We start from the raw sequence: 223,486 nt of genomic DNA on the forward strand, positions 1-223,486 counted from the left end.
CAATTTGTAGATGAAATGTTGGTGAATATTTAATTGTCTGGGAGTGGGGAAAGCCTTATCAAGGATGGTACCAATAGCAATATCTATTAAGCAAAAGATTAATAGTTTTGACTGCATAATTTGAAGCTCCCTTTTGTAAAAACAACATTATAAATAAAAGACAGACAAACTGGGAAAATATTTGCAACATATGTAACAAAGGGTTATTTATCTTTAATGTATAAAAATCTCATATGAATTAGAAACATACATATGTACATGTATTAATATATTTGGGGATAGACAGAGACATAAACTGAAATACAAATGACCCAAAAGGTCAACTTTATTAGTAATTGAAATGGAAATTAATACGATTCCATTTTCACCTATCAAAATGGTAGGGATTTTATAAAATGCTAATACTAATGGGAAAGGAACAGGAACAGAATGACAACTTCTACGAGTACAATTTGGTACAGCTTTTCTAGAGGACGATTTGTAAGCAAGAAAAATCTTTTGTTTTTTTTTAGTAAGAAAAATCTTAAAATAAGTATACCCTTCAATCCAGAATTAATTCTTCTAGTAACTTAACCTAAGGAAATTTGTACCAAACTCTGCAAAATGTACAAGGAAGGAAATGATTAAACAAATTATAATATAAAAATTAAAAAATTATGCTACCTTTTAAAATGATATTGCAGAAAAATACGAATTGGTCTGGAAAGATGGTCATGGTATGTGGTTAAATGGGGTGGGGGAAGCAGTTATGAAGCAGTGGTAGAGGTTGGTCCTATGGTGTATTGTGTGCACTCGTATGAGCGAGTTAAGGGGCTTTTTAAAACTTTATTATGTTTTCATTTACATATCATAAGGTTCACATTCATTTTAAGTGTACAAGTCAATGGTCGTAAATAAGCTTACAGAGCTATACAACTATCATATTTCAGTTAAAGGGATTTTTTTCTTATTTACCTATATTTTCTTATATTTCTACAATAAGTGTGTATAACTGGTAATTTTTAAAGTTAAATTCTTCCTTTACTACTGACTTCTCCAAAAAAAAGAGGCAAAATATAAAATGCCAAAATAATTATAATGGCAGTTAAAAGGTTTTCCAAAGAACAAAAAAGGTAACAAGCTAATACCCGTTAATTCTTAGAGGGATTGAAGACTCACAGAGATTGAACAACCTGCTTTCAGTTTGTATGTGTGCCTATTTGCAAAAGGGCTTTACTCTTTTATCCCTACCTGCCCTCTTTCTCTCTGAACTTGCTGATCCTCTCAACATATTTCAGCTTAAAGGAATAAGGAGTTTTAGTTCTGGAGCCCTTAAAATTTCTAACTCAACCTTAATTCTTAAAAGTAAATGGAATTAGACTTGATAAACTTAAGGAAAAATGAATTCAAGAAATAAATGGAAACATGGAATTAAAAAAAAAAAGTAATGGAATAGATTTGCTTTTTGAAAGATCAATATGTAATAACCAGTTGTTACAGCTTTGGAAACTATAGGATATGTACCAAGTAAACACTGATTTCTTGGGAAAAACTACAATGATCTTTCACCCTTAAATATCTTATGCCATCATTGAGATATCAGATCTAAAATGCCCTAAAAACAGGGATGAGATTTGAAATTTTCTGAAGTTTTATCCCACTCAAACACATTTTGCTTTACAAAAATAGAAATAGAACATATACCTATGTTTAACTGTTAGTATGTAAGCCAGTACTGGAATAAATATGAAAATATGGGAAAGAGGAGGGTAAATGCCAAAGCCCTTCCATGTCAGGAAAAAATAAAATCCAAAGATACGTTTTTCACACGAGGATCACAGAATATTGTGAAATGAAATTCTAGTTATCTCTACTTCAAGCTCTTTATTTTCTGAATGAGAACATTAGAAGGGTTATGGTTTGCCCATAGTGGCATTATTAGCTAGTTAGTGTCAAAAAGCTTAAATCAAAACCCTCATTCTTTTTTCTTAATCTACTGTTTTTTTCTTTTAATTCTTGCTCATATAGGAGGCAGTATAATAGAGGCTCTGGAATCAAAGTGGCTTCAAATCCTGGGTCACCACATAACTAGCTATGTAATATTGGGTAAGTCAATTATTAATCTTTCTGGGTCTCATCTATTAAGTGGAAGAACTAACAGAATTTACTTCTTAGGAGTTAGTAAAGATTGACATATTAATATACAAACTGTTAATACAGTGCCCGGCACATAGTAAGAATTAAATAAACATTAGCTAGTTATTATTCAGCATAAATAAAGTATTTAAATAATAACATGATAGGCAGGAGTGCAACTAAAAAATTGTAGAAAAAAGGGTCAAAGAAGTTGAATTTGTGTGTGGAGGTGGGAAAAATAGAAAAAGGGCATGGGGTGGAGAGGAAAAGTATAAATCAGGAACTAGGATTGAGTTAGAGCAAGATAACTAGATGGAAACTGGACCATAGGAGAATTTTAAATAAACAATGGATTGAAATTTCTGTAGAAGTTTGGGCTGTGATGGAATTGGTAGCCTTAGGGTCTTAGTAGGAATAGGCTTCAAAAACCATGTTTTCTGAGCCAAGGTGTATGTGTATATGAGAGAGAGAGAGAGACACGTGGGGAGTGAGGAGGGGGGCGGGGGAGAGAGACAGAGGGAAAGAGAGAGAGGGCCGGAGAGAGAGACGGGGAGAAAGAGAGACAGACCTTCCTATAAGCATTCATTATATAAGAAAACTAATTCTTTATACTCTTAAAAAGCTAGCCTAAGTATGATGTGGTTTGTAACACCCAAAACAGCAGAAAGTTTGGTTCTGGAGTCAGAGCCAAAATAGTTTCAGGTGGTAGCTGCAGGCATACCTGTTTACCATTGGCAAACAAAGAAACTTTTTGTCAAAGTGTTTGTGGTATGGCCTTTTGTCACTGCTTTTTTCAGAGAAACTTGTTCAAAGTTAACAGAACAGTAATAGCACTCCCGAGAGTTCTATGGACCCCATCTAGAACCTTTCTCCTGAGATAACAATATGCATAATCTCTCTTAAACAGCAGCGTATTGGAAATTAGAATTTTTATAATATGCGCTTGATTCCCCAGAATGTCCAGACAAATAAAATTGACTGGCTTTAGAGCTGGAAAGGACTTTAGAAGTCCCTCATTTACAGAAGAAGAAACTGAGCCTCAACAGAGTAAACTGATTTGCATGTCACCTAAGTGACCAGTAATAGAGCTGGCACTAGAATTGTAATTGCCTAACTTCTAGTGCAATGTTCTTTCTACTCTGATGGATTATTAACTTTATGTATATTTAAACTGGTTTTTAAAAAACTGATCTAGGGGTTCCTAAATACTTCCCCAGGAATTGGTGCTAAATTGGCTGTAAAATATTATTAGTAGTGCTTCTTAGAGATACATATCTTGGACTCCATTCCCAGGATTCTGATTCAGTATGGTCAGGATATGGAATCTGTATTGTTAGAAGCTACCCAGTTAATTCTCTTGCTCATCCATGCCTAGGAAGTATTCTCTGGTCCAGCCTTTGATCAGATACAGCAATCTCATCAGTACTTTCAAATAGCTTCTGCTTGAATACCTCCAATATAAAGTCTATTATATAAACAAGTCTTTTACGGCATGATACTGAAATGGAGGAGGATGAGGATGGGGTTTAGGTTCTGTTTTAAACTTTAGAAAACTCTCCTCAGGCTTAGGCAGAGAAACAGGAATTCTCCACATATGAACAATCAATTGGGCACAGATGTCAGTTCACATAATTTGGGGCTAATTAACAGAAACATGAAAAAAGGCAGAAGATCTGTTGAGTTCAATAGTGGAACCCAGATGGACTTAATGATTCTTTTCCATAAATTAATTCTGTGTCCAAAATCAGTTGAACTCATAGTTTTGGGCACTTAAGAATTCTCTACATACGATTCTTTGAAGCTAACCTAATCCTTAGTTATTGCTCCAGCACCAGGCTTAAGGCAGTCAGCACATAGCATTCTCATGGTGACTCTTATTGGTCTGATCTAATCAAACTGAAGGGAAAGACTTACATTCCATAGTAGGTAAGAGGTTTCCTTTCGACCTGTAAGTGAACAAGGATACATATTACCACTATTGCAGCTGGATATTATCATGTGACCAAGAGGGAATCCACTTGAGGGTGAACCCAACAGATAGAAGGACAGAGCTGTGAGAATTGCATGGAAATGGGGCCAGAACATGGTTGCACTTTACCCAAAGAGACCCTAACCACTAGACTTTCTGTTTTGTGAGATAATAAAATTTCATATTATCTGAGCCTGAGTCAGGCATCATTATGCAGCTGAAAATATTTTAAGTATACGTACATAAAAAATAGCAGGAGATTCAGCCTAACACTTTGTTTCAAAATAAGTATAATGTGACCAGCTCTAAACCCTCAAACCAATAGCAGAATTATATTTAATAATTTAATCAATGAGTATGTGACCTGGAGTCATTGGATCCCTAGCTTTATCACCAACTTTTTGTTTACATGGCAATTGTCCACCCACACAACTATAAACTTTTATTGGGAGGCACAGTCTAAGAAAGGCTTTCTAACCCCATTCAGTAGCTTTGTGTAGTATTTATATTAGTATCTACTTAACAATAGGTAATGGATTTGTATAGGAGATTTATGTATTTATTTAGCACTCACTATGCAAGGACTAAAAGAAAGGTGGGGCCATTGAGGTACAAGTGAAACTTGGGGGCTAATGTCAAGGAAGCAGTAGAAAAAATTGTTTTGAGGAAGAAAAAATAATCAGCCATTCAAGTGCTGCTAAGAGCTCTTTTAGAATGTAAAATGCAGGTGAGTAGGCAAGACATTCACACTGTAAAACAAAGGCACACTATAACACTAAGTTGCATATAGTAAATGTCATGTGAATTTAGTCTGTACGTTATAGCTCTGTGCTACACAAACTGTGGTCCATGGAACAGCAAAAAAAGCATCCCCCAGGAACTGTTAAAATTGCAGAACTTCATAACTCTAGAATCTACTGAATCCGAATTTTTTGTTTTAATAAACTGATGAAGGCTGGCATTTTATAAATTTGACCTGTTGGTATGCAATATGAATTGGAAAGAACAGAGGCTGAAGTAAAGGGACAGGCTTGATATTTTACCACTTCTCTCTTCCTTTTAATTGAAAATTTTTATGTATATATAACTTGTTTTATATACACAATTTATTTTTCATATTCAAAAACATGTGTATATATAGAAGTTATATATATATAATTCCTTTTTTACCTTTAAAACTTTGTATATATTTATATATAATTTGCATAACATGTATGAGTGCTTTATATTATATAATTCTATAGGTATAATAATACATATAATTCTTTTTTCACCTTTAAAAATTGTGTATTTTTAACACTATTCCCTACTGATTTATGAAGAGATTCCTTATTTTTTTAAACAACTTAATGGTATTTCATTGACTGAATAAATGATTATTTATTTTCAGTATCTATGATAGACATTTAAGTTGTTACAGATTTACTTTTACCAGTGAATGACTACATGTGTAAATCATTTCCCTTATGTATCAATATATCTGTGGAATTAAATTCCAGAAATTGAATTGTTAGGTCGAAAAGAATAAGTACGTTTTAAACATTTCGACTGTTACTGACCAATTGCCCTCAAAAGAGGTAGTACCAATTTACATTTTCCACTCTAAGTGTGTGATATCCAAATTTTTAACATTTACCTATCTGATAGATGAAAAACAGTAGTACCTTGTTGTTGAGGTTGAGCATCTTTTAATGTATCAGGAACCATTTGGATTTCATTTTCTGTGAGCCATCTGTAATTATATGAATTGTCTTTTCACTTTTTTGATGGTACTGTTCGTAGCACAAAAATTGTTAATTTTGACGGTCTAATTTATTTATTTTTTCTTACATCATTTGTGCTTTTGGTGTCATATCTAAGAAGCCATTGTCTAACTCAAGATCACAAAGATATACTCTTAACATTTTCTTCTAAGAGTTTTATAGTTTTACCTCTTATATTAGGTCTATAATTCATTTTGAGTTAATTTTTTTGTATGGTATAAATGTATGGGTTCATTTCCAGACTCTCAGTTCTATTCCATTGATCTATATGTCTATCCTTCTGCCAGTGCCAGACTATCTTGATTACTGTAGATTTGAAGGAAGATTAGAAATTATGAACTGTGAGCCTTCCAATTTTGTTCTTTTTTTCAAGTTGTTTTTGGCTGTTCTAGGTAACTTGTGTTCCATATGAATTTTATAATCAGCTTGTAAATTTCTGAGGAAGAAAAGCAAGCTGGATTTTTAACAGGAATTATGTTGAAACTATAGATCAATTTGGCAAAAATTGCCTTCTAAACAATATTTTCTTTCAATACATGAACATAGACTGTCATTCCATTTATTTACATATTTAATTTCTTTCAACAATGTTTTGTAGTTTACAGCACTTCTTTTGTTAAATTCATCCCTATTTTATTCTTTTTGATGCTGTTGTAAATGAAATTGTTTTCTTAATTTTATTTTCGTAATGTTCATTGCCAGTATACAAAGATACAATTGATTTTTTTGTATTGATCTTTTATCCTGTAACCTTGCAGAACTCATTTATTAGTTTGATGAATTTTACATATGAATACATCCATGTAATCACCAGCAAGATAACAATATAGTACATTTCCAAGACCCCCATCATTACTGTACTTCCCCAAAGATAACCACTGTTTTCACTTTCATCACTGTTAGTGCCTTTTGCTTGTTCTTTAACTTCGTATAATGCAATCATACCTAGGCAATTTTTCATGTCTGTCTTCTTAACATAATGTTTGTGAGATTCAGCCACGTTTTTGCATGTATCAGTGGTTCTTATTCTTTTATTGCTTTGTAGTGTTCCATCTGTATGAATATACCACAAAATATTGATGTATTTTTCTTTTGGTGGACATTTGAGTTGGTTCTGGTTTGCGGCTATTATGAATAAAACTGCTGCAAACAATCTTGTATGTGAATTTTGGTGAACACATGCATGTATTTCTGTGGAAATCTAGAAATAGGATTGTTCAGTCAGAGAACAACACATACAGAAAAAACCACAAACCAATCTCCTTCTTGATAGTTCAGGTCCTTTGTCAGATATTTTCTCCTAGTTGTGCCTTGCCTTTTTGCCTTCTTAATGGTATCTTTTGATGAACAGAAAAATGGAAGTTATTAATTTTAATGAAATCTAATGTATCCATTTTTCTTTTATTGTTAGCGTTATTTTTGTGTGTGTCCTGTTCACGAAATCTTTGCACACCTTGATATCATGAAGATATTCGCTTATGTTTTCTTCTAGAAGCTTTATTGTATTTAGTTCTATTCAGTTTTATCACACATTTAGCTTCATGCATCCACTAAAACAGTCAAGATGCAGAACAGTTCCGTCACCACAAAGATTCCTTCTGTTGTCCTTTAATCACCACAGCCCTTTCATCCTTCTCCCTCCTCCATCCCTAACCCTTGATAATGACTAATTTTTCTATTTCTAAAATTTTATCCTTTCAAAAATGTTATACAAATAGACTCATTCAGCTTATTAATTTTGAGGTTGTTTTTTACCACTTTAATTCCCTTGAGAGCCATCCAAATTGTTTTATTAATAATTTGTTCCTTTTTATTGCCGAGTAATATTCCATGGTATTCATATGCCACAGTATAATCATTCACTTATTGAAGGACGTTGGATTGTTTTTAGTTTGGGGCTGTTATGAATAAAACTGCTACAATCTTTCATGTACATGTTTTTGTGTGAATATAAGTTTCCATTTCTCTAGGATAAATGCCCTAGAGTGCAATTGCTGTGTCATATGGTAATTACATATTTAAGTTTATAAAAAACCTCCAAGCTATTTTCCAGGGTGGTTGTTTCATTTCACCTTTTCATTCGCAATATATATATGATGTGGTTTCTCTGCCTCTTCAACATCATTTGGGAGTATCCTATATTTTATTTCAGCCATTCTAATGGGTGCATAGTGATATCTGTGTTTTTTAACTTGCATCTTCCTAATGTCTAATGATGTTGAATATCTTTCTGTGTGCTTGTCACCTATATATCCTCTTTGATAAAAAAAACTGTTCATGTGTTTTGTATATTTTCTAATTGGGTCGTTCCATTTGTGTTTTTTTAATTGTTGAATTTTGAGAGTTCTATATTATAGATACTAGTCTTTTGTCATATATGTGGTTTGTAAATATTTTCTCCAAGTCATCTGTGGCTTTTGTTTTTCCTCTTCTTAATGAGGTCTTTCACAGAGCAAAGTTTTTAATTTTTCATGAGATAAAATTTATCAATTTTTTTTTTATTGATGCTTTTGGTGTCAGATCTTAAGAACTCTTTACCTAGCCCTAGGTCCTGAAGAGTTTCTCCTAGTTTCTATCCCAAAAGCTTTATAGTTTTACAGTTTATATTTAAATCTGGGATCCATTTTGAGATAATTTTTGTATAAGGTGTATAATTTAGGTTGAGGTTCAGTTCTTCAGCTACGAGATATCTAATTACTTCAGAACCATTTGTTGAAACGCTATCCTTCTTCACTTAAATTATCTTTGCACTTCAATCCAGTATAGTTGTGTTCATCTATTTCCGTGTCCTATATTTCGATCTATGTATCTATCCCTCCAACGACCCCATACTGCCTTTATTATATAGCTCGGTAGCAAGCCTTAACAGTAGGTAGAGTGATTCCTCCCACATTTTCTTTTTCAGGTTTTATTTTTGTTTATTCTTCAGTATTTTATTATTCTTTACTATTATGAATGTATTTTGTTATACTTTCTAGTTGGTTATATTACTAATTTTAAAATTAGCTGTTGCTTTTTGAATGTCACTCTTTCATCTATATAACTAATGTTTTTTTAAATTGGTTCTGATGGTAAGTTGGGACAGTGAGATGAAGAGGAGGATGGAACAACTGACACTCTTGAATGAGGCATCAGAATGGCTTCTTCCTTAGACCTTATCCAAATGTAGGCCATTTGAACTAGCTTAGCCATTCAGGAAGGCCTAGGGAGAATCCAAAGGCACACCTTGAAGAGGAAAGCAGTGAAACAAATACCCACTCTAAAGACAGAAAAGCTTTAGTAATTTCCCAGAAGAATGAGAAAGAAAATCATCACAGTTCAATTGTGTTTTGTCTTGTCTTCACCTACTGTTGGAAGGGGAAGTTGTGGAACGGTTATGCAAAATACTGCAAAGAGAAAGTGTAACTGAGGAAATTAAATAAACCTCTTTTCTAATACTAGGGGATGGACCATTCCTAAAAACTATAGTTTTAAAAACAATGTTTTTAAATAACTAGTTGAGCCCTTGGATCTCCATAGGGAGACCCAGAGATTATATTGGGAGTAAGGACTGGAGAAAGGTGAAATTTCTGTGTGAAAGAAAATGTGAGAAAAATCGATATTGCTTCAAAATTGAATAGGGCAGAAAAAATTTAAGAAGGACAAAGGAAAGAAGAGAAAAAAGAAATCCAAGAGTTTATGACATAAGGCAGAATCTAAGGAGGAAAATGCCTGAGGAAGTTTTGTTTTTATTGTGCTTTATACTTTTTAAGAACAAGTTTATTTGTTTGTTTGTTTTAACATCAGTTTATTTTATTTTTTAAATATTTTTTTTATTTTTTCAATTGCAATTGGCATACAATATTATATTAGTTTCAGGTATACAACATAGTGATTAGACATTTATATAATTTATGAAGCGATCACTCCAATAAATCTATCATTCCATTGGGCATCATACATAGTTATTACAATATTATTGACTATATTTCCTATTTTGTAACTATTTTGTAACTACCAACTTGTACTTCTTAATCCTTTCCCCTTTTTCACCTGTTCTCCCAACCTTGCTCCCATCTGGCAACCATCAAAATATAAGAACAAGTTTATTTAAATACAACTTGTAGTATTATTCTGTTTCCAAAAAAACCTTTAGGAAAGTCAGCTTCACAGAACTTCACAGACTTCAACAAAGACTTGAGTGATTTTTTTTCTCCTAGTTGAAGTCTATGTCATTTCTTCTTTTGCAAGAATGAGCTCATTCTTATTTTACCACCTCTGAGCACTTTTCTCTTAAGCCCCTAGACTGAATTGGGTGTGCTGTGCCTTTTGTGTGCTATTAAAACTCCTATTAAATGCTATTAAAAAACAGCCAAACATCTGATGCCTCCATGGTTTTTGGCAAAATTATGGGGGAGTTGAAGTTTGTCTTTATCAATCTCCCACATTTCTTTCTACTCTCTCAGTATCCCTGCCCTCTAGGTAACCAGCCCCTGCATCCTGACTGAAAGCTCTCAAAATTCTCCTGCCTTCTAGACTTTCTATTTACAAAGTTTCTTCTTTCTCCTCTCTCTATTATCAGAGAATCTGCTTAGTAGTTTGGTTATGTAATTATCTGATCAATTTAAGTAATCCTTGAATTAAGATATGACTAAAATTTTAACTATTCTCTTAGAAAATTTGTACTTTAAAACATCTGTCAATTCATATTTACCAGGAGGAATATCTTTTAATGCTTTCTGCCCTGTGCATCCTCCACTGTCTCTTGGTTCCTTATCTAATGTTCAAGAAAGTAAAATATGTAGAATGGAGATGGCATCATTTGTTGAAGCCACTTTTAAAGATGATAAAATTAATGGCCAGAGAATTTGACTAACTTGTAAGAGGTACAGGCAGACAGCAATAGTAAAATAGTGACTGTTGAAAATAGGTTTTCATGGTTAAGTACTCATATTGCCAAACAAAAAACTAACTTCTGTTTTCAAAGGCCAAGTGGATTTTGTGAAACCATTTAAGGCCTCACCGAATTTCCCTGAGTCTAGATGGTACAGTCTCTCTCAGAGAGTCTGGGTTGTTTTGCCACCTTTTTTCTTCCTTTACTGTTCCTGAAAATAGTTCAAAACAGTGGGAATAACCTACATATTTTTCAATGAAATGTCTAAACAAAAAACAAGAAGTGACTTGCCAAAAGTAGCCTTCAAAGTAGAAAAATGAATTTAATTACTCTGACTAGATTAAGTTGCCTACTAAAATAACCTGGGGTTATATAGATCAACAGGGAAAACTTCTCTATTGTTTATCACTGTGGCTGTAAACACCACTAGAGGAAATCTCAGAGTCTAGCTCGTCAATGAAGGATCTTAGACCAAAAAATATTTGTCAAAGGTCAGTCTAACTAATTAGAAGAGTGAGGACCAAAAGTAAGAGTTTGAATTTCCAAACTCAATGCTCTTTCCATTCTACCAAGATGTTTCATTGTGTGGTCATGGAAAACTGGAAAGGCTTGGTGGCCTGGACACCCCATCTATTGCCAGCCTTTCTAGTCACAGCACACAAAACTAATGTGGAAACTTCCTTTAATAAGCTTTCATCAGTATCATGTTATTCTAAAGTTGTTGGTGCCTTTGACCCCTAAGGTGACTTTCTTTCATCCATAATATTGACTGGTTTAATGAACAAGACATAATTTAGGGAAGGTTCAACAGAGTCATTATACTGTCATCTTCAGGTTACCTCTGATGCTCCTACTATTCTTCATACAGAACCACAAACCATCTTCAACACTGAAGGGAAACCTCTCTGCTAGGCCTTTGTTGTTTTTTTTTAAACATATATATATATATATATATATATATATATATATATATATATATATATATATATATATATATATATCTGCCCTCTGCTACCATTTTAAAGCTAAGATTAATTTTTTCTCTTATCATTATTAGTTGAATCTCTGTCCCCATTATCCCTGTCTTCAGTCATTTTCTTTTCATTACCTTCAAGTCTATCGCTCTGCATATCACTAGTCATATTGCCTATTATCTCTGCCTCAGGTCTTGGCTCAGCTGTGTCCACTGGTTTTATCTCAGCAGCTAAACTTGCCTGAGTTATTAACCCATCCCTTACTACTGATTCATTTCCTATCTCTGGCTCTGTCTGAGTCCATAGGCCTCTGATTCAGCCTGAGTTTCTAGCATTTTGGGGGTCTGTCATACAAATGACTTTCTTTTGGGGTCTTTGGCCCTGTCTACATCTCTGACTGTGTCTGCACCCCTGCCTCTGTTTCAGTTCTTGATTGTCTTTCTGAACTTGACTGCCTTTCTGATGCCTGACTCATCCATGGAGAAACACCTACATTTATCTCAGTTAGACCCATTTCTACTGTGACTAAATTTTCTATCTTGTCCTTGTTGTGGGGATCACACAGAGATTTTGATCCAAAGGAGAAACCTGAGAACTTAGATGATTGAGTCCGGAGAGGAACACTAACAGAAAAAGAAAAGATCAGGGTCAGCATTGTGGATTAGTAATAGATAAAATCTCAAGTCATCAAACACCCTGAAGAATAGCACTGGCTTAGTTATAATGGATTAGATTAACAATACATTTCTGAATATCCTGTTTATTATTTTTAGGGGCCTGGGATTAAAAATGTTGATCCCAGCTTTTCTGTAGTAGTGTTTCCCAGGGGTTATGCAAGCCAATTCATTGGGGCATAGGAAGAAATTAATAGTTTCTTTTTGTATTTTTAGCAGATTGTGTTTTAAATTCTATGACAGTATATTTTACAATATAAATGAATATATTAGTGACATAACACGTACTTTATAAATAAGCATGTATCTTTTATAATGCTTGCTAAAAAGTGTTTTACTAATAGAATATGCGATGCAATAATTTGGAGACCACTATTTTAGTTAATTAGTAAAAATATGTACATGGCTTAGAAGGATTAAAGAAGAGTTATACAGGCAATTAAGCAAGATGGGAGAGTGAAGGGCTTCTGTTTTGACTGGAATAAGGTTATCAAGGTAGAGACTATAAATAAGATGGACAGACTAGATAGCTAACTAGCTTTATAGTAATTTTCTGAGTGCTAGAAGAGCCTATACAATTTCTCCACCAGCCCATCTTAGAGACATTTCCATTGGGTTAAGTAATTTGGTAAAGGAAGAGAAATGGCATAGAAGGGGAAGAAATACAAGGATTCCAACCTCATCATGTTGTACCTGAGATGAAACAGAAGATGGATATGCCCAGATCTGTGTAGGTTTTGCCTCGTGGCCCTTTGATGAGAGAAATGCTGAATCATATAATAATGAGGATGGTGGGGGCAGAGATGAGGAAGAAGGTGCTGGAGTATTTTGAGGTAGCCAGGGGAAGGGGAAAGGGAGAGGCTTGGCTGGAGCAGAGGTGACCTGCCCTTAAAGGAGGCTACACAGGACTAGGGAAGGGACCTAAGGCACAAAGGAGGATAGAATCAGGGCTTATCTTACAGTTAATGGAGTCAGACTAAGGAGCTAACAAGTGGGTGGCTTCACAGACACCAGTAAGGATCTTCTTCCCATCTCCTCATTGACATGTGGGATTCTTTTAACAAGGAAAGAAATAATTTATTCCACAATGAGAGAAAAGATGAAATTATAACTATACCCTTGAGAGGTATATTATGAGGTAACTTACATATTAAGGTGCAAATGACTAATGTTTCTTTTTCTGAGGGAAGTTGTGAGTGCAAAAGGTAAGAAATAGCACAAGGTCATTAGGCGTTAGCATCCAATAATTAAGGGACTGTGGCTTTTAATTTGTTGGGGGAGTCTAGTCAAGACAAACTTGGGCAAATTTACCCTACTTGGATGAGCTGTCCTTATATGCTTGTCAATCAGGGAAGAAAAGTAGTGGGGTTGTGGGAAAGAAAAAGGAAGAGTGGCGAGCTGTGGGGGATCTGAGCAGATCTACCAAAGGTGGGGGCTCGAGGATTTGGAAAGTATACACAGGGTGCCTTTGGTATGTGGCTCCAATAGAGATCAATGTGGCACAAGATCCAGAACCCCGCCAAGAGCCTCTGGTCTTTCAGCACGATGAGCTGAACCCAGTGTAAAGGGGACAGGCAGAGCAGCAGGACCAACATAAAGCCCAAGAGTCAAGCACAGAACATGAAGATGTAACTTAAGGTCCTCTGCAGGAGCTGTCGCTAGTAGGGCGGGATAGCATAGGAGTGGTGTATGCGGTGAGGGAGAATTGGCTGCAGTGAGGAGAGGAGGAGGGCATAAGAAAAGGCATTTCATCTCAGGTGTCTCCATTTCCAGTCAAAGAAGAGACAAGCCCTGGATCTTCTGCTGGGGGAATGCCTCCTGCCTCAATACTTCAGAGTCTTTTTCACCTCTGGCTCCAGAGCTTTCCACTGGTTTTTATTTTTTAATATTAACTTCTTCATAATATATTTCTTTTTCACCTGTTCTGTTTTTTAAAAAATGGAGTAATTTTTGCCTCTCCCCCATGTCACACAAAAGCTGTTTCCTCCAATAGGACCCCATGCTCTCCGTACCCTACAAAAGGCTTCCTCGCCCTGTATGTTGGATAGTCTGAAATGCTGGCATTGCAAACACTGTCAAAGGTCACCACATTTCTTTCCTTTCTTTCTATCTTAGCTTCTGGCTCACTGCTCTTCTCAACTGCTCTAGAACCTAACCTTCTTTGCCTTAACACCCTTTCCTGCCCCCTCTCCCCACCACAGGGAATAGAACACATAGTCAGAATAGAAGTCAGAACACATAATATGGTACAGTGTCACTGTCTTATTTGCTAGATCTGGTCCAATCCCTTTTTCCTGACCAAGTCTCTGCTCAACTCCAGACACTTAGAGACACCTGCCTGCCGAACCTGGATTTCTCACAGATTCACCACAACCAAGAGATCTTTAAGAAATGTAGTCATTCTTTTTCTCTCCATCCTCCACCCCCATCCTGTGCCTTTTTCTTATCTCCCACTAGTCAATCACAATGCAGTCTGCCAGTTCCACCTCTTTAATGTTCTCAAGGCAATCTTGTATTTCTATGTCTGCTTCCTTAGAACATTGCTTTGTCATCTTTGTTCTGGATTTCTGCAGTTGTTTTTTACCTCATCTCTCTGCTATAAGGCTTTCTCTCTTTCAGTTTATTCTCCATAAAGTTACCAAGATTGATGGCTCTAAAATACAAATTTGATCGTGTCTCTCCTCTCCTTAAAAGACTTTCATTGCACCCCACTGCCATGAGGTAAAGTTCTAACTTGTTGGCATGAATAGGTTAAACCCAGCAAGAATGGGTTTCTGCTTGCTAACCAACCTCATTCAATCATTCAATACCTCCTCTGAACCAAATGTTGTATTAGGTACTGAGGATGCAGTGATGTGTTGGATATCTTCCATGTGCCCCTCTGGATCCACTCTCTCTCCTTGCTCAAGGAGGCTGACTATTGTGGGCTACATCAATGGGTTCCCCTGCCATTCAACTTCTGATTAGGCTTGACCAATGGCAGGAATGGGCAGAAGATCAGAGACCCAGAAATCAGTGTGTTTATTCACTGGTTCTATCTTTACCAGCTTGCTGAGTTTGCCTGTGTCCCTTTACCTAAGGTGGAACTCCTAACAGGCAGCCCTTTCCTTTGAGCCAGCTTTTTCTGTTCTGGTAACTGCTGCTTTTGCTTAGTGATCAGGCTTATGAGTGGTAATGACTTCCCACTGATGGCTTCCCCAAATCCTTTTCAGTGCAAAGACACTTTGTAAATATTCCCTTAACTCTCCCAGATTAACCAATTCGAGCAAGCCATCTGTTCCTTGCTGCATGTGGTCCTCACCGTCATGGAGAAGAAAGCCTATGACACCCAAGTTAATTCACTCCTTCCTTTTCTCCTCATGTTCCAAACAATTTTATTCTTTTTTGCAGTTTCATAACCCCACCATGGTCTATCCCTAGCACATAGCGAACATGGTATCTATCTTGCACATGCTATCTATCACACATCCCACCTCATCTTTGTTTGGGTTAACATTAGTCAAGATTCATTTCAGTCTAACTTTTTTTGGGAAGCCTTCCCTGAATCCAGCCTTCAGTCCCAAACTTTGTGCTCCTATAGCACTTTGTGTTTACCTCTTTCATAACTTCTATACATAATATTATAATTTGTATTTTCTTCTGTTCCATGAACTCCTTCAGCTGCAAGGACATATCCTATTCAGCTTTGTGTACTCAACATCTACCACAGTGCTTAGAACATAATAATGATTCAAGAAATGTTTCTCGATTACAATTGAAAATTAAAAAGGTAAAAAGAAAAAAGTGGACCTGTGGTTTATAGTCTGACATGCAAAGAGCTTGAAAGTAGTCACTCCATTATAACAAGTAAAAAATGAAACAAATGGAAAAATCAGAGTAGTGAGACCACAAGGCAAACCATGGCCCCCCCAAATTGGAGAACTGGAAAGGCAAATACAGAGAATCACAATTTACTAGAGCAGAAACCTCTTCAGGAACCAGTGTAGGGCAGAAAAATCTAAACTGTAATTGAAGAATTGCTGGAGGTTTAGTGTGAATAAGTCTTAGAAATTAAAAATGTGAGAGTACCCAGTCATAGAGAGGTTCCAAGACTCTAGTGAATTTTACTTCCAGCAGGTTCTCTCAATGAATAATCAGAGACAAATCCCCTCATGCTTCTAGCAAAAGGAAGAGAAAAGGAACCAGTTTGAAATATGCAGAGCATTCTGTTTTTCTTAACAAGGCCTTCCTTAAAGAAACTATCTTACCAGAGCCTAAACTTTTGGGGTTTTATCAGAGTTTAACTGACCTGGAGAAAAGACACAACTCCAGCCTGCTCTAACCTTTCATGTGTAGGGAGGGAAAAGCCCAATTCAGCCCACTCTATCCATCTATCCCACCTAAGGGGGTTGGGAGGCCTGAGAAGCACTTGTGAAGTTCACAGTCTAGAGGCATAGGCTCATTAAAACACTGAGACCTAATTACAGGACTATTGTAATTAGTCCTGTAATAAGCTCTGTTTACTGCAATTTCTTTTACCCGTACATCATGTACAGCTATCAAGACAAAATTACGAGACATATTAAAAGGCAAAAAATATTGTTTTAAGAGACAGAGCAAGCATCAAAACCAGACTCAGATGTGGTAGGGGTGTTGGAATTACCAGACCAGGAATTTAAAACAACTATGATTAATATGCTAAAGGCTCTGAAGGGTAAAGTACAGAACATGCAAGAACAGATGGGCAATATAAGAAGGGAAATGAAAATTCTAATAAAAAATAAAAAAGAAATGCCATAGATCAAAAATACTGTAACAGAAATGAAGAATGACTGTGATGGGCTTATAAGTAGACTGGACGTGGCTGAGGATAGAATCTTTGAGCTTGAGAATATGTCAATAGACATCTCCAAAATGGAAATCCAAAGAGAAAAATGACTGAGAATATAGAACAGAATAATCAAGAACTGTGGGACACCTGCAGAAAGTGTACCATACACAAAATGGGAATATCAGAAGAAGAAAAAGAAACAGAAAAAATATTTGAAGCAATAATGACCGAGAATCCCCCCAAATTAATATCAGACACCAAATCACACATCCAGGAAATACAGAGAACACCAAGCCAGATAAATGCCAAAGAAGAAAAACTATAGCTAAGCATATCATGTTCAAATGGCAAAAACCAAAAGAAAAGAAAAAATCTTGAAAGAAGCCAAAGGGAAAAAAATCACCTTACCTATAAAGGAGCAAAGTATTACATCTGACCTCTCCCGGAAACCATGCAAGCAAAAAGAGACTGGAGTGAAATATTCAAAGTGTCAAGAGCAAAAAAAAAAAAAAAAAAAATCACCAACCTGAATTCTATACCCTATGAAATTACCTTCAAAGTGAAGGACACGGAAAGTGGATTAGTGGTTACCAAAGGGAAGGGGGAAGGAGGGAGGTAGATAGGGATAAAAGGGGTCAAATATTTGGTGATGGAAGGAAATTTATCTTTGGATAAATCAACCTATTCGATTTTATTAACCAGTGTCACCCCCAATAGTTTTAATAAAAACAAGCAAATACCAAAAAAAAAGTAAAGGGATGTAGAGAGATATACCATGCTAGCACTAATAGAAAGAAAGTAGTAGCTATATTAATTTCAAAAGTGCAGACTTCAGAGAAAGGGAAGTTATGAGGGATAGAGGGGTGTTACATAATGATAAAGGGGTCAGTACTCCAAGAAAACATAAAAATCTTTAAAATGTATGCACCTAATAACATAATATCAAAATACATGAAGCAAATACTGATAGAACTGCGAGAAGGAAACATCAATATCATAGTTAAAGACTTCAACTTCTCTCTATCAGAAATGGACAAATCCAGCAGGCAGGAAATCAGTAAGGACATAGTTGAACTCAACAGTACCATCATCAATCAACTGGATATAATTGACATCTGTAGACAACGTCATCCAGCAGCAGCCAAATACACATTTTTCTCAAGCTCATGTGGAGCATTCACCAAGATAGACCACATTCTGGGCCATAAAACACACCCTAACAAATTTTAAAAGATTGAAATCATACAATGTGTGCTCTCAGACTACAATAGAATTAAACTAGAATTCAATATTAGAAAGTTAACTGGGAAATCCCCAAATACTTGGAGATTAAACAACACATTTCTAAATAACATGTGGATCATGGCAGAAATTGCAAGAGAAATTTAAAAATATTTTGAACTAAATGAAAATGAAAATATAACATCAAAATTTGTGGATGCATTGAAAGCAGAGTTTAGAGGAAAATTTATAACATTGAATGCACATTTTGGTAAAGAAGATCTAAAATCAATAATCTATGCTCTCACTTTAGGAAATCAGAAAAAAGAAGATCAAATTAAGTTCAAAACAAACAGAAGAGGAAATAAAAATTGGAGCAAATATCAATGAAATTGAAAATGGAACTGCTTGAGAAAATCAATAAAATTAAAAGCTGATTCTTCCAAAAGGTCAATAAATTGATAAGTCTCTAGGCCAGGCTGACTAAGAAAAAAAGAAAGAAGACATAAATTATTAACATCAGAAGTGAAAGAAAGAACATCACTACAGATCTCATTAAAGGATAATAAAGGAATATTATGAACAACTCTATGTCCCTAACTTATAACCTAGATGAAACAGACTAATTGCTTAAAAGACACAATCAAGCAAAACTCATACGAGAAATAGACAATCTGAATTATTCTATATCTATTTTAAAACTTGTATCAATAATTGATAACCTTCCAAAACTAAAAGCACCAAGCCCAGATGGGGTCACTGGTTAATTCTGCCATACATTTAAGGAAGAAATTATACCATTTTTTTACAATCTCTTCCAGAAAATAGAAGCAGGGGGAATATTATCTAATTCATTCCATGAAGCAAGAATTACCCTAATACAAAACCAAAGACATCACAAGAAAAAAGCAGACCAATATCTCTTATAAAATAGATGCAAAATCCTCAACAAAATATTAGCAAATTGAATTTAACAATGTATTAAAAGAATTATACACCACAACCAATGGGATTTATGTCAGGTATGAAAGGATGGTTTAACATTAAAAAATCATTTAACGTAATTGATAATGTCAATGGGAGAAAAAAAAACAGCAAGAAAAATCACATGATCATATCAATAAATGTAGAAAAAGCATTTGATGAAATCCCACAACTTTTCATGATAAAAACTCTCAGCAAAGTAGGAATAGAGGGGAATTAGCTCAACCTAATTTTTTAAAAATCTACAAGAAAAACCTATAGCTAACATCATACTTAATGGTGAGAAACTAGAAGCTTTCCCACTACAACCAGGAACGAGGTGAGGATGTTCTCTCTCATCTCTCTCACCACTCTTTTTTAATACTGTATTGGAATGCACTAATATAAGAAAAGGAAATAAAAGGTATAGAGATTAGGAATGAAGAAATGTAATTGTCTTTGTTCGCAGGTGACATGATTGTGTAGAAAATGCAAAAGAATCAAAAAAATTCCTGGAAATAATAAGTAATTAGTAAGATTGAAGGATATAAAGTTAATATACAAAAGACAATCACTTTCTTATATACCAGTAATGAACAAGTAGAATTAAAAATTAAAAACAATATCATTTGCATTAACAAGCCCTAGAATGAAATACTTAGGTATAAAGATAGCAGAACATGTGCAAGACCTATATAAAGAAAAATATAAAACTCTGATGAAAGAAAATAAAAAACAATTAAATGGAGAGATATTCCAAGTTCATGGATAGGAAGACTCAATATTGTCAAGATATCGATTCTTCCCAACTGATTTATAGATTCAATACAATCCAATCAAAATGCCAGCAAGTTATTTTGTAGGTATCAACAAACTGATTTTAGTGTTTCCATAAAGAGGCAAAAAACCTACAATAGCTAATACAATATTAAAGAAGAAGAACAAAGGACTGACAGTACCCAAATTCAAAACTTCTTATAAAGCTACAGTAATCAAGACAACTGTTATTATAGAAAGAGTAGAGAAATAAATCAACAGAACAGAATAGAGATCCCAGAAATAGACCCCACATAAATATAGTCAACTGATTTTTTGACACAGAACAAAGGCAGGAGCAAAGACAGTCTTTTCAACAAATGGTGCCGGAACAACAGAACATTTTCATGCAAAAAGAAAAAATGAATCTAGACATAGACATTACACCCTTCCCAAAAATTATCTCAAAATGGGGCAAAAACCTAAGCGCAAAACACAAAACTATAAATCTGCTAGAAAATAATATAGAAGAAAATGGGTGACATTGGGGTGTGGCAATGACTTTTCAATGCAACACCAAAAACACAATCCCTTAAAGAAATAATTGATAAATTTGTATTCATTACAATTAAAAACTTCTGGTCTGCAAAGACATGGTCAAAAATAAGAAGACAAGCCACACACAGACTGTGAGAAAATATTTGCGAAGGATACATCTGATAAAGGACTGTTATCCAACATACATGAAGAACTTTTAAAACTAAAAAATTAGAAAACAAAAAACCTGGTTTTAAAATGAGCAAAAGACTTGAAAGTCACTCTGTAGAGAAAAATATGAGACCAGAGGTGCTGCAATGTATAAAACATAAAACAAACAAACAAACAAGTCACTAAACCTTTGAAGAAACAGGAAAATATAATCCATACTCAAAAAAAGCAGTCAAAAGAAACAAACCTCAAGATGACTCAGATGTTGCAATTAGAAGAAAAGGACTTTAAAACAGCCATTATAAATTTCTATAAGGATTTAAAAGAAGATAAGTTCATAATGAATGAACAGATATGTGGTCTCACCAAAGATATAGAAAATATAAAAACAAATCAAATGGAAATTCTGAAACTAAAAAATACAGTAGCTAAAATTAAAAATTCACTGTGTGGACTTAGTAGCAGGTTGGAGGCAGTGGGGGAAAAAAGATATGAACTTGAATATAAGTTAATGGAAATTGACAAAGAGAAAAAAAATGAAGGAAAGTAGACAGTGTCAGAGTCCAATTGGATGAAAAAAAATGTGTAAATGGAGTCCTAGAGTGAGCAAGTATGGGGCAGAAAAATTATTTGAAGAAATAATGACTGAAAGCTTACCAATTTTATGAAAGACACTGATGTATGGATCCAAAAAGCTCAAGGAAACCCAAAAAGATAAGTACAAAGAAAACACACCTAAGCATTATAAATTCCTGAATCCAAAAATAAAATCTTGAAAGCAGCCAAAATAAAGCCATATGCCAGAGAGAAACAATGATATATATCTGACTACTTATCAGAAATAATAGTCAACTATAAGATTTTTAAAAAGAAAGAATGGAGCCTAGGATACAATGGAGTGACTTTAAATATATATATATAAATATAAGTATATAATACAATAAATATATAAATATACATATTTAACATATAACATTATATTAGTTTTAGGTATATAATGCAGTGATTTGGTACTTATATATAGTGAAATAATTACCACAGTAAGTGGAGTTAACATCCATCACCACACAGTTATAACTTTTTTCCTTGTGATGAGAACTTTAAGATTTACTCTCTCGAAGGGGATTAAGAGGTACAAACTATAGTTATAAATAAGTCACAGAGATATAATGAACAGCATAGAGAATGTAGTCAATAATATCTCAATAACTTTATTCAGTGACGGGTACTAGACTTCTTGTGATGATCACTTTGTAAGATATATAAATGTCAAATCACTATGTTGTACATCTGGAACTAATATAATATTGTATGTCAATTATACTTTAATTAAGAGTTTTACATTCCAGAATAGGGGAAAAAAGATTTACTCTCCTAGTAACTTTCAAATATACAACTCCATATCGTTAATTATAGTCATTATGCTAAACGGTACATTCCCCGGACTCACTTATAACTGGAAGTTTGCACCTTTTGACCACCTTCACCCATTTTTCCTACCCACTATCCTCTGCCTCTGGCAACCACCAGTCTATTCTTGTACCTATAAATAGCTTTTTAAAAGAATTCCACAAAAAATGAGATCATTCAGTATTTGTCTGACTTATTTCACTTAGCATAATGTTATCAAAGTCCATTCATGTTGTCATAAATGGCAGAATTTCCTACTTTTTTATAGCTGAATAATATTCCATATATATACATATACTACATTTTCTTTATCCCTTCGCAATGATCATTTATGTTATTTTCATATCTTAGACATTGTAAATAGTGCTGCAGTGAACATGAGGGTGGAATAACATTCTTTAAAGTGTTTAAAGATAAGACTGTCCACCCAGAATCGTTCAGCAAAATTGTCCTTCAACAGTTAAGGTGAAATAAAGATATTTTCAGATGAAAATTGATAGAATACATTACCAGCAGACCACTAATACAAGAAATATTAAAATTTCTTTAGGCTGAAGAGACATACCACCAAGTGGTAACTCAGATCTATAAGAATAAATGAATATAACTGGAAATTGACATGACTAGTATAATTTAAAACTTCTGGCCATTAAAAGACACTGCTAAGAAAATGAACAAACCGCAAATTAGGAGAAAGATTTGCAAAACATAGATGACAAAGAACTTGTACCTGAAATATATATAGAACTTCTGGAACTAATAATAAAGATAAACAACCTAGTTTTTTAAATGAATAGAAGAATTAATGACAATTTACAAAGAAAGTTATGCAAATGGCTGTGGAAAGGTGCTCTTGAAATCAATAAATGTGAAGGAAATGCAAATTAAAACATTGAGATATTATTTTATGCCCACTGGAAAGGCTAAATTTGAAAGGATCAACAACATGTTGGCAAAGATGTGGAGCAGTTGAAATGATCATATATTGCTGGTGGGAGTGTAAAATGGTACAACTTCAGCAATTTCTTTTAAAGCTAAACATATATGCACACCTTATAACCTATAATTCCTCTCGGTATTTACCCAAGAGCATTGTAAACTTATGTACAGAAAAGGACTTTACAAGAATGTTCACAGCAGCTTCATTCACAATAGCCAAAACCAGAAACAACCCAAATATTCATGACTAGGAAAATGGATAAATAACCTGTGGTTCATGTAATTGAATAACTACTCAGTAAAAAAAAAAAAGAATAAACTACTGTGCACACAACATGAATGACTCTCATAGATGTTATGTTGAGTGAAAGAGACTGGACACAAAAGAGTATATATTTCCATTTATCTAAATTTCTAGAATAGGGAAAATCGATCTTCATCTTCCTCTACCCGATCTTCAAAAATTTTCTCCTTGTCTACATGAGCTAGCTTTTCCCACTTCTCTGACCTTATCTTATTCTATAGTACTCTGTGATTACTGCTCTCCAGATATACTGGCTTTCTTTTAGTCGCAAGAATGTCCTAAACTTCTCATAAGTGCTGTTCTTCAGACAATGTTTCTTCTCCTAGCCAAACTCTACTCTTCAAATCTTAAATTAAATATTACTTCCTCAGTGAAGCCTTCCCTCACACTCTACTTCAGCCTAGATTAAGTAATCCCTCAATTATACATTCACAATATTCTATACTTTCATTCACTAGTATTTAACACAATTGTAATTAAGTAATTATTTGTTGTATAATAAGCCTCCTTCACTAAATCAGAGAACAAGATATGCATTTGTGTTGTTTATCTGCCAGATATATTGTAGAAACTCAATAAATATTTCTTAAATGAATGAATAAAAGGGAAATGAGATCACAGGAAAACAAACTGGGACCCAGTTCTGAGTAGTGAACCTGACATGGACATCATATATCGATGGGTAAGGCTGTCTCAATGGTCCAAAGATGAGGCAGGCTCTCTCCCTGTAGGAAATAGCAAAGCTTCTCTAGATTTTCTGGTAGAATTTTCTCAGTGGTTATTGAGAAATAACTACTTTTTCTGACTCACCTCCATTACCATTGATGGAAGCTGAACTATGTCTCAAATGGAATCAATACTCTTTCACACTTCATTTTAGGATGTTAGAGCTGATCACAAGATGGGAAAAAAGAGTATTTGGAGCCAGATATTGTATAATGTTGTAGAAAACAATGTTAATTTATATGTATAGAGTGGTTGCAAATGGAATGTCAAGTCAGAAGTAGGAGTAATCTAGTTTCAACCAAGATAGATGGTGTCTATTAGTCAAGAAGAAAACTATAGAGTAGCATTTTGGGGGCAATATACCAGATGCAGTGTTCAAAACACTGGTTACAAGGAACTTAGGGGAAGAGTAGATGAACTCAGTGAGAAATTTAACAAAGAGATTAAAAAAACATAAAGATGGAGATGAATTTTAGGGAGCATTTTTTAGTTCTAAAAATATAAAAAAGTTTTAAAAGTCATTCCTTTTTTATTTAATTCTATTTTAATTTTATCATGGTCAGGAAACACAAGCTAATAGCCTTGAAATTTATTGAAACTTTCTTTCAGACATTTGGTCAAATATTCTAGATATAGCTGAAAACAAAATATTTCTTTGTGTTGAATGTACTATCTATATTTTATCCTATCTATTGAATTTTTTATTTCAATGGCTATATAGTTTTTAAATAATTAAAATTTTTTTCAACTAAAGTTGGTATACAGCATTATATTAGTTTCAGGTGTACAACATAGTTATAGACATTTATATAACTTTAAAATGATCACCCCAATAAGTCTAGTTCCCATCTGACACCATACATAATTATTACAATATTATTGACTATATTCCCTATCACAATGGCTATATTTTTTATTTCCATGATTTTTTAAAACAAGTTTCTTTTATTTAAAATAAAGATAGGGTTTTTAATCTTCTTAAAAATGAAATAGGATTTGGTTTATGCATTCTTAGACATACAATGAATTACTTTTTTAAAATGATGGCCATCACACTCACCTAGAACATGTTCATTATACCCTTCTAATTTATGCAATAAAGCTCTTGAGATTTTTATTTTCAGTTCTAAGAGTCTAAAAAAGTATTCATCATGTGCATTCTTTTACTATTATTAAATTTATAGGGGTGATTGGTTAATAAAATCATAGGTTTCAAGTGTACAATTCAATAATACGTCATATATGTATTGCATATGTTTGTTTTTAGTTTTTCTTTTCTGTTACATTTGTTTGTTTAAACCTGTGCTAATACCACACTGTTTTGATTACAATAGCTTGACAAGTCCTAACCATATCAGTTAGGGTAAATGTCTCTATCTTATTTTTCAAAATTATCTTGGCTCTTTTGGGTTCACCACCCAAAGTTAAATTTCCTTCCATCACCAAATATTTGGCCCCTTTTACTCCTATCTACCTCCCCCCTCTCTCCCTCCTCTCTGGTAACCACTGAACTATTGTCCGTGTCCATGAATCTCTGCTCATTTGTCATATTTGTATGTTGCTTTTAGTTTTATATCCCACATATGAGTGAAATCATATGGTTCCCAACTTTTTCTGTCTGACTTATTTTCCTTAGCATGATAGTCTCAAGACCCACCATGTTGTCACAAATGGCAGTATTTCATCTTTTCTTATGGTTGAGTAATATTCCATTGTATATATGTACCATAGCTTCTTTATCCAATCATCTATCAAAGGGTACTTTGGTTGTTTCTGTGTCTTGGCCACCATGAATAATGCTGCCATGAACATTGGGGTGCATTTATCTTTATGGATAAATGTTTCCAAACTTTGTTGGGTAGATGCCCAGAAGAAGGATTGCTGGGTCATATGGTAATTCTATTTTTATTTTTTTTAAGAACCTCTATACTGTTTTCCACAGTGGCTGTGCCAATTTACCTTCCCACCAGCAGCATATGAGGGTTCCTCTTCCCCCACAACCTCTCCAACACTTGTCATTACTTGTCAACGATAGCCATTTTAACAGGTGAGAGATGGGATCTCATTGAGGTTTTGATTTGCATTTCCCTAATGACCAGTGAAGATGAACATCTTTTCATATGTCTTTTGGCCATTTGTATGTCTTTTTGGAAGAAATGTCTGTTCAGGTCCTCTGCCCATTTTTTTAATTGGATTGTTTGTTTTACTGTTGAGTTGTATGAGTCCTTTGTATATTTTGGATATTAGGCCCTTATCGGAGCTGTTGTCTTCTACCATTCAGATGGTTGCCTCTTTGTCTTATTGGTGGCTTCTTTTGCTGTGCAGAAGCTTTTTAGCTTGATATAGCCCCATTCATTTATTTTTGCTTTTACTTCTCTTCCCTTTGAGGTCAAATTCATAAAATCCTTTCAAAATCCAAGGTCCATGAGTTTAGTACCTATGTTTTCTTCTATGCTATTTATTGTTTCAGGTCTTTATTTCCATGATTTCTAATTGGTTCTTTTTCATTTAAACCTGTTCTTATTTTATTTCTATCTATTTTTGTTTTATAGTTTTTTTGTAATCTATATTCCATCATATATCTCTTTGTACATCCTAAGAATATTTAGTCTTTATCATACTATACTCCAAATAATCTGAAATGAATTTATAGTCTGATTGTTGACTTTGAGTTTTTTCTGAACTTTTTTTTTTTACATATTTAGAATTTCTGTTTGCAGGCACAAACAAGTTTTTTGTCACCTTTTTTTGCTTGTTTGTTTCTTTCTATGCTTATTCCATCCTGTAGTTCTGAAGTTTCCTTACTTTGGCCAAAAGCCCCAGTCCAGGGTTGGGTCTCAAAATATGGTATTTTAGATTTCCTGTTGTGTTATGTGGTCAGGGACTATCACAGACCTAGTTAATGAATCAAAGGGCTGCTTGGTCAAACAAGGTTGTATTTGTCTACTTTTACTTCTTTGGTTTGTAGTTCCAAATAAGCCACAGAACCAGTCAGTGCTTGGCAGTAGTCTTTATTCTGTTTCTTTTCATAAGTCCCTAGTTATGTGCTGCAGTTGTGAAGCTGGCTCTATTCCATGTCTTGAGAGGCACTGTTAGTCCTTTTCACTCCACAGGAGCTAGCTGTCTTCCTGCTTACCTCTGCTTAGAGCCCATTAAGTCTATGGCTTAACTTGAACAATAGCCTTGTGTTTTTGTTATTTTTCTGGTCAGTGAAATTGCTCGTCTCATTTTAACCTGGATTAATATAATACCTCTCTCTCTCTCTGTCTCTCTCTGTCTCTCTCTCCCTCTCTCTCCCTCTCTCTCTCTTTTTCTCTCTCTCTCTGTCTCTGTCTGTCTCTTCCTCTTCATCTATCATGCAATGCATGTGGAGTGGAGGAGATGTATCAAAAGGTCATTTACTGAGCTAACTTACGGGAAATACACTTAAACCTTTTAAGGAATTCTCTAGAAGCACAGAAATAGAGAAAGAAAATAGAGTATTCAGTTTCTAAAGGAACAATGAAATGTTGTCTCTGCTTATAAGATCATCCTCTGATAGCAAAGATGAAAACTTTGTTATTATTACTGCCTATTCTTCCCTAATAGCCAGGGTTTTTATCATTATTGTCTTATTATTTGGTATCTTCCACTCTTACTCAGGCCTGCTTCCTTCTCCTTACCCCACTTAAGACTTCCATTCCCTAAAGATTCATCAACACTCAGCTCCCTGTCAATTTAGTCATAAATTAAAGTATTAAAACCAAATTATAAATAAAGCTTATGAACCCAACGAATCCTTAATTAGTCAATATGTGGGGTATACTTCGTGTGTGAATGGCGACAGTAGGAAGAGGAGTTAGACTTGTCTACATGTCTGTTCTTACAACCAAAGACCCAGGAACAACCTGAAGAGCCTCTGAAATGAGGCCACTTGGAATAAGGAGGCACCAGTCATATTGCCCTAAGATCACCTGCTATGACGAGAAGCTAACATGGAGAAAAGGGTTTTCTAAAGCAGAGCCAAAGTGAGGTGTGTTCATATATGTGTTTGTATGTGTGTCTCAGTGTATGAGTACACACAAACATGTCCTGCTAAATCTTGAGAATAAAAGCAGAAATATTCATCTATTGGGCTTCCGTTACCATCTGGAAAAGTTTGGGAATTACTGATCAGGGACTGGGATTATAAGAATTACATAATTGCCCGTGTCTGTTTTGTTTGTTTCCTACAAAGGTGTTACCAGTGACTCTTTATTTAAATCAAAAAGACCTAAGCGCTCATCTTTAAGAACAGCAAGGGGTGAAGCTGGGCACTGTAGTCCATTCCATTGCCAGGCTCGAGGTGGAGAAGAATGTACCTCAACCAATTCAGTAGTAGTGGCAGCTACTAAAGGAATAAAGGGCAAAATAAATGTCAGAGACTTTCTTCATGGAATCTGGTCTGGGTTTGAAAGGGATTTTTAGCCATCAAAAGATCTATGTAATTGCCAGAATCCTCCCCCTTTCTCTACTTACTTAGTCTTACAGGGTATATAAAACATGGAAAAATCTTTCAGCTTGGTCCACTAATATACTCAGGCTGAAGAAAGCCCTTTATCTTCATTTGGTTCATTAAAACATAATTGATGCCTAAGGAATCAAAAGAGACATAGTCTTGTCAAGAATCTGATGGAGGCTGTGGCCGTCTTCATAGAAAAGTACAAACGCAAGTTTTGTATAGAATTTCAGAGTTTGTGGATGCCTGGTTAAGGTATCTCTCAGCCTATGGAGAAGCAATGGGTTCACCTAATAGACTGTAAAGGTTTCAAATTACCAATCCTCTTAGGAAATGGAACCTCATGGATTCCCCAGAAGCCCTCCAGGACCTCTCAACACCTTTAGGTGATAAGTATTATTGTTATTGGTGTTCATTCCATTTCTGGTAATGATATCCAATTCAGACTCAACAATATTGTCCAAGTACCTTCCATCCACACATAACAAAGAAAATTGCAAACAGAATTAGATGACATTTTTCTCCATGGCCCATTTTAGTTCATGAGATCTTTGATGCCCAAAGAGATCTCTGATCCACACACTGCATCTATTGTTAGTTTCTTTCATTCATGATCCTAAACACTGATGCTTTCTTATAGAAATTTTTTTATTTACTAGGTTTTCATTACTTTATAACTATCATATATATTTTGGATCCAACACACACAAGACATTTCATCAGCTTTAATACTGTCTCCTTCAGTAATGTGGACATGATATTACGAGAGTTTTCTTAGAATCTGCACAATCATTCCCAACTCAGTAAGCTTCTCCCCCATTTTTAAGACAAATAGTTGAGTTTTCCTATCACCATCACATTTCTGTATTGGGTAGTTCTGCATTTGGTACTTCTACACTTGGTACTTCTGCATTTGGTAAGTCTGCATTTGGTAGGTCTGCATTTGGTAGTTTTTCCTCTCTATCACTTAAAAATGTCACTTCAGGCCTTGACCCTTCATCCTCAGTTGGTGGTACAGTAGTCACTGGACCGATCCCCAACCTTGACTTCTCTACAGGACTCATAGTGACATTTTGATCAAGGGAAGGAGCTCTGAAAGTTAGGTAGTTGAGGAAGGAGATGATCCCTAGGGGAAGAGAAGAATTTGAGGTGAGTTTCAATAGACACATGGCCTTTTGGCTTTTAAAATTCTTACTCATCTCTTAAGTAACTCAGTTCTAAAGGCCTCTTTTCAGTGAAGCCAACCCTATTTTTCCACAGCAGAGTTAATTTACCCTCCTGTGCTTTCATTCCATTATAGTATTTCTTACATGGTTAGGATAAAGCTTGAACCTCCTGGATTCAAATCATAATTACACTACTTCTGTGCAGTCTCAGGCAAATCACTCAACCTGTCTATGGCTCAGTTAGTAGTATAACAGGTTACTAATTCCAGGTTTTCAATTCCATACCATACTGCCTCTTGATGTATAAATATTCTAAATATAGGAACAGTCAGTGCTTCTATTTCTCCTAGATTCTATCTCCCTTTCAAGAATTGATTTCTCTTTCCATCCTTATAGCATAAAGCAGGGGATTGACTCACCAGAAAACATGTTTAAGAAGACACTCCACCAGTTAACATAATAGGCCCATAGGAGATTTGACTCCATGGCATCCCTGGCATGCCAGGTAACCTGTGCCAGAAATAGGATGAGGCAGAGGAGCAAGCAGATAGCTAGGACCAGAAGAAAAGATGTCACAACCCATCAGTGTCTTCAGTCTGCCTTGACTACCACCCCAACTCTTCTTCTGCTCTAGATGCCGTATCTATGGCAGGATCAAATTGGGGGAATTGACCAACATGGGGGGAGAAAAAAAGAGGCTTCTACCTCTCCCTTGGCATGTCACTTAAAGTGTATTTTATACAATAAGACAGGGCAGGAGCTGTCTTGATGTAATACTGAAGAACAAAAAAGGGACAAGAGAAAGGATGAAAGACCCACAGAGAAACTTTGCTCCCTTGACAATTTTACCCCGGCATCACCCTGCAAGTCTATGTTTGTACCTGAGATGAAGCTGAGCATGGATACCTTCAGATCCAAGTTGGTATTCATGTTTCCTTTTCTATGGAGGCAAAAGCTGAAGAGCAAGCTAAGGCCAATGAGTATAGTGAGAACAGAGACGAGGAAGAAGGCCCTGGAATATTGGAGGTAATCTGCCAAGGAGAAGAAGAAAGGAAAGATTCGGTTAGTCCAGTGGGAAACATCTCATGAGAAAAACAGATGGAGTCTTTGAGAAGGGAGTGAGGATTAAGGAGGATAAAGCTGAGCTTGCTTTGTGGCATCCAGGGTACAAATAAGGATCTTCTTTCTCAGCGATTCATTAATACTGAAATCTCTTTACTAAAGATAATATACAAATAGTTGTGGGTATGTAAATGTAATTGCAGCTTAATTTTATGCCTATATCTTTAACTCCATTTTTCTAGTAAGTAAACCTCTAGATATACCTAATCATATTGCTTTGGTTATACCCATGTACATGGTCCCCAGTGTGTATGGAAGTGTGCAGCATAGTATATTACCATTTAAAAATCTGTTAATGTCATGGTTGAAAAATTCTCTCGTCATCCATTTGATTTGCCTTTTTTTAATGGTTGAGGTTAAAATAGTTTTTCCTATGTTCATTAGACATTTGTCATTTCTGTTTACAAATAAATTATTTGAGTATTTGTCTTTTTCCAATAATTTTAATACATTTTCATATATTAAGGCCATTAATCTCTTATCTTTCATACTTGTTGCATATATTTTTTCTAGTTTTACTTTTTTAGTTGAAGATGCTGTTGAATTGTCCGCCTAACTTTGATTTTAGTTTCTTCCCAAGATCTTGCTTTAGGATCCTGCCCCATAGTTCCAAATGCCCCAGCCCATGGCCAAATAACTGATGCTCCACCTCAGGGTTGGGCCTAGGTGCACCCCACCCCACCATTCCCAGCATCTGGGGCCCCTCCTTCTCTGAGAAGGAGAAATAAATGCCTTACTCATGTATATTTTCTTTCATAATACCTGTTTCTTTGTGTAAATACGATGAAGAAACTGTTTAGTGTAGTTATGCCTTTCCTCTAATTCTTGGTTCTGATTGAAAATTCATGATTTGGTATCTTCCAGCCCTCAAAGCTTATTTTTAAATATTTTGTGTTATATTTTCAGATTTAAATTCACATAAAATTTAACATTAATAATTTACTCCAAATAGCTGGCATTTGTTATACTACATATATGACATACATTTAAGTTCTCTTCTGCTGTTAGCAGAAGAACAAGTTGACCTTGAAAGTTAAATCTAGCGGAGGCTGAGACACATTGCTTTATCTCTCAGCTATAATTAATCACTTCTTTTCTATTTCTGCAAGCCACATTGGAATACCAATCACATTGCTTCACAGTATCAGCTTATGAATGACAAAAGAGTTCTTCCTAGAGAGTAAAGAGAAGTTTCTCTCATAATTTGGGAAAGAAAACACTCTGGGGTAGGAGGGAGAAAGAGAAAGGGTACACTGAGGACACCAAAGAAAAGGATGGCTATATCCACAGAGATCCATCCTAGACTTGGAAACGTGAGGGCCAAAAGATCTTGGAGGAAAAAAGATGAAAGCCAATGTGGCAGAAAGCTCTGGAACTGTGGGGGGCTGTGGCATTTAATTTAGTAGCACTCACAGGGTGGCTTGGGTGTGTGGCTCCAGCACAGCTCATGGTTGCATGAGATCCAGAGTCCTGCATAGAGCTCAAGACCATTCTTGATCACCAGGAACTGCACCCAGTTCAGTGCGGACACGCAGATCAGCAGTAGGAGGCTAAAACCACATAGGCTGCCACAGAACATTCGGATGTAGATGTGTGTCTGATCCACTTGCTCCTGCCGCCTCTGGGGTAGCATCGAGGCACTCGGATCTTTGTTGGTGGGGAGGGTAGGCTACAAGGATGAGGGAAATATTGCCTATCCAAAAAGATAACCCTTGATCCCCAAGGTCTCCTCCTCCTCTCTACCTTGAGTATCCCCATGTGGGTTTGATTTGTGGTTATCTATCTCTACCCCTTCTATAAAAACAAAAAGATAATCTTTTCTCTATCTTTAGAACACTCTGACTAGGCTTCCTTTAAGTAAGTCCTCATCCTCCCATCTGACCTGTAGTCAAGTATCTCCTCACCCTTTGGTATTCCCGGTTCCCCTTAAGTTTGGGAACCTTAGGATTGTGGAAAGTCAAGACTAATTGTTCCTCCCTCTCCATCTTGGCAGCCAGTTCACTTTCTAACTGCCACGGAATTTGTCTGAGCACCTCCTCACACATGCTGGCAGAATCAAAAGGGGCCAGAACCTATGGCATCAATCCCATTTCTGTTTTATATTCCAAGTCTGGTCAGATCAGGGAGAAATCATTACATTTTAAGCATGTGCCTGTATGTGTGATGATGCTCTTCCTTCTCCTTTTTCTGACTCCTCACAACTCCTTTATTAAACAAATTCTCAAATATTTTGTCGGCAGTTGCTGTGGGTCAGGATTTGTGTTAGCTCCTGGGACATAAAGATGAATAAGATACAGATCCCTAATAGCAAATAAAAAAGTGTATCTCGGATGGCTCCAAGATTCAATAGCTTGTAGTTATAATTAAGATTATATACATGATCTTAATATACTGATGTGTGTGTGTATCAGTAGCCCAGAATTCATGATCTTGCCCCAGCTCTAAGTGGAAAGCCCTAGGTATATCTCGACAGGCTCATGAACCTGTCTATCAGCCATAGTCCTTCATGCAGCATCTACCCTCTTCTTCCCTTCTTGCTCTAGTTCCCTTTCTTTAATGCCTTCTGCTCATGAAGACATTTAAGGGGCACCCCCACCCCCACCCCCCGCCACTGCCACTGCTGATAGGGCTCACTGCAAAAATGTCAGTTACAGCATTGGCTGGTAACCCAAGAGGCTACCAGCCAATGCACTGAAAGCTACCATTCAAGATACTGCAGCAATGTTGGGTTCTACACAAGAGTGAGGAGAATGCCTTTTCCTGGTTCCACAGCCAGCAAAATTTATGCCCAGAGTATCCCAAAGTCCCCTTTTCTAACAACTCTCTCAGAGCTGTTGCTAACTCCTGTCCCTACAAGGGCTTAAAAATCAACCTAAGATGCTGAACAGGTGCCATTCTGTTCCACAGTGTGAATGTCCATTCAGATAAATGCCCAGCTGGATCACCAGCTCTTGTTTTCCACAAATAGATAAACTTTGATTCCCAAGTTTGGGCTGAATCAGAACACCCTATCACATTTTGCTAGCATACCTGTAATCCAAACCACCCCAACTTGAAACCTACTCTTTATTTCAGCTTGTGGGAACTACTAGCAGTTCAAAGTCCATGTTGTCCTCCTTCTGCAAAAGTGTCATTTGACTGTCTCTTCATACTTAGCCTAGTGTCTGGCAAAAATAGTATTTAATGTTGAATAAATGAGTGAGCAATACATTTTTTTTTGCAATACATTATTATATAAAGAACAAAGGTTGATACAAAGGGCAGAATGGTTAACATTGTCAGAGGAAACTTGGGGAAGGTTTATTGCAAGAGGTGATATCTTAGCTGGATTTTAAAGGAATTTGCCAGGTAATTCAGGTAGAATATTTGATGCAAAGAGAATATGTATGACTCAAGACAGGAAGCTATGAACAAACAGCACGAGGTTCTCAGGGCACTAGAAGCAGTGTGCTTCTGCTAGGAACAAAATCAAAGGTAAGGGTTGAGGATTACAGATACGAGCAAGGGCTAAATCACAAAAAGTCTTCTTTGCCATGCTATGTGATTTGTTGTCAAGTTTCAATTGCTGGAGTACTCTAGCTCTACTGGCATGATTATAGGAAAGACTTTTCTATCTGCAGCAAACTGGCTTGTACAGCATGACTATTAGATATACATGTTGGCTAGAGAGCTAGATATAGATTTTGAATAGGCAAGCCTGCATTTCAGTACTTACTTAGTCCCAACAGTCACTGGCTAGGTTACTTTGGGAAATTTCCTCAAATTCAATGACTCTCAGTTTCTTCACTCTGACATTGGGATAATAATCATTCCTGTCTCATAGCAGTTTTGTGAAGATTAAATAAGATTATACACATAAGTCTCTTAATACAATACCTTAAGTACCCAATAAATTCTATTATTGGCGGCTATTGTTATTATTGATAAATATGTTATTTATATCAAGCAATTAATAAGTGCTCAGTAAATACTATCTATTTTAATTGTTTTTAATTGTCTTTCAAACTTTGCTTGAGCATGACTTTGGTACAGACCATCCTGAAAAAGATGAAATACTAATATAAATGGAAAGGATGTGTCACCCTTTACCCTTTCACTAGTGGCACTAAACAAGTACATTACTAAAGATGATTTTGTTATAATGTGCAATAACAGGTCATTTTGTGAATAGTGTCTGATTTGGTAAATGATGCAACTTTCTTGCCATTAAAAGAACGGGTCGGTCATCATTCAACTCTCAGACCTACCAAAAGGTAGGAAAGATGCTCTGGCCTGCTGGGAACTTGCTAGAGCCTGTGATACATATGACAAAACAAGCATTTATTCATACCTGGCAATATACCTGTGTATATTGCCATTCATCCACTTTAAAAAAGCAATTTGGGGTCCCCTGCCTATGTGGGCATCAGTGCCTCCAGAGCCCACGGGCAAGCATGGTGGCTTCAGGAACTCATGGGGTCTGGGAGGAGCCCGGCAACTCAGGGAGAATGGAAAGCAAAGTCTCCCATGCATGGGACTGAGAAGAAAACGTGGATGGGAAACTGCTGTCAAAAGACATGGTCTGAGTAAAAGATAGCTTATGAAAATCATTGAAGGAGAAAAAAATTGGATGACAAGGCATAGCATGATATTTAGGAACTGGAAAATTACACACAAGACTCTATTTAACTCTAGAAACATTAGGTATAATGGATCACAAGTCACATTGGAAACACAAGAGGCATGCCCTATCATGGTAGCAGAAGGGTGTTCCTTTCCTTGGATATTTGTATATTTGACAAATACAGCACAAGGTGTTTCACAAGAGGATTTTCTACAGAAGAACCAAGATTAAAATGTGAGAGAACTAATATATGTCATTGCTAGCTAGGCACACTTGCACTTCAGCTTCTAGGTCCTTCCACAAAAGTGTTCCTATGAAGGCATTTTCTGCTTCTCTTCAGGTTGCTCTGGAGGACTATTTAAAGAAAATTCAACCAGTTGATTTTGATATATCCCACTCATAATTATAGCAGAAGAACACATTACTTCCATTATCTTTGTATATTCAGTCATGGAGAAAAAGATATTAAAATAATTTCATGGCACTGGAAAAAAAGCAATTTGTTTAGAAGAAAACATGGAGTAAGATCTTTGAAACCTTGAAGTAGGCCAAAATTATTTTTTAACCAGGACTTCTGTGCACCAGAAGATACCATTGAAAGAGTAAAAAGGCAATCAGTGGAGTAAGATATTTGTAATACGTGTATCTAACAAAGGATTTGTAGCGAGAATACATAAAGAACTCTTAGAAAAAAGAGTAAAGTGTCCATATAACCACCAAAAGACATGTATTACAATGCTCATAGCAGTGCTTTTTATAATAATCTCAAACTCGAAACTACCTAGTTTCCCATCAACAATGAATGGAAAATTGTGGTACATTCATACAATACTATACAGCAATATGAGTAATCTGCAAGCACACGAGCAATATGGATAAATCTCATAAACATAATGCTGAGCAAAAAAGCTAAACACAAAAGAGTACATAGGCATGGTTCCATTCACATGACGTACAAAACAGGCAAAACTCATCTGTATTGGCAGAAGTCAGAAATACCCATAGGAGGAAGATGACTAAGGATTAGAATGAGACATACGACAGGCTTTTGGGGTGCTGGAAGCGTTCCATTTCTTGAGTTGGGCACTGATTACCAGAGTTCTAGGTGTATATTATATTTTAATAAAGAGTTAAGACTATCTTGAATATATAAATCAAGAATCTTAAAAATGTATCTTTTGTTTCAGTAATTTCATCTCCAGGAATCTATAAAATCAATATTATTATTACAGCTTATTTATATAATCTCTTATCTACTAGGAATTGTGGTAGGTGCTTTATATACATTAACTTGCTTTTGTGAATCAAATTTTTCCATTTCATTTCCTCATTCGTTATTGCTAACATATAAACTATTTTTTCTATGTATTTGTCTTTTATCTGACCATTTGATTGACTCTATTGCTTTTTGTTTCATCTGTATATTCATTTTCATGTTAAAGAAGTCTCCTACCATTTCTGTTTTATCAGGATTTTAAATTTAGAACGGCTGTATCAAAGTCCTTTTTAACAAATATGGGCTTTTTAGAATATGGGCTTTCTCTTTTAATCTATTTAATATAAACATTGCCTGAATACATTTCCTAATGTTCACTTAATTTTGCATTTCTCTAATGAAATATGTTTGGACAAGATACATTATTCTTCTGATGTATTGCTAGGGGTATTTGTTTTTAGAGTTGACCAAAGAAATATTTAGAATTTTAAAAAATATATCCACATATTTAATTTTTTCCCAGTTTTAATATATTATAGTCAAAGAATATATCCTATAGTAATTCTACTTTTTGCTTCTCATCACAAGAAAAAATAATTTTGTAATTGTGTATGGTGATGGGTTCAGCTGGACTATTACAGTGATTATTTTGTAATACATACAAGTGTTAAATCATTATATTTTACACCTGAAACTAATATAGTGTTATATGTCAATAAAATTTTTTAAAATTCTACTTTTTGGAATTTAGAAATATTTGTCTTTTTGCCAGCTTTTCTCTATGTCCTATGGACATTTAAAAACAATGACTAAGATACAAAGTTTTAAATATATTTATGTAGGATATAAGGTTCTAAATTCACTATATTTAAATTATTAATGCCATTATGCAAGACATTCTTATTTATTTTTTCTGCACTTGATAAAATATTCTCAGCAAAAAGTTAATATTTCTTACTATGGATATAATTTTCTATTTTCTCTTATATTTCTTCTGAGTTTTGCTTTATATATATTTGTTTCTTGGTTATTAGGTGGACAATGGTTCATAATGTATATCCTCTTTATGAATTGTATTTTTTTACCTTTAAAAATATTCACTTTTGTTCCATTCAATTTTTTTGCCTTGGGTTCTGTCAGATGTTAATGAATGCTCCCCTTGCTCTCTTTTTGTTTGCATCTTCCTGGTATACCTCCTGGTAAACCATTCTTTTACTGTCATCATTTTGATATCATTTTAAATGTCTCTTAACAACATTTAGACTGTTTTTTGCTCGATCTGAACGTCTTTGTCTTTTAATGGGGGAATTTAACCTATATAGTGCAACAGTTCAGATAAATTGGTCTTATTCCTATCCTATTCTTTGTAGTTTCTGTTAATTACACATTCTTGCTATTGCCTCCCCTCTCCCTCTTATTTTTCCACAGTGGTCCCGTTTTCTTTGGTCTTTTTCTTTTTCTATAATGATATGGAAGGCATGTATTCTGTTTCCATCTTGCTAGAGCTTATCTATCAATTTTATTAGATACATCTTTTTAAAAATTAATTTCAAGGTATCAACAATAACAACGAAAATATAATACTAATGTTGAAGGAGAGTAATGAAATGAATATTTTCACACATTACTGGTGAGAATGTAAATTTTTATCCTACATTTCTACGTGTTTACAATAACGGGGTGAGGAAAGTTGCCCTGGTTACATGGTTTAAGCCAGGGAGGGCTTAGGGCTGTGGTCAGTCTCATCCAAGCTACAAAACTAAAGGCTGAAATTTCCAAGTGAAAAACAAGGTATTAATGGTGAGAAAGGTTGAAAATAGATGCTGTCATGCAATTGATATTCTCTATAATGGTCACTATAGTATTGTTTATAAATGAGAAAGTTTGAAATCAACCTAAATGTGCATTCATAGGGGATTAGGTAAATAAATGACAGAACATCCCCACTATCCCAGCTCTCTATGTAATGTTGGGCAAATTATTTAACCTCTGAGTTCTGATTTCCTTATCTACAGGATGGAAATAATAACCTGTATCAATCATAAATATATTGTGAGGCTTAAACAAATTAACATATGTAGAGCCCTTATAATAGTGTCTGGTATGTGATAAGTGCACAATAAATGTTAGCTATCATTATTGTTATTATTTATTATTCAGCTTTTAAAAACAGAATATTATGGGGTGTGGGAGGAGGAATAAGAGAAAGGTGGTCAAAAGGCACCAACTCACAGTATAAGATAAACAAGTACTAGGGTTATAATTTACAACATGATAACAGTAGCTAACACTGCTGCACTATGTACATAAAGGTGTTAAAAGACGAAATCCTAAGAGTTCTAATTACAAGAAAGAAATATACACACACACACACATACACACACACACACACACATTTGTGTATCTGTACGAGATGGATGTTAACTAAACTTATAGTAATCATTACATGATATATGTCAAATAATTATGCTGTACAACCTAAACTTATGTGAATTGTATCTCTATAACTGGGGGAAAGCAGAATATCAACTCTTTTTTACATAATACAGTTAACTGAAAAGTTTGCAGAATAGGTGTTTTATGCTTTAATTTTTTGTTGACAATTATGGATGCGTGCATATTGAAAATGGTCACACATAGAAATGACCATACATACTATGTCGTATACATATATGCATAAAAATGTGCTAAAGTGCCAGTAGTCTTTATCTTTCTGGGTTTTATGTGATCCCTTGACACAGGAAAGGGCTCAAAAGTGTGAAGTAAGCTCAGGGAAGGGTGTAAACATCACAGACTGTGTCAACATTTTCTTGTAAGCCCAGCAGATCAGGAGCTTGGGTCATAAAGGTAGAAAAGAAATTATTCTGAGAAACAAAGTTGTAATTCCTGTATAGTCCAGTTTATGGACTGAACATCATACCTTCTACACACAAAATTGTGTTCTTTGAATTTTTAAAAACAAATATGTATTGCTTTTATCATAAAGAAATGGTAGTCATTGCTTCCCCACATATTCCCTTTTAAGGGAATTCATTCCCTCACTAGCACCTGTTCCATCTCTTATTAGCTGAGTCAATCATTCTTTCTCTGGAGAATTGAAACTGGAATACTGAGGGAATAAATTAAGAAGAGCAAGAGAATGAAGCATATATAAGGGTGAGGATGAGAGAGAATGGATTTTGAGAGACTAAGGCATAACCTTAAATCCTAATAGATATTCCAGCCCATTTGACCTTGGCTATAATTAACTTCTTATGGCTAGATGTTTTTGAAGATGATGAACACACCACTCTTGAGTTGGTTGGGGTTCTCTTTCTGGAAACTAAAAGATATCTGACAAGAATATCAAGTGTTAAACCTTTTGTACCTAGAACACGAAGGATTTTTTAAATTTATAAAGCATTCTTATATTACATATTGTCACTCAAAGTAATGAGAAAGATCACTGTTTCTTTGACCTTTGTCTCCATGGTTAGATCCCTAATTATCTCATAATTACTGGTGTGTTCACTTATTGGCTCCGAACAATTCTTTATCCTACTGGCCCCCTGCCACCATCTGGCTAATGTGGATTCAAGGAAGGTTAACGGATTTTAATAATTTTCCTAAGCAAAATTTCTTTAAGAAGATTAGTCAGCTACTGCCAAGGGAGAAAAGCATTGGCTAAATACAGTGACTTTTAGATTACTTGCACCATTACTTCTGTCTAGTTCTTAAGTTAATTGGAAGTTGGCCATGCACATTCAAATTCAATGATCATTCCTTCCTAGAATAAGTCAGTGGGCTAAGAACAGGATGCAGGTACACTGGGTTCCATGATTAAACCACATTCAATCTCGAGGAGACTAGCTGACTGCAGGCATTTCCAGAGGCATAATCCAGTGAGGTAGAAACACCCCTGGTCAGGAAGGCCACCCATATGCGGTCTATTCCTAGCCTTACCTCTCTTGGGCTATATTCACACTTGGTTGAATAATTTCAGTGTAAAAATCTATTGGTGTGCCTACTACATGCAAAGCAATGTACTATGTGTAGCAAGGAATGGATTTAGTCATTTGACAAGCATTTATCGAACACCCACTATGTACCTGGCACTGTGCTTGGTGCTGGAAGTACCACTAATCTTGCTTTTGAGGGAAAGCACTTCACTTCCCTGGTTCTCATTCTCTTATCTGAAACAAGAGAAGTGAACTAGATAATTTCTAAGATCACATCTAGGTCTATAGTTTTATGATTCTCAAAAATTTCCACTAGATCTTTGTACTTCTTTAGAGGGGGTTGTTTTGTTATTGTTATTTTAGTTCAAGCAGAAGTTTACAATAGAGGATTAAACAAAGTTTTCAAACATACATTACAAACATATATTGGTTTGAGTTCAGTAGTACAATGCTTCTCCCTACATCTTTGTTAGAGGTTAATTCTTTCTTTATGAAATTGTATGGATGCACAATCTTTATTCAGAATAGTAGGAGGCCAGGAACAGAGTCTTCAAACCATTGAATTCTGACCAACTGCCTAATATGCTATAACCCTGCCAGGTGTCAGACACAGTGAGGACACTCCAGGCCAAGAAGCACTATAGCTAGGGCCTTGACCCAGCTCTCTAATGAATACTCTACATGGGTGAGCCAGGCATCACCACCCTGGGTGCCACAGGGGCTCCTTCTGCCTAGACCACATTCTGTTCCAGGCCTCCTCCTTCTGGACATCTCCTGCCTCCTCTCCCCAGTTCTCTCCCAAATGGGAGGAAGCCCCAGGGCATTTTCTGGGACACTCACATAGGTGACAAATTCTAAGGGGGATAACCAATCCCAACAGGAAGAAAAAGAATCCAAGAGAAAGATCCAAAAGGCATTGCCAACAGAAGTAAGACATTTTAACCAGTGCTTTTAGCAGCAAGAGGTCCACCTCTAGCATCAGTGAAATTGGACATTTTGAAAAACTCTATTACAGTAATATGCCACCAATGTTTCCTGAAGCCAAATGTTAACAGATGGCCAAAGTACATAAAACGTTGAAGGGATCTGTACGCTAGGGTGCCTAGAGGCTGTAGCCTGGCTATTAGTCAAAGAAGGAAAATAAGTGTGGAAGACCCAAGCAGGAGAATGAAAGGAAGGCAAGGAGTGAGTGGTAAAGTTTTTAGGGCCAAATGGGGAATTCTAGTGGGGAAAAATTCAGGGTCTGAATGATTTTCTGTATAAGTCTTACTTATATACTCAGATTAAGGTTTCATTGATGTCCCACATCCCTTAAGGAGTTTCAGATTATTTCTGTGGGTCTGACCAGCATGAGCATTTATAACCATTAAGCCCAAAGGCCTATGAAGGCTTAAGAGAGCAGACTAGAGTCAAGGTAATCTTAGTCCAGAGCAACCGTCAAGATGCCTGGAGTAAGATGTAGTTTAAGCAAAAGGAATCCCTATTAAAAGGGCCTTAAAAACGTATAACTGTCTTATAAATGTATACATTTTTTTTTTCGGTCTAAAATTCCCAATATGAGGCCCTGGAGTGATGATATAACCCTGGATAGGATTTCTGATGTTTTCTATGAGTTTATCTAACTTAGATGTAAGCTTTAAGTGGGCAAGAGCCTTAAATAGCTCCTGTGGTAAAGGAGATACTAACATGATTTTTATCAGTATTTCTCTTCATGTACTATTGATTCTAGACAAATAGAATTGCCCACTTTCCTGGTATTACTCCAGATTCTTCAGAGATCTCTGCCTAAGGTCATTTGCCATTTCATTCTATTCATTCAAAAGGTTCATTGTCTGTGTGCCAGACAGTTCTGGGATCTGTGGATCCTCAAGTGAACAAGTTAGACAGTTTTCCTTCTGATTTGTAGTTCTTCTCCATAGATTGTTCTTTTCCTCCACACAGTGAAATTCTGACTGTCTTTAAAACTGTAATACAAATGCTTCCTCATTCATGCATTCATTTAACAGATACTTGTGGAACTTTACTGTATAGAGTCTGGCTCAGGCAGTAAGGATACAACTGTGAAACAAAATACCACTCATTCAGCATGTAGTCTGTGGGGGACAAAGACAAGTAAAGAGGCTAAATGAGGGTGCTATAAAGCAGTACCTAAAAGGAGATGATGTCTAAGTGTTTTTCAATGTTTCTCACATCACAGCACACTTAGGAGATTGCTCTTGGCTAAAGATTATTGGCCAGGATGTCTAGCTGCCCCAGGCTCTGCCTGGCCACCCTAAGGATTGAGAGGATCACTGTGTCAGCATGCCTGTACTCCATTCACAGCATACTTGTTGGTCTGGTTTAGGCTAAGACCTGAAGTAGATGCTAACTAGAAGAGTTATTCAGGGCCCTTCGGTCGTTCATTTAACAAGTCTTTATTGAGCATCTACTACTGTGTCAGGGGCTAGGAATAAAACAACACAGAATTTGTTCTTAAGGAGTTTTACTCTAGTAGAGAAGACAGACTAATGGACAGGCAATTACAGTGCTATGAGGTAAGTGTCCTGATGAAGATAAGCTCAAAGGGTTATGTGATTTACCCAAATTTGAGAAATCAGAGATTTATAGGATGGTAAAATGTAAGTTTAGACCTTCAGGTAGGTGGTAGGAGTGGAAAAGGGAGATGGGAAAGGCATTCCAGGGAGAAAGGAACATAGTATAAATGGGATAATCATGGCATATCTCCTTTTGCTATCCCACAAACCCTACGCTCAGTATGCCATCTTCTTTCACACCTCTGTGTTTTGTCTGTGCTCCCCTTCTCCAACTGGCTAACTCAAGCTTTAGGAACTAGCTCAAAAGTCATTTCTTTTGTGAAAAATTTCACTAGGCAAAATTAGTCATTCCCTCCTCTCTGCATCTACAGCGATAACTCCATTTTATGAACCAAAAATCTGGACACATTGTCTGACAGTGAATTCTTTTTCTAATATGTAAACTAATTTATTAGAAGCTATAAATATGGGAATTAAATCATGTTTTATTCATTTACTAAGCTGTCTTAAATTTAAAAATAGAGAAAACCAAATATTAAATTCTGTCATTATTTTTGTTATCCTCTTCCCTCAAAATTGATGGTAGTTATGTATATACTAACTTAAAGAATTCATATTGTTAAAATTCCATTTTAAACTTTGCTACTATCTCTATGTGAGTCTCTGAACATTTATTTGGGTTATGATGAGTTTTTAACTTTTAATGGTCATTCATTACTTTTCTGATTATACTGGTCAGAGAGAAGAAATTTGGAATAGTATGTTTGGAATATTCTCTCAAGAATCTCTAAGAATTTTCATTAGTAATTTGTACAATTTCTTTACTCGGGTCCAGCTCCTTCATTTTGTGACAAGTGAATGACTCCTCTGCCGTGGTACAGTTTGTGAAGTTTTGCATGGGGGCAGTTACTAGATTATCAAGCATCAAGAGAGGAGCCCACACCGGAAGCAGAAACTGAGATACCTTATGCTCGCTCTGAAAGCACACATTTTTTTTCCAGCCACAAGTAGATCACATTTTTGAGATCTTGTGACCGCTCCCTCTCTAGGGGAGCCGTTCAGACTACCTAATCCCAGCCCCTTTCCGCCCGCACTGCATTTCACATCACAACGACCTATGGTTTTAACCCTCTTTTCTGCTTCTGAAGTTCCAGGGCCTGGGACGTCCTTTACCCCGCAGCAGGCAGGCCTGGCGATCTCTTATTCCTCGTTCAGGATTCAGCCTAGACGTCCCCCACTCCGAGGACTTTCCTTACCCTCCCCCTACTTGGTGCCTTCCACAGTTAGGTGCTCTTATAGTTCTGTGATGGCAGATATGGCATCTGCGGTGTCCACCCACTTCTGGGCCGACGAGCCATCCGCACCAGAGCCTTCGCCCATGCTCAGCACCCACGGCCCCACGCCGCAACAGCTCCGAGTTCACGCCGGATAAGGAGGGGCACGGAGTCTATGCTCCCGGGTAGGTGGCGCAGGGCCGCGTCCGGTCACGTGACACACCAGTTATCACGCGGGCGCTGCTCACCTGACCAGGCGGGTCACGTGGCCCGGCCCGCTGGGACGGAGGAGACCGGCGGGCCATGGCAGGATCCAGACTCTGGTTTTCGCTGCTGCTGGCGGCAGCGTTCGCTGGGAGGGCCACGGCCCTGTGGCCTTGGCCCCAATACATCCAGACCTCCAACTGGCACTACACCATCTTCCCGCAGAGCTTTCAATTCAAGTACCACGTTAGTTCGGCCGCGCAGCCGGGCTGCTCCGTCCTGGACGAGGCTTTCCTGCGCTACCGTGACCTGCTCTTCGGCTCTGAGTCTTGGCTCTATCCTGCCCCCACAGGTGAGCCGGACGTGCCCCGCCTGGTTCAGGGCTCTGAGACAACCGGCCTTGGGACAACTCCCCAGACTTCTTGAGACGCCCTTAGTTTGGTATTTGCCCAGTCCTCTAATCACCACCCTCTAGTCTCCACTTCCTCCTGCCCTTTTCGTACAGCTGTTTTAGCCTGCCCCAGGTTTAGCCCCCTACCGCTATTCATTTCACCGAGTTGACTTCTAGGGCCAGGATTTCTCTGGAATCCTGTCCTCGGGCTATATTTCACCCAAAATACCTGCTATAGAACTATAGTTCAACCAGGATATCAAATAACTGGAAATACTGTGCCAATGGACATCTAAGGTGACCCCTCTTGCCGTGTTCAAGTGTCACAGGGTCTTAATGAAGCTGTGACCAGGGCTGGGTAGAGGAGACAAGTGTTGACACCCCAGATTGGTAAGACAAAACGTGAGAAACATATTGATCTATGCAAAATTACATGAAAGTGTCTTGACACATAGCACATTCAGTAAAAGTTTAAACTATGAGAGAAATCATAGAACACTTCCATAAAGAAAAGAACTTTGACCACCCACTCATAGTGAGGGGGCGAATATAATGGGCCGGGACTGAAAGGAGGGTGCTCCGGGAAGGATAAAAGGCTTGAACAGAAGCACAAAGGGTTGTGATTGACCTTCAAGTGCTAGTCTGGTGTGTGATGAAGATGGTAACTGGGGAGTGGGGAGGGATGAGGTTAGTGGAAGTGTGGGATTAAATGAAAAATCCAGAGTACTTTGGATATTGGTTTCATCTAAATTAACGGGCTAGCGATATTCTTTAAGGCAGCTGCTGAAAATTGTGTTTGAGGATTATTATTTCAAAGCAAATCGATGAGTAGAGTCAGCAACACAAAGGAATAAAATTCTACATGATGGACTTAAAATGTAGAGTTTTCTTGAAAATCTCCTGGAATCTAGTTCTCTGGTTATGATGTGTAGGTGTTTGAGTGGAAGCCATATTTATGGTTGGGCCATATGGTAGCATCATTTTGTGTATTTCAACTGTGCTTAAATTACTTTCACGAATGTTCTCATTTGATATAGAGAATTAAAAGCATTTAATTAAACAGATGGCACTTAGGGAGTGACAGTCTCAGCATCAAGGTAGTCTTAACTGGTAAAATGTATTAAGCTGGGAGGATAAAAGGCCTGGTATTGTGTGTGGTAGATCACATATTTCTCTGAATCCTTCATGACAAATAATAGAATTCCTTACAGGGGATTGACACTCAGAATATGTTTATTTTGGTATAGAATAGTTAAGGCCTGGCTTGTGCAAAAAAAAAATAGATCTGTTATGTATATGGTATGTGTCTATCCCAGTGCTGGGCACTCTGGTGGTTACAAGAAAAGTGTAAGACCTAGGCCCACGTTTTGCAGTCCAGTTGGGGAAATATGAAGCCAAAGGACACAATATGTTATAAAATGCTCAAAAGTTAATTAGAATGTTTACTAATTTTACTATGGTATAGATTAGAATAATTTCTATACTTCTAAATTAAGCCTTTACCTCCATTGCTGTAGGACTACAGTTTAATCAAGAAAATAGAAATAGGGCAGCTGTAATTAAGGTGCTGTAAATTCCTAATGAAAGAGATCTAGAGACCGATAAACTAAGATGTTTATTTCAATTTATTACCTTCCTGTAAATGAATTGCTCTATTAGTTGAAGGGTTCTTGTCCACTGAGAGATAATGAAAACTGGTTTGGATGACCATTACCAAAGACATACGAGAACTTCCTTCTCTGTTGTTCTTCCCATGGAGCCCTCTGCCCCTTGGAACACAATTTTCTGGGGAGGCTTTCAGATGACTTGAGCTGTAATCTTGTTTCCACAAAAAAAAAAAAAAAAGAAAGACAAATTGATGGAGGTGAAAGCAACATCAATAAGGCCCAAACCCATGTATATTTCTCTATGGGGAAGATTTTAGTAAAGAAAACAACATACGCAGGTTAAATTTTAGCTGACAGCTTTTTGTCCATTCCCCAAATAACTTCTTTGTAGGCGCTGGGCCAGAGTTGTTCTTAATGCAGCACAACTTTTGAGTTTGATCTGTACCTGGAATTCAGTGGAATTCATACCAACCTTTTCTGAAAAACAAGTCTAGTACTGAGGTTCCATTCTGTTCTGAATTCACCTTCAAGGGTTAGCCGTAGTCCCACCAATTTCGAAATGGCCTGTGGAGGTGTTTAGTATTTGCTTTGTCATTGAGAGGTGTTTGTGCCAACTGGAGGGGTATGTGTTACATGTTGTTAAACCTGTTAAATGTAATTATTTTAGGCTCTAGTTATGAACTAAGTTCTCTGTTTTGATTATTAAACCACATCCTGTTTACAAATCAAAGATCTGATTATTTGGGATGACACCCATCTAATGTGGCCCAAATACTTTTTTGGGTGCTTAATGGAGTTGATAAAGCCCTGATTTTTGAGGTTAAGTGACTAAATCTGATTATATAATTTGGCCGCATTCTTCTTTGCTTTTTCCGGAACTACTTGATTGAAGCCATAGTACCCAATGGCTGTTATAAAGTTCCCATCCTGTTCTGGTGTCCACATGAACATCTCTATGAGTTACTTAGGATATCATCATCTCTGAACAGAATAATCTCCACCCCTTTTCCCAGTCCTTTTATTCTAGTGTGGAAGGAAGATTATTATATGAGTATCTGGATTCTTTTGCAGCCATTATCAATATTTGATTTACTTGTCCTCAGATATTAAACAAGTGACTAAGTTAATAAGTGGATTAGTTAATTATAATCTGAATCTCCTAAAATACCTCCTTTGGCTATTCCTTCTATAACTATGCCAGGAACATAGTCCATACTTAATTATTTGTTGGACATATTAACTTAAAAAGGCTACTTTCTATAAAAGTTTGTAAGAAAGCTTCATGATTTTTATTTATTTCTGAGATCATCAATAAGGAGATGATTTGCAAGTTTCATTTAGAATTGATTGTTTTTCTTTGAAGTTTCAAACTTGGAATATTCACATGTGATTCCAGGGAGAGGAGGATCACACTATGCTGTGGTCCCAACTCAAGTTGATTTTATTTCATCACAGTTGGAGAAGCACTGGAAATGCATCTAGGGAGTGTTGTAAAGGAAATGGATAAAGTCTGGCAGCTGGGCTAGGGAGACAGGGTAATGCCGATTAGTTTTCTCCACTCTAATTGGACTAGGACAAGGACAAGGCATGTTCCTGCTGAAGACTTGATTGCCCCTGAGTTTATTGTTTTACAAGCAAAAGGGAAGAAAACGCAAGAAGAAAGTTCTGTAGTAGAATTCTTTTTCTTGAGAAGAGGTATGTGGAAAATGGAGGAACATGTAAGGAGGAGAAATACAAAGATTTGGAAAGGGGTTCGGTAGCAGGAGCTAGTTTTTAGTGAGGGGCTAAATAATTGTTGTGTCCTATGTTGAATCCCAGGGCTTGGCCTGCAGGCCTCAACAGGGCTTTCCGCTCACAGTCCTGTTTTGTTCTTTATTACATAAGTTGTAGTGCTTTTCCAATAGCCCTGGATGGTACTGAGCCCAAGAAGCTCTGCTTGATCAAGGTGTGTGGGGGTAGTCTCGGCCTGATTTATGAAAAATTTGAATCTTATTTTCTTGAGCTATCATTGCTCCCGCTGCTTGACGACCGTATGCAGTGGAGGATTCAGGGTCTAGAGTATGATTTATTCAGGAGTCAGCCACAGAATGTTTATTAGTCACCTCTTTAACTATGTGCCCTCAGGCAAAGTGCCTAATTTCCAAGCAGCCGTGCTACTTTTTTTAAAAAAATCTGTCTATATTCCAAGCATTTCTGAAGATAACAAGGAGATAGTGATGAATGTCTTCACAATCTTTGAATGAGGGTATATAGAGGAAGAACTTGGGTATATAGAGGAAGAACTTATAGAGGAAGAACTTTAAAATAAAACAATAAAAATTAAAAGTCTGAGCCCCAGTGGTGCCCTTCCCATCTTCTTCCACTTCCCTTTCTCACCGCCAAACAGAAGAGAGAAGTAGGACATTGCAGGGTTTTGCCTGTCGATACTGCCTGTTTGCTTGTTTTTGTTTTCGATAGCAGGTATGGGCTCTTTTTATTTTTCTTATAGTTACACAGTCTCTTGCTGGGGCTTGTTGTCAGTAGCTTAGCCTGTTAAAGGCATAAAACTTAATCCTTTTTCTGTTGATTATAGAGAAGCAAAGTTTTACTGCCTAACCAATACTTCTTATAGAAATAAAGGAAGTCATGTATGTTTCTGCATTTTTGTAAATTTCCTCTGCTGGTTCTAGAAATAAGTGATAGAAATAAAGTCAATTCAATGTACATCATCAAGAGCTTGAACCACATGGATTAGGTAGGACCTTTCTCCCACTTTGGAGGGCCACTGACAGCACGGTCAGCTAAAAAGAGGAGGTTGCATCTGTAGAGGTGAGAAAGATGTGTGTATGGAGGGTTTTCTGTCATCTGCCTCAAGGTTTATAGGTCTGCAGTCCATTGTGATAGAGAAATGGATTTGCTTTTCTTCTCTCTTCCTGGCTGTAGTGTATAAGACCCATCATGGAGTTGGGAACTTCTCTCTTTGCTTGTTTTAAGCTTCTGTTATTGCTTAAGCTGCTTGGCTATGTCCTCAACCCTGATCTCTAGCCAATAGTGATATGCTTTCATTGTGTCCACATTTGAGGTTAGTTGGAGTTTGGCTATGGTGTGGAGCTTTTTCCTCTGAAAGTGTGTTCTCAGATGCAGAAGGTTTGGGTGCTTGTCAGCTTGAGTGTCAGTAAGTAGCCTCCTCTTCTTTGTAAAGCTTTGAGATGGGAAGGGAGATGGCTTACCAAGTACACTAGATGAAAAGTTTAAATTCTGTCCCGTTTGACCTTGTCCTGGTACTAGTACTAGGATCTCACATTAGTTGCTTTCGTCTTTTGACTGGTGCCACAGTCCTAGTTTGAGGCAGATTCAGAGTTCTAAGCTCATGTCCCTTTTATATGTTGGAGTGTCAGCTTGTTTGCCATACAGGATGGCATCACACAGTAGTGGAGCCTTCAAGCTTCTGTAAGCAGCTCATGAAAAGCCCTTGGAGAAGCTGCTCCTATGGTGTGGTTATCCCACAAGGATCCCAGCCCTAGGCCTCTGTCAGCCAAGTGGCAAAATTGACTTATTAAGAAAGAGAAGTAGAAAATGGAAGGAAACTAGCATTTTTTGAGTGTCTGGCACTTGCTATATGTTATGCCTTATAATCCAAATAACAGCTCTGTGAGGTTGGTGTTATCCTCGTCTTCAGAACTGATATTCACAGAGGCTAAGTAACATGTCCAGGGTTACACAGGTAGTAATGGTGGAGCAGAAATTCCAGTCAAGTCTGTTTGTCTACAAAGATTTAGCTCTTTTTACTGTGCAATCTTAGGGTAATCTACTCGTAAGTATCTTCATCAAGCATTATACCAGTTAACAATTTGGAAAACTACTGGCCTCTGGTAGGATTAAGCCCTGATCACGCTTTAATGTTAATTACTTCAAATAGTAACTTCTAACACCTAATTGTTTAATTGCTAGCAATCATATTATGACTATTTTGGTAGTTGGCCCATTGTTATCAGATTCTAGTAGTATTTTTGGCTGGCTTCCTTCCTTCCATCCATCCTTAGTACAAGTAGTAATTGTTAAATTACTATAATTTGTCAGTAGCCCTGGTCTAAAGAATATTAATTGAACTTCCCTGTCCATAAGGAATTTAGGGCCTCTGGAAGTGGGAATACAGACACACAGTAAGGTGTGATTTTTGCTGATAATTGAAGTATAAGATACTTTGGGATCACCTGGCCCAAGTGTGTATGTGCGTGTGTAGGAGTACATTTTGAGAGGCTTCCATAAAGAGCTGTCTAATCAGATCTGAAAGTAGTGGTTGATGGGGATGGAGGTAGTAATCCACTTAGAAAGAACTGCATATGGGAAAGGCCTTCAGGAAAGAAGTTTTAGGCCATATTTAAGGAACTCAAGGTCTGTATGGTGGAAGCGCACAGCTCTAGGGTGGATCAGCAAGTTCTGAAGCTAGAGAGGTAGTAGACCCAAGTCATCTGAGGATGACTCCAGATTTATGATTTAGCAATATGAATATATTCTGCTACCATTCACAAAGATGGGGAAAATAGTAGGAGAGGAAGGGGAAGGAAGGAAGAAGGGAGTGAAAAGAGGGAAAGACAGAGAGAGATTGATTAAGAGGTTAGAGATGGGGTGAGAATTATAAAAAGCAAGTTTGGTTTTGGACCTCTTGAGTGTGAGTTTACCTAGCGTCTAGCAAACAATTAGCTATATGGTACTGAAGCTTGAGAGAATGTGGTGGAACACTTCTAGGAGACAAGAAGGTCCAAAAGGTGACCATGGGAGGGTATTGAGGAGAAGGAAGATGTTGGATAACCGCTAAGCCAGAATGTGGGTTAATTCTGCTTTTTGAGTATCAAAATCATCTAGGACGATAGGCAGCCTGGAGATAGAGAAGAAGACTGGGGCCCAGGACCCAAAGTCTTGGGTAAATAAAGAAGTAACCAGGAAGTTGCAGAGTGTTGTGACAAGGAGAGGCTCAAGATTTCACAGCTGGATGGCATGAGCCATAGAAGAAGGTTTGTTTGTTTGTTTGTTTGTTTTTTCACTTGATAGCAGAGGACCTGAAAGCAGCCCCAGATCTCAACTTGAGGGGAAGTAACATTCCTGAGGAGAGCCGGGCTTCAGTTAAGGAGGACATAGAAGGGACTGAGGATTTTGGTAGTTAAATAACCATGGAACCAGATTCCAGAGGGTTTGTGGGGGTGGGCGACTTACAGTACAGGTGGTTTGTGGGGGAGAGGAATCAACACTTACAGGAATGGAAGCGTGGGTCCAGAAATGAGCAGAGGCATTTACATATTGGGCACAGTGACAGAAGATGACATAAACATGACATGATAGATTTCCCTGACTATAAGATTGCCAAGAAAATAAGTTCCAGAGATAAGCAAGAGTTCATACATACACGAGAATTTAATACATGATAAAGGAAACATTTCCAATCAAAAGTGAAAAGATAGATTAGTCAATAAATGGATAGAGATGGCTTGTTATCCATTTGGAAAAAAATAAAAATCTTTACCTCATGTCAGTGAGAAAAGTAAATTCCAGGTGGATTAAAAATCTAAAGATCAAAGATATGCCATACAAATATTAGACTGAAATAAAGGAAACTATTCCTATACTCCTAGGGGTAGAAGAGGCCTTTCTAAGTCAGCAAATAAAGGAAACCATAAAAAGTAAAGCAAAAGAACCCATAAGGTTCAAAAATAAAGAAAAAATGGGACAAATATTTGCATCCTTAAAAGACAAGTTTAAAATCTAGAAAGAGCTCTACAAATCATTAAAAGAAAATTAACAATAAAAAAGTGCAAAGAATATGGCCCATAAATGCAAAGCCATGCTCAAATTCATTCATTATTAAAGAAATACAAATTAAAACAATGATATATTTCTTTATGAGGCTAGCACTAGTTTTAGAAGGATGTGTAGATATGGGCCCATATAAATCAGTACAATAGTTTGGAAGAGTAATTTGGCAGTGTTAAAACCAAAAATTTTTATATCTTTGGCTTAACATTTCCACTTCTAGGTATTTTTCTACAGAAATTTCTCACAACTGCTTAAAAAAAGAAAAAATATATATGTAATGATTGTTAACTAGAGCATTGTTTATAATATCAAACACTTTGAAGTATTCCCAAATGTCAATAAAGAGTAGAAAAGTTAGGACTTTCAGCTCTTAAAGTATCTCAAAAATGGAATTCTATTCAGCACTTAAAATTATGCAGGTCTATATATATTGACATTAAAAAATTTGCAGATCATTTTGGTAAGTGGGAAAAAAGTTACAAATTAATATGTATCAGGATCTCATTTTTGTTTTAAAACTTAATAATAAATCTGTATTTACAAAAAATTGAAAGACTGCAAAATGTTAACCAGAGTTATCTCTAGGGATCTATAGGGAGGCATTTTCTTTCCAGTGGGGGTGAAAGGCGAGAAGAAAATAGATCAATTTTTAAAAGTAGAGGGAAAAAGACTACAACTACAACCATAACTATAACTACAACTTTTGCAACAGAAGATTGAAGGGGGAACATTCAGGATTTATATGTGGGCTGAATCAGTTGCACTTCTGAGTGGATGCTAGTCGTCTCTGGAGGATGAAAAATCTTGGGACTCATGGGAGGAGGCACCAAACTGAATTCAGCAGCACTACAGTGGGGCTCCAGGCTCAGGGCACCTGGGTTCTCAGACTCCTGCTTTAATGGGGTAAGGAGTTTGACCGGGGCTTTGCCTCTTCCCCTAGCCACACCAGTGTACTTTTGCACTGACGGCTTCGCAGGCTTTGGAATACCTTTTTCCTTCTTGGTAGCCTGGCAAACACCAACTCAGGATTCAATGTTCTGCTCAGAGGTCCCTTCCAGGGTTAGGCCTGCCTCCTTTTCTGGATGCTATAACATCTACTGTAGTAGCTCTTATCGCACTGTTTTGTAATTGTTGTTTGTATTTGTCTTTCCCACTAGACTATGAGCTCCTCAAGGGCGGGGACCAGGGCTGCTTTTTCTTTTTAACTGCCCCAGCACCTAGCACAGTTCCTGATGCACAGTAAGTGCTCAATATTTCTTGATTGGAATGAAGAAATGAGTGGAAAATGAATAATTTCAAGAGTTTTTATTAGGCTGAGTATGGGGAGAGGAAGCCTGGGTGTGATGTATATAAATGTGGGAACGAGAGGGGAACCAAGTGGGCATGGAGAACAAACACTGCTGGCACCAGGCTAGGAGAGTACCATGACATATGGGGCAGGGTAGACCTGACAGAGTGGTAAGGTGCCAAAGGCTGGGTTGACTTTCCCAGTTTCTACCCTAGAAACCAAACTAAATGCCCAGAAGGTGGGTACTGCCAACTAAAACGAATGTGTTTTCTCCATGCTGCTAAGAGTCAGTGAATTAAACACATTGATATGATAGAAATGTTTTGATTCAGGGAGGAGCAGGGCTGGTGGAGGGAGAGGCTCACTGAGGTAAAGACATAGTTTCTGGGTACCCTAATGAGTAGTCTCTTCCAGAGAAGTGGAAAGACCTGAATCTTTAGATGTATGGACCCATACATCTTCAGAGCAGTGTCTGAAAAGGCACTTTCTGTATGCCTGGGTATCTTCTTATCATCCCCTACCCCAGCCCAGGACTTCAGAAATACTAGATTTGGGTATATGAAAGTAATCTCTACATTAACTGTTTGCCATTTATGCCCGATTATCATGTAGCACAATCATTATGCATATATACCATTAAATATGCATTTTTTTAATTCTAGCATCATTCATTTTTTCAGCAAACATTTATTGAATGACTACCGTGTGTCAGGCACTGGGAGTACAAAGACACTGAGATTGGTCCCTGCTGTTGAGGAACTCACAGCCTCGGTGAGGAGATAGACAAACAGCTTGTATTAAAATAAATGTTATGAAAAACGTATGTATGTGTTCCTATATGATCACATAGGAAGTTCTCTTAGGAAAGGGTGGGGGCATGACAGCAAAGTTTTATAAAAGGAAAACCAGAGCTGTTTCTTAATCAGGTGAAAAGTGGCAGCAATACAAAGTTTGTTTCAATTGGAGGAAGCAATATATGCAAAGAAAAGTATGAATGAATGCTGCATTTTCAGGGTTCTATAAAGAGTCGGTTGTGCTACTGTGAGAATTCCTACACAGGAGCAGAGAAAGATGAGACTTATAATCCAGTGGATTCTGGACTTTATCGTGAAATCTATGGGGAGCCATTAGAGGGCTTGGAGCAGAGATTGTCAAAATCTTTTAATTTTCATATTAAAAGATCACAAAGGATAGTAGATTGAAATGGGGAATATATGTGGAGGCAGTGAGAGACTGAGTGGGAGATTCTTTTATAGTCATCCAGGTGAGAATTTATGAGAGGCTGAGTTAAGGCATTGACCAATGGGAGTGGGGAAGTGGTGATGATAAGAGAGAATAAGGATTTTGTAGTTATAAGACTTAATTGGGTCTTTCTTTTTCACTGTTGTGATCTCAGTGCTTAGCACGGTGTTTGACACATAGTAGATAGTCAGTAAATATTGAGTGAATTAACTTGTGTTCTACTCAGAAAGGTGGGAGGAGAAGGAGCTTTCCTGTCTGGGTAAATCAATAGCTGGTGCTGTTATCACACTGAGAGAGAAGATCAGCCAGGAAGAAGAATGAAGAGTTGGTTCAGTTTTGTATTTAAGATTCGAGGTGCTTTTGAGCCAATTTGAGTGGAGGTATATGAGTCTAGAGCTCCAGAAGAAGAGTTGGCATGAAAAGTTAGATTTGAGAGTCACCAGCCTTCGTGAGAGTGGATGACGTTGTCCAGAGAGAGTATAAGTGAGGAGGAAAAGAGAAGTCTGTGACCCTGGGGGACACCAGTACAAAGGGGTTGGTGAGAGAAAAAGAGAATGAGGAAGCGTAAAGAGTTAGAGGAAAAATAAGAGAGAGCAGTGATCCCTTAGCCAACAGAGTTTAGTTTCAAGAAAATCTGGGATATCTGATGCTGTCAAGAGGTCCCCGGGTAATGGTCACTAGAACATTAACCCTGTGACAAGGATTTTTGTCTGTTTTGATCAATGCTGAATCCTCAGCACTTAGAACACCTAGTACAGAGTGCTCAATAAATAATTGTTGAATGAGTGGGCGAGTAGATGGGTGGGTGGATGGATGGATGGATGGTTGGAAAAAGGTCCCTCGAGTTTAGTTACAGAACCACAGGACCTTGGCGAAGGCATTTTCAGAGGAGTGGTGGAAAGAAGCCAGATTATAGTAGAATGAGGAAAAGAGAGGATGTCAGGAAGTGGCTACAAAAAGAGGACTAAGGATAGCCAACTCCATGAGCACTTATCAAGTGCTGGGCTCTGAGCTAAGCACTTTATATGCATTAACTCTTTTAATCTTCCTAGTAGCCCAGAAGGTGGGTACTGCCTTGATCCCCATGAGGAAACTGCAGCTTAGAGAGGGAAAATAACTTGCCCAGGGTTCCAGAGCTAGAACCAAGTGTTAGAACCAAGATTTGAACCCAGATCTGTCTCGCTCTGCTTAGGCTGCATTTCCTCTAGAGTTTCTTCATGATTGGAAGCTGAGTGAAAGAGTAACTGTTTGAGATGACATACAGTTGAGACTTGCAAATATTTTAATGATGATGGGACAGAACCAGCAGAAAGAAATAATTTGAAGACTTTGAGAAAAAGGGAAATAATGTATACAAGACGAGCCTGAGGAGAGATCCAGAGCACGGGTGAAAGGAAACCCCTTCCACCAAGGTAGGAGGAGGAGAAGGTAAAGACCAGGTGTGTTTTGCAGATATATTTGTTAGGGAGGAAAGGGGAAGGTAGGGATGGATGGCAGTTCCGATTGTCTGCTGAGAGTAAGGGAGATGGTGATCAAACTATATACAGACTTGAAGAAAGTTGTATAAGTTTGAAGTAGCTGTTGCAGAGAAAAGAAAAAATAACAATGGTGGAGATAGAAGATTTTCAGGGCAACATTAGGGGCCCAGCGATGATGAGAGACCATGATTTTATCAGTGGCCCAATCCCATTGTTGCATGATTTTCTCCCTTCTCTCCAGCAGAGAGGGAAGTAGCCAGGATTAAGTGCACAGAAAGCATATGTTAGATTGATCTAGGGTAGAGGAGTTTTGCCCACTGGATGCAACAGAATAAAAAAGAGATGGGTTGTTGCAAGTACCAGCTAGATTGTGTTTGAAGTGTTGGATCACCACATCTAGAGCAGGAGGGGAGGAATTGAAGGTTGGAGAGGACTGATAACAGAAAGAAATTGAGGTGTCCTTGTACTGGCACCTGGAGAAAGTTCAACAGTGGGTCTTTGGTAGTAAAAGGGTCTCAGAGTTTCATGTCCAACTGATCTGTCTGTAATGAATAGGCTGAATTACACTAAAAAGAGGACACAAGGGTAGAAAACTAACAGTGGTTATCTCTTCAGAGAGGGAACAAAGGAGGGGTACCAAAGACAATTTTATTGTTAAAAACACTCTGTAACTGTTTGAATTTTTTCAACTTTTTAAATTAAAAAAAATACATATACAGATTTTTCGATGAATCTAAAAGGAGCAAGTTCACATGAAAGCAAGGAGACGAGGGAGCTGTGGAGATAGGAGGCTGTGGTTGTGGACTGGGGCCCTAGAGCATGTGATCTGTCTGTGGAACCCCATAGTGTTAGCTCGGAAGAGCAGTAGCCAGAATCTCGTCCCACTCTACCGTTGTTTACAGGGGAGGAAATAAGTGCCAAAGACTCGCTCAGCTTGGCACCAGCAGAACCAGAACCAGAACCAGCCTTTCCTGATTTCCTAGCTCAGTGCTATTTTTCATGCTGCTTCCTGAACACTTGAGGCTTCAGAACTTCCTGTTGTCCCGCCTGGGCATGTTGTATGTGTGCCCATGTGATTGCTAGCTGATGGGCTGTTTCTCATTCTGTGCCTCCCACACCTCAGTGCTGCTCAGTGCGGTGTGTGTGGGTGTGTGTAGAGGTGGCTGTCCTGTCCCTTGCCTGTTTCTTGCTCTCTTCAGAGGACCAACTTGGAGGTGATACTCTACATCCTTGTAAGTGACCCAGTGTCCCTCGGTTTTGCTAGCTCTCACATCACTACCTCCCCAAGACCTGTCCCCTCATAGTTTGTTTAAGCAGCAGCCCAAACCCAGATGAATCACTGAGCACACTTAGGACAGTGATTCTTTACCATAAGATTAGTGACGGGTGAAGAAACGAGCCCTTAAATTAGGGGCATTGTTCTATGGACTTAGAGTACAGAGTATGGGTGTATTTTAGAAAAATAAGATATAATGGTAACAATAACAACAACAACAAAAACAAAATTGTTTTCTTCCAAGAATAATTCAGATAAACTTGGTGGTTATGCAGCCTCTCTTGCCATCAGCTATCAGGACAGGGACCGTGGCAGCTGCATATGGGTTAGTCGTGATTTCACCTCAGTTTGGTAGACCAAAGCCCAGAGGATTACCACTAAAGTTTAGGATTTTTGTCCTCTTTTGAATGGCTGCTTGGATAGATACACAGATGAGCTCTCCACCCAGTGGTATTGAGGCTCTGTGATGTGTGGGGATGGAGTGGGGACAAGGAGGTCGAGGATGAAGGCATAGTTTAAAGAGGGATATTCATTTATAGCTTTCCTTACCCCCACCCCTCAGTTAAGTCCTCCTTGGTCTTTGGTTTGGTAGAGATGACCTGTCTGCTTAGGGAGCTTGTGAAGACACTATAGGTTCTGCCTTGAGAGTGATCCCTGCCCTGAAAGCCTGATTGTCTTTCTGTGTTATGGGGATGAGTTTTCAGGATTTAGAATGCAGTTGTGAGTTGGCCTGGCTCAGAGTAACCTCAAATTCTCTTTCCTGCAGAGCTGAGGCAAGTATTACAGTGAGAGTGCAAGGCATTTACTGAGAGGGGAAAGAATATGTTTGTTCAGGGTAGTGGGAAAGGACTCCTTATTGCTCCTTCTTGACAGACCTGATTGCTGAGATACAGCCAGGAAGTCGTGCTCAGGAGCAGTGAGCAGGCTTCCATGAGATGGTTCAAGGCTCTTGGATTCCTTCTGCCTAGATATGGACAACATTTGGGATTCCAATTGGGTTCTGAATTATCTCTCTCCATCTTCTGCCAGGCCATCCTGTCCCTGACTTTGTAGTTCCATAGGAAGTCATGGATGTTTGGTGCCAGTGGGGATTCATGTGGCTCCAGAAAGAATTGTGAAAGGGAGTTCACTGAGGTTCAGGCTTGGAATAGTACAATCACAACCACTCTGAAGGTCACAGAAGAGCCAGTGGGAGGCTGAGAAGAGACAGTGCATTGGTGTTTTGGCTTTTTTTTTTTCCAGCATAAATTAGGATCTGTAGGACTATATTAGATAGTATGTTTGCTCATACTGGGTGGCTTTCCACTGTTGGGAGAAGTCTACCTTGGACAGAGAACCTGTCTGAGAAGAGGAGAGAAGGAAGTAGGATGGGCTGGTGACCACATGCCTTTGCTGGGGCACCAGCTGAATCATCGCAGGCCTCCTTCGCATAGGAGATTCCCTTGTCATCTGTTTCATCTGCTCACATTAGATCCTGGGCATTTACAAAGTTAGAAATCTTTCATCTGGAACCCTCAAGAACAGTGCTACTTCGAGTGCCAGTCTCCAGTGAGATGGGAAGCATATAAATATAAAATATAAAACTATTCCCTTCATCAAGAAGACTTCGTTATGAAAAAATGTTAGAACTAAACAGTGTGTTTATGCTGACATAATTGATATACATTCTGGCATCATCTAAGCTTCCTGTCTGATGACCAACCAGTAACACAGTTTACAGATCAGCAGCCAATCCACAGACTACACTTTGAATAGCAACACTCTAGCGCTGCCTTTAGTTTCAAAACAGTTGCTGAGGTCTTGGAACCCTGTGCTACGACTGTACCAAGCCAGAAATATAGAGTCCTGGTTCCAGAGGGCTGCTGCCAGACCATTCATTCATGGTCAGGAAGGATTACTGGGGAGAGAGGGGATACGATCAAAATGAAAACATTAAACAGATGACTAGGCAGTTTCTGTGCCAAAAGTACATGCCCTGTCCTCCTTTACATCTTGACACAGGCATGTGACCTGAAGGGACTAGAGCTAAGGACCCTCTTATGGGGCTTTGGTTTTGCCTGTTACTTCTGGTGGCAAGTCAGCTACACTGAGTTTATGCTGTCTTTGCAGGAAAACAGTATACACTGAAGAACAATTCGTTGGATATCTTTGTGATCAGTCCTGAATGTGACCAGTTCCCTTCTTTGGAGTCAGTAGAGAATTGTAAGTATCACCCTGTTCTCATTCTAGAAGAGTAAACACTTGCCTGGAACCGTAGCTCTGGATGGCCTGGCCTAAGTTGCTGATGCTAGGCCTGAAGCCCTCTATAACTGTGGGACCAAGAGCCACCAAGTGCCAAGAGCCATAGAAGATGTGTTTTCCCTAAGCACTCTAGCCAGTGTGTCTATAGGCTGACTGTGGACTTTCACATTGGCTGTTCACTGAGTCCCACAGGACACCCACCTCTGGACTAAGCATAATTCCATTGCTATTTTTGGAATGTGTATACTTTGCTGATTTTCTCTAAGAAGTCCTACTTTGGAGAGAGAAGGTTTTGGTCATTTGTACTGAGACAAGGTCAAGTCCTGTGATTGTCTCCTGTCTTCCCTGAGTAGCTGGGGACTTCTCAGTCTCTGAAGTGAACATTCATATTTGGCTTCTTCCTTACATTTTTGGATGAGGTAGCTGAAGCCTGGGGACAAAAGGAAAGTAAAGTGGTCACAAAGACTTTGGAGACATCGGAACCTGGACCCACCCCTCCAAGCATCACTGTCCCCTTTGCCAGTAGGAGACTTCATACTTTCAGCTAAAGGCTGGCGGGAATTCATGTTTCTTAGAGAAGAAACTGACCTACAAGGCCAGTGGTGCTTGACAGAGGGCTGTGCTCCAGCTTGACCCTCATAACACATCGTTTTCTAGGGCCTGCAACTACCCTGCTCTGGGGACATCTCCTCTTTGAAAAAAAAACAGTGTGATCTTGCTGTTGTTTTTTTAATCCAAGGATTTATATAGAATGTGTGATCTGTAATATGAGAGTAGAAATCCTTAACCAAATGGGGGCATTTCTGTCATTCCAGACACCCTGACCATAAATAATGAGCTGTGTCTCCTCTTCTCTGAGACTGTCTGGGGAGCTCTCCGAGGTAACAAGGTGGGGCTGATGCTGGGAGAGAGATGCACACGATGTTGTGGGACCATTGGCGTTGGTGGGGGTGGGAGGACAGGACTGGGTATGCAGCGAATACCCCCACTTTAGGAAGCTTTCTTTATGGAGACCAAGTGGAGTGTTCCCTCATCTCCCTGAAAGGACTTTGTCCTTACAGCTTTCCCAAGAAGTTGACAGGTTTCACCTAAGCAGTGGCAGCAGCTCCCCTGGTCAGTGCTCTGGAGAAGCAGTGGGAGACCCTGCAGGCTGCTGCTCAGGGTGTCAGCAGGGCAGAGGGGTGACTCTGCCACAGATACTGCCTGTTCAGCTCTCACTAAAGACATATAATTGTCCAGCTTCTTTAAAAAGGAAAACTATATCAAAATGAATAAATAAATGTCAAAATAAAGGTAAATAGTAATAAAATATGTAGAATTAATTATTTGGGGAGAAAATGAGGATTTTACTAGCTAGCACTTGAAAGTCCTGTGCCCTTCCTTTTGGTTTACTCAAAAGATATTTGATCCCTACGTACAGACTTAACCAAATACCTCTACTACTTTTGGTAAAACAACTCCTAGTGAAAGATAAGGGAAATTCTCACAGAATTCCAAACCTTGGTTTGGTTTGTCTTTATTCCCTTGCCTTTCCTCACCCCTCTCCTATATTTTGGAGAAACAATATGCTGACTCCCCTTTCTGCCCTCTTGTACCTTTTGTGCAAGTACTAATGATTAGTCTGGTTGATGCTGGGCTTCAGAGTGGAAAGAAGCCAAACAGTATCCTAGCAGTCCACCTCAAATTAGGTACTAAATGACCACTAAGGTCTCACAAATTCTTTCACTCTGAAAATTTGAGACTCTGGGAATCCTTCATGGGGCTTCTGTTGGATTTTCAGAAGTGGGGCTTCAGCTATTGAGAACATCCAGTGCTCTGGACTCAACATACCTGCCTTGGAGCCTAGCAGGGATCTAGGAGTCTGTGACCCGTGGACTGGGACAGTCCTGGGCCAGTTGCTGCCTGCTACACCTCAGCTTCCTATAGCTGGATCTCTTCTTAAGCCCTGAGGGGGAAAAGTGAATGATTCTTTGATTTTCAGGTCCAGCTATGGACCCAGGCTCCTTGGAAACTCAAGTTTATGATCACTTTTCCATAATTCATTCTGGGAGAAATGAAGGGTCAGCAGACTGGGGACCCTTTTTCTCAGCTCCCTTAGCTCCAATGAGTATTATCCTTGCAAAGCCTTAACCCTTGCAGGCTGATTGTCCTTATATCTGCCCTCATAAGCACACATCTGGGCTGCCTTAATATTTTTGTGAGTTCACACCTTTGGAAATGGATAAGAGGAATGTGGGTTTTGAGGGTCAGCGTCTTCCTATGAGGGGCACTAACACCCCTTACACCGCCATCTCCTAAAATACAGAGTAAAAATCGATACTAGTGTCCTAGTATCCCCCTTTCATAGTGTTGAGAATCATCAAGCCTACACTACATCCACCTTCACTGTGTGCTGAGGCATTATCCTCTGCTACACTGGCAACCTCTTAGATGAATGCATTTCTTTCCCCACCTCCCTAAATCTTTACTCTGCCTCTCTTCTTCCCCATAGGTCTGGAGACTTTTAGCCAGCTTGTTTGGAGATCTCCTGAAGGCACAGTGAGTGTGGGCCCTCAAAAAGGGCTCCTTTTAAATCTCTAGAGTTTGCTCTCGATGTTGAGAGTTCTGGAAATATCTTATTTAGCCTTAGTCAGAGTCCTGGTGGCCTGAGGTGGCCCCAGCAAGAGTATACAAGGAGACATGGGTGGAAACTGGTTTGGAAGACTTGGCCTGTTTAGAATCACTGTAATTTAGTTCTCCTGAGTCGTTATTTAACAGCAACCTGGAGATCACACTGCTTTGAAGAAATGAACATATTAACAGTCAATGAAAATCCAGAATTTGTAGGCTGAGGAGTGTGTGGTACAACTGTATTTGGCTAGCAAGAGACAGTTGTTCTCTGAAGGTTCCTGCTTTACGGTCATTGAGGTAGAGGTGTGGGGCATTTGGGGAGACATTACCCTGTAGAACAGTCACAGATTGGCTTTTCAGGGAATCTTGGGAGACTTTTCTTCAACCCCTACCCCACACCTATGGTGAGTATCCTTTGAATCCTGACGTGTTCAATGTTTGGTTCACACAGTTCTTTATCAACAAGACAGAGATTGAAGACTATCCCCGCTTCCGTCATCGGGGCTTGTTGTTGGATACATCTCGCCATTACCTGCCACTGACTAGCATCCTGAACACTCTGGTATCCAGGCCTTAAGGCTTTCTTTGCCCTTAGGGTTTTGGGGCGATGGGGCAAAGGATAGCCCGTATGCCATATTCTTAAAGAGTTACAGAGAGAATGTAAGTAATTTTATGAGCTCCTAGGAAAAACAAAGGATGACCTACTCTAAAACTCAAAAAAATAACAAGAATGATTTAAAATCTGTCCCACTGGCTACTGTGGACCTTTGTCCCGGCTGTCTCCAGGGATGCAGAAAGTGGTTGGGGGAGTTGGCTTCTTTGACTGGCAGAGCTGACTTTAGTTTAGTTAGGACAAGGTTGTTGGAAGGAGATGTTCAAAAGCCTTAACTGGGGACGTCCCTAACTATATTGAGTTGGATGAACAGCCTTATCTGACAGTTACAGTTCCAACTCAGGGTCTGTCTTTTCCTTTGTTCCTCTAGTGGAACCAAATCCATCAGGTTTGGTTCTGAGATTTATGCATTATGGGGCTACTAAATTTACATCAGATGTCACAGTTTGGATAAACACTAATCAGACTACCCAAAACACATGGCAGAAGGAAGTGTTAGAGTTCAGGGTATTTTGGATGACTCTAGGGTACCACATAGCTGCAGCCATTTCTTCAGTGTGGCTGGGACTCATCTCAAAAAGAGGAGACACCGCTTCTGTCAGCCATCTTTGGATGTTCCCTGGGGAAAGAAGAAATGTGCTGTCTTCCTCCGTGTCAGACACTCCCTGATGGGAGTTCTGGTAGACCCTGTAAACAATAGGAAGCTGGGGTGAGCTGAGCCTATTTAGGAATGTGGAGCAGCCTGAAAGTCTGCCCAGCTTCCCAAGTTTGAGGCTGAAACTGGAGAATCTGTGATGGGTTCACAGGGTATGTGCTCTGACCAACAGGATGTCATGGCATATAATAAATTCAACGTGTTCCACTGGCATCTGGTCGATGACTCTTCCTTCCCATACGAGAGCTTCACTTTTCCAGAGCTCGCCAGAAAGGTATGTCTCAGTTTTGCTCTGACCAAGTTTATGGGTCAGTGTCTAAGCCTAGCTGTGGCCCTGCTGGCAAGGACACCAGCTCTTCTCCTAACCAGCCAGTTTTAGGGACACAGTGACAATGGATTCGGAGTCAAGACCTGTGTTCAAGTCCAACTTTTGCCCTTAATTTGCTCTGTGACCTTCAGGAGGTAATCTCTCCTGGTCTCATTTTCTTTTTATTTGTTTACTTACATTCTGTTAGATGGGCATAGTGCCTACCTCGTTCATCTCACTGGCATCAAGACATGCAGATAAAGCAATAGATGTGATAGTTTGTGGAAAATAATGATTAAGTTCCTTAAAAATAGTCCCTGATACCAAAAGGCTGTGGGTGGGTAGATTTTCTGATACCCAGGGAGTCCTGGAGTCATCTGGAGGCATTTCAAGTGTCCTCTACTCTGCTAGACTTCAGGAAATGAGATCCTTAAGAGTGTCTTGTGCCTTTCAGGGGTCCTACAACCCTGCCACCCACATCTACACAACACAGGATGTGAAGGAAGTGATTGAATATGCACGGCTTCGGGGTATCCGTGTGTTAGCAGAGTTTGACACTCCTGGCCACACTCTGTCTTGGGGACCAGGTAAAAATAATGTCAATTGGGAGGAAATCTACTGATCCCATTCCATGGAGCTTTAGGGCATTGGCACTTGGATATGGCATGCCCCAGCCGTCTACCTCTTCCACCTGGGAATTTAGATAGGCAGAATTTACTTTGGGTTAAAAGGCCACTTCTTACTATTAAAATATGGGCAAATTTTTCTCATATGTCCTTGTCTTAATGATACCCTTGCAGGTTGTTGTGTCCTAGAGTGGAGAAAAGATTTTACCAATTTTACTCAATTGGGCTCTCTGTATGAAGAGAGTAGCCTTTACAAGCAAGGATGACCTCTGCTGGAAGCAGTGTGTCAAGGAAAGAGTGTGACCGTCGTCTGGCTGTAACCCAGCCTCTGACTCTCTATGATTGTGGATCTTTTTGTATTTCTTCGATTGTGACTAACACTCATGATTACTAGTGTTTGTGAGTCCCTGAGTGTTTCAGCCTGTGTGTGTAATGTTTATGAATATGATTGTTTTACTTTAGGAGACTTAATGTCCTTATGTATATGACTGTATTTGTGACACCGTGTGGGGTTCTCTACTGGCTTAGGTGTCTCTGGATTATTGACTCCTTGCTACTCTGAGTCTCGGCCCTCTGGCACCTTTGGACCAGTGAATCCCATTCTCAACAGTACCTATGAGTTCATGAGCACATTCTTCTTGGAAGTCACCTCTGTCTTCCCAGATTTTTATCTTCACCTTGGAGGAGATGAGGTTGATTTCACCTGCTGGTATGAGCCCTTTGATCTTCCCATCCAAGTCTGTTGAATTGCTTACTCAGGATAGAGGTTAGCCAGAATCCAGTGAGCCTGAGCCACAGGCCAAGACCTCAGAGTCACATGTTATAGTCCAGAGAGATTAATATGTGTTCACTTCGAGAGTTTGAACTTAAAGCTCTTCAGATCCAGGCTCAAACTTTCTCAGCCAATGTCAGTGGCCCCCTTCATACAGCTTTGTTCAACCACACCTTCCTTATTTGCGGACTCTGTGATCCTCAGAAAGTTGATTGTTTTTCAAGATCAAAAAAGGAAGTTGTGGGAGGCCAGGTTGGGCTTTGAGGATTTTGAAAGAATTAATCTTTATTTTTCTCTTGGGATTCAGGAAGTCCAACCCAAATATCCAAGCCTTTATGAAGAAGAAAGGCTTTGGTGATGACTTCAAAAAGCTGGAGTCCTTCTACATTCAGACGTGAGGAAGGAAGGAGAGTGGGCAGGGTCTGTTGGGTCACCTTCTATAAGGTCCTCACTTTCCATACAAGGGTCAGGCCCTGCTTGACCACTCTCTGGGCCCCTGATGGGGTCCCTTGTCCTATATCTTCAGGTTTGGAATGGTCATTTCCCAACTGGAAGATACCGCTCAATCAGGAATGGGCCCTTAGCCAGGCTCAACCCCTAGTGCACTGACACCAAGAGCCTAGAGTCTGTCTGAGTTGAGCACACACTTTTTTTACTCTCCAGGCTTCTCGACATCATCTCTGCCTATGGCAAGGGCTACGTGGTGTGGCAGGAGGTGTTTGATAATAAAGTAAAGGTGAGCCAGGGGCAGAGAGAAAAGGAGCCACCCACAGTACCTCCCGCTGGTCTCCCAGCCCTTCCGTGCCTCTGCATGGACTGATCCTCCTGATTTGGATTGGACTTTCATGTTTTAGATCCATCTCTCCTTTACCCTCTAGAAAGGTCGCAGAGGTCTGGGTGTGGGTGTCGGAGCCTCTGTCTATCTTCCTTCACTACAGACCAATCAAGAGTTATTTCTGCTGCTAGGTTACTTGGGTTTCCCAAGATTGGCACAATAGATTGGGTTTTCCTTCCTGAGTCATAGACTAGGGTCTTGCAGGTCTATGGGAGCAGAATTTCTTCTCCTTCATTGTTGACCAATAAGATCCCAGCCTGCTGCCACATGGGGGCTCTGCAGGAACCTGTCCCATCCTCAGAAACATCTGGAGACTCTTGGACATGGGGGATCCTGATGAGTCTCCTGGGCCCCACTGCTTGCCACCCTTAGTTCACAGCCAGTATTACTATCTCAGTGTGGACAGGGAGGCTACAGGATGGGAGGACGAAGCAGCACGGCGCTCTCCTATGGCCTGTGGAACCCTTGACCTCTGCTTTGGGCTAGGGGCTCAACGGTTAGGAGTCACCGAGAAATACTTTGCTGCTGGAGAGCGGAGGGGGTGCATACCCCTAGGCCTGGGTTGCCTGCATAATAATGTGGCCCAAGAATCTCATCAGCTAGGTGCCATTATCACCATTTGACCTTTGTGACAGGTTCGGCCGGACACAATCATCCAAGTTTGGCGAGAAGAGTCACCAGTACACTATTTGAAGGAGCTAGCACTGGTCACTGATGCCGGCTTCCGGGCTCTGCTCTCTGCCCCCTGGTACCTGAACCGCATAAGCTATGGCCCTGACTGGGAAGAGTTTTACGTGGTGGATCCCTTGTCATTTGAAGGTAAAAGCAAGGAGCTCTCTTTGCTGACCAAAGAAGGCTGGGCTGGAGATAGAGTGGGAGGCAAGAGGGTCTGGGCTAGATATTTTGGGTCAGGAGATAAATTTGAGGAGAAAGTAGTTGAAGGGGAACCCTAGAGTTGCCTGTCATTGCTTGTTTTCCCTCAGGTAGTCCTGAGCAGAAGGCTTTGGTGATTGGTGGAGAGGCCTGTATGTGGGGAGAGTATGTGGATAGCACAAACCTGGTCCCCAGGCTCTGGTAAGGCTTTTCTGAAGATATGGAGGGTTGGGCTTGTGGCCATGCAGTCTCCCTTAAAGACCCAATCCCACCTAGCCACCCCCAGGCTAGTACCCTCCTTTCAGGCCTGAGCAAGAAGGGGCTTTACAGTGATCCTTCTGTTTGTATGTAACATTTACCTCCCACCTGACTTGATCTACAATTCTCCAATAATCCATAGGTGTGTAGGATGGAGGTTGTTATCCTCACTTTAAAGAGAGAGATAATGAGGCCTGGAGAGCACAGATGACTTGCTCAGGATCCAACGTTGAAGTCCCTGATTCCTATAGCAAGACCTCCATAGCTGGCAGTGAATCCAGGGTCCAACCTGGTGTGTGCCCCCTTTTCTTCAGGCCCAGAGCAGGGGCTGTTGCTGAGAGGCTGTGGAGCAGCAAGTTGATAACTAACACGGACTTTGCCTTTAAACGTTTGTCACACTTCCGCTGTGAGCTGCTGAGGTAAGCAGGCTTTGGGGCCTTCCCAAAGAAGTGGGGCTTGGGACCCTTTACTGACAGAAGAATACTAATAATAGCTAACACAGAGGCTTACTAAGTGGCAAGCACTATGCTTAGCCCTTTACAGGCATTATTTCATTGAATCCTCACCACAACCCTATATAGTAGTTTTATCCCTATTTTACAGATAGGCAACTGAAGCCCAGAGAAGTTAGGTAACATGCTCAAAGTCGCTTCAAACCAGGATTTGAACCAGGCCAACTTCAGAGTCTATACTCAGCCATGGCCATGTTTTTATGGGCTCTCATGCTACCTATGCCCATACTGGGGGTAGAACTATATAAGATGGTCATTTCCCTAATTCATTCAGCGACTAGGTCTTGAGGACCTGAGGGACACAGAGCAGAGTCCCAAGCTGAGAACCAAGCATGGTGGAGTCTAAACCTCAACTGTCTGTAATTCACTGGGTGACTCTGAGCTAGTTCATTACCATCTCTAAGCACATCACTTATTTGGATAATACAGGAAGACAGGCCTAGAGGTGAGGCTGAGGCCTAAAGACAGAATTACCTGCTCGCATGGATTGGACAGCACTTCAGTCCCCACCACCACTGCATTTATAGCATTTTAGAGCCATTAAAGAGGGACTCAGTGGGCCAAGAACACTGGGCACCTCTTAGGCGTCTACTTCTTTTCTAAAGGGACTGAGTATTTGGGGCTAGGGTACATAGGCAGGTTAGAAGAAGGGAGGTGTTCCCCAAAGTTCCTGGGTGTCCCTGTATCAAAATCACCTGGGGTACCCATTCATAATGCAGATTCTTGCCAATAGTTGGTCCCACCCCAAGTGAGAATCTCTGAAAGTGAGACCCCAAGTAATTTTTGGTATACGGTGGCAGTTTGCGACCCACTGAAATGGGGGAAGGGGAGACTGCTCTTTGTGGTGAAGTTGTTGCTGGGGCCTAAGACTAACCTCCTTCTGAGTAGCCCATCTAGCCCTATTTCTTCATGTCCTCTTGCAGGCGGGGTGTCCAGGCCCAGCCGCTCAATGTAGGCTACTGTGAACAGGAGTTTGAACAAACCTGAGCAAGCAGCCCCAGGCACCGAGGAGGGTGCTGGCCCTAGAAGAGTGGTAGTGGGGCCAGGCTTCCACTGCCTCCCGGCCGGGGGATGGAGCCCCTTGCCCACGTGCCCCGTGCCTGGAGAGAAGGGGGCTGGTGCTGGTGTCCAATAAAGAGTGATGTGACATTTCTCTACAATGAAAATGGATTACCTGTGTTAAAAAACAATGTGAGCGGCCTTGGGGTAGAGGAACTGTCAGGACTGGCCCTCTGCTTCTGAGAGTGATGGGGCTCAGCAGGGCCCAGCCAGGTTGGACTCAGTAACTGCCCCTAGAGGGATCTTATAAGTTGAGGGCTGGGAGTGAAACCCACAGCCTTTGTGTTGTCCTGTCCAGCCTCTGAATTATGAGATGCCCCTCCCACCCCTACACAGTCCAGACACATACTCCCATCCTCCAGTCACTTCCCTCCAAGTGGAGAGATCGCTTAGCCCTCCAAGGATTCTATCTCTGGAAGAAGACTTAGACATTCAAAGAAGTCCTGGTCAGTACCAAGGGCTCCAGACCCAACCAGGTCACAGAATACCCCTCCCTCATGCTTACACACTTCCACCCCCTAGAGCTTTTCTTCAGCTCTGGGTTTCTTGTTGCTTCAATTTTATGCAACCATTATTTAAATGTTATGGAATACATATTGTAGTCTTCACACTGTGGTAAGTGTTGAATTTGAAGGACTTGGTCCTGAGCGGCCCTAGTTAACTCCCCAAAATGCCAGCAATTTCCAACCTCTCCCCCCCGGTGCCCACTCCCTACCCATTTTCAGCTGAATACCGTCTTTTCAGAGAATTGATGGCACAGCTGAGACCATGAGAGGAAAGCCCCTGGGATCCAGAAGGTGGGCATGTGGCTCTGGAAGAGTGTTTTTGCACGAGAGACCGGTTTTCCCTAGGAGGAAGTAGCTCATCGTGGACCCAGACTTCCCTCTGGTAGTTTTGTGTTCAGAAGTAACAGTGCAGCTGGGGCAGTAGTGGACAGCAACTGTTTTAGATGAGGATTTCTTTGATTATTATCTAAGTTCTTTCACCTGGCCCTGGCATGGAAGCACAATGGAGAGGTTCCCAGGCATTTCTTTCAGAAAGTTTCCAGTCTGACGGATACAGAAAGTTGTGGAAGGCAGGCCTGAGAAAGGATTTGTGTAAAATTTGGTTCTTAAACATCATCCTTCAGTCCCTCAATCATGATCCTTTGGGGACCTGGTTGAAGGTATACCATCCCTGCCTTCTTGCACTGTTTCTATAGGGACAGGGTAGGCACCTTCTACCTGAAGAACCATTTTGGGGATGGGGTTTCCACTCAACCCAGAGCAGCCTAACCCAGGGCTCTGGCCTAGAGAGACACAAACTAAGATTCTACAACCTGCACCCATCAAAGGAGCCCATTTACCTCCTTACCCAGAGAAGCTTGTGGGCTGGTCCCAAGCAAAGATCCTACAGAAATGCTGCTACACTTCAACTGCCCCTGCTTTTTTAAATTATTTTATATTATTTTCAGGTATACAGTACAATGGTTATATATCATTTATGAAGTGATCCCCCAATTACTCTAGCACCCATCTGGCATTACACATAGCCATTATAATATTGACAATATTCCCTGTGTTATACTCTACATCCCTGTGACTGTTTTATAACTACTAATTTTTACTTCTTCATCCCTCCACCATTTTCACCCAGCCCCCTAACTCCCATCCCCTCTGGCAATCACCAGTTTGTTCTTTGTATCTGTGAGTCTGTTTTCATTTAGTTTGTTCATTTCTTTTCCTTAGATTCTGCATAAAAGTGAAATCATATGGTATTTATCTGTTTCTGTCTGATTTATTTCATTCAGCATAATACCCTCTAAGTCCATCCATGTTGATGCAAATGGTAAGATTTCATTTTTTTAATGGCTGAATAATATTCTGTTGTGTATATGTATCATAACTTCTTTATCCAGTCATCTGTTGATGGGCGCTTAGGTTGCTTCCATATCTTGGCTATTGCATATAGTGCTCCCATGATCGTAGGGTGCATATATCTTTATGAAATAGTGTTTTGGTTTTCTTTGGATAAGTACCCAGAAGTGCAATTGCTGAGTCAAAAGGTAGTTCTATTTTTAATATTTTGAGGACCCTCCAGACTGTTTTCCATAGTGGCTGTACCAATTTGCAATCCCATCAACAGCATGTGAGTGTTCCCGTTTTTCCACATCCTTTCCAGTACTTGTTGTTTTCGATTTATTGGTAATAACCATTCTGACAGGTATGAGGTGCTATCTCATTGTGGTTTCAATTTGCATTTCTCTTGATGATTAGTGACCTTGAGCATCTTTTCATATGTTTATTGGCCATCTGTAGTTCCTCTTTGGAGAAATAGCTATTCAGGTCTTCTGCCTATTTTTTGAATTGGATTGTTTATTTTTTTGTTGTTGAGTTATATGAGTTCTTTATAAATTTTGGATATTAACCCCTCATCAGATGTATCGTAGGCAAATATCTTCTCCCATTCCGTTGGTCGTCTTTTTATTTCATTGATGTCTTCCTTTGCTGTACAAAAACTTTTTAGTTTTATGTAATCCCATTTGTTTATTTTTTCTTTTGTTTCCCTTCCCCAGGGAGATATTTCTGAAAAGAAATTACTGTTAGCAATGTCAGAGTTTACTGCCTATGTTTTCTTCTAGAAGTTTTATGGTTTCGGTCTTACATTTAAGTCTTTAATCTATTTTGAGTTTATTCTTGTATGCAGTGTAAGAAGGTGATTCAGTTTCATTTTTTCTTTTTTTGCATGTATCTCCAGTTTTCCCAACACCATTTGTTGAAGAGACTATCTTTCCCTCATTGTATATTCTTGCCTCCTTTGTCATCAATTATATGACCCATATAGGCATGGATTTATTTTGGGGCTCTCTGTTCTGTTCCGTTGATCCATGTGTCTGTTTTTATGCCTGTACCATGCTGTTTTGATTACTATAGGCCTGTAGTATAGTTCGATATCAGGTAATATGATACCTCCATATTTGTTCTTTCTCAAGATTGCCATGGCTATTCAAGCTCTTTTATGGTTCCATGTAAATTTTTGGATTATTCGTTCTAGTTCTCTGAAAAATGCCATTGGTATTTTGATAGAGATTGCATTGAATCTATAGATTTCTTTGGGTAGTATGACCATTTTAATGATATTGGTTCTTCCTACCCATGAGTATGGTATACGCTTCTATTTATTTGTATCCTCTTCAATTTCTTTCTTCAGTGACTTATAATTTTCCAAGAACAGGTCTTTTATCTTCTTAGTTAATTTGATTCCTAGGTATTTTATTATTTTTGATGCAACTGTAAATGGGATTTTCTCAATTTCTCTTTCTAATAGTTCACCATTGGTGTATATAAATGGAGGTATCATATTACTTGTTACTTTACTGAATTCCTTTATCAATTCTAACAATTTTTTGGTGGAATCTTCAGGGTTCTCTATATATGCTATCATGTCATCTGCAAATGATGACACTTTTATTTCTTCCTTTCCAATTTGGATGCCTTTTATTTCTCTTTCTTGTCTGATTTCTGTAGCTAGGACTTCCAATATTCTGTTGAATAGAAATGGTGAAAGGAGGCATCCTTGTCTTGTTCCTGAACATAATGAAAACACTTTTAGCCTTTCTCTGTTGAGCATAATGTTACCTATGGATTTGTCATATATGACCTTTATTATGTTGAGGTATTACAGTCAATCTCACTCTTTATATCCGTCAATAATTGCTTTATATATGTAGATGCTCCTGTTTTGGGTGCGTATATGTTTACTTGGGTTATGTACTCTTGTTATATTGATCGCTTTATCATTATGTAATGCCCTTCTTTGTCTCTTATGATAGCCTTTGTTTTAAAGTCTATTTTGTCTGATACAAATATTGCTACCTAGCATTTGTTTTCATTTCCATTTGCATGAAATATCTTTTTCCATCCCTTTACTTTCAGCCTGTGCGTGTCATGTGATCTGAGATGGTTCTCTTGTAGACAGTATATATATGGGTATTGTTTTCTTATCCGTTCAGCTACCCTATGTCTTTTGATTGGAACATTTAATCCAATTACATTTAAAGTGATTATTGTTAGGTACATAGCTTTTGCCATCTTATTATTTGTATTTTGGGTTTTTTTTCTCCTTTCTTTTTACTCAAGTCCCCTTAACATTTCTTGTAATTCTGGCTTGTTGGTAATGAATTCCTTTAGCTTTTTCCTGTCTAAGAAGCTCTTTATCTCATCTTCAATTTTAATTGATAGCCTTGCTGGGTAGAATAGTCTTGGTTGTAGACTCTTGTTTTTTATCTTTTCGAATATTTTGCACCAGTCCCTTCTGGCCTGCAGAGTTTCTTTTGAAAAGTCAGCTGACATTCTTATGGGAGTACCCTTGTAAGTAACTAGCTGCCTTTCTCTTGCTGCTTTTAGGTTTCTCTCTTTGTCTTTAACATTTGGCATTTTAATGATGATATGTCTTGATGTGGGTCTGTTTGGATTCCTCTTGTTTGGAAATCTTTGTGCTTCCTGGACTTGTATGTCTGTTTCCTTCTCCAGGTTAGGAAAGTTTTCTGTCATTATTTCTTCAAATAGGTTCTCAATACCTTGCTCTCTTTCTTCTCCTTCTGGTTCCCCTATGATGCAGACATTGGTACATTTGATTGTATCCCAGAGGTCTCTTAAACTTTCCTCATTTTTTAAATTCTTTTTTCTTTTTGCTGTTCCAATTGGCTGTTTACTGCTACCTTGTCTTCCAACTCACTGATTCAGTCTTCTGCTTCATCTAATCTCCTGTTGATTCCTTCTAATATATTCTTCATTTTAGTTATTGTATTCTTCATTTCTGACTAGTTCTTTACAGTTTCTGTGTCCTTTTTTATACTTACTGTCTGTCTGTTGAAGTCCTCACTGAGATCATCTATTCTCCCCCTAAGTTCATTGAGCATCCTTATAACTGGTGTTGTGAACTCTGTCTCTGATAGGTTGCTTGCCTCTATTTCATTTAGGTTTTTTTTTTCCCCTAGAGTTTTCTCTTGTTTCATTTACAGCATGTTTCTTTGTTTTCTCATTTTAGTTGCCTCTCTGTGTTTGTTTCTGTGTATTAGGGAGATTTGTTATATCTCCCAGCCTTTGCCAGGTAGCCTTATGTAGTAGGTGTCCTCTGTGGCCCAGTGGCACAGTCTCCCTGATCACCCGCACTGGGGGATCTGGTCATGTTTCTTGTACGGTTGCATGTGTTCTCGTATTGTAGCTAAGCCTTGATTACTGTTAGCATGTCAGTGGATGGGATTGACTCTCTGGCTGACTAGCTGTAAGGATTGGCCACATCCACAGATTATGAGCTGCTGTGTGGGGGCTGACCCCATAGAGTGAGATTTACCCCAGAAGTCTTGGGTACCTGTAGGGACTACTGTTTGGGTGTGCCACTTATGGGGCTAGTCAGGTGGTGCTCTGTTGTGGACTAATGCCAGCCTTTGGGTGTGTTATTTCTGTGGCCCCTTGAGAGAGGTTCCCATGTAGGCCAAGTTTAGCCACTGCCTTTGATTGCTCAGGGCTGCCTGGTAGAAGCTACAAAGCGATCCACAGACGGTTGTTGCCTATGCTGGATCTGGAGGCGAGTGGGAAAGACCATGCTGTAAGCCGAGGTTGGTTATCCCCAGTGCCCAGCCTGGGATGGCTTAGTAAAAGGACCAGTGCACCTCAAGGCCTGGGGCAGCCTGCCAGCTTCCCATATGACTCTGCAGCTAGAAGAGCCTTTGGGCAATATGTGAATTGAGTAGGGTGGGATCCCAGGATATCACTGGGGTAGAGCAATCTAATTTCACCCAGCCAGTGCAGAATCAGGTCTCATGCCAGTTCTGAATCTGCAAATTCTTATAAAAGTCTCAGATCTCAGAAAGGCTAGCTGCTGTCCTCGTCAGGCCTTCAGATCCCCCATGATCCACACGAGATACTGTACCAGTGGCTCACCACCAAAGTCTCCCCTCAAATGTGTGGGCCAGGTGAGCTGATGTGTAGCCCAGGGAAGGTGTAGGGTGGGGCTAGCTTCCTGGCAACAGGCCACCCCAGGCAATTTGTAGGCTGGTTGAGGCAGGGCCCCAGGGAGACAGGAGATGGAGCAGGCTGATCTCACTGGGCCAGTTTAGCTTCAGAATTGGCTGCACGGCAGGGAGGGTTCAACACAGGCAAGATGGAACCCGCCCGTGGACTGCTCCAGAGGGGAGCCCAACAAAGGAGCAATGGCTGCTGTCCTTCCAGCCCTTGCCCTAGCACCACGCAATTCAGTCTTTCCCCATATGTCTCTCATGCCTACTGAGCTTCTGACCCTCTCTGGCACCCAGAGAGAGTTCCTGTGAGTGAGTCTTTGCACAGGCTCTTTAAGGGAACATCTTGGTTTTCGGGTTCCTTCCATCTCACCCAGACGGCCAGAGTGCCACTGGTTTTTATAGTCAGATTTTGTGGAGACTCCTTTTCCCAGGACTGGAACTCTGAGCTGGGGGGGCCTTGTGTGGGGGTTAGGGCTTCTGGTTCCTTCAGAGGTGCCTCTGCAGCCACACACTCCTTCCCAGTGCTCATTCGCCTCGTGTGATGTGAGACCAACCTGCATTGTATCTCTGCCCCTCCTACCGGTCTCAGTGTGGTTTTTCTTTGTGTCTTTGATGAATGTGTAATGATCAGGTAGACTTCAGGTTGTTCTCTGGGTTGTTTGTTTTATAATTTTATTGTAATTTTAATACAGTCCTGGGAGGAGATGATCCCTGCTTTTACCCAGCCTGCCATCTTTCGGAGGAGAATTCCCCTTGCTTCCTTCTTCATTATAACTATAACATTGCTCTTTGAGATAATGGTACATAAAAAGATCAGCAGCTAAGTTGTAAGTTTCAAGTCAAGTCAATGAAGGAAGAGAGCATGAAAACATTTGTGTTAAAGCAGTAAGGTTTTAACATTTTTTTATTCTTGTAAATATTTTCTTTAATGTTGTTATTTTTACAATAAAAAAAATATATGGCCCAATCAAGACTTTCAATGGTGGGATATGCTGTTCCTTACTCCACCTCTGCTCCTCTTGGCCTGCTGATCATAAGACATTTACCTGAGGATTATCAGACCTCGAACTGCTGTCCACAGCCACCACCCAAGCTGTTCCAATGCACAGAATCACTGCTTCCCCACCTCAGCTCCTTTCACCTGGACTGTGGATTTAGTGCCCTACCTGTGAAAGACCACACTATTCCAGTATGCCTGTGTTCCCTGAGCACCACCAGGGGGCAGGAAAGTGCCTGGGCTGCTTTGCTGGTTCCAGTCACCTTAGGACACAGAGTCTCCCCCTGCTCTCCTGTGACTTTCCCAAGGATGCAAAGCAGGCCTAATGAGAATAAAAGTAAAGGAGTGAATGGAGGCTAGGAGGACATTCAGCCTCCCCTCTCCTTGGTAGGAGTTGAACCTGCGTGCCAGGTACCCCTCCCTTCTTGGAATCTGGTGTTTTTAGGTGTACTTTAGTGGACTAATATAGGGACAACTGGCAGAGAATTTAGGCACAAGTGCTCCACAACACTAGAGATGGGGTCAGCAAGGGGGTGGTGAAAGTTGGATGACACTGGGGAAGGATGAAAAAGGATTATATGGGTATAGACTGAATTTAATTTATATAAATGTAGATATACACATCTGCTGGCAACATTATTAGCACTCTAAAATTTAGGTTTTTATAGTTTTGTCAATGTCATTTGTGAGATTAATCAATACAGGCCATAACAGTTGTGTCTCATATACTTTGTTCTCACCAAGAAAAAAAATAGGAACTGGGTAATTTGTCTATTAAAACTATTCTGTATTTTTTGCTTTATAAATATATAAACTCTGAAAGTTTGAAAATTAGTATTTTATACCAACTCATTATGAATATACATATAACAAATACATATTTACTAATTTCACTGAAATGTTTACTTGTTGAATTTTTCATTACCATTCACTCTGTGTATAAATCTTCAGTCTCCACTATTATTGAAGCATCTTCTGTGTTTTCCTGCATTTTTCAATGAGTATTTTTCATGAAAATGTCCGTGAACCTTGCTTATTTTCACAGTAATTATTGTACTCTAACCACATCCATGTTATGTGTTTTCTACCACAGTAAGCACTTTAATTTTTAAATGATTCCAAATATTTCAAACATAAAAATTCAAAGAATAAAATAATAAACACAATATAACCACCACCCAGCTTTATCACATTTTAATAGCCATATTTGCTTCAGATATTTTTTGAGATGAAACTTTATATTTGTCCCCAATCCCAGTCCTAGTCCCTTCCTTCCCAAAATAACCACATTCTAGAATTTATTTTAAATCTCATTTCCTCTGGAATATCTGATACTTAGCTGTAATTTTTTTTTTCATTGTCAATAAATTCTTTATGGCTCACTTTATAGCAAATTAGAAAGGGATATTTTGGAAGCCACTTAAAAAAGGGAAGTGTGTGTGTGAGAGAGGAGACAGACCAACTGTCAGGCAGACACGGGCTGGAAAATGGGGCATGTCTGTACTTTGCTGGTGTGCTGCTGAATATGAGAGCATATTGGGGGTGTCTGGATAATCTATTATGAAAGAGAAGGTATTCAAATGTAGAAATTCAAAGAAAATGTGGATGTTTATTTAGATGCACATAAGTCAAAAATTTGAATAAAAGTATTTGTGGCGATCCATCCAGTGGAACAAAAGCACCGGCATTTTTATGTGCTTGCTGTTTCAGGCACTATAAGCACGTAATGGATGTTATTTAATCCTCATCTCAACCACTGAGGTAGGTATCAGTATTATCATCATCTGACAAGTAAGTAAACAGACATATAAAGGTTAAATGATTTGTTCATGGTTACACAGCTAAGCTGAGTCAGGATTTGTAGTTAGGTAATATGGATCTAAGCTCACCTAGTTAATTCTACCCTATACCACTCCCAGCCATCAGCCACTGCCCCACACTGCACCGGACATCTTGCTCTTGGACACCACTCTCAGACACAAAGATAAAGCTGGGTTCTCTGCTATATCTGGGATAGAGTCCATTTCCTCCCAGACCTGTTCCTTACGATAGTTCCTTTTTCTCAGCACACAAGTAGGCACAATCTCCCCGATTTAAACAAATTAAAGACTCTTTAAGTCTTGCATTTTCTCGGTCAAGTTGCTGAAACAGCTGCAAGTTTGTCTCCACTTCTCCACTTCCCAATCCTCATGACCCAGCAATTTGGCTGTAGTCATGAAGGCTCTCAGTGAGGCCAACAATAACCGACACATTGCCAAATCAAGGGATGTTTCTCAATAAATAAAACATTACTTGAACTTTCCTTGTATTTGGAGATTTTGATCACTTCTCTTTTGAAATTCTTCTAAGACTTCTGTGATACCATTCTTCCTCCAGTTTTCTCCTACGTCTTTCATGATTCTCAAACCTGCATCACTGACTTTTCCAACAAACTCCCATCCCACAACCAGTTTGTCTTCTTTCCTCTTCTATACTTTTTCTCAATGATCTTATTTACACTCAAGAGGATATGCATATATGTGTGTGTGTGTGTGTGTGTGTGTATACACATACACGCACATATGTAGGCTTCTAACTTATCTACTTTGTATCACCTGAATGTTCATCACACACTTTAAGCTCATGTGCCAGGCACAATTCATCATCTTTCTTCACAGCTCACCACTCTACCACTAGTCACTTGAGCTGAAATCTAGGAACCATTTTAACTCATCCCTATGTATTATAATTGCCTTCTAATTGGTTACCAAGTTATGCCCACTATATCAATAACACTTAGATCAATGTATTCCTCTCCATCTGCACTGCCACAGTCTTTGTGTATGCCCTTTCACATCTCCCCTGAACTTAGAATAAGATCCTAATACATCTGCCTTGAGTCTTCTAGAGTCATCTTTTTAAACTGCAAGTCAAATTATGTCAATTTTCTGCTTTTAAATATTCAAAATTGCCCCATTGTCCAATTAACTTAGCAGGATATACTAGTCTGCCTCTTCAGGATGAAGTGTCTCAAACTCTCCACCAACATTTCCTGACACTTTACCTGTATTTTTCAGGACTCTGTTAGTTGTAAGGAAACAACTCACTTAATCAAAAAAGATAGCATTCTCTCATCTAATAGGAGTCAACAATTATATGATCCTAGGAATAAATCTAATAGAAAACATATAAGAACTTTATAGAGCAAATTATTAAATTTTGACACAAGAAGACAAGAAGAATGATATATGTTCATGAATAAGAAGACTCAATATTGCAAAGGTTTAAAAATCTGTAGATTTAGTATGATTCTAATTAAAATTCAAATTTTATTTTTTTATTCTTAGTTGGTTTAACAAATAATAGTTTGTTTTAAATAATACCAACAACATTTGCTTATGGATAAGTGAAATAAATGACAACAATGTTAAAAAGTATGGGAGGAAAGAATTGGGAATACTCTGTTATAAGGCTCTTGTACTACTTGTGAAGCAGTATAGTGTTATTTGAAAGTAGTCTTGGATTAGTTGTAAATGTATTTTACAAACTCAAAAAGTAAAAAAAATAAAAAAACCAAACAAATAAAAAGTATAACATATACTAAGAGAGAAAATTGAATCATAAAATGTTCAATTAAAACTATAAAAAAGCAGAAAAAGAGAAGATAAAAATAACAACAAACGGTAACAAATGGAAAACGATATGAAACATTTTAGATGGCAAACCAACTTTATTAATAATCACTTCAAACATGACTGGTCTAAACACCAATTAAAAGACATTGTAGAGTGGATAAAAAAGCAAGACCCAAAGACATGTCTACACAAAATGCTTTATAGACATAAATATAGACATACTAAATAATAAATAGACACAGATAGATTAAAAATAAAGGGATGGAGAAAGATGTTTCATGTTAACACTAATCAAAAGAAAGTTTAAGTAGCTATATTAATTTCAGACAGAGCCAATCTCAGAGCAAGAGAAATTATCAGAGATAAAAAGAAGCATTACATAACAATAAAGGAGTCAATGTGCCAAGAATACATAATGCTTAAAGTATGTGCTCTAACAACAAAGTAAAATGCACGAGGGGAAAACATAAAACTTCAAGGTTAAATAGATAAATCTACTATTCTAGTTGGAGTCTTCAACTCTTATCACTTGAAGATTTTATCAGTAATTGACAAATTCAGCAGATAGAAAAATATTAGTAGCATAACCGAACTGAACAGCACCATCAATCAATTGGGTCTATATATTCCAAGATAGACTATATTCTGGGACATAAAAAACATTAGCATTTTAAAAAATTGAAATAATACAATGTATGTTCTCAGACCACAGTGGAATTAAACTAAAATGCAATAATAGAAATATAGCCAGAAAATCCTGAAATATTTGAAAATTAAACAACATATTTATAAATAACACATGGGTCAAAAAGTCTCAAGAAAAAAATTTTAAGTATGTTAAACTAAATGGGTATGAAAATACAACTTATCAAAATTTCTAGGATGCAGTAAAAGCAGTGCTTAGAAATTTATAGAATTGAATGTAGATATTAGAAAAGAAGAAAGATCTAAAATCAATAATCTGAACTTTCATATTAGGAAACTAGAAAAAGGAAAACAAAGCTAATCCAAAGTAAGCAGAGAAGTAATAAAAATTAAGAGAGATCAATGAAATAGAAAAACAGAAGTAGAGAAAATCAACAAAACCAAAAGCTGCTTCTTCCAAAAGATCATTACAATCAATAAACCTCTAGCCAAGCTAACCAAGAAAAAAACAGAGAAGACACAAATTACTCTTGACAGAAATGAAAGAGGGTCATCACTATTGATTCCATGGACATTAAAATGATAATAAAGGAATATTATAAACAATTCTATGCCCACAAATTTGATAACCTAAATGAAATGAACCAGTTCCTCGAAAGACACAATCTATCAAACCTCACACAAGGAGAGGTATATAATCTGAATAGGCCTATATCTACTAGAGAAATTGAATCAATAATTAATGTTCAAAAATAGAAAGTACAAGCCCCAGATGAGTCCACTGGTGAATTTTACTATATGTTTAAGGAAGAAATTGACACCAATTCTCTACAACCTTTTCCTGGAAATGGAGGCCAGCATTATCATGATGCCAAAGCCAGAGAAAGGTATCACAAAAAAAGGAAAATCAGTCTCTATCATTGGTCTCATGAGAGATCAATATTTCTCATGAAATAGATGCAAAAATACTCAACAAAAATATTAGCAAATCAAACCTGACAATGTATACAAAGAATTAAACTCAATAACCAAGTGAGACTTACTTCAGAATACAAAGCTAGTTCGATATTTAAAAAACAATTTATTCTATTACATTAACTTGCTAAAGAGGAAAAATCATATGATCATATCAACAGATACAGAAAAAGCATTTGACAAAATTTAACAGCCATTCCTAACAAAAACTCTTGGTAAACTAGGAATAGAGGAGGAACTTTTTCAACTTGATAAAGAATATCTACAAAACGCCTATAGCTACCATTATACTTAATGGTGAGAAACTAGATGCTTTCTCCCCTAAGATTAAGAACAAGGCAAAGATATCCCTTTTCACCACTCCTATTCAACCCTGTACTAGAAGTCTTTGCTAATGCAACAAGACAAGAAATGGAAATAAGAGATATATAGATTGGGAAGGAAGGAATAAAACTGTCTTTATTCGCAGATGACACGATTTTCTATAAAGAAAGTCCCAAATAATCAACAAAAACTCTCCTGGAACTAATAAATTATAAGAAGTTTGGAGGATACAAGACTAATTGATATCCTATATATCAACAATGAACAGTTGGAATTTATTATTAAAAACACAACACCATTTACATTAGCACCAAAAAAATTAAGTATTTAGGAATAATAAATAATAAATATGTACAAGATTCATATGAGGAAAACTATAAAACTGATGAAGAAATCAGAGATCTAAATAAATCAAGAACAAACTGATTCTAAAGTTTATACAGAAAAGCAAAAGACCCAGAACAGCCAATACAATATTAAAAGAGAAGAATGAAGTTCTTCAATATCCACTTTGAAGACTTGCTATAAAACCACTGTTATCAAGACAGTTTAGTATTTGGTGAAAGAATAGACACATAGATCAATGGAACAGAATAGAGAACCTAGAAATAGACCAGCACAATTGATTTTTAACAAAAGAGCAAAGGCCATTCAATGGAGAAAGCATATCCTATTCAACAAATGGTGCTAGAAGAACTAAACACCCACGTGTAAAAAAATGAACTTCCGAAATCAATTAATGCAATATGACATATTAACAGAATACGGGACAATACCCACATTCTTATCTCGATAGTCACAGAGAAAGCATTTGACAAAATAGAAAACTCATTCATGATAAAAGCTCTCAACAATGTAGGAATAGAAAGGAATTTTCACAACCTGATAAAGGGTATCTACAAAAAAATCTACAATTGACATCATATTTAATGGTGGAAAAGTAAATGTTTTCTCCTGATATTCAGAACAAAGCAAGGATTTCCATTCTCACCTCTTGGATTCAAGACTGTACTGGACAAAAATTATATGTTCTAGTTTTCCGAGTTTTATGAATTTAACTTTGGTATTGCTTAGTGAAGCTGTGTACTGTAGACATTTATATAATAATTAGTAATATAATAAAAACAAATAAAAGTCTGCGGTAGAGCGTATATAATATACACGATCATTGTGTTATTTTTACAAAGGCAATTCAGTGGAGAAGGAATAGTCTTTCTCAACAAACCGTGTTAGAATAAGCAGATATCCATGTGCACAAAAAATTTCTTTTTTAATGAACTAAATTCATACCTGACACCATACACAAAAATTAACTAAAAAATGATTCATGGAACTGAATGCAAAACCTAATACTATAAAACTTCTAGAAGAAATACAGGGGGAAAATCTTTGTGTTAGGCAAAGTTTTCTTAGTTATATTATCAAAAGCATAATTCATTAAATAACAAATTGATAAATTGATCTTCATAAAAATTAAAATTAAAAACTGCCTCTGTTTCAAAAGCCACTGTTAATAGAATGAAAACACAAACTACAGCCTAGGAGAAAAATATTTGCAAAGCATAAATCTGACAAAAGATTTGGAACTAGAATATCTAAAGAACTCCCAAAATGTAACTATAAGAAAACAAACAATTCAACTTTTTTAAATGTGGAAAAGATTTCAAAAGATGACAAACACATGAAAAGATTCTCAACATCATTAATCATTAGGGAACTAGAAATTAAAATCATAATGATATTCTAAGGATATTGACAAGGATATGGAGAAATTGAACTTTCATACACTGCTGGTGAGAATGTAAAATGTAACAACCTTTTGGAAAACAGATTGAAAGTTTCTTTAGAAGCTAAAGATAGTCTGTGACTTGATCCAGCCATTCTACTCCTTGGTATTGACCCAAGTAAACAGGAAACTTACGTCCATTAAAAAACGTGTACGGGAGTGTTTGTGGTAGCTTTACTTGTAACAGCCAAAACCTGGAAATGATTCAAACGTCCATCAAAAAGTGAATAGATAAATAGTGGACTGATATTATAGTATATACAAAGGAACACTACTCAGCAATAAAAAGGAACTACTGATGCACACAAGAACATGGATGAGTCTAAAAATAATTTGCTAAAAAAAGCCAGAAAAAAAGTACATACCATATATATTATATGTATTTATATATTCCACTTACATAAAACTGCAGAAACTACAAACTAATCTATAGTGGCACAAATTTATCAGTTTCTTGGGGAAGGGGAAGCAGGGAGGAGCAGGAGGGAGAGTTTATATAGGAGTACGATTACACCTTTGAATTAGATGAATCTATTCACTATCTTGACTGTGCTAATGGTTTTATGAGTTCATATGAAAAAATTTATCACGTTATATATTTTAAATATGTGAATTTTATTGTATTCAATCATGCCTCAATAAAGCTGTTTTTAAAATAAGGTATGTCCCTACAAACCCCAAAATAGTAGCATTTGAGGATGAATCATTAATTTCTATAAAACCAATATGCAAAAAAATAAAATAAATAACCAATATGCATTCAGCATCTGTTCAGGAGAAAGCAAAGGAAAGGCATTCCGAGGTCTAATATCCGTGAGAACAGAGGAATCCCAAAATGGCTAACAGGTAGTAAATGGTAAGTACAATTTGAGAATAGGCCAAAACTGAGAAGAAGTCATGCAGACTCAATTTGCAAGAGAATGCAACGGAACTGCAGTAAGTTCTGTAGATGTCGAAGTGGTCCGAGCCCTATACTATCTTGATACTAACAAATCAAAACCTTCCAGGACAAAGCCCAAACTGAGGAGAAACTGATGGGAGTAGAATCCAAATGAAGCTAAGCAGAAACAATAAGGGCAAAAACAAAAAACAACAACAAAAAAAGAGGCCTCTATAAAAGGGGTGGGACAGTAGAGGATGCAGATCTCAGAAGTTAAAGGTCATCGTTTGATCACTTCTTTAAAGAAAAGTAAAAAAAACTCTAAAGCTTTGAAGCTAGAAAAGATATTCTTCTCATGGCTCCTCATAATCAGAAAAAACTAATTACACTTAAACATTGAAACTGATCTCAACTGAATCCCATACATAGTCATTATAAAATGGAAGATTATAAGGAATACAGTGAAGTCTCTATTGACAATGAAAGACTTACCAGAAATAAATTATAAAAAAAACCCCAAACCATTAAGAAAATGAAAGAACCTATAAGCAAACCATTAAGAAAATGAAAGAACCTATAAAAAATTAGTATAAGAATTAGAAAAATTCAGAAATATAATGATTGGAAAAATTTAAGATTTTTAAGATGTAAGGTTACAGAACTCAGGAAAGAGAATAAACTAAAAGTTATTTCTGAAATGAAAACTGGACTAGAAGGAACACAAGAGAATGAATAATATCTTCAGACAAACAAGATTAAATGGAGAACTTTTTTAAAAGATAGAAAGAAAAGATAAATGGATTTGAGAGAAGGTGATAGAAAAAGAATATAGGCCCAAAAGATCTAACATATATATGATATGATTTACTGAAGAGGATAAACAAAACAATGGAACAGATACTAAAACTATAATGAATATTTTCTGAAACAAAAACTACAGGTTTAAGGGATACACATGTACCTGGAAGAACAAACCCAGATTCACCAACACCTGAAGAGATGATGACAAACATCTGCAGTGCCAGTGTGGGGCCCTGTTGTATAAATTAGCCAAAGATGGTGTCTGTATACTGGCCCTATATTGTTTACTTCGTCAGACAGATGGGCCCAATAGCTCAAAAACCCATTGGGAACATTTGTACACATTGAATTATTTTAAATACAGCCCAACTAAGCAGATTTTTAGCCATTTACAATTTGCTTGCTTTGCATACCTTGTGAAACTGAACCCAACATCTGCTAACCATGGATAAGATAAACCCGAGGACTATAAATATCACAAGCCACTGCTGCCTTTTGGGGTTCTCTGACCCAAAGACTCCCTGCTGTGCTACTATGCAACTTCACCTAGGTACATAAGCCCCCTCTTTAGTTCTCTTCTCCCCAGGAATTCTTTACCCTCTTTCACTTCAGCGCGGTGGTCTCTGTGCAGTTGCCCTTAGAAGGTCTCCTGCTGTGAGGGACATCTCCCTCCCCCTGCCATGCAAACCTGTCAAAGTGCCACCCAAATAAAACTCATTGTGTGCTGCTACCACTTTGTGGTCATATCTTTTACACAGATCAACCCTGAAATCTTTCAAATTCACTACAGGCCAGTACTCCTAAATATTATCTAGCTGGGTCCTACAGAAACACTATTGTGTTCCCCAGGGTTTGATTGTAGACATCATCAACTGAGTTACGAATTCCACACCTGATTCTCAGGTTCCCTCTTTGGACACAAGCTGTTCAAATCATTGCAAGTATCTCATCATCATAGGACGTTACCCAAGGGTAAAGTTGGGTATTGCCACATTGTGGCACATGGTTAAAACCACAATTACAGAAATAGATGAGGAAGTGAGGAACAAAACTCTTGGCTCAACTTGGGCCATTGTTCCTGATCACATCCCTCTCTCTTTGTTACAGAGGTTGATTCTGTCACTGTTCAAAGTCCCCATGGGGGATGGTCACATCGATCTATGAATAGTGAGCTGTTACTACTTTTTAGTCAATCTTGATGCTTCAGACTTTTTATGTCTGTCACAGGTAAAAACGTTTGGGCAAAGATACGTCTGCCAAGTAAAAGAGAGTGTAGGTGGTGAAACAATACAAATTATAATTAAATGCAAATAGCCTGATTGTGAGAGTAATTTTATGTTGTAAGGGTAAACTCTCAATGAAGATATAATCGCCTTAAAACTTAGCATAACTTAGCCTCAAACAATGTAACACAAAAACTGCAAGAAAAAAATACGTATGTATGTATGGCAAAATGGAAAGGTATGCAGTTGTTAGAAGAGTTCTTGGGAGAATATAGCTGCCAAAATAGAGGAGGTGAAAAATTGAGGAAAAGGTATTAGGTAAAATATTGTGCAGATACATTTAATGCTGCAATGCAATTAGTTTTTTAAGGAATATATTAATTACCAAAATTGGCTTATGAATAAATATGAGGATATTCATGTGGTACCAGATATTTGTGTGGAAGAGATGCACTAAACCTTCAAGGAAGGTTTCACAAATTTTTAAAAATAGAAGTTTTATATTTTTTTCTAGAACATATTTTATTACACTTTTCCCAAAGCAATGTGGTACCAGGAAATTTTGTAAAGTAATATCGTTAAAGTAATTCATAATAAAAATAGCTAAGGAGAAAATGAGTGAGCTAATCTAAAGTGGTAGCTCTTAGGAAATCATCCAGAATGTATCAAAAAAGTCTAAGTGATGAGAACTGTAAACGAAGTTAAAGAGATAGGGAGACAGACTGAGGCAATCTGACATATCTAATCAGAGTTTCAGGAGTGACTAGAAAGAATGGAATACTGCAGGCTTCACTCCTTAGAAATCTGTGTCTTAGAACAAGTATAGCAAGCAGGATGTTTATTAAGGACTGCCTTTGGATCAATCACCATGAAAGAAGTGAAAGGAAGCAGGAATAGATAGAGGGAGAAGATGAGACAACAATAGCTACAGCTGACCCCCAAGGAGCCCTGCTGGCCTTCAGAGTTGTTCTAATCGGGGCTGAGATAGATAGGCTTTATAATCAGATATTGATCAGTAATTGGATATAGGTCACCCTTGGAAGGGGCATGAACTTGAGGCAATTTCTAAAGGGGCTGACAATGAAGACTGTCTGCCCACAGCACTCCCAGCAACTATGACAACAGATCCTTCACCAAAGGGGAGGGAAGGGGCCCTCAGCAGCACATCATACCACATGGAAGACAGATGCCAATTAAGGAAACAATAATGGGATTCTCTAGAATTGAAAAAGATATGCAGATTTAGGAAGCACAAGAAATTTCAAGCAATTTAAATAAAAAGAATTATACACTTAAACACATCATTTTGAAAGTGAAGATTACTGAAAGAAATGACAAGATCTTAAGAGCAGCCATAGAGAAAAGCCAATTACCTGTACAGAAATGACAAGTTGACTATCAGTTGACTTCTCATAAATGAAAATGGAACCAAAGAAAGGTAAAATAATATCTTCAAAATGTTGAAAGAAAGTAACTAACTCACTAAACTAGCATTCAAGAAGTGGGCCAAAATAAGGAATTTCCAGATAAGCATAGCTGTGTTTACCACCAACAGACTCCTCACTAAAGGAATATCTAATGCAGTAGTTCTCAACCTTGTTTGCAAGTCCGTTGGAACCAACAAGGAGGTTTTAAAACATATGCTTAGGTCTCACCCCAGCAATTCCAATTCAATTAGTCTAGGCTGTGTCTGTAACAGGGTACGCCTTCTCCCCAACCCCAAGGTGGTGTTAGACAAGGTTAAATGAAGATCTAGGACTTTTATCACCACCCAGCATTAACAAGCTCCTCTTCTGTGGGTTTAATGGAAGCCACAAATACTTCTCTCCTTCCTTGGCAGAATGGTGTCTAAGAGGCCTAGTTGGAAGTTTCTACCTCCAGTAATGAGATTTCTTCCCTCCTGTTCAGGGTGACTTCAGCAGACCTAGTAGGAAACCTGAATTTCAAACCCCACCTGTCAGTTACAAGGCAGTATCCCTGTTTCTCAACTGGTGTAGGAGCAAAGGAGACCTGCTTAAATAGAAAACTTAAATATCCAGAGTCTTATAATAAAATTTCCAGAATTTCATAACAGGCACCAATGCTGATATGACACTGATGTTGGAACTGTCAAAGATTGTAAAGTAACAATTATAAAATGCTTCAATAAGCAATTACAAATACACTTGAAACAAATGAAGAAACAGAAAGTCTCAGCAAAGAAATAGAAGATATAAATAAAAACCAAATGAAATGTTTAGAAAAATTACAGCAACCAAAATGAAAAACTCACTGGATGGGCTCAACATCAGAATGTTGATGATGGAGAAAAGAATCAGTGAACTTGAAGATAGAATTTACCCAGTCTGAACAACAGGGAGAAAATAAACTTTAGAAATTTTAACAGAGCCTCAGGGACCTATGGGATTATATCAAAAGATCCAACATTCTTGTCATCATAGTCCTGAAGAAAGAGGAGAAAGAGATAGGGGCTGAAAAAGTATTTGAAGACATCATGGCTGAAAATTATCTGAATTTAGTAAAAGGCATAAATCTATAGATTAAAGAAGTAGAGCAGGCCCCAAACAGAATAAAGCCAAAGAAATCCACATCAAGAAACATCATAGTCAAGCTTCTGAAAACTAAAGACAACGATACAATTGCAGAAGCAGTGAGAAAGAGATGACAATTAGAGGAAATTGTCTAAGAGGAAAACAATTAGAATGACAACAGATTTCTCACAAGAAACTATGGAGGCCATGAAGAAGTGGCACACCATTTTCAAATGCTGAAATCAAAGAACTGCCAAACCAGAATTTTATATCCAGCAAAAATATCCTTCAGAAATGAAGGGGAAATTGACATTTTCAGGTGAAGGAAAACTTAGAGAATTTGTCACTAGAAGAAATAACTTAAAAAGAATGGCTAAAGAAGTTCTTTCAAGGAAATGATAAATGAAGAAATCTTAGACTATTTGGAAGGAGGGAAGAACAATGTAAAGAAGTAACACATGGTTAAATATTATAGACTTTACTTACCCTCTTGAGTTTTCCAAATTGCTTTTAAAAAACATCATCTAATCTGGTTCTCAAAGTATGTAGAGGATATATTAAGACAATTATAAAAAAGGGAAGATAAAGGAACTTAAAGATAGGTAACTTTTCCACACTTCACTTGAACTGGTAAAATATCAACACCAGAAGGCTGTGTTAAGATATGTATGTTTAATGTACCTAAAATAAGGAACAAGTAACCCATAGGAAGGTAGGAAAAAGAAAACAGAGAAATGACAGAGAATGAAAAGAAAACAAAAAATTAAGTGGCAGCTTTAAGATCTAACATGTTGATAATTACATTAAATGTAAATGGTCTAAATATAGCAACTAAAAGACAAAGATTGATGACCTGGTTAAAAAAAATTACCCAATTATATGCTACCTACAAGGAACTCACTTCAAATATAGCAGTATAGGTATGTTGAAAACAAAAAAAGATGGAAAAAGATGTACTATGCAAATATTAACCAAAAGAAATCAGGGTTGGCTATATTATTATCAGATAAAGTAGATCTCAGAGCAAGAAATTTATCAAGAACAGAGTGACATTACATAATAATAAAAAACTGCAATCCTAAATGCGTATACACCAACCAACAGTACTGCAAAATATGTGAAGCAAGAACTAATGTAACTGAAAGGAGAAATAGATATATTCACAATTTTAGTTGGAGACTTTAACACTCCTCTCTCAACAGCTGATAAAACAACTAGACACAAAGTCAGCAAGGATACAGAAGAGCTCAACTGACATGATCCAATCAACATTTTAAAAGACTCCACCAATACCAGCAGAATATATATTCTTTTCAAGTACCAATAAGACATTTATCATGATAGATCATATTCTGAGGGTCACAAAATGTAAACAAATGTAAAAAAAATTAAATCATAGAGTATTCTCTAACTGTAATGGACTCATCCTAGAAATCAATAACAGAAAGATAATAGTCTCCAAACATTTGAAAACTAACCAATACACTTATATGTAATCCGCAGGTCAAAGAAAAATTAAAAATACATCGAACTGAATAAAAGTGAAATGTCCTGATAATCCACTTTATAATCATGTAATTACAAAGAGTAACTTTTATTAAAAGTTAAAAATAACTTTAAAGAATTACAATTTATTTCTAAATAATATTTTGTTGATTCTGCTGACTGCTGCTGCTCTTAAGAAATTTCTTAGAATAGTCAGTGGACACAAGCTAGCAATTTTACTTGAAAAAAAGCAGACAAAAGTTTTGTAAAATAAATATATAATTTATGAATTATTTATCTTTATTGTATAACTCTTCTGTCCAAACATCACTGGCCCATCAAGAGAATACTCAGACAAAAGCAAGAGTAATAAAATTCCATCAGCTCTGATATTTTGCTGTCAGTCATGTAAACAACAGCTTTACATATATTTTTCATTTTTTATTATGCGTATATTTGTGAAAATGAACGGCAAACATTTTATTTAACAAATTTTAACTTATTTTACATCTTTTACATATACAGACACACCGTTTGTTTATTTTCATTTTTTCTCTTGCCCTAGGCCCAGCAGATGTTGGGGGCGGGCTTGGTCCTAACCTCCTTGACCCTCAGACCCTCACCTTCCTTTTCCAAAAAAGGTGTATAGCACTCGTGAGCTCACAGAATTGGGATGAACCAAGTATCTGAGCAAATATGGCTAATATAAGTTCCCTCACTTTCCTGAGAAGGGATCCATATTCAAGGAGTGTTTGGGAGTTTTTATTTATTTTCTCTTTCTTTAGAATTAAAAAAAAAAAAATGGGGGAGGAAGATGCAGGTGAGAAGAACGTTTGAGGTTCGTGGGTAAGGAAGTGGTTGAAGACACAGAACAGAGAGATACATGATGGGGCGGGGTAGGATGGCTTTGGTAGTGTGAAAGGAAGAGGAATCCCCGTCCATCCCCGCAGGAAAAGCTGCCGTGTTTGGAGGTGAGCGTGCCTGTATGTGCCTGTGTGTGAGGAGGGGGCTAGCTCTGACTCCTGCAGACGCATGACGAAGCTACTTCCCCTCACGCGGTCCAAGGCGCACACGCGCGACTCAGGGCCACGCCCGCACACACTCGACACACACAGGGCATCCGAAGGTCCGGTTGCCATGGCGAGCAGGAGCGCGTGAGCCCAGCCGCCCCTCCGCCCCCGGCCGAGTACAGTCAACTACAGTTCTGATTGGCCGCTGCTTCCTCATTATGCAAATCATTTGCGTAGACTCGGCGGCCAGCTGTCTGACGTCACCAAGCACGGGGGCTGGGGCTCAGGGCTCGCCTCCCGGAGCGCTCCGGCGCGAGCCCAGAGAGCGCCGCGCGGGGACCTCAAGCCGGACCCCAGCGTCCCGCCGGCTCAGCGCCGGCCTGCCCCGCCCCCGGCCCCGCCTCTTTCCAGCCCGCCCCACCCCCTTTTACGCCCCTCCACCGGGGACCCCGCCCCCCGTGCAGCCCCCCTCCCTCGCCGCCCGGGCCCCGCCCCCTCTCTCCTGGTCCTCGCCACCGGTCCTGGGAGGGGACGGCGGGACCGGCGGGACCAGCGGGACCGGCGGGAGGGCGGACGGGGCGGGGATATGGCCGCGGCGCCTGGAGGGTCTGCGCCGCCCGCCGGCCCCAGCCCGCGCCTAGCGGCGTCGGCATGAGCGGACTAAACCCAGGTCCTGCCGTGCCCATGAAGGACCACGACGCCATCAAGCTCTTCGTGGGGCAGATCCCGCGGGGCTTGGACGAGCAGGACCTCAAGCCGCTGTTCGAGGAGTTCGGCCGCATCTACGAACTGACGGTGCTGAAGGACCGGCTCACCGGCCTCCACAAAGGTGCGCGGGGTTCAGCCCAGCCCAGCCCAGCCCAGCCCAGCCCTGCCCAGCCCAGCCCTGCCAAGCCCTGCCCTGCCCAGCCCCAATCTGATTAGAGTGCGGCCCAACCCAAACTCCAGCCTCCACCACAGCCCCAATCTTAGCCCTATCTAGGGCCAGTCCAACTCCAGTCCAATACCAGCCTCACTTCAGCCCAGTATTCTCCTCAGATCACAGAGCCCCCAACCTAGAATTTTCTCTGTCATCCTCCCTCAGATCATTACTCTGGTACCCTGACATGTCCTCTACTCTAACCTCCAACTTCCTTCCTTTCATCTCTCACATCCCAACAGTCCCCGCCTTTCAGTTGGACCTCACTCCATCCCTCCCAACCGACATGCAAAATCCTAGAATTTGGAAACTTATTCCACCTTCTAGGTCTCAAATACCCTCAATGTCCCCAATGCTGAACCATCTGGTACCATCTCACTTAGGTCTAACCATCCCCACACACACATCTTGGACTTACATCCCTCGTTCTGGCCTCCAAGCCCATCCAATCTCCAGAGTCTTCTTTTGACTCTTAGACTGCCAACCTAAAATGCCACAGACCCAAATTCTCTCCTTCTTCAGAACCCAGGCCTAGGTAACTCACAAAATCCAATTCCCCTCCCAGGAGGTTCTCACCTCCCAATTCCATTTCATGTTTAACAGTAACCCCAATCTCTCTTGCCCCCTGCCAAAATACCAACACTGTCCGACTCTTCTGATTTGAGTCCAAGAACCCTGACCTCAGTCTGGAACTCCTGACACCTTGTAACCTTTCTTCTCAGGTTTCCTCTCAGATGAATCCACACTTATTTCATCCTCTAATCTCCCCCAACCCTGTGCCTCATCTTTGCTCCTCCCCAATCTTCTGTATAGCCTCCTGTTTCCTCCCTCACAGGCTGATCCTGGGCCAAAGCCTGTGGAACACAGCCTCTGGGTGGGTCAGGTTGAAGAGGTAGAAATGGGTCTTCTCTTTGCCCTTGCTAAAGAGACAGAGGCACCACAGTACTGTCCAGCCACACCCCTTTCTTCCAGTAGAGAGAGGGAGGAGGCTTGTTTACATGCAGAAAAGTCTGTCCAGTCTGGGCTGGAGAAAGAGAGCCAGAGTCACATGTCATTCATGGGTGGGGGAAGAAAATGATTTGAGGAGAAACACCTTTATCTCTACCTTCACCATGCTGTGGTTTCAGGATTTTAGGGGAGGGGAATTCACCAACGATCCTCCATGATTTTCCTAGGAGATAAATGGTGGGCCCTGGGTAACGGTTAAATGTACTTTCCTAAGGGCTGAGAGCTGTAATCAGACTGCCACCTCTTTTCAACTGGGAGGCCCTAGGGTGTTCCTAGGCACACTAATATAAGTGCTTCAGGAAAATAAATGCTCATGGAAGATCTGGGACCAGGTAGGTAGTAATGCATCTTCTACTCTTTGGGGTGGGGTTATTTTAAATGGGGCACAAAAGGACACAACCATACTATCCAGATTCTTTCTAATGCAGTCCAGCTGCCTGGCTGTCCATCTATCCATAGCAATTTATTTTCTTATATTATAGACATTTATTTCAGTACGTAGGTACAAGCTAACCTTTTTAGGCCATCTTTACAATAAGGGAAGTGTATAGACTACCGTTAATTCTTACTCTTCTCACCATTAAAATCTCTGAACACACACACTCTCTCTCTCTCTCTCTCTCTCTCTCTCTCTCTCTCTCTCTCTCTCTCTCATTAATCTTGTTTTATCATTCATCTGTCTCTTGGGACATACTTCTCTGTCTTTCCATCCCTACATTCTTCTGCCCCCTGTCATAGGTAGTCCACAAGGGCTCCTTTAGTCAGCACCTGGGCCCCTGAGCCTTTCAGGCAGGGCTCCAGGCCTGCACAGTTCTGATGTCAGCTGACATGGCGCGGTGGAGAGAAGATGGAGCAGAGATGTAAGCAGAATCAGGTGTTTGGCGATTTAGCCCCAAACCAACGTGCAACTCTCCAAGGCAGGGTTGCCTTGCAAGATGATCAGGGAAGATCTCCAAGTCAACATCTTCCCCATCTTCTCTCCAGCAACATTGACATCCAAAAGCCAGAGTGACTCATTTTCCTTTCGATGGCTGGGTAATGAGGGAGGCAGCCACACTGCTTTGAAAACAACCTCAGCCTAGCACTTGAGAGATTCCAAACCCTATTCTGCCACTGACATACTCTCTGGGCTTCAGTTTCCCTATTGATATGATAAGAGTTTGTCCCAGGAGTTCCCTAAATTCCCTTTAACTCAACGAATGGCAGATATCCACCCACCTTAAGGTAAGGGCAGCCACATAGAACACATCAGAGAAAATGGTCCCTTTTGCCTTTCTAGTCTGATGAGGTTTAAGTGGAAAACTGCGCCAAGCTCCTAAGGGCTTCCCACATCCACTTTTTCTTCCTTCATTCTTTCTCCTTCCTACACTCAGAAGGCTCTTTTTAAAAACACAGATCTTATCATGTCACAGCCCTGTTTAAAATCCTTTTAGCGGCTACTTACTACTCTTTTTAAAAAGTTCAAAATCCAGACTGATGTGTAAAAGGCTATATAGATGACCTGACCCCTGCACACCTCACTGGCCACTCTGCCCCCATTCACCAATTTCCAACCACACTAGCCTTCCATCCATTTCTCCAATACACTGAATTCTTGACTGAGTCTTCATATGTGCTATTCCCTCTGCCTGAAATAATCACCATCTTTCTTGTCACCTGGTTAAACCCTATTTGTTATTGAGGACACAATGTGTTCTTTAAGACATTCCTCAATACTTTGGACTCAATTACATGCCCCTCATGATCCTTCGTATAATCCCCATTAGGGCAGAGAATGTGTCTGTCTCGTTGCCACTTTATCCCCAAGCCCTTTGTAATGCTCTACCATAATAAGTAAGAATTCAGTAAATATTTTCTGAATGAGTGAGTGCTCAATGACTGTTGGAAAGGAAGAGATCCCTGCTTCAGTGTTTCTTAGCAGGCCACAGGTTCTGAGGCTGAACAAAGAGTGGTAGAACTGACCCTTTGGTTCAACCCAGACTCCTTCTCTGCCCTATATCTACTGGTTCTTTCAGAGAAGTCAGATTTGGGGCACAATAACCCTTTAAGAGGCCCTATCTCGAAGCCTTGGGAATGCTGACAAATCAAGCTCCTTGGATAGGATTGGAGGTCCTAGAAGCTCCCAACAACAGGAAACCCTTAACCAGCCTCATCTTCTAAGCCTCAAATTAACCCATTCATTACCTTCAGAATTGGAGGAGTGAAATATTAGGAAGGAGTTGTGGGGTTCTGGACTTGGATCCCAAACCTCCTCTTCCTCTCCTGCCTCCTCCCATCTGAAACTGAGTTGGGAAGGAATCAAGGCTGATTCTGGGAGACTCTGTGAGTATAAATCCAAAAAGGGGGAGGCTGGTTAAAGCTGAAGGCAAAGCTGCTTAGGGAGGTTTAACCCCAACAGGACTTAGGCTGGAGTGGGAAGGAGAGATGTTTGGTTATATTAACATGTGACTGGGTGTGGGTATACATGTTCCCTAGGCGGGAGGCCAAGAGCAAATGAAAGGGATCCAGAGCCTAGGACACAGACACATGAAGCTCCTCCCTTCAGAGAAGGTAGGAAGCAGAGAAGAAGCAGTGTCCTTGTTTAAAGGAGAGTGGTCTTGAGTTTGTCAGTTTAATGGGATATTTCCAGGAAGAGTATTTGGGGTTTCAGGAAACCTCCTGAGCCAGCCTCTTCCTCCCCAGGCTGTGCCTTCCTCACCTACTGCGCCCGGGACTCTGCTCTCAAGGCCCAGAGTGCACTGCACGAGCAGAAGACCCTGCCAGGGGTAAGTCCACCAGGGTTGGAGGGTGGGAATCACCTCAGGCTTGGGACATGCCCTACATGCATGCCAAAGCAGCATGTAGGAGCCAGCTTGGAAGCAGGAACTAGCAGGAGAATTATTTTTCTAGGAGAAGGCTTACCTGTGCCCTTAACAGGTACAGGTTCTTTATTATATTCAGTCTTCTGGCTCAAAGAAATGGGCTCAAGACTCTTGGGCCAAGTGGTCTACCTCGTCTTCTAGGAGAGGCATCATTGTTGTGGGCTATACTAGAATCCGTCCACGTTGGCTAAAATCATGGCTTCAGGTGTCATTTGTCACTGATGTGAGCATAGATGGAGCTATATGGGTTAGAAGCTCTGCTGGGCTGGTGTCTCATTTTCTGCGGTACTAGGGCCCTTGATGACATAGCCCTCTGGTCCTCTTCCTGTAATGATTTTTTTAGGGGAGTGCCTTGACTAACCAAGCTTGCCTTCCCCCCACATCTCAAGCACTTGGCTAAAGTTAAGAGAAACCTGATTCTATAGGCAGGTAGGCCATTATGTATCAATGATACGTAGTATGGCCTCGGCTAATGGCTAATCACTGGACAAAAGGCAAAGTGAGACCTGTTGACCACGTGGCAAGAAAAAAGTGGTGATCGTTAGGGACTAACATGAGTTCACCAAGCAAGTTATACTACCCATCCTCATTTTCTCTTGTCCAAGGAATGATATGTCTAGAACAAAGCAGTATTCAAATGCTCTGGGCAGGCCCAAACTGGAACGGTATCCAGTTCAAATCCTCAGATTCAAGAGAGGGTCATTAGCCTACCAGAAAGAGACCATGATGGGATGGGACAAAACACACACACACACACACACACACACACACACACATGCACACACACACACGCACACACACACACACTCACACACACACACACGATGGTTTGAAGTAACTGGGGATATTTAGCTGGGGAGGATTGATTTAGTGCGGTCTTTAATAGGGAGGCATCATAACATAATAACTAGAAATACTAGTTTTTGAGTCTCACAGACGTGGTTTTGAATCCCAGCTCTGCCATTTATCAGTTCTGTGTCTCTGGATACATTACTTAACATCTTGAGCTTCAATTTCCTCATCTATAAGGAGAGGGTTAACACTTGGCTCACTGGGCTATCATGAGGATTAACCGAGGCTAATCAAGTGCCTGGAACAGAATAAGATTTCGATAAATATTACTATTGCAGGGGTGGGGTTGGGCAAGTAGATATATGGTTTTCTACAGAGGGCCCAAGAGAACAGGATGAGAATCAATGGGTATAAAGAACAGAAACACTAATTTCAGCTCAGTAAAAAGAAGTCTTCTCTTTGAATTTGAGCTGTCCAGCAATGGGACAAGCTTTGCCTAGAGCTGGTCAAGCTATTAATGGATTGTCAGATCCTAGAACTAATCCTAGTAGTTGAAGCAACTGAAGCCTCACTCTCGAAGATTCCATTTCAAGTAACACCAACTTATCACCCTCAGCAATCTTCCATATGTGGCCTCTGGAGTCAGACATACCTAGATGTGGATCCAGGCCTCACCACTCACTAACTCTGTGACACTGAGCAAGTCTTTACCCCTCTAAGCCTAAGCTTCCTCATCTGTAAAATTGAACTCATAGAGCTGTTGTAATAATTAAATAAACTAAGTCATATAAAGTGCTTAACACAGTTCTTGGTAGATAATAAGCACTCAATATAGGTTAGCTGGTGGTGGTAGTAGTAGTAATAGTAACAGCAGCATTAGTAGTAGGAGGAGTAGAAGTCATTCATCCAAGCATGGAGTAAATGACTTCTGATGCTAGAATTAGAATTGAGTGTCACTAAGACAAACTGTAACATTCCATGTGGGAAACAGCATGGTAAATGTGTAGAGACAGAAGGAACAGGATGGGTGTGAAATGGAGTTGGGAGTATGGGGGAGGGCCCATGTGAGCATGGGCCAGGCTGTAGAAAAGAGAGCAGTGGTTGAAGAGGAAATTTTGGGTGCCAGGCTGAGGAGTTTGGACTTTATCCTGAAAGCAACTGAAAGGCACTGAGAAAATTAAGATGAACTTTGGGAGAACAAAACTCCTCCTCAACCAGCCACAGGGCTCCACAAGATAAGGGATACCTGGAGGACTCGGAAGCTTAGAGCACCTGATATAAGGGCTGTGAAGCCCTAGACTACAGGGATAATTTCTGGGGGGAGAAAAGAGAAATAATAAGTAACATTTATTGATTACAAAAATTTACATGTTAATCCTCTATGAAGAAGGCATTGTTTTTGGTATTTGCATTTTAAAAATGAAGAAACTGAGTCATAGAAAACAAGGTCTTACCCAAGGTCATGTAGCCACTAATGGGAAGACTTGGGCTTCAAGGCCAGGTACTCTGGCTCCAGAACTTATTCACCATTACCTGAGCCAAGCTGGCGGCAGACAGAGGTCTAAGGTTTTGGAGGGATTGGTGACTGGACACATCTGTCCCCTTTACCCTTTTATCTGCTGTCTTCCAACATGGCCTAGCTTCCTCTGGTACTGCCAAGATTGGCTTTATTCACCCTCCTCAGCTTAACAAAGTGAAAATTAATATTTAATTATTCTCCTAAATGAAAATCGATGGCTCTGTTGGCCACCCCCAGCAATGTCCGTGCCATCAACCTTTCCTCTAGGCCTGCCAGGGGCAGCAGCAGCTTTAGTCATCTGGCCTCAGGCCCACCAGCATGCAGGGAGGAGGGTCAGCTCTTTATAAGCACTGGGTTCTGGGCACAGCTGCCATCTTCTGGAGAAGCAGCGATAAGATCAATCTGGGCTCCCCTGAGACAGGCAGGACTGTTACTGTGGGATAGGGAAATGTTGGGTCAACTCCAAAGAGAAGGCCTGGACCCCTAGGGTAAATTTCCAGATAACTGCTAGACTGGGACCTCCCTTTGGTTCCTTTCCACCTGTCCCCTGCTAATTTCTGTCATCTATCAAATCTTGGCTCCCTACTCAGGACTTCCTTCAAATTTCAATGGTTTGTCCCATCTTCTTCAGCTTCTTCCCCTTAAAGCTGTAGCCGCTTCTTTCAGCCTCACTTTAGACTCCAGAATCCAACTGAAGAAGGTGAAGCGCAAGCTCAGGCCCACCTGGGATTCAGAAGGTGCCCCTTTACTTCTGTCTCTCTCTCTCTCTCTCTCTCTCTCTCTCTCTCTCTCTCTCTCTCTCTCTCTCTCTGCTTATGAACTCCTTTTCTTTGGGCATCCATCCTTTTACGCACTGTCAGACATAACTGACTACATTTACTTTTGCAGGTTGTGCCCTGCACAAAACAGCTTGAGTGGAAAAGGCAAATGGGGGCTAAAATCCAGCCATGCTCTACTGACCAAGCCATGCACATTATCACAGGGATGTGTCAGCCCAGAGGAAGGGGAACATTTTCTCTAACTCACACAAAGGCATGGTATGTGCTAGTAGCCACCCAGTAAGTGAGTTAGAGCCTTCACCCTCAAGGAGCTTCCAACCCAGAAATAACTCATTGCATCTCCGTGAAGTTTACATCTGAGCATGTAAAAGAAGCATCAGGAGTGAAGAGAGAGGAGAAGCTTCACAGAGGAGATGCTATCAGAGCTGAATCATGATCATATTTCATCGTGTTCAAAGGTCTAGAAACTTAAAAGGTAAAGGCCCCTTCTAGAATTCTGGGTACAGTGTGAGAACTGGCAAAGAAGGTGTCCAGCAAAGACGGCTAAGGCTCTATGTGAATGAAGAGTATCATGTGTTAGGCAATCGGGGAAAAGTTTTGACTGTCAATCTTGGGATCTTGAGCTTTACTTGGAGGACTGCAATGGGAATCATGGACAGATTTTAAGCAGGGAAGAGTGAGGGACTGGCTACAGTGTGAAGGTTGAACTGGAGAGGAAGTAATACTGGAGGCAGGATGCCCCTTTAGGACACTGTTGCATGAGTGCAGGTGAATGATGATGCTGGCCTGGAGCTGGAGATAGGGCAGGAATGAGGAGGGGAGGACAGACTTGAGAGGTATTTAGGATATCCATATAGATTTTAGAACCAATAGGATTTGATTGAATTAGAGGAGGGGTGTGAAGTAGAACAAAGTACTGAAAGTGGTGACGTTTGTTTTTTCTGTGCTTCTCTCTTCTCTATACCCATGACACCTCTCTTAGACCCACCAGCGTCCCTTTGGGGAGGTTCTAACAAACACTCTTTCCATGGCAGGAGAAGGGGCTGAGGGCATTAGTGCTGAGTGGAGGAAAGAGTTGCCATTAGGACACAAGAGTCTGAAGAGGGCAATGCTGAGCCTAAAGGCAGGAATTTTAAGCAAGTCAAGCAGACGGGGTAGGGTCTTTCATTCACTCTGCTGATGGGGGCAGAAGGACCAGGTCCTCCTGCATATATATGATGCTTCTGGCCTTCCCCACTCCACTGCTTGGAGTAGGTTGTTCTCTCCTCTTTCTGACATTCTTTCTCATGATTTCCCCTCTAGAGTTGGGCTCCGAAGCAGACATGTGCCTGGACTCCACTTAGGAAACTCTCAAGGAAATAGGTGCTTAGCTAAGCGCAAGAGCTCACTTGAGGTTTCATGACAAGGTCTTAGCCAAAGAAGCAATGCCTTCTTTTCTTCAAAGGGGAGCCATGATTACCTCACCCCATTCCCACATCCCTCCCCTGGTCATGGCAGAAATAAGGCAGGATAGGGTCGGGTTGCTCAAGCGGTTCACATGGGCAACTCTCTCCTCCAGCCACACAGAGTATACCTAAATCCTAGGTGTTTTCCCTAACCATTTTTCAGTGGGGACTAAAGGCCTAAAGCCCTAGGTAGCACTGCTGTCCCCAGTTTTGTCTTTGCTCTCTTGGGCTCCTTTCCTGTGACTTCTCCTGTACCTCCAAACTCCCAAACTATCAACTTCCTGAATACCTAAGCCATAAACTTAGGTATTAAGTTTAAGGGAGAGTCAGCCAACATTTCCTCCTTCCCTCAGTCCCCACATTCACTAGAACTTTAGTCCAGTTAATTCTTCCTAAACATTTCTTGAATCTGTTCATTTCCTCTGCGTTGGTCCGGGTCACTTTTGCCCCTTACCTGTATCACTGATTTTTCTTCCTCTAATCTTTCCCCTTCCAAACTCTTCTCTGCATGGAGACAGCTCATGGGATCTTTCATAAGACAAAAAAGACTAGATTATCTCCCTACTTAAAATCCTTCCTTGGAGCCCTAATACCTTTCAAATATAGCAGTCAAAATTCCTTTTTGAGGTTTTCACAGACTTCCTCGATCTGGCCCCTGCCTACCTTTCAGTTTCACATCTTCCCATTAAAAAACAAAACAAAACTGTATTACATCTGGTGTACCTACTAAGATCTAGCCATTGTCATTTTCACCACAAGCCTGCGAGGTAGGATCATGATTCTCCTTCTCCTTTTTACTAATTGGATATTGAGGCTCAGAGACCTTAGAGAAGTTGCCAGTGATGGAGTCAGGATTTAAATCCACATCTATCTGACTCAGAAGTAATTTGTTCCACCTTGGCTACCTCTGTGCCAGGTACCCACCAGAACCCTTGCTCCTTCAGACTAGAAGCTCCCTCTCCATATCCCAGACATCTGGAATAGAAAGCCTTCAGCCCTACCTCTCCCATTATCTCCACATGGCCCAATGACCCCAGTCTTACAAATGACCCCCAGGTCAAATCTGCCTCCTTCATGAAGCTTTCTCTAAGTCAGCCTCTCCAGAGGGAGTCAGCCTCTCCCAGAGCACATTATCTTGCAGTCCTCCTAAGCCTCTGGTCTCTCTGTGCCTTCATTACTTGTATTCATGTCTTAAGAATAGAGTTGAGCAGCACAATGCAAAAGTCATGGACTTCAATGTCAGATAGAACTGGGGGCAAATTTCAACTCAACCACTCACTCACCACGTGATCTTGGACAAGTGTTTATCCTTCCTCAGCCTTGGCTTTCTCATCTGTACTATGGGGACAATAGTGTTATTTTGCAGAGCAAGTGGAATTTAGAAACAATGTATATAAAGTGCCCCAAGAAGGGCCTGGCATATACTAGGTTCTCAGGAAGTGGTGGCATCATCTTCCCCTCTGTAAGTCTTTGAAGACAGGACCCCCAGGGGAATCACTGTCTCCTCTGAAGAGACCAGCCTGGGGATCGTCACAGAATTCAGGAAATGCTGGCAGCATGCCCAAGTGGTGGAAAGGCTAGGTGCCCAGTCTCTGAGGCCTGGACTCTGTCAGGTCCATGTGGAACATTACGTACCACCTAATGGCCACTCTCCATCAAAGAGTGGTGAAGTGGGGGAGGAGGAGAGGGGCGTGCCCCAGAGCACTGATGAGCACCATCTCCCCAGAAACCCAGCTAGGGAGGCAGCTGCCATGGAAACCATTGCTGTCACATGTGCTCATCACTCTAGGCTCCAGAGAGAAATTCTGAGGATCTATTTAAGAACTAATAAAATAATGATAGTCTTGCTCACCCTCACTGCCCCCAACCCCAGGCTCCTACCTCTCTTATCTTCTCCCTGACCACTGTCCCCCCTGCCTTTCTTGCACCCCTTTCCTGTCCCCTTATCCCCTCATTTCCTTCCCATCTCCACCACTATTTCTCTCTTTCTTTGCCCCTTTCTAGGTCTATCTCTTACTCTCTCTCATCATTTCTGTCTTCCCGTGTCTCTCATCTCTCCCTGTGTCTGTGCTCTCCATGGCTCTGTCTCTTGGTCTCTCCTCCACAATCACAGGTGGCCATGCCCAGGGACGGGTCCTGTCCTCCTGGTCCCTGGTCCAGGCCAGTCCAGACCTGTCCAGCTCGCCCTGATCTGCTTGGATTGATCTGTCATCCCCTCTAGACTACAGCCTGAGTCCTGTTGGTGTCTCGACCCCCACCCACAGCCTGGTACACTGCAGGTGCTCCACCACCAGCGGGTGGGTGTGTCAGAGCGTATAATAAGAACGTGAGCCTTGGGTGGGAGGGAAATGCACTGGTTCACGTTTGGCCTGTTTTCTTTTCCTTTCCTTTTTTTTTTTTTTCTAAACCCTCCTCACTCCCCACCCTCAAATTTGATCCAAAGGAAATTGCTCAACTGTGACTGCCAGGGCGTTACCATGGTTACTGGGTAGCACTTGTGGCTATGGTAACAGGAAGCTGCCTGTTGTCTCGGCAACGAGCACATTGGTAGAGGATGAAATGGCCCCTGATTGGTGCAGAAGCAGTGCATTTCCTGAGAGGAGGGGGTCAGATCATCACCTTCTCAGGCCAGATGGGCATCAGTACCCCTTCTCCATGACCAGGAAGGCCGCTGTTCTTTCCTCCCGGCACTCAGCTGTCTGCCCCCCAACAATAATTCCTCACATCCTACGCACCCAGCTCCTGGCAGTTTACAAAGACCTTTTGCATCCCCATTATCTCATGTGATCCCCACAACACCCATGAGAGGAAGGTGAGATGGGATTCAATCATGAATTCTCTCAGGGTGGTTGGGGGATGGGAATGTGTGGGGTGTGTATTGACATCACCTAAGAGCTTTTACAAATTATATAGTCCCCCAGCTCGAGAGTCTAATATGGTTCCCAGGTGATTCTTATCTACTCCTGACCAGGGAACCCCTGAATTAGAAGGTGAAATCGGTTGGTGGGAGAGGGGATGAGGGAGGAGTCAAGCTGCTTTTCAGGTTTATAGTTTGGATGACTGGAAAGATCAGGTTTGGGCAAAAAGGTAAACTCTGGTTTCGTGTGTCAAGTGGAAGGTGCCAGTCGGACTTTCTAGTCGGGATGTCCAGCAAGAGGCTGGGCACATGGGTCTTAAGCTCAGAGAGGAGGATGCGCTGGAGCCGCAGAGCTCTGAGTCATCCTTGTGGGGATAGTAGCTGAGGCTGTGGGTGTGGATGAGATTATCCAGGAAGAATGAGAGGAGTGGAATGAGAGAGCCAAGGATGATGCCCTGGAGAACTTCAACGTCCTCGGGAGAAGGGAGGCCCAGGGAGGGGACAGAGGGGTAGAAAGTATGGTGATGCAGAAGCTTGGGGAAGCTTTTCCTTATTTAACAAGTTAAATCTGAGAGATGTTGGCTTATTGGAAGTCATACAACCATTAAATGGCAGAGTTTGGGATAGACAGCACTAAGTCTGATTCCCATATTGTTTAATTTGAATGACACATAGAATTATATTCTCAATTTGAGGCACAAAACATAAATCTGCAATACCCTCCCACCCAATTCCCCTCACCCAGAGCCCTTAAGGAAGTCCAGGAGCAGAGGGACAGACCTCACATGGTCCCTGCCTAGCGCCCAATGCAAGAGAATCTCTTTAGCCTCCACGATTCATCCTGCACTTGACACTGAGCTTCCTATCACTCAACTCTTTAGTTTTCAACATCTTCTAAATTCCTAGGTTTAAGGAAGAAATCTTGGAGAAAATCTATAATCCCATGTGAGAGGGGTGGAGTGCAGAGTTCAAAAAGTACAGAGCTTAGATCTCGAGGAGTCCAGGGGTGGAAAAGCTGGGGGGCCCCAGGGCCAGGCAGTCATGTTGACTGGGTGTGTTGATCCGATGTCTTTCAGATGAATCGTCCAATCCAAGTGAAGCCGGCTGCCAGTGAGGGCCGAGGAGGTAACTTCCCTGCCTGACGAACTTCAGGGTATCATCTCTGTAGGGGACGGTGGGTCCACTCCTGGAATCAGTGCTACCCACGGTCTATTACTAGAGCCCCTTAGGGTCTGGGGAACAAGTGGGGTCCAGAGTTGCTCAGCATGAGAAAATCAAAGCCATTCCAGCTCAGACTAAGAAAGGATGGCATGCCAGGGTCCCTAGATCCAGAACAGAGAGGAGGAGCCTAAACAGATACTGGAGATAAAAGAAGGGAACTATTGACACCTTGCCCCTGGAAAAAGTTCATTTCTTCTGGTTTTCCAGATTCTTTGTTTGAAGAACAAGGCTAGAGTTTTTCTCCTTTTTCAGATTCTTCTGATTACAGAAAACCCAGTTCACTCTTGATTGAGGCCACTCCTTGCTTCATTGCAATTGCCTGGCTTCATGGTCAAGGATGAAGCTAGTATGACAGACTTTGTAGGCCACATAAAGGAATCTGACTCTGTGCTAAAGACTATAGAAAGACTTTGAAAGTTTTTTAGCTGCATTGTTTCCTGGTGCAGAAAGACCAATGCTCCTTAAGAACAGGAGGGGTTAAGAGCCTGGGCTTTTTGACAACCAGCTACATTCTGGCCAGCTTCCATGCTGGAAAAGCAATGTTAGCTTCTGGTACTAGTTCTTAGTGTCTTATCGCCCTTGGGTCATATATCTGCCTGTAGCCCTCCCTGATGTCTGCTGACTGTCTCCCTTCGATAAGACTCTCCCTACTTTACCCAAGATCATCCATCACTTTGTTAAGTGAAAGAAGCTGCCCAATGTCATGGAGAGAATGGAACCCAATTGACAGACATTTATGGACCCCTACTAATTTTGCACACCCTCTCAGACTTCATGCTAACTACAAGGGGCTCTGATTCTATTGTGGAGTTCTTTCCTCCGAAAAAATCATTCTTTCATTCTTTTGGATTCAGTGACTTCTGGTCTCTGATTCTCAATTTCTGGTTAAAATGTTATCACCTCTACTTTGCTTTGAAGAGATATTTCAAGCTCACTCCCTTCCCTCTACATACACATCCTTCTTTCTCACTTCATTCTTTGCGGACAGGTTTTTGAGAAGTTTCAGGCTGCATACCAAACCTCCAGTTCACTTGTCCCAAGAATTTCTGCTTCTTAGGAAACTCTGTTAGGCATCAAGGCCATTGCTGGCCCTCTTCTATGCCCTGCCCACAAACACTAGACAGTCCCACAGCTGAGGGGCCAGCTGAGAGTACCTGAGTGAACAAAGAAGCAGACAGGTTGGGATACAGTTTATTCAACCATCCAACCAGCATCTTCTGAGTTACTTAACTTACTCCACATTAGGAATACAGATGTGAGCAAGGCAGACCTAGCACCTGGCCTTATGTAGCTCTGCAGCTATGAGAGGGTATAGACAAGTGAACAAGGGGTTGTGATTCAGTGTGATCAGTGCTTTTCAAGTCCTGCAGGGACTGTGAGGACACAAGGGGAATCTAGCTTAGTCTGGGAGGTCAAGGTGGGCTCTCAGAGGTAGAAGTATTTAAGCTGAGATTTCAAGGATTAACAAGAAGTAGTTAAATAGAAAAAGGAGGAAGGGGGAGCAAGTGTTTCAGGCAGAGAAAATAGCATGTACAGAGCTTAGAAGAATATGATGCAGCTTGGGGTCTGGTTCAGTAACTAAGACCACAGGGCTGGGGGCACTCCTGCTGTTTGGCATCCAACACATCTTGTCAGGGTGAAGGCAGCTTATGCTTGGCCTGGTCCATATGTTGTGGTCATCTGGGTGCCAACCAGTGGTATCAACTTGAGTTTTATCATTTCTCTTTCCCTTTTTGTACAAGTTTTTCAGGTGTCACATCATTGGCAAATTCTGTGGCCTCGCACCTCAAAACCTGTTTAGATCCAGAGCAGCTCAAGAGAGCAGGAAAAGCGAATCTAGTTGAAAAGAGGTCTGCCTGGCAGTATAATTCATAATTTTAGTAGTTCCGTGTTACACATATATTTCTTGACACGTAATGGCTCTTAAAAAGCATATACTCCCAATGCCTCCATGGATAATCCTTGCAGATTTGGGTGACAAGATCTCTAATTCCTCTCTGCTCCCACTCAGCATCACCAAATGTTCCCTGAAACGTATTTGGGAGATAGAAGGCATATGTACTAAGTCTTGCAGAATAGTTGGGCATTTACAATTTATAAGTAGTTTACTACCAACTGAGCTGTGTTGGATAATCTTGTTACTAATCAAAATGTATTCCTTTTCTTCAATATTATCATATATTCCTTCTAAAGTGAGTTCGGCTCTCTGCTGAATTTTAACAAAAACTAATGCTTTAGAAATCTAACTTTTAGAATGGTATTGAATTTTGCTTTTGAAATGTAATTTGACACCAATGTGGGACATTTTGTCCCATTCAAGTCTTACTCCTGTGATCCCAAACATTCTATAAACTTTCAGAGATAAGTCACACTATATGTCCTGATATATTTAAGCCTGTGAGCCTGCATATTTTTTATTATTTCTGAAATTAAATTATTTATTTCTAGTTTATTAATATTAATTTCTATATCTGATAAGAATACTGGTATCAATGCAGACATAATCTAGTGGGTATCAAGGCAAGTATACTTTTCCAAAATTCCACTATTTTCTTCTGGAAGGGATTGTTAGATTTTTCTTCCCATGAAACAGGGATTACCAACTCAAATGCTACAGGAATCAGGTAAGTAAACCTAAATTAGTGAGACTGTCATGATTTAATAAAAATTTTACATTTTAATTATGTAAAATGTTGGCAATTAGTTCAATTTTTTAAGTGGACCAACACTATGATAGTCTAACCAACTCTATTAAGTTTGCTTCTTTGGCCCAAAGACTTCGATTTTTTTTTTTCATCTGCCATAGAGGAATATTCTATTGTGCACACATGAGCTTTTAAACAGAAATAGTTACTTTCCATTCTGTCTCTTGAATTTTGATGCCAGTGCAACAGAGTACTATTCTGCTTGTTTTAAATCAATAGACATGAAGTTTGTGGTTGGAATAACATATATATTAAACATACTGTTTACTGTATTACTTTTAGAAGTTATCAGTAACACACACATTCAATACCTACAATGCAATAATAGTAGCAACACAACAAGTTCTGCCTGATAGAAGGTGCTGGTGTTATCTTCTTTTGCGGCCATTCCCTGCAGCCTTGGTGGCAATCAGAGTATCAAATGGGCATATAGGTCCTCATGGACTACATTATAGCAGCCTTTTACTATCTCCCAGCCAATTCCCATCAATTCTGCAGTTTAATTCATGATGTTTGTATACTCCATATTCCATGCCTATATTCTATATCCTGGGGCATTGAGCAGTATACGCCTAAGGGAAAACGCATCTAATTTTCCAAAATAAAATTATTTATTTTTATGACATATTAAAGTCACCCATTTCTACATTAAACATATATAATGTCAAAAACTTTTCCCTCAGCATTTAGATTTATTTGAATGTAAACACTAAAATGTTTGCCTGGTAAAAATTCAAAGTCCATGTATTTCAGGATGTTAAGCTCAAATTATATGAGGTCAGAGCTAGAGATCCCCAAATCCTTCAGACAATGGTAACTAAATAGGTCTGTTTTATTTGCTCGTCAGCATGGAGTTTTGGTTGATTTTTCCTAACTTACACTATGTCTACTGTGGAAGCACTAAAAATAAGTTAAGCAATAAGTACCAATCTTACAGGGAAAAAAAAATTTTTTGTCATAAGGCAAAATCTTCAAAATCATTGAACTCCTGTATATTCTTTCCTCTCTTTTAAATTTCATAACATAAAATCAATAAATTTATAAATCACAATGGTGATTGCTCTGATTGTTCCATTCCCCAAATTTGCTGTATTTTTTACTCAGCAAATATTTATGTATCTAAGAAGCCAAAGGTACAAAAATAGGTTATATGCTTAATCCATGCACTCTTTTTTCTTTTACTCTAAAATTGAAAACATAGTCTATGGCCATGCTACCCTGAACAAGCCCAATTCTGTCTGATCTCAAAAGGTAAGCAGGATCAGGCCTGGTTAGTACTTGGATAGGAGACCACCTACAAAGACCAGGTGCTGTAGACGTAAAAAATAAAAAAAATAAAGGATTGTAAACTGACAAGGTCCTTGCAATCTGTGAGGTCAACCAAAAGTTGCCTTGCTTAAAAAATTAAATTAAAAAAAATAATAACAAAATAAAATAAATAAAATAAAATAAAATTGAAAACATTCTGAGGTGAGGATTCTCTTTTTTAATCATGAAATTTGGTTTAACTCAAAATCCAATTATCTGTTTTCATATAAACCTTCTTTCCCCATCCTATAATCATTTAAGTAATTTCTGCCTGAATTTGCAAGGGTTTAGTTAACAGCGTGGATTTTGAGTAATAAACGTATTATTATCTAGGTGAACTATCCTTCCCAAAATTTTTCCAGGATTCTATTTTATTCAGTGTTTAACAACTAAACTTTGAGTTAAAGTTAAATTTTGACCTAGAATATTCAGAATTTTATAATAGTGGGACATATCCTCTAACCAAAATCAAACGTGGACCTTAGCAACAACTGTTCTATCAGTCAGTTGACACTTGTATCTGTCTTTGATTACTTATTTGATTCTAAAAAGTATTATTCTCATTAAGACCTGACTGAATAAATTTCACAATACTGCTTAAGACTTTCCTCAAGTAAATGTTTCACTTCCTGAAATGCATTCTACTTCCAAAGGTAGAGAGGAGCTTCTCTTTGGCTTGACTCCGAGCGAATCACCCCAAGCTGATCGTTGTAACACTTTTAGTCCATGGGTATGGCTGAACTTCCAACAAGCCCTTCAGGTACAGGTGTACAGTTGCAAAAGGAAGAGGCTTCTCAAGAGGCTGCAATTCTTCTCTCTTAAGAACCTGGAAGCTCAGGCTTGGCTTACTTTTCTTACTCACCTCCTGGCTCTCCTGAATCAGGGTGAAGACATGGTTCTTTCTTGGTCTAAGACCCTATTTTCAGCCATTCTTAAAGTCCTTTATTTTATTTTTTTTAATTTGGTAAAATAGACATAACAAACTTTAGCATCTTTACAAATTTTAAGTGTACAATTCAGTAGTGTTAAGTATATTCACATTGTTGTGCAGCTAATCTCTAGAACATTTTCATCCAAAAAAACTCAAATTCTGTACCCATTAAACAATTACCCATTCATTTCTCCCTCCAGCCCCTGGAAACCACTTTTCTACTTTCTGTTTTTATGGGTTTAACTCCTCTGGATATCATGTATCAATAAAATCAGTGCAGTATTTGTCTTTGTGACCAGCTTATTTCACTTAACATTATGTCCTCAAGGTTCATCCATGTTGTAGCATTATGTCAGAATTTCCTTCCTTTTAAAGGCTGAAGAATATTCTATTGTGTGTGTAAACCACATTTTGTTTATCTATTCATTACTTGATAGACATTTGGGTTTCTTCCACTTTTTGACTGTTGTGGATAATGCTACTGTCAACATGAATGCACAAATATCTCTTTGAGACCTTGATTTCAATTATTTTGGATATATACTCAGAACTGTTATTGCTGGATCGCATGATAATGCTATTTTTAATTTTTGTGAGAAACCATCATACTGTTTTCTATAGTGGCTATATACCATTTTATATTCCCACTAACAATGCACAAGGGTTCCAATTTCTCTACATCTTTACCAACAACACTAGTTATTTTTTGGGGGGGTTGTTTGTTTTTTGGTTTGGTTGTTTTTGGATAACAGTCATCTTAATGCGTGCGAGGTGCTACCTCATTGTGGTTTTCATTTGCACTTCCTTAGTGTTTAGTGTTGTTGAACATCATTTCATATGTTTGTTGATTGCTTTTTAACTTTGATAGTGTCCTTTGATGCACAGAAATTTTTAATTTTGATGTAGTCCAATTTATCTATTTTTACTTTTGTTGCCTATGCTTTTGGTGTCATATCCAACAAATCGTTGCCAAATGGAAAATTATGAAGCTTTTCTCCTATGTTTACTTCTAAGGGTTTTATAGTTTTAGCACTTATGTTTAGATCTTTGATCCATTTTCAGTTAATTTTTGTATGTAGTGTAAGGTAAGGGTCCAACTTCATTCTTTTACATGTAGATATCCAGTTTTCTAAGCACCATTTGTTGAAAAAACTAGCACTCTTGTCAAAAATCATTAGACCATATATATGAGGGATTATTTCTGGGCTCTCTATTCTATTCCACTGATCTATATGTCTTTATGCCAGTATCACACTGTTTGATTACTGTAGCCTTGTAATAAGTTTTAAAATCAGAAAGTATAAGATCTTCAATTTTCTTCTTTTTCAAGATTGTTTTGGCTATTCAGGGTCTCTTGAGATTCCAGACGAATTTTAGAATGGATTTTTCTTTTCCTGCAAGAAAAGCCATTGGGGTTTTGATAGAGATTGCATTAAATCTGTAGATCACTTTAGGTAGTATTGACACCTAACAATATCTTTCAATCCGTGAACACAGGATGTCTTCCATTTATTTGTGTCTTCTTTAATTTCTTTCAGCAATGTTTTATAGTTTTCAGTTTTCTTTCACCTCCTTGGTTAAGTTTATTCCTAAGTATTTTATTCTTTTGATACTATTATAAGTGAAATAATTTTTTAAATTTTCTTTTCAGATTGCTTATTGCTAGTGCATAGAAACACAGCTGACTTTCGTTTGCTGATTTTGTATTCTGCAACTTCACTGAATATGTTTATAGTTCTAAGAGAGGTATGTGTGTGTGTGTGCATGCGTGTGTGATTAAAGCCTTTTTTTTTAGGCAAGGCAACCCTTGGTTGACCTCACAGATTGCAAGAACCTTGTCAGCTTACAATCTCTTATTTATTTTATTTTATTATTTTTTTTACATCTACAGCACCTGATCTTCTTAGGTGATCTCCCATTCAGGTTCTAACCAGGCTCGACCCTGCTTAGCTTCTGAGATCAGACGAGATGGGGCTTGTTCAGGGTGGCCGTAGACGATGAAAGCTTTTCTTGATACTCATCAAATCTGTCCAGGAGACTCTGTTTGCCCTGGATATGTTCTTCACTCACGTTCTCAGTCTTCCTTGACCCCTTATGTTTCTGTCATCACCAAGAACATCAGGGGAGAGATGCTTTGCTCCAAATGCTGCTACCAGCACTACCTCCTGGGCTAGTATCTGGAAGGAAAGGTGGCCTAATATTTTTAGGGTGTGTTTTGTGTTTGGTACCCCAGTGCTGGAGCCTTGTCTTTACACCGTTTCTACAATTGTGACATCCCACCAACATTGAGGTGAGTAGGTATGAGGGACCTAGAAACCAGAAACTTGAGCACCTCAGGAATTCCTCCAGCCAACTTGACACAGAATCTCCTTTCTTGAATAGCATCTTGGTGCCATTCCTGGGGAAGATGCAGTGGACTGACTCCGACTTTGGGCTCTCAACCCTGTCATTTGCTGCATTAGAATCCCTGATCCGTATGACCAGCTGCACAAGGCAGATTCATGGAGATGGGCCTCTGGGGCCCAAACAACTTGGTTTGAGTTCAAAAAAGCTTTTGCTACAAGTGCAAGGAGTACACACATTGGTTGCCAATAGGAAAATGCAATTATACCATTCAACTGTGTGTTTTTCCTACTATGTCTCAACTCCACACTGATGCTATCTTCCAATTCCTCCCACTGCAGGAAGTTTGAGCCTCTTGTTTGATATTTCCACAGGAGACTTTTATTTGGAAATTTCTGACCTACCTCTTACAGACTTCTCTATTTTACCAAAGTGATAGAGTTTGACCTAGAAGAAACTGAATTATATGGACTAAATTCCATCATTATCTCTCTCTGGGGGCATTGATCAGCCCTCCAAATATTCAAGGCTGTGGATTTGGGGATTATTCTCAGGAGTCTAGCCTGTATTTCTTTTTAGAGTACAATAAGGTCTCATAAGAAATGTATCTCATCATTTCAGGATCACTTTGAGGCTTATGTTCTCTGTGACCCAGATCATCCTCCCATCAAAAACCATTAAGTTCCCTGTAAAATGGCAAAGAGGATAGATACTAGGATTGAAGAAGATGCCTGGGAAAAGGGCAGCACAGAGCCCAGCCTATACCCTGGCCTTGTTTCATGGATGCTGGTCCATGTGGCATGACATCTTACCTAGGTACCATCACCATCTTGTAGACCTTACCCAACGACACAGCTGTACTATAAATTAAGGCATCATGAATCCTTCTTTAAGCCTTGGAACTCTGGAGGCTCTAAGATCTTCTCCAGCCTTTCCTGGGCCTTCTGTAGCCATGTGGGCATACTTTTGTGTCATAGCTCAGAACAATGATACAATCTTTTGGGGTTTGACTCCTGGCCAGATAAGTCTTGTCCTCCAATGTCAAGGCAAAGCCACCAACGTCATACTAGTCAAGAGATTCATGAAAGACCTTTCTTGTCTTCTTGGATTCCTAAACAGGATGATCTCAGATTCCTCTTCATACACCCTCTGGAACTCTATTTTTCAAGTCAATGGTTTTTAAAGTGCTTTCCTTGGATCCCTGTTTAGCGGGTGCCAGGGGAAGATGAAGCAAGAGGAACTCCAGCACACACATACACCCACACTTTTCTGATTTCAGGCAGAGCAGTTCTCCTTTTCTCTTTTATTTTGAGCTCCATCCTAATATTTTTGTTAGAACAATGGATTCACTGCTTTCTTAAATGGTTAGGAAACCAGTGATTTGTTCCAAAAGCCTTATTCTGTGACAAACACTCCAAGAAGTGAAGCACACCTACTGGATTGTACTCTCATCACAGAATGTCGGCACCTCCTCTAGGATTCCAGCTACAAGTATATTATCCATCCCTTTCCCCTCAGAATCCCTGGGCAGTAATCCTCTGGATAGATTCTGCTGAAACACACTATGACTGTCCCATATAAACCACAGTCCCTGCCCTCTGCACAGACACGGCATTGACAAACAGATACCTTAGGGTACCTAGGGCAACCTATGCTGAACCCTACACCATCCAGGTGAAACATGAACACACACATAGCGTTGTTGGAAATCCCCTCCACTGCTAATGTCAGGCAATCTATTCTTCCTTTTGACTGTCACCCAGGCTTCAGTCTATGACCCTCACCAGCCTTGCTTCCTTACACTCAGGATCTGGGAACTGCCATTGGCCTAACCAAGCTTGTCAAGGAGTAAAAGAGTTTGAGATGGATTTTCTTGGGCTCCAGGATCTTGAAGGTGAAACCTGAAGTCAGATTCCCACCCATTTCTTCTCTCCCAACTTGTATCACCCAGATAAAAACCCATCCTGAATTCACAGACTTACTTTAGTGCAGAAAGACAGCAGGCCCTGTGGGCTGGGCCCCTCTACCTTAGGCTCTGGGATCTAGTGCTCCTGAGATCTAACTCTCTAGATGTGCAACTAACCCATGGTAACCAGCCCCAGCTCTCCAACTTTCTCCAAAAAACACAGGCCCAGTTTGTAGCCCCTTTCCTGGCATCTCTGCCACTCTCAGAGAAAGGGTGGACACAATAAGAGATCAGGCTTGTTTTTAGGTGGCCATCCAGGTCTAGAGGCAGAACTTGTCTAGTGTGAACACCTAGAGAAGAGTTGACACAGGAGAACAGGTGAAGTCAGAAAGGAGGCAGCAGGGCTCGGTGAGGACCCTGGCAGCTCAGTGAGGGTAGGAGGTGGTGAAGGTGGGAAGTAAGGAATGATGTCAAGGATTCAGCAGGTGTAGTGGGGAACATGCTAATGCTGGGGGCTCAAAAATCCAAGCTTCCTGCCTTCTTTTGGCCTTTATGGTGTGTGTGGAGGTGGGGAATGCCCAGGTTGAGTTTGGTGTTAGGGGTAGGGAGTCATCATTCCAGAGCTCAGTGTCGGAAGATGAAGCAATATGACGAGACAACTGCTTCTGGTGCTGCTTTTTGACCCAGGATCCTCTCTGATCCGAGCAGGAAAAGGTCACTGCCATCAGGCTGACCAGCAAGAATGTACTTCTTTTCTCCAGACCTAGTCTGAATACAAAAGCCTTCTCTGAGGATCCCCAACCTCGATAGGGCTGAAATGGTCCAAAATAGCCTTCCCCCATCTCTAAGAACAGAAAGGTCAGAAATAAAAGATGCATATAGGGCTCTACCTAACCAAAGATATTGACTGAATCCCTTTCCACAAGAGCAGCAGTGAGTCTTTCTGGGTTTTTCCAGGACCTGGGTTTTCCTGATGGAAATCTGAGTTGGGTTCCTTTCCTCCAGATCTGTTTGTAGGTCATCCTGCCTCTCAAAGAAACCCAACCTTGTAGCCCCAGGACCTTCTCACTCCCTACATCTCTTCCTAGAGCTAGGCTGCGGTGAGCTATCTTCCTAAGGTCTTCGGGCTACTCTGGGTAGTCCAAGAGAACTTAGGATCCCCAGGTCACTCCTGGATTTGTCCCCAGAGGACCGAAAGCTGTTCGTGGGAATGCTGGGGAAGCAGCAGGGTGAGGAGGACGTCAGACGCCTGTTCCAGCCCTTCGGCCATATCGAGGAATGCACTGTCCTGCGGAGCCCGGATGGCACCAGTAAAGGTGACTTGAGCTGACCCCGGGATTTCCTGGTGACCGTGCCTCACTCTGGGCCACACGATCCTTGGTCCTTGTGGCCTGAGCCACCCAATCCCTCTATCCTGCCCCAGGCTGTGCCTTTGTGAAGTTTGGGAGTCAGGGGGAAGCTCAGGCGGCCATCCAGAGTCTGCACGGCAGCCGGACCATGGCGGTGAGGGCGGGCGCAGGGGGCGAGGGTGAGGCCAGTGGGGTGGGGACGGGCTCCTCCTCCCCACATATAATCAGTGCCCCAGGAAAGGACCTGATGGGCAAGGCGCTCGGCCCAGGGCCAGGGCTGGGGTCTGGACCAGTCACCGTGGACTCCCCTGCCCTACCCAGGGCGCCTCGTCCAGCCTCGTGGTCAAGCTGGCGGATACGGATCGGGAGCGTGCGCTGCGGCGGATGCAGCAGATGGCGGGCCAGTTGGGCGCCTTTCACCCGGCGCCACTGCCGCTCGGGGCCTGCGGAGCCTACACCACAGCGGTAGGTGCCGGGGCCCTGCGGGTGTGGTACGCAGGCGGGTGGGCCAGGTAGGGGTTCGGGAGCCCGGGCAGCTGCCTGCCGCTGGGCCTTCCACACCCGCCCGCCCTTCTTCCCTTCCAAAGATCCTGCAGCACCAGGCGGCCCTTCTGGCAGCGGCACAGGGCCCGGGCTTAGGCCCGGTGGCCGCAGTGGCAGCACAAATGCAGCACGTGGCGGCCTTCAGCTTGGTAGCTGCGCCGCTGCTGCCGGCTGCAGGTACTGCGCGCAGGGGTGGGGCGCGATGGGGTCGGGGGGAGGGGGACTGGGGGCGGGGAGGGCTTGGAGAGGGGAGCTGCCGCCTAACTCTGAGACCTCCTCCGCCACCAGCAGCCAACTCCTCTCCCAGCGGCGGACCCGGCACGCTTCCTGGTCTCCCGGCGCCCATCGGGGTCAATGGATTCGGCCCCCTAACCCCCCAGACCAATGGGCAGCCGGGCTCCGACACTCTCTACAATAGCGGGCTCTCCCCTTACCCAGGTGTGCCCCCTGCTTCGCCCAAATCTCCCCGAAATGGAGTGGGGAGCGGGGGTGGTGGGGGAGGCCTCCCTGGGAAGGGATATCTCCTTGTTCCCTGCTGCCTCCTACTCGACCACACTCACCAGCCCGCCTTCACCGTGGCCTCGTGCCTCTCTCTCCCCAGCCCAGAGCCCTGGCGTGGCTGATCCCCTGCAGCAGGCCTACGCTGGGATGCACCACTACGCAGGTTTCACTGGGCGCTACGTGGCCTTGGGGGAGGGGAGGAGGGGATCTGAAGGGCCCAAGAAAGGAATAGAGAAATTTGTGGGGGAGTTAGGCTCTCTTCTGAAGAGTCGACCCTCCCATTCCCCCACCCCTGGACCCAGAACCACCTCTCTAGGGGTGAGGATTACCATGGACTGGACCGAATTGGTCAAAGATGGCCAGGCAGATGGGGCCCTGCTTGGGAGATGGCTCCTGGGGTTCAGTGCCCACTCCCAATTCTGTCTCCAGCAGCCTATCCGTCGGCTTATGCCCCAGTGAGCACAGCCTTTCCCCCGCAGCCTTCAGCCCTGCCCCAGCAGCAAAGAGAAGGTGAGGGACAGGGGGCTGGATATCAGGGCCTGGTGGGGCTGGATTCAGGGTCCCTTCTTTGAACCAGCCTGCTACTGTTCCTGCAGGCCCCGAAGGCTGTAACCTCTTCATCTATCACCTGCCTCAGGAGTTTGGTGATGCAGAGCTCATTCAGACATTCCTGCCCTTTGGAGCCGTTGTCTCTGCCAAAGTCTTTGTGGATCGAGCCACCAACCAGAGCAAGTGTTTTGGTGAGCTGTGTCCCATCCCTGGGCCTCTCCCACTTCCAACTTTGAGATTCCCTACAGACTCTAAGATTGTCCCTCCATAATTCAATGATTACCAGAGAGTGAGTGTATTGCACGAAGCAGGGGCACAGACTAGTGACGGGGCTAATCCCAGACCAGGAACAAGTCTAGTTCAGGTTCATCTGGGAAGGTCAGGTGTCTGGAAGATGTTTCACTAAGTTGGGCTTTAGAGTCTAGCCAGGGTGGGAGGAGTCTGGATCTGGGACCAGAGATCCCTTCCAACTCCAACTGCAGTTCAGAGGAACAGAATGGGAGCCGTGGAGGGAGAGAGTCAACCCATGCTAGGGAAAGACAGGGAAGCGCCCCAACCAACACACACTCAGAATTGCTTCCTGTCCTTCCAAGAAATACACTTTTAGGAAACCCAGGCCATTTGCCCATGTAAGTATGAGCATGTGCCCCTGTGTGCATGCGCGTGCAAACAATGGAGGGCGGAGGAATATATGTTTGATGGAACTGGCCTGAGAGAGCCGGGAGAAGAGAAGGTTTGTCAGAGAGAAAGGAGGCCCTGCCAGGCAGAGTTCCCAACTAACCTCTGTACCCAAACCTCCAGGGTTTGTTAGCTTTGACAATCCAACCAGTGCCCAGACAGCTATTCAGGCCATGAATGGCTTTCAAATTGGCATGAAGAGGCTCAAGGTCCAGCTAAAGAGGCCCAAGGATGCCAATCGGCCTTACTGATCTGCTCTCACTGACCAGCCACAGAAAGGTGAGTCCTTGGTGGATCCCAGGCAGATGGGGCCTGAGTGATGGAGGCCCTATTAGCTTTGATGTCCTTTTGGGGACATTGGGATACCCACCTCTAAAAAAATCTGGGAGAAAATAGCCAGGAGTTAGGAGGAATCCTTAGTTGGAGACTTTGTATTTTTCTTTCAATCCAAGGACTGAGATAAATTAGACAATATTTCCGTCCCCACAGTCTGGAAGAGACAGTTAACAGCTAGATTCAATCAGTTAGTTTTACTCCAGAGATAGCCACAGGGGGAGGGCAGAGGGATAGAGAATGAGACTAGAAAAGTAGGTTTGGGCCAGCTTGTGAAGGGTCTCAAAGCCTATAATTTCGGACTTTATCCTGAAGATGGTAGAGAACCATGAGGAGTTTAAGCAAAGAAAGGACACAAGTGTAAGGCCTGGGTAATAGCCGTGAACATAGACATGAGGAGAGAAACAAGTATGCTGAAGAAGCAGGACCTGCGGGCCTGGTGGATAATGGGTTAGGGAGATGACAGGCTCTGTTGGGTTTCTGGCAGAGACAGCTACCTGTAACTTTTGGAGATTCTCTGACCCAAAAGATCCACATGGCCCTACCTCATCAGAGCTACCTCAAGGAGCCCTCTGTGGTGGGTGCTAGGCTGAGGTCATCTGCCCAGGACCCAGAGTCTGGCTTCAGTGGATGAGGCTGCTGCCTTGGCCCTGCTGTAGCTCTTCTCCTCTCACCTAAGATGTTGCTGACAGGGCAAGAGCTGCTCTTCTTTTTTGCCCTCCAGAGTGATGTTTGCCTCCCCTCTCCCACCCTATTAATTAACATCAACAACAGATGCCGAAGAGTGAGAAGAAATGAAAGAAAAAGCACAGAAGCACTTGAGCAGCCCTTCTTGAAGAAGCAGCCGCAGATGGAGGTGGATTGGACCCAAGGCCAGTGCCTGGGGCTCGGGCCGCCTTAAGGATTGTTTTCATCAAGTGGGTTGTTCTATGCCTGTGGCATAGAGCCTAGGCTGGCAAGACAGCTGGGCCTGGCTGAGGATTGACTGTGTAGGGGAACCAGCAGAGGGCCTTGGGGGTGCCAAGGGCTTCTCTGCAATGGAAGCCCAGATTTACTTCTTTCAAAATCATATCATTCCTTAGAGTTTAGGGACCAAAGGACTATTGCTTTTTTAAGAATATATATATATATATATCTATATAAATCTAAACAAACAAAAACAAACAAAAACCAAGAGAAACACATAAGACAGTATAGAGTCTCATAAAAGCTGCCTTTAAATATCCCTAGGAGACAGGGTGAAGGAGACCTTTAAAAGTGCCAGCCTAGGCAGAGTAAAGGGAGGCTGTGGAAAGTTTGTTCCGTGTCTCATTCCCTCTTGAACCATCTCCCCACCCTGCCTTTTTAAAATAACTAAAGACTCAAGGTCTAGGCTCAGATGCAGGTGACAAGAGAGTTATGGAAGCAGTGAACCCATAATCCCCAAACTCAGTGAGCATACCTGAAGAGGTCTCAGGAGGAGTTCCAGCCATCGTGGACTTTGCCATCCAGAGAGGCCCCCTAGCCAGCAGGAGTGGGAACCTGGCTTTCCTTCTTGACAGCCTTTCCTGTGGAACCACTGCTTCTGCAGGCAGGAAGGAAGAGGGAGTTTGGGCCATCCTAGCCTTTCCCTGCCCCTTCCAGATAGACAGAGGCCCTGCCTGTGGCTGAGCCAAGACACCTCCTGTTTCCCCTCACCTTCAGCCATCCCAAAGTCCCCTTGCTCAAGTCCACCTTCTGTCTCTAAGTTTAAGTCTGCCCACCTGTAAAGTAGATTCAGGATATACGTAGGGGGCTATGACAACAGACTTGGAAAGTTTGCTACTGTATATACTGCCATTGAGAAGGGGATCATTTTCAATATGTAGAAGCTTCAGAATTTAGAGGCCCCTCTTTATCCAGGACCTGGGAGGGAAGTAGATGTTTTGCCAAAATACTTTATTCCTTTAAAAAGTCATCTTTCCTATGCAAGAGTGTCTCACGTGTGCTTATCCAAGGTGCTTCTAGATGGTGAGCAGTGTTCAGCTTAGAAGTGGTGTGTGCTCTGTCTGTCTGTCTTTGTCTGTCTGTTGTATACAGTGGGTGCCATATAAAGCTGATCAGTGGTGGTGCTTTCTGCCTGCTTCTGTGAGATGGGCAAAAGATTTCAGCTTAGAACACCATGACTCACCTTGCCTTGGTCAGCTTTTCCTGGGCCTGTGGGGCCTTGCACATATTTTTCCTGGGAGGATAATTTCCTCTCCACCTCACAGACATGGATCAAACTAGTCTGGGGCTCCAGCTGTGTGGTGAGCACTCTGATCCCCAGATCTTGCTGAGGCTGGAGGCCTCTGATCTGAGCACATCAGACAGTAAAGGATGTGGGGGTGGGGTTGGAGGGTTCCTTCTTCATGACAGTTTCTAAGAAAACTTGTTTCCACCTGTTCCTCTGTCTTTGACTCATTTTTGGAGGGAATGGGATGAAAATAGATGTAGTAATATAACCAGGTAAGGCGTGTATATCAACCAATAATTTCCAACCGAGAGAGGAAGCAGTGTTGAGGGCATCTGTACACCAGCACAATGCTGACGCGTAGACTGACCAACCCTGGACACAGATGGAGATGTGTAGCACCTGCACATTCAAACAGATAGTCACACAGAGACCCCCCTCAGTACTAGATGCTAAGTACTAGGCTAGGAGCTAGGGCTCAGGCATGTTCTCAGCACTCAAAGTTAGGAGGAACAACAGACCAGTAATGTAGTTATAATGGAGGGCCACACAGGATCTGTGGGAGCAAGAAGAGTTCCTAATTCAGACTTGATTGGAGATCAGAGAAGTTTCCTGAAGGAGAAGAAAGGAGGGGAAGGGTCTTTGAGGATGAACAAGGCCTTTGAGACAGCTGCATGATTTTGGTAAATCACCTTTTTGCTAAGAAATAATGGCTACCATTTATTCAGTGCCTATTATGTGGCAAACAATGGATACCAAGACCCTTTTCTCATTCCTAACTCTTACCCTGAACCTTTACTCATTACCAAGTCATGTTAAGACACATGAACCAAAACGGCATTTAAAAGTATTTTGCTTCATGGTTAGGGACTTGCAGACTATGTGCCAATGCTGCAGGAGTTGGCAGAGTCTAGATCAGGGGTCAGCAAACTATGGCCTGTGGGTGAATCTGGCCTGCAGCCTGTTTTTGCATGGGCTACAAAGAACAGTTTTTACATTTTAAAGAGTTGTAAAAATAAAACAAAAAAATATGAGACAGAGACCATATGTGGCCCACAAAGCCTAAATTATTTATCTGATCCTTTAGACAAAAAGTTTGCTGACCACTATAAGATCATGAAAGACTTGTGAAATGTCAAATGAGTTTGGACAAAATGGTGTTTGTGTCTCTGTTGTGTGTGCATGTATTAGTCTGAGCCCTTTCAGTTGCAAGTGTCTAAAGCCCAACTCATACATGTTTAAGCCAATAGGAACTTAATTGGCTTACATAATTGGTAAATGAAAAGATGTATCTGCATTCAGGCCTGGCTGGATCTAGGGGTCCAAACGATGTCTCCATCTCTTGGCTCTGCTTCTTTTTTTATGTTGGCATCACTAGTTCTAGCTCTGAAGTCCTAGGAAGGACTTTGGCCAAAATGGACATGTGCTCACCCCTAGAGTAAAAGAGTAGGCCATAGTAATTGACAACTTCACCCTTCCTGAAGGGGATAAATGGGTCTCCAAGGGAAGGGACGATGGGCAGATAAACAGTATGCATCCACTATATTCCATCCCTTTATTGCTCAGCATCCACTTACACTTTTCTTGACAAACACAATTTCAAAAGCATGCCTGACTAACAATGCAATGATCCTGGGCCCAAAAAACACACCCGCTTCCCAGTGGAAGACAAAATGGAATCACGTCCATTGCTTTATTGAGCCCTTAGTCTAGAGTCCCTTTGTGATGTGCAATTCTTGATCAGGTCTGGATATAACTTCTTATGCTTTTGCAATCTATGGCTGAAAGATAAATTTAGCTACCCCTATATAACGAATATGAAATAGTGGAGGAAAATAGGAGAACCACTTTTCACATAGTTTGCTTTTTATTTTTTACATAAATAGTATCATACATATTATTTTCCAATTATTTTAATAATACATCTTTAAGATTTTGTAGAATTAATACATTTTAAATGCTTTCTTGCATTCTCTAAGGATAACTATTTTTTAAAAGGAAAAACACATCTTCCATTTGGAATAGGGGAGAAGAGAAAACAATGGTTACTAATCTGTAGCCTATAGCACATCCTTCTGGACAGTGGAATGAGTTTCTTGGTCAATAAAATGGATTCCTTTTGGTCTTTTCCACAAGGAAGTATTTCCTTTATCCATTGCCCTTTATGAATATCCCTGAGAGGATGCTTCTTCTGGAATTGAAGCATCCTCTTTCTTTTGGACATGATTTTGGGTATCAAGATTGCCTTTGAGATTATGTATTTCGAGATTGCCAGATGTGAGGATTCTCTGGTGATAACAATTCTTTTCAAATCGATCGATTTGATTCCTGGGCTCTCTGTGAGCTAGTACCCATCATTGGGAATCTTGCTGAGTCCTTGTCTTTGAGCCTGGATCCGGCCCTTGTGGTTTCTGTCTCTAGCAACAGGTCACCATTGCCTATTTCCCTCCCCCTCAGCTTCACGGCTTCCGTAATGGCCTGTCCATGATGATGAGTCGACCTTAATCTGCTCAATGCCCCGAGAGAGAGATTACGTATCTAACACTTGGCCTGCTCAGGCTCCAGTGGCCCTGAGCTGACAGTCAAAACTCCTGAGTGCTACTGATTCCCCAGGCCTCAGCTGCAAGGTGATGTTTAGGACAGGAGTGAGGCAACCACACAGCTCTCACTGTGGGCCAACCTGCAGCTTGCTCCACTCCTCAGCCTCTGGCCATGGTCTGTTATTACACTGAGGCCACATTACTAAAGCACTCCTGAGGGGACTCTGTCAGTGGACATCAAATTTGGGGGCCCTCCAAGAACTTGTACAACTTGAAGACTGTGAGCAGTCGTCAGCCTTCAACAGAGCCCCTGGAATTTCTCTCTGGTGTCTTAGATGTAGTGAGAAAAGACTTGTGGTCTGAGATGGGACTAATGAGCTCTGACCTTGGAAGCAGCTCTGGGTCTATGTGCTCTGACCAGACCTGAAGACTTGTTTCTGCCTCAGTGGAACAGAACATGTAATACCCTCCAAAAGAGGGCATTAAGGATGTGGAGATCACAGAATCTCTTGATCCTTTCCAGCTTTGGTTATAATCTTTGGGCATCCACTTTCTTGACTGCACTTGCCTGCATCATGACAAGAACAAACCCAGAAGAGACTCAGAGGCTATTTTGGCCTCCTCTCATGGCCAATATATTTGCACAATTAATGTTACACAGATCAGTGTTCTTTGTAAGAACCAGTGAAGGAAGAAACTTCATGAACTCAGGGAGCTTAGAGCCAATGCAGGCCATGCAGCTGCCCTTGCAGCCTGAGCCATATGTGGTCTGCAAGAGATGACCAAGTCTGTGCCTAGCACCACGCTCTTTCTTCCCAGCCCTGGCTTCAGACATTGCTATCACAATGTTCTCCACCTTCTAGCATCCTGGGCTGATCAGACCCTTTGGCCACTGCTTCACATGAGCCAGGAGAAGGGAAAAGGTCACCTGACAGGGTTGTTTGCTAAGCACATGGTGTTTGTAAGGAGAAACTGCACCTTGGAGCAGTTCACCAAGAAGAGAATTGGGAGGGAATTTATCTATCTCCTCCCTGTTTTCCATTGGTCAGGGTACACCCCACAGAGCGCTAACTCCACTGCACTTCTGAGCTGCATCATTGCCTGCTGGGTGTCTGCTTGGGAAGTCAGATCTCAAAGTCTGCCATGTGGCATTGCTACCACAAATGTGGAAGTAGAGGGGCTACTCGGCATAGGTGGGGGGTCGAACAAGACAGAGAAAGAAGGAGGTAGCCTAGGGAGTCCAAGAAGGGTGCATGAGGTTAGTGACCTATACATTCTACTCTCTCCCTCGGGATTCACAGCTGAGGCCCTCAGGCACCAGAACCCTCAGCTCCGTCTGAATGCTAAATGACATAAAGATTTAATTTTGGAGAAAAAAAAAAGCATTCAGGTGTGACTTGGAGGATCAGGCTTTTTCTCTTGAACTTTCCAAGCCCCAAGCTCCAGTATCTCCTGTTGGATTTCCTACCTGTATGCCTTTGTTTTCACTCCTTTAGTTGGGGGAAGAGAATCTGGCTTTTATAATCTATAAAGTGTGTGATTTTCTGACCCTTGGCAGTCTAGCTTGCTGGCCACAGGCAGAAAAGGCAACTCTAAACAAAGCTGTGTATAGCTCTGGTTCTGCCAGCCTGGAAGAAAGCTGAACTGTAGGACCTTATCGAAAATCTCGAGAAGAGGCTAGCAGACTCCAACATTCAGACATCTTCCCGATGTGTCCCTGAAACATCCATCTACGATGGATGCATGACCCAAATCTCAAGATAAAGTACAAGATCATTTACAGATGATTTAATACGACACAACAGGGATTTCTAACTTCTCGCCAAGATTTATCAGATCCCCACTGCTGATCAGATTTCACTTTAGTTCTACCAATTTCATATTCTAAGATCTGTTGTTTGCATATGCCATTCCATTTCTGTATTAGGACTGGTTTAATTACAAGTGATAGGAACCCAAACAAGCCAGCTTAAGCAAGAAGGGAAATGTTTAGTGTTATTACGACTTCAGGTAGGGCTGAATTCGGGGCTCAAATATCACTATGTGTCCCTCACTCCATCTCTCAGAGTGCTGCTTTGCTTTGTGCCTTGGTCCCATTCTCTTTCCTGGCACACTTTCTCCATGTCGCACTAAGTGCCACAGCTTCCATCTCATATGTTCCTAGCACCATGGCCTCAAAAGCAAGAGACCTTTTATTAAAAAAGAAAAACAAAAGCAAGAGAGCTTTGAGGGGAAGATTATGATTGGCTCTGCTTGTGTCATAGACCCATACCTAAACTAATCACTTTGGTCAGGGTGATGGAGTCCCCTGCCTGGCCTGATGGGTCGTGTATCCATCTCTGAGGAGTGGAAGAGGGAAGGGGGAAGACGTGCCATTTTGACTGTCAGCTCCACCAAGTACTTATGAAGTGTAAAGACATGTCCTGCATGGTCTGGATAATCATGTGTCTTACAGATTATAAAATTCAGCCTGGATGGAGTATAGGATGCAGGTGAGGGAGTGGTGAAAGTCAAGTAGAAGGCAAGTCCAAAGGAAAGGTATAAGTTTTATCCTTGGGTCAGTAGGGAGCCATGGGAGGATTTCCATAGAGGAGTGACACGATCAGATTTGGGTTTTAGAAAGATTCCCTTAGGCAGCTAAGTAGAGAATAGGTTGGAGTAGATACTGAGACAGGTGATCTAGTTAGGAGGCTAGAACAATTGTTCTGGTGAGAAGGAATGGGAATATGAAGGAGAGATTTATTTAAGATGTATTAAGTGGTAAAATTTAAGATGTTTATGAGGTGAAGTTGGTTCAATTTAAGTGAGGATGGGAGAAGTCCAAGAAGCTTTCCTCCCAGGGTTCATATTGAACATGTCATAGGTGCTATTTACTACATTAGGAACATGGAAGAAATGCAGATCGAGAATATGAGTTTGCCTGTGAGACATTTGAGTAGAGTTTTCTAAAAGGCAACTCATTCAAAAGGAAGCTTCAAACACAAGAGGCAAAAGATGGAGATTTGAGAGTCCTGATCACTTGCAGTCAGTGTGTCACATAGGCTGATTTAAACAGAAAACCCATTTGTTGAAAGGGCTCTGGGATTGCAGGAGACGCAGCTTGGAAAATAAGCAGGAACAACGGGAGGCCAATCCACCAAAGCAAAACCAAAATTAAATGCCAGGACCAGCCCAATGACAATACTGCCACTGTCATCATCACTAGACACTGGATGTCACCAGACCAGTACCCACACCACTACAGCCCCCCAGCATGGGATAAAGCTGACTCTACTGTTCCCATTGCTACCAGGATGAATTATCCATGGTTCTATTTTTCTGAATAATTTACTCCAGAATCTACATTTCTAGTGGCTACTTGGCCAGGCCTAGGTCACATACTTCTGTTTTAGTTGCCAAAACTCTAGGAAAGCGAAGACCCAACCATTTCGATGTCTGTCATGGAAGGTGGGCTCTACTTATCTCCAAAACTTGTAACATAGAAAGGGGATTCAGATTCTGGACATCCCCAAATTATCAAGGTCTGCTTCAGGTAGGTGCTAATGAGGTCACTGGGAAAAGTGATGAGGGTAGAAATCAATGTGGACTGAACTGGCTTTGTTTTGTTTTGTTTAACTTAAATAGTGAACAACCAAAGAGTCTATTAAGGATGCTGTGAAGAAGCCCTATGAAGTGTAGGAAGTAAATGGAAGAGGGTAGCCCATAGGAGCCAGCAGAGGAAAGGGATGCAGGGACAGGGTGCTCGACAATACCAAATGACATCAAGTGGTCAAATAAGTTAAGCTGAAATTTTCCAATGGATCTGGCACTTTGGAAGTCATTTGTAACTTTGGTGAAAGTATTTTCAGTAGAGATTTTCAGGAGCGGTCAGATGACGCTAGGAATAAATGGGAAGTAAAGAAGTGGAGATGGGAGTGTAGACTACTCCCTAAAAGCTTGGTTGAAGGCAAGAAAAAATGTGCAATAGCCGGTAGTGTGTGGGATTGAAATTGGAATTTTTAAAAAGATGGGGTTAATTGATCAAGTTTAAATGCTGAGATCGAAGAGTAGGGGAGACGAAAAGGTTGAATATCCATGAAGAAGAGGCATAAGTGAAGGAGGAAAGGGATTGAAATGCATATCACAGTGAAAGGATTAATCTTGGATTTGAAGGGAGACCTCTCTACATCTGAGAAAGAAAGAGGAAGAGAGATTCAAATATTTGGAGAGTGTTGAAAAATGAGAGTTTCCCTGATAGCCTTTATTTTCTCTATGAAGCAGAATGGGGGATGGTGGCAGAAGTATGGAAGGACTGCTGAGTGCACTGAGGGCCCAGCTGAGGAGACTGAATTGTCATAACTCTGTATTGGGTATGAGCTTAGTTAACATGAACAATTTATTGTAGATAAAGGTGACTTATAGACCCCAAGGTCAGAGGGCCTCAGGAAGAGCCTGGGAAACTTCCAGAAACAAAAGAGCAGTCTCGTCATTTCTGGTCTCTGCCTCTTCAAAGCTCTTATAAGATCCTGCATGTGCATTGTTTTAGAGAGCAAAACCAACTCCTTCCCCAACCACTCTGAATTTCTATTCTTTGAGACTAAGGCTATAAGCTCTGTTATTTTATGTCCCTCATTTGTTTGGTGGCCCAGGCTAAGTGGCAAAGTGAGAAGAAGAGGGGCATCAAAAAGAAGAGGGAGTCAGAAAGGAAATGCTGAGGCTATCCAAATGTAAAAGTCACTGGAAAAATTCCAACTGAGGCCAGCTCAGGAGAGATAGAGATAACATGTGTTTGTACTACTCGGGGCCAAAGTCTTCCATAAGTGTGCTGTGTCCAGCTAAAAAGAGGGAGTGAGGAAGGAAAGTAGATCCAAAATAAGCCTTTCCCCATTAGTGCTGATGGAAAAGATGGGCATGTAGGAGCCCTAAGACATCCTTTTACGATAAAGATGAAAGGAGGTCTGGCCATTTCTGAAGTTAATAACCATAATAACCATAGTTACAACTTGAATTAATGGACTACTGTAAGTTCTCACATAACATCATCCATATATTCTTGGAACCTAGGACTTTAATCGAAATCATGTAAAAGGAAACCAATTTCACCACAGGCTAATTGATGTCAACAAGAGTTAAGCTCCTCAGATTTCTGGTCACAAAACATCACCAAAATTCTAAATAAAGACCCCAAACACTTCTAATATTAAACATTGATAAATGTGAGCCATACATACATTTAAGAAAGATTAATAAAAACAATAATTATTTTCCAACCTGCTCATTCCAGTTCAGGGTCACAGGTAGCTGGAGCCTCTTCAGCATCTCAGGGCACAAGGCAGGACCCACCCTGGATAAGGTGCCCATCAATTGCAGGGCTATTCACACCCACCCATATCACTCAGATGGGACACAGGTCAGTTCACCTGACATGCACATCTTTAAGATGTGAGAGGAAACTGGAATCCCCAGAAAAAGCCTACACAGACATGGAGAGAACCTGCAAATTCCACACAGACAGTAGCTGGGCTAGAGGTTAAAAATTTTTTTTTCATCAATGTTATAAGGAAATGACATGTAATGAAACAATGTTATTTGAAGACCTGCTATACTTCCTAGTCCCAGGTACAGTGCTGGTTACTTTATATCTACAGTCGATTCAAACCACTTGGGTTTGAATTGCATGGGTTTGAACTGCTTGGGTTCACTTAATATGTAGATTTTTTTTCAAAAAGTACACAGTCGGCTTTCACTATCCCCAAGTTTTTGTATGGAAAACAGGATTTTTTCTGATTCACGGTTGGGAATCTGGATGCAGAGGGCTGACTGTATACATTGTTCTACACCCTCTTATATAAGGGACTTGAGCATCCTCAGATTTGGGTATTCATGAAGGATTCTGGAACCAATCTCCTGAGGATACTAAGGGCCTATAGCTAAGTTCTGGGGGGAGTCAAAAGTCACATGTGGATTTTTGATTGGGAGGGTGCCCCTAAGCCCCATGTCGTTCAAGAGTAAACTGTATTAGGTCGAACCACTGAAATTATAGGAATCTGACTCTTTATATCCTGTAAAATGGCACTTGCATACGTTCCAATCTCCCACCACATTTCATCCTCACCACAACAGCCCCATTAAATAGATATTATTGTCCCCACTTTACAAATGAGAAAACTAAGACTCGGAAATGAAGCTGAACCGTCAATGAGTGCTGAAACCAAGCTTTGAACCCTGCTGACGAAGGAACCTTCAAATTGTAGAAAGCTTTTTTTATTTGAGCCAAGATTGTGAGGACACACCTAGAAGCAAGTTCTTAACTGATTAAGAAAATGCTATGGACAATGGCAGTTTTGCAGCTTATTTTATACGTTTAAAATCAAGGGAGAGAAATTTAAGGAAAGTTACACTGAAATCTATTGGTGGTAGATGGAAAGGAGGGAGAAAGCTAAGCAGGGAAGTGTCTGGTATTGGATAGAAAGTAAGATGGAGAGTTACATACTTCTTTTACATTGCTGGGTACAAGATAGTCAACATATACCCTTTACAGTGAATAGAGATAGTATACGGGCAACAAGGTAACAATGAGCACTCCTGTTCTAATAGTCTTGTGCTGGTGGTTGTGACTTCAAGGGGTCTAGAAAATAAAAATTACCTTGACATTTCAAGGGTATGTTATCCTGGATGCATAAGAACAATGGATAGGAATTATTGATGGTAAAGACTGACCTTTGCGGAGGAGGCTGTAGGCCTGGGACCTGACTACCTGCCATGACCTGCCCAGTTAAAAATTTATGAACAGACCATCCTGCGTGGTTACTTTCTGTCAATGAGCTTGCTAGGCCTGCTGCTAGCTCCCTGAGCTTGTCAGGTCTACTATGTCACCCCTTTCCTTCACAGCCCTTGTCTGAATTGGTCAGCGTGCTTTCCAGCTCACTACAGCTGCCAGGGGAGTAAATGTATTAAACTTAAGAATTAAAAGACCCCTGAGGTGTTTGACTCCCACTGCAAACCACAGTCTTAGAAGCAGCAGAGTCTTAGAAGCTCCATCTGCAGGCCTGGCCGCTAATGCAGAACGGTAGCTGGGGACTGCCTTCCCTACGCATTCCTCCCAACCACACGGGGCGCCAAATGCCAACAATGTATTTCTGAGGGCCCTCTGAGAACCCTCAGAGCCCCTTTTGTTTCTCCACGCACACGCCCCGACCCAAGGCGCAGGTGCCACCCCCGCTCCGCTCCCCCTCCTAACCAGCCACCACCGCGCAGACGCCCAGAGCCTGGCGTCGGCGGGGACGTACGCGAGGGGGGGCGAAAGCGCGCCCGGGGCAGGCCGCGTGGCGGTTGGTTCCGAGCGGGCCACGTGGCCACGGCATCGCCGCGCGCGCGTGCGCAGAGTGGGTCAGCGCGCCCGTGACGGAACGACGAGGCGTGGGGGAGCGCGACCTCGCCCGCCCGGCCGGCCCGGCCCCCGCCCCTTGGCCTACCGCTCCGCCCCCGCGGGGCGTCCCGGGCCGCTCGTACCCTCAGCGGCGGCCGCGCGCGGCCCGGGGTCGCCGTGAGTACTCGCGAGGCCAGCCTCTGAGGCCGTCGGCACGGGGACGGGGCGGGGCGGCCGAGCCGCGGGAAGGGAACCGGCTGGGGTGGATGAAGTGAAGGGTCTTGAACCGAGTGGTCTCCAGGAGCCAGACAGGCTTCGCTCAAGGCCGGGCTGCTGGCGACACAGATTGGGCACAGAGCTTCTTCCCCGGGAGGCAGGTGTTGGGTGTCTTTGGGGTCTCCGGAGGAAACCAGAGAAGAGCTCTAACTACTCCCCCAAGGGAGGCCTCGGGGCCTGTCCTGGAAGGGCGGGTGGTAGCCAGTGTTTTGGGGGCAAACCCGGTCCTCTTCCTCCACTGGATACCCGAGATAGCGCTAGCCTGCGAGAATCGCCCCTCTCTGGATTCTCCCCCGCACTCTTTGTTCAGTGGCCTGGTCTTTTAGAGAAAGGAGCTCTTGATATGGAGCAGAATAACCCCCTTTTCAAGGACCGCAAAGCCGGGAGTCAAACTCAGAGTTTAGATGTTGAGATCTTTGACCCGATATAAAGTTGCCACACAGAGAAGCGCCTGTGGACCTGGAGAAAGACTTTTGTGATCCAGACTTGAGGCTTATTTACATTTGGCTATTCCTACGAAAATTCATAAAGCGTTCTGTGTTAGCTGCCATCCAAACTAAACGTTGAACTGAACGACACCCTTCACAGTCTGTATTTGGCCTATCTTCTCTTGAAAGGTTCCTTCCTTTATCTCGTTTAGATAAGTCAGGTCTTTTTTGCTTCATTAACAACTCGTTAATTAGCTGTAACCATATCACATGAAGATTAGATGTTATTAGGACCTGTCAAATGTGCTTAAGTTTCAGTCTCACTATACTAAGCAAGTTGCTTGACCTCCGTACACCTGTGTATTGTAGGTATAATATGAAAACTTTGAAATAGGTCATCTTTCAGGCTTATTCCTCTTGAAAAAGTCTGTGATTCTGTGAATTCTATGACATCACTCCCCTTTTCCCTACTCTTCCTCTTTTAAATTCATTCTCCATCTCTTCAGAGAAATGGGCATTGAGTAGAAGGTGGGAGTCCCTTTTACTGAAACAGCCTGGTTTGAAAAATATGGTTGTGTCTGAATTGTCTCTTCCCTGGACAAGAAAAATTCCCTCTGAATTACCTTTTTTTCCCTTGTGGTAACAGCAGAAACCAAGCAGCAACGGCCCTTGGAGAGAGGCTATTTATTGACTTCTACAGTGACAAAGACCTCGAGAAAGTCGATACTTCTGGCCTCTGCTGCCATCATCCTACCACCCAGCCCAAGACAGCCTAGGCTGGACATTAGTGCCTCCCTCTTTGTTCCTATGTGATCACCCAGATCAGCACCTGACTGTTTATTTTCAAGTCTCAGAAACTCAGCCCCCAGATCTTCATATTCTGGTTCTCAGCTGCTCTTGAAGGTGAATGGAACCTTCCTTTTTAAATTCATTTCTGTATGGTTTTGTCTATATGTAGATGCATGGAGGTTCTTATATGTATCTGCCCTTTGGCTTAGGTATCTAGTGGACAGTTCATTCATTCCCTCATTTAATAACTGTGTATTAAGGGGCTGACAATTTAGGCAATAAAAAAAGTCAAAGCCTATGCCAACACAGAGTTTACTTTCTGGTTGGAGATAAACACAATAAACAAACTTTCTGTATGTCAGAATGTGATAAGTACTATGAGAAAAATAAAGCGGGGAAGGGCGATGCATAGTGCTAGTAGGTATGTGTTGGGGTTTTGCTATTTTATATAGATGGTCAAGGTGACCTTAGAGCAGAGATCTGAAAGAGTGAAGGAACAAGCCTTGTAGATATCTGGGTGAAAAGCATTCCAAGAAGGGAGAACAATAGGGACAAAGGCTCTGTGGTGGGAATATGCTTGTTATGTTTGAGGAGTAGCAAATAGGCAGTTGTGGAGTCTCAGGTAATCTTCCCGATCACATTTAGAATCGACTTTTTAGGGAGAGCCCCTGCAAGAGTCCAAGAATAGTCTCTGATTTTTTAAAAAACTTTTTATAATGAAAATTTATAATCTTCGGCCATGCCACCCTGTACGTGCCCGATCTTGTCTAATCTCGGAAGCTAAGCAGGGTTGGGCCTGGTTAGTACTTGGATGGGAGACCACCTAGGAATACCAGATGCTGTAGGCATTTAAAAAAAAAAACGAAAATTTACAACTATACGCAAAGGTAAAGACTACAAGAAACCCTCATGTACCCATTACTCAGCTTCAGCAGTAGTCAGCATTTTGCCATATTTATTTCGTCTATCTCTTCTCCTCCCACCATCTTTTTTTTTTTGCTACTAGAACAGTATTTAAAGCAAATCTCATGTCAGCTATTTCATCTCTAAGAACTTCACTTGCAGTTTGCTTCTGCATATTTTGATGGGTCAGGCAGCACTGTCAGCTGGGGCACTGCTATGCTATTTGACCTGGCATTGTGCCTTATGTCCCCATCCTGGATCTGTTGCCAGGCTTAAGTTTAGGTATCTGAGAAACAGACTACAGGCCCTTTGAACACACAAGGATTTAGAACAGTAGTTCTCAAATTTTACTGTGTATCAGAATAACTTGGTGGGCTTGCTAAAACACATTACTGGACCCCATCTCTGGAGTTTCTAATTCATTAGGTCTCAGTATGGGTCTGTGAGTTTACATTTTTAACATTCCCTGGTGATAATTGATGCTGCTGATCTACAAAGCCCACTTGAAAACCAGAGATCTAGAAACTTAAGGTTCAACAGAACCATATTAGAGACCAAGAACAACTCTGTTTAAGGTTGGAGTGGGTGAGACTGAGATATATGCAGCTAGAACAGTGAAGTCGCTTTTGTGAAAGGACTAGGGGTTTGTTTTTTTCCTGAGCATTCGTTGGGATCATTACTGCATTTTTCTTTGCAGAGTAGGTTCCAAATTGAGTCCAGGGCATTATTTTGGCCATGACAACTCAGACCATGTCTACCAGAGAATGTTCAGTGTTGTTGAGGGCTCTTTAAGTTAGCTGTGATTATCATATAAAGGCTTATTGTGATACTGTTGTTGAATAAGAAATAGTGACTCAATTTGGGGAAGAAACTAGGGGTAAAAACTCCCAAAAGAATATCATTCTGATGGGAGTTGGTACTGTGAGGAATGTACTAAATGAACTGACATGACAGAGTAGCATAAGCGTTTGGTCCTGCCACCATCACTTTTTGCTTCAGGATTGATACAATATTATGAACTAGAGTGGAGACTTGTCCCAATCCCAACTCTTTAGCTTGAATGGAACAGTAGTGCCTTATGTTTCTATAGTGCTTTCATGGTTCATTATCTTTGAAGAATTATGTATACAAGTGTGCATACATGCTTACAAGTATGTTTCTTTATGTACAGATGTCTGTATATGTGTATAATAAAAGTGACTTCGTAAATGTGTGCTTCTATATATACCACCTAGCTTTTAAGTGTGACGAAACCAATTGTTGTCTACTTTCCACAGGACAGTGACTTGTTATCACCACAACCGCAGAGCCTGCCATCCTCAGCAGATCTCCAGTCAGCTCCTGATATCACTCCCCTTCCTTGTCTGCCTTTGGGGCCTCCTAAATGCCCATCTCGTTGGCCTGGCTTCAGCTGGTGGTATGGAGGGGTGCTGCCTAGCACTGACCTGGGAGTGTGTGTGACCCACTGATCCAATGGTGAGAACTGACTGCCCACCCCTGCAACTGACCATCGAGGGTAGAAGGGACAAAGCGCCCACCTCACCTTTTCCTGGCTATTTTCCCTTTTGGAAGGTATAGTGGCTATATGAAGTTGAAGGAAGGAGAAGGCATGGAAACAATATTACTTGGTGTGTATATAGGTGAATTTTCTTGGGAAAGAAAGGGATATAAAGGGAGTGATAAAACAAGAGAGCTTAGATATGCTTTGGAGCTGCCTTGAGTCCCTAGATGATTCTAGAGGAGGCCAGCTTATACTAGAACCTAGATATGCCTAGGAACCAGCCTTGACATTGAATTCTTCTGCATTCTTCCCTCATTGCCTACCAGGCCCTCAGTCATACTTGACACTTAAGAAGGCCAAAATTCCCTACTGTTTTTCCCCATCCCACCAAGTCAGAACTAGGCCATGGATATGACCAGATCAGGAAGAAGGAGATGCTCCCAAAGGGCAAGGTGAAGGGAATGAAGGGATTAGGGCCTCACTTATGCTATCCCAGGGAACTTCCCATTCTTTGTGAAGATCTGTTTCCAGTCCTATCATTCTACTTCATTTCATGGGTTAACAGGGACCAGCAAAGGGTTGTATCCTTATTTCTCATTACTAGGACATCAAAGGCCAGTTCTGGAATGATGATGATTCAGAGGGAGATAATGAATCAGAGGAGTTTCTCTATGGAGTTCAGGTGAGATTACATCTAAGATCCATGTTGGACAGTCAAAATGTGTACTCTCTGGATACATCAGGAGTGAAAGAGATTATTCCGGACCAGAGATATAATGTTGATGTGGTCTGAACATTATCTTTTCAAAGATGATAGAGCCTTGCTCTTTCCTGGGACTCATTACCTTTCAGAGTAAACTACATCCTCTGTACATGGAGGCTACCCTTATGTTCTTAGTTGGATATAATTATTTTCTGGCTCTTCCTTAATTAGCCAGTGGAGTCATTTTAATCATAGGGTCAAATTTTTAAAAAATTATCCTGCCAGTGATTGCTTAATGCTATCACTATCCAGGGCATTAGCCTGAGCAAGAATGTTGGACTCTTCCGACAGGACCACTCAGTTAAATGCTATATTCAGTCTATTCTGAGTTCTCATAGAAGGGACACCTGAAGTGTCCTGGTCAAGGTCTGAGAGGAAAAGCTGGAAACTTAAGGATATGAACTTAGGCAAAGCTGCCTGTAGTTGGACTACTGAAACTTCTTAGAGTGGTAATGGGGCAGACTTGTCTGTCAGTGAAATCCCCAGCAAGGGCCACCACCAAGAGTCCCTTCATGTATGCAGCTTTTTGCTTATATGTACTGCTGTTGTTTGATTTTCCTATTCCTGGTGTTTCTTCAAGTTCTTTTTATTTTTCACCTCTCTCCCAATCTGTCTTCTTCCACTCTCCCAACTGTTTTTGCTGCTGATTCAGGGGAGTTGTGCAGCTGACCTGTATCGACACCCACAGCTTGATGCAGACATTGAAGCCGTGAAAGAGATCTACAGTGAGAACTCTGTATCCATCAGGTGGGACTCTACTTCAGAGGTGGCAGGGGAGCAAGCTATTTCTTTCTGAACTATTAAAATGCTAGAGGGTTTTTCTTTTTATGATAGGGAGTCTGTGGGCATTGATAACTTACCAGCTTAGTGATAGAATTGCTCAAAGTACTTAAGCTTGGCTGACAGGAGTAAATAGGGAAATACAGCTGCTTTCCTTAGAAATTCCCTTTTATCCTTGATCCCTCTAGGCTGATAGTTTCACCTTTGAGGTAAGAAGAGGCTTCTGAACTGGAGAAGGCCCTGATCATGTAGGCCTAGAAACTGTAGCCAAGAGTCTATATACAGAAGTACCTCTACCTTTCCCTCTCCCTGGCCCCAGGCTCAGTTCTCCCTCCACCTCAGCATCTGTTCCCTTCTTTTCTCCCTTAATGAATCTCACTTGTGGTCACCTGTATCTCTATAGAGAATATGGAACTATCGATGACGTGGACATTGACCTACACATCAACATCAGCTTCCTCGATGTAAGTGGTACTAGTACCTGCCAACAACATGTCTAGCTGGACTTGTGGATTTTGTCATGGAGGCCAGCAGTCATGTTCCTGACTGCTGTATTTGGAACACATATTCTTCATCCCTGTCTTTCCTAGGCCATCAGAAGACAGTGGTGTGTACTGTCTTGTGCATGTGCGTATCATACAGGAAAGACTCCAAGTCCATTCCTCTCTGTTACTAAACTGGAAACTATTTCCCGTACTCTTTTAGGAGGAAGTCTCTACAGCCTGGAAAGTCCTTCGGACAGAACCTATTGTGTTGAGGCTGCGATTTTCTCTCTCCCAGTACCTTGATGGACCAGGTAAAGGCCGTGACTTTGGGCAAATGGGTTCTCTGAGTCTGATTTAATGCAAAGTCCTAAATTAAGCAAGACAGAGAAAAGCTAGAAACAAGACCCTTGGGTGTAATCTGCAGGCCATTGGTCGGGGCTTTCAGTCTCTTCTCATTGGTGTCTTCATTACTGGTTACCTGATAGCAGTCCCCTCAAATCCTTCTTGGTTAATGAAATTGTTTTCTCTGGGTATTACTTATTCTTCCCCTTCCCTTTAACTTCCTCATAGAAGTCGAAGACATTTGAAGTTGGCCAGGCAGCTCCCAGAATTTCCCCTCTGCCACAGATGTTTTCCTTCTCTATTACTGTTTAAGATACCTTTAGGGTCAAGGAAGCTAGTCCACTGAACCTGGGGCTTTGAATTCCCAGGAGGATAGAGATGTGTACGTACTAGGAGCTTTCTTTTCTCTTTGCAGAACCATCAATTGAGGTTTTCCAGCCATCAAATAAGGAAGGGTTTGGGCTGGGTCTTCAGTTGAAAAAGTAAGAACTTTGATATTTCTGGTTATGGACATATGAGGGAAAGAGAAATGGACATATGTGGATGGACAGGCAGACCTTTGGATGGGATGTTTCCTTCCAAAAATGTCTTTCTGAGATATGCCCAAGAAAGACTAAAATAAATTTGCAGAGCCAAATTTATGATTAGGCAGAGGAGCCTGTGGTTCTGGGGTATCTGGCATTGAGACTTCTTGGAGGTAAGAGGAGAGGCTCATCAGTACTTAGTATCTAAGGAACAGTACAATCCTGGAATTAGAGCCATGCTCTTCACATTTCCTCTTGTAGTTTCCTCACAGTGAGTCTGTAGGAGCTAGACAGTTTAAGTATATTAAATATGTTGAACTTGCTAAGTATTTGGTATACAAAGAGAGCTGAACTAGATTTTACTCTCAGTGAAGTTCCGAAAAGAGTCCAGTGGATACATGTTCTAATACAAGTGAATATGGGAGTTTTTGAAGGAACACAGAAGAAGGAGTGGCCTATTCTGGGGGCAGATGAAGGGCTCTGAATGAATGGGAGATGATTAATGGTTTTCAAGGATGGATAAGAGTTGCCCATGTAGACAGACTCTGAGAATGAATAACATTTGCTAGGTCATAGTCATGTGAAGCAGCATGTATGCAGGAAGCTTCAAGTAGTTAAATATTGCTAATAAAATGCAAGAGAAAAGTGGTAGGAACTGAAGCTAGAGAAATAGGAAGAGGTTCAAATCAGAGAGGGTCTTGAGTGCTTATATTGTAGACAGTGGGAGCGTTGAAGGGCTTTAGGAAAAGGAAGGATGTGGTCTTTTTAGCTTTAGAAAAATCATTCTGGTAGCATTGTATTAAGTAGGAGGGAGTGAGATTAGAGACCAGAGCTAGCTGAGTAGGAGGCTTTCATAAAAGACCAGACGTGAGATGAGGGCCTGAACCAAAGTGTGACTATAGGTGAAAATTAGAGATGATAGACTACAGAGATTTATGGGGTATAAAATCAATAAGACTTGAAAATTGGCTTGGATATGTTGCATATGGTCATAAGCCAAGGAATAGTGGAAAGTTACTCCTGGGTTTCCATCCTAGATGTCTGCATAAATTGTAATACCACCAGTTTAAATAGGGATTTAAGAAGAGAGGCAGGTTTGTGGGATGAGGATAGATAATTAGTTTTATTTTAAACATGTCGTTTAGAGGTGACCTTGGTATATTCAAGTGGAGATGCTTAATATGAAGATTTGGTACTTATAGAAAACATTAGGGTTGAAGATATATATCAGTGTATGGGTGGAAATTACAACCAGTGTAGAATATGAGATTGCTAAGAGAGAGCATGATAGAGTGAAAAGAAAATAGGATCAAAGACAAAACACCCTTTAACACTCAGACAGAATACCCAAGAAATTAGCAGCGTAGGCAGAGGAAGAAGAAACACTGAAGGGAGGTCAGAGAAGTTAGAGAAGAATGAGAAGAGAATAATGTCATAGAAGACAAGGATAAGAGTTTCTACAAGGAGGGCCAGATGCCAGAGAGGATAAGTAAGAGCAAAATTTAGGAATTTCTGTTGGATTTACCATCGAGGTGAGAATAATTGCAGTGGGGTGGCAAGGGTAGAATATATTGAGAAGTGAGTGGTTGGCGACAAAATAGAAATAATCAGTATGGATCGAGTAACTTAGATGAGGATAGGAGGGGAAGCGGGAGAGGTAGCTAAACTGAGGGGCAGCAGTGTGAAACTTTTTGTAGACTTTGGGAAAGGATTTGACAGGAGAGGAGCATGATTGACGGATTAGTATCCCTAAAGAGGCAAGAAGGAGCTGAGATCCAGAACACAAATAAAAGAATTGATCCTTAATAGGAGGGTTACCTTGTCTCCAGAGAATGGAGGGATGAGGTAAGGGTGGAAATGGAAATACATTTTGTAGTAGGGTTGGAATATTAAAGAGGCCGATATCTGATGACTTCAGTTTTTTCTGTTAAGAAGGGAGAGAGTTAATTGGTTATAGGTGAAATTGCTTAAAGAAGATGGTAAAGATTTCGAATAATAGAGTAATGCTAAGGAGAATTGATTAAAATCAAATGAAAGGATTGACGAGACTAGTTGAGGGCCCAACTAAAGTCAGAAACCATAAATTTGGGATGTGATTTTTCACGTAATAATGTCAGTACCTGTCATGTCCTTAGTCCTTTTCTTCGCTATTCCCAATGCAAAGGGTGGTACCTCTATCCTGCTACAGTATAGTCATTCTTGGCAATAAATTCCAAGGTTCACAACTTTTGAAGGCTCACCTTTGAGATTTCCCTTTAAAGGCAAAGCATCTCAGAAGTTTTTTGGTCCAGTAGACTAGATAATAGGAGTGAGCATTTACCCTCCAGGGTAAAGAGGTACATTTCCATGTGCTAAGGTCATACGGGAGGAGGGGGTGTTCGGACACATTTCCTTACCACAACTAGCTTTGGTGTCCCTGGGTCTGAATTTTAGATTAGGTGCCTTTCGTAATCCTATTTCTTGACTTATTCTCTTGCCTGAGTTTTCCTGAGCCTGTTTGTTTTGATTCCTTAGGATCCTGGGTATGTTCACATCCCAACAATGGAAACATCTCAGCAACGATTTCTTGAAGACCCAGCAGGAGAAGAGGCACAGTTGGTTCAAGGCAAGTGGTACCATCAAGAAGTTCCGAGCTGGCCTCAGCATCTTCTCTCCCATCCCCAAGTAAGTACTCCCCCAGGAGCTGATCATCTCTAATCACTTTAGTCTTGTCTAAGTGCCCACCCTACCTTCTTGATTACCTAAATTTATCTATTCTGTCCTCTCCCTAGGTCCTCTGAATTTTGTACCTTTAACTACTAACACCACCCACACAGTCCTGTCCTTTATGTGTCTTTTTCCTTCTACTTCTGACCCTAATAGTCATACCTTGTGCTTTAGGTAAAACACAATACCTAACTCATGGTATACATTTGGAGAAATATATGCTATTCTCTCCATCTTTCCTTTATTTGACCCTCATCCTTATTCCCTCTCCTAAGGAGGCAAAGTCAGAGAACAGGCATCATCTCATTGCTCTTATGCTAGGGTATATTGATTTATTATCTAGTTCTAAAAATATTGGCTCCATTTTCTGGCCCCAGGACTACATCCCCCACTTCCTGTGCTTTCTGATCTTCCCAAAGGCAAATACAGACCCAGATTTGTTGCTTCCCAGGCACTGTTATTGACAGTCAGACATCAGGCTCTCTGGGATGAAAATACTTCTTTCCTAGTACTGTGTTTAGCACTCAATCATAAGTGTGTAAACACACACACACAAACACACACACACACACACACACACACAAAGTAAAACAGGGATCTCTTCCAAGGATCATTCCATACCTAGCCTAGATGCCACAGAGAGTGACCCAGGCTTTGCCTCTGCCTACCCTTTATCTTCCAATCAGAAAAACACACAGATAGTGACATGAAAATCAAGTCAGATGTGTGATCTACTTGTTTAACAGTGTTTAGATCCAGTGGAACTCTCTTCATATGTGAGTTCCTCCTTGGCTTAGGTCACTTCACTCATCTTGACCTAGGACCTACTTGTTTCCAAACCTCTTCTACGGCTCAACTGAATCCCCAGTTTTGTCACTTCTTGCTCTCCCAGGTCTCCCAGTTTCCCTGTTATACAGGACTCCATGCTGAAAGGCAAACTTGCTGTACCCGAGCTTCGGGTTGGACGCCTCATGAACCGTTCCATCTCCTGCACCGTGAAGAACCCCAAAGTGGAGGTGTTTGGCTATCCTCCCAGTCCCCAGGCAGGTCTCCTGTGCCCCCAGCACGTGGGCCTCCCTCCCCCAGCACAGACCTCTGCTTTGGTACATGGGCTGGGGAGGGTTTGACTTGGGTGTCAGGTGGGTGGGAATGGAATTGTGGGAGTACAGTTTCTCAAAATGGGTGGCATTATGGTTTTTTAGGCATCATAAATCAAACCTGGGCATGTACCAGGAGTGAATAGAATGGAACATATTTTTTTAATAGCTGAAAACATATCTAAATTGTTTGGCAAGCTTATGTTATAGTAGGCCATGAAGCAGAGAGTCTGGGGTTAGACATCCCAATAAGATGTCACATAATTTTATTAGGTTGTGATTAGGACTTGGCAGTCAACTGCTGTATCAGTCTCTTCTACCTACCTTGAAGAAGGTTAATGACAGGTGAGCCCTTTTCAAGAACCTTTGGCAGAAATGTCTAAAGGTCTCTCCAGCTTTGGGATTACTTAGGCTGATCGGAGATAGGGCTTAGCTATTTTAGGAGAATCCAGGTTAAGGGTGTGAGGGCTATCTAGGCGCCTGCTTCATAGGAGGCTTATGAGGTCTGTTTTTTTACTCTCATCAGGTCAGTGGTCACTGCAAGAATATCCCCACTCTGGAATATGGATTTCTCGTCCAGGTAAATCAAATCCAAAACTTCATTCCAAAGCTTTTCCCCTGTTTTCTGACGCATTTGATCCCCTAACATCTCCCAGCTCCTCAGTCAGTTAAATGTTTCCTGAGTTGCCCTCCTCCCAGAACTATACTAAATATGTGTATAGGAGAAAAGAAGGTATAGTTACTATTTCAAGAATGGTAACTCAAGAAGCTTTCAGCATTACTTGGAAGACAATACTTACAGACCATTTATGACCAAGTGCCAAATGATGCACTGCAAATCTTAAGTGTCAGGGTATCAAGATGAGAAAGGAAATGACACTAATTTCTTTACGATTTCCACCATCCTTGCTCAAGTAGTCCAGTTTTTCTTGCAGACTTCTTTCATTGCTCAGCCACTACTGGTAATTTCTTCTTTTTTAAATCTTTTTATTCCTTGGACGTGCTTTCACTTTTGATCTCTGTTACCTTTGTTTATGTCATTCCCTCCACTGGCCTTCCTTTCTATATGTGCCAATTACAGTCAAGGCTCAGTGTCACTTTTCCTATAAAATCTCCGTTACTCCAACTGTATGAATTACATGGAAGTGATGTCTTTTCTCACTGAATTTTTATGATGCTTTTTTTTTTTCCTCTTCTTTAATTCTCCCTCCCCACTTCCACCCCTGACCTATGGATGTTTCCATTTCCCCTTAAGAATTGGATCTCTGAAGGTGGGGCATCCACTCCCACCCGCTCACGGCGTGTACCCGGGGCCTGGCACACCCAGGGTATATGGTCTATGGCTCCACCTGGGGCGTGAACCCAGGACCTTTTGCATGTAAAGCAGATGTGCTAATCACTACACTATGGAGCCAACCCATGATGTTTTTTGTTTTATGTGGCATCTGTGTGTCACATACCATATCCTGCCTTGAATTGTAATTAATTTGTATACATACCGCATCTTCCCTATTGCAGTATAGAGTCTGAGAAGACAATCTTTTATATTATTGTATAATCAAGGAGACCTTTCACTGAGCTGGGTACATCATAGGCATTCAGTAAATGTGAATGAATAAAAGCCCTTGCATATCTCTTTACCAGCCCCAGAGTATGTGAAATGGGAACAACTTGATTAATATACAAACTACCTGGCTGAAAAAGCCATGTTAAGACAGAGTGTTTAAAAAAATACTTTAGGATATTGCTGCATGAACTCTGGATTTTTGTCCTCTTCCCAGCACAGAGTTATATCTGTGATTGTGACCAGTGGATGGGGTGATTGTTCTAGGTAGTCGAAATGGCTTCTCAGGCCCCGCTGCCGTCTTATCATGAACTCAGTACTCACCTGTCCCAGAGAGACAATCTGTAATTACCACAACTAATGTTAATAGTTTGATTAATACCTGTTAATGTTTATAAAATACCTTCACAGAAATCATCTCATTACTCTGAATATCTCATTGAGGAGAATGTCTCACTTTATAAATGAAGAAACCAAGGCTCAGGTTAACTGGCTTTCCCAAAGTTATATGATATTAAGTAGTGACAAGGAGAATCTTAACCCAGGTCTTACCATGGCTGGTCTTATTTTTATTCTAATATATAGTTTTAGCTTTTAAAGTCAGGCCATCATCAGTTTAACTAAGAGCAGGACTCAAGAAGAGATTCTATCTTAGGCCCAGGGCTGGGAGGGTGGAGAGTAGCTGGAAAAGAATCTCTGAATTTTCCCCATATGTGTCTGTACTTCCAAAAGACTAGAATATCTTCTCTCTCCAGATCATGAAGTATGCAGAGCAGAGGATTCCAACACTGAATGAGTACTGTGTGGTGTGTGATGAGCAGCATGTCTTCCAGAACGGGTCCATGCTCAAGGTATGGCCCCTGCTCTGTGATCCTCTTCCTTGGACCCTTAGCCAAGGCCCCTTCACTCTGCATCTCGCCTTTATTCCTCTCTTCCTGGGTCTCTGGTAAAGGCAGAGTTCTGTCCATACTCCCTGAGACTCTCAAAATAATTGTTTTTCTCAAAACAAATCTCAGCAGTCTTGTTTGGAAAGATGAGTATATGTGATTATTTTTGAAGATATAATCCCCACCCAACATTTAAAAATTGGAATCAGATATTGACCAAAGTGATTGGATATGATACTGTCCTTAAGGACTTTCAAGTCTAGGTGGGTAGACAGACACTTGACTATAAGTGTATAGAAGAGATATGAGCAGTGTTGTGGAAACTCAGAAGAGAGAGCATCTAACTATCTAAGGAGATCATAGAAGGTTTCATGGAAGAGACAACATTAATTCTCAAACTTGTCAGTAAGGCATTTTAATTAAGACTTCACTTATTTATAGTTTTCTCCTGACTAGAGGGCCCCAAATTCCTATCTCATTCTAACATCTGAGGTCACGATTTGCCCTCTCTTGCTACAACACTTTCTTGTTTCACACCCTTCCCCACCACTGACTGTTTAATATGTCCATTCAGCCAGCTGTCTGTACTCGTGAACTGTGCGTTTTCTCCTTCTATACACTGGGAGTCATGTCTGGAGCTGCAGAGGAGGTGGCCACTGGAGCAGAGGTATGGGAGAGGGAAAAGCTATAAGGAAACTGGGATAAAAAAAGGCTGGGGAACCTACCACTTTCACTCCTTGGAACTTAACCTCCAGAAATGCTTTTCATATGTAAGGATATTCATGACAGTGTTGTTCGCAATAGTAAAAAAAAAAAGGATACAACTCCATCTGTAGGCAGTCCAATTAAAGAAATTATGGCATATCTTACAGCAGAAATACTATACAGGTATTATTTATGGATACAAAATTAAGAAAACAATAGTATGTATAGGACAATTCTTTTTTTAATTGCTTATATAATAAAATATTTCCACAGGAAAACTATCTGGAAAGATATACATTACACTTAACAAAATAGGTACTTCTGAGAAATGAGATTTGTTTGGGATGGGGGGTGGTTTTTATCTTTTTAAATCACTGTAACTTGAATTTTTAGAATGAGTTTATATTTTCTAATTAAAAACCATAAATATTTGCTTTTAAAAAGAACAGCAGAGAAACATGCTGAGACTCCAGAAGGTAGACCTATGCTGGATACTGTGTGACTCATAGCACTGGGAAATCATTTATCTTCTGCCCCCTTTCTCTCCTTTTCCCGAAGGTTGTGGATCTGCTGGTGGCAATGTGTAGGGCAGCTTTGGAGTCCCCTAGGAAGAGCATCATCTTTGAGCCTTATCCTTCTGTGGTGGACCCCACTGATCCCAAGACTCTGGCCTTTAACCCTAAGGTATAAGTCGTTTGGGAAGAAAGTCAGGGCTGGGGAACAGAAACAGTAAAAGATAATGGGAGACTATGAGCTGTCATTCTAGTTTATACAGCAGCTTAAAATAAGGGTCAGAAGAAATGAATCACTTGTTTCTTGGGAACTCTTGAACCCTAAGCTTTAGCTGATTTAGAGAATAAATAACTGAGTTTATCAGAAGAAGGGGAGAAGAATTAATATCAGTTATGTCATGAAAGAAGAATGTAGACTCTGGAGCAAGACTGACTTGGATTCCACTTGAGACTCTGCTGTTCCCCAGCTGAGTGGTATTAGGCAAGTCACTTAATCTTTCTGAAAGAAAGATTCCATACTCTTACAAAGGGAATAATGTCTACCTTGCAAATTGTTATAGAAATAAGGGATAATATATGTAAAGTATCTCATTGCTCAGGGTTCTCCAGAGCAACAGAACTAATAGGAGAGAGATATATATATAGAAAGAAATTTATTGAGTTGGCTCATATGATTTTGAAGGCCGAGAAGTCCCAGGACCTGCAGTCAACAAGCCAGTGATGTAAGTTCTAATCCAAAAGCCAGAGGTCTCCAGATCCAAGTCCAAAGGCAGAAAAAGACCAATGTCCCAGCTTTAGGAAGTCAGGCAGGAGTTCCCTCTTCCTCTGCCTTTTTGTTCTTTTTGGGTTTTCAACTGCTTGGATGAGGCCCACCCAAATTAGGGAGGGCAATGTGCTTTACTCAGTCTACTGATTGAAGGGTTAATCTTATCTAGAAACATCTTCACAGACACACCCAGAATAATGTTCGACCAAATGTTTGGGCACTCCGTGGCGCAGTCAAATTGACACAATTAACCATCACAAGTACCCAACAGTGTCTCACTATTATTCTCATTGCTATGTATCATGTACTATATGGTTTTTTACATGCGTTATTTAATCCTCAGAACATCTATATGAGGATAGTGGAATTTTTATCTTCATTTCCACACAATAATACTGAGGTTCAAGGAAGTTAAGTAACTTAATCTGTTATTCCCAGTTGGTAAAAAAGAACTAGCATGTGATTCTATAACTGTCCAACATTAAATCTGTGTTCTTTCTGTGACATTTCCCTGGGGCCTAGACATTAGCCCTCTTTTTCATCAGATCTTATTCTCCTCCACTTTTCTTCATCTGGTTCTTCTCTTCCTATTGATTCCCCACAGAAGAAGAATTATGAGCGACTTCAGAAAGCTCTGGATAGTGTGATGTCCATCCGGGAGATGACCCAGGTAATCTGCCCTTTGCCTGTTCCCTGTTCTCTGCCTATGCTGCTCAAGTGCCCTATTCTGCTTTGAATTCATGGGAATGGAGTGAAGATTTAGAGATGCTACTCAGATTGCTCACTGTGTTTTCTTTAGTCTTCTCTCTCTAGCCTTCCCAGTCCTGTTCTGTTTTGTTAGCTCTCTTACTCTTTCTCACTCCTAATGTCTCAACCTTTACCTTTGCTGGTAATTCCTTCACAAGTTGTTCATATTTAATGTTTTTTTCATAATTCTTAGAGAATTAGAGAAGTAAGGGAATGACATCTGCCCAGGGTTGGGAGATTGAGGAGGGGGGCTTGGAGGTAAGGAAATAGACCCAGGGGCCTACATCTTCTATCCTTCTAGGGGTGGGGCAGCCACATGGAGCAGTGACCATCCTTTGACTCAAGGCTGTCCCTCACCAGACTTCCCCACCCCCTCGTCTGCAATCTCTGCATGAATAGACATTCATTTGTACTCATTTTCAGGTGGGCCTCTTCTCAGCAAATCCTATATATCACAGTTCAGATTAACACATAAGATACTCCAAGGAGGGATGATTTACTTGTCAGAAGAACTCTGCTTTATGTAAAGTTTTACCACAGGATTTCTTAGCCTGTTCTTTCTTGACATTGATTGTATTTATTTTTTGGTTTACAACAAACTTTTTAGGGCTGTAGGAATTGCATAAAATGAGGGAGACCCACCTGCATGTTGTTTTGTAAGCATCTTAAGTCATTTTCATATTTATGAGTCTTCCTGATCTGACTGGGCTCCTTGTGGGTGGGAACCCCATCTCCTCTTGCCTTTGTGTGGCCTTCAGTGCCTGCCTTGCCCTGGGCCCTGATAGTCTGTGGAAAGTGGGAGGGCTTCCACCACTCCTGGAAGATAACCTTATGGCTGTTGTCTTACAGGGCTCATATCTGGAAATCAAGAAGCAGATGGATAAGCTGGATCCCTTGGCCCATCCTCTCCTGCAGTGGTATGGATAGAATGGTTCACCCTTCCCACAGTAAGGTCAGGGGCATGATATTAGACATGGAACCTGTACCTTTTCTTAGAGGTGGTTTCAGTCTTTTTCCTGAGGTTATAGGTATTATGGATGCTTTTCCTTGGGGTTCTATTGATATACCTAGCCTTCACAAGAACTCAAATCCTGCAGGGAGCCCACAAATTCTGAGATGACGTTTCAACTTGTTTCCCAATAGGTTTTTGAGGGCCCCTTGCATGTAAGAATTAACACTCTTCATTTCAAATAAGTTTCTGTGGATCCAGGGAGGCCTTTGTCCCAATTCTACCCCCTATCCCTGTCTCAAGGCCTTCTCTGTTGATGGAGACTGTCGAGGGCCTTGAGGCATTTTTGTTTTTCCCTCTAGCAAAGATTCTCACCATTCTCTATAGCCCTCTACCCGCTGGCCTCCCTCCCTGATCTTGATTTCTCTTCTGTTTTCCTAACATAGTTCTTCTCTCTCTTCTTAGTCAGCCTTTGCTGTCAGTACTTTCTCAGTGCAGCATGCTCCCCATTAATATGAGGAATGACTAGGCATAGACCAGCTGGGATGATATCACAAGTACATGGGTAAAGCACAAAAAAAAACAAACTGTATCCACCATAAGAGATAATGCTTTCTTACTGAGCCCTCAAGGTTTTATGCCTTTGTTCTCCGGTGTCCTCTGAGTTCAGCCTACTTATAATCTAGTGTATCCCTGAATTTTCAGGAAGGTTGTTCTAGTTTCTTGTTTCTTTCTCCAGCCCAAACAGTAACTTTCTATCCATTCCTCCCCATCCCTGAGAGGCTTTAGGCTTCCTCTAAAAGCAGGTGGGATGGCTCCTGAGCCCTAGTTCTAAATTTCTAAATCCCAAGGATAAGTTGTCACCATCCTAATACATATCCCTCCTTTCTTATTTTTTTTTAGCACCTCGTATGTTCTTCCTTTTGTTTGTTCCTTTTCTTTCCCTAGATGTAGGAGCTCCCCTCCTACCCTCTCTTTCATCCATTGTTTAACTAGCAGTAACTAGATGGTCTCTGGTCAGTAGCTTTCCTTTTACATTTTTATACACAAGTATTACTACCCACAGGAATACTCAGATAGTGACCTGGCTATTTCACAAAATTCAGACAGCCCTGGAATCTTTGCTTCTTCTCCCAGGGGCACAGCAAGGCTGCTGCTTTGTTCAGGTCAGCCTACCTATACATTTATTCTATCCTTCTCTTTTTTTCTCTTCTTTATCCTAGGATCATCTCTAGCAACAGGTCACACATTGTCAAACTACCTCTCAGCAGGGTAAGTGGCCTTTGTCCCTCTAAACACTAAATTTCTGGTGAGGGGCAGGGAGGGGGTCCAAACCAGCCAACCACATTGGTCCTAAACTTGCCTGGTTGGCTCTGTCCATCAACAATAGTCTTTGGGCCTAAGCATATTTCCCTTATTTGGGGTCATCGCAAGCCTAATTTGCTCCCTATCCCCAAATCCTTCCCTTCCTGATCTCCCATTCTGTTCTGTTTTCCTGACCCCACCCCCACCCTGGGCAGCAGCTGAAGTTCATGCACACCTCACACCAATTCCTCCTGCTGAGCAGCCCTCCTGCCAAGGAGGCTCGGTTCCGCACCGCCAAGAAGCTCTACGGCAGCACCTTTGCCTTCCAGTGAGGAGGGTGGAGGCGGGAGTTGGGTGTGGGGAGGCAACAAATAATGTAGGGCACTGGGAGGGCAAGTTCACTTAAGGAATGTGAGTTTGTGTTATCTGTGTCCATCAACCAGTCAGTTAACAAATATATATTAAATTCTATTGTGGTAGGTGCTGTAGAAGATAAAAAGGTACATATAGTCTTTACTCTTAAGCTAGCTACTTAGGATGTAGTTGAGGAGAAATTACATTTATATTTAAAAAAGATATGCTTGAAGGAACAGATTAGAGGGGATAGATTTTAAAGCTGCTTTTAAGGAAATCAGCAATTGATGTCTCATTGTGGGAGGAGAGCGAGAAAGAGCGATATTAAAGGTAATTTAAAGGGAGTGGTAGTACTATTTTCTCAAAATAGACATGAATTGAGGACTGGAAGCCATATTTGGGGTTAGTGATAATTTTATTGGGTTTGAGAAGAATTTAATTTGAAATGTAGGAGACTAGGCAAATAAAAATACTGAACCAGCAGTTGAGGATTTAGGATAGGACTAGCTAAAGCACAGAAGAAAAGATGGGACCAGAAATTAAGACGTACGGGTTAGCCACATACACATCTTGCATGCTATGACTTATATCCGTGTGCATGTCCATTGCTAGGTCTATCTGTGTCCATCTTCATGTCCCATGTGGGTGAGAATGGGTGGGAGTGGCAGTCTTGGAAGTGTTCCTGGGAACCTCATACTGTGAGAAGACATGTATTCTATCCTGCCTTACAGTGGGTCCCACATTGAGAACTGGCATTCGATCCTACGCAATGGGCTGGTCAATGCATCTTACACCAAACTGCAGGTGAGGCTGTGCCCCTTTTCCCTTTCTCTCTAGCCCCCTTCCTGCACCCCTCAGTTTTAGGGAAGACTAGTCTAGAGTACTCAGCTCTTTTTGCCTCAGCATCCTCAAATCTAGCTTCCCTAGGAAGTTGGACCTATATGTATGTAGAATGAGTGTGGCTATTGTATATTTAACCCAGGCAGGGTTTTTTGGTGGTTTGGGAAATGGCAGGAGTTTGAGTTGTTGATTACAACCATTAGATAAATTAACCTATTAGAACTTTTCAGTTTATGTGAGTATTAGTTCAGAGAGTTGATATAGGAGACATGTCTTTGCCCTTTCAGATTCCAAGGAATGGTAATTGTCCCTTCTGGTTACCCATTCTATCATCTCTTCTTTTGGGTGCGGGGAGGGAATCTGCATCTGTACCAAGATCTGGGGACAGAAGCATGGATTCTGAAGGACCAACTCAGTGGCTCTGCAATTTCTCACTCCACAAGGCATCAGTATCTAGTATTTCGTAGGCAAAGGGGGTAACCTGCATCCAGTTTTCAGCCAATCAGCTTTTCAAGAGTAGCTGCCTAGAGTTATTTGAATGAGAGAGAAGGTAAATGGAGGGACAGAGGGCTGGATAAGCCTTGTGGCTGCCTAATACACAGCCATGGGAGGGCCCAGGCTCATATTGCTCATCCTGGTGTTTTCCTGCAAGCTGCATGGAGCAGCCTATGGCAAAGGCATCTACCTGAGCCCCATCTCCAGTATTTCCTTTGGATATTCAGGTAAGAAATACTCTCTGGCCGCTTTGACTATTTACACTGCATCCATTTTGTGAATACGTGATCTGTGCTGTCTCCTTTTCTTCCATCATAGATACATAGTCTGTTTTTCTCTATTTTCTCTCATTAGAAATTCAGATTCTTTACAATTTGAGGCCAGTTATCTCCCTTTCTCTTAGGTAGTCCTCTTATCCATGGGGATGGTTTTATTTATTGTAGGGGCTTGTCCCTTGAAATGTGTTAGGGAAAAACTGGGAGATGAAACTAGGCTTTTTGTATACCACATTTTTGGTGTTGGCAGTAATCTGTCATTATAAATTGTGTGAGTGCATATACGCATGTGAGTTTATGTGTGAATATATTTGAAGGCTTGAGTCCCTTCTGTTGGCCTATGTATCTAGAGATGTTCTTTTCCTGTTAACAAAATGGATATATTCTTAGAAAAATATAATTTAAAACAGACTTAAGAAGAACTAGAAAGCCTAAATAGCCTTAAAACTATAAAATACATTGAAATAGTAGTTCAAAATTTTATACACACACTCGCCTCAAACATAAGCTCACCTAGCTCAGATAATTTTCAAGTGATTCTTAAACCAACCTTTTAAGGAATAAATTATTGCATAGTTTTATACAAAATCCAGAGCATAGAAAAAGGTGGAACTATAAATCATAAAAGATAGTTAAATTTTACTTTATTAAAACTTCAGAAGACACCTTAAAAAAGTGAAAAGACAAGCTACAAATCAGGAGAAGACACTGGCAATACATGGAAGCATGAAAGATTAGAAATAAAAGTATATTTTAAAAATTCTTACAAATCAATAAGAAAAACACAACCCAATAGAAAAATAGGCAAATAACATAAATGGGCATATCACCGACAAAATGACCAAAAAATAGGAAAAGCTGTTTAACCACTATTAATCAAAGAAGTAAAATCAAGACCAAAATGACTTACCATTTAGCACTCATGTGGATTGGCAAAAATTAGATCTGGTAATACTTCTGATTGAATCAGAGGTTGTAGAATCAGAGTCTCTTTTATTGTTTATGGAGATAAAAATTGGTGTAATCACTTTGGAAAACAAGTTGGTATTAAATTTCATAAAACTCAGAAATCTTATCACTTTGACCCAGCATTTTCATTCCTGCATATGTGCACCCAACAATGTGTTTAAAGTGATACTGTTTGCAACAGTAAATCTTGGAAACAACTCAAATGCTCACCATCAGGAGAATGGATAAATACATTTTAATACATTCTAACAATGGATTATTTAGCAATGGAAGTGAACAACCGTGACCCTTAACAATAAGGAAAAATTTTAGTGATGAGTTGAGTGAAAAAAGGCAAGCCCAGAAGAGTCCTGTATGCTGCCTTTTTTATATTGCTCAAAAGCAAAATTCAACATCATTTAGGCACGCGCGCGCGCGCGCGTGTGCGTGTGTGTGTGTGTGTGTGTGTGTGTGTGTGTGTGTGATAAAACTGGATGGTGGTTACCTCCCAAGGGGAAGCAGATAGTTGAGATAGGGTAGGAGCACAAAGTTAGATTTAAGTCATAGTAATATTTTAGCATTTTGATTTAGTTTTCAGGTTGGGTCTGTAGGTATTCATTGTCCTATTAAATAAATGACAGTGTGTCATGAATCCACACAGGGTAAGTGCCCAATAAATATCGAATGCGTGAAAGGATCTTATTCTGAGTACCTGGGTCCAAAGTGGGATGGGGTTGGGGTAGTCTTTTTGGCTTCTTTGTCTAGGTTCCTCGGTTTTTATCTTCGTTCCAGCCTGAGGTTTCCTCTAATTAAGCTCTTATTGTTTTCCAAATAATGAGATTCTCCCGGTTCTCTTGGTGCCCACAGGATTCTTTCTTCCTGTCTGTTTTCTCCCTATTGTCTCCAGCTCTCCTCTCTCAATGGCCTTTGTTTATCACTAAGTGCCTTAATATCTTTAGCTATGAGATGAAGCCTGGAGTCTCTATTGATTTATCTTTCTTCATCACTTTGCTTAAAAACAGTAATTACTTAAACCATCCTCCTCTAAAAGGTCTATCGATTATAGATACAAAATACCATAGGATTTTACTATTAGAGTTATAGATCATCTCATCCAATCTCTATTTATAGGAAGAAAGCTGATACTCAGAGAAATTAAATGACTTTGGGGTCACACAGCTATGAGTAGCAGAGCTAAGACTGGAATCCAAATCTAACTTCTAAGACAATGTTCTTAAAATTATGTTGGACTGACAGAGTAGGCTTTGCTTGAATGACTGGCTCTCTGATACGTGAGTCTCTGTAACGGCAGGATGTATACAAGTACCCAGCTTATTGTAGTTACTCTAGCATTTGGCCAACTTTATCTTCTGTTCCCTTCCACTCTATTCTGCTCTGCTTTTCTCTACTTCCTCAGGGTATCCTTAGCCTAGTGGCTTTGGGTCCCTTCTGGGTGTGGTGTAGAGAGCATCCATTTGAATAGCACAAACTCTAATGACTTGGCCAGAGTGTGCAGGTTAAAATGAGGGCCAGTGAAAACAGATTGTAAACTCCATCTGTTTATTTAGTCCTGTTTAGAGACTTGTGATAAGTGTATACTCCAGAAACAAGGATCCAAAGATTATTCCAGCCACTATATTCTCAGGGTCTAGTCTTAGGAAACTGACAGAAGATCACTGGGTCACTTTGGGCAGGATAGTGTGCAACAGGATTGGGATGGGACAAGATTTATATCGTAAGGGCCATCTCTAAGACCAGCCATAGAAATCAGAATGTGTTTTCCTATCTGGGTTAGAACCTGAACAAGAATGTCACTAATAATCTTGCACTGAAAAACCCACGCTAAGAAGGTCATGATGCTTGGATGAAGAGCTAAACCTAGTTAAGGCTAATGGAGAAGGTAGAAACAGTGGTGGTAAGTGTCCTATAGGAGGAAGAAATTAGCAGTTCCAAATCCCGAGGCTCTCATTGCCCTGAGTTTCGTTCAGGCCATAAATCTATCATGAGGCTTAGTGTAGGTGCATGATGAATTGACAGCCTGAGCAATGAAGTTTGTCAGTCCTGTGGTTATCATCCCCACTGCTGCACCATGGCTATCACAAAACCAAAAATGAAACAGAGTAGTTAGTAATAATAGAAAGTTCTAGGGGGAGTGGTGAGATAGCGACCCTGCTTATGGCCTGTAATGATAGCATCATTTCCCATCTTCATCCATCTTTCAATCTTTCTCACACACACAAATACATTGGGGGGTGGGAGTGGGGTGGGGGTGGGAGGAATAAGGCACTTTTCCCTAACCAATAAAGCTGGGCCTGTGCTAAAGCTGAGTACAGAGACTGAAATCCTAATCACAGGCCAAAAAGAGTTGAGAGTAAAGGCATACAAGCACTATTTTGTATCTAAGAAAAATCTAGAATGAGTCAGAATGAGTCTATAAAGGCTATAAACAGGGCTATTCCGTGAGGAGTAAGAATGATGAAGGATTTGGGATTTAGATAGAGTAGAAACTGGAGGGCATTGACACTACTTCCTAAAGTTTGGAAAGACTTTCTGAAGGAATCAGGATTCTTCAAGATTGTTACCTTGTGGTTATCTATGGAAAATTACTTATCACTTAACTGCTGTACTTTCTCCTTCTCTTGAATGACTCTGGTCACAGTGTTTTATGTGACTTTGAGACTAGAGAGATCTGACTTGGCTCTGCCTGCTTTCTCTCCGCTCATTTCACTCAGCGTGGCATTTGATCTGAGGTATTCATGTCACCACTCTCCTGGGCCCCTTGTTACTGTCTCATTTCATGTGTTACTTCTCTGTAGAACCCTTTAGTGATTCCCTGATGTTCTCAGGATGAACTCTAGTTGCCTTAACGTGGCCTACAAGGCCTGCTTGACTTGATCCTAGCTCACCTAGACATTATCTCTTGCCACTCCTCTGCTGTTGACTACACTCGACAAACTAAGGCATACTGCTTTTTTACCTCCTGGCCTCCCATATCTTGTTACCTCTACCCAGAACACTGCCCCCGCTTCATGTAACTCTTTCTGATACTAGAGTTCTCAACCTAGCTGTCACCAGGAAGCCTTCTCCAAACGCCTAGCTTAGGCTCCTTCTCTTCTAGCTTACACAATGCTCTATATTCTCCCCATCACAGCCCTTACCGTACTGTGTTGTAATTACTTGTAATCTCTACCAGACTAAATTTTGTAAGGGTAGATATCTTACTTATTTTATTCACTGCTATATCACGAAGTGTCTATCTCAGTGCCTAGCACATAGTAGGCACTTGAGTAAATGTTTGATTAAAGGATGGGTGAATGAACCGAGTTTGTTGTTCTGTGACAGGAATGGGAAAAGGACAGCACAGGATGCCCTCCAAGGATGAGCTGGTCCAGAGATATAACAGGATGAATACCATCCCCCAGGTATTATTAGTTAACTCTGCTCTAGTGAGGCAAGACTCTTCTCCTAGGATAAGTTTAGGCTACAGAGATGGATGAGGAAACAATGGTGGGGAGGTGGGTGGTTTGAGGATCATTCGAAGGAATCAGGTACATTCATTCTAAGATGAACACGCTTCCAAAGTCATGTGTGGTCTCAGTTATAAGTATGAAAGCAGAGACTGACTTTAAATACAGTGACATGAAAATGTAAAGGTGGAAGCTATGGACTCATCCAGACTGGTTATGAGAAAGCAAAATTTAGGGGGGGTGGTAGCTGGGAGTCCAGGATATCCCTGAAATCTACCCCTAACCATCACCAGCTAACCGACCTCTCTAGGGAAAGCTATAACAGTCTGTCAAGCTCTACTGTCTTTCTCTTCCAGACCCGATCCATTCAGTCAAGGTTCCTGCAAAGTCGGAATCTAAATTGTATAGCACTTTGTGAAGGTAGGTAGCTCACCCAGTCTGTTTTTCTGGGTTCTAAAACTTTATCTCTGGTGCACCTGTGGCAGTGATCCAACAACAAGGGTGATGTTGAAGCATCACGTTTTCCTTCCCCTGCCTGGACTCTGTGACTTAAGCATTATTTTTATAACTTCTGCCCCACTTCTTCTCAGTGATTACATCTAAAGACCTCCAGAAGCATGGGAACATCTGGGTGTGCCCTGTGTCCGACCATGTCTGCACACGGTTCTTTTTTGTGTAAGTCTAGGAGGTTACCTTGGGAATTACTCTGAGGGTGGGGTGTGCTGGTATGTGACTACTGGGAGAGTCTTTTTCTGTTATCTGAGACTTGTCCCTGGCTATCTGAGTGGAGGTGTCCTAGGACTTTTCCCTTGGAGGTTGGGGATGGCTATAGATCATTCTGTTTAAAGGAAGCCAGATCAGTTGAATCTCTTCTACCCTAAAGAGTAGCAAGAAAGGCTTTTTACATCTGGGATGGGATGGCCACACCTCCAAATAGTTTCACTGGTTGACATTATTCTGGTATTATTCTTCCTCTTATGTTCACACTTACCCTCTCTTTGGCAGATATGAGGATGGTCAGGTGGGCGATGCCAACATTAATACTCAGGACCCCAAGATACAGAAGGAAATCATGCGTGTGATCGGAACTCAGGTTTACACAAACTGAGGGGGCCCCAGCCCTCGTACCACCCCTGTCCCCTCCAGGATCCATCTGCCCTCATTAAAAGGCTCAGGAGCAGCAGGCAAGGCTGCCCTGAGGAATCAAGGGGCCATTTACAAGAGGCAGGAAAAGGGTAGAGGAGGCGGCCTTCATGGTGGTGATTGACCCAGGAACCACTCCATATTTGGATGGCCCAGACTGACTTCCTATCCCTGATTTTCCCAGTTGACTTCACCCTGTTTGTAAATAAAACAATAAAATGGAAGGTGCTGTGGACTGGAGATGATCACTGTGGTCTGACTGGCCTTGGCCCAGCACTTGCCCCAAGCCTCCAGATGGGGGTGAGTGCGAGCAGAGTGAAAGATCCCAACATTTGGGACTATTTATGTTGGGTGGAGTCAAAGCTGAGTCCATCTAGTGTAGTGTTCTGCAGATCTGTCAACATTTTTATGAATGGATTAGATAAAGAAAGTTAAGTTATGCAGATGACACAAACCGAGAAGGATATAGAATACCACTGATTAACTGTTTCTCAAGATTTAAAAGGACCATTGAGGCCAAAGCAGCTCAGATTTCCTACCTCTGGAAATTAGGTAAGACAGATTAAGACCTCTGCTTTCTGCACAAAACCTATCCACTGTCCCTTGCTCTATACCTCTGGGTCTGGGCCCTTATTCTCTTCTTCCTTCTAGCTATTTCTTTGGGATAGGGATGTAGGGGGAGAGCTCACAGGTGCAGGGATTTGGGTTGATGTCCAACTTGAAATCTATAAAGAGATCCTAAGGAAATGCAGCCTCCATAATGAAACAAAATCCAGATTCTCTAAGGCTAGCAAGGTGAAGGAAGACACCTGTTTCTAGGAGATCTAATTGTTTCAGTGAAATCCATTTCTCTGTTGAAATTCCCACTGCAAGCCTCTGCTGGCCTTTCAGGCTGTGCTCCATGTACTTGAATCCCTAAGTTTCTTGTAAGAGACAGGTTGGACATTGCCAAATAGTATATGAAATATTAAATGAAGAAAAATATAAGCACGGAAGATTTAAAAAGCATTTAGACAAACCTGACTTTTCAAGTACAGGCATACCTTGGAGATACTGCAGGTTTGGTTCTAGACCACCAAGATAAAGCAGGTCATTTTTTGCTGGTGAAGGATCTTGCCTTCAGTTTGCAAAATATACATCTGTGAAGTGCAAAAAGGAAGCACAATAAAACCAGGTATGCCTGTACAGATTTTTATTCTGTTATAGCTTCTTGATTTATGAAGCCTGTGCTAGATCAGTTATTTTCTTTCATTACCTTCACCCTGCTTTGGAGATAACCTTTGTCCTGGTACCTGCTTTAGAGTTCCTGACTTGGCCTTAACTTAGAAGTACCATTCTTAAGGTCCATCCCCCTTAGGAGCTGTTTCTTTAACTTTACCTATTCTTGATCAAGACTACTATATTCTGACTCTACAAGTCTCCTAAGGCTCTCTGCTTCATTCTGGTTTCAAGTCTAGCAGAAATCCGCTTCACTAAGTAAATGACCCCATCGGGGATCCCACTTTATTGAAATTCTTGCCTCTTGAGAAGACCCTTGCAGCTTATCTGCATAGTTATCAGAGATAACTAACATCTTTTAGGCCTTACTAGGTTGGTGCTAGGCATTTTGCTAAGTGCCTTAATAATTTGCTTTAGCTTGGTATGTGTTTGGCATAGTTGTAAGGTCTCTACATATAATGACTAATATAATTCTCACATCAAGCCTATGAAAATGTTTCCCATTTTGTAGATGAGAGAACAGAGGCACAGAGGTTAAATGACTGCCCATGTTTTACAGCTAGTGACTGACAGGCATCCTGACGCCCAAACTGCTGGTTCTGTGCTGTATAGCTTTTCAAATTTTACAAATGTTTTCATTTAATCCTGGCAACAAAAGGTGGAAGGGAAGGTAGGCTTTTTTTAGAGATCTTAAATAACGTATCTGAGGTCTCCGAGCTGGTTAGTGGCCATGCAGGGTTTTTAACCAGATCTGCCCAATTCTAGAATCTGAGCTCATAACCATTCTTTTACTATCCCAGAGGCTCTCAAACTATTCCCACTGGTGTTCCAGCAACTGAACCTATGTGCTTGGCTACTCAATTGGTGTAACTTTTTTTTTCTATTTTCAGAAATTTTTAATAGATTTTTCTCTGTTGTAAGCATTTATAATTTTTTTTATTGGCAGATGACAGTACTAGTTAATGAGAGAATGAGAAGTAATGAACAGATAGTGTATATTACCAGAAAAACTCAAATACCTGGGTGTCATTTTTTTTTAGAACATACACATGATAATGGTCTCTTATGCCAATAAAAATAATGAAATTAAATATAGCAGGTCCTCAAATAACAACTTTATAATGTCGAGATGCCATAGAACTTAATTCTTGTTTATATCAATTAGCCCGTGGGACAGTTGGTCTAGTTTTATGTTAGCCAGATCTGAGCAAGAGATTATCATCCTTCACAGAAGCCAAGGCTGTTAAAAATCCTGCCTGCAGAGGTTGACAGTGGCCTACTTTTCATAGTCCTAGGCTCAAGCAGCCTTATTTCATTTAGACTTGCTTAGTTAGGGCTAGGGCCAGGGCCAGGGCCAGGACCAGGGCCAGGAAAAGAACTGTTTTCCTCACAATTAGTTCCAGGTGGAGTAGGTGGCTGTGATTTATGGACAGAGAACTCACAAACCCTGGGAGTTTAACTTCTTCCCTCTCCTGGTAAGTTTCCATCCATGCAGGGTGTGGCCATGACTCAGTTTGTGGTGAGGATATAGCCATCCGTAGGGGAGGAGCCTTCTGCTCCATTCTGCCTTTCATTCTAGGCAGCAGGGAAGAAGAGGAAAGAGTCTGGTGCTGAGTCATAACTGGGTAACTTACCAGCTCCTCACAAGATGGATTCTGAGATGAAGGTTTGGAAGATGTCTCAGCTTCTAGGCCCAATATGGGAGTGTTAGGAAGGAATTAAGGAGTCGCACAATTCCCTCAGAGTCCTCCAACCCCAGAATGGATGGGAATAAAGTAGGCTTCAATTCATTTGAAAAGGCATCATTTTCTGTCTATAGGAGAATATTTCCATAAATATTTCAGAACCCCTCTTGAAAAGGGCCAAAGATGCCACCCTTTAAGTTAAAGCATTGCCTACGAAAATTATTCAAAAGAGACCAAAGTCTCCTGGTCGTAGCTGTCCTTTCCAGTTTAAGTGGGTCAGGTTAGCTGGTAGCTAGTGAATGCAGAGGTGGAGACTGGAAGCATGGTGCCAAGGAAAAGCAAATTTTGAGCTGCAGCAAGAGGACTTCTGAGGAAGGGGGCACTTGATCCACTGCTCACTGATGCCTTTCTTGGTCTTCCAAATCTTGATAACTTTGGGGGGCTAGGATCTGCTTACAACTGCAAGTTAGAGACCCTGAGCTCTGACTACACTTGTAGGGAAAAGAGAGAGCACAGGGCCTCCAAGAGAGTGGTTTGCTGAGCAGGATTAATCACCCTAAGGAGGCTTTGTCCTATGTGCCCTAGAAGTCCTGGGCTAGAGAAAGATTGCTGGAAGTCACATCAACTGACAGGGTCACCTTGGCTGAGGCAGTGCTTCCACTGGAATGAACAAAGACTCCTAAGGCTTCTTCCCTCCTATTTCTAAGTACTGATGGGGCATTTCCTCAGGAGTGGGGTCCAAGATACACAGTTGTATTCAGAAAATACTCTACTGTTCCTCTCCCCTGGAATGGCCTTCCCCTACCCATCTCTATCTTAACCTTCCATGACTCTTCCCCCATGAAGCCTTCCCTTTCCCACAATGTGTTCTCTATCCTTAACTCCAAAAGGCCAACTTTCACTTCTTTCTAGGATTTTTCTGGGGGAAACTCTGAAATTAAGATTTTATGCCACCCTGGTGAGCCTGAAGAGATCTTGGGAGTCTGAAGGAGGGCACAGAATAAATTTAAAAGTCTACTTGGTCTGGCTCTGGAAAGGGCATCTAAAATCCAAAGTGATAAGCACTTCTGCTTTAACCCTGACATTCAGGGCTTTATGGGCTGCTCTGAAAATCTGTACTGTCTTGAGAGAGAAATAACACTGCTATTTCAGGCAGAGGCCAAGAGGTCAGTAATGATAAAGCCTGTAACCAGGGCTAAAGCTCATCTTTGGGCTCCAAGATTGGGTCCAGTGTTGTTTGCTGACATACTCTACCCCACCAGGGACTCCAAATGGCCTTCAAGAATTAAACCATTAAACTCCGTGGTTCAAGAATCAAACCATTAAACCAGAATCCAAACGGGTAACAAGCAATCTATATCCTCACTACCCTAGTCTAGTGAACCTAGCAGCTACCCCTCCCATCCTGCCAGGTCAGAGAGCACAGTAGAAGGGCTGGCTCCAGGGGGAGGAGCCCTGGGTCTAGGAGAAACTGTCCTTCCTCAGCTTTCTGGTTTGTGTATCCCTGGGGTTTCTTGCTGCTGGGTCAAGAGAGTGAAGATTCAGCAGGATGTCTAAGGGAGGCAAACTAAGTTACTTGAATTCAAAAAGATGTTCTGGCACTAGTCACGAGGACAACCCTACAGGACGAGTCAATTCCCAAAGAAAGAGGACGCCTATTGGGCTCTCTGCTGTATTCATTCACATTATCTGATCACACCCTACCCTATGAAACAGGAATTGTCTGCATTTTACTTTTAAGGAACTGGACTCTTACACATTATAGGATATGGTCATAGGACTAGTGAGTAGAATTGGAACTAAGATGGAACCTAAGCTTTCTATACGCCACTGCTTTTCAGCAAAATGACAATCACCTTAAACTCAATGTGATAAATTTTCACTATGCATCACTATGCAAGAATATATGCTGTATTTGTCTGCAAGTGTTTCATGGACAGAGGGGCAGTAGTTTGCTACCAACTCTCCAGTTTCAATTTGGGGATTATTTCTAGATTTAGAACTTTAAAATACAACATAGTACAGCATTGGCCAGGTCTCCCCCACCCCCACCCCCACCCCCTTTGCCGTCCACCACTGTATTTAGTTCATCCTTAGCTCAGGCCAGAGAGGGCCTTTGATACCATTCCTTTCTCTGGATAGGGAGGAATCTGATTCTTGCTGGTTGGGGCATGACCTTTTTTCCTCAGCAACTTCATGTGCTCTCACCACCTCAGTGAACAAGCATTTACCTCCTATCTACAACTAAGGGGACCAGAAAAGGCTCACAGAAGAAATTAAAAGATTTTATCTCACAGAAATTCACTTTTAGGCTGTCATTCCAGCTTATCTGAACTAAAGGAGTGTAATGAAGGCCTGTAATTCAGCTGCAGGCAGTGTCTGCCAGAGCAGGTCACACCCCTTGGTCTCATTTTCCAGGAAAAGGAAAGAACCTAAGAGAATAGTCTTCACGATTTTTAATGAAGTAACATTGTATTTGCTCTCAAAACTTGGCTGAAGGAGGGCAAGGGTTAACAGCTGTTTCACTGATAACTGCTTTCACTGGTTGTTGGCTAATCACGGGGAAATGGGAAAATGCCTTGGAGAATATGTAAGAAAACAATACTGATTTAAATACACAAGGTTGAAAATAGTAGTGCTTACTCCTGCAAAGATCATCGGCTCTCATGTTCAGGCTTGGTATGTCCTGATGGTCAGTTCTACACTAATGTTAATACCTCCTATTCGCTTTCTACTCTCAAGACACTTGCTCTGCAGGATTCCAGCCCCTACTAAAGCATTCACATGGCCTCAACTTGTCCTTCCTTGTTCTTGCCCTAAGAACAAAAGCCTCGCCCTCCAGCTCCATGCACATTCCGCCCTCCCTAGTCTCTCTACCCCCACTCACACGCCCGAGCCCTACTGAAGGCGGCCCCGACCTCCAACCATCCCACGAATCTCCATCTCTCCCCACATTCTGATCTCATTTCAGGCTCCCCAACCTCCTGTTGGGCTCAGTCCCCGAGGTGTTCAGTGGGGCGGGCACCGAGAGGGATGGGGAGTGGCGGGGCGGCAGGGAGAATGCTGCCCTGGGACCCATAAATCTGGGCACCGCCTGAATAGGCCAGGGCAGCTGGGGTGGCCCAGAACAAGGGTCAAGAGAAAAGCCCTCCTACAGCGTTCCAGTGCCGGCAACAGGTGGCCCAGGCGCCCGAGGGTCTGGAAGGAAAAGTCCCTGGGGCTCCCAGGGCGGGTCTTGCCGCCTCCCCACTTCCTCATTGGCCTCTACAGAGCGTCAATGATTGATTTCAGTTTTATGTGCCGTGTCCTTCCGCCACGGAATGTAGTCCTGCCCCAAAAGGGCAACCTGGTGGCCTGTTCCGGCCCCGCGGCACTTCCTACTGAAGTGACTGCTCCCCGCAAGGACGGAGGGGGCGGGCCGGACGAGCGGGGAGCCCGGATTGGGTGGGGGGCGGGGCGGCGGAGGGATTGCGGCAGCCTTGTAGTCGGGATAACCTTGAGGCTGAGACTGCCAGCTTCGCATTGAAGAGACGCGCACAGTCTTCTGACCTCTCTGCAGAGAACGCTAAGCCACAGCCGGACCACGCCGGAGGTGAGCGGCTGGGGAGAGAGAGAGGCTGAGCCATCCGTTCCCATCTGGGCTCCAGTGCGGAATCCCAGCCCGCCTGAGCACTCGGGAAACCCACTGCGGGGCAGCGCAGGGTCCTGGGCATTTTGGACCCGATTGAGGCCGCGAGAGAGAAGCTGCTTTCGCCTAGGGCCCGCTCTTCAAAGCCTGCAGCTCCTGTTTCTTCTAAAGTCAGATGGGTCAGCCAGACTCTCCTGCCCCAGTCCCTACCCTCATTCTGGTCTCATCCTCGCCTCTCTTCCCACATTCCCTCACTGATCTCCTTTCCTCTCCATCCTCTTTTCCCTTCTCTCACTCCCCTTTGTCACCTCGTTCTCTTGCCCCTTTATACTGTTCCATTCACCCCCTCGTCTCCAACTGCACGTGTCCCCCTCATTCTGGTGCTTTCCTTGTATAACATCTCTATGAAACTCCTCTAGCTCCCCTCCCCCATTCCGGTTCCTGGTGCCCTCACGCGGTCCCCTACCCCATTCAAGCGCTGGTTCTCGCCCCTCCCCCTCCGTTCCGGTCACGTCCGCTCCGCATCCTTCGCGCCTCGCGGTCCTCGCCCCTCCCAGTCGGTTCTGGTCACGTTCACGCCCTCTCCCCCGGCCTTTTGGTCACGTCCGCCTGCTCCCCACCGCCCCTCCAACTCCCATCTCTGTCTCGTAGACTTTCTCCATCGCGCCTCCCAGTCTCGGGCTCCTGGAGCCCCAGGACCGTGTCACCGCCTAACTGCAGTGGTCTGCGGATGGGCAGGGCTGGCTCGGGTGCGGCCGGGGATGCAGCGGTGGCCTGGGTTACGTAACCCTGGGCTTTCCCCGCTGCCGGGGAAGGAAGGGTGGTTGCTCTTGGGGCGCTCCAGATTCGATGGGGGTAGCGGGGGCGCTGCGCCAGCTCCGGTAGCGTCGCGGGGTTCCATCCCGTCGCGGCGGGCCTGCACGTAGCTGCCAGCTCCAGGGCCTTGCCCCGCCCCGCCCCGCCTGACGACTGGCCTGTGGGCCCGTTACCTCCCAGCTTCACCTTCAGCGGTACCACCCGCCCTTGTAGCGCGGAGGCCACGGGGTGGGGTGGGAACAGGTGTGGGGAGAGAACAAATAGGTCGATAGCTTGGCGCCTCGCACCGCAGTCACTCAAAAACTGATAGGAGCTGTTTGGGGGAGGGGAATGGAGACCGGAATGACTTGACCGGTCATAGCCAACGGAGTTCACGATCTCAGTAGAGAATGAACATAGACATTATCACTGGTTAGTGTGGTGAGGAAGATACGTCCTTCCTGCTTGAGGAAATGGGGGTGATGGGAGCCCTCACAAGGTGGTATCTTACTGGGTTTGACGAAGCAGGAAAGCACCTCCGGTCTGAAGGTTATTTAAAGTCACTCTTAGCTTTTTTTCCGTATTCTTCGAACCCGGGACATTAATCCTCTCCTGTACAAGTGAACCTGATAGGTGATGTCCAGGCATGATGGATAGAGGCATTGGGTTTCTGTTTAGTCAACAAGCTTTTAGAATTAGGTTTGATTCATTAATATACTGACATGAATGTTGGAGGGAATAAAAGCTCAGGACCTCAAATTCCCATGTGTAAACTGGGGGAAACATTTTCCTCGTGATTGTTGGATGTCGAATAGTCAGTGCAATGTCTAATCTCTGGTGAGATGTCCAGAAGAAATGCCTCCAAATGTATTCTTTTAGTCACTGGGCACAATACATAATTGAGCATGAAGGCTAATCTTCATGCCATCCCAAAACACATAATCTTTGAGAGTCAGGCTCTCTAAATACCAGACATCTCCTGGAAACCAGTCCCCCTAGGGATCCTGGTACAATGTTGACAAAAGTAACTAACAAAGTTACTTTGCAATTCTCCACTGTAACTGGTCTCCTGGGAATGGGAACATCTAGACAAAGAAGGGGCAGGGGAGATTTAATCCTTCCATGTTCTATAAGTAGAAACAAACTTGCAACTTCTAGACTGAAATATTCATATTCCATCCCCATCACCTGGGTTCTAGGATTTGCTCAGCCAGTGGATGGATAGATGTGAAGTTGGGATCAGAGATGGGACAAAAGCCCCCTCTGGGCTGTACTGAGGGTGTGGCCACCCCTAGGGTAACTGGAGGACCTATGTCAGTATTCACACCCTGCAGCATTGTTAGCAAATAATTTGCCCTCTGGTTGTTGGAGGATGCTCCTGGGAATACAGTGGGGCTATTCTGAGGGGCCCGGTATGTAACGCATCTCCAGGTCTGTGCAGGGGTGGGGAGGCTCTGTGGGGAAGATGACTAAACCTCCCAACTTCTCTGCTTTTGAGAGAATTCTCTTTATTGGGTGAGTAGGAAACTGCATTGTGATCTTTACAGGTTTAAAAAGTCCCCTCTTCTCTTTCAATGAGTCAAACAATTAAGCATGTTTTTCCCCAGTTAAAAATGTCTCAACTAAGTGAAAAATGGTTGGTACTGGTTCCCAGGCTCTCTGTACTGCCCCAGGAGCTGAGATGCATCCTGGCAGAGCTCTATACCTAGGTAATGCAGTTTGTGCACCTGCATTCTGCGCCTTCTGTGGTGGGCATGGCAGTCTCATGGGATGGGGCTGTAGTGGACATGAATAAACCATCGAAAGAATTTTAGTGTTGAATTCATAGTTTAGCCAAGAGCATTATTGGGTTTGTAAGAAGCGTACTCCCAGTAACTTGGCGAATTTGGTGGCTGTGACTCTAAACAGAGCTAGCACCTTATGGGAGTTGCTTCTGTGCCTGGAGTGTTGAGACATCAATGTGGAGTCACAGGAAAAGTCATTTCATTTCTTAAAGCTGCTTATTACTTAATGTTGAGGCAATGGAAGAAATGAGGAAATGGCTGTGAGCAGGAAGATAGAAAAAAATGCAGCTCTTGCATTACAAACTCACACTACATGGGTTTCAATTTATTTTGCTTCAGCTTTTATGAAGACATATCAGGATATGTTATTCTGGACAAGAGCTAAGACAGATCAAGGTAGGGAGGTATGGGAAAGTGAGTCATTTGACATTATCGTTATTTCTGAATCATTCCAAGTATCCACAGTCAAATCCCAATTAAGAGGTACACCACAAGAATGAGTTGCCCATGTGAGAAGAGTTTTCTTGCACCCTTGTGGAAGATCTTGTGAGATGTATGATTCATTTGGTAAAAGGTCTAATAGGACTCTGACTCATCACATTTGATACCAACTTCTAGTACATATAGGAATAGAGCCATTCTTGATACCACCATAGTTTCTTGAGAACTTGCATGTTTCACTGAGACCTAGCCTTAGACGAGATAAATGAATAGTCTGATTCTTTGGGCTTTGTCAAAGAAGCTGTTTGGGGGAAAGTGAGCCATGGTGGTAGTGGATGCTGGTGTGCAGCCTCTGCTAGGCCTTTTGGCCTCTTAGTATGACTGCTCAGCTCAAAAGGGGCAGCCAACTGGGCCCCCGAGCAGTGCTTCCCCACCCCTGCAGTGGTTTGTGCCAGTCTGCACGTAGGAGAGCCAGGCTGCAGTGCCTCCTGTGGCCTTTGAGACTCACCACCCCTACTTCTGACTGTAGGCAGCAGCTGTGTTGGGGAGATGCCAAGACCTGCTGTGATAGGGCGGTATCACAGCTGCTCAGAGTATGGGCCAGCTCAGCTGATGCAGTCCACAGAATTCTCTGAAAGGAGCTCCATCCCTTCCAAACATCTTTACTCACTCTATAGATAGATGATATTTAACTTGAGATGACTGGTGTCTCCCATCTCCAGTGATGAGCGAGCTGAGTCAGTCACATGGTATGAGACAAAACCACACGTATTTTGGAGGAACCCTGGCCTTTCGATCTAGGTAAGAGGTAGGGAGGTAGAGACCTAATAACTGGTATCCCTCTTTTGTTATTACTTTAGAGAGCAGACTCTCAAAGGTCACCCATCAGATGGGCAAATATTTTAAAAATCTGACAGTATCAAGTGTTGACAAAGGGTAGGAAGGCAAAAACTGACATTACTGCTCGGTTGTAAGTAGATAGAACCATTTCAGAGAGCAATTCAGCAGTATTTTTTATTTTACTTTATATTCATTTCAGATATACAGTACAATGGTTAGACAATTATATAGTTTATGAAGTGATCCCCCCAGTTACTCTAGCACCCAGTAAAAAGTAAGCATACCCTATGGCCCAGAAATTTCATTTCTGAATATGTAGAAGTTCATACCTGCACAAGGAGATAGGTACTAGGAGAGTTGTTATGGTATTGAAAATTGGGGAAAAATTGACTTAATGGAGGGAGGATGGCCAACCAATAAGGGCATACAAAAATAAATGGTCTAGTTGTGCAGTGGACTGGTATAGCAGTTGTTATGAATTAACCAGATCTGTATATCAATTGGATAGACCTTAAATGTGCTGAATGAAAAAGCAAGTTGTTTAATGATATTTGTACAGTATACTACTTAGGGCATTTTAGAAAACAATATCATAGGGTTCAGTATAGATATGGACACACTTAAATGAACTAGAAGGATACAAAATTTGTGACAGTGGTTGAGGGTCAAAGTTCTTGTCAGTGTGCAAGGGCTGAAGGGGCCAGGAGATGGAGAAAAAATAAATTGTAAAATTGTGATTCTTTTTTTAAAAAGTCTAAAAAAATCTGGTGAAATACAGATGATAATATTTCTTTTTTTTTTTAGTTCAAAAAACAAAACAGAAGCAAACTAACGAAGGTCACTGTAGGAAGACCAGTCATACTAACTAGGTCAGTGCTCTTGGCGAGCTGGCACTGCCCTTCTCTATCCCCCCGTTCCCTCTCCCTCCAGCTATGATGTAGGGCAGCTCCTGTAAATGCTGAGCCAAAGCCTTGCTTTGCTGAGGCCGTGATTCAGCCTGGTTGTACCCGCCTTGGAGGGTCCTAAACTAGATCCATTGCTGCTTCCAGAGTATGAATACCATGCCCGGAAGCACTGTCTCAATATTTTAAGCCTAGAAAGGAGGCACCATAACACAGCACAACCAAAGTTTCATCCAAACTTTTCCTCCTTCAGGCTTAAACCAGTTCTCTGCTTTAAGCATCTGTGATCAAATCAGGAAATCTTTGGCATCTGAGGACTTCCAGGTTTTTTTGACTTTGTACTTCCTGCCCTGGAGCCTGCCTGGTTCTTCTTGGGGGAAGGCCCCTTCAGTATCAGCTTTCGTGTCCTATTCCACTCTAGTTTGAAATTGGACCTTAGGCTCCTGCTTATATAAGGTTTTTGTCACTTAGTTCTAGCCCTTAATAAATAAAAGAACAAGGGAATTTTACTTGAACCGCTAGGTATGCTAATTTTGTTTTGTGTAACCAGGTAAACCAGACTTTGCTTTCTGTTATGGGGCCTGCTGAAGGTAGAATGGATTTCAGATTCACATCTCTCCACTAAAGATTGCTTATCCTTCATACCCTACTCTGTATGCAAATACATCTTTGTCATTACTCTCACGCTACATCAGGATGCACAGCCGGTCACTCCAGACTCTACTAGGTTCTGTAGCTGTCCCAGCACCTGTTTTGATTTTGTTGCAGCCATGGTCAGATGTGGCCAGTCTTTGGATTATACTTCCCTGCCACATACATCATCTAGGAAGAGAGCTCCTAGGGAGTAGGCTGGCCTGAGTGCCCCGTCCAATATATTGAGATGCAAACTTTTTAATGGTTACTAACCTGAAGATTTGGGAATTGAAAGGCCTTCGTACTGGCTTAGAGATCCAGAGGCCTAGGTAGCAAATTGATGTCAGAGCAAGGAACACAATCGGGCATCAGGTGCCATCATTATTGGGTTAGTTTGGTGAGATTGGCAGCAGAGAAAGTTTGGTTTAGAGAGCCCTGGCTGGTTAAAAATTGGTTCGTGCACATATGGGCTCATAGGTCAGGCTGGTGGTTTACTAGGGCAGAATGATTTAGGCCTTTGCAAAAGATAGAATTGGTGGAGTGAAGTGTGAATCTTTTCCAGAACAACTTGCCAACAGTATTGGCTCTAAGTGGTGTGTTAGAATTTTTTTTTTTGAGTCCTTCCACCCCCTGCTGGTTTCTGAAGAGTGGCACAAATGAAACTATAATTTTAGAGAGAAACTATAGTTTTAGAGATGAGAAAGGAAAGGTGAGAATAGGGGTTCCTAGAGCTGAGCTGTGACTGCTCCATCCTTTCAGCCCACACTAAGACCTCTGGTGGTGTCTCGTTTCTCATAGAGGAGAAATGGCTCTGAGGAAGATCCTACTGCAGGGGCTCAGGCTCAAGAATAAGGCTCCTATACCTGGGCACAATGTTTTCCGCCATCAGTGGATACACCGGGCTTCCTCTGCTGTTCAGAGGTTGGCTCTGCATGTTTGTGCCTCCCAAGGAGGAGGATGCAATAGTGAGTCAGACTGACGTGGCTGGGCTGCATGTCCTGGCAGGCACTGTCCAGATGGCTAGCATGAGGTAGTAGGGGAGGCCTTCTCAGAGGCCTACCCTGAGAAGCCAGGGCTGAGGCTGCTGTGCTGGGGCTAGGGAGAGTCCAGAGGGTGTTTTAGGCAAACTCTAGGTAGATAGATGGTGGGATGGGCAGCTTGTGCTCGGGAAAAGAGGCTCATGGGGGACCTTCAAGACGGGCAGGAGAGACTAGTTAATGACCCAGGGATGAGACATGAGGTCTCTGGTAGAGGGCTTTAAGGACATGCTGAGACCTTGTAGGAGTCTGGACCAACTTGCTGAAAAACAAGCTTTTTTGATTGCTGATGTGTATTTCCACCCAAATGCCAAAGAAATTCTTGTTTGTTACTTTTTGTTCTTAATAACCTGGGTGAACAAAAGATCAGAGCTCTTAATCTTAAACCTCAGATTTAATTCAAGATGGTGAAATAGTGTTAGTGTTTGAGCCCTATATTATCGTATCTGCTAATGACATCTCCTGGTCCTGGAGGCAGTTTTTCTGAAGCAGAGCATCTTTGTCAGGGAGATTTTGCTGTGAAGCCTGAGGACAGACTAAACAGCAAAAGAGGTTTGCTGGATTTGGGCACGTAACTAAGAGAGCCTGGCATTGAGTTGTCCTATGGACTATATTAACTACTTTTTCTTCTCTCTCCCTCTCTCTCCCTCTCCCTCCCTCTTCCCCCCTCTCCCCCTCCCTCCCCCGCACCCCTTCTCTCCCCTCCAACCCCCGCATCCCTCTCTTTCCCACACGTGTACACTTTGAGAGTCTGATTGCATCAAGGTTTTTTGTTTTTGTTTGTTTTTTTTTCCTAAGCGATTGAAACGTTGTGACTTAGGGCCTCAGATGTGCTCTCTCACCTCTGCCACATTCAAACAGTATTCCTGAAGCACTTAAAGCAGCAGTTGCTTATTGGAACTGGGATCCTCATACTTGTTGTAATTTTAACACTTTTATCAGGAGGCTTGTAAATATATCATTTTTGGAACCAGGTATATTTGCAATTTTTCTTGTTATAGATGAATTTCATGTCAGTAAATTTATTAGTAAAGAGAAGAAAAAAATGCTGTTATCCTACCTCCCAAATAACATACTGTTAATACTTTGGTAGATATCCTTCCAGTCCTTTTATGTATGTTTAATCTAGTGTCCCTTCCACCTAAAAAAGGGGAGCGATCGGGTTCTTATATAGAATAGCAGGATGTTAATACATCCCAGGTTTAGAGAGACTTTTGAGGGAAAGCGGTATTTGGTATGAGGGGAGGAGATAAAGCATCGGACAGGAGTCAATAAGAACTACTTTTACCTGTAAATTTTGGTCTTTTCTTGGCAGGCTTCTGTAGTTTTCTTTGTAACATAACTGAATCTCTAAGAGTACCTACTACCTGGATACCTGGTTATTAAGATAATTTTTCCATTACCCCAAGGAGCTTTAGTTACATTCAGCTTTTACCTTAATCCTTGTACAGCTCTGCAGGGAAAACCTTACTCAGCTCTGAGCAGTCTTTGCAAGTGGGGCCAAGGAGCCACCCTGAGCCAAAAAAGCACTATGTCACCGGAAGCCCAAGCCCAGAGAACACAAGGTATGACCTGATAATCAGTGGCCCCAGCCAGGTCTTTGCAAGGAGACCCTAATGTCTCAGGTCTAGTGAAGAGCCAGTGGAGGCTTTTTAAGAAGAGTGGGGTTAGTTACTTCAACTCACTCATTCAGATCTTATTTTGTTCATGACACAGTCCTCAGATTGGATGGCTCTTGCCTCTCAGAGGCTGCAGCAAGGCCTTTGTGTTCCACTTGGCTTCGTGTGCCACCTGGTACTGTCTCCTCAGTAACGTTCCCTTAACAGCCAGACTTAGTAAACCCGGCTGGGTGCTCTGAAGGCATGCAAGCCCTACCTCAGCTGTGAGTGCAGGGAAAAGTACCCTGGCTGCCCAGACCATCCTGCCAGTAATTCAGAAGTTCCTTAGATGTAGGGAGTGGGGAGTGAAAGTACAGCTTTGATTTTGACAGAGACATGAGTATACACTGAAAGGTCATTCAACAAACACTGGGTTGCCTCCAAGTGCTAGGTGCTAAGAGATATAGAACCAAATGGGTCACAGAGGGAGAAGGTTGACGTTGCCATTTTGGGACTTGGTTTGTATGAGGGAGTTAGGAAATGCAATTGAAAGGAACAGTGCATTTACCATGTGGAATAGTGAGCCGGTATCTTATTTCCCCATTTTAAAAGTTTTAGATTCTGTAGTTGAGGACTTGTAGACATCAGTTTTCTGTAGCTGACAGAAAGTTTGTTCATAACTCGTCACAAAGCTTCTTGTGCTTTTACCAGACTTCTTAAAGATGGCAGAGATGGGTTTAAATGCATGCTTACTCAAGCCACCCAGAGAGATGGGTTTAAATGCATGCTTACTCAAGCCACCCAGAGAGGCAACAAAGTCACAGGTGGAGAAGGAGTAGGGGGGGCCTTGATTTGGAACCCTGAGATCTAGGAGGAGGTGGGACAGGGCTAAAGAGGGTTTTGTTCCTAAGTCTGATCTGAAGCATTTAGGTTTATGGGTTTTAGAAGGAATGGCCCTTGGTTTGAGAACTTGAGAAAATGGACAGTCTTCTGATGAAGAGTGTCAAGCTTCTGCTTACATCCTTACCTGACAGTTCTTCAAAGCACTGGCCAGAAACTTTTCACTCAAATCTGCTGACTAACCGGCTGAGTGAGTTTACTTGTAAGTCAGTAATGAAGAAGAGCAGAGGCCAGGACAGTTGTCAGGACTGTGACCTAGGCTGGTTAATTACCTAGAACAAATGGTCTTTGTTACTGAGGGTGGTGCGCTTGTCAGGCTTAGAAAAGGAATCAGGATGGTGCATCAGACAATCAGCTGGGGAGAAGATTTGACCAGCAACCTCATGTTGCAAATGTAGTTGTAATCATTTTGGAGCCAGACCAGTGCTGTTGTGGTTATCTTTGATTTTACACAACTTGCTTTGCACATCCTAAAGTCCTCCTGACCAAAAAGTATATATGATTTTTAGGTACAGATTCCTGGGATGAAAGATTTTGCATTCAGGGTTCCGATGGGACGTGGATTCTTGTCCAGGGCCTGGGTTTTATTCCCGGTCAGTGGGCTGGAACCTACTCTAGAGCCTAGGGTGAGGTCGAGGAATGAATTTATGTAGTGCTTTGGGTTAGTGAAAACCTAGGACTCCAGAGCTAGGACAGACTGGATGGTGATTGTCTTCACAACCAGGACCATCATTTTGGGTTTGGGTGGGGATTGTTAAGAGGCAGTGTGGGTGTCCCATGCCATAGCAGATGTGCATAGCTTTGATACAAAGATCTAGATTTACCTAGGTTCTAAACTAGGAATCAGTTATTTATGTCATTGGAAAATGGTTACAACTTCCTTTTGAGGAAGCTCCTTCAGTACATGTAAAGTAATGTTTATAGGATTAGCCGGAAAGCTGTCAAGGTAGAAATAAGCCCAGTGAGAGGGAGATGTGCTTACAGTGGATGCCTGGGAAGTACATGCATTGGGTATGAGGTTTTAACCTATATTTTAAGAGACTTTCTATTCTCTAATGATCCCGTGAACCCTTTGCCCAAGTTGAGGAGTACCCATATAGCCAGAGCGTGCAGGGCTCCCTGTGGCTTGTGCACAAAGTGTGTTTATTGAGTTAACATGTAAGCAGGAAACGGCCTCCTGTGCCAAACAGTGTCTCAATCACTCTGGGCTTCTTAGACTGATCACACTCTCTTCAATTCCCCTGGACCCAGGGCCTCAGAAGCCATGTCGAAGCCCCATAGTGATGTCGGAACTGCCTTCATCCAGACCCAGCAGCTGCATGCAGCCATGGCTGACACGTTCCTGGAGCACATGTGCCGCCTGGACATTGACTCGCCACCCATCACGGCCCGGAACACTGGCATCATCTGTACCATTGGTGAGTGGCTTGCTCCATCCCTAAAACAAGGATTTCATGTGACGGTGATTTTTTCTCTTTTGAAAAGACTAAGTAAGTGTAGCAAACCTGAGGTCTGAGCAAGATTCTGCACAGATCATAGGAAATTGCAATAAAGAATTAGTATGCTCTATGTTTTCTGCTAAAGGCTAAATTTATAGAGTATCTTCATTAGCACATCTTTGTAGGAGCATGTCAGAGACCTACAAAAGATCTTTTTGACGTGCTCTATGCAACCAGTATTCTGTGGTTGGACATCTGACTGGGCTCCATGGAGAGCAAAGAGGGCTGGCCAAGTCATACCCAGGCTTTCCTGACTAGAGCCTGTAGAATTTAAAGGAAATAGCAGAAGTGTCCCCTAATCAAGAAAGTGGGCTAGTACAGTGATAGCCACGTATGTGGCTTTTGAAAGAATTTTGAGCTGTTTTGGGGAAAAAATAAAATATCAAGAGTCCTTTATACGTAAATAAGCAAATTTAAAGTGTTAATCCTACTTTGAATAATTAACACTTATTTATGGCTTTAAAACTTTACTAGGCCCAGCTTCCCGGTCGGTGGAAATGTTGAAGGAGATGATTAAATCTGGAATGAATGTGGCTCGTCTGAACTTCTCTCATGGAACTCACGAGGTGAGCCTCAGCCGAACAGCTTGGCCACTGAGATGGCTTCTAGGGAACAGGGTAGACTAGGCAAGAAAGAGTCTAGGAGTCTACAGCCATGCTGCCCTGAACACGCCCTGTCTTGTCTGATCTTGGAAGCTAAGCAGAGTCGGGCCTGGCTAGTACTTGGATGAAAGATGACCTAGGAATACCAGGTGCTGTAGGCTTTAAAGAAAAAGAAAAAAGAGAGTCTAGGGTTTATAACCAATGGGAAGATTGCCTTCACTAGCCTATCCCTACTCTCCTTTCCCCACCTCCTGCCGTCTCAACTGGCTAACTCTCCTTAAATGAAGAAGGCCTACTTTGTCATTGGCCATGTTCTCTCACACACCTGTGCTACCATTAGCGCCCCCACAAAAGAAAGTGGAAGAGTACTTATTGGAAACCCCTGTGAGCCCTTGAGTATCTTGGCCACAGGGCTTGACACTCCTACCCCAGGGTTTCTGGAGCAGCTCATACTGCATAATGAACCAGAAGGTCACCTGCAGATCGATTATCACCTAGTTTAGACCCAAAATAACTGGGCAGATCGGGGAGAAGAATTTCCACTGTGGCAAGTTAAAAACTGAGTTTAATGCACGAACACTATTGGGCATTTAACACCCCTTCTCATCAGCTTGTGTTCCCAGCCTGTCTCTTGCCAGGGGATTTGGTACATTAAGATAAAATAAAGTCATAGTACTTCCTCAGGAACCTGGTAGTGCTGAGGCTGTTTCTGAACTGACATAACCTGTAGCTAGAGGCCTTATTCTGGGACCAGGCGGCAGCTTTTGGGATATCCTCCATTCCTGCTTCCGTTCCCAAGTTAAGAACAAATTCATTTTGAGGAGTATGGAGGCTCCCCAAGGGACAGTGCCTTTTATAAACCATAGGCCCTAAAATTTCACTCTGACATTGATAGAGGAGTAACAGATGAGGCAAACTTTCCCCACTCTTGACTTCTATATCTCCTGTTAGGAATAAAGAAATGCTACCCTGGAAGGGCAGGTGATGAGGGGTTGCCCTCTGGCATTTGGAACTTGGTATTTGGGCTAAAAATAAAGCCTCAGGAAGTGCTGTCCAAGAGGCGAATTCCTCCTTTCTGGAAACACGAGACTATTCATCGTAGGTTCCCTAACCCATTTTCCATAAACAGCCTATGGCCTGGCAGGTGGCCAGCCTCCAGATGTCATGGTGGCCTGACCCAGTTCAGAGGAACTGTGCTCAGCAGGCACCTCAGGTTAAGACGCATTCGTAATGATATTCTGTAATTTTCCAAAGGAAGGGCGTCTTTGACAGGGATCACCAAGAAATACTGTGTTAATCAGCCCAAAGAGAGAGCTAAAGGTGTCAGTGAAGATGGTTCACTATAGATTCCTGCTGCTGGGAGTGTGCCAGGGTCTCCTGTGTGCAGGGGAAGGCAGAAATAGATTTTAAGAAGTTGACCTTTAACTAGGCTTTATAGCCTCTTCCATCTAGTAAAATAATACCGCACAGCTTTGAAATGGCAAGGGCAAATGGTATCTGCTGCACCTGTTGGAGGGGGGCTGCTGGTTCAGGGATTTTGGTTTTTTTAAACTGCAGGAGGCATTTGGAGATAATCTGTGCTTTAACTCTTATTCCCATTTTAGAATTGGGATTTAAAAAGAACACTTGACTTTGGTTGCTGAAGACACAATGCTAGACACAGATGATGTGTTATAGAATTATTGTACCCTTGAAACCTATATAATTTTATTAACCAATTTAATTAAAAATAAAAATAAACTGTCACTCCCCCCATCCCCCCCAAAAAATAAAATAAAACAAACAAGTCCCTCTTGTGGGTTTTTTTTGAGGTTTTTGATCAGGATGAGGTTGTCCCTGGGATCTGCGCTTTAGAAGCTGATCTGAAATTGTTCTAATATTATATAATGTAATGTAAACAAGTTTTATTTTGACCACATGTCAGGGTTGTTTACTAGCAGCTGGGACAGGCTTTTGTAGCTCTTGACAATTTTAAATACTCTCATGAGCAGAACATTGAAATTGTTTGCTCTCCGTCGGTCTGATGAGGAACATCCGCTGCCTACATCTGATCTTTTGACAGCTTTACCAGAGTATCTCTATCCCCTACTTCTGTCAGTTCATTCACATGAGCAAGATGTGTTTTTACTGAATGTGTCATCCCATAATGCCGTGTTGGCCAGAAATATTGACTTACCAACTTAAACTTAGAACCATCCACAAAGATAGCCTTGATTGATGGAGTTCTTTACTACTTGGTAATATCCAGCAAAACGAAAGCCACAGTGGGATACTTCAGTACACCTCCCAGAAATGTACCAAAAGATAACAATAGAGAGGATTTGAGTACTATAATGCCTAATAATCTAATTGGTATGTACAGATGATGTTGGTCTCCAAGACCAAAAACACATGTTTATTTAAAATGCTGTTTCAAAAATATGTTAAGCTGCAAAAAACCTTCAAGTTTCATTAAGTAGAAATTTTATAGACCACATTCTATGACATTTTTTATAGAAATTGAGAACAAAGTGTAACATAACAATCAAAACATAAATTTAAATGTGCTTGTCAGAAAGCAAGAGTCTGAAAGAATAAAATAAATGCATATTTAACTCAACACCAGGGAAAGAAACCTAAAGTAACATTAAAAGAATGAAGGTGAAGAATCGATTTAAAAGGCAAGCTTAATGAAATAGAAAATAAGCCCAACAAATTAAGCCAAGAGTTGGTTCTTTGGGGGCAAATAAAATTCTATAAAGCAGAATCTCCTGGAAAGCCTGGTCAAGAATAAGGATGCACACACACAAAAAAGACTATGAATAGAAAAGGAGAGTATTTCTTATACATCAGAAGAGAGTTTAAGTCGTAAAAAGATTTAGACCTTAATTCCTATAAATTGAAATGAAATTGAATGTTTTCCAAGAAGTAGAAAATATTAATAGATTAGCAGGCTTAAGAAAATGAAAAGGTGACTGTAAGATATACCTCCTCTCGGAACACCAGGCCCAGATGATTTTGATGGCTAAATTGTGTCTCTCCATCAAGGAAGAGTTAAATCCTTTGTTATTCTTTCCTAGCACTTAGGGAAGAGTAGAAATCTTCCCAATACATTCTTTGAAACCAACATACCCTGATACTAAGGTGAGACAAGGACAGTACCAAAACCAGACAGGTTAGTACTAAAGATTAGTACACTAGAACAGTGTCACTTAGCATCCAAAAAAAAAGTCATGAATAAAATCTGACAGTCAAGTCATGACCCATGACCAAGTATATTTTATTCTAGGGACACACAGTTTGCATTGGGATTAAATCGTGTAGTCAGTGTAATATAAGATGATGACAATAATAGGTAACATTTATTAAATAATTATTATGTGCTCATTTCTGTTCAAAGTACTTCATGTAGTTTACTCATATCAAGTCGGAGGAAAAGGCATTTGACGGTATTCAACACCCATTCCTTTGAGCTATTTCTGTATTCTAGTCTGTACTATTTTTATTTCAAGTCAGTAATAGAAAGAAATTTTTATAACTTAGAGTAAGGACTTATAAAAAAAAAAAAAAAAAAAAAGCAAGCCGGTGGTCCTCATAGAGTATTCCTGAATTAGAACTTGAGGATTTTCAGACATAAGCTTCAGACAACACCATGCTTATAGATTAATCTCTGGTTTAGCTCCCTTCCAGGCTCCTACTGCAGGTGCTGTTCTAGTGGATGGTTAAAAAGGACATGGTCCGCAAAGTGCTGAATATAGGGTGCCTCTGTTATCAGCAGCGTCATACTGATTATACTAGTTAAGAACTTTCGGCATCTTGGCTTTGAGTTGAATTGTAATGGGAAATGGAAAAAGAGAAAGGGCTTGAGAAGATTAAAGTCAGGATTTGTTGCAAGTGAGTAATAGCAGAGGGCAGTTGGTTCAGAGAAAAGCGTACTCCCACTTTGCCCTGTTCCACCTCCATCTCTAATCAGACTCTGGAAGGTAATTGTGAAAACAGGCCTGCGTGACCTTGGCACTGGGCCACTGCTTATTTAGCTTGGGCCACTGTTAGCTTAAGTAAACAGCCCTGAGTTTGAATTGTAGCTGAAATCAATAGAGAAAAATTCAGAATTACCAAATTTATCAGCATCCGGCACTGATTGCCAGACCAGCGTTGTCGCAACACAAGCCTGGGCGTTTTTTTTAATTTGATGAGTCCTGGGAGAAAGAGAAGAGCTGAAGGGACACAGGCTTCTTTTATGTTGACGTGTTTACACTTATACCTTTAATGGTGTTTGGTGGCAGTACTCTGAAAATTTTAGGGGGTTTTCCCTCAGAGTGAGTTAGTGTTGTGGTTGAAGTGCGTGGAAGCCAAGGAAATTGAGACAAGCAGGTAGAAGGTTCTCAGTGCATGGATGGCACTGAGACTAGATGGTGGTGGAGGTCTAGAACATCCGCAGGTCTTGTGAGTGGTCAGCTTCAGCCCGGTGCTAGGTCCTAGTGTCTGGGAGGACGCTTATCATCTTCTCTCCTGCCCCCCAGTACCATGCAGAGACCATCAAGAACGTGCGTGCAGCAACGGAAAGCTTTGCTTCTGATCCCATTCTCTACCGGCCAGTGGCTGTGGCCCTGGATACTAAAGGACCCGAGATCCGAACTGGGCTCATCAAGGGCGTGAGTATCCTGGGGAGAAGTGAGAGGGAAGGTGCAGGAGGCAGGGGCCCCAGAGATGTCCTCAGCAATCTCTGTCCTGCAGAAGCCATGTTCCTCAGAGTTTAGGTCTGTAAATGAGGGTTTTATTCATCACAAAAAAAAAAAAAAAAAATGTTGTTTTAATCTATTTAAGAAACTACCAAAAGGGAAACTTTTTTAAAACTACTTTCAAATTTCTCTGCCTTTATGGAGCAATTTGGCTCTTCCCCTGTCATTAAATAGCATAGCTAAAACATAGTAGGTTTTTCTTGGGTTATTTCCTTGAAATATACTGAATTAGACAATCTGATCATTTATTCCCAAAGGAAAAAGATTTATTGTTACTTCTAACTGAGATTTGAGCATTATTCCCCTGGAGGAAAGCATTTCTTTTCCTGCCAGGAGGGCCTGGCTTCTGCAGTTAGGACCCATGGCTTACTCTCTTTGTAGAGTGGCACCGCGGAGGTGGAACTGAAGAAAGGAGCCACTCTCAAGATCACTCTGGATAATGCCTACATGGAAAAGTGTGATGAGAACACTCTGTGGCTGGACTACAAGAACATTTGCAAGGTGGTAGAAGTGGGCAGCAAGATCTATGTGGACGATGGGCTTATTTCTCTACAAGTGAAGGAGAAAGGTATGTCTAAAACCGGCTCCCATCTCTAAATTTCCTAGACATGAGGAAGAGAGGAAGCTTGTTTGAATGGCAGCAAGATTACATCTGTGTTCCTTTTATGACTCCTTATCCTCTAAAACAGACTTCAGTCCTGCTTAATCATGCTCTTCGGCATATGATAAGAATTCTTTTTATTCATCCTCACTACTTTGGCCTCTCTGTTTTCTTCCTTCATCCCTTAGTATGATCTGTACTGGACTCTAGCATGTCTGGGAATGATAGCTCATATTTAAGTGCCAGGCACTATTCTAAGCATCTTATATGATAATTTGTTTAAATTTAAAAACAACCTTATGAGTAGGTATTATCCCTGTTTAACAGGGGAGGAAACTGAGGTATGGAAAGGTTAATTGACTTGCCCAAGGTTACACAGTTAGTGAAACTGGCATTTGAACTCTGGCAGCATGTCTGCAGCACCCATGATGTGCTGCATCCCCAGTCAGTATAGTGGGGAGAGAGGCAGGTGGCTTCCCGCCTCGCCCCTCTTCCTTTCCTGTTGAGGACATGTGCCTTCTTTGTGCTTTGCCTCCCCACCTACTCCATTTCGCATAGGTGCCAACTTCCTGGTGACGGAGGTGGAGAATGGTGGCTCCTTGGGCAGCAAGAAGGGCGTGAACCTCCCTGGGGCTGCTGTGGACCTGCCTGCTGTGTCAGAAAAGGACATCCAGGATCTGAAGTTTGGGGTGGAGCAGGATGTAGATATGGTGTTCGCGTCTTTCATCCGCAAGGCATCCGATGTCCACGAAGTCAGGAAGGTCCTGGGAGAAAAAGGAAAGAACATCAAGATAATCAGCAAAATTGAGAATCACGAGGGAGTGCGGCGGTAAGTGCCCCCTGTACCCTGCTTCCTTCAGCCCCAGCCCAGCTCTCTGAAGAGCCACATGTATCCTATTGAGTACCTGGCTGCCTGTGCATCAGAATGCAGACTCCTGAGCCTGTTCCAGACCCACCGAAGCAGAATATCCTAAGGGAGGGGAGAAGTAGCAAGTAGCATTTAAAAAGCAGCTTCCTGCCTTGTCCCTTCCTTTCCTGTTGTGGAAGGCATTGCTATTTAAAAAGAAGCATCTCATGTGTTCGAGGTGCCAGCATCTTGACATTGTTCCAGACGCTCAGAGGCCAACCTTGGAGAGGAACAGGGTCACTGCTCTCAGGGTCAGGAGCCACTGCTGGGCTCCTAATCAGAGCACTACCTGTGTTTGCTGGTAGCACTGCCACCGAGAGGAAAGGCAGCCAGCTTTTTATTTTTTATTTTACACCTACAGCACCTGGTCTTCCTAGGTGGTCTCCCATCCAAGTACTAACCAGGCCCGACCCTGCTTAGTTTCTGAGATCAGAAGAGATCAGGCACATTCAGGGTGGCATGGCCGTGGACTAGCCAGCTTTTTAAAAAGGGCTCTTTGGCCTTTCACTAGGGAGCCATGTGCAAACTCGGGGCCTGGTGTTAACGCTGAGGGTTATGGCCTCCTAGTCTTCACTTAGAAAGCAGCTGGCTTGATGAGCAGGCTAGCTCTGGCATGGTATCAGCTTCCCAGAGGAGAGCATGCGATTCTCCTCCAGGCTTAGATCGTCCCAGCTTAGCTTTACCACCTCCCCAGTGCTCACTCATTAGAGCCAAATGACGTGGCCAACTCTGTGACATCTGTTCCTCATTGGCTCCCTACTAGAAACAACTCAGTGCAGCTAAAACCCTAGACCTACTTGGGACGATTGGCATTGCTTTAGGAGGGAAGGAAGAGCAGCCCCACTTACTGTTGTGACCTTGGCTTTTTGTGTCAGGTAGTTTGGGGTGGTTCTACGCCGTCCTGATAAGCCCAGCTGACCTTGGCCTCGGGCCAGGCAGAGCCATGTGTCCTTTTGCCTTCTGCACTTGGAGAGGGCTGCCTCAAGAAGCAGCCCTCAAGTGTCCTTGGCTGGAAGAGGCCGTGGACTTTTGTTTTGGGAGCTGTCAGCAAGCCGTAGGTTCCCTTTTTGCTCTGGAAGTGTTGAGTAGAGATGGCAGAGAGACCTCGGGAAGGCTCTCATGAAATGCAGATGGAGAAGAAATAGGTGTGTGGGGCTTGGGAGGAGACCTCATCCCCTCCCTTGCTCCCCAATGAAATCTCCATACTAGTGCTGAAGAAACCTCGCAGGCTGTACTGTTGGGCCACTTTGGGGAACTAAGATAGCTGGAACACCCCACCACCTCCATGCACCCATGGTGACATCATGGGTGGCTATCTTGCTAAGTCAGAGAATCCCAGGAAAAGTTCTTCGTGTCACTGTACTAGTGGCCCCTGTTCCATATAACCTCTCTCTTTCCACCTCTCCTGTCAGGTTTGATGAGATCCTGGAAGCCAGTGATGGGATCATGGTGGCTCGTGGTGATCTGGGCATTGAAATTCCTGCAGAGAAGGTCTTCCTTGCTCAAAAGATGATGATCGGGCGGTGCAACCGAGCTGGGAAGCCTGTCATCTGTGCCACGCAGGCATGTGCCTCTCCTCATGTGCATGTACTGACAGAGGAAACTTTTGGGAGGCTACGTAGTCTCTTCCCATGGCCCTTTCCCCATGTCACAAATACATACATATAGTCCTTTCTTCCCATGCAGCTACACGAAGCCATACTCTCTGCACATACACACTGCCCAGGGAGTCAGCTTGCAGTCATTCATCTCTGAAGATAGCCCAGGCCATGTCTCACTAATGCTCTGTCCCCTCCCAGATGCTGGAGAGCATGATCAAGAAGCCCCGTCCCACCCGGGCTGAGGGCAGTGATGTGGCCAATGCAGTTTTAGATGGAGCCGACTGCATCATGCTGTCTGGAGAAACAGCCAAAGGGGACTACCCCCTGGAGGCTGTGCGCATGCAGCACCTGGTGAGTTTTTAGGGCTTGTCTGTCCTCCCAGCTCAGGCTCAGGCTCAGGCTCGGGTGGAGGCAAGCTCTGGTATACAGCCACACCTTTTAGTCTTCTGCACCTACATCTTTTATTATTCTCCAAGTTACAAGAGTGAGGAAGTGTTTGCTGGTGGGCGGGGCGGGAGGGGGGTCTTTTGTTTTTTTGCTGTTCTGCCTTCCTCACCCATACTCCCTTTTCTATTTCCTTCTGTTCTGGAGGCGTTCTCCGTCAGATGTAGCCCAGTTCATGACTGGCTCTTTTCCTTGGCTCAGGTACTGGGATACTTGTACTTCTTCCTCTGGACAGTCCAGAGGACCGGAGTACCTGTCCTACCCTGGAAAAAGCCAAGGGCTCTTGTTTCCAGCCATCATGATTGTTTGGCTTCCATTTTGATTCCCCACCTATCCCACAGGCAGGTGCCTCCCCAACAAAGGTCTCTGGGCCCGCACTGGAGGCTGTTGCCTGCACTGAGTTGACCAGTCTTACCTTGCATGGTGTCTGCAGCGGGACCTGTTGTGCCGAGCTGATGCAGTCACTCAGATGAAGAAGTAGGGTATAAGTGACAGGTGACAGGTCCATAAATCGAAGACAGGTGAGAGGACGGCTAGTCCTGACTGGGCCCTAGTTTGAGAGCATCTGGAGAAGAGTCCTGGAGGTGAAGCTTCTTTCTCCTCCAGGGAGCTAACTTTTCAAGGCTCTTCTGCTGGCCTATGTCTCTTGAGGCTGGGTTCCTCTGCCCTACTTGCTCCTGCTCTAGAGCTTATTAAAGAGTTAACACAAGGATCAGCTGTCAGAGTTACTTATACCTGGGAAAATGCGTGCTACAAATTAACTTTTCACAATAGTCCTAGGTCAGCAGTTGATGTATATGTAGCTCAGTGAACTTGTCTCTTATCCTGAAAGTTTTTTTTAACTTTTCTATTCCCTTTCAGTCAACAAAGGACCCCATGCCCTTTGTGTGACACCCTCTCCTCTGCATTTCCCCAAATTTAAAACAACCCCTAAAAACGAACCACTGGACTAGAATCTTCCTTTTTCACTTTCTACGTGTCCAATTATTAAGCTTAAATGGCCTCTAGAGAAGACTTGTTATTTATAATTTAATAGTTTCTTAGTGGTGAACCAAGACATCTTGACTAAAGATGTCTTCTGGGGTGTCCTCAGCATCCTTCATGGATTTCCCCACGATGAAATTGATAGGAACCAATCCTGTTTTGGAATGACTGTGTACCCTGGCCCTGGCAGATAATGCCACCCTGTTTGTGAGACAAACTTGCTTGCTATTCCAGTGCTCAAGTACCTTGAGCTCATTCTCATGACTTCTCTGGTGGTGGGAAAGTGCTTTCTCTCTCCCAGGAGACAGTGGACCTTGGACCAGTCACCTCTAGAGTGGCTGCAGTATATTTATGGGTCCCTCCACACAGCCCCTCTTTCTAATTGCCTTAGGTGTGTGGCCTCAAAGGTGGGACAGTGACCCTGATCTGATTTACTGAACCAGGCAACCATGAAGACTGTAGGGACTTTAGTATGACTTTGGGCTAATCACTTAGCTTTTCAAAGCCTTATCTGTAAAATAAATTAGATGGGATATGTTTAATTATATAGACATTAACATTAAATGTTCACTGCTGTTACTAAATATTTAAAAAGTTCCCATGTAGATTGATGTAATCTTCATAACCTCCTTGAGATAGATGTCACTCCAATTTATAGATGAGGGTTACTTGATAATAGAGCTTGAGTTTGAACCCAGATCTGCTGGCTTTAAAGCCAGTGTTCTGTCCTGCAACATAGCACTTTGTCTGTCTAGTGGGAGATCGGCTCAGGTCTTCTGTGGGGCCTGTACTGGGGTCAGGGACTTCAGGCTCCGGGCTCTCACTTCCATGTTCGTTTTTCCATACCCTAGTCTTTCCTGTAACAGATGGACCTTAGAGCTGCAGGGCTTAGATTGCATGGCTCTGCTCTGGGCCAGGTTGTGCCGGCCTCTCCTGTCCACGTCCCTGGTTAACACTGGCTGACAGCTTCTCCTTTTAACTGTTTATTGCTTTCTCCTGTATCTAACTGATGCAGTTAATGATCCGTACCTAAGGGCTAGGCAGTACCAGGTATGGTTCAGTCTCTGTTCCTGTCCCCTGTCCTTTGGCTGCGTGTATTCCATTCTTGTAGAAAAAAAAATCTTTAACCACGTAAATCCTGCCACACATCTGCTTACACTGTCAAATTAATGATATTACTGATTCTTCCCTTGCCCATCATTCTCTAAGATGCTGGTAATTGCATTATAATCCTCTAAAGCTTAGATTTTCTTTCTAATTCTCTGAGCAGGTGGCCTATAAATAACTTGGTGGCTTTCTCATGCCTTTTAATCATTAGGTTTTAATCAGATGTTTTGTTAAACTTACCCGCATGCTTCCACAGGCATCTGTCTCCACATGGCTCTTCAGTATACCCTCACAGGTTCACCAGTTTTCAGCTCTCCTGTTCAGAACACAGTTAAGCCACGTGGGTTTGGCTTTGTCTGACCCCGACTTTCCAGTGCTGCTCAGTGCATTTCATGGCAGGCCATTGGAAAGGCTTATAGCAGCCCCATGCCTGAAGCCAAGCTAAGTGCTCCATGTGTGTGTGGAAGTGAGGCAGAAAGCCCTGGAGAACCAGACAGCCATGTGAAGAAGGAGGGCCTGTTCCTTTCTGTAAGCTGTGTCATGAGGTAGCGTGGCCAAGCCTGCCAGGGAGTGGCGTGAGCCCAGCCTGGGCATGTTTCCATGCTAAGGTGCTAGAGCCTGCTGCCATGTTGGCTCCCTCCACCCCCACCCCCAATCAAAAAAATCCTCCCAGAGTGGAAGAACCAATTTCCCCTCTGTTGGAAGGGAAGCAAGCAACAGCAGTTGATGCTGGAAATTCTGCACACATCCCCAAGCAGGCCTGCATCACGCTGCCTCTGCATCTGCCTGAAGGACAGATTTAGCCAATTAACCTAAGGTTACCTTCTTCTCTGATTAATTCCCCATTCTATCTTTCTATGTTGTTGTTTCTTGTTTTTTTCCCTCCTTTTTCCCTCTTCCTTGCCTTCCCTCTCCCCTAAACCTTACAGATAGCTCGTGAGGCTGAGGCAGCCATGTTCCATCGCAAGCTGTTTGAAGAACTTGTGCGAGGCTCAAGTCACTCCACAGACCTCATGGAAGCCATGGCCATGGGCAGCGTGGAAGCTTCTTATAAGTGTTTAGCTGCAGCTTTGATAGTTCTGACGGAGTCTGGCAGGTAGGGCCCTAAGGGCAGGTAACTCTGTAGGATAACCAGCCTCTTGCTCCAGCTGCTCTAGAAGACATTCAGAACCCAGCCTTGCATTTGGGGCCTGGGCCCAGAGCCTCTTTTCTCATCTTCAGGAAGCCAGCCAGGGAGCTCAGGGCAGGACAGGACCAAAGGGTCCTTCAGATTGGTAGGCACAGATAGTGTCACAGGCAACTGGTGAAGGACTGGTTCCTGAGTCTTGATTTTGCTCAGCTCAGAACCTCCATTGATTAGGCTCCTCTTGGCCTTTGCACTCAGGGACACATTTCTCACCAGCTGTCTGTCCTACTACCCCTCCCTCTCCCATTGTGACACAGCTCTGACAAAGCACTGTCCCCCTGTTGTCCCTCTGGACGGATGTTGCTCCCCTAGATTGCCCGTGAGGCAGAGGCCGCCATCTACCACTTGCAATTATTTGAGGAACTCCGCCGCCTGGCGCCCATTACCAGCGACCCCACAGAAGCTACCGCCGTGGGTGCCGTGGAGGCCTCCTTCAAGTGCTGCAGTGGGGCCATAATCGTCCTCACCAAGTCTGGCAGGTAGGAGGTGGCAGCAGCTCCCTGGGGATGCCCTGCTCGGTGGCGCCTTTCCTTGGGGGTCCTGGGAGCAGTGCACTGAACAGTGCTAGGATGGCACTAAGCCAAGGTAAGACCTCCTGCCTGCCACCTGGACCCTTCAGGGAAGGAGCTCCTTCAGCCCCCAGGCCAGGATCCAGGAATGAGCAGCACCCCTTTCCTGGGCCCGAAGGACTCCGGGCAGCACTTGTAAGGCATGGGGGACCATTTGGATCCAAAACAAGTTTACACCCTCAAGATGAACTAGATGACGACAGACTGACTCCAAATGATTACTTGGCATTTAAAGGCTGGTCCTCTAAAATAGTGAAAGACTACCAGCTTTGCTTATTCCAGTTACTGTGTGCTCTTTAAAAATTTAGTTGGAAAATTAGTGCTGTTCACTGACATGCTCTTTGGTTGGGGCATGTGCCCCTGTCTGTCTGAGCCCTGAAAATGAGTGGATTGTGGACCAGGAAGCTCATCATGTTGCCTTGGTGGCACTCTGGCGCCATGCAGCCAAGTCGAGGCTTGTGTTTGGCCTTGGACATGGAATCCTTTCCCGGTCCTGGACTTTGAGTTATCATCCTTCACTCCCACAGCCTGGGCATGTGTTCCTCATCCCTTGCCCACAGGGCAGCTAGGGTTTCCTGGAGGAGAGGCAGACAAGCAGTCCCATGCACCAAGGAGCAGCAGGTGCAGCTGCATAGAGATAAGATCTGAGCACATTTCCTCAGGAGACAGCTCAGGATAAACAGCTGTAACCATTAGGGTTGACCTTTATGAAAAGGCCCAACCTTTGCTATCTGGCTATTTTTAGCTCCACTCTTCTGGGGTTTCACTCTCGGCTGGTCCTGACTTCAGCAATTGCTTCCCTCTGAAAGTCTTGTATGGAAGCCCAGGCCTTAAGCAGGGCATTCTCTTATGTGACATGGCTTGTTTCCTTGGCACCTATTGAGTGTCCTCATAGCTTACATTCTGGGGCAGTCCCTCCTGTACACTCTTCCCCAGCTCCTGAGACACATCTGCAACTACAAGTATACTGTGTCAGTGTTCAAGGAAGCGCCTGATATTGGGGCTTCAAAAGAGTCCCTTATCTTCCAGAGGGGCCTTCACAGGCAGAGCTTCCCACACTAACACTTCCATCTGGTCTTGCCTCCTGGGTAGCACCCAGATTTCTAAGCCTCATTAGATTCTCAGATATGACTTGGTCTCTAGAGCTCAGTTGCTGGGCCTCTTTCAGGGACCTGGGGGCCCCAGTGCTGGGGAGAGGGCCTGGCAGCTGGGAAGCCTTGGGTTATAGATTCCCAAGGGGGTTGGTAGACTATTCCTGTTCTTTGCAGATGTCGAGAGTCAAGTGCTGTTCACATGCTGCTTGGCTTGTAGCTGTTGCTGGCAGCAGGGAGGAGTGGGTGCTGGTGAGGTTGGACCAGGGCTGTGTTGCTGTGCCAGAATGGAAAATTTCAGAGGGGATTCTGCCAGTTAAGGGCCATGTGGGGAAAGTGCGTGAGGCTGACCATGCTGAGTTAGTAGGATCCTGGGGCCCTGGCCTGTGGGGAGGGGTGGAGGGCAATGAGTTCACATAGCTACGAAGGAAAGTTATGTGCTGTGGAGGATATGAAAAGAGGGACTGCCCTAGCTGTAGGAGCAGCTCCCCACTCCCACAGTGGGGGGCCAGGGAGCGGATATTGAAATGGTCGGAGCCTCAGGCATGCATAATAAGTTGGATTAGAGGGTGAGCTGTTGCTGAAGGCTCTGGGAGTCTCCTGGGACACTGTTTAATGGTCTCTTCTGCCTGTCCCCCATCCTATCTCAGGTCTGCTCACCAGGTGGCCAGATACCGCCCCCGTGCCCCCATCATTGCTGTGACCCGGAATCACCAGACAGCTCGCCAGGCCCACCTGTACCGTGGCATTTTCCCTGTGGTGTGTAAGGACCCAGTGCAGGAGGCCTGGGCGGAGGACGTGGACCTCCGGGTCAATTTGGCCATGAATGTTGGTACGTGCCTGGGAGCATGGGGTAGAGCCTGGAGGGTTGGAGGTGGGTGGTTGAGCACTGGGCTTTCAGGGATCTTATGAAAAGGGGAACATCTACGCCTTAGGGTACAAGAGCCCTGGCTGCCCCCACTGGGACTCCTGCATCCCCTTCCACCAAGTCTTGAGCCGAGCTCAGGAGGGAAGGAGGGACCTTTGAGTTGTGGGGCTGAGCAGCCCAGTTCTCGCCACACTCATCCAGTCTAGGGCCCAAAGCAAAGGATCCTAGATAATCAGGGTTGTCCATTCTTTGGCATCTGCTCATTACCAAGGTTTTTATGAAATTGGCCAAAGTCCTGCACTGTGGGGTGGCACACACACAGCTTATGTACTGATGCGGCCTTTGTCCCTATATACGTATAGGCTGCCATAGGATGAGAGGAAGCAGCTAGCTCTGACCTTGGGCAAGGCTCTCTACCCTCTAGACTATAAAATGAATGATGTCCAAAGGTCCCTAACAGCTCTGCCATATTAGTGTTAAGGAAATGAGCCTCCCTCATCCCCTTCATTTGGGCTGTGAGGCTGGCGCCACCTTGTGATGTAAAGAAGTAATGATCAGCCAGCTCTGCTTATTGTCTGGCTATGGGACAATGTCCCAAGTTCATACCAGCCTGACTTGACATTTACGCACCCACATCTTCTCTTCCTCCAGGAAAGGCTCGAGGCTTCTTCAAGAAGGGAGATGTGGTCATCGTGCTGACTGGCTGGCGCCCTGGCTCCGGCTTCACTAATACCATGCGTGTAGTACCTGTGCCATGATGGGCTTCAGAGCACCTCCTCCAGCCCCTGTCCCGTCCCTTTCCCCCAAACCATCCTTTAGACCAGCAATGCTTATAGTGCTCACTTGTGGCTGTAGTGTGTCACTGGTGGGTTGGGACACCAGAGAAGGTTAATGCTTCTATGAAACATGGCTGTTTCTAAGACCCTGCTCAGGTGGGATACTCCAGAGCCAGGCTGCCCACCTTATGGCTTCACCTAAGCAAGAGAGAAGCAGGGGTGCAGGACTGGAGGCCCCAGAGCTTAACACAGAGGGCAGCAGCTCCCGCTTTTCCTTTGCACAGTCCATTCAGTTCCTGTAGAAACGGGTACTCAGAACCCTCAAGCCTGGCCTGGAGTCAGTAGACAGCCAGCAAGAGAGGAGCCTTTGGGTGTGAGGCAGTGGTTCCAGTTTAGTAGAGTCTGGCCCTGGCCTTTACTTTCTTCTCCAACCCCCTCAGCCTCCTTCACTCCCACCTTGTGCACTGTGCACTTCTGTTCCTACACTCCACTCAGCTATTGCTGCAGACAAACACTTCACCCCTCCAACTTCATTTTCCCTACTACTGCAGCCACCTCCAGGCCTGTTGCTATAGAGCCTACCTGTATGTCAATAAATAGCAGTTGAAGCATCTGTTGCCTCTCTTTTTCTGATGGGGGAGAAGGGAGTATGAGCCCTGCTCTTTGAGTAGGGTGAAAATGGCAAAGAGCTTGGGGGCTCCTGCGTAGCAACTCAGGCCACTTGCTATCCTGTCCATCTCCAGGATGCAGAGGTGTCGGGAAAGCAGTAGTTGACCATGGAGACTGGTTATCTCCTTCATTACTCTGGTGTGGCGTGGTGGCTTTATCTGTAAAAGCTCCAGCCGCTGGGGAAGTTTTAATAACACATTTGAACCAAAGATGAGAGGGCAATGATGGGAGGGGGGCCCCTCCCTCCTGCTCTGGTAGGTAAACTGGGAGTGAAGTGGCCTTTGCCCTGCCCTTCCCTCAGGTCTTCGTGCAGTAGTGGCTCCTAAGGTTGCTGTGGGATGAGATCCTGGTTCCTGAGACCAGTTCCTTCCCCCACTTCCCAGACAATTGTAGACTTGGGCTTTGTGCCCCTTCTATGTGCTGGTGCTCTCCCTCTGTGATAACAGCTGGGTCAAGGAGGTGGGAGGGGAATGGGAATGGAATCAAATCTGGCTTGCAACTTCACCCTCTTCTGATAACTCCCACGGACCAAGCCCTACCTGGTGAGGATCAGTAAGGGGGCCCCCAGGGTTGGAAAGTTGGGAGGACTCAAGTTTCGTCCCACTCTCAAGGCCTAGTTCTTTGTCACACCTCCACCAATCTCAGCCCTTCCGCTTGTGTTTCCCCACTCAAGTTCCTGGCCATTTTCAGTCCAGACTCAAAAGCATTTTACTTAGGAAACACAACTTTCCAACTCTGGAAAAAGGGCACCACAGCTGCCCGACTTACGTTTAACATCCCCTCTGGTGTTCCCCACTCATGTCCCTACTACTGATTGGTGTGGAGGGAAATCGAAAGCACCCCCGGGGTTCAGTGTTGAGAGGGTTTGGAGGGCAGGAGTCGGTGGCTGCAGAGCACCAAGCTCCAAGACTGGAAAGGCTGAAGAAGAACGCGGAGGGGCTGGGACCTTGCTGTATCAGGAGTTACGGCCCCGACCCTGGCCTTGGTCCAGACTTTCCAGTCTGGAAGAAGGAGCGGTGGGATCCGCACTTCGCATGGGCCCCACCTGTGCCTGGAGAGGGGCAGGGCCGGCCAATAGACAGGGCCCGTCCCACACGGGCAGCCAATAGGCAGGAGGAGGCGGACCCTCAGGGCGGGTGGGGGCGGGCCGGCGCTAAGCCCCGCCCCTGGGTCCCCGGCGCTAGCTGAACGCGTAGCGATGACCGCTCTGAGCAGGGGCAAGGCCCCCGAGGCGAGCAGGTAAGGGTCTGCGGCCCGCAGGCGGGACTCCGGAACCCCCAGGCTGCCGCGAGGGGCGGGGCGGGGCGGGGCCTGCTTAGCCCGGGCGCCTACTGCCTGGGATGCAGGCACTTCCCCGCCGCCGGAATGCGGGCTGGGCTCCAGAGCCGCGCCGCGCCAGCTGGGGGCGCCTCGGGGGCTGTGGGGTGTTCACCGCCGGGCACGTTATCCCGGCTGTCTGCGCTCCGCAAGAGGTGTCCGGACCTTGGGATGAGGGACATCCGGTGGCATAAGAGCGACGCAGGGTACCCTCCTTGGGACGCCTCCAGTGGTCCATCCCCCATCCCCCTCCACTGTCGCTGTTCATTCATTCACGTGTTCATTCATTCATTCTTCAGCCACATCGCCCCCAGTCCTGACTGTCCCCCCGCCCACAAAGGCTGGCGCTTCCTTACTGACCCCCGGGAGTGGGGGTGGGGGCGGTGTACAGTATCAGCCTCTCCTTCCCGCCGGGTCTGCAATTGTAGCGGCCCGAGGCGGCCCCAGGGACAGAGTGGAGCTGTCCCGGCACGACTCGGCCGCACCCGTTCATCAGGCCCGTCCCGGTTGGGCGGGCTGGGGCCGGTCTCTCAGCCTCAAGATCTGATCCAAAGTCGCCCTGGAAGGATAGAAAGTTCTTGCAGCTGGGGAAGGGGCAAGGAGGCAGGGCAGGAGGGAGGTGGTGTGTCAGGTGGCATCAAGAATTGTGGCCTTTGTCCTTTTAGGTCTTGGGGCCCTGGGGAGTGGAATTATTTGGGGAAGACAGAGCCAGTGGATAAGGCCCTAAGTTCCTGCCCTTGCCCAGGTCCCCGACCCCACAGTCTGAGCTCTGGAGGGAGGCCTGGCACCCTTGGCCAGCTAGTCCTGGGGCACATGGGGTAAATATGTGAATGCTGTGCCCACTCCTCACAGGTATGTGGAACTGGCAGAATGCTTTGGGCCTCTCTCTGCCCAGTGGGGTCTTACCCAGCGGTCATTTGTTCTTTGCTTTTCCCCCTACTCCCCCACCCTCCACCCCTGCATGACTGTTTAAGGGTGCCATCCTTGCAGGCATGGGGCTCCTAGGGAATGAGAGAGAGTGCCTTGACCATTTGTGATGTATTTGTGCACCTACAGCTGGCTTTGAGGTCCAGCTCCTTTGAGAGCAAAGACTTCCAAGGTTACAGGGAGAGATGGGTAGAGGGTGTCCCTCACATCCTGCAGTGAGAGGGGACTCCACATTCCTCTGATCATGCTTGCTGGAATCCAGTCCAGTCCATGCTGGTAGACCCTCTCAGTATGACAGGGCCAGTTAAGTAGTGAGCATCTCTGGAGCAAATGGGCAGTCAAGAGGGCGAAGTTGACAGAGGCTGATGCCGAGCTTCCAGGGGAGTTTCTGCTGAGGCCAAATCAAAGTTCTCCTTCTTGACTTGCCTTTGGGAGAATGTTCCAAATAGCCTAAAGGGGACAGCCCAGGTCTTATCCGTGTCTTGATGTTACTGGTTGCTTTCAAATGTCTGGACTTAAACGAATCCTCTAAGCCTTGGTACAGACTAAAAAGACCTGTGTGTCAATTCACCCACCTGGGATGCCTGCCCCCTGAGGTTGAGGTCGGTGGTACTCAAGATGCCTTTTTATAACAGCCAGCCTCCTTGAAGCTCTTCCAGGGGCCTGCTTGGGTGGCTCCTCCCAGTCCTTAACCTGGTTAAGCCATGGCTTTGGCCCTTAAATGCCACATACCATATTTATCAGACTAGTGTGAAGAGCCTTGCTCTGGGAATCAGAAGGGAATTTGCAGCCTCTTGCTGTTCCTGTTTTGCTGTGACTTGGGGACAAATCAGGTCACCTGTCTGGGCTTGCTTTGCTATCATAAGGTAAGGCGATTAGACTGTAGGCCCCTAGCCTAAAGCCCTTTCCATGTGGCCATTCAGTGATTCTGCTATCTAGCCTGTTTCCCCTCAATTTCCAAAGGTATTCTATTTCTTTACATCATTTCTTCTTTGCCATGACTACTAATGGAAAGTCCATGAAGTTGAGAACAGTTCAGCATTCCACCTTGGTGTCTAGTATCTGAGTCTAGACACCAGAAAATCATTTGTTTTTCTCCTTTCCTGAGAAGTGAAAATCATTCTTTGGCTTGAAGTCCATCTTGGCCACTGTTCTGCTGTTCACCTGGGCTGCAGGGCATCGATCTGTCACTACCTGTTATTACCAACCTTTGAAGCTTTGATTAATTCTCCAGCTATTTACTAATGTAGGAAAAGGGGGAGGAGGGGGAGGGCAGAAGCCCCTGGGCATGGAGCTTCCTATGTAATTCAGAAGGAACTGCCTCCCCAAGGAGGACTTTTCTGCTACAGCACTGATGCCGAACGAAGGAAGGCATCTTTCCCCAGAGTATAAGCCTCTACTGGGCAAGCTGGTTCCTCCTTTCGCCCCACCACAACTGCACATTTTTATTAGTCTAGAAATGCCTGGTCATAATTTAGGACTGGTGTGTTTTTATAACCTGTGGAAGTTGAACCAACCTTTAAGTCCTTGTCTTAAATTATTGTGTTCCTCAGGTGATGTTTAAATTATTGTGCTCCTCAGGTGATGTTTAAAATCCACTATAAAATCACAATGTTAGTTTTTTAAATAGACATAAGTTCTTGGCTGGCACTATTTTTTTTTAACATCAAGTAAAAAGCACATAAAGAATTAGTTTAAATCAAACATGAATTGCTTTTCCTTCTAACATGTTGACATGTCATATCATTGGTATATATTAAATAATTGTCAAAATCCTACTGGATTGATACTGGATTTTGACTGTTGGTGTCCCTTTTTTCTCTAATTCAAGGTCAGAGCAGCAGCATGGGTGGTATGCCTTAGCAAACAACTGTGACCGGTTATAAGAATGTTTTTCTATCTCTCCTATAGAAAAGAAAATTAAATATTTCTGATACGTGTTAACATTAATCAAATTATTTGAAACTTGCCCATAATCATCAGGGCCACACAAAACGCTATTTTAAAATAATTTTTGAATTTGGACTTTGTAAGGATGACCCAAAATTTTAAAATAAACCAGTGACAGTACTTCAGAATTGATATTCATTCATGCTGGGCTTCCTTGATTACCAAACAAGTTGAAAAATGTTTATTTTTTAAAAATATAACTACAATACTATTTTCATATATGAAAAAAATAACAGTAACTTTTTAAAATCATCAGATATCTAGTCAGCATTTAAAGTTCCCCCATCATCTCATAAATGTTTTTGTACCATTAATTTATTTTAATAAGGATCTAAATGAGGTTTTACAGTTACTTGACACACTGAATCCATATATCTATATCTCTGTAATCTCTTGTAATCTATAGGTTCTCCTTCTATTTCTTTGTTGTTGCAAATCATTTGTTGAAGAAACACATTTATTTTTCCTATATCTTTTTCTAGTTCATCGATGTTGTTTAAAATATTCCTCTGACTCCAATATTTCCTATAAATAGAGAGTTGGATCTAGAAGTTGCTCAGCTTCAAGAGGTATTGAGCACTTGAGGAAGCACATAAGGTCTGGTTATTTGTCTTTAGAGGATGGTAGCAGCCATTGGTGATTATTTCAATTAGACTCATTGTTTCATTAGGGAGGGATCACGAAATGGTATTACCCTAATTCTATCACTCATCATTTATTAGTTTGAATCTTCCTATGAAAAGAAATGTCCCCTCTTCAACTATTTGGTTACCATGAGGTACAACTAGTATTAGAAAGGCAGAATTAAAAACTAACTCTTTCCTTTTATTTACAAGTTTTCAAAATAATGAGATGGATCCCTAGTATCCGCCAAAGGTAACCAAAGAGTCTTTTTTCTATTATTATACTCTAATGGATTTAAATAGATTTGATGTGTTTCAGTCCATTGTAGACATTGTTCTTATTGAGTCCTTGTGCCATGGTTTCCTTGCTCTCTGGTATGATTAAATATTTTATGCCTATTTGTGCATTTCCTACCCCAAATCTAAATCAGCCATTTCTCCAAGGAGTACTGGTTCCTTTTAGTGGAAAATAGTATTTAGAGAACACAATCTAAGCACCAAGATTTATTGTTAGCTGAATGTTTATTTTTAAATCAATCAGCATTAGAGTTTATATTTTAAATTCGTTTTGTTGCTGATCAAATTAAAGTTGTATTTCCTATCATTTGGGGAGTCATAGGCTACATTTAAAAACCTAATAAAAGTGAGATGCTCTCCTTCCAGAAATGTTCACCTTTGTTCAGACACAATAATTTAGCCCCAAATTCCAGGAGTTCACAGACCTATCCTGCAATTCTCGCCTGGACTCCAGGGTCCATTAGACTGTCAACTGGAGTCCATAAAGATGGAAGAAGACTTGGGAAGACTGGAAATAACCAGTTGGTCCCACATAAAAGCGGCAGTGGGAAAGTTAATAGACCTTGCAAGGCCCAGGAGAAGAGAGTTTAGGAATGGCCACGGCCCAAACTCTGTACTGGTCACACCAACAATGGAGATTTAGTTTTATCAAGGAAGGAACATGATGACAAAGTTTTGGTCCTTGGTGAAAGATCACTAGATAGAGTGAGGTCCATTGGAGTGTTGGAAAGAACTTTCTAATAATCAGGGCTGCGGTAATATACGTGATTGGGTGATATTCACATGTAGGCACGTATTTTGAAATTCTGTGTGCCTAATTGATACTCCACTTTTTCACTCACTCAAGTATTTATTTCCTTACACCAAGTTCCTTGATGTGGATAACACTAAACAAGTTTTTTTTTTCCTTTCAGTCATTCTCAGATGTAGCCATTGTGATATAATAACAGGAAGGGCCTGAGCTTTCAGAAAGACCTAGATTTAAAACCTTAGTTAATGCTGAGCTACTACCAGCTCTGAGCATCCCTTTCTTTATCTATAAAACAGTCATATCTGGCCCACTTAAAGGTTCTCAGGCTGTGTAATGACCTGATACACAGTAGGTACTCACCAAAAGTTAGTTTCCGTGCATTGCCTCCAGCTTTCAGGATCTCAGACCAGGACTCTCTCAAAATTCAGCCATGGCTCTAAGATAAACTTGACCTGTTTTCCTTTTCGAGGTACACATTCAAATTTGCTTCTATAAAAATAAACTTTTTATATTGAGATAATTGTAGAATCCCGTGCAACTGTATGAAATAATCATGTACCTTTCACCCAGTTTCTTCCATTGGTAACATCCTGTTTGACAATGGCACAACCAGAAAATTGATATTGATATAATTCATCGATCTTGTTCAAATTTTACCAGTTTTACATGCACTCATTTGTGTGTGTGTGTGTATATGTTTAGTTTTGTGCAATTTTTATCACATGTGAGGATTTGGCTGAGTTCATTTTTAAAATCAAGATTTCTTTTTCTGTTGGATTCTGAGGATTTCCATGTAAGAAGAATGAGGTTTTAGGAATTTGGAATTTCAGAGGCATTTATTAGTTAATATTGCTGTACCCTGGGAACAAGTTTTTTTCTTGCCATATGCTTCTCCTTCCTTTTAATTCTTTTCACCAAATGAAAATAGTTTGTATATTGTGATCGTAAAATTCAAGCAAAGCGTACAGAAAAGTATAAAGAAGAAAATAAAAAACACTTGAAATCCCAACTCATGGAGAAAAATATTGTTAGAATTTTAGTGAACATTCTTCCCACGTATTTTACTTTATTATGCATACTGTTCTATATAATGCTTTTTCCAGTATTATATCCTTCCATGTTAATATAGACTTATTTTTAATAATTTTTAATAAATAACTTGATAAATACCATTTTAATAGTCATATAGCCTTCCAGCCTATGAATAAACCATAATTTGTTCATGCTCTATTGTTTTTTTCTCTTCTAACTACACTTCAGTGAACATTCTTATACATTTAAATTTGTATCTATTCATTTCCTTAGAATAAGTTATTAGAAGTGGAATTTATGAGTCTAATGGGTATCTACATGTAAAATGTATGTAATCTTCTCACACTGCCTTACACACAGTAGTGTGAGACTGCCCATTCACCAACATGTTGATCAACAGTAGATATTATTAAACTTTAAAGCTTTTGAAATTTAATAAGTAAAAAAAGATATCATTTCTACTTTTTTATTTTAAAATATCTTTTTTTTTTGCTGATTTTAAAAGGATTGTATGCTTGTTATAATAATTTCAAACAAAACAGAAATGATAAAAGTGACAATCACCCCATAATTCTCCCTGAGATATAATCATTGTTGTTTGATGTATACCCTTAAGTAAAGATGCTTTTAAATTTTACAAATGGACTATATCATAGTAACTAATCTGTACCTACTTTTCACTAAAGAACATGGGCTTTTTTCCATATTAGTACATGCTACTATACTTATTCTTTTAGTCAATTGCATAGGAATCTATTATATTGATAAAATATTATTTTGGTATTTCCATTTTTCCCCATAATTGTTAGCCATATAAATATACATTTTTGCCTACTTGTTCAGTCATTTTCTTATACCTAGTTCTGTTAAATGGAGTTGTTGGGTCAAAAGATTTGCATTTCTTAAGGCATTTGATATATGTCAAAAAAGTTAACTCAGTTTTCAGTCTCATCATGGGGGCTAAAGAATGATTATTTTCCACATTCTTAGTAATATTGAGCACTATACTTTTTTAAATGTTTACCAACAAAATAGGTTAGAGATTTCTTCTTTTGTGACTTGCCTGTTCATATTCTTTACTCACTTTTCTATTAGATTGTTTACCTTTTTCTTATTGACTTGGATGCACTCATTATATGTTAAAATTCTAATCCTTCATCAGTTTAAATTTTGATATATAAAGGTTTTTAATTTTTTGTGATTAAATATTTTTTTATGTGTTCTGGGTTTTATATCTTGTTTAGAAAGAACTTTCTTGATATTTAAGTATTCTCCATTTTATTGTGGTTCTTTATTGATTTAGAAAATATTTGAATGTTTAATCTACCTGGAATTTATTTTTGTGAATGGTGTGAGGTAGCCAGTTGCCCCAATACCATTTATTGGACAAACCATTCTTCTCTTACTTATTTGAAATACCTTCTTAATTGTATACTAAATTCTAGATACCCATAGATCATGTTCAGGACTCCCTCTAATGTTCTATCATTCTATTAATCTTCCTAAACCGGTAAATACTGTGTTATTTTAATTGCTCTAGCTTCGTTGTTTGTTCTGACATCTGATAGGGCAAAGCTCTTGCATTAAATTTGAGATAAATTTGCTTCTTTAAAACTTTGAATCTTTCACTCAAGAACAGAGTTTTTCTCTCCATTTATTCAAGTCTCCTTTTATGTCATTTTAAAAATGTTTATGGTTTTCTTATATATTTTTTGCATTTTAAAAGTTCATTTTGGGGTATCTTATATGTGTTGTTGGCATATGATCAGAATCATTTCCCCAAATATATTTTATAACCGTTGATTGCTGTTGGTCTACAGAGAAACTACTGATTTTTATGTTGATCTTGTAACGACTATTATAATAATTAACTCCATAAGAGTTCATTATGTGTCTATCCCAATCACAGCCCTGTCTAGCCCAGTGCCCAAATACAAAAATATCTGGGCCATTTTCTTATGGGTTTTTTTTTTTTTTTTTCCAGTTGATTATATGTCCTCTGGGTAGTTTATCTTACCACCTTTCAAATAATAAGCAGCTTTTAAATATATAAACCTTTTATTTCTTTTTCTTGTCTTTGTGCAATGACTAAAACCTTCAGAATAATGTTGAATAATGGTGGCAAGAGCAGGCGTTCCTAGGGGATTTCCACCATTTTGACAATCTGGGGTTCTTCCCGGAGGAAGAGGTCCCAGGACCCAGCAAGCTCCTTAAAACTAGGTCATCGCTCAAGAATCTGAACCCTTAGCTGCTGCACAGCTTGGTGGAGCCTGCAAGAGGGCGCAGAGCCGGGCCCTGTTTGGTGTGTCCCAAATCTCTGCCAGCCGCGGGGTTTGGAGCTGGACACCGATCCAAAAGGGGCGCGGGCTCACTCTGCAGGGAGGCAAGGAGATGCAGGAGCAGCTGCTGCTTTCCCGACAGGGCCCCAAGTCTGCACCAGCTTTTACGCTTACCGCCAGAGGACCCACCAGTCCCCACCCACGGGCGGGGACGGGCAGGCGGAATCTCTGGCGCCTCGGCCACCGCCTGGAGGAGCTGGGCTAAGTGCAGTGCTGGCATTCTGGGTGCGGCTGCCCTCTGGGCGGCGCAGAAAATGAACTTGTGGTTCCCTGGCTCGGCAGATAGGCCCCAAGGGTAGAGGAATGTCAGGGAAGGATGGCTGGAGAAGGGTGGACCAGGCGGTGAGGCTGCGGGCAAGAACATCACCTTCTCCCTCCCCGACTGCAAACAAGCCCCTCGGGGAACCTGGAGAGGAACAGACAATCCCTTGTTCTTCTCACATCCTCCAGTATCTGTGCTTTTTCACTGAAAGGAAGCCAGGATCTAAGGCTGGTGAGATGCCGAGCTGGCCAGTGACCCGAGTTTCCAGCTGTACTCAGCAGCAACCTCACTTGTGCTCAGAGGCCTGACCTCACTGCCCGTCCTGGAGATGTAGTCGCTGGCCTGGTGGAGGAGGAACGAGGAGCAGGCCTTTAGCACTCCAGTCCATGTTCATACCCTGCCCACTACCACTCCACAATTGTCCTGGCTGAAGTTTCCCAGCTCTCTTGGTTGCTGAAGTTAGTGACTGCATTTCAGTCTTCTGCTCCTGGGCCTCTCAGCAAACTGCACTGCTCTCCCATTTCTTTTTTGAAACACTCCTCGGGCTTTCACAACAGCCTCTAGCCCTGGTTTTCTTTCTGCCTCTTGGGCCCTTCTCTCCTATCCTCCCTGGGGACTCTTCTTTCTGCTCCCCACAGTGGGTAAGTGTTGTAGTTTCTGAGGTTCCACACTTCTCCCTTCTCTCTCTCCCTCCTCCTGGAGGTATAGTAGGCTTTCCTGTATCCTCCAGCTTCACATCCCTGAATTCAGTCAACCAGGGATGGGATGTATTGGGAGGGAGGAATCACAGAAACTTCCAAAAGCAAAACTTGAATTTTCCATGCGGGGAGAACTACACCGAATCCATATGAATGAAGTGGTGTGTAGGTGTACCTTGCTGTAGTTGTATGCCAATATTGGTGATATGCAAATATGACATCATTTTATATAAGGGACTTGAGCATCCTCAGATTTTGGTATCCTCAGGGAGGTGAGGGGCCTGGAACCCATCCCCTTTCAATACCAGGGGACGACTGCGTAATTCACGTAATGTAAAATTCATCCTTTTAAAGTGTACAATTCAGTGGCTTTTAGTGTATTCACAAAGTAGTGCAACCATCATCACTGTCTAATTCCTGAACAGTTTCATCACCCCCAAAATGAAGCCCTGTGTGCATCAGCCACTTCCCATGTCTCTACGGGTTTGACAATTCTGGATATTTCCTGTACATGGAATCATATAATATGTAGTCTTTTGTAACTGGCTTCTTTAACTTAGTATGTTTTTAAGGGTCATTCATGTTGTAGCATCTGTCAGTACTTTATATTTTTTATGGCTGAATTATAGTCCACTGTCTAGGTATATCACATTTTGTTTATTCATTCATCAGTTGATGAGTTTTTGAGTTGTTTACATTTTTGGCTATATGATAATAATGATTATCATAATATGATGAGCATTTTTGTATAAGATTTTATGTGGACATGTTTTCATTTCTCTTGGATATATACCTAGGAGTGGAACTTCAGGGTCATATACTCCCTCTGCACTTGCACATTATCTGAGGGTTCCAGTTTCCCTACATCTTCTTCGACACCTGATATTGATTATAGTGGGTGTGGAGAGGTGTCTCATTGTGGTTGTGATTTGCATTTCCCTGTTGACTAATGATGTTGAGCATCTTTTCAGGTACTTATTGGTCTTGGATATCTTTTTTGGAAAAATGTTTATTCAAACAATTGCCCATTTCATTTGGATTATTTGTCTTTTTATTGTTCAGTTTTAAGAGTCTTTTTTTAAAAAGAAAAATGTTTTAAATTGTGGCTAAGAAAAACACATAACATGAAAATTACCATCTTAACCATTTCTGAGTTCATCGTAACAGTTCAGTAGTATTAAATATGTTCACATTGTTGTGCAATCCATCTCCTAAAGTTTTCGTCTTGCAACATTGAAACACTATACCCTTTAAATAACTCTCCATGCTCCCTTCCCTCTAGCTCCTGGCAACCACCATCCTACTTTCTGTTTCTATGAATTTGACTACTTTAGATACTTCATATAAATAGGACCATACAGTGTTTGTCTTTTTGTGACTGGCGTATTTGTATTGTTGTGAGAGTTCTTTGTATTTTCTGGATACTAGTCTCTTATCAGAGATATGATTTGCAATTATTTTCTCCCATCTGTGGGTTGTCGTTTCACTTTCTTGATGATATCATTAGCAGCGCAAAAGTTTCTAATTTTGATGAAGCTCAAATTATATATTTTTTCTTCTGTTTCTTGTGGTTTCGTTGTCAAATCTTAAGAGACCATTGTCTGATCAAAGGTCACAAAGATTTACACCTGTTTTCTTCTGAGTTTAATAGTTTTAGCTCTGACATTTTTGAGTTAATTTTTGTATATGGTGTGAGGTAGGGGTTCAACTTAATTCTTTTGCATGTGGATATCCAGTTGTCCCAGCACCATTTGTTGATAAGACTATTATTTCCCCCATTGCCTTGTTTGTTAGCATCTCTCCTTTGTGTACCCACTTTCCCTGGGGGAACTTCCTAGCTTCTGTATACATCCATGGGCCAATAACTCATAAATTATCCCTCCAGCCTGGACTTTTAATCTGAGCTTTTTATCCATATATAGCTTGACATCTCACACATGTTCAAGACTACACTCATGATTGTTTCTTACAAAGATGTTCTTCTTCCAACATTTTCCCGTTTTGTCTCAGCAAAAACAGAGCAGCATCTTACTTGCTTAAACCAGAAATCTAGAGTTATATTTGACACTTTTTCTCTTATGCCACACATCCAACTGATCACCAAGTCAAGTTGATTCTATTTGGAAATATATATCTTGAGTCCATCCCTGACTCTCCATTACTGCCACCAAGTCTGACATTATTTCTCTGCTAGAATAGAGTCTCCTAACTGATCTGTATCTATGGAAAATTTTAAACATACAAAACAGGAGACAGTTGTAGGGTGGGCCCCCAAGTATCTATCAGTGGGCTACAACCACCACCAACATAAGGTTGTTTCTATTTCATCCATATTTACCCTCTGCTCCCTCTGCTTCATCTCCTTTGGATTATTTTGAAGCAAATATATGTATCAGAGTGATCTCTTTAATATACAAAGTTGATAGTATGTTTCCCTGTTTAAACCTTTTCGTTAAATCCCCTTTGCTTTTAAGAGAGTGATGAAAACCCTTACTGGGGCCCACAGGGCCTTGCATGATTTAGCCCTGCCAACCTCTCCAGCCTCAATACTCACCACTTCACTATTCCTCTCTACCATTCAGGCACGAAGGCTCTGTTTCTAATCCTCATATATGCCACACATCTCTGGCCTCAGGACCTTAGCATAACTCCTTTACAATGACCCTCTCCAACTCCTTCCAGCCACCCCCAACCCATCTGATTAGTATCCATTAGCTGTCAGCTCAAATGTTGCTGCTTCTTTGGGGAAGTCTTCCCTACTCTGCATGGCTGAGTCAGGCAGGACTCCTAGGACACTGTGCTTTTCCTTCATAGCATTTATTTCACAGTTATAATTATGTATTGATTTAAATAATTTTTTTCCATGTCTGCCTCTCCCACCAGGTGTTTTGGGGATAGTAGCTTGCCTTATCCCTCTTAGTATCCCCAGCACTTACACAGAGCTAAGCAAATAGCAGGCATTCAGTTGGTATTTATAGGAGAGACAGAGAGGCCGGCAGCCCTTTGAGGACTGTGCTCCTGCCAGCCTTTCCTGGGCCAGGGGTTCTTCTAACCACAGAGGGCCAGTGGCCATTGGGAGTCCACCTAGTGCCTGGCTCTGCTTTGTTTTTCTCTCAGACATTTGCTTTCCCTCCTAGCCTGAGATTTTCTTGCCCTTTTGCAGAACAGTAACTGAGGCCCAGAAAGAGAGCATGCCTTCCCCATGATGGCCCCTTAGCAGTGAGAGGTACTTCCAGGACTGCCTCCCTGTCTTCCTGCCCCCACACCCAGGCTCTTCAGGACCCTGAGACCCCTCCAAACTGCCTGTGTCCTGAGAAGAGCCTAGTGGGTCCACAAGGCCAGAGTCATCCTGAGGTGGGTGTCACATGATGGTTGGAGCAGGGTGCACTCGATGATATCCATGGACGGACAGAGCTGACTTGTCCCAAGAGTAGCCACACCCCCATCAGCCTTGATGGAGGCATCTGAGCCGCCAAGGCTGTCTGTGCCCCCCATCCCCCAGCCAGCCCAGTAGAAGATGGCCACTGGAGCACAGGGGTGCTCTGTTTCTTAATGAATGCAAGTCTGTTTTTAGACCGAAATGACCAGCTTCTTGTCTGGAAATGATCAGGCCTCAAGTGGCCCGCCAAGAAAATGTGGTCTGTGACCAGGTCCTGGGGTGCCAACTTAAACAGATGCTGGATGGGGCCAGCGACAGTCAGGTCACTCTCTGCAGAACCAGCTGCCCATAGTGTGGCCTGGGCTTCCTAGGAAACCTTGGATATTCTCAGGAGCAAAGCTTCTGGTTTTCAGCTGTTTGTCACTCTCACTCTGCAGGCCTTTGAGCTCTGGCCAGGAGTGAGGCAGTAATTGCTGACCTCAAACCACTGGTAGAGGGAGAAGAAGAGACGATGGCATCGTGAGCATGGCTGGGCCTCAGTTATGGGAGTGCCTCCAGGCTCGAGAGGGGTGGGAGGCAGTCACTGGGTGTGGCCCAGGTATAAAGAGGGCCCTGCTCCCACCTGCTCTCTTGTGCTTTAGTCCCAACGGAAAGATTCAGTCGTGCAGGACATGTATGGAGCTTTGTGGGTGCGGTTTAGGGCCCGACGGTACCTCTGTCTCTGCTTCCCATGGGAATCTTTGGAAGGCATCCTTCAATGGACATGACAGGACTTGGGGCCAACTCAGCTCTCAGTGGTGCTGGTGTGTGTGTGGGGGGGGGGGACGGGGTAGGGGGCTGTGAGGCTTAATGGGCAAGATTGTGAGAACTGGCCCCCTTCTGAGGTCTAGGCCATGACCTCTCAGATCCTCACAGCAGCCCTGAAGATCTGCAGGTCAAGGAGGGGATTTTCCCCATTTATAGAGAAGCAAACTCAGAGGGAGGTGAAGGGGGCCACCCAGAGGGTCAGGGGAAGCCAGAAGCAAAGGAGTGAGCTGCTCTCACTCTAGGTCTTGTGTTTGTGTCCTAAAGCCCCACTACTGCTGAACAAACACAAAGGAGCTTTTCAGCAGGAAGAATTTGTTTATTCAATAAACAGTTATAGAGCACTTACTGTATGCCTGAAGCTGTGTGAGGCCCTGGGGTAAGAGATGAATCAGATAGTCTAATGAGGAGACAGCCACATAAACAGGCAATGCAGCAAAGGAAGGTATCTGGGCAGACTGGGTGTGGACACAGGCAGGGAGGGGTCTGCTTTGCCTGGAGGTACAGACTGTCCAGGCTCCAGGGAGAAGAGGTATTGGGGAATGAGAACAAGAGGGACTCTATCTTGGGCAGGAGCAGATTAGTGCAGCAGGGCCCAGGCAGAGCTGGGAGGGGCACACCTCCCAAATGCAGGAGAGGCGTCAGCCTGAGCACTTTGCTCCTGAATTTCACCCGCATGAGGAGCTAGACCTTTCTGGTGTGCTGAGAGAGCCTAGGCCTGGGTGGGAAGTCAGGAAGCAGGGAAAAGGAGGATTGGGGCCCTTTACCCAAGGCTGGTCCAGTTGGCCAAGCAGCTAAGGGCTGAGCTGAGCAGCTTTGGGCTCCGCTCAGAGACCTGGGCAGCAGGCAGCATCTTGGCTGCTGAGACTAATAGGGCCAGCCTTGCTCTCGGCCCTCCCAGCTCCCACTGGCTGAGAGAACCCAGGGTTTCTGAGATCTTTGTAGGTAAAAGGAGTTCTCGTTAGCACCAGAGCTCAAAGGGGTTCTTGTTCTGGCCGGATCCAGCCACCCTCAGAGGGACGGGCCAGCCCACATCTCCTCCTGAGCAACTAACCCTCCCAGTTTGTTTGATTCTTTGAGTAAAGGAGATAAAGGCTGGGGGCGGGGGGTGGGGGGGTCTGATCTAGGGAACCCCAATCCCCAGAGGGGCCCTTGCACAGTCATCTCAGCCCAAGAAACGCCCCCACTCTGTCTTCCCTAATCCCCGCCTACTGGGGCCTTGGGGGAAGAGCTGGGGCCTCCTCGCGCTGCAGCCAGGGAAAGCTATAGGAGAGGGCAGAATTCCAGGGCCCTCGAGCCCTCCCGGCCCCGTCAGAAAGAGTGCACACTTTCAGTCAGACTGGAGTTTGAATTTGAGCTCCACTACTTTCCAGTTACGTGGTCAGGAGTAAGGTACTCTACCTCTCTGGACCTCAGTTTTCTCATCTGCATAATGGAGATGATGCCATCTCCCTTGCAGAACTAGAGCTGAACTAAAGATTAGAGATCATGAGCCAGATCTGTTCACTCCCCTTCTCCCCAGAGGCTACTTAATTTGAGCGTTCAGAGTCCTCTCCCCTTCCTGGCCCTGAAGCCTTGGGGGTGGGTATGGTATGACCCAGGCTTGGATGTCAGACAGACCTCCATGGAGTCCTGGCTTTGCCAATGACTGGGTGTGAACAAGTTGTTGAACCCAGCTGAGCCTCCGTTCTCCACCCATGATACGTAAGCACTATCACCTGCCCCACATTAAGGGCCTAAATGACGTCACATGTGTGGTCATTGGGCAAATCCAGTGTGGGGTTTTCTTGTCTGGCTGCAAGTGCTGGGGCACTGGAAGCAGAATTCAAAGTTAATGAGCAGCCATGGGGAGCAGACCATCTCTGCTCTCCCCAGAGTGGGGGCTAATTCTCTCTGCTCCTATTTTCCTTGCTCTAGACCCAGTCTCTTGGTGCACCCGGGGATTCTGCTCCAGCATGCCTGTTCACGGCCTTTGGCTGCACACCCCCACATCTCATATTTCCCAGTTAGGACTCATTAGAAAGGGCCAACCCTTTCTAATCTGATTGGCCAGCCCATCTTTTCACTCCCAAGAGGCTGCTGGTCAGCTTGCAGTGGCTTTCCTTGGATCTGGAGCACATCCACGGCCCTGTCAGCTGTCGCCAGGGCCATTTGGTACAAACCACGGTGTCTTGGGAAGCAGGGCCACACCCACATCCCCCTTCATTTGAAAGATGCCACAGGTAGTAAAGAGAAACGAGCAAATTCCTGGCCCAGGTGTTGTCAGCCCAGCTCTGTGGCTATGCTGAGGGTCTTCCATCCGTGGGTCCTTTGCCAGGATTACTGAGCAGGACAGCTGGATTGGGACCCAGCATGTGGCCCCCCAACTCACTGAGCCCTACTGCCTTACACTCAGTGTGGAATTCAACGATGGGATTTTCTCCTCTTTTCTAGTCGGCAGAAAGGGCAAAGCAGTTGTCCTGGGTATGGAATATTAGCTTAGAAAATAAAAAATAAGGTACAGCTTCTGTGTGAGTGTGTAAGTGCAGCTCCTGTGTAAGAAATATTAGAATTTTTTGCAAAAGGAGATTACCTTTTATTCTCAAGATTCAGCATATTGATGATAAACCTGATTCTATCCACATGATTCCAATTTCTCTTCAGAAGAGGTCTTGTCAACCAGCTTCTGGGCTGCATGTCGGGGCTGATGACCCAGAGGGAACATAGAGAGGCTTTGGGCAAATCCAGAAAGAACACAGTGTGGCTCAGAGTCAGCCTTGGCCGCGCGGGAAAGCTGGTCTTATTTTCTTGGCACAATGTAGTGAATGTGCCCTGTGACCTCCTCAACAGATGGGAGGAACCTCTATTCACAGTGATTCTCCATCTTGCCAAAGATGTTCCTGGAACTCCAAAGGGGCAGGGCGAAGGCACAAGAGGGTCAGGCCCTGGATCTAGAACTCAAATGGGAGAATTGATTGGCCCTGGAGACCAGGAGCCATAAAGAAAGGAGGGGTGAGGGCAGGGTTCATCCAGTAGTTTCTTAACATTGGCTCCAGGTCAAAAATCACCTGAGAGCCTTTGAAAGCTTGAAGCAGAACATACACCTGCCTTATGACCCAGCAATTCTAATCCTAAGTGTTTACCCATAGAAATGAATATTTGTGTCCATAAGACAGGTACTGGAATGTTCATCAGCCATGACACTGCTCCTGCCAGAGGCAAGGAGGCGCCCTGGAGGGAGGACTGCCATGTGGTTAGGAAGGGCCAGGTGGGAGGGTGGGGGCTGGGTAAGCGGGAAGAGTGTTGCCTGGACGTGCCACGGCCTAGGGGAGTGCAGCCAACTGAACAGTGCAGTGGGGGCAGCAGGGGCCCAACATGTGCTTTCCCCAAAATACCATCCCATCCTGTCTGGGCCACGTTATCCTTTTCTTTATGTTGTCTTCCTCCCACCTGAGATCCCCTTTTGATTAGTCCCCACATAGATTGAGAGTGCCTGGTGGTACTGGGCCAGGGCTGTCTTCCTACCCCGCAGACTAGGGCTCCTAGAGGGAAGGGCCCATCTGTGGGTGACCCCATTAGCTCCTGTCTACCTCCCTCTTCCCCCCGCTCTGGGCGATGGTCATTCTCTGTGTCCTTTCACTTTTACTGTCTTGCTTTCTTTGGGCCCTCCTCCCTCTTGGTTTTTATCATATATCTTTCTCCATCTGTCCTTCACTCATTCATTTCGCAAACACTGGGTGTCTGCTGTGTGCTGGGGATATAGAAATATTTAAGACACGCTCCTGGTGGAGCTCATAGTCGACTAGGGGAGATAGATGTATAAAAAGACAAGCACAGTCTGGTGTGGTAAGTGGTGGGGCAGCAGCATAAAAGAAGGGACAAGGGACCACAGAGGAGGGACTGACCAGCTAGCTCTGCGGGTTGGGAGGTGGGAACCATGGAAGGCTTCACAGAGGAGGTGACCTTTGAACTGGGGCTTGTAAGATAACCAGGAATTCCCCAGGTAGATGATAAGCATGGGAAGGAATTCCAGGTACAGCGAACATGCAAGTGTGAAAGGTTTCTGTGGTGAGGAAGCAAAGGGACCCAGCAGAGCTGCAGGGTGTCTCCAAAGGGAAGCAGGAAGGTCAGAAAGGCCAGCTGAAGAGGTGAGAGGGAAATAAAGAAGGAACTTAGCAGGAGAGGGGCCGGGTCAGATCTGGGTCCCAGATAGCTCCATTGGCCGTGTGGAGAGGGCCAGGTATGTGAGGGCAAGGCTGGGGCAGATTTAGTTAGAAAGCCGATGCCAGCATCCAGGAAAAAGACGATGGTGGCCTGAGCTTGCGTGGTGCAGTGGGAATGGAGAGAGCAGATGGTATTGTGGGTTTAAGTAGTGATAAGGCTCTGGGGCCTTGGGAATTGATTGGGCAGTGGGGTAAAGAATGAGCGGAGGACTCTGGCTCGGGTCACTATGGGGGATGAAGCCTTTCAGGGATACTGAGGGCTCAGAATCAAGCAGATTGGACTGGTGCCTTGGTGGCATGGCCAAGGTGTCAGGGTTAGAGGTGTAAGTGTAGGAGTGTCAGCCCGGGGGAGGCATCCAGAGCAGAGCTCATGCGTCAGGTGTCCCAGGAGGCCTCGTCCGTGAGGTCAGTGGGAGGCGGCTTGGCTTCATCTCTGGGTTCCCTACTCACTGCCTTTCTCTCCCTCTCCTACCCTCTCTGTGTCTCCCCTTTCTTGATGGGCCTGGCTTCCCTCTTGACACCTCCTAGTAGTAGCTGCCCATCCCTGCCCTCTTGGCAGGCCTCATACCAGGCTCACGGTATGATAAGCTCAGTAAGTATTTGCAGAAGGAATGAAGGAATGGACAGATGGCCTGAGTTCCCTCACTGGTCAGTGATGCTAGAGAGCAGAGCAGACACTTGCCGTGTCCTCTGGATAGGCATCCTATCCTGCCTTGGGACCAGGCTCAGCAGGGTGAAAGGGCCTCATCTGAAGAGTTTTCCAACCTTTTCTATCCTCTTTAACGTCCAAAATACTGGGCCTCCTCTGCTGCATTCCTCTCGTGACAATAATGACTTTTTTTTTTTTTGCGGTTTTGATTGAAAAAATAAATATGGATTTGAGGACTCCTGATATATTTAACTCCACAGTCTGCATGGGGGTATAGTTCACAGCCCACAGGGTAGGAGGAGCACCTCAGCGCAGGAAGTCTGTGCAGGAATGGACAGAGGCTGCCAGCAGGGTTGGAGGACCAGTGTCCTTCCCCAGTCTCCAGCTCTCTGCTCTTGAAGCCTCCTTCCTGGCCCTCTGGGTGGCGACCAGTCCCTGGGTGCCCCACCCCCTGCCTGGTTCTGCTGGGAAATGCTCCATGATCACTTGGCCCCAGACCTTTTCATCTGGCATTGCTCTCATTTCTTCATTTTTGCTCAGCTAAACAAACAAATGCTATAGGGGAGAAGACTAATTAGTAGAAAGTCTGAATTGAAGGTAATTTTGAAAGCAGTGTATTTCAGCCACAGCAGGGTCTCTCAGCCAGGAGGGACTGCTCTAATGAATGGATATGAAGGACTGTCTGATAACCATCCTTCTAATCACAAGGAATTACTTTCAGCTTAAAGATATTCGAGAGTCATGTGTTCTCAAGTGACTCTTGTTTATTACTGTTACTTTTTTCACAGAGATACTGTTATTCTCATCGTCTGTGGCTCCTCTAGCCTGTACTCATTACCTTGCTTGCACTGTCTTCTCCCAGCCAGTCCTCAGACATGCCATGAGTTTCTGCTGCACGCTGGTGTTCAGGCTCAGGGGGTTCAGTGATGGAGGAGGCAGAGTCCCTGATGTCCCGGAGCCCCTGGAGATGGACAGTTAGGGCTCAGCGACCACAGGACAGGTGCGATCAGAGTGCTGTGAGTTGCCCTGTAGGGGCTCCTCCACAGGCTGTGGGAGGACCAAGGGAAGGTTCTCCACTGTGAGAAAGTCATATTTGGACCTACGGACGAGTGGTTTGGAATCCATGCAAAGGCATGATTCTCCATGCCGGGTTAGATTATGGGATCCATGCAAGATTATAGTCCTGCTGTTGGTAAGGCTCAGCTTCCTTTTCTTTAGGAGCCTTTCATAACTCTTTTATTCCACAGGGATCTATGTGTCCTCTGAGCTCCCGCAGCCCTGACAACTCAAATCACCCTCTCCAGTGTCTGAGGGACAGGCTCCCTGCCTCTGAAACCATGGGCCACGCTCCTTCTCCTCTTTGGGGTACTGTTTTATCCCCTGGTCTCCAGGCTGGAGGGCTTGTTCCTTAGAGTCGAGCCCATGCCCTTCTCATCCATGGTGAACCAGGGGCTCATGGGCCGCAGGGCTCATGTTCTCCAAGGCCCAAGGGGTTGAACTGGAACGGCCCCGGCGGAAGGGCCCCCCCCAACAAAACAACCAAAACAAAGGAAGAACAAAAAAAAGGAAAAAAAGGGTGGAAACCAACACAAAAAAAATAAAACCCCATACAGAAACAATACCAGACAAAACTAAAGGGCAAATGACGAACTGAGGAAAATATTTACAAAAGTGATAAACCAAGGATTAATATTCTCAATAAAAAATTTATACAAATCAATGAGTAAAACGTGAAGATCCTTGTAGACAATTCACAGATGACATTTCAATGGTCAATATATATTTTGGGAAAAATGTTCGACCTGCCATTAAGTAGAAATGGAAATGAAAGCAGTATATTCTCACCTATCAAATCTGCAAAGGCGAGAAAAAGATAATACCCAGTATAGGGCTTGGATGGGAGGGTATAGGCACCCTCATGCAGTGCTGAGGCCGTGTCAACCGATATAGCATCTGGAAAGCATTTTGGAAGTGGGTCTAAAGAGCTTGAGAAATGTTTGTTCTCAATCCACTAATTTCACTTCTGAGAATTTATTTTAGGAATGGACAGTGACATGGGGAATTTCTCATGAAATCATGTTAAGCAACAAAAATAGGGGATACCAATTATATGATCTATAATCCCACTCACATAAATTATATATTTGCATAAATATATATTTAGGTCACTTGGGAATTTTTTTCTTATGGATGATTTCGATCACATTTATATATTTTATATTTCTCATTTTCCCTATAATAAGGGGGGAAAAAAAAACCTCTGTGAAATGTGAGATGATGGAACCAAATAAATCCAGAAATTAACTTTGGGAATCAAAAAGTCAAATCACTAGTACATCAAATGAAAGCGACATTCTGTCACTTTGCAAGATACAGGAAATATATGTCGATGTGTATATCAAATTTTTCTGTAAGGTTGAGGCAGAGATTACCAGGTCACATGGCTGTGGCTGGGCTGATTTTGTGGGCGGGGTCACCTGACGCTTCATGGTATGATGTTGGGTACATCTTGTCCCCTGGGGTTTCAGTTTCCTAATCTTTCCAGTGGTATGGCGGGAGAGGGTCAGACTAAACTCTGAGGGTCCTGGCAGATCTCTGCGGAGTCTGTAACTGTTCTTGAAGAAGAGAACTTTGACCTGCCAAGTCACCGAGCTGAGAGCGACTGAGTGCTAGGATCTGCAGGCTCCAGTTCCAGCTCATCTGCTGAGAGAGCACTGCACAGGAACTTGTTACCTATTCCGGTCACCGCGCTGCCCTGCCTTGGCTCTACTTCTTGGCCACCCCCTTTTCCTGTCAGCCCCTGGACCCACTAAGCTGGGGGCTAGTTTGCTCAGGCTTTATTGATTTCCAGCCTATCTTCCCTGGAGGGGCAGAAAGGAGGAAACCCTATTGTTTGGAGCTGTTAAAGGGAGGCGTGAACTCCAAGGCCATTGTGGAGCCCCTCGGCCTAGGACGGGAGTGTCCCCTCCCTCCTGGACCCTCTTTCTGGGACATTTTTGAGATGTTTGGCTCTCAGGCTGAGATACCCCGACTGTCCAAAGGTGACACATGGCAACTTCCTGGTATATGGGGCAGCCCCTCCCATCTCGGCCCACACACACCACCTGTGGGCTGACTGGAGTCCACTCCCACACCATCAGCTGCATCAGCTACTCAACTTTTATAAGGACTTCTGTGCTCAACATCCTTGCCCAGAATCTGATAGTTTACGGTAATGCTAGGCATTACCTAGGCATCTCGGAAACTTACTTTCAGCTGCAAGCAAGTCTCGGAGTCCTCCCTCCCAATATGCCTTCTAAAGGGTGGGGCCCAAGGCTTAACTCTGCTTGGTGCTGGATGAGGTAGATTGATTTTCTTCCGCCCAGGCATAAACTGAACTTCAGGCTTCTAGGAAAGACAGCTTATGAGACTCCCGCCTCTGTCAGCTGCTCCCGAACCCCTGCCTGGGCTGCTGCCTCCCGACTGCGATGTCTTCAGCCTCACCCTGAAAAGTGGTGAGCAGAGGAAGCTGTCCTGGGTATGGTGGAGCTGGTAGGGCAAGGCGTCCCCGTGATCCACCCTTCCTGATGTGGGCCCGTTTCTTCTTACAACCAACAGATGCATGGAAAGACGGCTTCTCTGAAGAGTCCTGTGTCCTGCACAGAGAAACTAGACAGGGTTCAGGCACCGCCGGACTCCAGGTGAGCCCTCGCCAAGTCAAATTATATATACGGACTGGGGGTGGGAAGCCCTCGGAATGTGACCTGTTAGAAATGGGACCTTAAGGCAGAGTCGGGGTGTTAGGTGAATCACAGGTTGCCCAGGGCCTCTTTCTCCCACTCCGAGGCCTTTCCCTACGCACTGGGACCTAGCAGAGTCCAGGCTTCTCGGGTTACTAGCCTCCTCCCCTGCCCACCTGTCTTTAGGCCAACCGGGTTAGGACAAAGGTTTGCTTTTAGCACCACCCTTTTCCCCAGCCTCCGATGCCTCAGTCAGTTCAGATTAGTCTGCCAAACTCCTCACTGCAGAGCTCCAGGCTACCGGAGGAGGCATGGCCCATGGCCAGGCCCAGGAGCTGTGAGTCTGATGCCACCATCTCACCCACTCCCCAGCTGGTCCTTGTCCCTGTGCCTCCGGCCCATTTATATTTGGGTCTGCTCCTCTGCTAATCCCTTGGCCAGAGAAATGAGAAGGGGTTCTTGACAGCCCTGGTGGGTGGCTCCTGAGCTTCTCTGGGAGATCTAGGCTTGGGCTGAGCAATCCTCCTGGGGGGGCCACTGCTCACAGCTGTCTGGGAGAAGGGGGCCACTGAGACTCCTCTTCCGACCCCTCTGTGCGTTGAGGAATGCCCTTCCCCGACAAGCTATTTGCTCTCAGTGCTTATCACTGTGTCGAGAGACAGGCCCCTCTGAGCTCGGCCCCAAGCTTCTGGCTTGAAGCCAGGGCAGAATTGGCACTGAAGATGCATGGGCAGGACTCGAGGGTTCCTTGTCCTTGGAATGGAATGTCTCCTTTGCAGTCTGCACTGGCCACAAGGCTCGAAGGGCGAAGATATAAAGAAGTGCAGTAGAGAGGGGGTAAGTGTATGGAGGCTGACTTCTCATTGCCCAGCAAGGGAGGGGCCCGGGCTGCCTGAATTCAGTGATTGTTAGCTTCTAGGTCACTAGGAAACCTGAGTGAGTGCCTCTTCTTGGGTGGGAGTGATGCATCTCCCTCCAGTCGCAGGCTACCTGTCAGGGCCCAGCATCCCCAGGAGACAAGCTATGCTTGGAACTGAGCCCTCTCTACCCACGGGCTGTTCATGCCCTGCTTCATGCTAAGTCCCCTGGGTGGCCTGGGCATTACTTCCTGGTGGCTGGATTCAGGGCCCCTTTAGTGGTCTGATCTCCCAGAACTTCTCAGCCCCAGCCCGTGTGTTTACAGACACTACTGAGTAAATACAATCAGCAATACCACAAGCTGTTCAAGGACATCCCCTTGGAGGAGGTGGTTCTCAAAGGTGAGCTGTCTCCCTGGTGTGCCTGGACAGGCGCCTGTAGTGCCCGAGGCCCAGGTCCCATCCTCTGGAGCCTCCAAGGCACAATTTAGAAATGTTAACTGGCTGTCCTTTGGGTGTAGTTGGCCCCTTTTCCTTCAAAAGTGCGAGAAGACTGGGCTAGTTTGGGGATATAAAGTTGAATTTGTAAAGATTTTCTTGAGAAAATGTCAGGGCTTCCAACTCTTATTTCTGTTCTGCTCTTATCAGTGGCTATTCTTTCCTGCCGAGGCCTCTCACAGAGCATGTGGGAGCATTTGCACAACCAAGGCCCTCTCTGCGGGGCAGAGCAGGGGATTCTGCCTGAGAGGGTGAGAATCCAGGCTTGGGGGACCAGGGCAGAAACTTAGCAATCTTCTGGGGTAGGGACAGTCAGGATTCTCAGGGAAGGATTTTTGGGTTTTGGGGGTTACTGGGGGATGGATTGTTTGAGAAGTGGGGTTCTAAGGAAGACGGTCTTTGAGGCTGGACTCTGGACTCCTCTGAGTGTGAGGACCCAGGCCCCTGGGGCTTCCCAACTGACCTTGCTCATGGCAGTCTTCTCTCCTGTGACTTCCCAGTGTGTTCCTGTGCCCTGCAGAGGGACCTCCTTCTCCAGGGCCGGCTCTACATCTCCCCCAACTGGCTCTGCTTCCATGCCAGCCTCTTTGGCAAGGATATCAAGGTAGTAATGAGTGGGAAGGGCTGCTATAGCCCGTAAGACCCTGCCCCAGCCCAGGGAAGAGACAGCCCCCTGCCCTATGGGCTTGCCTCGAGTCATCCCCGTCCCTCTGGTGAAGCCTCTCACTGGTTGGATGAGCAGCAGTGAGGCATCCCACCTGGTGTCAACGCTGTCTCTTCCAAAAGAGGGGCCCCACGTCTAGACTCTACATCTGGCCTGAGTTGGCCTAAACAATTCACAGCCAAATTATTCTTCTTACAAATTGCCTTCAGAATCAGAGTGGGATGTCGCACTTAGGGGGAGTCATAAGCGTGGCCAGGAGATAGCTAAGGGAACTCCGTTACTAGAGTATGGGATTCCCCACAGGCAACCATCCTTGGCCTCCTGGATAACGGGGTAAAAGCCTGGAGTGGTCTGTGCTGCCCAAGCTGGGCAGGGTGGTGGAGATAACTGGAAGGGGAGCCTGCATGAGAAGGAGAGGTGCAGATACTCTCCTACATGCATCCCGGCTTCTTCATGGTACTTGGGCTTGGCTCCCTGCAAGCTGAGGATCGGGCCCTATGCTGGAAGCAAAGGGACCAAGTCCTTGGTCATGCGTACTGAGAGGATCACACCTCTTTGCCCTCAGGTGGTCATTCCCCTGCTGTCTGTGCAAATGATCAAAAAACACAAGATGGCATGGCTCTTTCCCAATGGCCTGGCCATCACCACCAATACCAGCCAGAAGGTCAGTGAGTCTCTGGGCCACATTCCCTTGTCAGTCTCTGCACCCCAGCCCCAGGAGCCGACAGCCTGACTCTGGCAGACTCTCAAGTCTTAAATTACCCCACCCCTTTCTGTTTTCTTTCCATATCCCAGTATGTTTTTGTGTCACTGCATTCCCGGGACAGTGTATATGACATGCTGAGGAGGGTCTGCACTCATCTACAGGTATGGAGCTCGGGGCAGGAGTTAGGCCAGGGAGGCTGCTCAGGCCCTGACTGAGGTCTTGGGACAAGGCTGTGGGGGGAGGTTGGCCCATCTCTTCAACCCAGGAAACAGGGGCAGAGAGGGGGAAGTAACAGGCGACAGCTCAGTGTATCAGAGGCAGTGTATCCTTGGACTGTGTGTCTGCATTTGCGAGTATGTCTCTTTGAGGCCAGTGGGCCCTTCTGTGTCCCCATGCATCACCCTCACTTGTGCTTCTTCAGCGTACAGACAGGAGCATGGGGCTGCTTCCCAGGATGCCTACAGCTCTCTCTGGCCTATGGTGAGGAAGGGAGGCGCAGCAGCATGGGAGAGTAGGTTGCTTTGGACTTGCCCCTCTGCTGCAGCATAAATGGGGCACCCCTGCAAACTCTGGGAGCTAGGCGCTATCCGACCCAAAATGGAGGCGAAGCTAGCTCTCTTCGAGAATGCTAACACAGTCCCATGCCTGACCTTGGCTGTTCCAGATAGACAAGTGACCCCTGTTCCCTTTCCTCCTCAGCCTTCCAGCAAGAAGAGTCTGAGTGTAAGAGAATTTCCAGAGGAACCCGAATGCGAGTCTCTGGTGAGAGCTGAGGCTGGGAGCCAAAGCCGCTGGCCTGAGACTGCTGAGGCTTCAGGGCCTCCCAGGCAGGGGTCCACAATGCAGCACTGAGGCACCAGGCTCAAGAGCCGGTGGCCATGCTGTGTCAGGGGGCCTCTTTGACCTGCCACATTCCATATCATGCAGAGCCACCAGGTCCTGGGCAGATTTGCTGACTTAATGAGCAGATCAGATGTCCAGCCCCGGAACACTGTCCGGGTTGGATCCCACACCTGTAATGGGCACAGAGCCAGAGACCTATATCCTCTTTCCTTTAACAGAGTCAGGAGGGCTTTTATGGGTCTAGAGATGTCCCTGGGGAAGAATTCCATAGACTATTAATATAGAACCCAGATAGACTTATTTTAGATTTGTCAAGGTCTCAACAGTTTCCTTTGGCAGCTGGGATTCTGGATAGGCAGAGCTGAATTTCTAGACTAGGGATGAAGTATGGAAATGACTCCAGGGTGTTTGAAGCTTTCTTCAGGAACTATTAAGCGGTTAGCCAAGCATGCAGTATGCACAACACAGTACAGGGAGATAGGAGGTAATGTTCCCATTTTCACTGATGGGGACTTTAAGTGCCCTCTGCCAAGATCAGTGATATTCTTAAGATTAGAGCCTCGATCAGAAGGAGTCATGACTTATCCCATCTAAGATAGGTTGTGCTGAGCTTTCTCGGACTCAGCTGATCTGAGTATGTACCTGGGTTGGTTCACATCTACATTAGCAGTCTTCGAAGACATTGTTCCCTGTAAGAGTAGCCAGTCATAGCAAGGGAGCAGATAGGAGAGACATGTGGTTGCTATAGCAATGGTTCCTCCCATCCCCGGTACCTGCTTCCATGCCTTGCTAGACATCCATGTTGGTGATATCTGGAGAAAGCTTTGATAAACCTGGTGTGGGCCCCTTAGGGCAAGTAAGATCCCAAGGGTCATGGTGAGAGAGCTTCTCCTGCCTTCTCTGCAGGAAGTCCTCATCCCCGAGATGAAGTGGAGAAAAGTGTGCCCTGCCTCCAGGACCCCGTTCCTCCAAGACAACATCCCTTCTATCCCTCGGGTGTCTGTGGACTCCATGGACAGCTTCCTCCCCTCCAGGAAACCTCCAGGGTCTGGTGAGTTCAGAGGGCTTGTCTATGGCAACTGCTTGCAAAGACCAGGCTTCTCCTCCTCCCACTTCTGTGAAAAGGGATCATCCCAGCCAGCAGGGCTTCTGAGAGCTGTTTCTTTCTCCAAATCCATAAAGGAAAGCCAAGAGCCCAAGCAGCTTCAGGGAGTGGCAGGAGGTGGGCATGCCCCACGCGGGGCTGGGGACCTGACTGCTCTCATTGCAGAGAATGCTGTCTGTGAGGAGGAGATGCTGGAGGAGGTGCCCAGAAGCAACCAGGAGCTGCAGCTCTGGGATTACCGGCTCCTCAAGGTCTTCTTCGTGCTGTAGGTGACTGTACCTGGGGAGGGGCAGACCCATCTGGGTATCTGGGTGTTTGGAGCAGGAGACTTGGTGTGTGTGTGTGGGGGGTCACTGTCCAGAATAAGGGGAAGATTCTGAGGCAACTGCAAGCTCCTGACAAAGTATCTCCAGTTTTTATTTTAATAACACTGTAATTTACGGTTAAGGCTCTGTGATGGGGAAGAGCGGGTATGACACTTCAGACAAGGAAATGTTACACAGGACTGGGGAGAGTGAGCATGGAGGGATGTTTCATGAACAGCCAGGCCCTGGCTTCCCCTCACCTCACCTCCTCTCCTTCCTTTGGCCCTGCTGGCTGGGCTTGACTGTCAGCCTCAGCACTCGCTGTGTGAACCGCCTACTGCTGTAGGGGCTAATCTCAGTGGTCTGACAAGGTGGCTGGCTGGTCCGAAGGAAGGTGGGGCCCAGCTGAAGAACCCAGAACTCCTGCTGGGCTTTGAGGACCCCTCCATGGAGATGAGTCTCGGGACCCCCACGCAGCCTTTGGCATGAAAGAGCCCCAGGCTTGAACACGGCTGCGGGGCAGAGGTTCTGTAGTCCCTCTAGTTGCAAGAGTAGCTTAGTTCCCACGCCTACTTTGGGCGAGCCTCTAAAAATGCCCTTTTTCTAGAAGACCGATTCAACTCTTCTTGCCCCTTTTTCTCCAGGATCTGCTTCCTGATCATGTCCTCGTCCTATCTGGCATTCCGTATCTCCCAGCTGGAACAGCAGTTATGCTCCCTGAATTGGGATAGCCCAGTCCCTGGGCACAGGTGATGTCCCTTCTCTTCTCAGTGCCTCTAGGATTCAGGGCTGACAGGGACCAAAACCTACAACTAGGCTGCTTGTCACCTTGGCTGCCCCAGGCAAGATGGCTTGATGGACCTAAGCAAAGTTGTGCAGCGTGTGCAGGGTGCACAGATCCCGCCCTGACCCACTCTCATGGGGTGGTGGAGAAGGCTTTACTGACCTGTCTGTCTGCCTTATAGGCCCTTTCTCTGATCTGGGTATCCCTTCTGTGTGTAGGTAACAGCCGCTCGGCCTTTGTCTCCATTCTTCCAAGAAGAACGCTCTGGGTGCTAACGTTCTATCAATGACCCCCTTGAGTTTATGTCGCTGCTGCGCTGGGACTGGTTGTGAAGGAAAATATTCCAGAGCCCTCCTCCTTCGCCGACTCTTACCGCTCTCCCGGGTGATCTGAAGTACCTGTTTACAAAGCTCCTACAATTTTTGGACTCAGACAAAAAGCCAGATATTTTGGAACCAGCTGAGGAATTCTGTATACTAAGCTTCGGCAACCACTTGAATGAAAAAAAAGAAAATAACCTGTTTCTTAGAAACAGTTTTGGCACACAGGAAGAGCACTAGGGGCCGCCCCAAAGGACAGAAGCCATGCTTTGATATCTAGAATGCGGCTCCCTGACTGTCACATGGCTCACTCCAGTGGTGGGACAGGGGCCAGAACCCAAACCACCAGTGTAGGCTCTGCCCTCTTCCCACATACTGAGAGTCCCTGTTCTGGGGCCTAAAGGGCTACTCTCCAGGGACCCAGGCACCTCCCTTTCAGGCCCAGGGCAGACCGGAGGGAAATGTGGGGCAAGCATTGAATGAGGAGGGGAGGGCTTATGGCGAGCACTCCAGCAAGAGAGGAGTGTTCACGCTCTGTGCCGAGGCTCTGCTCTGGCCCCTGCTGACGCTGCCTGAATCTGGGAGGACACCACTACAACGAGGGCTGTGAAGAAGAAAAGAGGTCTAGCATTCCGTATCCTCAGCTGCCGCTTCCTGGTGAGACAGGTGGAGCAGGGCCTTTGATCACTGACTGGTGTGGTCAAACATTTCCTAGGTGCCACAGGTGAAAAGTGGGTATGACAAGAGTGGTGGCTTTGATCCGAGGTCTTGCCTTGTACTCCCTGCCTGACTGCCTGAACTTCAGATCTGGCCAACGGCAGCTGGTTGGGGAGTCTAGGCTGGGTAGCCGGGCATGATTGTGTTGAGTCACCATAGGGCAGAACTCGCTCATGTCACCTGCAAGCACCTGCAACCATTCCATGGGCTTTATCCTCCATAAATAAGGTGGAGGTGTTCAAAGTGGGGGTGGTACAGTGCAGGGACCATGCCAAGGGGGAGTCTGTCTGATATCTTTGGGGAAAATAGAGGTAGGGCATTGAAAGGGTGGACATGGTGGGGGCTTCACCTTAGAGATTCCTTTTCTATCAGAGTGTTCTCTATTCCTAAAAGCTTCTCTGTGCCTCAGAACTCTGGCCTGTTCTCCCTGGGACTCCCATCTGCTAAGACAGTGCCTTTGGCGATTCTGCGAGGGCCTTAGTGAGGAGGCCAGTGGTATCAGAGAAGTCACAGGTGTTGGGTAGGTGATGTCAGAAATAGCCACTGTTTTTTCCTCTGCAGACACTTGAAAAATTAATCAGGGAGAAATCCAGGTGGAAATTATTTATCATGGAGCCACACTTGTCTGTCTGGTTTATGACAAACCCAAATGAGGATTGGAAGGACTGACAGTAGGTAACAGCTCCCTAAACTCAGACTAGAGGTCTCTTCACCCTCTCCCCATGCCAGCTTCTAGGATTAAGTTTAGAGCCTGGCCTAGTGGGTTGCTTGCACCAAATCTGTATGTGTCAGGTGAAACGCACTATGCTACTCTCCCCACAGTGCCACACTGGGTGAATGTCCATCCTTTTTTAGAAACAAGCCCCCCTCACCACTCCTTTCCATCATGTTTTCAGGGAAATAATCCTACTTGCCCAGCACCTCCCCTCCCTGGTCCTTGTTGTAGGGTGGGGAGAACAGATTTATTCTCTGAGCCTTGCGAACTTAAACTGGAGGCCATGAGGTGTCAGGTCATCGGTGGCTGTGCCAAGATGCTGATGGACCTAGTCTCCAGCCATGCCCCAGGCTCAGAAAAGGCAAGAGGCATGCTGTAGGGTAGGTAGCTTGGGAGGCCCTCTAATGGTCCAGGGCTCTGAGTGGTACGGGTGTGCCTGTCCTTCTGGAGGGTCCTCTCTCTGTTTCTCCCTTTTGTCCCCTAGCCTGGTCCTCTGGGGCCAGTGTACCTTCTGCTGTGCTCATTTATAAACTATGTGTATTTATAGACCTGCTTGCATTGGCCGATGCGTCTCTAATTCCCTGAGAGTTTGGTTCAATTGTCCTTGAGTTGTTCCACTATGGCGTTAGCCTTTGAAAATATTTTTAATTAAAAAAAACCTGATTTTTCTAGTGTCCTGTGGTATGGAAAGTTTATTTTTACTTTTTGATTACTCACTAAAGGTACCCTTTCTGATGGAGCCCAAGTCATTCCCAGAATCCCAAGTATTCTGCAAGCAAGTCTGTAGGACTTTAGCTTGGCTGACTCATACTTCAGGCGTATGGTGAAGGATAAGAATGGTCAACAGCAAAGCACTACAGCCTTTTGTCTCTGTTTGGGGGACACAGAATGCTTCCCCGTTTCTCCTGGGCAAATCTAAAGCAATGTCCCTGGTTTAAATAGTCCTGTGCTTCTAACTCAGGAAGTAAAGTCTGGAACTCAGCACCAGAAAAACTCCTGTGGCCTCTTCTATGACATTGAGCCTAGATTAGGCGGGTTGAATCCCAATTTGGATCACGTCACCTTGCTTTCTCCCTAGATGCCCCCTCTAGTAGGGATGCACTTGTTCAGTAAATATTGAACCCAGACTGTGTACCAGGTACTATGCTAGACACTGGGGCTGTAGCAGTGACCGTGTCAGGCAGAACCTCTCAATCTGCACGGCACCTGTGTTCCGTGTAAATATAAGTGCTAAGAAAATATGTAAACCAACAAGGTAATTGCAAATTGTGATTAAGATCCCTGAGGGAAAGAAACAGTGACAAATAGGAGATAAATAGGGAGATGGCTTGAGATGGGTAGGCAACGAAGGTTCTCCGAAGTGACATTTAAGCTGGTACTTAAAAGATGAGGAGCCAGTCGTGGGAGGAGCTGGGACAAGAGCATTCCTGGCAAATGGCTTAGCGACCGCAAAAGGTAGGAAAGAGTGCACGTGTCTGAGAAACAGAGAGACCATCTGCGTGACTCTGGGACACTCATCAAGTGAGAGTGACCTGAAAAGAGGTTGAAGAGGCCAACTCAACAACAAAAAACAAACGGCCCTATTTAAAAAGGGGTAAAGGGCTTGAATAGATATTTCTCCAAAGAGTATATAAATGGCAAATAAGCACATGAAAAGATGTTTAACATCACCAATCATTAGGGAAATGCAAATCAAAACCACAAGCAGATACCACTTCACACCCATTAGGATGGCTACCGTCAAAGCAACAGAAAACAAGTGTTTGTGAGGATGTGGAAAGATTGGAAGTCGTATGTTCTGTTGGTGGGAATATAAAGTGGAGCAGCCACTGTGGAAACAGTATGGCAGCTCTTTGAAAATTTAAAAATAGAACTACCATATGATCCAGTAATACCACTTCTAGGTGTACACCCAAAAGTATTGAAAACAAGGTCTCAAAGAGCTATCTGTATACCCATGTTCATAGCAGCATTATTCACAATAGTCGAAAGGTGGAAGCAACCCAAGTGTCTACTGACGAATGAAAATGTGGTATGTATATACGATGGAATATTCTTCAGCCTTGAAAAAGGACATTCTGTCACATGCCACAACATGGATGAACCATGAGGACATTATCCTAAATGAAAAAAGCCAGATGCAAAGATAAATACTGTGTGATTTCACCTTTATGAGATACCTAGAGTAGTCAAATTCATAGAGACAGTAGAGTGCTGGCTGCCAGGGGTTGGGGAGGGGAAGGAATGAAGAGTGATCGTTTAAGGGGTAGAGTTTCAGTTTTGCAAGATTAAAAGAGTTCTGGAGATGGATGGTAGTGATTGTCACACAACATTGTACTTCACACTATGAAACTGTGCATTTAAAAATGGTTAAGATAAATTTTGTATATTTTACGATTTAAGAAAAACAGGTTGGAGAGGCAGGCAGGAGAAGGGAGTTAAGGTTTTGCACAATCCTTGGGTACTGCAGCTCTGATCTGAAGGCTCAGTGGCTGCTGAAACCCAAGTGCTCTCCTTTGCTGAAGGAAATCAGCACACAGTTGTAACGTGCAGGACGGTATGCCTGGTAACATTCCCCCTTTTCACTGTTTCCGGGAACTGGTTCAGCATCACAGAGAGGACATATACTTTTGTGTTTTTTAAGTTGAAATGAGCTAAATTTATAAGGGAGAAATAACTGCCTTAAATGTGGAGAAACAGAGGGGGAAATATAGATATATATATAAAATGAGGGATCCTCAATTTTGCAACATGGGCTGTAGCTAGGTGTGAGGAAGGGTCGTGAGAGGGCAGGAGTTCTAGTGAAAAGGGCATTCAGGAATGAGGGAAGCTCTAGGAAAACTGCATCTGCCTCACTGCCCCCACCCCGGCACCCAGCCAGCCAGCCCTGGCCCTCCTACCTACTGGCCATGGCGTTAGGATGCTTATCAAGCTGGGTAAGGCCGGGAATCTGTGCTGCTACTCCTACAGGCTGGGCCGCAGAATCAGGGTGTCCTAGGGCAGAGAGGCTTCTCAGAGAAGGCTCTCTGGTTTGCCTCAAGCCAGGACTGAGGCCAGATCCCCCAGGCTGGTCAATCTGAGAGGAAGAGATGCCAATGAGGCCACTAGGTGGCAGCAAAGTCCAGCAGGAACTGGAGCCTGGGCCGGGATGAACAGACTTCATTCTTCTTTCTCAAAGAAACACCCCCACTGCCCTTTCCTGGGTTGAAAATGGGCTCGGGCCTGGTCTAAGTCCAGTGCACTGCCTATCCAGCAGGCTCAGGTGGCCATATCTCCTTGTCCTCTTTAGTCTTTTCTCCTCTCCTCTTCGCTCTTTCGCAGCCTGGAGAAAGGCCCAAGGAGATTCTGAAAGGAAAGCGTTTCCAAGGGCTCTCCAGACTTCCTGAAGGTCAGGCCAGTAGGAAGGCAGAACTGGCAGGGGCGTGTGTTTGTGTTTGGGGGACGGGGGTCCAGGAGGGGTTGGGGAGCTCAGCGTCTCTTCCATCAAGGGCACAGACATGTCGGGCTTTCTCTCTCACCTGCCAGTAGCATCTCCTTTACTCAGGGAACAGAATTATAGAAACCTGTCTCCTGCAAGTATGATTTCAGGAGGCGACCACACTCTTTCCCCTCCTCCTTCATTTAGAGATAACGAGCTGGACTCCAGAGCAGAGAGGATTCAAATTCGATGGTTACATATGCTTTGTTCACTGAAAGTGAGAGGGAAGAAGATGGTTAAGCCTCTGTAATGATAATCCAGAGAAACCGGAGTCCATCCGCCTGCGTGCCTGACCTCCACAGAGCCAAGGAGCACCTGGCGCCCAGCAGGCCCTTCTTGCGGGGCCGCCTTCGTGTTGGCAGGCCTCCTTGCCTTCCTGGAATGTGTTCCTTCTTGTTTGCCACTCAGTGCCTGGCCCAAAGCCAGACCTGGGCTGCTCGGAATACCATGCCCCACTCACTTCTCTCACAGGATCTGAGAAAAGGCTCTCTCTTCTGCTTGGGGAAAGGCCAGGCCCTCGCTGCAGCCTCATCCCACTGGTGCCGGCTTCTCCAGGGACATCTTCTCCAGTGGCTGAGAGCAAAAACACTTAGGGAGGACACAGCTGGGACCCCAGTAAAGTGGATTGTGGCATAGCGACATCTTGTCCTATTGGCAGACTTCTAAATTGGTCCAGTGTGGGCAAAGTGTCATTCCAAGCTGTTCATTAACTTGTTAAATGCAGAAAGGTTGGCTTAGGCACTACTTTGGGAAAATGTGACACCCACCGCTCCTGGATTCACTCTAGCGTGAAGGAGTATTCATTGGTGTAGGATTTCTGAGGAAGTTTTTCTTTGCG

The 223,486-nt window shown here is 42.7% G+C and overlaps 6 protein-coding genes, 1 non-coding gene and 3 pseudogenes across 32 annotated transcripts; 8 read left to right on the plus strand and 2 right to left on the minus strand.

Annotated features, from left to right (window-relative positions):
• Window positions 1-29,398: 29,398 nt before the first annotated feature.
• TMEM202 (transmembrane protein 202) lies at window positions 29,399-32,955 on the minus strand. 2 transcript variants are annotated; one of them, XM_011376912.2, is made up of 5 exons: window positions 32,875-32,955; window positions 32,384-32,639; window positions 30,730-30,879; window positions 30,268-30,399; window positions 29,399-29,808 (listed from the first exon to the last, which is right to left on the minus strand). In XM_011376912.2, exons 1-5 carry the CDS (start codon window positions 32,953-32,955, stop codon window positions 29,537-29,539), a joined length of 891 nt encoding a protein of 296 aa, XP_011375214.1. In that variant the 3' UTR covers window positions 29,399-29,536. The 2 variants fall into 2 exon arrangements, 1 of the variants encoding a protein (XP_011375214.1); XR_002776743.1 differs by lacking the exons at window positions 30,268-30,399; window positions 32,384-32,639; window positions 32,875-32,955 and having other exon boundaries at window positions 29,718-29,808; window positions 30,730-30,815.
• A 2,411-nt stretch (window positions 32,956-35,366) lies between these two features.
• LOC105303340 lies at window positions 35,367-36,042 on the plus strand (annotated as a pseudogene).
• Window positions 36,043-44,785: 8,743 nt separating this feature from the next.
• Window positions 44,786-69,279, plus strand: HEXA (hexosaminidase subunit alpha). 3 transcript variants are annotated; one of them, XM_023521860.1, is made up of 16 exons: window positions 44,944-45,091; window positions 53,685-53,766; window positions 54,496-54,586; window positions 59,921-60,013; window positions 60,868-60,933; window positions 62,544-62,590; window positions 63,114-63,224; window positions 64,103-64,204; window positions 64,692-64,824; window positions 65,392-65,572; window positions 65,943-66,029; window positions 66,299-66,371; window positions 67,106-67,289; window positions 67,454-67,544; window positions 67,916-68,020; window positions 69,037-69,279. In XM_023521860.1, exons 8-16 carry the CDS (start codon window positions 64,109-64,111, stop codon window positions 69,098-69,100), a joined length of 1,014 nt encoding a protein of 337 aa, XP_023377628.1. In that variant the 5' UTR covers window positions 44,944-45,091; window positions 53,685-53,766; window positions 54,496-54,586; window positions 59,921-60,013; window positions 60,868-60,933; window positions 62,544-62,590; window positions 63,114-63,224; window positions 64,103-64,108; the 3' UTR covers window positions 69,101-69,279. The 3 variants fall into 3 exon arrangements, with proteins under 3 accessions (XP_011373887.1, XP_023377626.1, XP_023377628.1); XM_011375585.2 differs by lacking the exons at window positions 53,685-53,766; window positions 54,496-54,586 and having other exon boundaries at window positions 44,786-45,091; XM_023521858.1 differs by lacking the exons at window positions 53,685-53,766; window positions 54,496-54,586; window positions 67,916-68,020; window positions 69,037-69,279 and adding an exon at window positions 67,744-67,890 and having other exon boundaries at window positions 44,786-45,091.
• Window positions 69,280-91,725: 22,446 nt separating this feature from the next.
• Window positions 91,726-120,395, plus strand: CELF6 (CUGBP Elav-like family member 6). 14 transcript variants are annotated; one of them, XM_011375596.1, is made up of 13 exons: window positions 91,726-92,273; window positions 96,054-96,136; window positions 104,701-104,749; window positions 115,226-115,354; window positions 115,462-115,541; window positions 115,709-115,852; window positions 115,975-116,107; window positions 116,219-116,368; window positions 116,532-116,594; window positions 116,861-116,941; window positions 117,028-117,171; window positions 117,782-117,937; window positions 118,766-120,395. In XM_011375596.1, exons 1-12 carry the CDS (start codon window positions 92,096-92,098, stop codon window positions 117,907-117,909), a joined length of 1,362 nt encoding a protein of 453 aa, XP_011373898.1. In that variant the 5' UTR covers window positions 91,726-92,095; the 3' UTR covers window positions 117,910-117,937; window positions 118,766-120,395. The 14 variants fall into 14 exon arrangements, with proteins under 14 accessions (XP_011373898.1, XP_011373910.1, XP_023377461.1 ...); XM_011375608.1 differs by lacking the exons at window positions 91,726-92,273; window positions 96,054-96,136; window positions 116,532-116,594 and adding an exon at window positions 103,406-103,579 and having other exon boundaries at window positions 116,222-116,368; XM_023521693.1 differs by lacking the exons at window positions 91,726-92,273; window positions 96,054-96,136; window positions 118,766-120,395 and having other exon boundaries at window positions 116,222-116,368; window positions 116,532-116,606; window positions 117,028-117,110; window positions 117,781-117,909.
• A 9,674-nt stretch (window positions 120,396-130,069) lies between these two features.
• On the plus strand, window positions 130,070-155,861 carry PARP6 (poly(ADP-ribose) polymerase family member 6). Of its 7 annotated transcripts, none has more exons than XM_011375636.2 (24): window positions 130,070-130,247; window positions 131,421-131,677; window positions 133,744-133,942; window positions 134,572-134,649; window positions 135,383-135,477; window positions 135,914-135,974; window positions 136,216-136,306; window positions 136,753-136,819; window positions 139,376-139,525; window positions 140,460-140,670; window positions 141,191-141,244; window positions 142,984-143,079; window positions 143,690-143,782; window positions 144,379-144,504; window positions 145,703-145,768; window positions 146,695-146,762; window positions 148,018-148,066; window positions 148,315-148,427; window positions 149,185-149,257; window positions 149,946-150,015; window positions 154,354-154,433; window positions 154,835-154,898; window positions 155,069-155,153; window positions 155,484-155,861. In XM_011375636.2, exons 3-24 carry the CDS (start codon window positions 133,940-133,942, stop codon window positions 155,584-155,586), a joined length of 1,896 nt encoding a protein of 631 aa, XP_011373938.1. In that variant the 5' UTR covers window positions 130,070-130,247; window positions 131,421-131,677; window positions 133,744-133,939; the 3' UTR covers window positions 155,587-155,861. The 7 variants fall into 7 exon arrangements, 5 of the variants coding, with proteins under 5 accessions (XP_011373938.1, XP_011373955.1, XP_023377645.1 ...); XM_011375653.2 differs by having other exon boundaries at window positions 131,424-131,677; XM_023521877.1 differs by having other exon boundaries at window positions 130,072-130,247; window positions 131,424-131,677; window positions 140,460-140,610; window positions 148,318-148,427.
• LOC111731147 lies at window positions 132,293-132,411 on the plus strand (annotated as a pseudogene).
• A 5,965-nt stretch (window positions 155,862-161,826) lies between the features above and the next one.
• PKM (pyruvate kinase M1/2) lies at window positions 161,827-188,649 on the plus strand. 3 transcript variants are annotated; one of them, XR_896837.2, is made up of 11 exons: window positions 161,827-162,116; window positions 172,334-172,500; window positions 173,056-173,147; window positions 177,686-177,817; window positions 178,286-178,472; window positions 179,064-179,334; window positions 180,825-180,975; window positions 181,212-181,364; window positions 184,478-185,213; window positions 187,045-187,226; window positions 187,914-188,649. XR_896837.2 is itself a non-coding variant. In XM_011375711.2 (11 exons), the coding sequence occupies exons 2-11, from the start codon at window positions 172,347-172,349 to the stop codon at window positions 188,018-188,020; spliced, it is 1,596 nt and encodes a 531-aa protein (XP_011374013.1). In that variant the 5' UTR covers window positions 161,827-162,116; window positions 172,334-172,346; the 3' UTR covers window positions 188,021-188,649. The 3 variants fall into 3 exon arrangements, 2 of the variants coding, with proteins under 2 accessions (XP_011374013.1, XP_011373999.1); XM_011375711.2 differs by having other exon boundaries at window positions 184,478-184,644; XM_011375697.2 differs by having other exon boundaries at window positions 161,960-162,116; window positions 185,047-185,213.
• On the plus strand, window positions 173,226-173,344 carry LOC111730984 (annotated as a pseudogene).
• LOC111731137 lies at window positions 179,765-179,883 on the minus strand. Its single transcript, XR_002776976.1, has one exon. It is a non-coding gene; the product is annotated as a 5S ribosomal RNA (ribosomal RNA).
• Window positions 188,650-188,752: 103 nt separating the features above from the next.
• On the plus strand, window positions 188,753-219,821 carry GRAMD2A (GRAM domain containing 2A). Of its 2 annotated transcripts, XM_023521891.1 has the most exons (12): window positions 202,236-202,257; window positions 211,535-211,617; window positions 212,436-212,493; window positions 212,840-212,915; window positions 213,512-213,615; window positions 214,241-214,339; window positions 214,471-214,542; window positions 215,081-215,143; window positions 216,131-216,275; window positions 216,495-216,594; window positions 217,279-217,383; window positions 217,637-219,821. In XM_023521891.1, exons 2-12 carry the CDS (start codon window positions 211,535-211,537, stop codon window positions 217,638-217,640), a joined length of 909 nt encoding a protein of 302 aa, XP_023377659.1. In that variant the 5' UTR covers window positions 202,236-202,257; the 3' UTR covers window positions 217,641-219,821. The 2 variants fall into 2 exon arrangements, with proteins under 2 accessions (XP_023377661.1, XP_023377659.1); XM_023521893.1 differs by lacking the exons at window positions 202,236-202,257; window positions 217,637-219,821 and adding an exon at window positions 188,753-189,946 and having other exon boundaries at window positions 217,279-217,387.
• Window positions 219,822-223,486: the final 3,665 nt, after the last annotated feature.

The sequence above is a fragment of the Pteropus vampyrus genome, unplaced genomic scaffold (assembly GCF_000151845.1).
Source record: "Pteropus vampyrus isolate Shadow unplaced genomic scaffold, Pvam_2.0 Scaffold10, whole genome shotgun sequence".
Classification (NCBI taxonomy): Eukaryota; Metazoa; Chordata; class Mammalia; order Chiroptera; family Pteropodidae; genus Pteropus; species Pteropus vampyrus.

What these genes read in the sequence shown, in the direction of transcription:
- TMEM202 (XM_011376912.2), bottom strand. Translation starts at nt 32,955, where the DNA reads ATGGAGAGGGAGGAACAATTAGTCTTGACTTTCCACAATCCTAAGGTT. An exon ending in CATGCTCAGCTTCATCTCAG is followed by an intron (nt 30,400 to 30,729) that starts GTACAAACATAG and finishes TTCTGGTCCTAG; the next exon opens with CTATCTGCTTGCTCCTCTGC. An exon ending in CTTCTTAAACATGTTTTCTG is followed by an intron (nt 29,809 to 30,267) that starts GTGAGTCAATCC and finishes CTCTTCCCCTAG; the next exon opens with GGATCATCTCCTTCCTCAAC.
- HEXA (XM_011375585.2), top strand. Translation starts at nt 44,839, where the DNA reads ATGGCAGGATCCAGACTCTGGTTTTCGCTGCTGCTGGCGGCAGCGTTC. An exon ending in TTTGGAGTCAGTAGAGAATT is followed by an intron (nt 60,014 to 60,867) that starts GTAAGTATCACC and finishes CTGTCATTCCAG; the next exon opens with ACACCCTGACCATAAATAAT. An exon ending in GAGGTTGATTTCACCTGCTG is followed by an intron (nt 65,573 to 65,942) that starts GTATGAGCCCTT and finishes CTTGGGATTCAG; the next exon opens with GAAGTCCAACCCAAATATCC.
- CELF6 (XM_011375596.1), top strand. Translation starts at nt 92,096, where the DNA reads ATGAGCGGACTAAACCCAGGTCCTGCCGTGCCCATGAAGGACCACGAC. An exon ending in CCCGGATGGCACCAGTAAAG is followed by an intron (nt 115,355 to 115,461) that starts GTGACTTGAGCT and finishes ATCCTGCCCCAG; the next exon opens with GCTGTGCCTTTGTGAAGTTT. An exon ending in ACGGCAGCCGGACCATGGCG is followed by an intron (nt 115,542 to 115,708) that starts GTGAGGGCGGGC and finishes TGCCCTACCCAG; the next exon opens with GGCGCCTCGTCCAGCCTCGT.
- PARP6 (XM_011375636.2), top strand. An exon ending in CTCTGGCCTTTAACCCTAAG is followed by an intron (nt 144,505 to 145,702) that starts GTATAAGTCGTT and finishes GATTCCCCACAG; the next exon opens with AAGAAGAATTATGAGCGACT. An exon ending in TATTTCCTTTGGATATTCAG is followed by an intron (nt 150,016 to 154,353) that starts GTAAGAAATACT and finishes GTTCTGTGACAG; the next exon opens with GAATGGGAAAAGGACAGCAC.
- PKM (XM_011375711.2), top strand. Translation starts at nt 172,347, where the DNA reads ATGTCGAAGCCCCATAGTGATGTCGGAACTGCCTTCATCCAGACCCAG. An exon ending in AATCACGAGGGAGTGCGGCG is followed by an intron (nt 179,335 to 180,824) that starts GTAAGTGCCCCC and finishes CTCTCCTGTCAG; the next exon opens with GTTTGATGAGATCCTGGAAG. An exon ending in CTGTCATCTGTGCCACGCAG is followed by an intron (nt 180,976 to 181,211) that starts GCATGTGCCTCT and finishes GTCCCCTCCCAG; the next exon opens with ATGCTGGAGAGCATGATCAA.
- GRAMD2A (XM_023521893.1), top strand. Translation starts at nt 211,535, where the DNA reads ATGCATGGAAAGACGGCTTCTCTGAAGAGTCCTGTGTCCTGCACAGAG. An exon ending in GGGTCTGCACTCATCTACAG is followed by an intron (nt 214,543 to 215,080) that starts GTATGGAGCTCG and finishes TTTCCTCCTCAG; the next exon opens with CCTTCCAGCAAGAAGAGTCT. An exon ending in CAGGAAACCTCCAGGGTCTG is followed by an intron (nt 216,276 to 216,494) that starts GTGAGTTCAGAG and finishes CTCTCATTGCAG; the next exon opens with AGAATGCTGTCTGTGAGGAG.